This window comes from Rhinolophus sinicus, chromosome 6 (assembly GCF_057876585.1).
Source record: "Rhinolophus sinicus isolate RSI-liver-muscle chromosome 6, RSI-T2T, whole genome shotgun sequence".
Taxonomy (NCBI): domain Eukaryota; kingdom Metazoa; phylum Chordata; class Mammalia; order Chiroptera; family Rhinolophidae; genus Rhinolophus; species Rhinolophus sinicus.
Window position 1 is genome coordinate 44,912,446 of NC_142506.1, and position 288,358 is coordinate 45,200,803.

Below are 288,358 nucleotides of genomic sequence, written 5' to 3' on the forward strand. Positions count from 1 at the left end.
ATAAATGCTGACTAACTATGGTGTACACCTGAAACTAATATAATATTGCATGTTAGCTATATTTTAATAAAAACCTTTTTAAAAAAATCAAACATAGAGTTATCGTATCACCCAGTAATTTCACTCCTGTAATATACTTAAGAGAAATGAAAATACATGCCCATTTGTTCATGGCAGCATTATTCATAATAACCAACCCTGGAAATAATCCCAAAAGTCTGTCAAGTGATGAAGTGGGTAAATAAAATGTGGGATGTTCCTACAATGTGATATTATTTGGCCATAAAAAAATGAAGTTAAAAACAAAAAAACGTGAAGTACCAATATAAGCTACGGGATGGATGAATCTTGAAAAGATTATTTTAAGTGAAAGAAGCCAGACATAAAAGACCCCACATTGTGTGATTCTATTTGTACGAAAAGCCCAGAATTGACAAATCACACAGGTAGAAAGACTCATTATTGCCTAGGACTGGCAAGCTTAGGGGGAACGGAGAGTGACCGCCACTGGGTGTGGGCTCTAAAATCGACTGTGCTAACAATTGCACAAGTCTATGAATATATTAAAAACCACTGAGTTGCCCATTTTATATGGATAAATTATACGATATGTGAGTTATATCTCAATAAAATTGTTATATAAGAAAAAGAAATAACCAGGAGGAAAACCCAGAATACGAGTGGCCTAAACTAGGTAAGTAGAACAATGAATCAATGGATCAAAAAAGAGGCCGGAAACATACCATTAATTCAATATGTGATAACATTTTCATTCCAAGTCTGTAGTAAAGTCAGATTATTCCAGTAATTAGTGCAATAAACTATGACTAAAAAGTTGGCTATTCATCTGTGAAAGAATATAGTTAGATACCATCTGTACATGAAAACAGATTCCAAACGGGCTGAATGGACACACAACATACAAGTGTTTAAAGAGCAGGACAGTAACGTTGGCATGTCCAACGCCTTTCTGAACAAGAAACGGGACGTAAAAGTTCCAAAGAAAAAGACAGGCAGTGCTGATTACCTGAAAATGGAAACCATTTACAACGAATTGATACAAAGTTTTAAAATAAGCAAGACTATCACAATAGTGCTGCAGACACATGTTTAATGAAAAGGATGTAGTAGGAATTCTTATAAGTTAATAATTTTTTAAAAAATCAAAAATTTTGGAAAAGATGGGAACAGGTAATTAACAAATAAGGAATTTCTCATGGCCAATAAACACTTGAAAATATACTCATGGAAATTAACATGAACAATTTTTTTTACCTACTCGATTGGCAAAATTTAAAAGGACTGAAAACAATGAATATTGGTGGGAAAAGATATTCACTCTCATAGAATGGTGGTAGGAGATAAATTGGTATATCTTTGGGGGATCAAAATTTGAGCATGTCTATATAATTTTATATTCATACAATCTTTGTAGTTCCAATTTAGAAATCTGGCCTTAAAAAAATACCTGTGTAGGTGCACAAAAATACAAATAAAGATTATTGCAATACTTCATAGTAATGAAAAATTGGAAACAAACTAAATGGCCTATTGCTGGGTGGTTATTGCATAAACTCAGGTACATTCTTACCATGGAATATTGTGGAATTGGCAAAGTAATAATACTGACCTGGAAAGACCTCCAAGATATAGACTTAAGGAATCAAAAATAAGTCTCAAAACAAAAGGAAGCATGACATGCATTTACATAAAACGTGCATAGGAAACGATTAGCGATGCCAACACGATTGCCGTCAGGCATGTGATAAAAGTGGGAAGGTGTCTCTTACTCTATTCTTGTTTGTCTTCAATGAATAAGTACTCGTGTATTATTTTATAAATTTTAATTGATGCTTAAAATAATGAAGGGTGTGAGTTAGATTAATTCTGTTTCTTTCCGACTGTCCATCTGTATGAACCTATAGAAGCACCTCCTCCTCTGCAGGGGCAGATGACAGGACCCTGCCAGACTTTCCCACGTGAGGCCACGTCCGATCTATAAAACACACAGCTGTGTAGCAATCTTGCTTTAGCCAATGGCTTCCAGAGTAAATGTATCTAGTTGTAGGTCAGATTACAAAACAGTGAGTTTACCTTGGTATCAAAATCAAGCTGTGTGTTTCAGGCCATAAATCAGGAGACGGCCCCCAATGGGGTGCCTGAAGCTGGTAGACAGGAGCCCTGACTTTGTTCCTGGCTGAGTGGCTGTGTAGAGCTGGACACACACGTGGTCCCGCCAAAGAGGAAAACATGGGCAGGGGCATACTGCGTGCTAGGTGGCTCTCCCCATCTGTCCTTCCGCCTGTCCTTGCTCAGGGGGCGCATGAGTTAGCAAAAGCCTGCAGAACAGCTATGTCTATGTCTAAGGAAGGATCCTGAACAGTGTCACCAGAAGTCTGTGCACAGGCTATGTTGGTTAGGAAATTTGGGCTGCAAAGAACAGAAAACTTCTTAAACTATGATTTCACACTTCCCAGTATAAAATGTAAAGTTATATCTAGGCCACACAGAGAACCAAACTGGACAGTGAAAGTTAGAAGTTGGGACTTCCTTCTCTCTCTCCCTCCCCCTTCCTCTCCTCTCATCTCCTATCCTCTCCCCTCCCCTTCCTTTACCTTCCTCCCTTCTCTCTCTCTCTCTCTCTCTCTCTCTCTCTCTCTCTCTCTCTCTCTCTCTCTCTCTCTCTGTGTCTCTCTCTCTCCCTCTCCCTCCACCCTCCCTCTCTCTCTGGCGCGCGTGCGTGCGCGCGCGCGCGCGCGCGCGCGCACACACACACACACACACACACACACACACACACACACACTTCTTAATGCTTCTCAGGGACCAAATATTCTCTCTCTCTTTCTCCCTTACTTCTTCCTGCCTTCTGTCTGTTTATCCATCTGTCTGGCTGACTTTCTCTCCCTCACTCAACTGGCTGCCTCTGCTTCCAAAAGCCCAAATAATCTTGTCTTTCAGGCGTGCACTGTTATCTAACCAGCTCTGCCTGTGATATTCCAATTCTGAATCACAAAGAGAAAGGTCTGATTATCTCAGATCAACCTAGGAACTGGGTCCCAGTCTTGGTGAGCGCACCGCACCTCAGCAATAAGGAAACAAGAAGAAATGCAGGGCAGCTGCGGACTGGCCGGGCGCACATTCCCTAGGAAGGAGGTGGGAATAGACGGAAGACCATTGTTAGGAGACGGCTCGTTTGGGGGGCATATCAGGATCTCAAGAGTTGACAGGGTACTTGGAACCACACAGCCTCCTCCACAGGGTCCCCAATTTGTCGCTCCTCATGTTTGCTGGTCAGCCTCTGCCGGAGCAGCCCAGAGGCTCCTGCTGCAGCTGATCCCAGTTTGAGGGGCTCTGACCAGACCGTGGTGCTGATTCGATCATTCGCCTGTCATTCATTTTCATCTCCCTGTTAGAGTCACACATCAACTCCTGGAAGACTGAGCAGGGGTGTGTTCCCGGACTATGTTTCCACAAACTAGTGTGGAATCAACAAGTCTCCAGGCACTTCTTCCTCTCTGTTCTGACTCTACGTGTCACTTGTTAGACTGTTGGTTAAGTTGCTGAACTGGAATTCATTGACTCAATACATCATTCATTGATCCCTTCAGTCAACAGATATTTATGACAAGTCTTCTACTTGACAAGTACTACAGCAGGCAGCAGACACACAGTGTGACCGGGAGACCATCTCTGCCCTCATGGAGCCTCTGGTTTAGTGCGGAGATGGCTGTTGGAAGAACATACCACCACTGAGATGGAAATATTGTGAGAGAAAGACAGGGAGCTGAGGGAGTGGGAGGGAGCCCAGTGCATCTGGGTGACCCGGGACAGCTTTGCTTAAGAAGTGATGCTAAACCTGCAGGCCAGTCACCTGAGGGAAAGGTCAAAGTGGAAAGGGAGGCCACCTGAGACAGGGAGCCACGTGCGCAGGGCCCAGTAGCACAGAGGTCAGGCCAGGCTGAGGAATGACCGGGAGACTGGTGAGTGACAGGAGGAGAGTGACAGGGGAGGGAGAGATGGCTGCCGCCAAAGCATGAAGCGTGTGGACCGAAGAGCAGGGGACTTCCAGCAGGCAAGAGAAATGACCACATTTTTATTTTAAAAGATCACTCTCCCTGCTCTGTGGAGAGTAAATCGGAGGGAAGGGAAAGTGGGCTGGAGGAGAGCAGGACGGGGTCTGGGGAACTCCACACAGAGATGGCAGCCCTTTGGACTGGGGGGAAGGGTTTAGCAGCGTCAGAGAAGAGTCGAAGAAGTTCGCAGATGTAAAATCTGGTTTGAAGGCAGAATTAGAGGACGTTGTGATTGTTTGGAAGGGGATGGAGAGGGGCCATATTTACTGAGACAGAACAGGAACAGTGGAGAAATAAACTAACTCAGTGTGGGACGCTGAATGTCAGAGACACTCGGGAGACACCCAAATAGAGCCGGCAGGACTCCAAGTGGAGAAGAAGCCTCCGCTCAAGTTGGGAGCAATTTTCACAAGAATCTGCAGGCAGCCATTGTCGGGTTGCTCACAGCAAACTCATTTCCACGGACAGTAGAATTCTTCACTCTTGTCACCACGGAGCTGTGACAACCCAGATGTACACGATTGCTTTGTGAGTAAAGTATCGTGAGTAAATATGTTTATCTTGGCATTTTTGGAAATTGGGACAGTTTCAAGCTCAGCCCTCAGGTCACCAGGACGCCCCAATTCTGTTACACTTGTCCTGCTCACCTCTCCGGTCCTGGTAAGCTGTCCGCAGGAATGAGTTCTCGGTGGGCTCCGGGGCCTCTGGGAGGCACGTGATGGCTCTGTGGCGGCTTCAACAGGACAGCTTTATAATTAGGACCCAGCCTAGGAATTATAATGCATGCAAGCATTGCTCTGATAATTAATAGTGACACTTTCAAAAAGCCTTCATCAAAACCCATCTGCTCAGAGCTGCAGGTTCTCCAAGCCATGTGCCTGAGGGTGGAGTGAAATCCTTCAGGCAGAGAAGACACAGCTAAGAGGGGTGGGGCTCGGGCCCTCCCCTTTCCAGACTGTGACCTCTGCCACACTGGCCTCCTTTTATGTCCTCCAGGCCCACAAAGGAAGAGAGGTCAGCCTAGAAACTGGAGGAACTAACTCAATGAGCTGTCCCCGCTGGGGAGGGTCCAGGAATTTGCATTTCCCAGGCCAAGGTGATTCTGACTCAGGGACTTCTCAGACTGGGCTCTTGCCTGGAGCACTTTCGCCTGGGGATGCTAGTTTGACTGGCTGCCAAGGTTTAAATGGGCTGCCAGCCTCTCTCCTGTCCCACTGCTCCCTCACCCCCACTTACCCTATTAATTGATTTGATCTGAAGGTCCCTACCCCAAGGAAACCTCAGACTCATTTTGTCCCAGTCCAGCGGCTGGGTCTGTACCTGTGCCCCCCCCCCCCACCCCCTGGCTGTGGCTAATGGACCTGAGTCCTGCGTCTGAGGGCCAAGCCTCACAAGGGCCCTTGTAACTGGGAAGGAGCTCCCAAGGCCACCGGCCAGCAGATGAAGACATGAGTGTGGAAGTGTGGCCAGAAGTGGGGTGGGCGGGAGGGCAGGAGGCAGGGAGGGGGTCACCAGTCCTTTGATGCTCCAGGTCTCTACTCAGTGACTCTGCCTCTGAACCCGTGACAGCCACACCCAGTCCTTACACCACAGAACAGCCTCTGACCTGGGGCTCCAGCTGGATGACTGTACTAATCTGCCTGCGGGGGGAGGGGGGGGCAGAAGGGTCTCCAGACCTCTGAGCACACATTTTGCATCTGGCACGGGGATTGGCCTTGAGGCCGTTGCCAGAAGACAAGGGCCTTCAGCCTGGGCAGGTGACAATGAGGAAGAGTGGTCAGCTTCCTCCTGGCCTGGTGGGATCTCCAAGTCCTTTCACTGCTCTTCCCTGGAACCATGATTCAGATGACATCCTCATGTCTGAGGCTTTCCCCACTGGTCGGACTTCCTTTCCTTTGGAAATGTCACCCAGAGCACCCTACAGATCCAAGAGGCTGGCTCGGGCTGGCCCCCATTTCTGGGGCCAGCAGGAGTGGTGCTGACTTCTATTCATCTATCAGCTCAGAACTCGGGGTGCAGGGACAGGCCATATCTGGGCAGAGGGGACATTGTCTGGGGAAGGCCATACAGACTTGTCACCTCAAAGTAACATTGGGTTGGGTGAAGTCACCACCGTGCTTGGCCTGGCCCCCATCTTGCTGCCTCAGGTCCAAGAACCATTTGGACTGAAGATGTTGAGTCATCCTAACAAAACTCACTAGAAAATTAGGCGTGCAAGCAGAGTACAGGTTTTCATTTTAGAATGAGAAAGGCAACTGTCAGGTAGACCAGATGTCCACGTTCACATTGGCCTGACTTCTGGCGCTTTTTCTCCCTGTGGATGAGTTACATGGGCAGCAAGCACGAGTGTTGTGTGGTGAGAATAGAGCTGGTGCAGGGTGCAGATACGTACACATCTGAGTATGACTCTCCAGGCCTGTCCTACCCACGTCCTGAAGGGCACAGCCCATTCTCAGTTCCTATCGATACATCTCATTAGATCATAAACCACGTTCTCCAGTCTGGGAACCTTTCAAGTTCTTGCAAGTGATTTTTACATAACAAAGTTCCCATCAGTTCTGTGCTTTCATGATTCGAAGGGCGTTTTTTCCAAGCACCATCTTCAGGCTGGTTTCATACATTCCAAAGGAAAAAAAAATTGGGGAACTGATAACAATATGTAATTTCTCAGACAAAGATGCCCCAGAATCAAATTCCCACTGTCCCAGGAAACGTCCTTTGTCACTTCCCCAAGCATGTCTGTCAGAGGGGACAGGAGAGAAAGGTTGAAATGAACCCCTTCTCTTCAGAGCTTGTAGATGCTGAGAACATCCCAGGGCAGCCATGTGTCCTCAGCAGATGCAGTTGGTGGTGTTCATGGTCCTGCAACCCCAACGAGAGGGTCAGCATGAAGCACAGGGCAACTTCCAATTCTACAATGGGGTTTTCTAGTCAGTATTTGGCAAAGCAAATCATAATTCTCAATAGGAACAGTGTTAGAAAAGCCACCGCCCTATGTCCCCAAAACTTACTTTACTTTCCCAAGAAGACTCAGCTCTGGGGATGAGCAGCTGACATCGGGCTGTATGGTCATGTGATGGGTGAACATGACAGTGCAGAGTGCAGAGTCTGCCCGCACAGACGCCCAGGACCGTGTCAGGGCCGGCTCCACTCACCAAGCAGGAAGAGCTCACAGCTGGCCACTGCACGCAAGACAGATGTGAGGCTGTCAGCACGGGCTAGCCCTGGCGCAGGTGGGGAAGTCTGGCCTTAATTGTTCCACCTTCCGTGTTCCCCGGCAGCACCCAGGCTCCTGGGGTCCCCACTGTGGGCTCACACAGCTGTGACAGCCTCAGTCAGGATGCGTTTGGCGCTACATGACTGACCAACTTAAATCAGCTTAAACAAGGTCATTTCTTTCTCGTGCACAAAAGAAGTTCTGGTGGTGGGCAGTGCAGACGATGGCGGCCCCCCAGTCCTCACAGTTCTTTGCGCTTCCGTCCCGACCATGTGGTCCTCCTGCTCCATTTCCAAGGCAGCCGTGGCGCGCTGGCCAGCAGCAGGAAATGGGAAGAAAGGCCGCCTCCTCACCCAGACTGTCCACTCTTTCTGCTTACACCTCGTTAGCCAGCACCTAGTCACATGGCCGCACCTACCTACAGGAGAAGTCGGGAGATGGCCTTCCTTCCGGCTGCCCACATGAGCGCAGGGCTCTGCGGCTGAGGAGGAAGGGGCAGTAGCTGACGGGGCCCCTGGCAATCTCTGGCACAGCAGACATAAGTTCTTACGTGCATGTCACTGGCTCCAGCCGTGCTAATAGTAACAACTACTGTTTGGTGGGTGAGGTGTATTGTGTTTGTGCAGAGCCCCAGGCTAAGTATTTAAAACACATTTTCTCTTAATTTTCAAAGTGATACTATAAATTAGGTCATTATTATCTCAGTTTAGTGATGTGGAAACTGAGGCCCAGGATTTGAATCCTGCAGATTTAACGTTTTGCCCGAGACCAGCAGGAGTCTAAAATCACAGTGGGGCCAAGCTACAGCACATGGGGCTGTTCAAGGCCACAGTGAGGGGTGTGTGAGTGTCCCTGGTCGAACTGGGACGTTAGCACCTTGGATGGAGCTTGCCCTCATGCCGGCCAGGGCTGAGTGGAGAATCTGACTTTCTTTGAGCCCCTTTCCACAATTTTGCTCTCATTAGCTCACAAAGTCCCACCCTGTCACTCCCGCTTTTTTTAGTGTCAGCCAGTAGTGGTTTCAATTCCCTTGTTGTAGGCCCAGCTGTAGAAAGTCCACCAGAGGAGAACCTGCCCAGTTAGGAAAGTGCCTCCTTGGCCAGCAAATGTCAGAGGTCAGAGCTGAGCCTGCGACAGGAAATGGAGTTGGAGCAGAGACCAGGAGGGGAGCATGGGGGAGAGAGTGGCACATCCTCACAGGTGGGGGACTTACATAGGGACCAGACAGCTGGGGACCCCAAGAGGTGTTATAGCTGATCGAATCCGACACCGTCCCCACTCTGCTGCCCCCACTTTACACACAGGCACCTCAGATCACAGGGATGTGGTCACTCAGCTTAAAACACAGACAAGCTGGATTCTTCCTCCCCCGGGAGGATCCAATATGGGAAGCAAGACTGAGGTGAGAATAGGGCTAGTCTGGGGCCACGGAGGAGCAAAGCCAGCAAAGTCAGAACCAGACGCCGAGGTCAGAGGCCACAGCAGAGGCCAAGGGCTGAGACAACCATGGTCACCAGGCCGTGAGAATACACGCTGGGACTGCGCGGGAAGGGGATGCTGGGCCCTCAGGCCACCTGCATTTAGACAGAGCTGACCAATGCACTGGAGCCTGGGAAGGACAGAGCCCTGCTGCCTGCGCAGTGGGTCAGGTTGGGAGCAGGGCGAGTGGGCCCTGAAATCCAGTGTGTGCCTAGCCCGAAGAAGGGGGCCATTTCTACACGATCCAGCGAGAGGGGCACCTTTCCTAATTCAAACAAAGATGCCTCAGGGCCAGCACCAGCCCTGGAAATCCGTGTGGGTCAAGCAGGGGACCTGGTTTTCACCAAGGCCTCACATCTGCTGCCTAGTTCCCACCCCAACACACACACACACACACAACACACAACACAATAGACACACACACCACAAGCACACACACATACATACACAGACACACACATACACACATCATACATACCACACACATACACACACACACACATACATAAAGACGTACACAGAATGACACAGACACACACATACACACATGTGCACATATACATACACACACAACACATACACAGACACATATGCACACAGACACACATATACAGACACACGCACACACACATACACACACATATACTCAAATACACACATACACACATGTCTGCACTACCGACATGTCTCCTACAGGATACAACTCAGAAACCCCAGTATGAGAAGGGGCCACATGGGACCTTGTATTGAGCTGGAAGCCCCTCCCCAAATGCCACCTCCTGAATGGGGCCCTCTCAGGACTCAAACCCCAGTTGCTCCCTCGGCTGGGCCCCCAGCCTTTTCCCTGCCTCTGTGCTCAAGTGCTCTGCTTACCGATGCCTAAGCCTTACCTTCCCAGCAAGCTCCTGGGTGGGTGTGGCTCTGTGTCCTCCCGCACGCAGCCCAGACCCAGGCACTTAGATGGAACACGAAGAGCACGCAGTATTCCCACCGCCTTTGCTCTGTGACCTTGGCTTTCTGGGCCTTCACTGATCCCCGGTGCCAAACAGAAAAAGACTGAGTTCACTTTGCTCCCACGCCCAACGACAACACGAGGACCGTGAGAGACCCTAACAGTACTCCCAAGGCTGCTGGGAGATTTTACTCCATGAGCTCTTTCTACTGGCCAGACACTTTAAAGGTGTCTGTACTGTACCATTTAACATTCATGACAGTACCATGAATTTTGTGTTATTGTACTCATTACACCAATGGAGAACCATAGCTCAGAGAGGCTAAGTGATTTGTCTAAAGACACACAGCAACACTGGAACTCATTAGTTTTCACACCCAAATCCATACATTTCTCCCTTTTTTCTCTTTCCTACATAGCATTATTTTATTTAAGTTTACAACAAATCTTTTATTCAACATCTAGCATATGCTGGGCATTGTGGGTACAATAATTAATAAAATTTAATCCTGGCCTTAAAATAATTTCGCCTATGGATTTGAGCAAAGAAAGACCACCCAAGTGGAAATGATATGGTTTTATGAGTCTGGCAAACCCATGATCAAGCACAATGGCCTCAGGAAGTTCTCCTTTCACTAATGGTCTACAACCTGCCATCAAAAGCAAGCAGACTTCCCCAGGCCGGCCAATGCCTCTTGAAGGGCACAGAGCTGGTGTTCGCAGGAGGGTTTTGCAGACAGAAGCTCAGTCAGAAGCACACACAGCTTGCTCGGCTCTTTGCACAGTTGCCTTGGAAAGCCACCTGGGCAGCTCGGGGGTGGGGGGGGGGGTGGGGGGGTGGGGGGGGTGGGGGGGGTGCCGGCAAGGAGGAAGGAGGGAGGTCCCGCCCTCCCACCTGGGAACTTGGGGCCTCACCAGGAGTTTGCTGCTCCAGGGAACCTGAGTCAAGCACAGCCTCTGAGGCCTGGGAGCTGTAACGTCAAAGCAACTCTAGTGAAACACATTGCTTCTTGCTCCTCGAAGGAACCGTGGGCTGCCTTGGGCTCTTCTGCTGGGCTCTGAGCCAAGGGCGAGAACCAGCTCCATTAGTGGCCAGGCGGGGGGGCTCTGTGGGAACGCTCCCAGAGTTTCCGCATGTTTCCGCGGGTGGGCAGCGTACTTGGGAGGAGATGCCCCATTCCCAAGGGCTGTCATGTTCCCCAGGCCAGGGCTGGTCGGGGGTGACAGTGTTTGTATAGTTGTTCCTTTAGACATTTCCCATCATTCCGAACTTTACTCAGGGAATCGGTTTACAGAACAAATAGCAACGGGTCTCGTTGGTAAGGTGGGGCAGGCGACAAAGAAGGCAGCAGAGCCAGGGTCTTAACTCGCAGATTTACCCTGAAGGAGCTGTCAGACTGTCTGTGGTCAAGCGTTTCACGGAGCCTGAGACTGTGTTGCTAAGAGCTGGGCCATGTGGAGCTTTGCCCTCCTCCTCTCACCATCCCCCTCCCCATGCAGGGGGCCGTTCTCATGACCCCTGGGAGCTCTGGGGAGGCCTTGACAGCTGGGAGTAAGCCCGCCAACCAGGGGCTGAGCACCAGGAAGGGGGGCTGGTGGCAGCAAGTACATGTCCAGGAGCATGTGGACCAGTCTGAACCCAGCATTCCCTCTCCCGGTGGCCTGGGCTGGCTCTGCACGGGCAGGATCCTGGGGACAGCTGCACCCCTGCAGGGCAGGGGGTCAGGAAACTCAGCTGAGCTGGCCCCTGTGAACCCTGCTTTTGAAAATTTGTTCCATTACACAGACATGGTCACATTGGTTTGCCCCAGAGGCTAGCAGCGTGCTTTTCTGACTTTGGGTAAATAAATGTGAACTTGAAAGCGAACTACTTTGAAGGAAAGGAGAAGTGCGTGGATACAGCCTTGGCTCAAGCTGGGTGAGCAGACAGCTGTCTAGGCTGTGACTAAGCAACTCGTTAATTTTCCTGAAACCAGGAAAGACGAGGAACAAGACGCAGCGTGGCTTATGGAAGGAAGAGGACGTGAGCGCAGAGGGACATGGGGCGCAGGGTGGAGACCACGGGAGCCCCAGCTCTGTGGGGAGCAGCAGTTTCACGGGTGAGAGGACTCACAGTCAGCTTCTCCGGGACGCTGGAAGACCCATTCGTTCTGTCCTCACTCAGGATGGGAACTACCCGCCTCACTCCTGCTCTGTGATGGCCCTTCTGCGTTGGACCCTGACTGCTTTACTCCCTTTCCACAGACATCCACACAATGCCAGTTACCTGGTGACACTGCTAAGGAAAAGGTCAACATCTGAATAGGCCGTGTAAAGAGCCTCATATGCCACTGGAGTGTGGCACATGAAAACACAATCCGGTACGTGTGAGTCAGAAGCGTGGGTCACCAGTGTCAGTGTCATGTGTGGAGCTGGGCCTATGCACAGCCGTATTTTAGGAACTGGCCACAGCCCTGCATAGCAGGGTGAAGGGCGTCCCAAACTAGACAGGTACGTGATGACAGCAGGAGCTAACTTCTGTTGAGTGGTTACTTTTGTGCCGGGCACTTCCCTAAGTGTGTCCCTAAGTGTGCACTCAGGTCTCACAGCAGTGCTACGAAGTAGGCACTGATGTCATTCTTCTTCTATACACAGGGAAACTGAGGCAAGGTGAAGTCAAGTAGCTCACGTGAGTCAGAATGCTGGGTTGGAACCCAAACGGTCAGCACCTGTGCAGAAAGGAGCCCAGAGGGGAACATACACTATTTTCTAGAACTCACGTGTTCTCCGGGCAGCAGCGCAACAATAAAGGGGCACGCAGGACAAGTTTCAGCATTTGTCACACATGGATGGGCACCCCCCAGTCTCAGTGTTGTTGCAACAAACATGAACTAGGCGCCTGCTCTGTGTCCGCTGCTGTTCACCATAAGGGACAGAAAGTGTGGGGCCACCTGAAGAGGAGACATTTAACAAGTGTGTGCTGAATAAGTGAATAATTAAGGGAGTAATTGTATAAATGGAAGAACATGTCTTTTGTTCAGGTAGGTTGAGCAGGTGAGTGATGACACTGCAGCCTATGTGACAAAAGGCACTGAAGTCACACAGAAACGCTGTGGTGACGAAGTCTGGCGAGGCTGGGTCAGAGAGCTCACCTACAACGTCGGATCTGGGCACATTCTGAAGGAAGCACGAGAGATGCTCAGGCAGAGAAGATGGGAGGGGACGTGTGAATGGGTTTCAGAAGCCACTGGGCACAGCAGAGCGAGCTTGCCTGGCCCTAGACGTCAGGCTGAGGAGGCTGTGGAGATGCCGACTAGAAAGGCTGGGTCAGGACAGCTGCTGGCCTTCCTTCTGAGGCACAGGGGAGCCCCTGAGGCACTTCAGTCGGGGGCTTGTCAAGGGAAGAAGGGTGGTCCACAGCACTGCTACCCGCCGTGTGGTACTCAGGGGGTGGCGTGGGGGCAGAGCCCAGGGCACCACCCGCAAGTTGGATGCTGGTTTCCAGGTGGGCAGTGCTGAGGGCTCCGCAGAAAGGATGGCGATGGGAGGACATGTTTCCTGGGTGGGGAGCTTAGAACCACCTTAGTGTGTCATGGTGACAGATAAGAGGTGGCCAGGGAGGGGAGCTGTGACCAGGCTGACTCCCAGGCTCCTGGCAGAGGTCCTGGGGGGTGGTTGTCACCGGTGAGATGGAGACAAGAATGCAGGGCACGGCTGCTAGGGGCGGTGTCAGGGTCCCCCAGCACTGACGCTCTCCTCCCCTGCAACGGCTGCCGCTGAACTTGACCCGGGTGGCCTCCCCTTCCCCACGCTCCATCCTTAGGGGAAGCTGACGCCAGCCCAAGTCCAAGTTCAGGGGCTCTGAGATCTCGTCACAATCCCGGCCTGGTGGGATGGGCAGAGATGAGCTCAGTCCGAGTAGAAGTTAGGGACCTCACTTGACTCTTGGGGCAGAGACATGCTCTCCGAAGAAGAAGGAGAAGGAGAAGGAGATGAAGGGAGGGAGGGGGAGAGGGAGAGGAAGAGAGAGAGGAAGGGGAAGGGGAAGAGGAAGGGGAAGACAGGCCACTCTGGGAGGCTGGGAGGAGAAGGCTCTGTGTTGCAGTGAAGCTGACTGGGTGACTCAGAGCAGACGAAGTGGGGGGAGCCAGTGCCCTGGGGCACGGTGCCTGGGCCACCACATGAAACCCGCTGAAGCCGCAGGCCTGGATTCCCTGTTCTGTAATCCAACCTCCCCCCACAGGGTTTAAGTCTGTGTGAACTGGGTTTCTGTTAATTATAACTGAAAGCGTACTGATTGACACAGAAGAGCAGACTTCTGGCTTGGAGTGGGAATTGAAATGGAGACAGAGTTCCCACTATAGGTAAGAGAAGTCCCACGAGCAGAACTGTTTGTATAAGTGGCTCCAAACTGGGGGGCTGTGGCAGCAGTTTCCGGCGCCTCCAAGAGGACTGGCCAAAGCAGAGGCGCGGCAGGACGGTGGGAGCAGTGGACAGACGCAGGGCCAAGCATCCCGGGAAAGGTGTGGAAATGCAGCCGGGTTCATAGCTGCTGTGCCAGAGGCTGGCATGGAGGAAATCTACAATGAAAGGTGATTATTGTTACTAGAATTAAAGGTCTATTTGTTTTGGTCTCTGGTCAGCCACTGGGGCCTTCAGGAGAGACATCGGGGTGGCGGCCGGCGGAAGTGAAAGCTGATTACTGGGCATGCGGATGGCCAGTGGAGACGGCCAGTCACCTTATCATGAAATACAGATAAAAGTAAGAAAGAAGAAAGGCAGTCGTTAGCTAAGGAGGTTTTCAAGATGAAAACGCAAGCGACATTTACAAGCTGAACTGAAGGAGACACTGAGAACAAGAGTATGAGCTTCGGGGTGGGGGTGGTGTATGCTCTTAGGAACGGGGTGTGGGGGGGGTGGGGGCTGGAGAGCCAGGGAGGGCGCTGGCCTTGGTGGAGAGGAACCACTCATGTCAGAGATGGGACAAAGGATGGAGGCAGGTGACAGAGCTGGTTTAGCCAGTGTGAGGCGAGTCTGCTCCGAGTGGGCTATCAGAGCAGGATGTCAAAGCTTGGAAACTCAGGGGACATCATGGGAGACAGAGTCCAGGTGTGGCCTTGGCTGAGCGTGGCTGTGCTGGGATGAGATGAACTTCCCAGGAGACAGAGGAAAAGACCCCACCGCAGTTCCCAAATGCACACTCACCTTTGGCCATCGTGTGGCCATGTCCTCTTCCCCTGTCTCTCCTTACACTACTGTCTACTCTTCACACAAACAGGAAAGATAGACTCAATTATCTTTTTAGTTTGAAAACCAGTGGGTGGAAATGGGAACCAAGATGAAATCACTGTTACCTTTGCAGACTTAGAGTGAAGAGTTTCAGGGGCTCCTTGGAGGGACAACCGCATTTCAGAGGCTCTGGTCCCAGGACTCTGACAATCAATACTGTGCACTGAGTCTCCAGGGCACAGACTAAGGTTTGGCGTGTGCGGCAAGGAGATGCACCGTGATGAGAAGGTCAAGGCCTGCCCGTTCTGACAGCAGCTCACGCTGGGCCCTGGAAGCACATTCTGTGCTGGTCACAGAGCACATTCTCTGGAAGGGCTGAAGGCTCCCCCCCCTCCGACCACTGCCCCATCTCCTCCCAGTGTCTGGAGCATCCACCCCAAAGCCATGTGTGTTTAGAAGCAGCCTGGCCCACTGAAATGTCAGATCCCGCCTGTAGAGGGGAAGGAGCAGGGCCCATCCCACGAAGGGCACTGACTCAAGGCCTCCTAACATCCAGGCACCCATCCTGCTCACCTGAGCCTGGACTGCCAGCATCCTGCATCCAGCAGAAGCAATTGCAGGGAAAAAGCTGGGCACTTCCCTGCAGGGAGCTGGCTGAGTGAAGACAGCTGGGGGACCAGGTAACCCCGCTGGCCCAGCCCCCCATCCCCCAGCACGGTCCTGATTGGGTGGCTTTTCCTGAGGCAGCACACACAGGAGACAGCCTGGAAGTTTCCGGACACCTACGGGATCCAGGCACGGGCCCCAGATTTGTTTTGCTACATTTAAAAATGTAAAACTTGGAGAAGGGGGAAAAACCTTCCTCTGCAGGCATTTGCTTTGGCAAGGGAGGCAGGCTGGCGTCCCTTAAAATGAGCTGGTCCCCGGCTGGGGAAGTGTTCTGTTAGGTTCCTTGGCACCTGCGTTCATGGTAGCCCGCTCCGGCGGCACGTTTAGCAAGGGGCCTGTGTCTGGGTCTCCACCCAAGCGCTGGATTTTCTAGGGGATGACGGAGCACCGGCCACCCGGAGTCCTCCTGTGTCTCCTCCCAGGCCCAGCTGCCCCTGCTTGCCACCTGGCCCTGAGTGAGCCAGCCACCTGTCGGGAGCAGTGATGCACCTCAGGAACCTGGGGTTCCTGTTGGACAGCACATCCCGCCTGCCTCCCCGGGCCGCAGGCTCTGCGTCCCATGTAGTCAAGTCCGGAGACACATGCGGCTGATTCATGACCATCGCCCACGTGTCCGGCTCCCAAAAGCATGTGCCCCTGGGGGCACCACCGCCTGCACAGGTGGCTGTGGGTTTGCACAGAGAAGTGCCGTCCATCCTTTTGGTGTGCCCTGCAGAAAAAACGTCTTTACAAAGCTGACATCCATATTTGGTTTGTCTGATTAGCACCGACAGTGTAAATGGTTGTTAATATCTTGTCTCTTTGCCCTCCTGCCTGGGGAAAGGGCCTCGTCACTGCTTCTCTCAGCAACCAGGCGCCATGAGTTGTGGAGTGAGGGCTGGCCAGCGGCAGGCCTCTCGCAGACCCTCCCTCGCCTCCCCTTCTGGCACTGGGCTGGAATTTGCTGTGACCTGCTCCCGCTGGTGGCTTGCGTGGCCTCTGCTGATGCCGTCCTCTCTCCCACAGACACCACCTCCTTAGATGCGCCCAGGCTGCATGGCCGCTGTCCAGCAGTGCCGGCCCCACGCAGGTATTCATACAGCCTCGGGGTGAACAGCACCTGGGGGCTGGGAGAGGACAGCGCGGTATCACTGCGTGTGCTTAGGAGTCACGCTGCTGTGGGTTACGACCAACTGACTCATGTCCTTTATGGGACTAAGCTCCCACAAGGTCGAAAATTGTCCTGGAGAATACTGTCCATAAGTTATCTGGATCCTAGATTCTGCTGAGAAAAGTCCTGAAATGAGATTTTTTTTTCCTTCTAGAGTTTTCTGATACCTGACAGTAAGTTCTAGGCCTGAATGTCACCCTTAAAAAGCATAGCCTGGGACCACCTGGGCCCACAGCTGCCACCCAGGTGGAAACGGACAGAGGGGGTCATTAGTGAGCTCCCTAAGGGTCCTCAATCTTCTTCCTTCTCAGGCTAGGCTCCGCCCCTTCGGACCTCAGTGCACAAACCTTTTTGGCGAAGGACAGTGGGGATCAGCAAAATGGGGGTTTGGGGGAGGTTATATATCCTGTCCAGGCAACTATGTAAAGGAATTTACCTCTTAAGTTCAGAACTGATTCGTGCCCTAGGCAGTGGGGTCTGCCAAGGTCATGTGCAAACTCAATCTACCCTCTCTTCCTGCCAAGGCAGGTGAGCTGGCAGGAAGCAGCTCTGAGGGAGCACATGTTAAGACGCTCCCTCTGTCTGCAGCGCTCAAGGCACCAGTGGGCATGTCCCAGACCCCTGACAGAGCAGGACCCAGCAGGCCCCACAAGCTCTGTGAAAACACAGAGAGACTACTCAGCCTGACTGAAAGGTGCTAATGGCTAGCCGGGAACGTCCCAGGCAAAGGTCCTCGCGTGTGAGTCAGCGTGAAATCCCAGGAGGCTCTGAAGGCAAGTGGGGGGAGGGGGCCTGACCAATGTCCTCCACCTGCACAGATTCCACCTGCCTGTCTTGCTGGGCTGTTAGCTTGTGTGCAGGGCTGAGCTACACATTTCCCCTTTTTGAAGCACAGGGAAATGGGCAGTGTTCCTAGTACCTCTGAGATGCTGACACATGGTACTGGAGAGTCTCGACTCTGATCTCTTCTACATCTGTGCCTTGATTCTGCTCAAGTGTTCACGGCCGGGCTACAAATGACTGTGGGAGCCAGGCTGTGAGCAGGTCCAATAGGGTCCAGTTTACAACTTAAGGAAGTATCGACAAACTAGGGTTTCTCCAATAATTCTTTATCTCAGAGGCGTCCAGTGCTTTCTTATTCTTGCTTCTCAGTCTTGATTATCCTAACTTGACCAAGACTAATTAAGGCTTTGAGTAAATTAGGTACCCTAACCCAAAACACACACAGTGCCCTAAAGTCACAAACAGGCTTCCATTGATATGCCCTGGGCCCCTCAGTCTAAGATCTAGTCTTCTTTTCTGTGAAGTGAAAGGGCTGGTCCCTTCCAGCTCTGTGGTCCTTCTTCCTTCCGGTCAGTAGCAGGGCCTTCTCATAACGGCCTTTGTTTTTCTTCTTTGAATGCCTTTTCTTGCCCATGGTTTCCAGGCTTCCAAATGCTCCAGCAACCCCAAAGCTATTCGTCTTTAGTCCTTCCCCCTGCTGGTCTGGCATCTGATCTCAGTCTCTAGCTCATCCAACCTCATTCTCCCACCAGATGCTCCAACTACAGAGCGAACTGTTCAAATTTAGGGCCTGGAGCAAACAGTTCAGAATCACTCTTCCTCTTCTATGCATTAATGACCAAATTAATCATTCTGCAGAGGGAAGTCTTTTCCCTATTGCTTCTCCTGTGGGTCTCCCGAGCAAAGCTTCTTGGAATGACGTCTCTTTTCTCTGAACATGTGGCAATCGATCAAAGTCTGGCTGCTCTATAACACCCAAAGAGCACTTCAACGCTGCTCTATATTTTCCTGTACTTGTTCCAACAAGTCTTTATCTCTGTGACATTAAGCTTTCTGGTTTCTTTCTGCTTCTCCCTCTCAAGTCCCCATAAACTTACTCATTCAGGTCCCTACCCCTCATCTTTAAAAAAAGTTATTCATTTTCAACTGTGGTGAAATACACATAAAATTGGCCATCAGAACCAATTTTAGGCACGTAGTGCAGTGGCATTATGTACAGTCATATTTCGTGCCACCATCCCTACCATCCACCCACAGAACTGTTTTCATCTCCCAAACTGAAAGTCCCCCATTAAACAATGCCTCTCATCCCCCCTCCCCCAGCCCCTGGCAACCACACCCTGCTTTCTGTCTGTAGGCCGTTGATGATTCTAGGGACCTTATAGGACTATTATCATACAGCATTTGTCCTTTTGTGACTGGCTTATTTCACTCAGCATAATGTCTTCAAAGTTCATCCATGTTGTTGCCTGTGTCCGAATTTCCATCCTTTTTAAGCCTTAATAAAATCCCATTGTATAGACGGACCACATTTTGTGTATCATTCACCCATCTGTAGACACTTGTGCTGCAACCCCCTTCTGACCACTGGGAATAGTGCTGCTGTGAACGTGATATGCAAATATCCGAGTCTCCGACTTCAACTATTTTGGGTAATGACCAAAAACAGAACTGGGGGATCATAGGGTAGATCTACCTTTAATTATTGGGGGAACCACCGTAGTGGTTTCCACCGTTTTATATTCCCATCAACAGTGCATAAAAGTTCCAGTTTCTACACATCCTCACCAATGTTTGTCCCATCCCTATTCTTTGCATTTACAATACAATTCATTACCAGGCGTAATTCAGGAGGGAACAGGCCATGTGCGATGACATCTCAGAGAAGAATGGAGGCAACAAGCTTCTACAAGAGCCAAGGGTAACTGCTGGAGGGCTGGGTAAGTTAAAATTTTCAAGCAAGAATACTGAAAATGGTCATATACATTGGCAAATACTTTTGCAAATAAAATACATATCTGTAAGTTCCATATTCATATCTATTAATATAACGTATTTATATGAGCTAAGTTCATGCACCTAAATTGGTTCTTGGGACAAGTGAAGGTAAGACCCTTGCAGACATCTTTCCTTGTATGGCTGCTTTATTGCAAAATATTTAAACAGCACAATTTCACATTTGGAAATCAGTGTCACTGGAAGGACTAATCTTCATACAAATAAAGAGTAGACAATTAAGGTAGCCTAGTTTAGTCCAATTTTACATTGGAGGGCAAATTACTTAAGAGGCTCTTCGTTAAAAGAACGGAGTAAGAATCTGTTTTGGGGGAGAAAGGCTCCATTTCAGAGCTCATCTCAACAGCAGAATGAGTATAAACAGGGTGGCCCGAATATTAAAGTCACTAGCAGCCCTCCCTCTATTCACTCCCCTCCCCACAGCCATTCAGAAGTGAAACGGTTTTAGAATGATGTTGGCTGGACAATGGCCTCCACACAGTTTCCAAACGACAACAAACAGGGGTCAAGTGGGAGTTGAGGGGTTAACCCCGCTGACCTCTGAGCCCTGCTGCAGGAAGGGCTGCTTCCTCTCCTGCTGTTCTCAAGTACTTAATTCAGGGGGATACAGAATGCCCCCTCCTGGAGTTCCGTATTCATGGAAGTGGGTGTGAGTTTTAGCCTGCTGTTTGGCAAGCCCTCCGCCCAGATGGGGCTCAGTAATGACTTCTATAAGGTGTTTATCAGATGCGAGAAGGCCATGTGACTCCGTATAATTACTCTGCTGCGATGGAGCGTTCAGCTCCATCCCACTTTGTTTGCTATGAATGATTACAGTCGTGGGGAAAAGGGGCGAGAACCCAGCCCCCCAGGCCCAACTGATGCTACACGTGGTGATGGAGGGGTCCCTGCCAGGGTCTGCCGTCTCCAGCTGCAGATGTGTGCTTATAGCTGTTCCCTCTGAGCCAGCACCGAGTCCTGGCAGATAAGTCACTGAAATGCTCGCAGTCTGAACCCGCTTCCCGCATAAGCCTTCCTCACGGTTTCACTGGCTAGGGCAGGGCTGGGAGAGCAGCTGATGTTAAAAGCACAGAACACTGACCCGGGGGCCACCAGCCAGGTGGATGGGTCTCATGGCCAGACGCCTAGTTTAGCCCTTAACTGCTCTTTACTAACTCAGCCAGCTTAGCCCCAAGGGACATTTGCATGTCAAGGGGCTGGTTAGTTCTCACCTGCTCTTCTGAGGAACCAAGCAGCTCTGCAAATTTTAGGCGGCTCTCTGGAACTAGGGATGGAAAACAGAGGTCAGTGTTTTCAGTCTGCAGATGCTAATAATTGTATCAAAACTTTGACTGTAAGCATTTAAGAGGGCAGTAAATTTTTTGATATTAAGTTGAACAGGAGGGGGTTTAAAAGACTTTTTAAAAAGTTACTTAAAAGGTCCCAAATCTCAAATGTGAAAATGCAAGAATGTCACCTTTGGGGATAAGCTCATTTAAACCTTTTATAAAATTCACGAGGAGACATCCATTGTGCTTAAGTTCTGCCTAATTCCTATTGTTGAAAGTCAAGACGCTTGGTCTTCGGGTTAATTTAAAGGTCATGGGTCAGAAACCTAATGCATTCCTTGGATTTTAGCAGGTTTCTTACCATTTTCCTCCTGTGGAGCAGAAGCAAGCACAGTTACCTCCCACCTGCCTCCAAACAAGTGCGGAATTAAACCCCGGTCCACCTTACTTTCTTTTCATCTGGTAAGTGGGATGCCTGAACTGCGGGAATGGTTTTAAATTTAAGCACAAAATCCACAAACACTCAAGTAAATGGGAACTTACTTTTCTTACTAACCAGTCATTCAAAGAAGCAAAGCGTCTGTAAAAATCGTCACCTCCTCCAACTAGAAAATTCTGAAGAACAAACACTAGCTTGATTTTAGAGGATCTGGGGTTACTCAGTCGTCTCCAGAAGCTGGAACTGAAAGTGGGGGGTGGGCCTTCATCTCTTGGAAAAGTTTTGCACGGATGTGACTGTCATGGTAAAGGGGGTGGCTTTGTCACAGACGGTGGCTTGTTTCTAGTGACATACCTTCCTTATTGGTACCAAGGGAACTTACTCGTTGTTCAGTCTCAGTTTTATGTGTGTTCTGTCCTTACAAGGCAGTCCCAGGCTTCTCAGGCCAGTATTGTACACGAGGAGCAAGAGGTTTTAATACCCAAGTACTCACCACTGACCCCAGTTCTGGTTGTGAAGAAACCTACCAAGACCATTATTCTTACAGACAAGACGAATTGTGGCTTTCGGCATTTCCTGGAGACTCCTTGCTAATGATATGTAATCAAACTGTGCATTTCAATGGGCTAGCTGGACAAGACTCCTGGCATTCCAAGAGTTGACTTCGGTGTCAGCAAAGGCTGGGCTGGATTATTACGCACCCCCCAAATATAACCTACTTTTCTTGATGAACCTGCTGCCATACTGAGCATAGCAGGAAAAAAGCCTCTAATATACGCATTAACTTTGTCACATATGAGAATGGCCTTGCGAACAGAGCAGTACTTGGTTAGAAAAAAAAGTGTTTGATATCAATTATTCTAAAATAATGATGTTTTTACTGGATGTATTAATCAGTCTGTATGCAGTAAGTCCTCACAGAAAGTCAACACGTTGAGTTAAGGGGTCATTTGTGAGTTCACAGGATGCCAAGTTGCTCAAACCACACTCCCTGCGGGAGCCTGACAGGATTTCCTACGTCTTGGTTGTAGACTGGAAACATCCATTTGAGAAAAAGCCTAACAGGCCAGACCCATTCGGCCATGTTCTTGGACATGGCCCTTGGGACCCTGACTTGAGAGGTGATTCATTCTTTTGCTAGTGTAGACTGAGAAGTATTTCTTCAAACAAAACCACAAAAACCCTCTGCTTTCATCTGCAGGCCTGCCATTCAGTGGGGTTTAAGTCAAGATTTCTTTTCTCTAATCAACGCCCCCTTCCCATCTGCTCAGCTGCCCCCCAAAGCACAGGCACCTCTGACCTACAGGGAGGAGCTGGTGTCCAGTCCTCCCCGAGAGGGTAACTGACTGTTGTGAAAATTTTATTAAAGGCCAGAGAACATGCAGTTCGGCTATCCCTCCCCAGTGCAGGACTTCTCCCGGAATCATATCTTTCCCTCCCATCTCCAACCCAACAGCAGTTCTCTGGGTTCTATCTACAAATACTTTTTCAAGTGTGACCCGCCCCTTCCCTCCAAGTTCTTGGCCCTGCCAGGTAGTAAATCAGAATTTAAAATATGCAAGAGACAGGATGTGACTCTAAAGCCTAAACTATTTAGTACATGCCTTACACAGAAAAGTTTGCCTGTCCTCGTCCACCCCCTTCTCCTTCACAAGTCAGAACAATCCTTTTAAAATGTACATCACATTATGCTGATTTCCTGCCCCCACAGCTTCCTTTTGACTTAGAACAAACTGGACTCTACAGCGGTCTGGGGGTCTTCAGTGACCTGGCTCTGACTGACCGCTTCCTGCCACCTCCACCACCTTCCCCACCGGTCTCTCCACAGCCTGGGGACCCTGACCTTCATGTGCCCTCTTCCTCGGGTGTCCTCCCCCAGCTTCTCACGGCCTGCTCTCTTCACTTTCAGAGGTCTCCTGCCCATAGGGTGGCTCCGTAGATATGGCTCAGAACAGTGCCCGGCACAGGGTGACTGTTCAAAAAATGTCACTTATTATTGTATTGACTGAAGGGAGCCTGCCCCACGCACTCTTTGTATTTGTCTGTCACATACGGAAATAATCTCATCGCTGTCTCCCTGTTAGACTGCAGGCCCCGTGAAGACAGGGCCTTTGGTCCCCATCGCTGCTGGCTCCTCAGTCACAGTGACAGGAAAGAAAGGGAGGGGCAGGGACACAGCTGCCTGGCCCCCACCCGCACCCCCTGGCCCAAGAAGCTGCATTCACTGGGTGCACTGGGGGTGAGAGCCTGGGTCTGTCGAGAGGGTGGCTTCAGATCCTGGTCCTGCGGGGCTGGGCCGCGTCTCCTGCAGTCACGTAAAGGACGAGTTTCAGTGCCTCTCCTGCGAAGCCCAGGGGGGGAGTCCCTTTTAGGCTAAACTCTAGACTCACTTTGCTTCCTCTGATTCTTGATATGGTTTCTGTTCTCAGGACGGTGAGAACTTTGCCGCTTACTGTGCTTCCCTTCTCACTTGGGCCCAGGTTCTTCTTTGTCTGTCTTACATGTGATTCAAAGTTACGGTTTACCCCTCCCTGCTGACTTTGCAAATTCCTACTATTTGATTGCATGTATTTTCTTGTAGGCAACACTAAATTCTTTGTTGAATAAGATGCTGATTAAAAAAAACCAGAAGGCAACCTTGGGTAAATCCCTTACCTTGAGCCTGTTTACTGAGCTGTAAAATGGGACTCCCACAACTATCTAGTAAGGACCCTGTTAGGGTTACACAAGATGGATGGAAAGTGCAGAGAGCAGTGAGTGTCTGGCATGTAGCAGCTATTGATAAATACTAGCTACTCCTTTACTTGAAGTCAAGCAGGGATTCCATAGGAGGCCAAGTGGTATCGTTAGAGATCCTAAATGATCCGAAATAAATTCACATACACTCAGATTGTTGACATATTAGATCATAAAAATCTATATTCACCTGACAACACCATTACGTATGTGGACTCTTTTAAACATTTATTAAAAAAGCAAAATGTACGTTCATCTCAAATAGAACAGTTAAAAATGGTAAAGCAATACAAACAACTTGTCACTAGCAGCATCCGTCATCAGAGTTCCCGCCCTGGTCCTCCGTGTTGTCCCGGCAAGCCCAGTGTTGTCTGAGCTTGGGGCTGCCTACACCTCCCTCCTCACGGTGCAGGCCAAACCATCCTTTATAAAGTTAACAATTTAAGGTTAAATAAGCTTAAATAAGGGTGTTAAATACAAGACTCTTCATCAAAGCCTCTGTACAAAGATCAATTTGGCATTGTACACGTGACCCGCGGGCTTACAGCATACGGGAGAGAGTTCGAGTAATAAGCAGGTTTATGTTTTTTTTTTCAGCACGGCGTTAACTATACAAAAGTGAGCTAAGGTTGAAGTGACTACTTAGTGAGCCATTTACAAGGCATATGTAGCTTTTTTAAAAAATCAGAACACTGTTAATATTCAGGCACCGTTTGCTCCTGCAAATAAATAAGTCTCTAAAGTTACTGCATTGGAACAAGTGTGAAACACATCAGTGCTTTTGTATGTTCCCCGACGCGGCTTCCCCGACTACGGATGATGCCCCTTTCTTATTGCTATGATAATGTGGCTATGGAGAGAAAACTACTGTACATCCAAAAAAATAGAGCACCTTTAACATTAAAGTATATGTCTGATTACTTGTTTTCGTGTTTATTTTACAATACTAAAGCCGAAACTATGGTCAATTGCTTTAACATCTCTACAGGTCACCTGATACACAGGAAAGAACCCGACTGCCTTCCCACCTGAGGTAAGCCCAGCCACAGCACCGCTGACTCGAGTCCCAAGAGAAGGTCCAAGCCGACGCCCGCGTTACATTCATCTCCACATGGGAGTTACATTCATCTTCACGTTGGCGCCACCGAGAAGGCATCGTGCTCCCTCCTGCACGGTGATGGTGCTGGGCAGGGTGGGGCAGCAAAAACACTAGGCCCGGCCGGAAGCACAGTTACAAGCTCCACAGCCCCTCCCGGTCCCCTCGGTCCCCTTGGGCGGTGGCCAGAACACGGGTTACGGCTTTTTGTCAATGGTGCTGAAGAACCACTCTGTGAACCTGCGCAGCTGGGCGGACGCCGCCCGCGACTCCTCCTGCAGACGCCGGTTGTGCTGCCGCAGGTGACACACCTCTGCCTGGAGGGCTGCCTTATCCTGCTTCTCCTGGTGAGGACACAAGGACACAAACACACATGGTCACTGCGGTCCCCACACTTGCCTCCTAAGCTGCAACGCGCGGCCTAACCCTTAGTTTTTACTGATTTATTTTTTGAGGGGAGACGGGGTTTGAGTTCCTGACAGGTGATTTGCCTGCTAGCGTTTGCTGCCAAAAACAAAGGGACACACATTCCTCCCGTTCACCCCACTTTGCTCCCAACGGCAATCAGAGCTGCTGTTATATAGCAAGGTTATTAGTCACAGTAGAAATTGTCCTCTATCCAGAAAAGGGACACTATACTGAAAGACTAAAAGCAGTGCCTTGGACACACACAGCTGTAGGCGAACGTCCTTACTTGACCAAAACTGGCGTTCACGTAGCTGTTGGTCCTGGGTGTGTTTCTAGTAGGTACACAGGCCTTTCATTCCGCCCAGAAGCTTTCCTGTTACAGTGTATTTCCACGGTGACTTTCAAAGGTCACCATTCAGAACTATATAAAAACAAGCTTTTTCAGAAGACTCACGTCTGGAGTTTGCAATGCGTAGTAAGGAAAACGTACAAGTTTCAGTCCCACATGCTCAAAGGGGTGTCTTGCCCCAAACAGGGACAGGGTCATCGTCAGGTCACAACAGCTGGTATCTTTTAATGAGATCTAACTCGACTGCGACACCCGGCAGATTCCGCGGAGGCAGTATGTCAGATGGCTGCAGCTTCCTCAGGGACCCTTCCCACCCTTGGCAGGTCTTGCACCACTCTTGATGTTCGCTTCTGCTTCCTGACCCTTTCGCAGGCCTCCCGGGACCACCTGACTCACCACACGGCTAAAAGACACCGTCCCAAGCGTGAGAACCGACTTCCCCATGAGAGCAGCTTCAGGCCACCCATGTCCGGACTTTCCTCAGTCACAAGAGGCTCACGGAGACACCCCTTCCCAATGTGGCTCAGAACACCCCTCCATCCCTGCTGAGACTCAGGTGCCCACCTAAGACCCTTCACCCCCTTTACTGCGACAAAGGAACTCGTATTTTTGTCACCGAAACCTAAACTTTCAACCTCTTTCCTGAAAGTCCTCTTCATCTTCATGCCGTAAACGATTTTTCTCTCCCCTGAGGAGACGGCTTCTGAGGGTTGTTCCACAGCCTGGAGAGCACAGGCCTGGGGGTCGGGCAGGGAACCATCTCGGCCCTCGCTGCCCCTCCCTGAACTTCCAGCTCTCCTGAGACGCATGACATCAGGCTGTCGTACCCGCTCCCCACCCCACTGCAATGATCTACTGCATGTCCCATCAGTAATGGGAGTTTCTAGAACCTGGTTCACGTTTTCTCTCCCCACCCCCATCATGTCTGTTGATGACCCCAAATCCACACAGATGTTCCACCCAATCCAGTCCTTCCATCACTTCCTCTCACGCTCTCCCCCAATCCTGTCTCTCCATCACTTCCTCCCTCTGATCCTGAAACCAAGACCTCCGCACCCCGGACTCCCATGGCCATATCCTGTACACCTTGGTGTTATGGACAACTGTTTAATTTCCTAAATGCTTCAAGCTCCCACTTCCTGACCACCACCTCTTTTTAAAAAACTAACGTCTCAAATATCCACTCTTCCAATAATCCAATGATTGTCTAATCCACCAACCTTGCCTTATTTTCAGTGTCCATCAACACCCCCTCCAGTGAAAATATTCCCCCTCACCCAGCTTAGACGCAGGGTTCCTTAGTTTAATCACATCCTATACACACTTCAGGGTCCTTGTCTCTCAGTCCTGGTCTTAATTTCCTGTCTAAACTCTAATATTGGTTAACTTCAACCCTCCAACCAATTTACAGCTGCAGCTGGAGACAGGGTGACCAGCCACCCCAGCTTGCCTGGACTTTGCAGATTCCAGCTCGGAAACCACATCTCTCTCCCAGAAAAACTAGGACAGTTGTTCATCCGAGCTGGAGAAAACACAACTCCACCGAAAGATGTCACTTTCCCTCAGGCTGCAGATTTGGATGTACCTTCAGCCTCGCTTGGCAATCCTACCAAACACCTCTGGTCCGTTTAGCCTCTCCCGACACTTGTCCTCTGCCCTTCAGCCTCTCACTACTTCCTACCACTCACTCCAGTTCATGCTGCAAGAAGAAACGACAGCACTCTGTCACCTGATCTCTGTCTGGATGACGTGTGTGGATATATGTATGCCTGGGTGACGTGTGCACACACACAGGCACACGTCACACACAGGCACACAGGCACATATGTGTGCACACAGGCACACGTCACACACACAGGCACACATGTCACACACAGGCAAACGTGTGCACACACAGGCACACGTCACACAAGGCAAACGTCACACACAGGCACACACGTGTGCACACACACAGGCACACGTCACACACAGGCACACACGTCACAAGGCACATATGTGTGCACACAGGCACATGTCACACACACAGGCGCATACACACACAGGTACACTCACAGAAGCATGTATGCGTGCACACAGGCACACGTCACACACACAGGCACACACATGTGCACACACAGGCACACGTCACACACAGGCACACACGTGTGCACACACAGGCACACGTCACACACAGGCACACACATCACACACACAGGCACACATCACACACAGAGGCACATATATCACACACGTCACACACAGGCACACATGTGTGCACACACACAGGCACACCTGTCACACAAGGCACACACATGTGCACACACACAGGCACACGTCACACACACAGGCACACATGTCATACAGATGCACACACACAGAGGCGTGCACGTGCACATACGCACGCTCTGCTCTGGCACCGACTCAGGCACTGTCTGTACCCTGGTCCAAGGCCGGCTCCCTCCCTGTGCGCTGGCTCAGCCATGACCCTCTCGCTTCACCCTCACCACTCCTTCCTTCCAGGCAAAATCATTTCCATCAGCAGTGAGACCCGCTGTAATTTCTCCCTTCTTCAACAGACAAAACCACGACGTGAGAAAACCAGGGGAGGGTAAGAAAACCCTGCCATGACACCTCCCCACCGCCCATCACCCCCAGCTGCTGCGCTCCACGCCACTTCCTGGGACAGCACGACGCCCTCCGGCACAGTGCTGGGTACACAGGCGCTCAGCACGAGAATTCTTTCCTTTCCTTTGAGGACTGACCTCGCTCACACACACTGATGTGAGGCGAGAAGCCCCGGGACTCACAAGGCGACCTGGCGGGAGTGCCGCAGCTTGGGGAGACCAGGCTTTCTGGCAGCAGCTAACTGCTCTCAGGTCAGCTCACCACGGGCACTGTGACCCACACCGGCCAGCCTGCTGCGTGTCTGCCTCACTGTCAAGACTGGCCACGGGGAGGGCTCACCCGCATGCAGTCATGTCTACTGGGCTCCTGTGTCCCTCTACAATGAAATCTATTAGCTGTGGACAGAAAACAGAATTTCACCTCAGGAGACTGTTTTCATTTACTGTTGGGTACTGAGGAGGGCAATTATTTTCCCTGAGTCACTTCATTTTTATTTCTAGTAGTTAGAAGGGGTTGACTGTGTACGAGAAAGACTTCTGAGAACGGATTTCAAGGAGGTTGCCTGCTTTACCTTCCGAAGGTCAGTCTGCAGCTGCCGAAGAATCAACTCCAGCTGATTGACTTTGCCAGTCAGTGTTGATGGTGCCCGCTCCCTGCAAATCAGGACAATTAGGAAGACACCAGCCCACAGCACCCAAGACCTTGCATTCAGAAGTTTTGTTGGTAAAATTTTCACTTAAAACTTTATTTCATGTGCTTAGAGCCCGGCAAGGAAATGACTACTATTACGTCAGAGCTGGAGTAGACAGATTGCTGCCTTGGTGGAAAAGCCCTCCAGGGTTTCTGTTGCTTTAAAACAAGGATTCAGACGCTCTCTAGGTATACACGTTGGTAAGAAAACAAAAGGTAGATTACCTCAGTGAGTGTAGCCAACCGGGACTCGGTAAATCCAAATGAAGTTGGGAAGCAAAACAAAGATTCAATTCCCCCAATTTGCTTTTCCCTGTCATTACCAAGGTGATTGTGCAGTTAACGTAACTGAAGTTCATAGAGAAGTTGGAATGAGGGATGGATGGCACAGATAAAACTATGTCGTCCATGGGCGATAAGCACGTCAAGAGCACAAGAGATGGCTCGTTCTTGACACACTTTAGTAGAAGGTGTGAGGCTGGGTGAAGACCAGGTTCTGGCAGGAAATGTGGCCTGGGCAGGTCAGCACGCTCGGCCTTGCAGGTGGCAGGCTGGTGGGTGCTGGCACAGTGATCAGGCAGCAGACATGACCCCAGTGAGCCTCAGCACCGTGGGCACGGGGCCACACATCCCAGCAGGCGGGACCCACCCACGGAGCAGAGCAGCTCAGAGCCATCCACCCGCAGGAGGGGAGCGGGTCAGTCCCATTCAGTCCCTTTCCTCGGTTCTGCAGGACTAGGGGAGGGCACACGTGGCAGTGGTCCCCTGGCTGCCCACGGTCAGCGGATCCCTGTCAGTCACGGGGGCCCTGGGCAGCCGAAGGCGGGGGCCTACAGGGGCTCACATACCCAGCGGTATCCAGGAAATCTTTGCCACTGCCTGGATCGACACACAGCGGCAACTCCTGGGCCCCTTCCAAGCCCTGTCGGTGGTGCATGTCTGTCAAGGTGCAGAAGGAGGACACTCTCTGGTCTGAGGAGGGAGACACAGAAGGAAGGTTTCGTGACAGCTCCAAGGCAATAGCTCCTCGTGGAAATGAACTTAGTAATTAAATAAAACCTTCCCGCCCCCAAGTCCGTTATTGCCCATTTTAAACAAAACAAAGAAAAACAAACTCAGGCAGACAGAAAGCATTCCGATTGGCTGTCCTGGGCTGGATGGCATACACACATCGCAGCCATGGGGACAATTAGCAGATACTGGATTTGCTGGAGCCAATTTTCTTTCTTCTCCCCACATCGCAACAAATGCCAGAGCTGCCAGTGGTGCATGAAGTTACGGTGCTGGACGATGACTTGGCTGACCTACAGGGCCTTGGGGATGGCCTCTCAATCTTTCCCCAAACCCAATGGCCAGGACACACCTCCCCTGGGCGTGCCCAACCCTCCGAGCACGAGTCACCATGCAGACGTGCAGACACATGAAACAGAAATGAAAGGTCACAGACTATCGAGCCCCGATGGCCCCGACAATCACCTAGGTAGGGTGTGTGGTGGCAGAGCAGCGCAAGTTCCTCATCTGAGTCAAGACCTGAAATAAGATTTAGAATTTTCCTATAAACACTTGTATCTTTGTGCGCTTGATAGCTTCTGGGGCCCACCTAGGGCCCAAGTAATGGGGTTCCTGTGAAATGCAGCTGTGTCCACTTGTCCATGCGTGTCTGTGCATATGTGCATGTGTTCTGCTAAACCAAGGAGCCCGAGAGCCTGATGAGGCAATGCCACACGCTGTGGTTCCATCACACGTCGCGTGTGGATGCATGGCTGTTGTGTGCATGCCACATGGACACATGCCAATCCGACAGTAAGATGACGTGACCACTGTGGGTTGGCTTAAAGGACCCACTCTGAACAGAAAGATGGTGGTGGTGACAGATGAGCTCCGTAATCTCACTAGAAACCTGCAGAGGACGATCTGATGGGAAGCAGTAACCATGAGCAGTGTGACTCCCCTGCTTTATCGGAGCACGGGGCCACTTCTCTTCTTGGCACCAATACCTCCACAGTCAATGATTTGAGAGCTAGGCAGGAAAGGGAATATAATATTCTTCTAAATCGGCACCGATTGGCCTAGCGCTGGTCCAGAAATGCTGGCTGGCACGCAGAAAGAAGTCCTGCTTTTGACGAGGTGGGGGTGAGAGCGAGGACTGCATTAATTACCCACTCCCCCACCCCTGGAGCCTCTCCCCTTGGTGCCTGAGCACGGAAGCACCTACAGTTGGAATCCGAGGGATACGGCAGGTGTATTAGTGCTGCGATGTCTTTTTCATATGATTTGATTAATGGCTGAGAAATTGCACTGGGGTCTGCATCAGGGGGGCTTTGTTCTTAATTTATCCCACTGTCTCCTCTGGCTGCTGGGCACGTTTCCTAGTGAGACTACCTGCTTGTCTGGTTTACGGAGGGTCACTCACTTCCCGTTAATTAGAAAGAATGGTGATGGTGGAGGCTGCCAGGGGCACAGGAGGGAAACCAGGCTGGAACGCCAGGGGCACCGGGCTGGAAGTGCCATCAGAGGCCATGCCCGCTGGACGCTGTGCTGAGAGTGCATGCACGTTCTCCGGCCACGCATTCCTCTGTCACATCGTGGCAGAAGTGTCCTTCCACTAGCACGTCTGTAAAGCTTTAAGGATGTCCTCCACACTTCAAATCTTCTCCAAGATGACAAACATCCCTGAGAGACCATCATGTTGTCAATTTGGTTTTGCATATGGTGAAATAACTAGTAATTAAGGTTCACAGCATACAGTGGGCACTGCCTCCTTCTCTACACATGACAGGATGTAGCTGGCAGAGGTGGGGGGGCAGGGATGATGGGGCATCCTGCTGTGGGGGAGGTGGGGAGGGTCGGGCTGCTGAGAGTCCAAGATAATCCTCTGCTCTGTGACAGCCCCAAGTAAGGGAACACGTCACACACACACACACACACACACACACCCAACAGCCGATATATTTTTATTCCACCATGAGTTCATTTCTGACAAAAAATGAATGTCAAAAGAAGATGGATAAAAAGTTTTTCTTACTTTTTAAAAGAGTTCCGCTGACTCATCTATAATTTATGCAAACTAGTGATAATTCAGTTAGCTCCTAACTGTCTAATGTGTTTGAGTCTGATGGTCCAGTGTAACTATACGGACGAACACATCTTAGTTTGCTTCATCTATTTTTACCTTAATTCATAAAATATCCACATATGTGACATAAACAGAACTTGCTACTGGCAGCTGTTCAAACATTCCTCGGGGACAAACAGGCCCTACTGGTCAGGTGGCGAGAAGCCGATGTAATGTAATGTCACAAAGAAGGTTTCACGTTGGATCCGAAAAGCTGGGAGGTGGAAATGCAAACAGAACATGGCCTGATTTGGTGCAGACACTAAACTGCTCTGTGACATGGCCCATCTTGGTGACCGTTTCCAGTGGAGGCTTTATTCCTCCCAGCTTATTTCTGTGATGATAAATACTCAGTAACTAACATGTCATTACTGACATGAAACCAAAGGACACGGCACAGCTGTAGGAAAAGGAAGGCGTGGGCGTACGGACCTCACGGAAACAGCTCCCACACTCCACAGAGACTCCCGTTTTTCCCTGTGCAAGTTAGTCAGCTAAGGGAACGGGGGACCAGGCATGGCCTGCATGTGAAACGATCAATCCCTTTAAATAATATTTGTTAAAAACCTTGTTTCAATGTCAGCTTCTCATGTGAGAGCATTTAGCGCTAAAAAGAGGATGAGCAGTCAGCTGGCCATCCCACACCAGCTAGAACTGAGATGGCAAACCAGCTGCTGGCAGAGCTGCCAGGACCCAGCCAGGCTGCTGGGGCGCCAGCCAAGGCCTGGATCCAGCGGCTGAGCGCCCTGAACAGCTGGTCGTATCTGACCAGGGCGAGGGACAGGAAAGCACATGTGCCAGGACACGTAAGGAGAGGCCACTAGACCTACGTCCACAGACAAAGCTGTTCTGGTATGTCTTTGCCACAACTACAAATTAAAGAAATGCTGGGGTTTTGTAAGTATCTTTAGGAAATTAAAGGTCTGATTCTGACAACTGGGCCTATCAAATTATAGAAAGTGGACTTAAGTGACTATCAGGGAAGAAAGAAAAAAAGGCTACACTGCTCTTTAAATGTAAAATGCTTTGGTTCAGGCCTTGTGCAGCCCGTTGAAGAAAGGTAATGAATGATTCAGAATCTGCCTCTGAGTAATGAACACAGAAAGTTCTGGAATTATTCTTCATTTAACATATAACCATTGCTCTTGACCTGAAACAATTTTCTTACTTTTGAGATAATTTAAGTCCATTTACTGTAGTAACTTTGCATTTTTCATCTAAGTAGCCAGCATTTTCGTTTCTATTTTTAAATTAATTATGTTACCTTAGGAGTTACACAGTGTCGCATTTTTTCTGCTTGTATATACACAATACACACACACACTCTCTCACATACAAACTTTATTAGTAGTTAAATATCAATAACTTTAACAAGTTTTATCAACTTTAAGGTGAAGCTTCACAACTGAAATAATTCTCATCATAAAAATACATGCTTATTATGCTCTGTTTAAGAAACCAAGGGTATACAGAACACAAATTAAAAGCATAAACTTCCATTTTTTCCGGAAAATACACTTATGTGGAATGTTTCATTACCCTCGTGATGCCTGATAATGAGTCGGGGCCTCTGCCTGTCTGGCACACAGAGGCTCACGCATGAGCTCTCGCACGTACACACACCTGGGAAGGTGGCACTAACACCACCAACCGAAGGAACTGCCACCCAGACTGGAGGGGAGGCCTTCTGTGGTGTGTGGGGCGTTGAAATCCACTGTCCGATCACCAGTTTGTAAATTTACCTCTTAAGCCTGTTTTCACTCAAAACATCATCCATTCCACAAATGCTCGACACACCAACTGCCTATTTCTGCTGTTTTGCTAAATGAGAACTCCGTTAGACCCTCGGACTTTTCAAGAGACTTCACTTCCCTCCTGCCTCACTGTTGGACCCACAGCTGCCTCTGTAGTTGGGTTTGTTCCCTTGACCAGACTTGAGGGGGAGGGAACCTAGTGCACATATGGTTCCTGGTACACCTACACCTGCCTCATTCTCCACGACAGAGGAAATGTGAGCATTACCAGGTGGCAAAGTGACGCTCGTAGGCATTACACAGACCATCACGTCTATTTAGGAGTTCTGATATGCAGAGGGCCACCTCCCGCCCCCAGCAAACAAAAGAACAGCACACGTTAAAACAAACTTGACCTGTGACTCCGCTAGTTCTCACACTCACAGGAAATGGGGGCCAGAAGCATGGGCTCTGATGAGGACGGCATCCTGCACTTGACTTACCCTCTCCCTCAGAGGCCCCTGAAGGAGTTCCCAAGTTTCTGACATCAGTTTTTTGGGTAGAGTTTGGTTGTCTATCTACTCACTTGTTCATTTCTTAGTAATGCTGCATAGTATTTCTCTTGTGGAAGCTTTTTTCTTCTTTTGCATAATTTCCAGTAAGCAAGTTTCCAGGAATTAGATTTCTGGTCAAAGGGCGGGTACATTTTTTGGCTCTCGCTACATGTTGTCATATTGCGGGGGAAAAAAGATGAATCATTTTATAATCTTTATGATGATACTAGCTGTATTCTTCATAGCTTCCCAGAGCTGTTGGATCATTTTTCATATTCAAAAGGGGTGAGCTGGTAACTCACTATTGTTAAAATCTGCACGTGTGGTTGACTGTTTCACAAGGAATTACTTGCTCGTGAGTCCTGTTCTGTGAACGGTGCGTCCACACGCCTTGACCATCTGTGTCCCAGGGGTTGGTGCATTTTGCTGGTTAAGTTCCTTCACTCACTTGAGATATCCTGGTTTTATCCATCACATTTATTACACGTCTTTCCTCATATTCTCATATTTCCCTTTTTATTTTAATGTTCTCTTTCAGGTTCATAAGAGATCTAAATATTTAAATACTTTTATTTGGCCATATAACATTTTGTATGTTTCCATTACTCCATAATTAAAGCATGACCATGCTTCCAAAATGGTAATCTTCCATTCTTTTTCTAGAAGTGACTTTTCTAATTCCTTAATCCAAATAGAGTACATAAATTCCCTCCCGATTGAACTCTTTAAATATATTCAGATTTCGGTCTGGCCTCTTTATTTTTCTTCAAAAGGTCTCATTTATATTGTTTGAATCATCGTTATGCTGTTTTAACTATTATTATTATTGATTCATAATAGACTTTTGTTGAACATTGTTCATCTATTTTACAAATGGATGCAATTAAGTTCTTTTAGATATTTGAATTGAAATTGTACTAAATCTACGAATTAATTCAGCAGGGACTGTCATCCTTACTGTAAGCTTTCTATCCACTCCGATCCTTACATACATTAGGACTTTTCAGTTATGAAAGTGTTCTTTTGAGTTTTCTCATTATAATTCTAATGATGGCTTAATTCCCCAAGAATTCATCATTTGATCTTTGTGCATCTCAGGCGTCCTTTATTACTGTAACAGTGAAGACTGTCTGAGAGACAGCTGTGTGCCTGTGCCACCCCTGGAGTCCGGGCTGGCTCTGTGATCTGCTTTGTCCAACACAATGTGGTGGATAGAATGTCCTGGGTCTTGAGAAATCATGTAACTTCTGCTTTTGTTCACCTGATTCCTCAAGTCACAAGAGAAGAAGCACCATTACTGTGCTGGAGACAGGAATCCATCCAGACACAGACATGAGCGAAGCTGCCTAAATGCTCCGGTCCCGCTGCCTCCAGTGGAAGGGCTGCAGCGCTGACCCCAGCTGATAGGACGGGCAGAACTGCTGGCCGAGCCCAACCAACCCCAGAATCAGGAGACCTAATAAATCGTTGCACTTTTTAGCCATAAACTTTGGGGTGGTCTGTTATACAGGAATAAGCAACTGAAAAAATTAATAATGCCTTGAAATGATGCTTATAAAAATAGAAAATATATTTTTAAATATCTTACCTAGTTACTTTATTTCACAATCTCTAATGATTTCCTTTTGGTCTTTCATATTTTCTAGATATAGAAGCACATCCATAAATACTTATTTACCTCCAAAATCTATTCATTTTTCCTTTGCATTCCTTGTTCAAATGTCAAGGATTCCAGTACAAAATTAAATGATGTGGTCTCAAAGGATACCCTTGTTTGATTTCTGGATTTAAGGGATATGCTTATAAACATTTTTCCATTAATTGTTACATAACTACTAGGAATGAAGTAGGTATTTTTTGTTAGGCTTTGAAGGTATCTCTCAAATCTTAATTCTTATTAGAAATAGGTCCTAATTATATTATATATATATCTTTTTGTGAAGTTGATATAACTTTTAATTACTTCATCTATTGTAACTTATAATTAAAAGTTTTCCTTTTATTAAACCAGCTAAACTCTTGCCAATAACAATGAATAATCTTTTAAATGTACTACCAAATTTCATCTAAGTTTTCTCACATCAATATTAATGACCAAGATTGTCTTATTTTGTGTGTGTGTGTGTGTGTGTATGTTATTAGGAAAGAATCCTATTATGTAATAAAGCTATTTCTGAAGTTAAAGAAAAATTTATACAAGGGCATCATTATTCTTTGAAACTTTGATGACAATTAACTGTAAATTTAGTTTCAGGTGACATTTGGGACTTGGGGATATTCTTAGGCAATTTTCAGTGCACTCCATGCTTTGGCCTTTGACTGTTTTTTCATGATCCCTTCCCCCTCTTCTTGTAGGAAGTGTCCAATTACCTTACTTACCAGATTTATTCCTATATAGCTGCTAGACATCCCTTAGCAACTTTTTTCAATCTCTCTATGTATTGTTAATGCTAATGTCCTTTGTCATTTCTAATATTATTCACTTATATTTTTCATGTTCCGATCAAATTTATATTGGTTTATCCATATTCAAAGAAAATTGATCACTGATTTTTTTATTTATAAATTGCACTAAAATCTCACTTCCCAGTTTTTTAAAAAAATATTTGAATTTCTTTCCTTTCACAGATTTTGTAGAATGTTTTGGAAGTACAGTTAATTAATTTTCATGTTTCTTTTAAATTTAAATAAATGTTTCTGAAACAATACATTTTGTTTAAAGACTACTCTCTGGCTGTGGTCCAAAGATTTTAATAGGTACTGAGTTTCCCCGAAAATAAGACCTAGTCAGACAATCAGCTCTAATGCGTCTTTTGGAGCAAAAATTAATATAAAACCTGGTCTTATATTATGTTAGATAAGACCTGGTCTTACATTATAGTAAAACAAGACTGTCTTATATTAATTTTTGCTCCAAAAGATGCATTGGAGCTGATTGTCCGGCTAGGTCTTATTTTTGGGGAAACACGGTAGCATCTTTTTCATTATTACTCAGTAGAAAAGAAAAAGTGCTCATATGTTCCTTAATTCTTCCTAGCACAATTATTAAATATTTAAAATTTTCCAAATGGTTAGTTTTTTGCTTGTGCTTTCTTTCTCTTATTTAATCCTATTGTCACCGCCTTGTGCTCAGAAACGAGGTACGGGACGCTTGTCCTGTTTGATGCCCGTGCACTGAGGGCACTCACTCTCAGAATACTGTCTGCCTTATGTTCTCTGCGCCAACAGAGTTTAAACAGAGTTGAGTATCCACGGGGCAGAGGGATGAGGAACCTTTACTCTATTCTTGAATGGTACAGGAAAACCTAGATTCTCAAACTCACAGGTCCAGTGTCAATTTAGCTCTTAGACGAATACATCAGAAGCTGAAGCGTGGAGTGTAAATGAGGTTGACCGGTGGTGGTGGTGGTGGTGGTGGTGGGGGTACGTCTGCCCGGATGAAGTGTAGCACAGGCTTTACGGGGTCCATCCTGCAAATTCAGCTCTACTGACTACTTACGTCCAAAGCATGGGCACAGCGCTATTCCACAGAGGTCTGAGCTCAGTAAGGGGTCCTGAACTGCCTTTCTTAGTTTGTGACACCTTAGCAAGCACATGGGGATTTACTTGGACTATCTTTTTATGGTGTTTAGTCTAGCTCAGAAACGGCTCTGAGAACTGGTACAAAGAGATCAAGTCACAAGCAGGGCAAGCGGGTTAGTATCCAGGTGAAGACATTTCTCTTGAAAGTGCTAAGGCGACTGATCACACCCAGTCACCATCAGGCCAACCCCTGCCAGAGTGAAGCTGACACTGATGAGTCAAGGGTCTGGAGTTGCAAACTCGCAACTGACTTTTCCCGAGCTGACTACTGTCTCAGGTGTTATGCTACCCTACAGAGTGGCACGGAAAATTACTGAAATTTTTCAACACGACATTAACTCTCTCTGTATTTTCTGTACACATTGTCTGGAAACTTCTGGAAGGTCAGGTTTGCCTGCCCTGGCAAACAGCTTCCCAGACTTTGTGTTTCACTGAGCTGCCCATGTGCCTGCGGCACTGTCTAGTGGAGTATGCACATCATGTTTTTCCTCCTTTGTCCAGGGCTGCCCATTGCTAGCTGCACTTGAACTTCTGCTCAGAAATACTCTCAGATGAACAGAATGGGAGGCTTAGGACTGAAAGAAGCCTTCCAGGCATTTTGGAAATGGTCTTCAGTTTATAGACGGGAAGACTGCAGCCCCGAGCAAGGAAGCAGGCCCTCAGAGGACTGCTGGATGTTCAGTGCTGCCACCAAGTATGTGTGTCAGGGTAGTTAAGTGACTTGTCCAAAGCCCACGTCCCAGCAGCAGAGCGGCGATCACAGCCAGAATGCCGGGTTGATAGCTCAGTCATGGTGTGTGTGTTATTTTTCTCATCCACTCACTTGCCCCCCAGTTCCCTGAAAAGATCCGCTTCATAGCAGCAATTTTATTCCGAAGGGGTGGAAGGCACCAAGCAAAGACACAAACGGGGATAGATATAGAGATTAGCTGATAAATTTTGTTTTAAACCTGAAAAATGAGCGCAAACTGCAAAAGGAGCTCAGAGATTAAAACCTAGGCTGTGAGCAGGGCTAGCTCACGGCTGCACAGCACCGTGTATACTTAATACCTACCTAGTCCCCTGTACCAGCTCTTATGTTTGTTATCTGGCCATGTGCTTAATAACGATAAGATAAAGAAAATAAGCAACCTTCCCATGAGAAACTCATTACCTAATAAGAAGAGACAGACTGAGTAACAGACTTCATGTGGGAAGTTTTGTGCAAGCACTTAGGCACTGGGGGGCACCCAGCTGACGCTCTTAGGCTCTCCTGGGGCAGCAGGAGAACACGGTGTATAAAGAACATGCTAGAGAAAATCTGCTACCTGCTGCCTGGGTGGCTGTGAACAGAGGTGCAGACAGCGTTCCCACCCTCGGGGCTGGGCCACATCACAGCTAGGCCAGTGTAGGGAGCCGGGAAAGAACGTTTTCTGAACACCTAAGCCACTTCGGTGGTATCAGGGAAGGAAGCTGCCTCGGGAACAAGGACTTTGTGGAGCAGCGAACCCAAAAGCAGCCTCACGCGCTGTTACGGCAGCAGTAAGAGCCTGTTCATTCTGCAGAAATGTGCTGACAGAGCTTCCCTCTGTCTGTCACGGGAGCTGAGTGTCCCTCGTGCCTCGTGTCTGTGTTAACTACAGAGTAGTCCCCCTCCCCAAGCATAGGGCCCCTCTAGCAGAGTAAGCTTGAGGGGGAGCAGTTACTGCAGCCACCCCCCACTTCTGCAGCAGCCTGACCAAAGCACAGCTGCTGCTCCTGCGGGAGAATCCAATTGCATTTCCTGAAGCCTGGACATTGGGGCCAAGTGACCAGAGACTGAGAAGGTGAGTAAAGGGTGGGGGAGAGAGACGGGCCACTCAGACGGCTGTGGCCCTTCCTGTGGGGACGCACAGCATATCCTCACACATGGCCTTAGTACAACGACCCTGCCTCCTTTGTCAGTTGTACCGTCACCCCAGGGGCAGGAGCTGTCATCGTAGCAGGTGGCAAGAAGTCACCATCCTGGGTCACTGGCTGCGCACCTACCCACATGTGAGATCCTGAGCATGCAAGTGAAGCCAGCATCTTCCTTGTTTGCTCACCTTTACCTGCGAGCTGGAAAACAGAGCAGCTTCAATCTCCTAACGTCCCAAAAGCAAACATTGTGGATGGCCGTATGGCGGCTGGAAGGGCCCTTAGAGGTCAGCTGGTTAGAGCTGGCCCAGCCACCCTCACCGACCACACCGTCTGAAGGGGACGTTGAGGCCCACGCCGGCAGGGGCAGATGGTCCCAGCACCTTCCTTTCCTCCAAGTCACCGGCCGCCCGGCCGTAGGCGTGTCCTGCCCCAGCAGGCAGCTTCAAGCTCTGAAGGGCTCTGCTGTTATCTCCCCTCACCACGCTGGGAGGAAAGACATAATCTGCACCTTAAATATTCACCTCTGTGGTTCAGGTAAGAACACAGAAGTCCGAGAGGAAAAGTAACTTGCCCCAGGTCACAGCTGTGCCTGAACTGGAATATAGGTTGGGATCCTTTGCCCATTTCACTAAAGGACATGGTCTCCCTAAGGAAGTGTCCTGAGTCACAGCTCAAGCCTTCCCGCCTCGTTTTCATCCTCACAGAGGAGCCAGCACCCAAACGTTCCCCCAGACAGCCTGAGGACAGACGCGTTCCCCAGGTTGCCACCTGGGCCCGGAGGCTGTGAGTCTTTACCTTCAAATGCCCGCGCAGCGTCCACGAGGTGGGACCAATCCAAGCCCGTGCCCGCGTCCGGGAGAGGCATCAGGCCAGGGTCTGTGCACTTGGATTTGTCCGACAAGGACCCGTCGGAGAACCAGAACTCACCTAAATGAGACACACCAGTCAGTCAGGACGCAGCACAGGGCACCGGCCGCCTCCCAGTTTGCCCCAAAGGAGACCTTGTGCTGCAGTTACCGCAACGGCACACAGCTGGAAAAACGGAGGTCTGTAAAAATGCCACGACCTACAGACTCACTTAGAGGTCAGCCAGCCCCAAAGGCCGGGGTGGAAGGAGATTAGATTCGAGCCTTTGCACACATGGGAACCTGGCAGAAGTTTCTTCCAGGGCAGGCCTCTCTGAGGACACACATCTGAGTGTTACTGGCCACAGGACACTGTCCTGCCTACTCCAGGATGACAGTCCCCCTTCTAAAGAGTGTCCCAAGCTTCTGTTGTACAGAGGGTTGGTGCAATCTCTCTCTAAACAGGAAGTCTGACAAGCGTGCTGCAGAATGGTTATCTAAGCTGAGCACCCAAATTCGAGATGCCTCAAATATCAGTTTATTATAAAAATGCAGGAAGACTAACTTTGTTTCCATTATTAACGAAGAAGAAAGAGACAGTATTTTACATGCTAAGCACAAAGACGGTGGCTGGATTGCTTTGCTGGCTTAATGAGGTGGCTGCGTCCCTGGCTCAACCAGAATGTTCCGTGGTCTTCCGCTGTCTGGACAAACGGGGCTTTTACAATTCTTTTTCTCTTTAAACTGTCATCACAGGCCCTTAAGTGTTTCTGTCATTAACACTAGCTGTTCAGAGCCAGGGACACATTTTCAAAAGGCTTCCACTGGACTTTCTCTTTCATGCCTTTTCTGAACCTGCCTGGAACCTTGCATGCAGCTGCCTGTGAATACATCTGAGTAATTAGACCAATCAAAATAATGACCACCTGGCTGTCTGAGCCTGCAATTACGTTAAGTAAGGGACATAATTAACTGAATGCACCTGTAATTTTTGTTCCCACATCCTTTCGGGTCGCTGGGAAATGCTGGCATCTGGACTGAGACAGCGCCTGTCATCTGGCCTTGGAGGGACACTAGAGTCCCCGCTCTCAACACCATTCCCATGCAGCTCTCAGCCGACCTCTAACAGATGCAGCTAACCCAGTCAAAAGGCTCTATTTTAAATACGGCCCCGCGCAGATGTGGTAATAGTCCACCAACCTCATCCCAGCCTCCGTTTCCAAGGGAACCCAGGGATGGATACTGGTTAGCACCATTCCCGCCACTCTCCCCACGTGCAGCGCTCAACTTCTTTGAAATAACCACCACTCCTATGCGTTGTGTGTGTGTGTGTGATGTATTCTGTCCACGGGCCCAGGGGTGAATAGGAGCCCAAGGAAGCAGCAAAGCTTGGGTGGGAGCTGGGTGCGGGGCAGTCCGCTCTCAGTTTCCTCTCTGAAGCCCCAGCTAGCCCTCAGCAGAGGCGGGGCCAAACCCGTCCCAGGTCCCGGTCTGAGGCTCAGCCCCTGGGCAGAAAGCAAAGGAAGCCCAGGGACTGTCAGTCCCTGGCGAAGCGCTTCCTTTGTGTCTCCAACACATGGGCTGCTTTACTTGGAGCTGGCTCTCATTAAGTAACCAGGTGGCAGTTACTTAGGTCACTAACTCCCAGGTGATGAGCTGCTTCAGGAATGGGGCAGGAGTGTGGCGGCCCTGGGAAGGGTGCACGTCCGGGCAGGCTGGAAGCCGGTGTGCATGGGCCCTGCCCTCGCCCTCCGCCTTCCTTCCCTCGTTGGAGAGGAAAGCATTGGAGTGAAAATGACTCGGGATGAACAGTTCCACAGCAAGTACACTCTCAGCTCGGTTTTGTTAAGAAATGCCGACTTGAGGATTTTCTTTGCCTTTATAAAGAAACAATCCTTCACCTGAGCTGTGGCAGCTGAAAGCCTACAATCGGACCTAAGGCACACTATGTGCTGTTCACTTTCCTCCCTGATACCACCGGACAACATCCTTACGGGCTCTACCAGGAGCCAGGTGGAGAGAAAAAACGAGAGGAAGGAGGGACACATGCAAAGACAATGGAGGGGACAGGACCAACCGACTCGGTGGCTAAGTCAGGGGATGAGGTGCGAGGCTGGTCCCCTGCTCCCGCTCCCGGGTCTCCTGCAGCTGTGAGCGCAGAGCCATCCTCCCCAAACACCCAGCGGAGTCTGACAGCGGAGACCCGCCAGTCCTGGGCTGAAGAGGGAAGCTTTGACTCTTCCTGAAGTTAGTTCCATGGTTGGTAGCCATTTGTCATTGAACCAAGGCACAAATCTGAATCTCAGTGGCCGGGAAGCTGATGCCTAGTGAGCGAGCGGGTGAGTGGGCCCAGCATCCCCACGGCAGGGCAGGCCCCGTGGCTCCACAGGCCTCGCTCGCGGCCTTGCACCAGCTCACGCAGGCCACATGCAACATGGCCCTCTGCTGTGGGATCTGGGAAGGTCTCACTGGGTGGTAAGGGTCACAAGCTCCCGGCATCCTTCTGACTTCCTCCAAGGTTTATAGGGAACAAGGAGCAAAAGGGGGAGAGTTTGTGACATTTCTTCTTCATTACAAACTCTTATCCCCTCTCCCCCAACTGTGAGTGGGACTTCCGTGTTCATTTGATACCATGGAGCTGGCAAAGACGATGCGAAGATTACAAGAGTCCATCCCTCTCGAGCTTATCTGGAGCGCTACCCACTCCCCGTCTACCTGTGGCGTAGCTATGAAACGACTACCGCATGCCTAGTGATGGGGAACAGCAATGGATAAGAGAGACAAGGCCCATTCCGCACGAAGCTTATGTTACAAACGCGGAAAGAGACAATAAACAAGTAAACACAAACATGCAAGCAGTGACAAGTCTTTCAAAGAAAAGAAAACAGGCTGATGAGACTGAGGAGGCTGATGGCGTGCTTGGGGAAGGCCCATCTGAGGGGATGACAGTCGCCGAGACGGGACTGACGAGCAGAGTTCCGCGAGAAAGTCTTTCAGGAAGTGGAAGGGTCCTAGTGTCCATGACAACCACTTTAAATCAGGAAGAGCTGCTTACATCCTCTCGGAATTATCCAAATGAAAAGGACCTAAAACTCCCCCCAAGGCTTGGAAAACCATATAACTGAAAAAAAATGACCATCTCTCTTTCTTTGTCTGAGGTCCCAAACCACCAAAAATCCTTTATAATACCTTTAGCTGAAATCAGGTATCACTACTGCCATCACCGAAGAGATATTTATAAGCGTCTACTATCTTCCGGATCCCACCAGGTACAATATTTGCACTAGGGGTAGAGTAAGTCACGGGTTCTGCCCTGTATGAGCCCAGTCCATAGCAGAAGAACCCTAATGCTGCTGGTCTGGTGGGGTTTGGGTGAGGTCTGCACACCCAGCTGTCCCAGGGCACCACGGCGCATGGCATGGCAGCCATACCTAGACTGTCTCCTGAGTTGACAGGTGGGGAAGCAAAGGCACAAAGCCTGTTACTTCAAAAGCAGCTCTGCCCAAGTCCCTGTGACCTCAGGAGCCCACGCTGCTTGTGTGGACGATTCAGAAAATAAGTGACTCATGGCTTCTGAGAAGCGGCTCATGTCCTGCCCTCAGGCCCAGGACCTGGTCTCGTGATTTACTGTTCGTTTGTCCCACACCTGGAATCACAGTGACCACCTTCATGGAGCCGGAGTTGACTGTTGTCACAAAGGTGAGGAGCCTACCTGATAGCATTTCCTGGGTCAGATACCTGAGGTTTCACAATTACTCTCCAGAAAGCCCTGGACGTTTATTCAGAGGCTACTGAGAACATTAAGAGAATGGAATCCATCAAAACCCTGCCTCTGACGGCCCATGCACACCTTCTGTAAAGCCGACCGTAGCAAGCAAGGGTCACGCTCTGCTGGTGAGCAGCTCTTATCACCTGCACACACACCAGTCACACCTGGGGTTTGCAGCATCCAGTGTGAGCATCACATTATAAGGAGAAGACTGATTTATTTATTCTAAAACTCCACCCTCCTGTTTTTAATTTCAAGGGGCATCCTTTGTGAGGTGCCTAGGTCTGAACTGTAGGACTTGGGGACACGTAAGAGCTAATACTGTGTTTATCTTCCAAAACTTAAGAGCTCTCATTAGTCTAGCCTCGTAGGAAGATTTGCACCATTCCTGGGAGAGTTTTGATCCCCGTTCTACAAAAAAGAAGCAGGAATTCTCTCTAAACACGTGATCGGAACCTGCCAGTGCTTGGGGCTGAAGCCAGGTGTCCAGGTCAAAAAGGGAAAGGACACCATGAATCTTTTCAGTATCACTGGTTATCTGCTCTGTGAACTCTGTCCACACGGCCACTCCCATTTCTTTTTCTCTCTGAGCCACTGACGAAGTTTTATTCTCACCTCCGGCAATAACGGAAGCAAATGCAGGCCCTGAGGGCCATGCAGAGCCATTTCGGAATCACGCTCACTTGTCCACTGGGCCACACGTTCATACCTCCCAGGTGGAGACAAAGACATAGCAGATTTCAGTGACTTCACAGGAAATACTATGAATCGTGACACGAAGCCCAGCCACCATGGGTTGGTCACGCATCTGTCTCATAAGGTTGAAGTAAGATTTTGATGTCACAAGGAGAAAGATTCCGAGAGGTTCATATTTGGGACATTTAGAAGCTAAGGACACCGAACCAGAAGCCTGTGACCTAATAATTACAGCAGAAAAGGTACAGCGACGAGGTCTGTGTGACGAGATGGCCTCGTCACCGTCCCTCACACGAGCCTTTCTCCACTGGGCATGAGGCCTGTGAGTGTCTCCCAGGGGAGGGTTCTGTGTTTGAACATCACATGCTTCCTAGGAAAGCTCGAGTTTTCATGTTGAAAAGAGCCTTCTGAGTTTTGCCTGGATCTATTTCTGCAGCTACTCAGGTGTCCAGTGTGAGAAGATTCGACAGAACCAACCCTCACTCCTAGTTTTAACGCACCGCGAAGTCCCTGAGCAGTGGAGAGAAACATCCGGGCAACCTGGGATGCTCGCGTGTCGCCCACACCCACCTGTGAGGCCTCAGCACCCACATTTCAGCCTGCGGGTTCCAGGTTCAGGCTGCCCACTACTGTCAGAGCGCTATGTCCTCACAGGGGCTCTGCTGGATGGCCAGGAACCACGAAAGCGAAGCACGGCTCACGTCAGTCTTGAGTCCGTGCAAGAGCTGGAGCCACACAAGTGAGTGTGGGATTCCGTGGCCCTCCAGAGGCTGAACCCTCCTGGGCAGGGTAGAGGGAACCAGAAGTCGTGGGGGGAAGACACAGCAATACAAATGACTTCCGGCTCCTTGATATACATTTGTTCATTTGCCCATGAAACCTGGAGAATTTTTTCTGAGTCATTTGTAAAGTATAGAAATCGGAAAAGTCACATTGCCAAGTAAGAAGGTTTCATTAGAAACAGTGAACTGGAAGGGCCATGCTCACTGCTTTTCCTAGAGAAATGAACAGTGAAGATGAGTGAGACAGTTTGAAGCTGGAAAGTGATGTCACAGTGCAAACAGCACATCCTGCCTGTTTCCAGCTGTGTCTTCGTACTGCGAACAAACTAACACGGACACAGCCCCTCAGTGGGCCTGGATTAATCAACTCTGGCCCATCCAGACAATGGCATATTATTCAGCACTAAAAACAAATGAGCATTAAATACTTGTTGAAAGAAGCTAGTCAGAAAAAGCTACATCCTGTTTGATTCCAACTAGATGACATGCTAGAAAAGGCAAAAAAAACAGACACAGCAAAACCAGCAGTGGTTGCAGAGAGAAGGCAGGAGGGAGGGGTGAGTGGGTGGAGCTCAGAGGACTTTTAGGGCAGTGGGACTATTCTGTGTGACACTGTCATGGTGGATACAAGTCATTAGACATTTGTCTAGACCACAGAATGTACACCACCAACAGTGACTCTAACGAAAACTGTGGATTTTGGGTGACAATGCTCTCTCAGTGTAGGTCATGGATTCTAACACATGCACCACTTTGGTGAGAAATGTTAACAATGGGGGAGGCTGTGCGTGTGGGGCTGGGGGTACATGGGACCTCTCTATGCTTTCTGCTAAATTTGGCTGTGAACCTAAAACTGCTCTAAAAATAGTTTCTTTAAAAATAAGTGAAGCTAGGAAAAAAAAAGATACATATTTTTCACATGGAAGCAAGTGAGGGGCAGAATGTAAGAGCTACATTACTACATATGCCACAGATTTCACATCACATTTTAAATGAAAAAAATAACATTTGCAAAAACCTAGTTTTATTGGTTTTACAAAAGCTTTTAAGAGGACATTAAAGTCATCTATTTACAATAAAAAGTAAAAACATTTATATTAGGGTATTCGAATATATCTGTCTGACCTGTCATATAGTTATGAAGGAGTTTAAAGGTTTCTTCAATTTAAGCAAATGGACCCTTTATAATAGGCAGGGTATTATGCTACTTAAAGAAATAGATTAAGAATTTTATGAGACAAGGTTCATTTGCAATTATGTTAAACATTAGAAACATTATGAGAACTTTTATTTCATTTAGCCCAGGATGTCTATGTGTATTATGAAGTTTAAATTGGTTTAAAGATAACATTGTCCATGATGGGAGTTAGAAAAACCTGACAATGAATACACTTCTGATTAAATCCCCATTCTTTCTGTACAACAGACATTAACTATGAAAAACGGAAAAAAAATCTAATGTAAAAAGTCGTCTTTAAACACTGACACTTGAATGAAGCACTGACATTACATAAAAATCAGGGATTTTAGGATGTTAAGAACTATCATCTAGAAAGTATCTAGTCAACCGGTGACCCATACATTGGAGTAAATGGGACACAGAGAACAAGTGATGAGCACAGGACACCCCGCCCAGGGGGAAGCTGGTCCCCACGCCATCTCCTGACCCATCAGCCACCTTGCAGGTAGCCAGAAGTTGAACTCAAGAAGAAACAGAAGGCGAGAAAGCCAAACTTTTCTCCTTGCTCCCTGCCCACGAGAAACATCTACCCTGCCCCGGCACCAGTTTTCTCTTTATAAAATCAGGTTTTAGACATTTTTTTCTTTATGGATGGAATAGCTGAGATATGGTATAAAGTTCACTATTTTACTTGATAAAAGTGTTTCATATAGGTTTTCCAATTTTCTTCAAAATTGGTAGTATTGCTTAACTTCTAAAACATATCCACTCTAGGGCTTTAATCATATTAAAAAAAGAAAGAAAAGAACACACACCACCAAAATGGTATATATTTTAAAGATAAGTGAATCCCCCCGCCCCCCAAAAGCTCCGCAGGAGACAACGTGAAGGGCGGCAGGCAGGAGCCAGCCCCCCACCCCCCAGCCCCGCAGTGGGGCGCCCCGCCCCCACTTACTTCGCAGGCTGCCGAGGCTGGGTGCGTGGGTGCGCGGGGGCCGCGCGCTGCGGTAGGGGGGCGTGGTGCTGAACAGCACGTCGCCGGGCAGGGCCTGGTCCAGAACCGAACTTCGGGAACTGCCGAAGGAGGAGCCCCTGCGATGGCTGCATATACTCTCGTCTGAGAGGGTGCGACACAGCGAGCGGCGTGGGGACAGGTTCCCGTAAAACGAAAACTAGGGGTTTAAACGTGGAGAGGGGAGGGGGAAACAGACATTAAAGGCTGAAAGCATGGCGTTTACTCGACTAAAGCCGCTGGGCTCACAGGGCTCTGTGATCTGGCTGGAGTTTCCCCCAGGCAGGTGGGCTTGGCTCAGGCATGCTACCCCACACATGTGTCACCTAGGTCACCTAGGCAAAGGTGCCCTTAACGGACTTGAATGATTTCCTCCTGTGACATTCTGTGAGATATTAACACGGAATTAGATATGCAGAGCTTTATTAATTCTGAAATGTTAAATGGCACCTCCATAACCTTACAGCAGTGGAATCTCGTGGAAATACAGACGGTTGCCATTTCAGGCGGCAGTTATTCAAAACCACACATAGTGCTGGCTTGATTTTAATTTGAAATGACTGCATTTTAATATTAGGCAATTTCTGTACCAGTCAACTGCATAGGACGTTCAATCTAAGTAATAAAACTCTTCTGAACACTGTGGCTTTCTAGGCCATACAAACAGGTTCAAGAAAAATTAAATCAGTAAAATATTACTGTCTACTTTCAAGTACCACTCACTTTAATTCTAATAAGTGATCATAAAGGCATATTTAAAGGCACCATTAAAATTATTGTGTGTTAAATCACACACAGGGGTAAAGAAAAGTCTTACTGAAGAAGCAAGTAGTCAAATACTCAAGAAAGATGAAATGAAATGCGGATTTCCAACCACTTCTGCGCACTGAGCCACATTCCTTTTATATAAACAATCGTAAAAGCCAGAATGTTTGCATCAAACAAATATAGAGCCGGCTATTTACATTTGTGAATGTAGCGAGACGGCTAAAAATATTTCTATTGTATATGTTCTTTCCATTCTGTCAAGTCTGTCCAACTGATGAATGAGAACTGCAATGTGTGGGACTACAAAGTTAAATTTATACTATGGAAAGGAGGTGGCTGGTCTCAGAAGGAGAAAAGAAAACCCACAGACTGTCCAGGAGAAGTGCATTCCGATGAAAAGGAAAGCTGCTTGCACTTGTGCTTGCACTTGTGTGCAAGTCTGCATCCACGCTTCTACGCAGGGCACAGGACTCGATACAAGTTCAGAACAGAGTCCTTCTGGGATCCCCTCTTTGCAGCACGTGCAGGTGCTTCACCAAAGGCGACAGGCACATCAGAGTGAAGCACTCGGACGCAGTGCTGCATGAGAGCCTATTCTACACCCCACGCAGGCCAACGGCACGGCTGTTTGGGACTTGCTGTTCATCCAATCACAGTCCATAGGGGAAGGCCGGATATATTGTTCCTTGTTTTAAATTTGGACAAGAGAGAGAGCTGGATAAGAAGCGAGAAGATCTGGATTCCACCAAATATTTATGTGAACTTCACCTTTCAGCCTTTGGGGCCTCAGTTATTTGCCAAAAGAGGAGACTGCGCTAAATTACCTGTAAGTCCCTTTTAATGCTTTCCATTATTTAACAGAGTGGTTTAAGAGACTGTAATAATAATGACACCAAGCTGGTAAGAACAGTAAGTGACCTAACAGTGGCCAGGGGTCTTGAACACGAGGGTGGCTGGTGAGATGAATGCAGGGCCTTTCCTTGTGATCGCTGCCTAGTTTTACACGGCACGGCCCAAGTTCCAGCCTATGTCTGATGCCCGGCAGGCAGTACAATATCTAACTCCTGCCCGCTTCTGGGACAGGATTACATCTGAGAGGGACAGCTGGGAGCAGAGGGTGGAGTTCTGGAGCGAAAGTTGGGTGCTGTGAATCTTAATAGCATCTACTTCCGATCACCTGTTATGTCCAGGCACCGCATGAGGCTCTGCCCGTGTTGTTTCTTATCTTGGCTACAACTCTGCAGTTCACTGATTATCTGTCTCCTTTTTACAGAGGCGGACAAGGTACAAAGTCACATAGATGCTCGTTGTTGGAACTGGGCCTTGAGGCCAGGCCCGCCAGACTCTAGCTCCCTCTATCCATGCCGCAAAGCTGCCCTTCCTAGCCTCTCCTAGGCTCGTTTGCTTCTGGATAAAATAAACACTGAAAACGGCCAGCTGTGTGGAGAGCTGTTGGTGGGATTACCAGATAACAAAGACTGGAGTATTCTGGGAACCATCAAGTCTCTTTAGACTTTCCTTTAGTGTTTCTAGAAGCTTCAAAGACCCCAAAAGCTGCTCACCTTTCTTCTCCCCTCCTCCACTAAGGGGCTGTCAGGAAGCATCAATTTCACAAAGTCTTCTTTTGACAGGACATGTTGCGTTTCTGAGACCGGGTCTCCCACCGCCGTCTGATGCTGAGTTGCTGTGGACATGAGATCCATCTCACTGTACAGCCTGTTGGAACACACCAGAAGAGGGATTAGAAGCAGTGGTCAGCCTGTGTGTCAAGTGCCTGCAGTGTTAAGAATTCAAATCCCATAACTGGTTTCAACAACCACATACACATAAGCACAACTCTTAACTGTTAAGTCAGTTCACTTTTGTGACATTTGCCCCAGCTCTCCATGTCTGTTTGTGCCATGAGCTCAACGGCAAAGTTAGATTTCTGAATAATTCAGGAACAAATCAGATCCCCAAAGCCCCGGATGAGGAAAAAATAGAGCCAGCTTTTAAAAGAAGGCTGTGCCTGTCCATTCCTATTCTGTGTCAGAAAACACAATTGCAATAATTCATCAGAGAGTATCCTGTGTCCTTTGAGGGAACCCCTGTGCTGCTCAGAAATGAGAGAACCTTTCTCTTGTGGCTGGACAGCCCGCTGCACCCCATGTCTCACCCAGGCATCACAGAGACACCCGAGAGAGCCTAGAGTTTAACAGTAATCAATTCGGGCATGTGCCAAGCATGTTTTATTACCAGCAATTTTGCAAAGCTGTTTGGATAAATAAAGCAGCTGTCTCCCTTAATTATCAGTATATAAAAATGGATTTATGGACAACAAAAGATTGTCTAGCTGAATTGTTGTTTCCAGCTCTTTTCCACGGAGAAAACTGGGGAGTCGTTTCTAAAAGTTTTCCTCTAGAAATGCAATCTGAGCAACCAAACGTTCCTGAAGACACAGGGAATTATCAGTAGTTGTCCTGGCAGTATTGTTAGTGAAGGTGAATGGTCTTTACCATATGACCTGAAACCTAAGACTCTAGGAATCCATAGCCCAGGGCAGCAGGCAACGGAGGGTGCCCTGCATGATGTGTGTGTCACTGAGATGACTCTAGTTCAAAAGCAAGGCCATCTTGTCACAGTGTGACCGCTCACTAGGGAATGATCAGCATTAGGAACGCACACAGACATGCTCAAAATTAACAATGATTTCTCTGCAAATCTCTCTGGCTTTTGTTTGCCCCTGGGCCAGGTCTTGGTTCTGGAAGCACCAGCAACATGACAACAGGAACCAACAGGGGCTGTGAAAGCAGCTTTTAAAGACGTTTAAAACATGACTGAAGATTTGGTTGGCTTGTGGGATGGCATGACATGAAAATGGGGACCCCACAAGAACCCACGACCCTGGGGGCTTTGCACAAAAGCCACAGAGGGAAAGAACAATCGAGATTTGGGGAAGAGTGTCTCTGAGCAGCGCCCAGCTTCCGATCTGAGAATGGGGGTGGGAGGTGCTCAGGAACTCCTACCGTGTTTCCCTGAAAATAAGACCTACCCCCCAAATAAGCCCCAGTTAAGATCGTCAGCCAGACGGACGCAGTTAGTACATTATGCTGATGTTCCAGAAGAAGATGACATGACTGTATTTGAATAAGTGTAGGTTGTTGTACATGAAAACATAAGACATCCCCTGAAAATACGCCCTAATGTGTCTTTTGGAGCAAAAATTAATATAAGACATGGTCTTATTTTTGGGAAAACAAGGTATGTGCCATGGGAAAGAAGGGAAAAAACCCCAGCGCCCAGCAATAACTGCATGGATAAAAATCAAGCACCTCTACAACTGACCCCTGAACAACGTGGGGTATAGGGGTGCTTACCCCCGGCACCGCTGAAAACCCATGTATAACTTTCACTCACCAAAAGTTAACTACTAATAGCCTACTGTTGACCGGAAGCCTTACCAATCACAAACTGTGGATTAACACATAATTTGTATATTATAGACTGTATTCTTATAATAAAGTCAGCTAGAGAAAAGAAAATGTTACCAAAGAAATCATCGGGAAGAGTAAGTACATTTATAGTACTGTGTGTATTTATCAATACTGTAAGTTTATGTCATCTGTTTAAAAGGTGAAAAAAATGTGCGTGTAAGTGGACCTGCGCAGTTTAAACCCATGTTGTTCAAGGGTCAGCTATAATTATTATGACAACGTGCTATTCTATGTGTTTGAATAAAAATCACCAGCCCTTTCTGCTAAATTAGTAATTTTAAACCTGCCAAAGGACGTGTCAATCAATATGCTCCGAGGGTCTCCTCTGGGGCTGTCACCACGAACGGAGGTGAGCAGGGCAAGCGCTCCCCGAGGTCCTGGGCTGGGGGTGTGTAGGGGTGGGAGGTCACAGAGCTGGGCTGCGGGAGCAGAGAGAGGCCCAGCTCGGGAGGGCGGGGGCCTCAGAAACTTGGAAAGGGCATTTAGGCAGCGGGAACTGCATGAAGGGAGGCACAGAGGCCTGACACAGAACTGCTCACCTAGGGCAGTACAGGTAGAGCCCCTAGAAGTGTCGGGGTTGGGGCGGAGGAGAGGGGGCTGGGACGCAGGCATGGGACAAATCGGGAGGGTTAGTTATGCTATGCTAAGCTGGGACCCTGAAGAATCTAAAGTTTAGAAAGATTACAAAGAGAGAAGAAAGCAAGCTCTGAACACTGCTTAGAAGAACATTATGGGTCCAATGTGGAAGGTGGATGGAAGGCTGGAGCGAGGACAGAGACTGGCAGGGTGTCACGTGGCAGCCTGCACCCAGATGGCAGGTCCTGGGGTGGCGGAGCTGAGGTCACAGACCGGGGACGAGGTGACGGTCACTATGGAGGGAGGCTTAATGAGACTGGGGGATGGCGATGGGAAATGTCAGGTGATGACCAATTAGACAAGAAAACCACTTACACAGAGAATACTGAAGGAGGGGGCGATTTCAAGAGGACAAATTAGGAAATAGGCCACTAAACACTGGCCTTAATCTCTTACAGTTGATGCCCGTGTAATCTGTGCAATAAGTTTCTAGCTGTGAACTGCTTATGGAACACTGCAATGAGTAACTTCTATGCCTCGTCTCCTGCCTCAGACTGGGGGTTCCTGAAATGGGGCCCGGACCCTCATTAGCTCTGTACCTCTGGTGCCCAGTGTCATTTCTCATGGGGCAAACAGAGCATGGTGTTGCCCATGACTGAGGGATGTGTCTAGAGACCCACTTAGTTTTGGAACCGTGAGTTGAAGGGTTTCCTGGATGGTGAGAACGACTGAGGAGAAAAACAGACCGACCCTGCACCACACCCAGGCACCCCCTCAGGGCTACACAACAAGTCATGAAAGTGCAATCTTGTTAGCTGCTGCATTCAAAAACATACAGTTATATTATTAGCAAAAACAATCAGCGAGGGCTCTGCAACATGATTTAAAAAATAACGGGCAATTTCAGAGTATGGGACACTTCTGGAGGGCATGACTGCTTTTGTATTTTATGAAATCAATGAGATATTAGTTCTCTAAGTCTGAGTGGTACAAAGACCCTACACTCAGCTGATCTTTTTCTAAGCAAATTTTTCAGTGATTTGGTAAAACTGTTTTGACAAAATATCAAATACAGTTGGTGCAGTCCTGAGCGCCTGCAGTCCTTACATATTTATCTCTCCCACGTAAAATAGTGTTTCCCTGCTTTAGAAGCACTTTACTTGGCTGGAAAAGGCCTGGGGTGCCTGCTGTACCTGCCAGGCTGAGCCCAACACAGCCAAGAGAGCTGGCCTGAGGCCTGGCTTCCAATCCCAGCATGAACCTCCTGTGACAAGGCGACACAAGACTGACACCCAGAAATGCAAACTCTCCCCTTACAATATTCCTGATGCTGCCTCTCCTTTTCTAAAAAGCGGTGTCATCAAACCAGTGTGTTAAAATGCACATACTCTGGGGGACTCTTGAGTGAAAAATGTCCCAATGGGCTTCTTTTCCTTTTCCTGACTCTCCAAGAGACCCCTTGGCAGAAACATGGTGCTTACACCAATGTGCAAAATGCTTCTACAAACATTTCATAGGACTTACGTCCTTGGATGAATTTCTGTGAAACACACAGAAGACTGTATTAGACAGAAATACCAACATTATCATGAGAACATTCGCATTTATGATAAAAAGCCTAGTTATCACTATAAAATTATTTGCTAAATAACTCATTTGCAATTATTGACGGTGATGGGGTTTTTTTTAACAAAAGATTCCATGTTCAGTTTTAGACCTAAAATCATTTTTAATTTAGAACTAGATATTTACCAGGTGAGATTGTTTTTCAGGGACAAAAGTGATACTAGTTCATTAACCAAGCATAAAACCTAGAAGAGCTGCCTGAAAGTCACTGTCACCCCAGGTGTGCACCCCCATGCCTAGTGACACTGTCAGAATGTGCAGACACAGCAAAGCACAAGGGCTTCGTAATTCAGTGCACGTTGAGTTTTGTTTTTAATGCTATCCTTTAAAAAATAAGCAAACCAACAGCTAAATAGGTTTGAGCTGCCCTGCTTTGCAATCTTGAAACATGATTTCTTTACTTGTCTCTTCAAAGAGATGTCAGCAGAGTTTTCACACATGTAATAAGTTATCAATATTTTTTCTCTTTTCTTTTTCAAAGAGATCCAGAACACCACCCCCTACTTACCTCCACAAAACCTAACAGCTGAAAGGGAAGGAAATTACAATCATGTTGAAATTGGGAAAGATGCTTTTTCTTTTCTGATGTCACTTAACACAGCAACTTTAAGAAATGCACACAGACTCTGGGAATTCAAACTGTCCTTGAACTTGTTTATTCAGACTCTAGACTCACACCATCAACATTACCATAGCTTTTCTATGTAGGCAGCTTTTTGAATATAAGACAAAGAACAGAGATTTAATTTTAGATGCAAAAATCAAGGCAAGAGAAGATTGTTAAAGAGAAATATAAATGTCAACATTTAAAGAGTTTTACAAAGACGTTTCCAAATCACTCTCCTTTAGAAACTATATTCTGTTTGGGGAAAATACAATTGCTTAGTCATTCCCGAGCTGTGCAGGCGCCCAGATCCGGCCCACCAGCCGCCTTACCCCTGGCATTCAGTCACTCCGGGCTCCTCAGGCGGTGGGCTACCTTCTGACTTCTTCCAGCCAATAATGTATTTGTTCACTGCCCCTTGTCGGTGGTAGGGCTTGGACAGGGACCCGGGGACCTGTGGACCACTGCTCTGAGACACGATGTAGACTTTGGACGTGTCCAGAGAGCCAGCAGTTTTGGAACAATGAGGCGAAGGGCTCCCTGAATGGTGTGATCCGCTGAGGAGAAAACAGACAAAAGCTGCAGTACAAGCAGGTTTAGCAGGGCCCGCCTGGTGCCACATTCACAGCACGATGCTTTGCTCCCGTCCTGCTCCATGAGCACAATCCAGTGGAGCGAGGCCAACACGGCCATCTTTCTACATGAGCCGGGTTACACGCCTCGGATTCCGTGGGCGCAGGGTGCTCATGTGTGGGCCAGAAGGATGCTACACACACGTCAGGGGAAACCTAACAGAAAGATGGGCACCATATTGAAATGGATGCTTCTGAAGCGAGGAAACTCAAATGATGAGTAAACGTAAGAGAAGGGGCTCACCCTGCCTGTCCCCAGGGTAAGGCCAGTGCAGACCCTAACAGAACATGACAACACACTGAACAGATGGGCATAAATGGGGACACCTGATAAAGAAGGCCTAGAGTTGGCCAGAACTTGGAGCACGGGGGACCCAGCACTGCTGGTGCGGAGCAAAGTCTGTCAACACTCAGGAAAGCGGGCTGGGCGCTACCTATAAGGCGCGCACCTTTACCCCTTTAGCACTGGACCTCGCCGTTCTGCTCCTCAGTGCCCACCTGACGTAACCCCGGCACTTGCACCACGGGAAACGGCCAGCGGCGATGACAGGAGCACTGACCTTAACAGCTGCCCAGTGCTGGCAGCCAGAGTCCCCAGTAGTGGAAGGAGGGTCCCTTAGCAAACACGGATGAATCCATGCATGCCCCATGGATGAATGAGCCAAGGCTGCGGACGACAACTGCTGGCTCTCACAGACATGAGGCTGAGAAAGCACAAGCCTCAGAGCATACGCGGAGCGCGATTCCACTGTGTGATAAAGCTCAACAACAGGCAAAGCTGATCACCATGTTTTCGGGAACATATATACCCGCCGTGAGACCAAGAAGAAGCAAGGGGATGGTGAGGAGGAGGAGAGAAGGGGTCCCCAGCAATGGCAGTTCTCAGTCTGGGGAAGGGACATGGATGACCCTGTTTTATCAGGTGGTATGACAGCAACAAAATAACATTTGAAAGACAAAAACCCTAAAAACAACAAAAAGTGTTTTAAAAGTCAGTGCTTAAGCCAAGGCCAGAAGGACTGCCCCACGGACTGTATGACTACCTCTAGAAATATAAAAGCCTAAAAAGACATTTTGTTAATCCAGGAAGATCAACAATATAATGTTTTATGAAAAATGGGTGAAAACAGAGATCAGGGATTACTTTACAAACATGAAAATTCCTAAATGTTTAAACTGCAGTTGTGTCAGAGTGCAGAAAAGCAGGCAAGCTTCCCTTTCACAAATCCTGGCACAGGTGCGCTTCCAGGGCTCTGGAGCCGGACTCCCCGGGTTGCAACGGCGGCTCTGTCACTCAGCAGTGGGAGACCCCGGGCAAGCACCTTCACCTCAGTTTCCCATCTGTAACGTGGGAATTCAACAGTGTCTAACTCAAGGGGTTGCTTTGAATATTATTTGAGTTAATATTAGTGAAACACGTAGACTAGTGCCCAGCACAGGGTAAGCATTATATAAATGTAGTTAATTTCTGAAAAGTGATGCATGAAGGAATTATTCATGAGCAGGAGTCCTTGACATTGAAAGAGTTTTCCACAGGATTCCTGAGGTGCCAAGCTCCGTGGTCTGAGGAAAGACAATTTTATTCTGAAACCTCTGATTAGCACCTACCGTTACTGAAAAACCTATGTATTATATAAAGCGAGTACCAATCAATGGAGGAATTAAAAAAAAAAGTCTAAAATTAAGAATGGTATTAGGATGGACTTTTTAAGGAGGTTCAAAAGGAAATAAGGAAACAAAATAAACCAACCCATTTTGGAGTCTTCACACGTTGGAGTCACTGTGGTATTTGAGGAATTACAATGAAACAAACAACTCCTCACATGCTCAGGAGCTGGGGTAGGTCCCTCCTGCGTGTAATCCCAGCGTCCTTTGGGCTCTAGGCTCTGGGCTCTGGGGGAGGGCGTTTTACTGCCTTCCCACTTCCAAAGCAACCCAAGGAACAAGCAAGGCATAAGCAGACTCAGAGGGAGCTAAGGGACCATTTCCCGGGCGCACACCAGCTAGCAAACTCCTAACATGAAAACTCCATGTGTAGGCAATGCGCTCCGAAGGTCTGTATTTCTTCCCTAAGCTTTCTATTTTGCGAAGCTTCAGATGTATGGAAAGGGCATAAGAACAGCAGAATTTCGTCCATGTCCCCTTCATCTCCATTCACTTAGTGTTATTACCTGGTTACACCGGCATTACTCCTCTCCCGGAGGAGATGCCGCTGAACCATGGAGAACTAGTGCAAACCTATGACATCATGCTCCTAGGTTTCAGTATATGTGTCCTAAGAATAAGGACATCCTCCCACATAGTAACCATGTGACTGTCACACTCAGGAACTCAGGCATCAGTGATACTATCAGACTAATATACAGTCCATATTCTAACGGCTCGATTGTCCCCGGAATGCTTGTGGCTTAAGTTCCCCCACGGGGACCAGTGGGTGATGGCGCTGCCTTTAGCTACCACGGGCATCGTGCATTTTAAGGCTTTATCCCCGAGAAGTTTTGTAGTTAAAGTCTAGGGAACCTAAAGGCTGGCACAGTCAGTGTGCTGCGTAAGCTGCTCCAGCGCCTCCCTGGAACAACCGACCAAATGGAACCTTTCTGGAGAATGTGCTCTGAATAATGGTAGGACGTCACAAACCCTAGGTGTTCTTCCACTTGTTTTATCAAAGGTATTTTTCTGACTCAGACTTGATGAAAATATTTTAAAGTCAAATATTTTAAAGTTAAAACTCTAAGAACAAATGTACTGAACCCATTAGACGAGCATACGGCAAAAATCAGTGTTTAGCAGCAGTAACATCATTATTCAAGTTTTCTCTAAAGTTGGTAAACATTCTAGCTGTTGGCAACACGCTTCTCATGAAATTCTTTCCTTCCAGATGAACGTTCTTATTTCAGAGTTTCACTGCCAATCATTTGTGCTACGAGAAGGGTATGATGACACGAATAATGATAAATAACAGATCATCACAGGAGCCATTTGCAGGAAAAGCCTGAACATAGATTTCTTTCTTTTTTTTGCAGTTGATTTGTTTCACTTTGCAAAACCTTGGCTAGGCTAATATGAATACCGCTTTGTATTCTGAACTCTTATCTAAGTGTCCTGCCCTCGCAGCAAGAAAACATGGGTTTTTTGAATTAAAAGAACGGAGCAGTGGAAGACAGTAGGCGAGATACACGCTTGTTGTACTTAATGGATGACTTGTGCACACCCGCACCCCTCCCGTCTGTCCGCACTCCACTGTAGCTTGTCTGAAAGAGCTTTAAGCGCTCTGTGTCCCTCTGCACCCCGCTCCCTCAGTATAATCCTGGACTCCTACTATATAGACATTTTTGCACTTGCTTTCTTCCTGGATGGCTGGTGGGAAGTAAGCATGCGTGTGTGTGTGTGTGTGTGTGTGTGTGTGTGTGTGTGTGTGTTGGGGCTGGAGGGGGTGGTGGGTGTTGGGAAAGCAGAATTAGCATATTAAGAGGATGCCGTATATTGATCTGTGAACTGGGAATAGCTGACCCCAGGGCCTCCTACTTCTCCAGGCTGTCCCGGCACCAGCTTACTGATTCAATAACTAAGCATTCACCACGCTTCTTCTTATAGTTCCTTCCTTCATTCAATGGGTATTCATTCCACGAGGACCAAGGGCAAGGAACTGCACCAAGCGTGTGGACACAGAGTGAACAAGATGGGACGAAACTTTCAGCCTTGAATCACAAAACACTGACACTCCAGTGAAGGGAACCAGCAATAAGCACATTCTTGTGGGGGCAGATACACAATAAACACAAATATTTCAGCTAGTGAGTGCTGAGAAGAAACTCAAATACGGGACGGAATGCAGCGCTTGGGCCTGGGCAGGTAGCATGCGTGTCAGCCCCCATAAGAGTTTACTCTGCTCGTCTGCTACTTGGGCCACTCCGGTCACCACCTAGACCGGAGGCAGTGGGCCTCAGCTCTGCGTGGACACATGCCAGGCTGGACTGAAACAGAAGAGGGAAGTATGGGGCTGATGGCAGCCACCATCATGGACACACATGCCCCAGTCTGGCCCTGGAGTCACAGAGTTTGTAGAATCTCAGTAGAACTTTGATAGGTTGGTCCCTTGTACTCACTCATATGAGTGAAATTCCTTCTACCTCAACTCACAGATTTTAAATCTTATTTTAAATATACAATGTTAATATATTTAATACTTCAAAATATTTGAATATTTAAAAATTTTAAATCTTTTAAAAACTTAAAAATACTTTCCCTATACCGCTGTGGCATGGAGGCAGAAGAAAATACTCAAAAGATTCAATGTAATAACTGAATTTCATACTGAACAAAAGCCTAGGACATAAGTTAAAATGTGGCTACAAAGTCACCATCAACTAAGAATTGCAAGAAAAAGACAGCCAGGTGGTAAGGGATCCATTCACTGCACATCCATCGTTTCCACAACAGTTGTGCACACATTCAATTCCAAGTGGTGGAAAAAAGTAAAATCAATCAGAAAGTCCATCTAGCACTTCCATATATTAATACTTTCTAGTATTCTAAACTGTTAGGTTCATGAATGGTTAAGGTATTCAAGAAAATCTACTACCTCTATTTGTAAATGAATGTGCTAAGAGCAGTTTCCACAGAAACTTTCCTTAATATTAATTCAAAACTACATTTGTCTGACAAGGGATCATGCAGTCAACTGCTTTACAAATCTAAACTTTGAACAAGACAGGAGAAGGCCATAAAACCCCAAGATGGTTTTTATACTAAGGCTGATTTTCAACTGTCCCCGAAATAATTTAGGTAACTGAAGTGACTGATAACACATGTATTATTTATTTATGATTAAACGTGTTCTAAGTCAAATAGTTAGAGAACTGATAATGTGCATTTTAAAAATGGTGCCTGTATCCCAGGCTCCCTCTGCTCCCTCCCCTCTCTGGTATCTGCTCCCCCATCTCCTGGTTAAACAACACCCCTATTTTCTTCTGGGAAGCACCATTCTTCCCAGTTCTTCGTCTGCCTGGTTTGGTGGGATTGTCCCCAGGCCCTGCCTTAAACAACGGTCCCCCCAGCACAGTGGTTAAGGCCAAGGAGATAAGAGGAGACGTATTCTTTCGGAGGGGGTTCAGCAGAAACTAGAGCAGAGCCACACTTTCTTCCTGTGACAGGGGAGCAGAGCATGGGAGGCCTGCAGGTGACACAGCCTTTTCCAACCGAGAGGGGACTGCCAAGATTTCAGGGGTGCCATGTGGAGCTTAAGGAGGGAGGGACCTGGACTTGGGGACCCTGAGCTACTGCTGACCTCCCACTGTTCTGGACTTTTCAGTTACAGGAGCCAAAACACGACCTTAGCCTGGAGTTTTCTTTAACTTGTACAGAAGTGCCTTTGAATGACAAAAATGCTAAGACACTTGTGATGATATTGGCAGGAAAGGAAGGCAGAAAGGCAGCAGTGAGCATGTGTGCGAGAGCACACGTTTCACATAAAAGAATTTTCCGCAACCTACACGTAAAACTTTTTCCAGTAAGCATGAACATATCACATCATTTCAATAATGAAAATGACACCCTTGGTAGCATTTTTGTCTCGATCAAGAGAAGATGGCTGCAGCAACGTGCCCGTGAGCTTGCCGCACGTGGTCACAGCTGCTCTGGCTCCTGCCCACTGATTGCGGCTGGTCTGTCCACTGTGGCCACACGCGGAGACCGTGGTCATTCCCTGTCTCTTAGCTGTGGCTGCGTGAGGACGGGGAGGAGGTCCAGGGGGAGGAATGACCTTGGCCTCCGTGAAAGAAAGAAAGAGCTGAGGAGCATGGCAGGGCTTTCGCTGCAACCTCTGCTTAAGCACCATTCAGAGAAACGCTCCCACCACGGCCCTGGGTGTCTGAAGGGCACCCCATGATTGGTTCATCAGACTGTCCCCAGCGTTAGAAGGGTTCTGGGGAGCAGGCAGGTAGTAAGTAACTCAGCGCTGAGTCAGGAAGGCCATGGGGAAAGGGTGACAATGCTCGTGGCAGCTGGTATGCAGTCCACAGCCAAACCTGAACCGGTGCATTGCTTTGCTTTGTCTGTGAAGGCAGGAATTACAAAAGAGTTTTAAAATCACTGCACAGACATGTGTCACACAGGAGTTCAAAGCTACTCATAACTACGTATTAAACATCTACAAGAGCATTCCTTTAAATTTAGCTAGACTTCTTTTCTCCTAGAAGACAGATGGCATTGGGATAGAGAGATAAGTGGCCTGACTACGGCAATTAATATCTATTTAGCTTTCTCTCAAATTTAAAGAGAAAGGAAAATAAAATCACAAACAAGGGACTTATTAACGTGCCAATTTCACAATTAGACTTCAGAGATAAGCACATTCTCTGAAGTCACACTGCGGGGCAAACAGGTGATGGCCGACCTCCTGTGCATACTCTTCCTATATGTCAGGCCCCAGCCCCACCAGGCAGGTGACGGGTAGCCAGGTGGCCTGGGCAGGTGCTGGCGGGCACGTACCTGGAATGGGACGAGATCTCGCTGAGGTCGCCCATGCTGCCGGCAGCACCACCGCTGGCAGAGATGGGAGGCGCGTAGCTGTGGACGGCGAACATCTTCGCCTGCTCGTCCTCAGCCCCCGAGACGTCGGCGGGGTCCACCCACTGCTCGGCCCGACTGTGGATCATCGGCCTGCTGCCCGCCAGGTGCCCGGGGCCCAGGGCCGCGGGGGGCATGCAGGGGGCCGTGTCGATGCCGCTGTCGGTGGAGGCCCCCTTCACGTAGGTCAGGCCCAGCAGCTCGGCGTCCGCCAGGTCCCCAGACCCGAAGTGCTTGTCGTCGCTGCTGCTGGAGGCGCTGCTGGACAGCGTGTTGCTGCTGGAGGGACTGGAACAGCTTTTGTCTCCGATCTTGAGGGGAAAGAGAAAGGGAAAGGCCGCAGGGGTCCCATCTCGCTCGAGCACATGCGTTTTCCTGCGCTTCGCGGATGCTTGTTCTTTACAGACTGAAGGTCTGCACAGCCCTGAGTGAGCCAGGCTAGCAGCGCCACTGCCCAGCATTTTCAGCAGTAAAGTATATTTAGTGAAGGTATGTACACTGTTTAGACAGAGTGCTCTTGTACACGCACTAGACGGCAGCATAGACGAGCTCACCTGATCCCGTTCTACTTGCTCTTCAAAGTGAGCCAACAATAGAATTTACTTAAAAAAAAAAATCCTGGTTTTATGCTGAAGTCCCTGATTGCTAATTCCTCCTATAATTCATTGTTAAGTTACATGGTATCTTTTCAAGTTTTCGCTCAGTTACTTGCGCATGAAGCACAAATGTATTGCTACGGTGTCACTATCCAGAAAATAACCAACAATAATAAACTGGGAAAGCACATGGAAATTAACGAAAGCAACCTTTGCTCAAGAAACTGCTTCTATGACAAATTACTGTGCCAGCCCTGGGTTTGGGGCAGAAGACCCAGATTTAAAGCACAGTGGAAGGACCTTGGCCATCCCTTAGCACCCCTCTGTGCTGACATTACTGAGCTCATATGATTAACGCATGGCCCAATGACATCATCTATGTGACAGACTCTGCAGCCACAAAGCTCCCCGGAGGCATGAGCAAGCTCCCGGGAGTGCCCGGGGCTAACGAGATGGGGCTCTGCAGAGTAAAGAGGAGTGCTCTGGGGTCCCCGGGAGATAAGAAGCAAAGAGAACAGAATAGGTGTCCCCGTCCAACTGTCTTCACGGCCTGGAGACACTCATAAAACCTGAAATATCAGCAAATCCTGAGAACAAGCCATGCCCCGATCTTTTATGGCCGTTGGGCCTTTTTTTCTTCCATTCAGTGCTATCAGATCCTTAAGCAAATCCCCTCGATCTATCTATCAAACACTGATATTCTCAAGTCAACTCCCACCCCACCTCCCTTTGCTTAACCCGCTACTAGAGATTTGTAAAGGTGGAATTCAGCGGATGCTGTAAAGCTGCCTCCAGGCATCAGGCACATGTCATGTGTCCCTAAGACTCAGCTGCAGAACTCGCCAACGACACGTGATGGAAGAGGAAAGACAACTCAAGGCAGGAGCTCATAAAATTTCTTCACCTGTGAATTTTAAAAAATAGCTATTTGGAAATGTGGCCTTCTTTGGCAACAACCAATAATCCATGCTTTCACGTTTACCTGAAACTCCTGTTTCATGGAGTGGCAGGCCTGTAAGGCTCGCCCTTTGGGTTGCTGCGAAGAGTAAGCAGAACACCGCCGCGTTGTTCCAACACCACGTGCACGTCCGCTGGCCTATTAGCACAACCCATCTATACTGAACGCCTTTACCAGCCAGCAGTGGGCAGGGGCTCCGAGCACACACACGCTCAGTTTCCGCGGCTGTGCTGCGACCACCATGCATAGACACTTAACAGATCAAAGCAGGGGCATGGTTTAGTAACTATTAGGCTGGATTATCAACGCTCAACAGGCTGAGGATGCACTCGTGGCTTTGCCAGTAATTTCTCGTGTGACCTTTCCTTGAGGTTCTTTACAAATCAAGGAGAGAAAAAAAAAACTTCACTTTTTGTTTTTTTTAATTTGTTTTTTACCTGACCTCTAAGAGACCCTGGGAGGTAGAGGACATGCCATGAGGCTAATGGATGCTGTGTGCTGAGCGCATCAGAATGGCTATATGGCCGTTTATAGAGAAAGGACTTACATGAGAAAGCTTACTGGGGGAGTCTTTGCAACTTCCATCTTTCTGTAAGGCTCTTTCTTTATAGGAACTCAGGACTTTGGAGGGTGGTCCGTGCCATTTGGTTTCTGTCACATAAAGAGAAAAGAGTTGACTAATTTCTAGTGTTAACACAAGAACAAAGAAACACAGGAGCCCAACAAATTGTCTGGTGAAAACAAACAGGACTGTGGTCCTAGGAGTTTCTGGTCTCGCCAGTGGATATGCCATGAGAGTAGGCAGAACACCCACCACGACGGCAGTTCCATTTCCACAAGCACCACCACCAACCAGGACCACATCCCCATGACACTGGGGGATGCGGTGACACAGCAGTATGTTACACGAAATGTGTGTTCACCAAACGTGCGTTGAATGAACGAATGAATAAACGAGTGACGGGAGAGGAGATGGAGCAGGAGGAAAGGGGCATGGAGGGAGGGTGGGTTACCCGTGGGGCTCCTCATTACCGGGGTGTCTGCTTCCTTCCATGGTGTCCTCCCGCTCCCTGGCTCCTTCACATTCCAAAGGGCCGGGGCCCTGGTGCTCGAGCAGCAGGGGAGACTGGCACCTGGAAAGACACAGAGCTGAGCACAGCCTGTCCCCATGACCTCCTGCCAGCACGTCCCGAGTGCGGGCTCCGACACAAGCGACTGAAGGGAGAGCCCTCATCAGAAGCTGTGCTCTGGCCGACAGAAGCGCAGTGCCTGTGGAGCAGCCCTGTCATGGAAGCTTCCCGCAGCTGGAACAGGGGGCTCTAGCTTCCCGCCTGAGTCATTGAGGCACTTGGATGATGGCCATTTACAGATAAAGAAGGACCACTGCCACCAGGATGGTAAAGGACGGCCCAGGGACAGGCCACTTGTCCCTGACAAGCTAAGGAGGAGCTCACTGCTTTTGTTTTCTTTTTTCTCTTGGGCCCAGAACACGTGCCACTGATACTTCTTTATATTAAAATTTTTAAGGAAAAGAAAATAAGATTGATTGGATCTAGACTAATCTAGGTGGACTTTGTGTTATGAAAACTGAAAATATGACAATATACTCTTTTCTTTTTTTTTAAACTTTTTATTTATTTAAGGGTGTTTTTCCAGGCCCCATCAGCTCCAAGTCAAGTAGTTGTTTCAATCCAGTTGTGGAGGGTGCAGCTCACAGTGGCCCATGTGGGGATTGAACCAGCAACCTTGTTGTTGAGACCACCACGCTCTAACCAACTGAGCTAACTGGCCGCCTGACAATATACTCTTACCAAAGAAATAAATCTCAGAAAACGTACTCATGTCCCAAAGTGGTCCTTGTTTACAGAACCCAAGCTACCTGGTTTGCAGAAAACCCAATCCCGGTTTGCAGAAAAAGTCCGGAATGGTTTCTTGCTGATAAACTCCACTTTTGCAATGCAACTCCAGAGGAAACTCTCTTTAAGAACCTGACCTATTATCTAAGGTGGGGACACATATAACTCAGGCTGCTAGTATCTACTTCTAAGCCTAAACCGGAAGGAAAAGGGCTTCAGGAAGATGCTTCTGGCCAGTAACAGGAAGCTTCTGTTCCCAGGTGGAAGCCTCCTGTCCCACCTGGCCGGTCTCTAGGCTAAATCCATCATCCAGCATGGCAGAGGTGACACAGCAACACACGGAAACACTGCTGTCAGGAGCACGTGACCGTAGCTCCCTCCCTTTTCTTCCCGGAGGTGTGTGACTGTTTCCCTTTTGTTCATGGGTCTATTCAGCATCTCCATGGTCCTGAGCATCCTTGGGCTCCACCTGACCTGCTGGCACCTGGACATCAGGCACACATACACTACAAGGGACGAGCCTCAGCCCATGTGGGAGGCAGGCTCCCGCTGTCCTCTTACTGGGAGGCAGGAAAAGACGTGTCAAACGCTAAACCTGCCTGACTCTGGGCTGTGTTTCGGAGAAAAAGCACTTTCACGAGAGGCTGTGAATTTATCCCTCGTCAGCAATTTAAGTGAGGGGGAACTCCCAATAACCCCAAATCCTTAATTTTTACATGTTCAGAAAGACTTTCTCGATTACAAAGAAAAAACAGACAAGCCCGGAATACAGACAAGGTAGCACGACCTGGCAGGAACGATGCCCTTTCTGGCCGGGACAGTGACTCATCAGTGACACATCACCCCCCAATGGCCCGGTGCGTGGCAGGCGCAGTAAGTGTTTCTGAACAAGCCCCTGAAACAGTCCCTCCCGGGGCCAGCTGAAAGGTGACGTGAGCGTACCCGTCGCATCCCACTGGCGGTCTCCAGGGTCCGCTCCCGCCGGGCCCGGGGTCGCTGGATGACGACTGGTTGCTGGGCGAACTTCTGAAACAGTGATCACAACTGTTAGCATGGCACTGGGGTATCTGGGGAGTGTCAGCCTCTTGGCCTGGCTTGTTCTGATTTACCAGTGAGTTCATTTTTACAATGACAAAGAAAAGGAAACTATACATTGCCACGTGTGACAGAATCAATAGTGGCCAAATAAACTGAGACTTGGTGATGCTGTGAGGTATCAGGCGGCTTACGGCTGGACTTTGTCACGGGAAGGATGTGGCAGGAGCCAGCCTTCGCATCACAGGCTCAACGCGGATCGTGCTTCAGTGACATAAGGAAGAACAGCAATCGACCCCCAAGCACAGACTTATGAAAACATCGTTACTACTTGTCTGTGAAACTTAACGCAAGGCAAGGGTGGTTCTATATTTAAAACCTACGCAGAGAGAAACACTACGTTTGGCGAAAGCATTTCTCTTCCCACATGTCTTGGACGCAATCTTGTTTACTTCAGACACACGCAGATGAGGGGCACTGAGGAGAGCTCACTTGAGGGAGACGTGTGCTTGCTGGCTGTCCGTTTGCTACTGGAACCCGCCTGGTGTTCCCCATCAGCGGCTAAATTCTACTTTATTAAGGGAGGCTCTGCAGATGCCGCCCGTTTCATCTGGGCTACCTGTGTTTTCTTTGAATATGAGGGGTTGATAAATTCTCCTTGGAGTAAGGAGACCCAGGGCCAAGCCGATTTAATGTCCAGTTAAAGTAACACCATCCCTGCACTGACTCTGGGAAGAATAATGGCAGAAAGCAGAGGAAGACCACATGTTTTTACTTATCAGCTAATTATTATTGATACTTATACAGGCTCACTATGTGCCAAGGAGAGTTCTGTGCAGTTGATTGATTCAGTCCTCATAAGGCCCCAGGGTGGCCTCTGTTATTACAGTTTACTCTTCAGAGGAGGAAACTGGAGGCTGGGAGCGGACGAGTGACAGGCCCAGGGTACCAATCCATCAAGCGAGCAGCCTGGCTCAGCACCCGTGCTTACAACACTCCCTGGACCGGCGCCCGACAAGCCGTTCTGAGGAAACTCAGTGTCCCCACGGCCCATAACTTACGTGCGAGCTGAGAGGAAAGCAGTGGGAATTAACAACAACAAAACCAAGTTACTGTTTTGTTCACTCAGAACAAATTGTGCATCTACCAACGCTCACCAGCTTCTAACGCTACTGGGTTATTTCATTTTCTTACTGAAAAACTAATTTTAAACTCAATTTACTTTGCTTACAATGAGAGAGAAAATCCAGGAAGTGCTAATGATCTGGGGGGCCTCTTAAAATACCACCTACCTGAGAATGATGCAATGTGACTTTGCAGGTTTGTGCTACTTACACACAAAGCTATTCACACTCATCTAGAGGCTCCTGCACTATAGTTTCTTGGTGTCTTTCCCATCATGGCTTAGAGGGGGAGCTGACAGGGGCTGACGGGGAAAGGAAAGCGGGGCCCTGGTGGGCGGGGTCTGTGCCAGGGACCTGCATTGTGCCAGCACTGGCGCTGGCCTGGGAACAGCACGGACCCCAGGCCGTGTCTGGGGCCAGCCCCAGCCCTGCCTGCCAACCTGTTCAGAATACGTTACCTCAGAAACAATGAGGCCAGATGAAGAGTCCCTCCCCACAGTCTGACGCCCTAGCGCGTTTGGCACGGGCCGTCCAGCTTTACCTGGTGCCGTCAGGCAGCTTGCGGTCAAAGGAGGTGCTGCGAGGGATGGCGGCCTGGGCCTGTTGGAGCAGCTGCTGGCACTGCAGCCGGTCGGGCGTGCCGGGCACGGGGGAGGCCCTGGACAAGGGCTGCAGGGCAGGGGTGGGCACCCGGTGCCATGTGGTGTCCCTCCGGAAGGGGGTTTTGTACTCGCAGGGGGTGCCTTCGCTGTCCAGTTTGTACTCCACCATGGGGATCCGGCAGAGCTCTGAACACCCCCTGTGGAGCGAGAAGAGCGGTGAGAGGAGGCTCAGAGCCATGGGCACCGCTGACTCGTGGCCACGTGGCCCCACCAGGGCTGCGACCGGAGGCAGGGCCAGCCCCTCTAAGAAGCCTGTCGCCTGTATTAAATGCCATGTGACTCTTCACTTCCTCTCCTGCCACCAGTCACTGAGTTGAGGAATTAAAAAGCCTCTTCGTGCCTTTAGCCTGGCTACCGGGCACCATCCGTGCAGGTGCAGACGTGGGGACCTGCTGACGTGGCTGCAGGCTATTGAAATGCTGGAAGGCAGTGAGCAAGGGGCTGCTGTGCGCAGCCCCGAGAGGCGCTACAAGGCTTACCACCTGACACACCCGAGGCTGCCAGGACCCCGCAGGTTGTTCAGTGATTTAAATACGCTTCTGGGGGTCATGCTCCTGTCCACAGGAGCTGGAATGGAAAGCCCAGAGATAGCAGATGCCTTGCTCAAAGTGACCCAGCAGAGTCAGACTGGTCTCCTGGTCACCACGGTCCTGCCTAAGGACCCTGGAAATGAGACACCCCAAACTTATGTTACTCACTTTTAGGGATGAAGGCAATGTCTGTTCCCTTGTTTGTGGTGACTGTTTCACACAAGTGACAAAACTCAACTGTGAGTGTTGCACACGTGCTGTTTATTGTATACCCATTATATTCAACAAAGTGGTAAACAAGAACTTATTAAAAAAGACGGCAGTGTCCCTTTGTCCTGAAGCGTTATTCCTCCCAGGAGCCTTTGGTGAAGTGCAGCACTCAGTGACCAGAGGACCTGCCCGTGTCTGAAGCCCTGTAAAATCGACTTTAACTGGAGCGTTGGAAATGGTGGGGGGGTCTGTCGCCCCCTCATGACAAATCCCACAAGGTTTCTCTTCCTGAAAATGCCAGTGTCTGTGACTGGCTGTAAGGAGACCCCGTGGGCCTCTGCCTGACACTGACGCCCAGGGCACTTCTCCCGTGTCCTTCACAGCTGCTTTGCCAAAATGGCAGCCGCCCGCCCGCCACGCGGGGCTCCTGAGGGCCCAAGTGGGCTCCGAGCAGTTTAATTATAACTTAAATCCAAAAACTGACCTTTGATTCATCTCTTTAAACATGTTTGAAATAACTTGGGTATGGGAACCTGCTGAGTTTGATGCAATTGAAACACAGCAAGTAATTTGGATGAAAACTTAACATGTAAACTGATCTACTGTTAAATGCAAAACACACTCTGTATTTCGGAGGCCTAACGCAAAAAAAAAAAAATGTGAACTCTCTCACTAATAATTTTTAACATTTATTGGATGCTGAAATGATAATATTTTGGACGTATTAAGTTGAACAAAATATATGATTAAAAAGAATTTCACCTTTTTAAAAACATTTTTAATATGGCTACCAGAAAATGCAAAGTAAATACTGCTACTGGACGGCGTGCTATAGAGGAAGTCCTTTCTCAATAGTCCGGTCCGCCCACAGCTCCCTGCACATCTTGTCCTCCCAAGCTCTCTGGTCCCCGGTGTCCCCTCCTGGTGACCACATCTCCCAGTTGGGCCCAAGTCTTGGCTCAAACCCTGCTTCTCCACAAGATTGTGGACTCTGCTGAAGGGCGCCAAGGCGAGCAAACCACGGTGCAACGTTTCTAAAAAGGTACTTGCTGCGCAGGGGTGTCCTGGGGGGCACGGGCCCAGGGACAGGGGAGGGGCTGGATTGCAGGGTCACTCAGCCTGCCTTTGGGACGTGAATATGCAGGCAGCAGTCTCCCTGGTTTATGGTGACCTGGTCTAGTGATGACTGAGTAGGATCTGGTATGTTGCTTGTGGCTCTGGTTAACTGACAGATACATCGCTGTCAGGTGTCTCATGCGTTGACTGTGTCAACAACATCCACAGCATGGAGGTACCAGAAAGACAAGAGAGAGGAAAAGGTGGGGAGAAAATCATAGAGAAATAATACAAGACACTTTCCAGAACTGAAAGATATGTAAAACCAGATTAGAAGGTCCACAGTACAATGTGTGCGGTACAATGAATGAAAAGTCTATCGAGATGCGTGATATCGGAACTCGGACTCCTGGGTAAAATCAGAGATCCCTGGCTTTCGGGGGTGTGTGTGTGTGTGTGTGTGTGTGAAGAGGTGGGGTGGGGGCAGGGGCCACGCAGAGGGGTGGGAGGCACAACAGCTGCACCCCTGGCAAAAGCAGTACTGGATGACCTATCGAATCAACAGTACTGGGGGCCTGGGATGGAGAGAGCGGCAGAAATAAAAAAACGTCCTGCTTTGGGGCTTAGGAGGCCAAAGGGATGCTGGGGCTACCCCAGGAGAACAGAAGGGGGGTGGGCGGCACAAACCAAGCTAGAGACACGTGTGTGTTTACGGAGAAAGAGGCAGTGGTTATCTGTGTAATAGTAAACTTCACTTTGTATCTTCTAACGCTCCTTCACCAAAGCGAAATTCATCTCTGTTACCAGGGAAGTTTAAATTACTCTGGATTTACTGAATGTATTAAATTATGGGCCAAATTTAGGAAGTCCAGATTTACATTGAATTGCATTATTATTATTACTATTTTATGAAATGCCAAGGCTCTATTTTTACTCATGGACTTATATTGTTTCCACGGGTTTTTCTATTGAAATAGATACCACTATTGATTGGTCCATATGGCCAACAACCCGATTAGAAATCATAAAGGTGGGATCTTATAGTAAATATCAAAACATCAAGAAAACCTTCTCTTGTCTTCCACCCTGACTGACGTTCTAAATGTGCAGGTGACTCCTGGGTTCTGATGGGTCAGAGGCCGCAGCTGCCAGAACACAGCAGGTCTGGGAATTTATCATGGGACCCACCAAGGCTCAAGGTCCCGGAGTCAAAGTTTTGAAGGAAAGGAACGTGAACCTTGAATCTTGTGGCCCAAAGGGCAACTTGCATTTCCAGTGTTTGTTTGGGTTTCAGGTTTATTGAGTTTGTTTTCAAAGGAAGAATAATGAAAGAGAAGGCAGATGGCTGAGTTGTGCTCTGTGTTAAATTTATGCTCAGAGATTGTAGTCTTTAATAAGATGCTGTAATTCAGCTTGAATCTTGGGAGAAAAATGCCGTGTAAATGCATAATCATGACTAATATTTGAAGGAGTGTGACAAGAACTTGTGAAACACATTAGGCTGAGGACAGAATTGGGGGGTTATTTCATTTCCAGCCTCTTGCACAAAGTCATATGTAAATGACATTTTAATTCTAAAAATTGGCATTCTTCTGCCCTAATAAAAATCAGCTATTCTCAAAAAGAATGGCTTTATTTTAAAATCAAAATTAATTTTGTTATGACATAATACTTTTATAGTAAATACTCGTAAACTGGATGGATATTTGCTTTTTGATTTCTGTGACTAAGACATCATATAAATGCGACTAATGATAACATATTGTCACACCTGGTCAACCTTACTTCTGCTCCATATGTATGAGAAATTCCTTGAAGGATGCATATAGAAAATTCAACCCCTTTTAGGGAAATGAGGTGTAAAATAAGAATTACAGACCAGCCTGCAGAAGTCCTCATGCTGTCACGCCCCCGGCACGCATGTGCACACAACTTGCACGCACGCCTCTCTCCTCCTTGGGTGGTTCCAGCACAGGACATCAGGTGACAGATCCTAGCTCACTGGGGGCATCAAAACCGCTGTGCTTTGAAGGGGCAGCTGGCAAATATTTCTCACCAAGAAGTAAAGGCCAACTAAACCCAAACTGAGTGAATGCAAAAAGACCCAGCATGAAAAGTCGCTTTCGAAAATGTGAGCTGCTCATCCTGGGTGTGAATGAAAGATTTTTGAAGAAAACACTGAAGTCTTTTCCCTTCCTGTGTTAGTGCACAAACTCAGTTCTCACGATCAACGCCCTTGGCTTCCTTTCGACCTCCCAAATCAAGTCAAGGCATGCGAAGTGCATCTCTAATTCCTGGCACATTTTCCAGATTGCTGGCCAGAAGGAGACACTCAGAGACCTGAGATAAGCGGGGTCATGGACGTGGAAGTGTATCAAGTTCCGCTTTGGTCTGTAACAAATGAACATGTGCCTATTCATGCTCCTAATTAGCACGCTAGGTAGAGATCAATAAAAACTCAGCTTCAGGGTTAAAAATAAATACAATTTTTACCACTGCTTGTCTAGCCAGAAACTTTTCTGAGTCTAATCTCTCTTACTAACATCTCCTGGAAGGCAAAATACTTTGCACACCAAGAAGGTCATAGACGATGTGCGGGTTAAACATGCAACACTACAGAACTGTACAAATCAGTAGTCCCACTAGTGGAGCCCTCAGAGGCTCTTACGTTCTACTCCTTTATTCTGCTTTTCCTTCTGCACTTCCCACTGTGGCCTTGCTGGGACGGCTTCTTCCTGCACAAGGGACACTCAGTAACTTACACCCACACTGCTCAGCACTCTGCCCTGCCTCCTGCTCCTAACGCAGAGTTTCCACTAGCAGATTTCCAGTCCCAAGCTGCTACCTCTTCCAGCTTCCGGGCGTAGCCCGCACAGCGGTGGGGTCCACTCTGGCCCCAGCTGACAGGCAGCCAGTCACTGCCAAGCACTGTACCTATGCACCCTTGACTTCAGAGACACCCAGCCAGAGATGCCAGAAAGCGGCATCTACCCACAGACGCCCATTCCCTTCCAGGACATCTCTAGTTTCCTGGAAGAACCTTCCATTTACATCAACAATTCGGGTACATGAACGTACAGGTTGTGGGCTCAGTTCTAAAGCATCACTTCAACCTCCGCGGCAGCCACCGGGCCCGTCCCTGTTCCCGCTCAGCAGAGCTGCAGTTGTCTCCATTCCTTCCTCCCCTGCAGGACTCTATAGCAGTCAGATTGTCGCCATGAAAGACAGTGTGGGCCTGGGCTCAAAACCCAGGCCTGCCAAGGTGTAGCTGAGAACTGCGACAATCGCTTTGGACCCAGGTTTCTCCTCGTGCAAGTGGAATGGGATCAGCACAGAGTGTTTCCAGACTAAATTACATGAAATACGCAAGCTTACTGAAGGGACAGCTTCACAAGAAAGAGATAATATTGTTTTCTGCTTCTATAAAATAGAGACCGGTATTAAATAGCAAAAGTCACATAAACTTTTACAACAATTCTTTCTAGATAAAGAACAGTTCTTTCTAGATAATATACCGTATTTATAGAACTATGGAACTGTAAAGCTTAACTTTATGTATAATAACAATCACAGAGCTGCAGAAAATTTTAGAGCTGGAGAATTCCCTTTGTGTCTCTTCACCCATAGAACAATATGTCATTATCCCGCTACTTTGTTCTTTCCAACTTATATAAAGGTGGGGTAAGACTTTCTGCTGCTTCCACACTACGAAGTGGGGAGGGTTCTCGGAGATAATAAATAGCGATGTTTCTTTGGAAGAGTGGCGAGTCAAAACCAAAAGCCGAGAGGACTGAGAAAGTTAAAGGAACAAGGCATATTCTTAAAAAAAAAGAAAAGGCACTTGATCAAATGAGCTGGACTGGATTGGGCCACACAGCCATACCTCACCCACGTGTTACAACTTGCATTTAGTGTCCTCGGAAACTGCCTGCTGGTTTTCCTTCACTTGGCTGCATTGTGGAGAAAGAACCTTGAACTAAACCCTGTGACCTAAGCAAAAGCCTTACAACGTACTGCGACCTGGATCCTTGCTGGCACTGTACCATCCTCCTCGCACAGTACACCACTGCGATTTCCCAGAACCATCTCAGGTCGTAAAAGGGACATGCCACTTTTCAGAAGAAGGCTCACAGAGGTGGGAAGGGTGACACAGCCAACCCAGGACAAGGTCATACTGCTAGCTCAGTGCTCTTTCCATAATACTTGGCTGCCTCCTTTGACGACTGTCAAAGAACAGTTGACGTGGCCCACACCTGTTGTATTTTCCACTAGGAGCTACACAAGTCTTCGCATACAAAGGCGATACACCCTTCAAACCAACTACTGCTTCTTTTATATTATGCACTTTGTAAAAGAATCCTTTATAGCCTAGGGATTGAATCAATCACTGATACTTTAATCATTTTAACTCTGTCATGCTAGTAGCTAAAGACTCTTTCTGAATCATCCAACAAGGTGACAGGGGTACGTGATGCTCATTCACTTGAATCACAAACTCTATTTTTGTTGCATAAAAAAATTAAAAGCTTCCAACAGGGAAGCTTCTCCAATAGTATAACTTACTGCAAGGGTTAGGACAGCGTCATATGCAAAATAGGCACTAAATGAAATACTAACTCACTTTTCTCCAAACATCCTTGACTTACAGAAATAGAGAGACACTTAGATTATAGACGGAAAGAGACATCAGACCATAACCCACCTGAGCAGACCCTTTGAATAAGGACTTGAAAAGCGTGTGCTGGACTCGACAGGAAGCGAGGAACTGAAGTCCGCCTGCTTCCAGCCGCCTCCTTGCTCACCAAACACAGGGCAGGGCTGCTTCCGCCCACGTACAGCCCGTACCCAGCACAGCACTCAATCTAAAACAGGCTCAGAAAGTTCTTCATGAAGCCAACTACTTCCTGTTTTTGCTTACAAAGCTTGAGGCCAGGAATAACATTTTATTGCATTATATACTTCAAAGTTAGACACAGAAGATTCTCAATAGCTCTTTGATGCCTGATTTTTCATGGAAATATTTCCATCAGGGAGAATATCCATTGGCTGTCCATTATCACGGCATGGTGTAACTTGTCAGGCGCCAGACAGTTATTTGCCTAACAGAAAGCTCATGTGTTACTGTCACCATTTGCATTCTTGTCACAGTGTCAGGAACATTACAACATTCCAAACTGCAAAACAGCATGGTCACTAAAATATAGATTATTGACCGGAGAGGGTGAGAGTGTTTCCTGTGCTGAGATACTTGTTATCAAGTCCTACATTCTTGCTATAGTTTGAGAAAACTGTTTAAATAGCAAAAACATGAGTGGAAACTACTGTATTTCAGAATGCCAGGTAACCAAAAGGAGTCCACGAAAGTAAAGATGAGGTTTGCCCTACCCAGTTAATAGCCCCAGTGCCAAGTGCCAGCAGTTTCTGGTACAAACTCGTTAAGAGTGAATGAATGAATGAATGAATGAATGAATAAATATAAGGTTACCTCCCTGAAGTCCATTCTGTAATCCAGTGTTCTTACTTCAAGGAGTGACAGAGTAATCGAAACATTATTTTAGGAACTCAGAGTAGTGAGCATGGTTCTGTTACTTTGAGAACCGTAAATTCTGTATTTTTTTCAGGGCCCATAAGATAACGCCAGATACAATGAATTTTTCTTATCCATACAAACAAATTGGAACTCTAATCTAAAACCTCACTTTAGTCTAGATTTCAACTCACCATCTACACACACACACACACTGCGAATCTGACAAAAGTGAGTTCTCCTTCCTGTTTCTATTTCCACGTCCCCCTCTGTGTACTTCAGGGGGTTGAATGGTCCGGCAACAGGCAGCAAAACAAAAGGCAAGAACATAAAGCTTCAATTTTACAGAATAATGAGAGAACCACAATTTAGATTCATGACAACATGAGATAATTTCCACTGTTTTGCATTATGTAGAAAAATATGTCATGTCAACAAAGTATGAAAAAATCACACGAAACAGATGCACCCCAGCAAGGAATTTCATTTCCATTTTTATTGGACATATTTTACTAAATCACTCACACTGCATAACAACTCATGCATAATTCTGATGAGTTGTGATTTCCTTTATATCAGCCTTTTAAGTTGATGTGCTTTCCTTCAGATGACACTGATAGAATCCAGTCACTTCTGAAGGCTGGGGGCTGGGCCACACCCTCCCTCCCAGACGCAGGAACAGCTCAGTCAAGTGGCTTCCCAGGCTCTTCGGCCTCTGCTCAGAGACTTTCTGCTTTCCCTCTGAAGAGAGCTATGCCCAAACTGCTCCCTGTCTCGCTCCCAATCCGGATGAACTCACTCCAGATTCAGTCCACACTGAGATCACTTAATAAGCATCCCAAAGGGGACCCTCCCCACTTGGCGTTCTCAGCAAGGCCACAAGGAAAAGCAAGAGGGATGGATGTATTATCACCACCCTGAGACTTGACAAGGAGAGGGGACTTCAAAAGTGAGGTAGCTTTTGATTCAGCATAAATACTTTCCCAACTAAAGACTTCATTTGATCCAGCAGCTTCTGAGCCATAAGCAAACACTTCTGACCCTCAGACAACCGGGGTGGGGGGACCCTATGAAATGACAGGCCTTGCCCACTACTGACAGGAGCAGATGGGCTCCGAGGCGAATGATTTCTCACTGATACCCTGCAGAACAAAAATCAAGCTGATAAATGACAGAAATGAATTGAAGCATTTTCACTATTATTCACAATGTTTATGAAGATTGAAATATCCTGCAATTCATTAATTGCTGGTCCTTATGGCTCTTACATTAAAGACTACAGAAAAAAATCTCACACATACATCCACGTAAACAAATGTTCTCTTTTGCCCCTTCCCTGATAAGCACGAAGAGCCAATTTGTGAAAGAAGACAGGGCTGATTTTCCATGCAAGAAATCAAAGGTATACTTTCAGCTTGAGGCCTGTCTGTATAGTTTGCTATAGGACTGATGGTGCTAAGCAACGTTTCATTTAGAAGGTTTGTATTTTAATTTTTAAAATGAGCCAAGTGCTCCCCATTTCCCCTTTACAGTTTTTTAAAAAAATCCTAATAATGCAGAAGGCCGAACTGGCTTAGAGCACAGATGAAATGTAAAACGACGTTTCACACTTGCCCGGCAGTCTGAAGCAAAGGGCTGGAGTTGCGAGGGTAACTTCTGCTTACGCAAAGCTGCCTGACAACAGCCAGTGCTTTACCTGGGCAGTCAGACAGTCACAGCAGAACACGGATCCCATACAGACATGTAGACTTAAAAATTGACAAATTCATATTCATAGAAAATTGGAGAAATGAACTGAAAGAATTTTACATGATGCATGCTAGATTTAAAACCCTAAAGACTTGAAAAAATGTGTATGGTAGGCATGGCGATTTGGGAGGGTTACTATCAGGCAAATAGCTAACTCCACTTCTGGCTCATGTTGAAATACGTAAAACAGTTATTCCAGATTAATCAAGAGAAAAATCAGTATCTTCGGGGAATGGCATTAATGAGACTCCTAGGAAACGAAGGCAGAATCTCTAAATATCTTGAATAGCTTCACTAAAAGGATTCGCACTTAACAGAAAGAAAGAATTAATTATGCACAGACCAGGAAGTTAACATGTCCTTGGATTAAAAAAAAAATCACTTCCAAAACTTTTAAATGGTAGTTTTTGTTTGTTTTAGCTAAAATTCAGTATTTCTGAGGACATTCTATTCTTTTAAATCATGTGTTTTAACTATCAAAGAATGATAACGTTCATATTTTTATTAACCAGATCTCCTAAAAGCTTTAAAAATGCCTTGCTGAGCAACAGTAGGTCAAAGCTAAAGACAGGAGAGGAATGTTACCCAAAGGGAGAGCATGGCACCATTTTTGTCGAATTCTCTGGTAGGAGTCAGCCTCCAAGACAGATGAAAGCCTTGATCCTCACCGTAAGATTTACACATCTTTAACCAAAGGAAGAAAGAATTCTTACTATATGAAAAGATTTCTCACAACGGGCTTAAAATTTATTTTAGAAGACTTTCGCAGACACGACTGTAGCTTCAAAGGCCTAAAGGATTTGCCTCTTGTTATTTCTAAGCCTTATTTTCAATGGCATAGTGTTTGTCTTTGTCTTGTACTTGTGCCACTCTGTGACTCATGGGCTTCCTGGGGGGCAAACGGACTAAAGGCTGGAATCTGGCAAGGCAACGAGACCCATCCTGGATATGCCCCGTGACGAGCGGCTCCTCTCAAGAGGAAGTTCAGCTCCCAAACCTTTATTTTGGGCAGAGACAGAATCAAGGCCACAGAAAGGCGGGCAGGGAGTGAACAGTAAGGTAACGGGTAGAAACAAACTCTCACAACACTGTACACGTGACCTAGCGGGCCAGGTGGTCCACCGCTGGTGTTTTCCCTGACAGGAGATTGTGGTTCAGAGCTGAGCTATCCGATACGGCAGCCACTGGCCACATGTGGCTAATTAAATCGTAACTAATTAATTAACATGAAAAATGATCTCCTCACTTGCACTAGCCACATTTCTGGTGTGCAGTAGTCACGTGTGGCTCGTCGCTACTGCTGTGGGCAGTAACAGAGAGGGACACGTCAGCTCAGAAAGTGCTGTTGGGCTGGTTGTAGAGGCTGAGGAAAGGAGATGGAGAAAGAAAGCAGAAAGAAAGTCCTCAGAAGCAGCTCAGAAAGCAGGCACAGGAAGCTTGTTGTCTTTGAATGAGAAGAATTTCTTTTAGAGCATGCCAGCATTCAAATGAGTATCTTAAATGTTTTTTCAAACTAACACGCGTGGGGTGTTGATCATGTGAGAAGACGCTAAGTGCCTTCCATATACCATCTTATTTGATCTTCATGGGAACAGTCGGAGGCAGGCGCTTGGATAACCCTCAGCCTGGTGACACTAAGTGAGGCCCCGGAGAGCACGCGAGGCACCCATCACAAGCCACGCCTGGCTCCAGGCACACATCTCCTTGCAAAGCCAGAGGTCTTAAGGTGCCGCAGGAGCGCCTTCTGTGATGAAGACAGAACAGGCTCCAAACACTCTGCGGCACAAGGCGGCCACAGCCAGATGCATGGGCCTTCCTCCTGTGGGCCTACTATGTTCTTCATGTCGAGCATGAATCTTTCCTAGTAACACTGGAATGTGTGCTCACCTCTGTTCCATCCCTGTCCCTGCCCTCCACCCACCCCTCTGAGCTTTCCAAGTCTAGCCATTTCCTTTCATGCTTCTCTTGACAGCTTCTCAGAATGTCCCCAACAGTTCAAGCAGAACGCAGCGGTCACCACGCAGAGGACATGTGATGTCCGGCATTCGTTCAGACATGAGGTACCGATCGCTTAAACGTCCTGTCAATGACCAATGACCCCACTACGGAAAGGGGTCTCAGCACCGAGGAGAGCCGAGCTTCCTAAGGCTGCGTGGTGATGCAGACACTCCTGCTCAGCTCACCACTGGTCCAGGGGAGCTGAGCAGGTGCAGCTCCTGAGTGTCTAACACCTCAGCTTTCACGGGGTCAGTGTCCCATGAAATGACTCAGGAAACTACAATTTACCATGTATCATCCACTAAGAGCCTGTTAAAGCTCTTCTTAAATTGCTCTAAGGGTTGGTGTCCAAACACCTTTGGTCGCGGACACCCTGCATGACATTTTCCAGAGCCCTGGCAGAAGCTAGGTCAGCACCCACCAAGGAGGCTGAGGCGGGGTGAGCCTCCTCGGGCCTGCCATGCCTTACCTCCGGGGAGAGCCGTCGTCGTGGGGCTGGATGATGACCACCTTCACGGTCACGGACGTCCGGAGCAGGTCGATCATCTGCTCGTGGGTCAGAGTGGCCACGGCCACTTTGCAGATCTCCACGAGCCGGCTCCCCTGGCGAAGGCCGGCCTTCCAGGCAAAGCCAAATGGTTCCACGTCGGCAACGATTCCTTCAAAATTCACATGGAAGCCAAGCTGGCCCAGCCCGTTCCTCCGCAGGGTCATTTCCACGGTCTCGCAGCCTCTGGTCACTATCTAAGGGGACAGGAGACTGTCAGAGGTGCACACAGGCCTCGGGCCCACTCCTCTCCCCGTGGCCCTCACAGCCTCTTCCATCGAACTGTCCAAAGGACAAGACAAGGACACATTTCAATCCAGAGTTCATCATAATTAATCACAGCTCAACCGCAAAAAAAAAATAACAAAAGTAAAACGGTCGTTTCATTCCTCAAAGGCAAATCCGTTCCTGACACAGGGGTCCTGCTTTTTCTTAGAAGCCACTGACCTAGAGCTTGTGAACTAAAAGTGGGTTCCGATAATTCCCTCCTTTCCTTTCTATGCCAGCTCACTTGGCTCTTAAGCATTGACTTCCATTCGTCCCTGATGGGCTGTGGCAAAGAATGTAAAGACGTTTTCGAAACCACTGCACGTTTTACCCGTCCACCCGTCGAGCAGTAAAACCATTCAACTTCATTCCACTTCAATACGGCCGCCAGCCCTTCCAAGCTAATGCTTAAGACCTGCCCCCAGGATGGGCAGAAGCCGGTGAGAATGCTAGGAAAGCTGGACGTGCTCTTTGCGCACCAGCCCTGTGGACCCAGTTCTGGCCTCTAGGACCCCTCCCCTGGGGACTGACTGAGCTTCTTGCCTGGCTGCTGGGGACCATTCACAGCCAGTGTGCCTGCCAGCCAGGCTCCCTGGCACCTGCTCCAAGGCCAGCGAGCTCTTAGAGGCAGCAAGACCTCCTGGGCCTGCAGGCCCTCTCCTCCGTCCAGCCATCTCCTGGGGGCCATGGGCAACCTCCCCATGCTTTTACCTTCCCCGAGAGTATAGTCTGCAGCAGTGTCACAGAAAGGAACAGGACAGAGGGGTGGTTTGCATCCAACTCGGTGCACTAAAGCACTAAGAATTGGCGAAGGCCACCCCCAAAAGTGCTTACTGAGAAGAGCTCCCATGCACAGGAAGAAAACCAAGGGTTCATTAACTGGCATCTGATGCCCATGGCATCACTTATTTGTGGGGAATCTAAAGTCAGGAGGTATCATACCCGCATCCCCAAAGCATAGAGCTAATGTCGGAAGTTTTCATTTAATAAGTGCTCCATTTCCATGAAGGATGCTTTGAATTCAGATTCCTATTTGCCAGGACCTATGACTGCACGTACAGCTGTGGGATGGGGGCTGTGTCTGAGGTTTCCATGGTGACCACCACAGGTGCAAACATTACCATCAGCTCCTCACAGACACATGTGGCAGTTCGGAGCTTAGGAATGTGGGGAAAGGGACTGCTGGTCTCAGATACTGGTGAAGATTTGCAAAATTGAAGTTTCCAAATTACGAACTGAACAAATTTAAAACTGTTGAAAAAGTACTTGTAGTATGTACAACCTGAATTCATTTTTCCATCACTTCTTTTGCAAGTTTTTTTCAACTACGCTCTCCTACCAAAGATGACATGTGCCATGTGCCCTGCCTTCTTTCCGATGTTAACACAAATTTCCTGTGGAAGTTTAACATGCGCATGTCAGGTGAAGAGTGAAAGGACTAGCTCTTGTAGCTCTTCTGCTGGTTTCCTCCCACCACTTGCCATCTCCCCTACTGAGGTATTTTGCTGTTTCTTGCTTCTTAACATTCACCGAACAAACCCATTCTCCATTTATTTGGAGTTCCTCATTCTTACATGGACTCAACTGTCACACGAAAATGGTGCCCTCCTATCCATGTACCCTGGACTGGCTCCATGATGAGTAGGGCTCAGGGCAACTTAAAAATGCAGGACCCCGTCATCAGAAGTGACTCAGGGGGCTGGCCGGTGGCTCAGGCAGTTAGAGCTCCGTGCTCCTAACTCCGAAGGCTGCCGGTTTGATTCCCACATGGGCCAGTAGGCTCTCAACCACAAATTGCCAGTTCAACTCCTCGAGTCCCGCAAGGGATGGTGGGCAGTGCCCCCTGCAACTAAAATTGAACACGGCACCTTGAGCTCAGCTGCCGCTGAGCTCCCGGATGGCTCAGTTGGTTGGAGCGTGTCCTCTCAATCACAAGGTTGCCAGTTTGACTCCCACAAGGGATGGTGGGCTGCGCCCCCTGCAACTAGAAAATGGCAACTGGACCTGGAAATGAGCTGTGCCCTCCACAACTAAGACTGAAAGGACAACAACTTGAAGCTGAACGGCACCCTCCACAACTAAGATTGAAAGGACAACAACTTGTCTTGGAAAAAAGTCCTAGAAGTACACACTGTTCCCCAATAAAGTCCTGTTCCCCTTAAAAAAAAAAGACATGACTCAGAATTCCAAGACAGTCAGAGCAAAGCACCCAGCCAGGATGGGCCCCTCTAAGAGGGTCCCGGTGTGAGCGCAGAGGCTGCCCCGCCAGGAAGCTGGCCTGCCAGTGCCTTTCGGTGCGAGCTCTCATTGCCTTCGTGTGGTACCTGCCTAACAGATACCTTTCATTCCCCATCCCCCACCACAGAACTCACGCTGAGCTCACCACCCGGCAGAGGTGCCACCTGAGTGGCCCCACTTCTGCTGCCATGGCCCTGCACCAACCCTGGCCCCTCCCTTGGGTCTTTGGGGTGTTGTCTCCAGCATCTCCTGTGCAAGTCATCCTGGACATGGAACCTATTTCCTCAAACACACCCGACACACCGGGACCTCAGTCACATCGGCAATGCGGTCACTTTCTAGGAAAGTGGGGGGATGGGTCTGCGGGACAGGGAATGTGAAGAGCCCGTGGGACCTGCATTTCAGGGGTGGTGAAGTCGCAGCTGTGTTGATTTTTGGGAGCACAGATTATGATGGCTCAGTGGGTCTCCTAAGAGAAACATTTGCCACATCCCCGAAAGCACGCCACGTCCTGAGAGGCCCTGGGATAACTCAATTCTCCAGATACATAAACTAGGCCCGTGCTTAACCGTCCCATCCGCCGTGAGGTTTGCGCACATACAGCCCATAATACTGTGGAACACACTGAGGCCGTTTCCCGGAAACAGTGTCTGCAAATAACGAAATGATTTCTCCAGGGCTGCAGACTCAGACTTGACAGTACTGCTTTTTGCACATCATTTTGAATAACAAAGGGGAGATTCATCCTCAGTGGGAGGAAAGGGGCCGGAAATGGGTATAATTTCTTCATTTTTCATGATCCATAATTGACTAAATCTTTTCTAACTGATGAAATATACATCCCTTTGGGGGAAGATTTAGACATGAGGAATTCTTTTATCAAAGCATGTTTCGTTCTTATATTTGATTTATTCTTATAACGCTATGGTATATACTCAAACTAAAACCGGTATCCTCCTTTGTTAAAATTAGGAGAAATATAACTGTTAAACCCATGGACATCACTTAGGGGTTTTCTACTAAAGATAACATTAGAAAAAAAATCTCTGTCTTGACTTTTGTGTTTATCTAATTTAATGGGTAATCCTACAAAACCTTAAGAAACTGTGGCTGGAAGACTAAGGACACATTTAACCTGGCAGCTTGAACAAAATGCCTGCCGTATAAATAGGCAGAGAGTTGCACCTGCAAAGAGGACGCACCCCCGGTGTCAAGGGCAATTCTGTGCCCTCTGAGCTCCCTGTGGGAGGCGGCCCTGCCAGTCTCTACAATAGCACGACGGCTGGCCACCCTCCTGTTGCTCCTTCAAATGCTATAAAACTATATCCCAATATTCCCTTTTGAAAGTTGGCTTCCCTTTCCCTTTCCAATCAATTGGTAATGGGTGATGGTCCACCATTTGTGTACTCAGCAACGGCACAACATTTAAAATTCAACTCTGTAGCCTTAAGACATCGTCCTTCATTCCCCAGGTGCCACAATCATGGTGGAAGCTCCACAACGGAAGCCACTAAGAACCGGGCACTGAAGACCTAAGGACAGTGGGAAACAAAGCCTGTACTTACTCCTAATCGCTGAACAATTTCCCGTACGTCTTCAGCACAGTTATCCACCGAGGACAGCAGGATACACTCTCCTCTTTCATAAAACACTTTGATGCTCATTAGTCCAGACGTCCACCCAATGACGTCCCTGCAGGAGCAGTTAAAGACCACGTTCTTGGAGTCCTTTTCGATCAGCATGATGAACTCGTTGGAAACCCCAAGCAGACACTCAATGTCCGCCGACTGGCCGAAGTCCCGCGCCACCACGTGCCACATGATGGCCCCCACGCTGAACAGATGCGCGTCCTTCCTCGGCTTGACTTTCTCCTTTTTCTTTGCGCCCAGTGTGATGAAGCTGAACTTCACAGAGGTGTCCACGGTGGCGGTCGTGACAAAGTTCTCCGCCAGATCCTTCAAGTACTCTTGCCTTGTCCGCGTGGCCATCGCTCGGAACTTCTCCGATTTGTGGGCTGCATTTTCTGCATTAATTACTTTGGCTAAAAGGAAGTCCCGAAACACTGCTGACTTTGGGAAAGTTACACCTTTGGGAATTGGAGGACCAAATGGTGGCACATCTTTTGATCTAGACACTCCAACACTGAGGAAGAAAAAAAACAAAAGAAACAAGATGAGCTGTGATGCCATAATATTTACCTTCAGAAATCTGACACGTACCCGCACTTTCTACTTAGCCGTCTATTTTGTAGCTACTTGGTATCCGAACTTCTGGATGCCAAGTTTTGGCTTGTCTGTATTTAAAGAAAACTTTTCAAACTTCTTAGATGGTGGGGTGGGGGTGTTATGGGTTGAGCTGTGTTCCCTCAAAATGTGTATGTTGCAGTCCTAAACCCCAGTGGCTGGGAACGTGACTGTTTAAAGACAGGATCTTTAAAGCGATGATTAAGTCAAAATGAGGCCGTTCGGGTGGGCCCTCATCCAGCCTGACTGGTGTCCTTATAAAGAGATTAGGACCCAGAGAGACACCAGGACACCCATGCACAGAGGGAAGACCATGTGGGGACAGAGAAAGAGGGCGGCCATCTACAAACCAAGGAGAGAGGCCTCAGGAGAAACCAAACCTGCCGGCACCTTCATGTTGGACTTCCAGACTCCAGAGCTGTGAGAGAGACATGTCCATTGTTTAAAGCATTCTGTCTGTAGTGCTTTGTCATGGCCACCAAGCTAAGATAAGGGGTAATGAATCCACAGTGGAATGGGATACCCAGAGTTTCAGATGGTGCCAGGCTGGTACTCTAACTCTGTGGCTGGTCGTCGCTGAGAAAGACAGTGACACTTCCAACAGAAGTGAGGTTTGCCCCAGTGGCTGGCGATTCACCGGTGCTGGAAAGAATGATCATACTTACAGCACCAACGTTTTCAAGTGTCTTTCTTATGGAAACACTCACTTGATCACATTCTGAAAATCTGAATGGAAGTTTCATGGGAGTTTTAAGAGATTCCAGGGATTGAAAACAATCAAAGGTACAGTAATAGTAACAACCATCTTGATGTAGCAAAACAATAAGGCTCCCTTATGTCAGACAGACGTTTTAGTTGTCTCATCCTTTTGGAATAAGATCAATTATAAAGAGTTAATAAATTAACAAATAAAAGACAAGGGAGTGAATGAATGACTCCCACAGCATCTACAGTATCTACTACCAATTACTGAGTAGCTCCTGCAGACCAAGAATGTGCACTAATCCCACACCTGCCCAGGCTGACATTTTCTATGTCGGGTAAACAAAGGAAGCATCTAGGCTTCATTTTCATCACTGCAGAAAGTCCTGAAAGAAGTGAATTAAGGCACGAAAACATTCCGTCCAAATCTGTTCTGTCAGGTGTCAGTTCCTCTTCTAGAATGTGGCCGGTCAGACTCTAAAGCGATCGCTGTCCCCAGACACCCCTCTCCTCTGCAGCAGTCAACCACTTCCGGGTCGCGTGGGGGTGGGGCGGGGGACACGGCAGCACAGGGAAGACAGGATGGGGCCTCCGTGGGTACAAAACGGGAGAGAAGGGCTGCCTGCCGTGGGGCAGAGGCACCGAACTCATCCTCATAAGGAGTACGTGCACTAATCCACAGGGTCACGTGGGGCCTGGACTCCTGTCCTCCAAGGGCTTAAAAACGCTCTTGACAGAGTGGAACTGAATGTCCCTCACGTCAGGGCCCTGAGCACTGTCCCAAAGCCGCCCGTCTGGACTGGGGCTGGTCCAGGCTCATCTGCCACTTCTCCTCTACTCAATCCCTGAGCTCACGGCCTCTGCAGAGTCTGCCCTCCCAGTACTGGGCATAACACACCACTGACCGCTCTCCATGATCACGTTTCCCACATGTGGTTTTCTCTTCCAGTGAAGAGCAGATTCCTGGATGGAATCTCCCCACAGGGGGCCGAGGAGGCCGAACCCCACTGAACCCCTCGCGGGATCATTTCTATGCACTCAGCTCCACTGGCCTCAAGCTGCTGTCTGACTGCAGCTTGTATGCACTCAGGCCAAAGCAGCAGGAAAACTGTTCACGCTCAGCATGCTCCCAGGTGGCCTCACTGTGCAGCTCACGGGCAGAGGGAGGCATCTTTAAACAGGGCAGTTCTTTGTGTCCCAAAGTATGGACCTGAGTGTCTGACTGGACGTCCCTTTTACAAGGTAGGAAATATGCCTGCTCGATAAACGGCAATTCTGTGCATCTCGGACCAAAGTTGTACAAGAAACGCAGCAAAATTGAGGCATGGCTCTTCCACAATTACTGTGGTGGTCTGTGGGTGGGGTCAGTCAGAGAGCCTGCCTTACAAAATTTATGGAATCCTTAGTCTTTCAAGCAGAGCTGAGGTCAGAGGAATGTTCTTTTGCCAGATTCAGATAAACCCTAATGGGTGGGAGTGGGAATGTGATTCAGAATTTACTCCAATCACGTAGCATTGGTTGATGATTTAGATATAAGACCCCTGCCCCAAAAGCCCCACCACCAAGATGAGCATTCCTTAATGTGTGAGTTAGAGGGCTGCAGGAAGGCTCAGTGAGGAATCTGGTGCTTGCGTTGGGATTCCAGCTGCACCAGCTCAGACTGACCAAGCTAGCTCCTCAACGCTTCAGTGCCTCAGTTTCCTCATCTGTAAAATGGAGGTTAAAACAATGCCATCCTCAAATGCCCACTGTAAGGATTAAACAAAATAATGCATGTAATGTGATTATTATCCAAACTTACCATTATTATTGTCATAAACCATTATTATCTCAATCAACTTAGCATTATCACATAATTTTTGCCAGGACGGGCTACGTGTTCAATTGGCTAACCTAGAAGTCATTATTTTCTGTAGAGATTTCTTCGCTCTTAACTGGGAGTTAGCAACCAAGCCCACATAGCAAGGAATTTAGTCATCCAATTCCTAAGGGGTGCATTTATCTTGGACGAGTTTATCTTGGAAAGTACATGGACACATAAATCCCTCAGTGAGCCCTGCAATGGCCGCAACTATTCAAATTAAAGAACCGTACATAAAGAAACAGGCTCTTAGTTAAGGTTGCCTTTGCAAATTTCAGGCTAAAATCATGTTACATGGCGCTTTGGGGATGTCACCTCCTTGTTTCTCTCTCAGTTCAAGGGGACCTGGCTTTCCTCCTTGAGGTTCCTGCATCTTGGGGGACACCGGAGACTGCCGTTGTGGGGAGTGGGGGAGCATCCCTTCCCGTTTGAGACATGCACACGTGTGAGGCAGCAGTTTTCATCAGGAGGTCATCGCAATCCACTAGCCCGTAGGGACCGTGGGGCTGCACTCAGTGGCCTGGCAGGTCCCCGACAGCCAGGCTCACGGCCTCAACACCGGCACAAAGCGCACAAAGCTCGCGAGGGAAGCGGTGTTCCCCCAGCGGTGCTCCCCCAGCGGTGTGCTGTCATCCAGTCTTCTTTAGAACATGTCCGTGGATTAAGACATAGCAATTTAGAAAACAGTAGACATGGACTATGTTTTATTGTTTCCTTGGAAATTATTTTAATGAATTGATTTGCCACTGGTATGTTTTAGGGAACAGTATATAAAACAGACCTATAAGGTGTTTTGGGAAAACTTGGGCACTGTAACACATGACAGAGAACATATGGTTTGATAAAATCCTATGGAATTGGTTTGACTACGGGATTGCAGACGACTAGCATCGATTCGCTGAGGAATGTTCCTGGAGTTTATAAGTCCCCAAAATCCAAGGCACTCTGTTGACTTTACAATTGAGTGTCATTGGTAAACGATCATTTAATGACAACAATGTGCTTTCTTAAAAACCAATGACTCCATCTCTGAACGATTTACACACGTTGTCTCCCATCATAGGAAACATAACACGCCTTTTGTTTACAGGTAAGGTCTACATCTATACCAATACTGGTTTGAAAAGTATCCCTCTCTAGTAATTGAATTAAAACCAAAAAACCTGAAAGAAATAAAAATATGTATTACTTATCTTTAAGATTTTGTGTGCTAATGAACCCCCTCATTATATAAGCATAAAGCAAAGATAGAAAGTAATTAAGAATACTTGATTTGACCTAAAAATAGCAGCCAATAAAATAAAACCAGATACAATACAGCCCTGGGGTTAAGTTTCCAATCCATTAGGAAGGTTCGTTTAAGATTATTCTTCATAATTACCATTCATCAGGTGAGATCTTAGAAGAATCAGTCAATTTACCATGTCTGCACCAACGTCATCTATTTAAGCATAATATTTATATAGAATAGATATTATACTTTTTTCAAATATTTGAAAGGTGCTCTGGGCAATGAGACCAGCAGTCTGTAACTCACACGTGCAGATTCCCAGGTCGGTTCCAGGCGATCGCACTAGATACTGCACAGTAGGTGGGGCCAGAGGGTGGCTCCGTGTAACCAGCTGCTGGGAGTCAGCACTCAGGGTAAGAACTTCCGGCTCTAGGCTGTGCTCTCCTGAGATGCTCTGGGCACGGGACAGCATGTGACGTACTGACTGGTTCCCTGCCTGCGGGAGGCCGTGCCCTGCAGTGCTCACATGCTCAGCTCTCTCTCCCACACCTACGCGCCTGTGCCCGCCTAAGCCCTGTCGGCAGTAAACTGGCAACTACTGTGTTAAGATTATAAAGGAAATAACCTTTGATGAGTGCTAGGGACTCTAATTGGTGTTCTACATGATTCCTGTTATTCATTCTTCATAACTACACACTGAAGTAGGTACTATTATCCTGAAGTTTAAGAGAAGGAACCAAAGGCTCCGAGAAGTAACTAATTCCTACAAAGCACCATGATGAGCCGCAGAGCTGGGTTCAGCCTCCGGCCACAGACCCACTCTTTTCCCGACCCCACTGCACGGTCCCCAAGCGGCAGCTCTTTCCTAAGAAGGAGACAACTGTTTCTCAGGGGTAAAGAAGAAAGGCAGGCTGCACTGGACACAGTCTCGGGGCTCTGAACACACCACGGCCTTTCGACACCACCAAAGCCTCGAGTCCTGGCTTCAGTGGCCCTGCAGGCTAAGTGCTTGCAAGCGTTTGGATGAGAAGCAGTGTTTTGCCACCAAGATAATTACTTCCTCCGAAGAAGCACAGAAATGGCCACATCGTCCATCTCCGAGGCTGGTGACAACCAAACTGTGGTTCTGGCACAGGCTGGAGGAGGTTTTTAAGGAGGAAATGTATAATTTATGATTTTGAGCTGCTAGGTATTTCACTTTTTCAAAAGTGGGAAGAAGGCAATTATTTCTTCTAGAAAGTATCTGAGGGCAGGCAGTGGGAAATATAATTAGAAAAAAAAGGATAATTATGGGGTTAGAAATAATAATTGGAAAACAAAACTATTTGGGGAAAATTCTGTTGAAATCCACCTGGGAGCATGAGAAGCAGGGACGGTGACCCACCTGTAACACACGTTCTCCGTGCACGGATGATGCACTTTGACGATGACAAAGACATGCTGGAAGTGGGACCGGATGCTCTTGGGAGTAAAAGGAAGTGCTCCAGGCTCTTGGAAGACAATGGTCACGATGTCGTTTCCTATGTGCCGTTTCCTCAGGAGCTGCAGTCAAGAAGTGAACAGATGCTCACAGAGTTACAAAAAAGGTTTTCAGCAGAAACAAAATGTACAAGTGTTGTGTTTCCCCGAAAATAAGACCGAGCCGGATAATCAGGTCTAATGTGTCTTTTGGAGCAAAAATTAATATAAGACCTGGTCTTATTTTACTATATTATTTTATTATATTATTTTACTCTAATATAAGACCATGTCATGCTAATTTTTGCTCCAAAAGACGCATTAGAGCTGATGGTCCGGCTAGGTCTTATTTTTGGGAAACACGATATATACAATTAACTAATCTTGCAATTTAAAGAAGTTATTTAGAAAAGCAGGGTCTTCTCTGGGAGCCAGGGCTCCCACTTGCGATGACAGGAAAGCAAACGGGCTGCCTCTAGGAGGCCCGGGACAGGGAACGCCTAACGAGCTAACCATCTCTTTCAACTTCCGTTCTCCCCGCTTCTTTATCTTCTCACCCTAAAACGGTAGCAGTGAGAGCTCAGAATGCTTTAAGGAATTCTACTGTTTCTGCTCTCTAACTTTAAAGGAGGAGACAGGGTCCAAGGAAGGGTACAGACCGGCTCAAAGCCCTCAGCCACTGCTCTGGGGCCGTATCCTGGTCCTCCCACAGAAACACACATTTCTACAACAAAAATACAGAAGACTGGTATTTTGGTGGATAATATATTCAAACTAATTTACCGAAATTTGGTATTTTAAATGTAATTCAGAAACACTGAATTCCATCAGATTAACAGCTGGAAAACCCAAGAGTATGTAATCTTATAAATTACAAAGGTGGTGGGAGAGGAGGGAGAAGAGGGATCCCAGAGCGTAGCATTATAACACCATTATTTTTTATGTTTCTTTTCCCAAGAGCACAGATTCCCTGCCTAGATGTCACCACACCTGACAGGAACTTCTTTAGCCAGCCCCAGCGGTGCTCCACTCACACACCCAGGCCCACTGCTACCCCATTAGTGGTCCTCTGTTTCAATTGTTGGCTTACTTCGACGTGAGGTCACCATCATTGTGAGAACAGGGGGTGCCGCCTTGCTGACTTCTGGTGTCCTAGTCTCTAATGGCCTGCCTAGAAAATAGCAGGCACCCAGCACACACTGGTTCAGTGGACAAACAAATGATAGGAACGTATAATCACAGCCACACAACATGCAGATGACACTGTGACCACCTCTGAACACATGCTGATACATCCATGTACAAGGCGCTCTGTGAGTTTCTGCAGCGAAAGCATCTGCGTTCACGGAGTCTGTGATCTTCAGTTTAAATAGACACCGTCATCATTATACGAGCTGGCGATGTCAGCACAGGAATGGGATCATCTCAGGTAGTAAATCCCACTTTACTAGCAACAATGAAGACGACAAGCTTGCTCCCAAATGTATTTGGCATCAGAACACATTTCACACTGTAAAGAGCATTCAGTTCAACTTTTACAACCTTTTAAACCCAGATACCAAAAGGATTTCACCATCAGGGCGCTGACTTGTGATTTAGCACGATAAAAGGCCTGGGAAAGTAGAAACGAAATGTTCATTCTTCCAGAGTTGTCTTTATGCCAGTTAAACTGCTGACTCATGTGTTGGAAAATTCCTATTGCACTACTAACGATTAAAGTTACAAGCATATGAAAATCATCTCACTGTCAGTGAAGTTTTGAGACATATGCTACTATATATATTACTACAAACCCAATGTATCAACTGTAGTTTTAAAAATGTTTGCTAGACACTGAAGTAAAATGTGTCATTTCAGATGCATGGAAAAAAATCAGTAAGAAACTATGTCACACTTGCCCTGCTATTTGCCCATACGTACTAGAGTGGACACAGACGTTAACCACAATAAACATTCCATGTAAAGGAAAGAAAACGGGAGCCAAGATTAGTATCTACAATAATGTCAACAGACAAACTGAAAATTTCAGTCTAAGATATTCTTCCTCGTTTCCCCAGATAACTGAAACACACGATTCATATACACTGTAAGAGGACAAGGGACATTTAGGAACAAATGAAAAGTTAATATAAGAAACTACCTCAAACGCCTAACGTTGTGTTCAACATACCTGGTGAACACAGAACATAGTAGCTTGCGCAGAACTTGACTCCGTATCCTTGAAACACTGGAGTTCTCAGATTGACTAACAGAAGCTGGAGCTCAGTGGCCAAGGCCACATGTGAGCTGTGCAACCCCCTCCTGAGCGATTACTGGGTCAGGCTGAACTTCACTCTGACTTTGAATTTCACTCTGACTGCCCCCCTCTCAAATAAAGGCGCTGGGCGGCCGGACTTGTCAGGGCTTCGTTACCGCGGCTACCACAACAGCAAACGGGACACTCAGCCATTTTCTCTTCCTCCTCAGGGAAGACGGGTTTACTGCTCCGGGAATTCACGACAGGAATATTTAAAGCACAAGAGAAATGAAACTTTAAGGGTAGTCCCCTTGATGACATGTCAGACTGCTGTGTCTCTTTCTAAGCACATTCTTTTGCTTTGTAAAATGGGCCCAAAATGGTTTTAAAAGTCTAGTGAATTTAACCCTAGTCACAAAAAGCGCTTTGTCAGAAAAATAAAGTATATGGAGGGGACGGGAGTAAGGAGATTCATTAAAAAGAGCAAAAGCAAAAGCTCTTCTCAGGAAAATAAAATAAGAAAAAAGAACACCTTGTCTATTAACAGGTTGCTTGGATTTACTTAGAGACTAAAGAAGTCTAACATCTGGAGAGTTAACAGAAACATTATTCACTGTTTCCTAAGATCTTATCCAACATGAAATAACCTAAGTAATTTCTTGGACTTCTTATTTAAAGGTAAATGTTTTCTTCAGTGGTTAGTTACATTTTGTTCTAAGTGGTCAATGAAAGTCTGTATAATCAGAGTCTGGAAATGGAAGGGGAAAAGCTGTCACCCCATAAATAAATGCAGCCCAGCACACCAGGAAGGCAGGTCCAACTGCCAGGTCCCCCTGGCACTATTTGTTTGGGGAATTAAGGAACCACACTACTAGGGCTAACTCTCTAGGCCCTGGAAGCTCATGGCACTTTCTCGGAGCCAGGGGAACCAACTCAGTGTCTTTAACTGCGAGAGTAAGTTAATAAATATTACATTGCATGAATTTACATAGTCAATTCTATGAAATTTCCAGCACTTGATTGAAGCTGTGAAACAGGCATAAGCTCTTTCTTGTGAAGACAAGGAAAGTGAAAATGTGATTCTTTACCCAATTCCATGGCAAAAGAAATAGAAATCTTTGGGTTGGTTCTCAATTCCGGAAACAGACATCAGGATGCCACAGGACCAGCTGTAAGTTGGTGCAACAGTCAAAGGCAGGTGAAAACAAAAGCTGTGAGGCAGCCACACTTGGATCGAAATGGCACGGGAGTGAACTAGGCAGATCTATGAGACTCTCTGTGAACAGATTCATTTGTCAAATTCTTGTTTAAAAACCCAGCAAGATAGAAAGAAAATGCAGTTGGCACCTAATTCCGGAAAGGAGGGAGGCAGGCTGTACAACGTGAAGGAGAAGCTGCTGGGATGTGGTTCAGAAGTTTTGAGAGTCAGAGAAGAGAAAGCTTAACTTGAAACTGGAGAAAGCACATCTCCAGAGAGCTGCTTATCTTAAGAAACCAGTATGTGAATATCAGCAAAACTTCAGAGAGAAAACTGCATCACTTAATGATTACAAGTTCTGAAATTCAGAGATGAGCTCAAAACTGAGCAAAAAATTGAATGTATTCCCATAAAAAAAAACACACAAAAAAACCACACCAGTTCTGGACCTTAGTCCTCGGGTTGGAATCTGAGGTCCAGTCAGTAGGAGCAGGGCTGATGAAGGCTCCCCAACCTGACCCATCGCCTACATGTCCCCACCGTCCCCACGGTCCCCAAAGCCACCCTGTCCCTCCAACCTGCCCACTCGTTTCTGCGTCAGGCCCTTGGAACTTGCTAACCTCTTGCTTGGGCTAGCTTCTCCTCCTTCGCAGACCTTCCTAATGTTGCATGTGTGCACGCACACAACACATCCCCATACACTTTACACTCAAGAGTGTACACCAGCGGTTAGAATTGCACTTGGATTTTAAAGAGATATCTAGAGTTGCCCGTGGAAAAACATGGAAAAAGTGAACGCAGAATAGTCGTCTGAATAAGAAAGTGAGGGAAACCTACACACATCACCCGTAATACAGCACAAAAGACCTACAGTTAGATAAGGAAAGCCTTGCCTACTGTTCCCCACAGAAAAGCCAAAGCTAGTTAACCACTCTTACGTCAGATCAGAAAAAGATCCTATCAAATTTAATTATAATGTCAAGGATTCATCACTGATTTATCATTTTTATATAACTAATACAAAATATTTAATATTAATACTATATAAAATATTTTGCCAATAGCAAGAGTAAATGTACAATCCATTTAAGCAAGGCTGAATATGTTGTAAATGGAGAAACAAAAATAAACCAAGATGTAGATTTTTCATGATTTAATAACAAAGTGAAAGATAGGGACAGGGTTATGAAGCTGCAGGTGTTTCTGTTCTGACGCTGAGCAATAGCAACCCTTATGCTAAGCAACAATTCTTGTTATCGGGTGTAAGTGTACATTCCTATTTAGGCCTGGGAACAAAGCAAATCATGGAAAGCTGAATAAAAATTTTATTCTTCTAAAAGATTCCATGTTACAGGTGAGCCAAGTGCAGTCGGGACCTGCTTGTACGGCACTTAAGGAGATAGATTCCTCCAGCACTGAATGGTTCCTCATCCGTACCCACTAGGGACTCAGAAGTAAGCGCACAGAGCTTTTAAGGCAGGGGTCGACCATCTGTCTAAATTACATGGAGAAGGGGTTCCAGCCTGGCTCTAAGCTGACAAGTGGTGCCCCCATTACCTCTGGAGGTGTCAAGCCCAGCACGAGGCCAGGACCAGCATTCTTCAAACAGAGTCTCAGAAAGTGAGTGAGAGGTCGGCTTACTCCTTAGGGACCTCCATGGGGCTCCAGCCCCCTTCCAACAGAGCAGCTCTAACTTCATACATTAAAAAAAGTTCACTGTGTGCCGGGCACTGTGGTCCCTTTATCTGTTTTATAGCTTCAGTTTAAAGGAAAAGTTTCTCTGCCAAGGTGAAGTGTAAAGCTCATGTGTGGAGTTCTCTCCACAGACAACACCCCATGATTGCTTCACTCTGACTTGTCTACCAAACAGGCAGAAGGGACACATGGGGAGACACCTCTGGGACAGGGGACCGACTGCCAAACAGGCCCAGAGACGTGCGGGACCACCAGAGAGCGAAAGCACTCGAGGCGGCCCTTCTGCTCACTCCCTGGTCTGGCTCCGGCTTCTTTGTAAGAGTCAGACGTTCACTGCAGTGAACTCTCTACCGACTTTTAATATATCTTGGAATCAGCTTTCAGCTTGATTTATTACAAGAACAAACACAAGAAATTCTATCTGATGTGGACGAGTCTGGATCAGTCAAATAGTCACGCATACCACAGTGCTCATTAGGCCAAAGAACAGGCACCACTCATGTGTGGCCAGTTGACTTTGCTGTATGTCCCGTGGACTCAACATGCAATCAGGAGCCCAGCTAGTTCCATCTATGCCCTTGGTATTAATGTCATGTGTGGACCGTGGGGTGGGTGAGCGATGAGGAAGGAGTTGGTACAACCTGTAACAAGTTTGGAAAGCACACGTCCCAAGATTGCACAGTGACATCCTTTATCTATGAACAGAATATTCTGATGACAACTCATGATGAGCAAAATATTAAGCGTCAAAGTAAAAATAATTTTCTAAAATTATTGATAAATGAGTCCCTTACTTTCTTAACAATTCAGGCCTTAGTTTTTCATAATAGATCTTTAGGATTGGGAACAAGAAAATAAAATGCAAATTAGGTCATCTAAAGTACTTGTGCTTTATGTCTAATAAATTACAAAATAATAATAATACCGACTGAAACTCACTGAGCACACTCTGTGCCGGGCATTATTTTGAGTGTTTTACATGCAGTAACTCAGCTAATTCTAACCACCATCCAAGGAAGGTGTAATAATTCATTAATAAATGTTTACAGCCTGCTTACCATGTTTTGGGGACTGTTCTAGGTGCAGAGGGACACCTCGGCAGAGAAAAGAGATCAGTCTGTCTTCAGGAGTAAAGAAAACTAAAGCACAGAAAACTTTGCCCAAGGTCACAAAGCTAGTAGCTGGGATGCAAACCTGGAAGTGTGCTCCAGAATTCTTATAACAGTTACATTCTTCTGCAAAAGCGTTTTCAACCTAGAAGAAGGAAGCCTCAAGGAAGAACCTAGAACCACAGAATTCTAACACTGAGAGGAAGATGTTACATTACCATCTAGTCCAGATATACTCATGTGTGCCACATCTCCCCATTTCTAAACCGATGGAAGGCATCCCGAAAATACAGCACTCTTTCCCTCTGAGCCTGTGTGCCACCCCTGAGTCCAAGCAGCCCGGCCAGTCATCCCGATGTCCAGTATCTCGGGACAAATGCACAGGTCCATTGTATAATTATCAAATTTCTTGAGAGATGAAGAACCCTACCCAAAGCCAGGCAAGCGGCTGACTGCAATGACCCGAAGACATGAGTTTACTGACTCACCTCCCACTCTTCACGTAACCCCTCTCTATTAGGACAACTTGCCCACCTGGTGTACTTCGTACACAGTAGTCCTCTCGTATCTACAGTTTCGCTGTCTGTGGTTTCAGTTACCCACCGTCAACCACGGTCTGAAAATTTAAATGGAAAATTCCAGAAATAAACAATCCATAAGTTTTCAATTGTGCCCTATTCTGAGTAGCGTGATGAAATCTCACGCTGTCTCGTTCCATTCCACCCAGGACGCGAATCATCCATTTGTCCACTCTGCATCTCCACTCTGCACGTACAGGACAGTAAGATTTTGAGACAGAGAGACCACGTTCACATAACTTTTATTATGGTATATTGTAAAAATTGCTCTATTTTATTACTAAGTACTCTCAATCTCTTACTGGGCCAAATTTATAAATTAAACTTTATCATAGGTACAGGTACAGAAAAAAACATAGCCTATAGAGGGCTGGGTTCCATCTGTCATTTCAGGCATCCACTGGGGGTCTTGGAACACGTCCCATAGATGAGGGGGGACTGCTGTATAGATTTCCCAGGGAACCACATACAAGATCATATACATTCCATATAAAGTAAGAGAAATTAAAAAAGCAAACCCGTTTCTACAATTTTCCTCCTCTACTTCATCAGCATAACTTATTTTATGTCATGGATTCTCACTTGAACTAAAAAAAAAAAAAAGGTAACTTATATAAGACTTTAGGCTACAGAGTTTGCAATGTATAATCTCAATATACAGGGATTTTATTTTAGTCTCCAGTTTGGGGAATTTAAAACAGCCATCCTTCCACTCCCCATCCCCCATCTCTCCATAGACATTTTTGTGCACAGGACTTTTCAAGGACAAGTTTCAGTGAAAAACAAGTCAGGTACACAGAGCTCATAAACCCACAAATTTCAATTACTGTGCAACAAAAAGGGGGACGGGAAGCCAGTCTAAGTTCTGTCAAGCAGACTTCAAAATTCCAGGGGCTGCCATCTGAGAAGTGACAGGCCAATCTGTTTGGAGCCGAAGGACTCAGGTCAGTAGGGCTGGAGGGCTTGTGGGCTGAGCACCGACCACCGGGGGCCGAGACAGTGGCTGTCCCTGCTGACGGTGACAGATGGTTGAACACAACTCAGCTGGAGTTCAACACTGCAGATCCCGAGGATCTGGGGACACGCGCACGCTCCAGAGGGAGCTCCTTACCATCTAGTGAACCTACCTGCCAGCATTCAAAACAAATGTTTAGAGCTATAAGTTCTCTAGGTTAGAACATATAAACACGTACATGTGATCTAGTAACTCCGTCTCATAACAACATATAGATATGTGAACGAAAGATCCGTGCTCTGCAGGAAGTGGGGGGAACTCTGACTACTAGAAAACACTAGAAAATTCAGATGGCACAAGGGATGAGGTCAATTAATAGATAGAAAATGGCAAACAAATCCACCCAGCAATCACCGTGAGAAAAAAATGGGAGAGGAGTTGCCCCTGAAGTGAAGAGCCAGTGGTCCGCTTTCCCAGCCTGGCTGTGGGCTCTGAGGTGGTTCCCAAAGCTAGTGACCGGGAGAAGGCAAGGGGCTTCTTGGGAAAATGTGTACCTTGACTGCCATCATTGAACTTCACGAGCAATTAAGAAAAGAAAATGCTATGTAACAATTAAGTTTCATTCATTCGAGAAATACTTATGGAGCAAGGGATCCTTGATGCTTCAAAATATTTAGAGCAAAGGGAAGCAGTTAAGTGACATCAGGAGAACTAGTTTCCAGAGCATGGAAACAAACTTTGTTTTAACTGCTGAAATAACCCAAATGCGATCAACCCCCTAAAATTAATTCATGCCATCAAAGAGTTTAAGATCCTTTCTTATAATATTTTCTGTAAATAAGTTATCTACTCACATGCAGAAACCTAAGTTCAGGTTGCAGAGCTGGCCTTTTTATAATTAACACAGTTGACACGAGCTTCCCTTGAGATGTTGCCTAGCGAGCAACAAAGGTGAGTGTGGAAGAATTTCTAAGTTTTATAAGGAAAAAGGGCAACGAGATGTGTGCATAAGCCCAAATACTTCCAAATAATTAAAGAGTCAAAGATCACCAATGCCTTCCAAGGAAAACGTCCAATGATTCTCTGCAAACCATGCAGCTGGAGCACCGCCCCCAGGCTGCCCGAGCACCGCCCACAGGCTGCGCAGAGGGGCGCGCTGAGAGGAGAGCCAGGGACCGACCTACCTGCTGTCTGTTGCTGGGCATGTGTGGCAGCATGGTGGAGACGTGGAACATGAGCTCGTAGTCTTTGTAGGTGGTGTACAGGGAGTGCGTTCCTGTCGAGTCAGCTAGGGACAAAGACGGATCATAAAACACGTTAGGTAACTGCATAATTAGCCATTTAATGGTGTGACATTCTCACAAAAGGCAATTCCATGAAAAAACAAACCACTCAACTACAAACCACCAGTGTCTCGATGCTCACCCTGCCCTCTCACTATGGGCTGTTTCGGCCCCTTTCCAACCCACGTCTGGATTAGGTTGGTGCAGAAGTAATTGCGGTTTAAAAGGTTAAAAATAATTGAAAAGACGCAATTACTTTTGCACCAACCTAATAGTTTTCTCCTTATCTGCTCTCGCCCACATGCTTTCTATGGAGCTCATGTCCCCCTTCCCCCTACACCTTCTACACGGTGGCCGGCCTTTGCAGTACCAAGGGGACTGAGGGAGATGGCCCACAGCGGGTGAGGGGCTTCTGCTGGAGGGAGATAGGTGAGCAGAGAAGGAAAGAAGCTGCAGCTGGGGCGGGTGCAGGTCTGGGTGCAATTATCTGAACGGTGTGAGCTAACCAGCACTTACTCTTCCCCATCCTTGTAAGTGTGTGTGTGTATGTGTGTGTACAGTGAATTCTTAGTTAGAACCCAGAAAAATGAAACAGGACTGACTTTATACGGAAATGAGAACAAAAAAATGCTTCTTAAATGACATAACTGATTTTCTTCTCTTTTCAACAGGCAATGCAATGAAACGGTCGCATGATTAAGATTACGGAGAATGAATGGGATCTCTTACTGTATATTATGCACTGACACGCATTAAAAATGATGACATGTGAACCCTGTTAATCATACAGCAATTCATCTTTTGAAAAGCAGAATGATTCTTTGCAAATTCAAAAGCCATCTGTATTATCAATAGATTATCTCAAACTGAGAGTGTCAGACGCCCAAACTGATACGGTGACTATAAAATATTTCAGTAATTATCTCAGGATATAGTTTGGGACCACTTTGCATATATATAAAGACAAGAGATAAATATAAATTAAGATGTAAACAGAATTCAAGACTGTCTTTCTCAATCCTTGACCTATCTATAGGTTTCTTTTCCTACTTTTTAAACCACAAGAAACAATTCTACTCTTCAATATCATTTAAAACAAAATTTATTCCATTGTATCTGTTGGGTAAACTCTAAGTAGTCATCTTCAGTTAACCTTTTTTTAAATCTAAAAATTGAAATTTTTACCTTAAAAACACTGAAACATTTAACCTTCATGGGCTTTTCCAAATCCTGCTGTATGTTTTTATTTTCTTTCTTTCTTTTTTTTTTTTTATTAAATTTATTGAGGTGACAATTGTTAGTAAAATTACATAGATTTCAGGTGTACAATTCTGTATTACATCATCTATAAATCCCATTGTGTGTTCATCACCCAGAGTCAGTTCTCCTTCCATCACCATATATTCGATCCCCCTTACCCTCATCTCCCACCCCCCACCCGTGCTCCAATGTTCATTGCAGCTTTGTTTACGGTGGCCAAGACATGGAAACAACCAAAATGTCCTTCGATAGATGAATGGATGAAGAAGTTGTGGTATATATACACAATGGAATACTATTCGGCGGTAAGAAAAGATGTTTTTATTTTCAATATTGATTATCTGACTCAGAAGTAGTCTTGAAAATCCTCTACAAAGAATATCAGATAAAGTTTTGCATACTCTGAAGAGATTCACAGAGGCGATTTCATAAATATGGGGAGAATTTGCAATGTTTACACATGGACATTGATAAATCAACTTGCAGATGGTCAGAGAGGACAGGATATTCATCTAACAAGCTGTATATTAACTAGTCCCAAAATAAAGGGATTTTCACTTCTAAGTATTCATTAAATGCATATTTGTCATTTGTCCCAGGACGTCTTAGAAAGTAATGTCCCATTTTGGGGGTCTTGGCTCTGGACCCTGACAGTGCTCGCGCTTGGACTGAGCAGGCCAGACATGAGGGAAGGATGAGGGGGGCCGATGGCTAGGAACAACAGCAAAGGTCAGGGGAGGAAACAGCCCAACACACTCAAGGACTCCTGTCACGCCACCGTGATCAGGATGGTTACAAGTCAGCGAAAGAAGTTGGACAGGGATTGAATAGGCTAGTCAACCAGAAATCGCAACGAAAAAAGAAAATGCATTTTGGGGGGTAAAAGCCACTTTTAAAGATGTGGCCCTGCTTTGTCTATTCCAAGCAGTAGTAAAGGATGAATTTCCGCAATTAACTATTCTGACAGTTTTTATCTTGAACACCAGCACAGTGATGGAGAAGGTAAACTAACGAGCTTATTCAAGGGTGTGATGCGTATACTTCGTTCACAAAAACGCAGGCCAGGCCATCAGGGAGTCTCCATGCTAACTCTCTGCTCCCAGACTCTCTGCTCACAGGCTGGCTGTCCGCAGCCTAGGTACCACACCACCCTTTGGTTAGAGGAGCATCTTAGGAAAGGGGGGGAGGCTTTCCTGCTCCATCTCATTGTGTGCTTATGAGAGAAACAACCCACTTTAAAGCTGGAAGGGACGCCCCAGATATTTCAGCCCAAATGTTCTGAACGTCCCTTGTGAAGAAAACGAGGCCCAGATTTGACCGAGGAATTAAAACTAGAACATAATTCTCCTGAATTTAAGATGTTTTTTTTGTTTGTTCTGAGAAAGACATAATCTTTATTTGACTATTCCATGAAACATGATTCATAGAAACCTCCTCTCTACTAAAGGAATGTCTTAGATTCCTCTGCATCTCACTGAAGGCCTTGCTCACAAAAGTAAGTTAAGGATTTGCTTATTATTTAAAATCAATAGGTCACAATCTCGTTCTTATGTTATCATTTCCTTGAGCTAAGGTGCTTAGTACTACATCTATAATGTATCAAGGACATCTCCTAGTCACAAAAGTTCAAAGCTGATGTCAATTCTATACACAGGAAAATATTTGCATTATCTGTGTCGTAGTCTGACAGAACGTACAGATCAGAAGTTCTTGCAATGTTCCCTCAGTCCACCCCACTGAGTATGGACAACAGGCTGGCATGGATTCCTTGTCAGGGGTGGCTTTCCAGGACGCACATTCCTAAGAGCAGCAAAGTAACCCCTTTAGGGGGTGGTTTGCAAGTAAGAACTTCACCAAGAACAGAAGAAAACCCAGGAAAGGTCTCATTGAACTTTCTTAAAATATGTGGCTATTCACAGTGGGTGTCAGGAATTATTTCCTTACCTTTATGGATCTGAGGCATGAACAACTCGCGTTTAACACAACAGCAGAGGCCAACCCTCGCAGGTGTGGAGAACATGCAGGGACCCACATGTGAGCTAACACTGTCTGTCAGTGCAATTTTCAAAAACAGATCAAAAAGCCAGAAGGGAGGACAGGTGCATGGAGCCCCCTGCACGACCCTGATGTAGGCGATGGCCAGTGTCGGGCCCAGGTGGACCGGACATCGGGCCTGGGAGATTGGACACTGGGGTGGGGAGATGGACATTGGGGTGGGGACATGGACATCGGGGCGGGGAGATGGACATCGGGGCGGGGAGATGGACATCGGGGCGGGGAGATGGACATCGGGGCGGGGAGATGGACATCGGGGCGGGGAGATGGACATCGGGGCGGGGAGATGGACATCGGGGCGAGGAGATGGACATCGGGGCGGGGAGACCACACATCGGGGCTGGGAGACTGGAGATCAGGGTGGTGATTGGGGTGGGGAGTTACCAGGCACCAGGCCACCTCGGACCCAGTCCCAGCTCAGCCACACACTGTCACTCTCCCAGCCAAAAAGGTCCCACTTCGTTCCTTCTAGGAGCAGGCTGGAGGTTCTCCCAGACCCTCCAACTATAGAATCTATCTGCTCATCTCATTAAAAGAGCAAGCAATTAATCACGTGGTAATAAGGAGAATTTTCCAAAATACACACAATTACTCTGCCTGGTATTTTAGGTGCTGACGGCAACCAAATCACAGCACAAACACAAAGCTACAATATTTAGAATCTATGAGGACCACAAGGAAGACGATGATCTACATGAGGCTGCAAGACAAAGTCGCACATCACAGGACGGCAGACAGCCTGTGCTTTCAATCAGCCAGTCAATCTGGAACCTGAGAGCTAATCCGATGCCACTCAAGGGGACCTATTTAAGGGCCTTGAAAAACAGAATACATCAGCTTCTTAATCACCGCTACAACTCCCCGGTTAATGCCATGAAACCAGACATGAACAAAATAAGCCCGCGAGCATGGCATGAGTGAGTGTGCTAATACTCTGTCTTTTTCAGAAATGAATGCAGTGCTCGTCCTTGGTGCACCAGAACAGGGGTGTAATGGAAGAGGTTAGGCTAAAAGAAAGAAGAAAATATGAAAAGATTCTTCATGAAACACTGGGGACTCTCTCTGCCGCTGTCACAAAGGAAGAAGAGCTGACCTCTGAGCTCACGTGAAACACAGACCTCTGGAGAAAAGTGCTTCCTTTGCTCATCTGAGGAAATCTAAACTGCATCCCAAATAAGCTGGCGAGGCAACTTCCAGGGTCAAGACCAGAGTAACATGACTACTTGCTCAGATTTACGCGGCATGCCTGCCTCTGGAGAATTAACACACAAACATGAAGCTTACTTTTATTATCCAGCTGAGCTCTGTATTTGGTGAATCCTTTCAGCCGGACTCTCTGGCCCAGAAGATCAAGGAATTCTTCGAACGCCGGTCCCGCCGTCTCATTGTTGTACATCTCCTCCTCTGTGCTCTGGCCTGCTTTGCAATAAAGGATCCCAACCTTGTGCTGAAAGCTCAGCTGAAATGGAGGAGAAATGTCATTACTTGGGAAAGCGTATCCGCCAAGCTACCTTCCAGTAAAATTAAAACACAGAAGCTTAGAATTCTGTTCTCAGAAAAGTATGCCCATAAGCAAGTAAGAAAAAGAATAAGCAGCTGTCATTGTACAAACTACTACAAATGCATCCCAGAACCCCCAATACTGCTGCAAATGCATCCCAGAACCCCCAATACTGCGGCAAATGCATCCCAGAACCCCCAATACTGCGGCAAATGCATCCCAGAACCCCCAATACTGCGGCAAATGCATCCCAGAACCCCCAATACTGCGGCAAATGCATCCCAGAACCCCCAATACTGCGGCAAATGCATCCCAGAACCCCCAATACTGCGGCAAATGCATCCCAGAACCCCCAATACTGCGGCAAATGCATCCCAGAACCCCCAATACTGCGGCAAATGCATCCCAGAACCCCCAATACTGCGGCAAATGCATCCCAGAACCCCCAATACTGCGGCAAATGCATCCCAGAACCCCCAATACTGCGGCAAATGCATCCCAGAACCCCCAATACTGCGGCAAATGCATCCCAGAACCCCCAATACTGCGGCAAATGCATCCCAGAACCCCCAATACTGCGGCAAATGCATCCCAGAACCCCCAATACTGCGGCAAATGCATCCCAGAACCCCCAATACTGCGGCAAATGCATCCCAGAACCCCCAATACTGCGGCAAATGCATCCCAGAACCCCCAATACTGCGGCAAATGCATCCCAGAAACCCCAATACTGCTGCAAACGCATCCCAGAACCCCCAATACTGCTGCAAACGCATCCCAGAACCCCCAATACTGCTGCAAACGCATCCCAGAACCCCCAAATACTGCTGCAAATGCATCCCACAACCCCAAACACTGCTGCAAACACATTCCACAACCCCCCCAATACTGCTGCAAATGCATATCCCATAACCCCAAAATAGGGCTGGAGAGATGGCAGAATCCTTAAGAAATGCATGTACAGTGTGGCCACGTGGGATGGGCCAGGTTTCCAAAATGAACAGAGAAGTTCAAGTGTCTGTTCAAAAAGATACAGCTGTGGAAATGCTTAATCTTCTTCCTTCCACAGAGTAACGGCCATCACCTTCCATGTCAGGAAGAAAAAGAGCCACAGGCTTTTAAAAGTTTGCCCTCTTTGGTTCCTAGGGCTTTTTGTTGTTATTTGAACACTCATGAAAATATGAAATATGAAAGACTGTAATGAAAAACAAACGAAATTAAGGTCTGGTAAGAAAAGAATCCCAATGGGCATGTGACATATGTACATAAATAGAATAATGTTTTGTTTCCATAAGAGTAACTTTGCCTGTACAATTACACTCATTTCTACAGTTTTGACTATCTTGAAAAGAAAACATCTGCTAAATACACAGTGGACCATAAAGCATTTTAATAGCAATTGAAGAGTCCCTGCGGTAACCCCGTCTTACAGGCAACCCTACCCCATGCTGTCCTGCGGCCTCCTCCCACGGCTGGAGAGAAACTGGACCCACCCTGACAGCTTCCTTATTTTACCCAGAGAGGAACGACTTCTCACTCATGAAATCACAGCACTTAATCTCACTACCAGCAATCGGAGCCTCATGACCTGACAGATTATCAGGCATCATCCATTCCCTAAAGGCATCAACCCATCACGCTGTTCACTTTTATTACCAAGCCACAAAATAGAGCCTTTAATCAAAATTCATAGCTGACTATATCAGTAAAATTAGGCAAAATGATACTCATTTCCCTTGAGTGACAGAGTGATAAAAGCAGTCTCATCTACATCACCTAGTGACAACATACAATTCAAGAAAGGCAGGGAGACACCTGCTCGGGGAATCTAAGGAAACAGCTCATTGTGCTAGAATAAATTCAGAGTTGAGCAGGGAGCGTCAACTGCGAAAATACTCTGAATGGCTTTGACCTTGGCTACGTGCTACGAGGGGTAGGAAAGGAGGCGTGACCTGTCCAGGCTGCCTGAATGACAGCCCACCGTGGCGGACCGCACACGGGCAGGCCCCTTTCTCACAGTGAGGATAAGGAGGGCGTCCCGTGTGGCCATGGGGTGCTATGCACGAGCCACTTACCACCTACTGCTGTGAACTGCACCGACCAGCTCTTCAGTGGGGCCAGGACACCATTTCCATCCATTCACCCAGTGATCGAGGGATAAATGTTTCCACCAACTCAAGTCTCCAAATAAACGAGATGCCGCATTCGTACTAATGGACCATCACCTTCAAAAACTACTCAGCACATATAATAAAAATGCCTGATGTTATTTCATGTCTGACATCAACTGCCCCTAGTGACTCAGAAGACATTTCGGTATCTGAAAGCACATTAGGGAGACACTCATGATTCAGCAGTTGTCACCACGGATGCCGATGACCTCAGAGAGTGTCAAGGTCTGTGCTAATCCTCGAACCTGGCCTCAGAGCGACTGGCTGGCAGCCCCGTGTCATGTTAGTTTGCCTGCGCCTTCGCTGTAGAAGAGGATTTCAGCTCTCTCCAGTTATTGGGTGCCTGCCTCAAGGAGAGTCCACCAGAAACACAGAGCAATGATAGCACTGGCCGTAGCCCCGTGCCGTGGCCCGCTGCTTCCTCTGCACCAGCCGTGATTGCGCACCATCACCGGCCCTCGGGGCTCGTTCGCTCCTGTGCTGCTGTCCCTGTCTGCCCGTCCCCTGCCCCCCTCCCCTGCCGCTCACCTCAGAGCACTGCCAGCGCCGGGTGCCAACGCGGTGTGGCCTCATCTTGTGCCACCCTGCCTCCAATGCCCCCAGCCACATCAGAGCTGGTCCCAGTCTGTGCCCCGGCATTCCAGCAGGAAACCCCTCCCTCTTCTCGCACCCACCAACTTGGGGACGAGGCCCGGAGCAGAACTGTTTGGGGACAGAGCTTGGGCTGGTGCGGCCTCATGCTGGGTAAGCAGAGCCCTCACTGGACTGGCACAACTTCCCTCTGCGTCCGGTGGACTTGATACTCCTGTGGGCTCTTGTTCAGACCAAGGCCAAGTATGGCTGACCTGTGAATGACATGGGTTTGAACTGTGCGGGTCCACTTATAAGCGGATTGTTTTCAGGAGGTATACACAGTGCTGTAAATGTAGTTTTTCTTCCTTATGATTTTCTTAGTAACGTTGTATTTTCTCTTCCTTTTGATTTTTTTAGTAGCATTTTCTTTCCTCTAGATTATGTATAATGCAAATACAGTGTTTAATACATGTAACATACAAAGTATGTGTTACGTGACTGTTTGTTATTGTAAGGCTTGCAGTCAACATCAGGTTATTAGTAGCTAAGTTTCTGTGGAGTCGAAAGATATACTCGGAAGTTCCGCTGTGAGGGGTTGGCGCCCTGGCCTCTATGTTCAAGGTCAGCTGCACCTGCGGGACCGAGGCAGCCCTGGTCCTCCTCTGCTGACGCAGTGATGTCTGCCTCATATCCTTCTCCTCTCCTCCCAGCATGGGGCAGACCAGCTGTTTCTAGATCCTAACCATGAGCGGGACCTGCGTTTCCATCCAAGAAGCCACTGGGCCTATGAAAATTAGGGGATGTGGCTAAAATAGACTTCAAAACCATCAGGGGGTTTGACAATGGCCAGAACTCTAGCTCCAGTGAAAACACCCGGCCACGCACACATACGTGCACGCACGCGGGCGCCCACACACGGAGTGGCACAGCACGGGCACAACACCAGTTCACCTCTCACAGACACACACCCACCCGGCCTCTTAGATCCGGGGCAGCGTGAGGAGGCCACGAAATGGCACTCAGGAGACAGGACTCTGTCCTGTGACTCAGAACAAATAATTGTAGATGGTTTACCAACGTGGCTGCAATTCCACTAAAATGGTAACGGAATGCAACATCTGGTGAAGAGACAGCTCTCACATGAGTCTCTTACAAACCTCGTGAAACAATCAAAATGTCACATCAACTACTGCACCTCTTGGGGGACATCAGAGAGCGAGCAACACACTCATGACACAGAACAAGGGAGACTCCAGCTCCCCAGGCCCCCAAATTCCCAGTTCTCCCAGAACGAGGTTCTGTCTCCACGTCCTTTAAAGCACCCACCATTCCACTGACGTTGACCTGGCCCATCTGACGTCAATCACAGCCAGTCCCACAGTCCTGCGATGGAGCCAGACTGGCATGGGCATCTGTACTGTCCATCTGACAAATTACTCGCTTGGCAAAATGCCATACCACCTCAGCGCTGACACCTGGACGTACAGACAGACACACTGTACACAGCAGACAATGCTACACGTGCCTCCCTTGCTTCCCAGGATGGCAAGAAAAAACTGACTGTTTCATTCCCAAGACCAGGAGTCTTATCATTATTGACAAGAAAATTTAAACTTAAATCGAGGTGACAAAAAACAGCCTCAGAATCACGGATGTGAAGCCGTCCCCCTGCTGCCTCCCAACGCGCTACCTGTTCCAAGCACAGCCTCACTCCTGAGATCTGCTGGACTTACTCTGACGCCAACCGATATGTCAGCAAACATCTCCATCTGGGGTGAGGGGAGGAGAGAAGGGGGCAGTTGGCCTTAAGAACAAATTAGTCATTCTGCCACAGATGCCAGAATATTCTAAGATATGAGCTGTCATAACTTATCTGAATTTTAATTTTTAAAAAGCCAACCTGTAGCATTTTATGAATTTACCTGTTATATAAATTAGCATAGTCTTTATTAAAAACTGGAATTTTGTAAGTTGAGAGGTGAATTTATATAAAGAAACAAAGCTTTCAAAGCCCTACTATTAAATAATCACTTTCCCTATAATTCTCTACAGCATAGAGACTTCCTGTTCCAGACACCTCACTGAACTTAAGGAATGGTGTGAGTGACCTGAGAACCCTAGGACGCCCCACTATAACGACGTGTCCTGGGGAGAGCAGACGTACCAGTGACTATGTCACACCAGGATGGGTTACAGACTCCAAGAAAGCAGAAGCTGACAAGATACCCTTTAATTAAGTTTCCAAGATTGTAAACCATTCAGAACAGCTCCATAAACCTGGCCCGACCCCCTTCTTGCGCAGATTTACCACCAGGACAAAGAGCAAAATGGCACTACCTGGAAGAAAATCTCAACCCCTCCAACAGGTTAGTGGGGACACCTAGGGATCCTGTAGAAACTGTGATGTTAAGAAAGCTGTTCAATCTCTTTTAAAAATGAAAAGAAAGTATCTTCTTCAGGTAACACGGGAATTAGATACCACTAAGGGTTATGGGAAGTTAAAAATGCCCCATTGTACACCATTACGAAAGCATACCAAAGTCAAACAAATATCATCTCAAAAGAAAAAACACGTGAAATGCAACTAGACGTATGTAATGTGTCGCTTTGCTTAAAAGCAGAACCCCATATTCAAAGTGAACTCCTTCACCTCAGACTGTGAACGGCTGATCCTTAAAAGTGCCTAACATGCTTCAGGTAAACGAAAGGCCCGGTGGAGCTTCGGGACCTATTCTGCTCCACAAACGTCCCAACATCTGCTTAATTCTACGAGGAGACAGTTACCTGGAACTGCTGCAATGTCTCTCGGGGCCTTGAGGACTTTGGGGTTCAGGCTTGGGGAAATGGGGCACCTCTGGAACTTTCCACGGCAGCCTGAGGGGACCAAAGACTTCATGCACCAGGCACCTGCTCTGGGCAAGCGCAGTGACATGTTTTAAGGGAGAACCAGTGTGTCCCAGAAACATGAAGGGACAGAAGTACCAGGCGGGTGGCAAGCTCTCCCCGGGGACTCTCTCACAACATGCCAATAGCAATGAATGGTGTTCTTCTCATCAACACACTTGCACTCTGAGTGCTGAACCAGCAGCGGCGCCCTCCCGCTGCCTCTGCGGTGACGTTTCTCGCAGCTGTTGCACGGGCATGCCGGGAGTTCCACATGGCTCACCAGGACCGGTCATGGTAAAGCCAATGTGTGTATCCTACGATGTCAGCAGTCAGCTGCTCGAGTCCGGCATTTCGGTTTTGTTCACGTTTTTACCACGCCAGCCTTCATTCTGGAGACGGGCATGGCAGCACTGCTCATTCAGAGTGTGCTCAGTGCCTGCGTCCTCCTGAGGTTGTAAGTGTAACCAGTTACAATCCGGTCACTGTTAGGATCCCAGCGTGGGCGTATTAGGTCGCCAATCAGTACACTAGTCAGTATTACTGGGTCATCCAAGAAATACCTCACATTCCCTCAGAAGCATGCAACAGAATTTTCCTTGGGAAATTCTGGAAATATACATCGCTACTGTATTTTTTAAAGCATGTATTTAAAAATAAATACACTCATTTAAAACAAAATGCATATACTTGGTTCCTACCTCTCGGTTTCCCCTACAAGTTGTCTTGTATAGGAAATTTGAAAGACCTCTTTCCACCTTCTGGGCCACCATCCCATCCCAGTCCCATCCATCATTAATTCTCCCCTGGACGATGTCGCCAGCCACATAACTGAGCTCCGGGCCACCACGGGTCTCTCTCTACTTTCACCAGCCTGTCCAATGCCTTCGACCAGAACAATCATCCTAAAATACACGTCCTGCTGGAAAACCTTCAATGGCTCCCTACCACCTCCTGAATCAAGTACTAGCCTCAATCCTTTTTTTTTTTTTAACTCCCAACCTCCCCATGTGTGCCCTTTTCTTGTAAAGAAACAAGTCACAGCTCCTACATACAATAGCCAATGACTCATATCTCCCTCTTGGAATTGTACCCAAGTCTGAAGGCCCAGCTACAGCGCCACCTCCGTCAGGAGCCTGGCCCTGCCAGCTGCATCTGCAGGGCCCCTCTCTGCATCTCCACGTCTCCGGGAGCCACTGCCACATTATGCCTTGCCGCGGCCTCTGTGCTCTTGGTCTTACTGTCCCCATGGACTGGAGACTAGGTCTCAGCGTCAGTCTTCCTACTGCATGTGTTCATGGCCACCTGTTAGCACGAGGCCTCGCACGCAGCAGACAAGAATAAACCTTAGCTCGGGGAGGGGTCGATGTGAGTTTTGCAAACCCTGGGGAAAAACACCACCAACTCCTAATGTTCCTGAGTCAGAAGTGTCCCTGCCAGCTGGGACTTATCAAACCCTGGTAAAAATAAGACAGGTCACATCTCAGCGGCGGTGCATTACACTGTGAAGGCATCACGTTTCTTAACTAGTAGACAGGCATGTTGGGGAAAAGCCAGAGACACAATACTTTGGAGCATTACAAATAAATGATGTTAAAAGACAGACGGATGGGAAAGCTCCATCTCTCGTGGAGCAGACACAGCCCCGTGTCACGCAGCATACACACCCCTTGCTCATCGAGCTTGAGCAGCTGCTCCGAGACCTTGGGTGAGCTGGACGCCTGGCGCAGGCACTGGGTGCTCAGCTCTGGGATGACGTACTCCAGGACTTCCTTGAGAGGCAGGCCTCGCGCCGTGCCATGCCGGGCAGTGGAGGGTACGGCGTCTTCTAAAATCGCTCCTCTCAGTGTTGTGAGCTGCAGGGCAAAGTACAAGCCTCCGGTTACTATTGATACAAAGGGGCAGGAGGGTAAGTGGTTTCCGAGTGGGAAAAGGGGACAGAAGTTCTCAGTGTGAACCAGCCAGGCGGGGTGGACATGGCAGACTGCAGCCTGGAGAACGAGGAGGGGCGAGGCCAAGCATGGCTGCGAGAAGTGGAGATATCGCTGTGGCTCTGGGACCAACAGGGACAGGACGTGAGGGACACGGGATGGCGAGGCCGGGATGGCGAGGCCGGGATGGTGAGGCCGGGCCGGCCGCACTCACGCTCCTCCCACCCCTCCCTGTCCTCTTCCCTGTCTCCCTACTGCTGCTCTTCTCCCACTGCTTTCTCTTCTTCTACTGCACTTAGCGTGCTGACGACTCGCGAAGCTGAATGGGGCTGTCCAGTGACCCCACGGGCAGGTGATTCGGGGCTGAGACGACCGCCACCAAATTCTGCCTCCTGATTTATGACATCTCCTCAACGACGTCACGAAAGCAGGGAACACTACCATGACACATGCCTCAGTTCTACAAATCAAGAGGCCTGGTTCTGACCCGGCCGTCTGACTCGGGGAAGAGCTGCTGGAGGGGTAACGGGGTTGTGGTGACAGTGCTGGGATGCCTGGCATCACACAGGCTCTGGAACGCACTGCCCCGCAGAACCTTCCGCAGATAGGATGCTCGCTCTCTGCCCACACTGGCTCATACGGGAGCCCCTAGCCTCACGTGGCTACTGAACACCTGGCTGTGACTGGTAGGACTGAAGAAGTATGTTTTTAATTTTCCTTACATACTTTCAATTTAAACAGCCACATGCGGCCAGCGGATAACACTATATTGGACAGGGCCGGCCTGTAACTTAACAGATGTCACTTCAAGAGAGGGGCTTTCTCTCGGATTTCTCCATCACGGAGCCCAGGCCCCCAGAGCACCCAAGACTCGGCAGTGTGCACAGTGGGCACAGGCTCACGCACAGTGCAGGGGACCTGCAGAGGGCGTCTTCTCCGTCTGATTCGGAAGTGGGCAACCAACCTACACATTCTGGAACACCTGCCAGATATAGTCCCCTCTAGTAAAATAGGGTCAAGAGAATAAACCCAAAGTACAGGCCAGATCTAATTCTTTACATAAACCACCATCTCTACCCACACCACTATCCGTGCCATTTTTGTATACTTACAATCTCTCTTTTCACTCAAAGCAAGACAAGCAACGAACTACCCTGGGTCCCCCTTGTAATGATGTGTGGGTGTCAAAGCTACCACACTGGGAAAAACACGAGACCAACAGTCATCCATTGTGGCCACCTGATTGTCTGTTTTAGATTTTAAAGGCATTTTTTAATTTAGACATGAATTGCAGAGTTCACGTTTGTCCTGTCTCAGCCCTGAAAACCTGGCCTTCTTATCATCTTTTCCTTTCTGTCATGTAAGCCGGCAGTCACATCACTGCCACTTAATGCCCATGACAGCTTTTCAAATTTCTAATTTGGAATAAAAAGGTGTAAGTTTGTTCAACTACCTGCATGCTGTAGTAACTAACATTAAAACGTCAGTGCAATACTTGTGTGAGACAACCTAACGCATCGCACCCAAGGCCCCAGCCAGGACGGGAAAGCACCAGGCAGCCCGTTACCTCGCTCGTCCTGAAAGCCACGCGGTAGTTGAACTGCGACCCTTCTTTCTCCTTGGCGTCTTCCACCTTCTCCCGCCGGATGCTCACCGCCACGGGGCCCAGGTTTTCGTCGATCCCAAAGTAGTTCTGGTGCTCTGTCACGGAAGAGAGCGGAGGCGTCAGCGGGAAGGGACAGACAGCAGGGCGGGGTCTCATGGCTGGAGGGTCAGCTGGAGAAACCCCACAGGGCTCTGGGTGCACGACGCCCCCAAATGTGCTCGATCACAGTTTTGGGGTTCCAAATCAGATGTCCGTTTACACCTCATTTCTATCACTCCCTCTGCTCCTGCTTTTCAGCTGTTCATGAGCAGCAGGACGGCCCCTCCCCAGGTGAGATTTCGGTGTCTGTGAACAGCATCTTCGGAGCGAGTGCTGTCATCTTAGGAACTTGTCAAGACAGGAATCCAGCTACGTGAAGAACTGTTAGGCAACAGGTTCCCTCCAGCTGTGAGGTCACCTTCTCTGACTGAGGGAGGGGCTGACCTAATAGCCACTCAGACCAGCGAGCATCTGGGCGACCACGGGAGTGGCAAAGACCACCCCTTCATTACGATGTCACGAAAGCACCTAATAGTCTAAAGAAAATTTTAGCAACAGACAGAAAATACAAAAATGGTCACCAAGTTGCTGAGGTCAAATCATATATTCAAATACGATAATTACTTTACCATCTTATCCAGGAATCATTTCTTTCACATAAAATCGCTGGTCCTGGAGGGATCTAAACTCACGCAGTCTCACTGTAAGAATGGACTCTGAGGCCCTCCCGTCCACCGAGAACAGGGTCCCAGGACACACTTCCTAAGACATGGTCACAAGTCTCCTGCTCATACGTTCAACAGCCACGTGCTAGGCACTGCTTCCAGAGAGGGACACAGTCCAGAAAGAATCCCACTTGCGAAGCTGGTGGTCTAGTCTGAACTCTGTCAATGGGGGGTGGGGAGAGGAGCTCACGACTGCGTGACAATAGTGTCTGTCTGCACGGTGGCCTGAGGCCACTTGTGAACAAGCTCTGCTAAAGAAGTGAAAATGCTTCATGCAGCTGAACTTTTTAAGCGTTGTCTCCTGAAGGGACCCAAACGCAACACCACTCAGATGTGGTCCAAACGGTACCAAACCGAGGGTGCCGTTACCCAAATGTGCATGCACGCAGCTGATCTATTTGTAGCAGCCGTCACGCAGCGCGAGTGGGAAGCAAAGCCGGGCTGTCAGTCATGCATTTCTCAATGAGCCCCCGCGGGTCAGCACTCCAAGGTGCACACTTATAAAATCGAGTTGTCACCCTCCATGCAAAACCACTCTTGCTCCTTTGAATTGGCACCTAATTGGTTTTGGCCAAGCTTTCCTGACTCGTGGTTAAGAAAACACATAAAATATCAAACATTTATAAGCTTGAAGAAAACTAGAAGTATTTCAAAGGCTTTGGGTTGTGCGAACATTTTCTGCCACAGTAATTTCTGAAGGGATAGAAATGTCACTCAGAAAGTAGAAAACAGGGTGAGTTCAACAGAAGGAAACACCCCCGCGTCACTCCAAGCTGATGTCACCCAAAGCCACAACGAGCACTGGCCAGGTCTCAAAAGCACATCATTTACTTCTTCAGTCATTGCCACCAAGTGAGAGTCATACTGACATGATGTCCCTGCAGAGCCAGTCGGGGCTAAAAGCAGCAAGTCAACTGCTTCCGGGGCTGAAAGGTGAAAGACAGCACAACCCACACTCATACAACAGGAAACTGTCTTCGTTTTTCATGGGCGACTCGTCCCTGAGGTAAATTACGTACTGGTAACTGCCAGGTTGACTGTTACAAACACGAACGACTCCAGTGGAATTAAATGTATATGGAAAAAAAGCTATGGGATTGAGGGGAGCTGACCCAGCGGCACTTATTTGTGGCTTTAATCAACAGTGAAAAAAATATTCACTGAAACCAGAAACTAAAAGTTACTTGTCTACTTCAGACTACGAGGGACGTTATCATTTTATTTCCTGAAGTTGGCATTAGTAACTGATAGAACCATGGATGGACCTGTGGAAAGTGCATCTTAAAACTTAAAACTAAATCAGTTCAGAATTTTCCTAGTTACAGTTAGCAACTGTCCTGATGAGAACTTTCATTCATTATCTCAATGGCTTATTTATTATAAGCCAGATGCAATAAGAAAACCATCCAGGAAGTGCACGAAAGCACCAGCAGTGATCAGACACAAGGGTCCTTCTTAGAACCCATTTCAAAAAGTCAGTTGCAAAAATACTCCAATTGGTTCCCTGTTAGGCATTTGATGAACCTGTGACATGAATGAAAAGAGCTTTAAATTACTTTAGGGAGGAGAGGGAACCAAAACCCCCTTTTCATGACAAAACAGAGAGCCCAGATTAAGTGAATCAAATCATTAATTCTAATACCTGACAACCTAAAATCGTAATGTGTGAGCTTAGCATTAAAGTGCTATAGGGACAGATGACAGACGAGTGGCAGCTGGGGCTGGCGGCAGGGGTGACTACAGGGAACACGGGGGGCTTTCCGGGGTGACAGAGCTATCCTGCACCTTGATTATGGTGGTGGTTACACACCATATCCATTTGTCAAAACTCTCAGAACTATATAGATAAAAAGGGTGAATTTCACTGTATGTAAAATATACCTTCATTTGTTTTTAAATTGGGGAGGAAAAAGGAGGTCAGTGGGCGGAAGAGCCGGTGGTCGTGGCAATGGACGGGTGTCTGGTGCAGGTACAAGTCATGCCCACTCACTCACCCCAGCAAGTGTGACCCCGCCGCCCATCAGCGAGGAGACACCCCAGTGATCGGCATCTCTCCTCCCATTTCCTCAACCACTGCTTGGTCCTCAGCCCCCCTCACAGTTGCTTCCACACCACTGATCGCTCTGCTCAGACTCCACTGCACCTGTCGTCGGACCCCACACCCCCTTCCAGGCTCTGTCTCGGCGGACCTGTCCACCATGCTTGGACTGATGGCCACGCGCTCCAGGTTGGACCCTCCACTTTCTAGATTTCTGTGACTTCTCCTTTTAGACAGTAATCTCCCAGGTCTCTCCTTTGTGCCTCCTCCTCTGGCATCTCCTTGTCACAGGAGTTTTCCCAAGGCTCCACCTTCAGCCCCTGGCTGTCCTTTCTGATTCGGCCTCTGTCTTTATATGTACCTGTCTGAAAGTCTATCCCTTTGTCTATCCTTCCATCCACCCATCTTCTGCTTTAAATTTCTCAATAATATCACCCCAAACTCTGTCCAAGCTCATCTCTGATCAATCTCCTAACTCACATGCTTTGCCCCTCTGCCTGGCAGGTCCTCCACTTTTCCTCACTTGACTTTCATGTATCGTTCAGGACTCAAACCTCCTTTCCACGGAGATATTGTCACTCACTGAACTGCACTGGAGTCTCACTGAAATATTCACCTCATCTCCAAGGAGGTAAGTCCTTCAACTTTTATATCCCCAAGGCCTAGTATGACGGTGTCTAATAAACGACAGGTGCTTAATAAATTGCTCTTGACTTACTGAACAAAAGTGTCTCGCTTGCTCTTGCTCAAAATATCAAAATCAAAATAAGGAGGCAGCTCGTTTCATGCAGTGAAGTGGACAAGACAGCGTGCAGCAGCTCGTGGCCCAGGAACGCGGCAGCACGGCCCTCAGAGAGAGGGAGGGCAATGTGGTTTCTTGAAATATTTGCAAAAGTAGAACTTACATACCTAGTAGAAGTCACATACTGGATTCAGTTTCCTTGGCTGCTGTAACAAATCACCACAAGCGTGGGGTTTCAAACAACACCCATTTATTGTCTCACAGCTCTGGAGGCTGGGGTCTGAAGTCAGTGTTAATCAAGCCAAAGTCAAGGACCTGGCAGGGCCGCGCTCCCATGGGAGGCTCTGGGGGAAACTGTCTCCTTGCCTTTTCCAGCTACTGGAGCTGTATTTTTGAATTCCTTGACTCAAGGCGCCCCTTCCCCCTTCCTCTGTCTCCAAAGGCCTAGATGTTGCTTCAGTGATCACACTGCATTCCTCTAGGTCAACCGAGCCGCCACCCCCCCTCCCTCTTACAGGAACACTTAGGGTTGCATTTAGGTCCCACCCAGGTAACCCAGCATAATCTCCCCATCTCAAGATCTTTAACTTAATCCCATCTGCAAAATCGCTTCTGCCCCATAAAGTACATATGCAGGTCCCAGAGATAGGACCTAGATAACCTCTGGGGGCCAGTATTCAGCCAACCACACACTTAATTCATTTCAATTCATTCATTCAAATATTGAGCATGGGACACGTCTTAACTACGTGCCAGACACTGATAAGTACTGGAGATACAATTACGAACAAGACCTAGTGCCTGCTTCAAAAAGTTTTAATCCCGTGGGGCTGCTAATGCAGGAAACAGACAAGCATTACACATGCTCAGTCCTGTGACAGGAACAAGCATGAAGTACCATGCAGCACAATTATCTAGCACAGTCAGGAACTGGGAAGAAAAATGCCACATACGCAGTCAAAGCAAGTGTCACACAGCCCATCTACTCTGTTTTAACAAGGAAATACACAGAGTGTGCCAAAAAAATCTATACACATTGTAATAGAGGAAAAACTGTATTAAAATTACACTGATGGTAACAACTTTGAGCACCTCTTGTAATTGCAGAAGTTAAACGTGACTTGTATTCATCTTTCGTTATCGGTGTACATTATTACAACTTTAATGCAGTTTTTCTCCTTTCTTAAAATGTGTATACACTATTTTGGCCCCTCTGCATATTCACAGCTTTGAAGCGCCAAACTCCTCTTCTTGGCTAGAAAAGCAGCTCATCATCATTCCTCACTCCGAACTCTGCTCCCACAAAATAACTCCGAATTCTTTTACATACCGAATACGTGAAATGCCAACCCAGGACCGTGACAAATCCCCCATTTTTTTCGGGTGTTAACTGTTTTGGTGGTGTTTGTAGCTTTCTGTGGGGGTCATTCCCATCTTTCTTTAGATTTAGTTGCAGGTACTTGGTGTTTTATGACAATGTAAGTGGCATCTCTTTAGAACTGATCCCTTTATCATGATAACATGTCTTCTCTGTCTGTACTGCTCCATCTTGCTTTCAAGTCAGCCTCACCTTAGACTGATCAGGCAGGGGCTCAACCGTCTTCCTGGAGCACCCGCAGCTATCCAGATGGGCGGGTCTTCTTCCCTGGAGCTGGTCAGTGTCCCTGGGGAAGGATTCTCCATTTCCTGTCTGCAGGTGTTTGGCCCAAATAAGGGGACAGGGCTGGGTGACCCACTGTGTTGACCATCACTTAACCCCTTAATCCCCATCTTTAGTTCAGTGCCCTGGTCCTACCCTTAGCTGTCCTGTGGTTCAGCTTCTCCAGAGTAAATCTGCCGTTTTCCACCTGGGTGGGACCCGAAGCACACTGGCTGTAGGGCAGGAGAGAGAACCTGGCCTCCTGCAAACAATGGGCCTGCCCCGTTTTTACCCCTAGCCATTCTTCAGAGGTAGTGGGTCCATGGCCTGGACTGACTGACTTCGGATGGCCTGTCCCCCTCCACAGCGCTGCCCGTCCCGGGGTGGCGTGCTCCAGTCTGTAACACCGCGCCAGCTGCCGGAACTCAGGTGCCTGGCCTTTGGTTGTCTCTCGCTAGTTCTTTTTGCCTTTGTTGCTTTTATGCCCTTTTTTATCATTGTTTTTTTTTGTGTGTGTGGTGTTCTGGAAGGGGGAGAGATAACATGTGTATTCAATTCACGACATTACTTACTCTTAAATACCTATAATTCTAATAAGCCTGGTTATTGGCTTCTAAATCTGGGCTTTGCTACTTCTCATGTGCTTAACCTCGCGTTATTACATATCTCTTCTGAACCCCAGCATCTCAGCCCGCTCCCCAGATAACATACGTAATATACTCATCATCATTCCAGTTGAAGGGAGGCATGTTACTGACAGAGAGCTACATCGAAACAAAAGAAGGAGTGATCATACAATAAACAGCAGTATGGGGTGTTTCGGTTTGGAGCCCGACAATCCCACACAGCTCAGGGTCAGCCTGAAAGGCAGCCCCACTTTCATCTCAAAACTCAGATCTATAATCACCTAGAGATTCTGTGACATTCGTGGTAGTCTGTTTAAGAAAGCAGTGGTGTATATAATATTTCACTGAATAATTTCTATCAGGAACTATAATTTAAAAAAAATTTTGGGAACCCAAAGTTTGTACATTACTCTTTCACCAAAGATGGCAGGCAAGTTATCGAAAAAATGTCTTTCTTTAGGCCTACCTCTCCGCTCGAGGCCCACACTCGTTTCCAGCTTTTCTCTCTCTGTCTCACACAGACGTACACTTTTGGGTGCACATGGAGTCTCTGTGACTCCTAAGCACCGTGCCTGTGGGACCCGCAGCTCTGAGGCCTAGCGCTGTTTTCCCAGGGATCCTTCCAGGCTTTCGATCTCACCAAGGAACACAGCAGGTCACCTGGACGCCTGTCTCCAGGAACCCCAGTCTCTACTGCGTAAGGGAACACGCCATCTTGCTTTTACACACACACACACACACACACAGAGCACATTGTGAAGGTAAGTACAGGGATGTGACCAAAGCCTCCAGCACAATGAGTGCCCCCCGCCCCCTCCCCCATGGGACCCTGTCCTCCTTATCCCAAGTATGCAATTTCCATAAAATTGCTTCCAGGGTGAATCAAATAAAAGCCTTCCTTGGCAGAATGGAAGCTGTGAAAAGACTGGAAAAGCAGAATGACAATCCATGCCTCGTGCAAATACAGCAGAGCAAGACCAAAACAAGTTGGTTAACAAGCCTGCAGTGCAGGAAACTGGATGCAGTGCGTCTCTGTCTGCCTTCTGACTGCTCAGTAAAGAAGAGAAAAATGACCAACTGGGAAGAGGACACACGGTGGCTCCATGGCACCCTGGCCCAAAGGCTGCTTCTGGGCACTGGGCTGTCTTCACAACACTGATTAGGTTCACCACTGATGAACTGGACAGGTGAGGGTCCCCGGGGTCAGGTGTGTGTGACAGCAGTACGCCCGGCTGTGCTTTCTCGATTCCGTGTGCGTGTTATCACCACTGCAGACACAGCACCAATGAGTCCAAGAAAGCCACCAGGGACTGTGGGTCTGTGCCCAGAGCCCTTTGCTTGGTGAATACTCACAGCACAAGTTTTCTTGCTAGTTTTCCATAAAACACAGTTTAAAGGTTCACTGTTCTTTCATTATCAGTCGAGTTGATCATTTAATTTTGGGCTCACTGCCTACTAGGTTCCACCCATGGCTGCAGGGGGCTGCTGTCTAAATTTCCGCCTATGATGTACCTTCTTTCACCTTTCCCTCCCAACAATTGAGTGTCTGTGTTTTAAACCACCTCCCTGTTCATAGCTCTCTAGGAGTTACAAAGAAAAAGTGAACAAGGAACAACGAATGAATGAATGAATAATGAAACAATAGGACCCGATTTTGCAGTTAATAATCTTAAGAGTCAATCGATAATCTCAAGAAACTCTGCTGATGTTTCATGGACTAAATTGCTGAATTTACTGTGATGGGGAAAGTGACGCAGTTGTGCTATGTGAAGACTCCTTTGGCCAAAATTTAACGAAAGTATTGGCTAAGCTTGAAAAACTGAGGCATTACAGTGAAAATCACAGTATTAAATATACTTTCCATAAAGGAACTCCTTCACGCTCCCTACCTCTGAGGAAGTACTGCTATTATCATCCCCATTTAGAGATAATAACACTGAGGCTGGCAGGTAAATGATTTGCTCAGGGCCCGGTCTGGTGTGACAGGATACACACCTAGAACGCTCATGTAAAGCAACTCAAGGGGTTTAAATGACAAAAATCAATCAATGCACGGGACAATGAACGCAACTTAAACATGAGACAACAAATCTGTCCTGAACATAAGGACAGCATCTCGAAATACAAAGTTTTAAGAAAACCTTGAATAGAAGGTGGAAGACTGGAGAAGTAAGGCAAGTTCCACAGGCCTTTAGTCATCCATCGTTTCCGTACTATTGGCTACAAGAGTGAGCAGGAGGAAGGAAAGAGTCGGAGAGCAAGGAAGGCCTCAGCACATGGAAGCTGAGCGCTCAGAAGGCCCGCCATGAAGAGGGTGGCTGTCCAGCTTTCATTTTATTTCCTTAGTGGGACAAACAGTGCAATCAACTTTGCACCTGGCAGACACAGGTAGGCAGGTGCAGCTACGCTGCTAGGTGCTCGGACAACCTGTGTTCCCAGACCTTGACTTCCAACCTGCCCTGGCTGGAGCAAAGCGCCAGAAGGTCTCCGTTAGCTGCCACATCGAACTGTTCCAAAGTGTAGCACTAACGCCTCTTCCTAGTGAAGTAGCAGACCCTGAGTTCCTACAGCAGACGGCTCTCTACGGGCTCCTGACATGCTGCAGCGGGGGCCTGGGACCTTCCCATCACAGCGGACACGCCCGAGAGCCAGCCCGAGCATTTTCTACCGTGGGCCACATGGAACCGATGAGACAATAACCCAGCAGGCTGGCTGTCGTGTGCAGCTGGGCAGGGCCTCCCTGCTACGAGCCCCTGGACCTCAACGGGAGCTGTGTGTGGGTGTGAGACTGGCCAGGCGGGGGGGTTAAGAACTGAGTGGATGTGTCGCTCGGGGAAGAATCTGCATCTTAGAATAAACAGCACTATTGTCACGTGGTACTCAGTCCATCCCTATTAATTTAATAGTGTCCGATGCCCTGTTAATTTTCTTCAGTGACTGTATAAAACCAGAAGGAGAAAAAAAAAAAGGAAGCTACCAGGCACGAAATTCAAAACAACGGCAGCCACGCGTCACTTAGCAGTGGGGTCCACTGGGTGTGCACGGCACACTCGCCCACCACTGTGCCGTCAGTGAAATTTCAGGGAACTGACGTGTGTTTGGACACCTTTACCAGACACTTTTCCCCAGTGCCCACCCTACCATGCGGTTCGCTCTCCTCTTCTCTTCATCTTTTAACCCTTAAAATACACTACTACCCTATCGGTGCTGGACCAGTGGTGTGAGCAAGTTTCTTTAGAGAAAGAAGTCTTACACTTTTACGTACGAGCCACTTGGAGGACCAGAGGACTCATGCTATGTGACAGGGACTCACTGATCTTAGGCCTATTAGGAGATAGTTTTATTATGATCCCATTTCATACACGAGGCACCGTGACATTCCTGAGCTGGGATGTGAACGCAGGGGCCTGTGCCCTTGACCCCCCCACACCAGCTGTGGCCTCCGACCACAGTGAGAATGGATAGACGCTCCTGCCTACTGGCAGCAGGACGATGCCCCAGACAGGACAGTGCAGGTACCAAGAAGGGTGGGAAGGCTATCACACAAATTCTGGAAGAATCCTTTATGTTATGTCTTCATTTAGTAGGTGTGTGTACAAATACTACTTTTCAGTTAAACTACTGAGGACAAAGATGACCGCTGGACAAAAGGCTGCATTTCCACAGAACTGGGCAAGAGAGGAGTGCAGAAAAATAGTGAAGTTCAAGATTTGTACAGAAAAGAGGGTCTAGAAATTAGTCTGGAAGTGCTGCGGGCCCTACAGAGGAACTCATTCTCAGGAAGGGGCACAGACACAGGGAGGCCTGCCACACCTACGGGCTGGCATCCTGGGGCAGAAATGGACCTTGGACAGGCAGTCTTGCACCCGGCATCGTGGTGTGCATTTGGCTTTTGATGCAGACCCAGTCCACCCTGAAGCAGCTCAAGATCCTTTCCTGGAAGTTTCAATCTTCCCCAAAAGAATTCTCGCTGGCCCGAACCCCAGGAGCCTGTGAAAAAGAAGACGAGAAGGGGACACCAAAGTTCCCTCTCGCATATTCTTTTCCTAAGACACAGAGAAGAAAGAAAACCAGGGGAGCACGACAGAACCCTGAACCCTGGAGCCCGGAAAACCAGGCATCCCCTCTCCCAAGTTTGCCTGGAAGACCAGCGCAGCTCCTCCCCAAAGGGCTCTAAGAGGCGCATGTTTCTTCTCGGACTTGACACAGAATCCCGAGGGAGGCAGCACGGCCTTCTTCACAGCTGCGCGGGGTGGGGGCAGCCAGACAAGCACCGGCGTCCCACCAGCAAGCCATGGCCGCCTCATCTTCACGGGCAGGTTTCAGGGGAAACTCGAAGGGACCGAATTTGTGCATCTCAACAAAGATCGAAGAAGAGTAAAGCTTAACACACCCTGTTTGGGGAAAACACTGGTGGCATTCCCCAGAGGCGTGGACACAGCTGCTCACAGGAGTCCTGTGACAGTTCAATAAAAGTAACATAAAACTGTAGGTTTGTAACTTTTAAGAACTGCATACAAACGCCTTTCGTATTTAAAGATTTGCATTTTAAATATATGAGAATTTATCACTGACATTAAAAAACTTTAATAAACTATTTAAAAATTGTTTTTGGTTTGTAGAAAAACTGCAACAATAAAGTTCTCTTATACCCTTCACCCAGTTTCCTAGGTGGTGACATCTCACATTACTTATCACGTGTTCAGTGAAGGAACAAATACGGATGCACTGTTATTAACTCAAGTCCAACCTTTATTCAGATTCCCTTAGATTTTACTGAAGGTCCGTTTTCTGTTCCAGGATCCCACCCAGGACACCACATCACATTCAATCGTTGTGTCTCTTCAGGCTCCTGTTGACTGTGACAATTTCTCAGTGTCTTCTTGTTTCTGAGGACCTTGCAGTTTTGAGGACGGACTGGTTAGGGGTTTTGTAGGATGGCCCTCGTCTGGGATTTGTCTAACGTTTTCCCTAATCAGACTGAGGTGATGGGCTTGCAGGGAAGACCACAGAACTGCCATTTCCATCACTTCAAGGGCACAAATTACCCACGGGACGTATCACTGCTCATGCCGACCTTGGCCACTGGGCTGGGGCGGTGTTCGCCAGATACCTCACGGTAGTTCCCTGCCCCCCTTTCCATCCACCATGCTTTGGAGGGGACTCACTAAGCCCACATCCAAGTGGAGAAGGGGAGGCTCTGACTTAAATTTTTATATTTTTTTCACATTTTTGAAATTAAAAAACTTTTATAATAATTTACTTTTCAAGTAGAGATTTGCTTGTTAAAATGAGCATTCACTAATACATTTGACACGAGTCGTTAGCAGGTGCAGTGCATCTAAAAGAGTAAGAAGTGCATGTCCCTTTGTCACTGTGCTTGTCAAGTTGACAGGTTTTCCTCCGAAATTGCAGTCATTGCCTCTTCTGCCCAGATCACGGTTGGCAATGCCTGGCATCTCCTCACATACTCAGCGCAGAGAATGATAAACGGAAATGCTCTTAAAATGCCCACGCAGCTCCCATATAATGGCGCGGAAAGTGAGGGTCCAAAGCCAGTTCAAAGCAACAGCAGCAGAAGGTTCCAGTTACACAAATCTATTTGCATCAGAAAAAGCCGAGGAGGATAAAGCCCAAACTGTTCATGCTGATTACATCTTGGTACAACTGGGCTAATTTTATCCTTTTATTTTTTCTTCTCTACCTTCTTTTCCTATAATAATCACATAATCCTTATACTCTGTTTAAAAATTCTAAACAGAAAAGGGTATATATTGTTAATCTGAGTATTCCCCCCACATTCAGGGGAACAGTGTTCTAATAGCAGCAGAGTAGCTCCCCAAGGCTCAGACAATTTAGCCACTTTTCACTTCACCGGAGTCACCCAAGAGGCCCAGCTTTATCCTCCCTCCGGTTTGGCTTCTCTTTACCCAGAATTCCTTCCTTTGCCTCCTAGAGCCACTCCCGGCCGTGTGACCTGCAGTGATGCCCAGGACAGTGTGCGGCCTCCTGAGTAACTGGAGGTACAGTTTCCTACAAAGCACAGGACTAGGTCACCACGCAGGGACCACAGCACCTCTTCACTGTCTCTCACATTCTGGCTCAGGATGTGCTGGGGACAGACGGCCACTGCCAGCAGCTTTACGTGGCTCTTAGTGGCAGGGAGTGCGGAAGGCGAGGCCCAGTGCTGTGCCACAGTGGACCCAGGGAATCCAGCACCCGACAGCAGCACCCCTGCCTAAGGTGCGGCCCTCTGCACGGCCTGCCTCCCAGTTGGAGAGCTCAGGTAAGAGGGAAGCACGGTGCCACTAGCTCAGGTCCCTCAGGAGACAGCGGGTGGCGAACAGCCCCCATTGCCGCCATAGCCGTGGTCGAGGAAGAAACACCAGCGCCACCTATTGCGCTTGCCGGGAGCCCCGCTCTCCACACGGTCGAGGCGCTGAGGGCCACCGAGCGACCTGCCTGGACAGGGGAGGCCGCTGCACGGCTCGCACGGCCACTCCCTGCATAAATCCTCTGCAAAGGCCTTAAAGAGCAGCTCAGTGACTCTGTCACAGGAACACACGGTGGCATGAAGAGCAGCCGAGTCATGTCAACCACCCTGAACCGCATGAAGACTCTGTACCTAGGCCTTTCCCAGAGAGTGGGAGACCTTAATTCTTCTGCAAATGAACTTCACACAGAACAATGAAGAATGTACAAAGTAAAAGCCTAACTGGAAGTATCAAACGAGTCCCTGAACACCTCCTTCCAAAGAGAAAAAGGGAAAGAAAAAGCTAGCTGCCCAAACACCCTGTCTGTGCCATGTGCCCAGGGCCTGTTTGCAAACTGATGGTGCTCCTACAACTTGTGACGTCTTGCAGATAGGTGGCTGCAGGCAGGGGGTGAAGGCTGCTGTCTCCCCCCACCACTGGCCTTGGCTGCCTCTGCCTTCAGGCTTATGGCTCCGCAGAGAGACCAGCGGGGCAGCGGCAGATGCTATTACAGCCAATTGCATTTTGAAGTCACACAGGCCCCCAGGGGAAGAGCTAAATATAGGAGGAAGCAGGCGCAGCTTAGGCTGCAGGGAGACAGAGCAGGGAAACAGAGAGAGGGGCAGGGCTGGCCTGCACCCCTTCCTGTCCCCGGGCCGCCTGTCCTGGCCCCCGACCCCATTAGCTGTCACTACAGCACCATCCAGGACGGAAGTGCACAACACTGGGGACGTGGTGACCTTGCGTTCGCCCTCCCACACCATCGTTCTGCAGGCGTTGCAAAGAAGTCTAAATTTACTGTCCGACTCACTCCCGGATCCAGCGAGCCCAGTGCCCGAACTGTCAAACCACATGTCCACGTCCACGCACAGTTCACCCACAGGGCGTCTGCTCTCAGGTCCTCAGGTCCTTCTTTGGAGCTCATTTGTTTGCTATTTCACATTCAAATCTCACAAGTTTTATGATGTCATTTCTAACACCCTGGAACATCCTAAGTAGCGAATCAGAAACAGTGGAGGAAATAAACCACTCAAGAGGAGGAAATAAACTACCAGGAAGTGACAGTTGAGAGTTCAAAAGAAAAACTACCAAAAGCGGTAAAGAGGACCAACAGAATCTAGCAACCTAAAATCATGTCACGTGACAGACCCTAATGACGTTAATGGATCAAATGGTGGTGATCCCAGGTGCAGGAAACAGCCCATTTTCATTCCACTTACACTGAAGTATACATGTGACATACTAAGATCTGCCCGAGTACACAGGAGGTGCCGGCGGGTACATACATACATATTAAATGTTATGTTCTGATATTTTCAAGGGTAAATAACAAACTGGTCACTAAACTAGCTAGCCAGAATGACTCACTGCCTGAGGATTGCAGCATAATAATTCTGACAGACCCTTTACTGCTAGCATGGACAGCCACAGCTTCAATAAAAACAAAAACATCTCAATTAGGAGGGCCATTTCTCCATGATCTCCCTTTGCAAAAACAACTAACTTCCACCCAGAGACCATCCTCGAGCGTGTTTTACAATGTGCGGCCCTGTCTGCACAGCCCCGAGGACCATGAGTTACCGCAGCACAGACTAGAGAAGGACCAAGGTTCTTGGAGCTGCCTGACTGGAAGGCCGGAACTGACAACGGAAATGCCAGCGCAGCGGAAGTGGGACTGCGACTGGGAGCTGGGGGGACACAGCTGGGGAACCCAGGCCTGGTGACGAAATCACTTCAGTCCCATTATGTCATCAGAATGAGAACAGAAAGACAACTCAAACTATGTGCCCAGTAGTTTGCTATGACGCCTATCTAATCCCGTAATCAGCCCAATGATTTATGGGATTTCATATTCCTATGATTATGGATGACTGCTTACATCCGAATTGATGCAATTTATTTGGCAAAGAAATGCTTTTAAGCCTGTAGTCCACAGGACGGAGGTGGACGGAATGACCTCGAGGTCCGAGTTACACCCCAACCCACCCCCAAAAAGGAACAGCTGGAATCAAAGATTACGCACTAGCATTCTGAAGACAGAACCAAGACTAAGTAAATCCAAAGGACAGTCAGCTCGCACTTATCCACAGTGGCTGCGTAGTTTCTTCATGGGAGGACAGAGGATGAGAAGCACTGAGACGGCCATGGCTCACATCGGCCTCCTCAGGTGCCCCAAGAGGAATGGGGTGACACCTGGGAATGGGGTGTGGGGCACAGGGGAAACTGAGGACAGAAACATATAGCCCTGAAAAGTCTGCTGTCCTTTAGGGGCAAAGGAGGCAAGGTGCACCCCAAACCAGCAGTGAAAGCCACCCGGGGTGTCTGATGTGTGTGTGGGACCTGTTTCTTTGTCAGTCTCTCAAATGGAGCACATTCTCAGGTCCCCGGAATAACTGAGGACACTTATTTAAAAGATTTAAATTATATCTGGAGGATTTAACTACATAACTTCTGAAGAATGCATCCTTCAAGCCTGAAGATCTAAACAAAAGTAAACATAATTTATTTTACAAATGATTAAAGAATTTCGTAACTTACACCACCGAAGACTTCTCTGTCCCTTACCCTTTTAGCCCCTCGTGGAACCAGAAGGAAACTCAATGTGTCTATCATGCGAATTCATAATTCTCTCAACAAGGATTCATTTAACATCTGCAACGCACACAACAATGCTGGAGGGGCTGTGAAGACATACACTTGAAAAGATGAAGCAAAGGTGTGGGGAAAAGTGCAGAAAAGAGGAAAAACCCCACCGACTTGTCCACTGTGACTTATTCACTGCAAACAGCGGAAGAGATAATTCAGAGGAATGAGAGGGACAGAGTTAACCAGGAGGACGCCTGCAAAGGGGTAAATGTCCCTCAAGTCTGACACTCGTGAGGCTCTCACATTGGCAGAAAGAAGGCAAGACGGCATTTCTACGCTGGGAACGACGAACGAGCAAAGGCAGGACCGCGGGCCTCTCTGGAGCAGGTGTCCGCCTGGAGCAGGGTCCATCGCACAGAACCAGCCGTGGCACCTGCAGGCGGCGCTGCGTCAGTCAGCACGCAGCACGTGACAAGGGGCCCCGGAGACACGCCCCCGGGACGCACGCACGCACGCGCACGCGCTCTCCCTCACCTTTGCCGTAGAAGAACTTGCGGTAATAGTAGGCGCCCAGGTCGATGTGCTCGATGATGTAGCGCTTCACCTTCTCCCGGTGAATCGGCTGGTTCTCCCGGGGCACTTCCAGCACCGACACGCCGGCGTTTGTGCAGTGAGAGCTGAGCGACGACTCGAAGGAGCAGCTCTCCCCGGAGCTGAAGGACGAGGAGTTGGCCCTGGAGAGCGCGATCCGCCTGTCCCCTTCCCCGCCGGTCTCGTTTCTAAAGTAGGGGCAGCTGAGGACCAGGTCATTGCTCTTGCCGTCGCCCTCATCGGCGTCCAGGTTCTCTTTGGAGTTGAGGTCCTCCTTGCTCCCCAGGGGGGACTCACAGCCGCCCGTCTGGCCCGCGGGCACCTGAGTCTGGGAGGCTGCAGAGGCCCCGGTGGTCATGTTCTTCCTCTTCCCCACGTTGGCCCTGGTCGCCATGGCTTCGTTGATGTTAAACAAAATGCTCTGGACGTCATAATGTGCAAAACAGCGCTGACAGTTCCACGGGCGAATGCCCCGCTCCAGACGACTGTCTTCCAGGTCAGACGTGAACTTGAAAGTCTCGTGTTCACTTTTAACAGTGCGCAGCTTCCGGAAGAGCGACGTCTCCACGGACTCCGACTTGAGCCTGCGTTTGTAGGGCTTGTCCCTGCCTCTGCCGGCCACGAGGGCACTGTCCGCGTAGTCCAGGCCTGAGATGCGGACGAACTCGCCTCGCGAGATCTGCGCGGCCGCGTGCAGGCTGGGCGAGACGGCAGCATCGCAGGGGAAGAACTCCGGGAAGCCAAACGGGGCCATCGCTTTGTGGTCGTAATTCTCTACACGGTACCCTCTGAGCATGGCAAAAAAGCTGTCACCGGAGAGGCCCTGCCGGTCGATGGAAGATGTGCTCCCGTACTCCCGGTGGAGCGCCGCCCCAGTGTTGGGGTTCACTGCGTTCTGGTCTAAGACGTCTTCAGCGTCGATGTCGCTGATGGTGACGTCACTATTGCTCCGCTGTCTTATGGGGTGAAGGCCTCTTTGAGGCGAGTGGACAAACATGTCCCCGATTGTGTACTTCGCCTCCACAAAATCTAGACCAAGCTGCTCCTCTGCTTGCCCGTGGCCCTGGTCGGTCTGTCCATTGTGCATCACAGAGGCAACACTTTCGTATGTGGTCTGAGCCCGGCTTTCCCACAGGGTCTTGCAGGCCAGCTCCTTGGAGCAGTCCTTTTTCGGAGGCCACTCAGACACCCTTGCTCTCACACCCATCTTGGGCACAGCGGGGGTACCATTAGCTGGGCCACCACTCTCACTGGGATTTGAGGCATTTAAAGAAGTGGTGGGTCCCATGTTGCCATTAATGGCTTTAAATTTTCGAGCAAAATAATCATCAGACTGCATGATTCTGGGAGGACCCTGTGACTTGGACGAGGCTCTGCCAAGCTTGTGCTTCTCTTCCTGTGACGGCCTCAGGTCACTCATGTCCACGTGGCAAGAAGCTCCAAGTGTCACCAGAAAGGCTGATGCAGGGTATTAAATGCGATATAAAGGCTTCGCCTATAGTTGTATTTTCTCATTAACCAAAAGCAAACAACATCCTCAAAGCATGCTTTCTCCAAAGCCAAACTGCTTCTCAGTGGTAATCCTGTACACCTCCGTCCTTTTCAAAAGCATTCCTTAAGACATGGGGCCTTGAGTACTTCCTCCACCTGAATTTAAAAAACAGAAAATAGCCATTAATAAATAATATACCTCAAGTTCAATACCTTCTACGTATAGTCTGTTATCTGTCATTCTCTCCCCCTTCTGCCCATCATCACCATCCCCCCCCCCCCCCAAATGTCATGAAGGTTTGTGTCCGCACCACTGTTCATGCTGCTCCTTCTCTCTGGAACAGTCTCCTTACTGCTCTACTTGGCTAGCTGGAGTTCACACCACAGCCAGCGGGACCCTCTGCAGGAACCTCTGCCAGGACGTCTACACCCTCGGCCCACATCTGAGCAGAGCGCTTCCCCTGTGTTCCTGCAGCCCCTGCAGCTACCCCATCTCAGCAGCTTTCCACATACTCTGAATGGCTGGTTTACCCATCAGTCTCCTCCACTAGCTGACTTCAAGCTCCTCTCAGCCAGAACTGTACCTTTCATCTGTCATCCACTAACGTAACCCGGCTTAAACTGGGTATTCAGCAACAGTTCAATTATAAGAGTAACACAAAGGACATATAATTGCTTGAGTATTATACTTTCTTTTAAAGTAAACTCAAAATGTCCAATAACAAAAGGGTAAGTGCCAGGAGTTAACACATGAAATTTTAAATGTTCTCTTGCAATCAAATAGGACCTTACAGAGATGCCCCTTAAAGTGGAAGGGGTCCTCAAGAATCTGGTGTCTGACTGAGTATAACTTCCGAGCTCACTATGCCTCTAGCAACTTGACAAATGTACAGGGTCAAACGAAAGCATAGAGATAAAACACCACGATTTACCTTTGTGGTCGGTAGAAATTTGACCTCATCAACTCTGATTACAAATAAGTAATCAATTTATTCTACCTTTAATGAAACAAAAATGTTTTCCAGGTGGTATGTATTTTCCCAACTCATACAAGTCTGGGAATCTTACTTGTTGGTATAAGAAGGAAAGAACTACTTCTGAAAATAATAATGGTAATAAAGATATAATATAGTTGATTTCCCTCAGCCTTCACCAAAGCATAAAAATAACTACAATTTAGTTAGAAAATGTTAAAATTCTGACTCGCTGAGCAGTACAAGACCTATTAAAGGCGCTGGGATAAACATGGGGTGGTCTCTTGGTAGAGCAGGTATTTTCTTATGATGGTGGCTTTCTTCCCCCATGGGAAGAAAGTCAGTCTGGGCATGACAACACGCTGTCTGTTCCCAGAGCAGCTGTACAGTTGAAATACAATGACTTTTGAGGGTGTGGCAAGCAAAGAGGGGATGAGTGATCAGATGCTTCCATGCACAGGTCTGACCAGTGTCTGCCCGTGATTCTCAGACAGAGAGGAGAGATGGCTGCTTCTCATCTGTTTCCCTTAGAATTACTGTGTTGAAAAGGATCACAGATGATTCTAAATTATAGTTATCTCGTATACAATTTAGGCTATTACCAAATCCTTTCCTGGGAACTGAAAAAGTGACTACTAAGATATGAAAGAAAACAGCATTGCCCACTACCCTGCTGAAATGCTACGAGACTTACTGCTCTAGGCTCCTGCACGAGCTGGACATTCCACGGGTAACTGCGCACAGAACACTCACCCAAACTTGAAAGCTTAAGAATTATTTCTAATGGTTAGGCATAGCTATGTGAATTTGGAACAGGCATTAGCAGGACACTCATTTTTAGTTATACACTATTCATTTGTAAGTATCCTGTTACAGGAGGAAGGACCGTGTTTTGCCCTGTACCCAGTTCCCAACTATAGTGTAGTTTCTAGAAATGTAATCAGGAAGTAGATACTTACCACCTTAAGAAATTAGAAAAAGAACAACAAAATGTACCAAAAGAAACCAGGAGAGAAGGAATGAATAAAGATAAAAGCTGAAATTAATGGAATGGGGAGTAGAAAGGACTGAAAAATGCAAAAGGTAGTGCTTTTAAGATGGGGGGGGGATGAGGGAGAAGGTGAGGGGATTATAAAGCACAATCGGTAACCACAAGATTGCCACGGGGATATGAAAGACAGTTTAGGGAATAACCAATAATGTAAAGATTTTGTAGGGTATCCGATGGACACTTGTCTTATTAGGGAGACCACTTCAGGGACAGTGTAGATGCCTGATCACTGCATTGTACACCTGAAGCTGACTAATAATGTCAACTATAATTTTATATATATATATATATATATATATATATATATATATATATATATATATATATATATACATATATATATATATATACACACACACACACACATATATATGTGTATATATATATATATATATATATATATATATATTCACAAGAAGTGGAGTACAGCATAAGGAATAGAAACAGTGGAAATGTAACAGCTGTATGTGATATCAGAGGGCAGTAGATTGGGGAAGGGGGTTATCACTTTGTGAGGGGTATAAATTTCTAACTATTACATTGCTTTGTACACCTGAAATTAAAAAAAAATAAAGTGAGAAAATATACTCCTTCCCAAGTCTGAAAAAAGAAAAGAAAGACTAATATCATACAAGTTCGAAAGTGAGAAAGGAGACACGACTACATATACAGAAGAGATTAAAATACATAGAGTTGACTCCCAAACAAACAAAGGGTTTGGAGTCCGTACCCCACCCCCTGACACAGACGAAAATCCATATGTAACTTGACTCCCCCCAAACTTAAGCTGTCCCTTGGTATCTGGCACCCATGGGGAATGGTTCTAGGGCCCCTGGGATACCAAACCCAGTAGTGCTCAGTCCCTGATATAAAATGCACAGATCAATGCATGCAGTCGGCCCTCCATATCCAGACTCCCAACCGCAGACCAGAAGAGTACAGGCATGTACTGAAAACAAACTCCACGTGTAAGTGGACCTGCGCAGTTCAAACCCATGTTGTTCATGGGTCAGCTTATAAAAGAAGTATACCACAAGCAACGCTATGGCAACAAATCCCTTGGCATTTCTTACTTTATCACTGTTTAACAGACATTATTAAAAGTACAAAATATTTATTCCACAGATCTCTTAAGAAATGGAAGACATCAATCTGTTGTCAAAAAATAAGGATGATTACTTTAACACATAATCAAAAGAAACAATTGAAAACACAGAGGAAACTAATGATTTTCTGGCAAAACACAAATCCCCACAACTGAGTCAAGAACGGAAAATTTGAATACACTGATTACCACTGAAAAGAGTAGACGCATAACCAATCCCTAACTAAAAACCGAGCAACGTATACACCAAACACCAAGAACTATCTTAGCCATGACTTTGTAACTCCTTTTTCCACCTATTTAAGAGACCAAATACTATCTAAACATTTTTGGATGTACCCCATCTTCCTTCCTTTTCTGTGTCATGGCACACACTGAAAGTACCAACAGTCACACAGTACATGCCAGTCAAAGCAGACAGGTCGGGCACAGTTCAGGCACAGTGAAGACTCTGGACACTCATGACCCAACCACGCCACTGTCACAGCTGAGCAAACCAGCACCACCCCACACTACGTGCCACAGGGAAGCTCTGGGTTTAAGCCACCTGCCAGTAGATGTGTAAAACACAGAAACCTTAAAACTAGGACCAGCAAGGACAACACATACACTTAATAATTAATTCTGGAGAAACTAACCATAAAGCTATCAGAGGTCACTGGGCTCAGACTCATACCTGAAAAGCTATCTCTGAGCTCTCACATCCCTTGGCGTTTCTAACTGTATCACTGTTTAACAGACATTATTAAAAGTACAAAATATTTATTCCACAGATCTCTTAAGAAATGGAAGACACCACTATGTTGTCAAAAAATGATGATTATTTTAACACATAAACAAGAGAAACAATTAAAAAAAAGATGAATTTGTACTGTATTTTATTGTTAGGCTTGCCAAAAAGCACAATAATCTATAGAAAACTCAGGGCGCACAAAATTCTTTCCCAAATAAATCTTTTGGGAATTCTTTGTTATGACTTTAATTTCTGTGTATCGGATAACAATATCAGCTCCAGTGGACAGCCACTGATTTTCCCTAAGCTCTAGTCCCTCTTCTTTTGGTAATTGTTTCCTGACTTCCTCTGGGGAACCACACCTCTAAAGCCATTTCATTTGTGCAGGGCTAACTCCACCCCTAACATGTGACTCCGTTTGACCAATGCAAGACCTGCCTCTCCCGGCCACCGTGATTGGCGCAGCGAGAGCCAGGCCGGGCCAATGATAGCCCTCCAGGAAGGGTTATCCCGACACTGGGGCTCCATCCTTGGCAGCGCTCCAGTGGCAGAATGTAAACATGGAGCTGCTGGGGTCACCTCGCGCAGGAGACTGAGAATGAGGACAACAGCATGGAAGCAGAGCCCGGCGAGGGAAAGAAGAATTCCTAAGGGCAGAGCTCTTGACTCCAACTGGGCCGGAACCAGTTCTACCCACAGAATTTTTCAGTTACTCGAGCCACTGATGACCTGTTTGGATGTATTCAGTTTGAGTTAGATTTCTGTGTAGTCCAGACCAATTAAAAACATTCGAAGAGACCCAAGACAGTGACTTCAGTGGCCATCACTGCCCTGTGCTGTGTGGCACAGACTGCCTGGCTTGAGAATGAATGGATGGAAAATTATAGTTCTGGCACATGAATCGAGTTTCAAATCCAGAGCCTCCTGGCCAAGACACCTGCTCTGACACTATAATTATCCATCCTTTGACACATTTTGTGTGCCACTAACAATTCAAAGTGTTCAAAGCCAAAAAACCCTTGACATGGTTAGCTGACTAATACACTTAAAGTTGCAAGAGAACTGCAGCTGATCCCTCCCTGTGGCCTTATGCCACCGCCACGTTTTCCAGCTTGCTGTAGCTCCCCACTGTGAATCTCTCTAATGACAATTGTAGATGGCACCTTCCTTTGAAAAGTACTCCCAAATATTACTAAATACGAAGTATTATAGACAGCACCTTCCATTTAAAAATATTACTAAAATACTTGTGTTTTTAATATTGTGATCAAAATAAAACATTTCAAAACAATTATAGCATTTGTTTTTAAGATTAGAAATATCAACACACACAATTTTATAAGTACTATAGTACAGTGGAAAAGAATTAAAATCGATGTCTTTTAAAAGCAGGTATTAAGAAGGAATGGTACAGGCTCTAACTAGGGAGAAATGCAGAAAGAAAAACAATGGAGGGATGAAACTCTGAAGCATGAGCTGGGATAACCTCTGGAATAATCCAGAACTAGCCTGGAATAAGCCACGCTAAAGGTCCATCCTAAACATGATGAGAAATAAAGCCAATCCTGCCTCTGTCCCCTTCCGGCTTGGGCAAAGCAGCTGACTGTTTGCAGAGCTGCCGTTTTCTTTAGGTGGCACCACGCCAGCTTCCTGGGGATGTGGATAGAAACCCTTGCATGGCACCACCCTAAAACAGGATGGCAAGTGGAAATCACACAATCACAGGGCCTGGTCAAAGGGCACCTGGGGGGCATGCCCCAGTTAGAGACGAAGCTACAGGAACCTAAGGGCCCCCACATTTTTGTGACAAACAGCAGCGTGTCTGCTGGTGTTCTTCCTTCTGTGATTTCACCTCATTTCATCATTCTAACAGATTACAAAATCAAAAACAACAACACAAAATGGTTATAATAGTTTTACACTGGCAAATGCAAAGTTCTAAAAAAACAGCCGGTAATGTTCCTCAAACAGCAAAAGTGCTATTTATTTCATGAAATATTAAGAAGGCATAACATAATACAGACCCCTACATGTGCATATAGGTACCCCCTTACCACTTGCTCCTCCACCTTAATTCTACTTAAGAGTATCCTAAACTTACTACTTGCCTAATAACTTCATGACTAAATGAACTCACACTGCTAACTTGGTGTGGTTTAAAAAATTAAACATCAAAGAAAATGGAAGAGTCATTCAATTCCTCCCTGAGGACTGTATAAAGAGAATAGACGACATTATGCTAAGTGAAATAAATCAGATAGGGATATGCAAATACTGCACCATCTCACTTATATGAAGAATCTTTAAAGAAAATGAACTCACAGAGAACAGATTGGTGGTTGCCAGAGGCAGGGGGTTGGTAGTGGGCAAGATGGGTGAAGGGAGTCAAAAGGTAAAGACTTCCAGTTATAAAATAAATAATTCCTGGGTATGTAACGTACAGCACGGTGACTACAGTTAATAATACTCTATTGTATATTTGAAAGTTGCTAGGAGAGTAGATCTTAAAATTTCTCATCGCAAGAAAAAAAACTGTAACTATGTGAGGTGATGGATGTTAACTACACCTATTGTGGTGATTTCAGAACGTATACAAATATCAAATCATTATGCACCTGAAACTGATACAATGTTATATGTAAATTATACCTCAATAAAAAAGAAAGAAAAGATTCAATTCACTAGGAAATTTTAAAAATAAACAAATAAAGAAGAGACTAGACTAATATCTCGTGGTGAGGCCTAACCAGCAGCGTGAACACCCTCCTGTCTAGTCAAATCCCCAAAAGTAGATACTGACCAGAGTTCATTTTAGAACGATTGTTCATTAAATCAGATCGCTAGCATGTTTCTACAGACAGTTTTCTTCCTTTAAGTTCACTTTTAATGTCAAGGACATTGTCCTCCCCACTCCATAGTTTCCAATTTTTCTTACATTTCATCAAATTCTAGGTTCTTGCTCTCCAGTAATAAGTGAAAACTGTCACCAGCACTCTGTGGGCACCTGAAAAACAGTGTGTGAACCTGTGTGATCTCACTGGTGGTGGGGGTGACGTTGAGTGAGGAACGGCTGGGTAATGCACCAACTGGCAACTTGGAGAAATTAAAAAATTCCAGGGCTTGGCAGAATAATCTGTTCTCATGATAATAGTCTTGGTAATCATTTTTAAAGGATAGAACACAAATGGAGAAACGTAATATTTAAGCATAATTGTCTTTAAATAGAATGTTTTTCAAAGTTTTCCATGAGACATCAGTGAGTCTTTAAGACAATATTATTATAGTTGTAACTGAGTCTGATCAGGATTGCAGCTGGAGCAAATGGATTGATAACCACAAAACGCACAAATTATGAACCTCATTCAAAGAAAAAAATTGTTAAAATTACATGGCAGATTTATAATAAAAGTATAATTACCATAAAAATGCTTATTTTTCATACTCACATTCCATTGACTCTAATACTTACACATGTATAATTGGGCAGGGAATAAAGAGGATAAAACCATCCCACTTATATTTGTGGCCAGGAAGGCGACAAAGGAGCTGAGGAGTGTTCGTGCTCAAAGTCTGATCCCCTGAAATGCATTTACCATAAAAATACTAAGTTCAGGTACATTCAGCCTGATATTAAGTGAAGTTATGGCTAAATAGCTGTAAAACAATCCATTAACTCAAATTTGTATCATAGTAGACTGCTAAAATCAAGGCTATGAGACAATTTGATAAGTGCCTATTAAGTAATAATGGTTATAAATGGATATTATTATTTTCAATTTAATAATCATATTGTTGACTGCTAAGCTTTTGGTAGATTTGGACATGAAAATTAGTTCTTAGGCATTTATCTTGAATTAAATGTTGGGATGGTACCAAAGATAAATATTTTGGGGCATGAGAATATAAAGAGTAAAATTCTCCTTTTGGGGTTTTTATAACATAGGTGAAGGAGAATAAAATCTTTTATTGGTAGAATGTTCACGTGTTAGACAATTTCTTGAAATATTCCACCGTTCTATTCGGAGGAATTTCCCAAGTAGCCACAAAAGCTACTGGGTATATTTAAGGATTTTTCATCAGAGTAAAGCAGGGACCCCAGTAAGAAATGCCCGAAGGATTTGTTTGCACTAGAATCCTCTGCTGTGACTCCACCTTCTGCTGGATCAGAACACCTGCTGGCGAAAAGGCCCAATCAAAGGTTAGGCGACGCTCTCTGAGCGTGTGAGCCTCTAAGTGAAGCCGCTGTAAGCTGCACCAGCGGGGTCCTGGCCCATTCTGCTCATGGCTTATACCCTCAGCCCCCACAGTCGTGCCTGGCACTTAGCTGGCACTCATGATTAACTTACATCCAGACATCTAACTTGAAACGGCTGTGAACCCACGAAGCCCTAAGCACTGACTGAGCCCACGTTATCATGACACAGCATGGAACACAGGACTCTTGGTTCTCTTTTTGGTTTCCTTGACGGCTCCTCCTCTGGTCGTGTTCAAATGCTGACGCTCCTCAGGGCTTATTCCAGGCTGCCCTCTCCTTTAATTCTGCAGTAGTTCCTATGCCGTCTCTATGCTGATGATTCTGCCATCTTCCCAGGAGCCCGGAGGTGCCTCAGATGCAGCACGGCCAGGCTGCGCTATGATGGCTTCTGTCGTCCTGCGCACCCCCCTCACCTGCTCTTCCTCCCCCAGCTCAGAAGCAGGACCTGACTTCCCCCCACAGACCACATGCAATCCGAGGCCTGGCAACTTGACCTTCGGAATGTTCTCAAATGCATGCAGACCTGGCTGTATCTCAACTGCCAGCACCACCATAGCTAGAAGCACGATCTTATTTTTCCTAGATTATCACAAAACCCCTTAGTAGTTCCCCATTTCCCTCAGAATAAAGCCTGGCTGCTTTATGGTAGCACAGGTCTCTCATGATTTGGTCCACGAGTGGCTGCCTGGCCCCTTATGTAGGTGCTGGAGCTCCACACCAGGTCCATGCTGGTTGCCCTTCCTTTTCTTATGCAAGGGGCTCTGCCCAGGATGCTACCCCCACCCGGAGACTCTTCAAGACCTGTTTTCCCAACCTTGCGAACAGGTGTGATCAGACAGACCCCAGCTCATACACTGGGTTCTCCAGGAGCCTTCTCAAATCTTAATGTTGGTTCTGTTATCTTAATTTGGGTGCCCATAGCAGGCCACCCGTTTTTCACACCGTGTGTTACAGCACACTGTTTCCTACCGGCCTACATGACCCTCCTCGAAACCCGGAGTACTGCGAAGGCACAGGCCGTCTTTGCACCTGGGCACTCGGCGGAGAGCCACCTCTGCCACGTGCGAGCTGAGGCTGTGACTAAGTTACGGCTCCCTTTTGAGCCGCAGTTCCTGCCTGTAAAACCGAAACTGCTACATCGGTTTCAAAGGATGTTCATCCAAAGCTCTGAAAATATGAGCTGAAAATTTTGATTTATGACTTTATGAAATCACTTACATATGAATGTTTATTGATAAACTAATTGACTTAGAGCAATTTGAATAAGGTACGTAATAACTAACTCCAAGGAGCACAGTCACATTTACAAAATGTAATGTTAACAGCTAACAGATCTGCGTAGAAAGAATAGCAGGAACACAGCGCATGTCAGTAACCTACTCACAGCAGTTCAGCTGATTCCGCAAGAGGCAAACAGAGGCTTTTAGGAGGTGAGGAAAATGCCCAAAGCAATCACCAGTCAGGGTCTCCTCTCTTCCCAACTACAACTTCTATTTTAAATTATTTTAGGGACTTCATTGTATTATAATGAGATTATTCTGGAGTTTTTAACTTTCTGTGTGTCAATACAAAATAGGAACCAGTTCCTGGTAGTAAGATGCTTTCACTTACCCATCCAAGCATCCATCTACATGCCAAAAGTAGAATAAACAGCACCATTTTGCCATTTTGTTAAATGGAATGTTTTAATCATGGAATTTTTTCAAGGAGACAGAAGAACAGCTGCAGGTATTGACTGTTGCCATTAAATCTTTTAAATCAGAAAGATGAAAAGAGAGAGCTCTGCAAGTCCTTCCCTCAGGAGGTTATTAGTTATTGCCTTTTTCACCGTGTGGCCCCTGAATTACAGATGACACAGCAAGACATCTGACGTGCCAATTAATAATTTATGCTGAGGCATTTGTGTCTTAGGAAAACACAGCAAAAGAAGAAAAGTTTCTAGCTAGTGCCAACTGATTTGGACTGCACTTGTTTTGCTTCATTTAAAAATGACAGCAAAATAATCCGTTCTGTTCTTTAAATGAAGGTTTGGTGACACTGGGTGAGAAAGAAGGAAACCTGAGCATCTTATAATACCAACCAGGTAGGCTAGAGCCTTACACACACACACACACACACACACACACACACACACACACATGATTAGGGACCCTCCTGTTCACTCCTCGCACACACTTCTCACTCGCCTGCTCAGCCCTGAATCCACGGGGAAAATGCCCACAAATCAAAGGATCCCCTCGCCTTGCTCAACAAAACTACAATCATTCAAAACTCTGGCAACTGAACTAAACACAGGAGCTACCCTCCATGTGTTCTTTGGAGAAACACCACACGGAAAGAAAGCCGTCCCATCTAAAGACGCCTCCTTTCCACTGAGCGTACAGGGCGTGAAAGAGCCCCGCCAGTCCATCCAACAGCCTAGCATTTGATTTTTAAAAATCATAATTTTAGCAGCAAACATACACCAAAGTCCATTCATTAACCACACGCACACAGAGCTGTCTTCCCGTTGTTCACGTTTATTTGAAACACAGGATACTGAGTTTTGCTGAACAGCTTTATTACCTGATACAAAGAAAGCTTTTAAAAGTGACTGCAGTGGATCAGTGCGTTCAGCTCTCCTGGGGCAGTGCTGGATGCCGGCAGCCTGGGGGGCATTAAAGATGAATGAAGAGCTTCCTAATCCCCAAGAAGCTGAGCTGGGTAAGAGGTGCACGTGCATAACGAGTAACAGAGACATGAAGTCAAAAGAACAGGATGCCACTTCCGAGCAGCGCGTGATACAAGTGACCCGGGCGTGCGCACATGTACACCCTCCATCGGGTGAGGGTCTGGGCGACGACGCGCTCCTGTACTGCACACAGCACCTCCCGCCGACACCAATAACGACAGTTGTGCAAATCATCTGGCTCAATACTCCTACATCCGAAAAATCTACTGAAGAAATAGGAGATGTGGGGGAAATGTATACAGACAGAAAGATATTCACTCCAGAACTACCGTGTTTCCCTGAAAATAAGACCTAGCTGGACAATCAGCTCTAATGCGTCTTTTGGAGCAAAAATTAATACAAGACCTGGTCTTATGTTATATTACGTTAGATAAGACCCGGTCTTACTTTACTAAAATAAGACCGGGTCTTAGATTAATTTTTGCTCCAAAAGACGCATTAGAGCTGATGGTCCGGCTAGGTCTTATTTTGGGGAAACACGGTACAAGAATGAAAACCGTGAAATTCCTACCCGCCGGCACCAGCAGGGGTAAACACAGCACCTCTGCTAAGTATGGTCCAAGGGGGTATTACACAGCCCAAACATTTCCTTGAAGAATATGCATGATGTTGGGGATTTATGATGTATTATATGAAAGGAGCAAAGTGTAAAACTTTGTTAAAAATCTACAGGCATAATAATACTGTCAATACCCCCCCCCCAATTATGGAAGAGGCAACCTGCTACAGGTAGTCTCTGCACGCTTTCTGATGCCTTCTTTTTATTTTTCTGAAGGATCCAAATTACAAACTATATATAAACATGTAAATCCAAACATTTATAAATACACTTTAAAGTCCATGAATAAAATATTTTGAAAAATAATCCTCCAAAAGCCGTTGCACATTTAAATTATACAGAACAAGTTACTCTTATTTACATAAAACGAGATGACCATTTTAGGGTCCTCTCTGTCCTCTTAAGTCCCACAGGTAAGATATCTGAACACGGAAGTGGATGTTATGGTAGATGAGCAATACCTACTGCTGAGGAACTTAAAGAGCACACTGTTTTTATAGTAGGTTTTCAGAAAAGTGTTGCCCTTCATTCCCACACACAGGAAATGACTTTGTTTACAACAGTAACGTCTTATATCTGCACAGACTTTCTCAAGCCTCGCGCATCCTGGGAGCCTGGGCACACAGCCGGGCAGCTGTGTGGTGGGCAGCAGAAGGGCTTCGGGGTGAAGCGATGTGTGCCCCCTGGCGGGCGGGAGAACTGTGGCCCTTCAGCGATCACGTGCTCACCGAGACTCAGTTTCACCAGCAGGACGGGGAGGATGGAGTCTGCCCAGCACACCCCAGGGAGGGGCTGTGGGGCGCAGCGACAAGGCACGATCAGCGAGCGGAGATAGTAACCAGCGCACAAATACATGAGGCAGCCCAAATGGTTAAGCGGTCTGTTCCCGTCCACCTCTGGAGTCCTTCGCTCATGTTCTTCCCGTCTCACCAAACTAACACATGGAGGACGCCCAGAGAGCAGGTGAATCAGGAAGTAACGGCCAGTTGCTGGCAAAACTCTGAGAAAACGCGTCGTACCACATATTACCTCCGTGAAAAGCTGCTACCGAGTTCGAGACTGATCTGCACTCTGGGCCCTTTGGGAAGTGTCCGTAGCTGCTCCACTCTGGTGGCACCTGTGCTGAAAGCCAGGGAAAGCAGACAGAGCTGTGGGACGAGCAGGCCTGTGCCCCTGGCCCCAGGCTTGTCCCTCACTCGTCATCCTCATGGGGACGGGCAGCCCGGCAGTGCCCACCCAGCGCCCTTGACAGCGTGCCGCACGGGACAGCACTGCTTCGGGGACTCGTAGCCCACTTCCAGGGACGTCGTCCCATTCCAGAACCTGCTCCCAGGCACCTAAAGCCCCGGCCTGACAACACTGAGGTCAGGCTGTTTCTGAAAGGTGGGCCTGACTCTGCAGACCCCCAACCTGAGACAGAAGCCCTGAGTGGTCATTCACATCCTCCGCTGAGGCAGCAGCTGCGACCCCAACACCAGGAGTACAACCGCCAGTGCCCTTGAGCCCAGGGCTGCTGCTCTGTTGGGGGCTGACCAACCCAGAGGGGGATCAGGGCGGCAGCCCCCAACTGGGGATTGTCACAGACAGAAGACAACCTAGCTTCCCAGAAGGCAGGGCCACCAATAAACCGATGTCTAACAGGTGAGGACAAGGTGAGAAATACTGGATTTAACAGCCCCCCCGGCATCCTGTCCACATTCCCTGCGCCTACTTGCCATGAGCTTGTACTAAGAAAGAACAGGAAACTTGGGGCACAGACACAGGTCAGCTGAACAGGCACAGAGGGGCCTCACGCGTGCTTCTCACTGTGTGACCAACCCACACCTGTCCTCCCACTGTCCGCCAGCTGCAAAGCAACAGAATTCAGCATTCTGGAAGTTTCTGGGAGCCTCAAATTCAGGAGTAAGGTGAGAATGGTGCCTGCAGGAACTGTTCTGGAATGTGCTTCTTATGACAAGGCATTTGCTTTCAGGGGTGCAGTTCCTTTTAGGAGTCAAAGAGAATGGAGTCCAGTGCACTAAACAGACCTTAGTTGGAATTTTAGAAGAACTGAATGCCATTTATGAACAGAAAATGAAACTACTTTCAACTACAAATGCACACTAATTAATTTGGCTTCATTATTTTTTTTTAAGTTTCCTAACACCAAAAATCTTTAGCTGAAGAAAAAAAGTAAAAAATGACTACTTAGTACAATAGATACTATTTTATTAAAATAAGAGCAACAAAAAACCACTAGGAACCTTAGTTCCTTATACAAATTGTGGTCATGGGAAATCATTACTTTCTTTGAACTTCTAGGTTAATGAAAAGAGAGAGATGTAGAAACTGTAATTATGATTAAAAAGAATATTAACCACGGAAAACTGACCTCCAGTAAGTAGACTGTCCCACCAGCTTCCTAAAAGTCATGGGTAAACCCAAAGTACTTGTTTAACTGATAATGTATCCTTTATCATAAAATGTTAACACTTGCATAGTGCACTGATTTAGGGACTTACCATTTCCCAAACTCCTTATGCTTATTTGATCCCAGGAAAACCTCTGAAAAGACAAGAGAGACTGCTCTCCCATTTAACAGGTGAAGAAAAAAATCTTAGAGTCTAAGTTAAGAAGTGATTTGCCTTCAATCAAATGACTATAAGGCAAAAGACAGAACTAGAACCCAGGCTGCTTTGTTCTTTCTACTATAACTGGTTGCTTCCCACACTTACATAGGGCCTTTAACCATTAGGAATAAAAACAAAACACAATTACTGACTTTGTCGTTCCCAAACAAGCCAACCTAATCCAAACTTGCTAATTTAAGCAAAAGGAAAAATACCTATCTCACTGTTTTGAGGCCTAAGGAGAGGCCGTTTTGGAGGAAGGCAGAGGTGAGCACACACATAGGAAGGAAGGGGGGCTCGGAAGAGGATGCTCTAAGGCCTGCCCCACCCTCTAGAGGGTGGCCAGTCTGAAGCTGACGGTCAGCAGAGAGCAGGGTCACTGGGTGTGAAATAGCCGAGGCGTCCACGTGGGAGGTCCGTCCACTGGGCCACCTTCATTTGGTGGCAGCCCCCCTTGGCCCCTCTGAGAACCACACTGAGGGCAAGTCTGGATGTGGGCTGTGAAGAAGGTGGCAGCTTGTCCAGCCCGACATGACCAGAGATCTCTGCACGGGCCCAGCTCACAATCAAGTACTGTGAGCTCGGTTGGCTCCTGTTAGTGACACAAACACCCCGTTTGACTGGCAGAGCAGACTGCACACAGCCCCAGCCAGAACACCACCGAACACTAACCTCAAAACCTCCTCACCACCACTGACAACAGCATTTTGACTGACGCTTTGCTTCTGCCTCAAAGACACTGTCTTGCTTTCCTTCTGCCAGAGAGCACTGTCTAGCCTTTTGAGTATTACTCACCTACTGACTCACAAGCGTAACACTAGATCTGAAGGGAGAAGGATAATCCATTCTGACATCCTCACTTTACAAGCACAGAAGTTGAGAGCATTGCGTAAGGTCACATGACAAGTTAGGAGCAACAGGATTTCACTGAGGTCCCTAACACTCCCTGTTACGGCCTAAGTCATATCGACCCACATAACAAGCACTTACCTTCCTACCTACCTCTACCTACCTACCGAGCGCCAAGCTGGGTACAGGATGGACAGGCCATGGCTCTGGGCGTGGAGGAGACCACAGACACTTTCAAGTAAAGCGAGCTTGATGGCCAAGGGCTCTGGAGCGCCAAGTGCAACTCGGCCAAAAGAACGTCCCCTCAAGTGTTTCCTGCGGTGGTTTTGGCTCATGGGAGCTAAATAATGTTCAGAGATGTGGCCCTTCCGTTCCATACTCTAAGGTCAGAAGCCCACACATCTATAAAACGGACAGCGAAAGGGAAATGACAACAGAATGGTGAATAGACATCACAACCCCCTTCCCTCGCTCCTTTACAAGGAGTAAAGAGCTGCAAATTTTACTTTTATTCTCATGGGGAACGCAAAAAAAGTGTTGCCAACTTTGGCCAATAGAAGGCAAGTGCAGGCCACGGGAGGGCTGCTTTCTACTCCCCAGGGCCAGGAGTCGGGCCACTGCAGGGCAGTGTGTCAAAGCAACGTGAAGCCTCATTTCACCACCAACCCTGGGGATTTGAGACAGAAGTGCTGGTTCCCAGACCTCACCGGTGATTAAAGCACAACTCCTGGCCCTCTGTCATGACGTGGACCAACCTGCTTTTCCTGTATCCTCTCCCGTTGAACCAGGACTCTCCTCTGGCCTGGGGAGGGAAACCTTCCCTTTGTTCTCTTTGCATTTACAGTTCCCTTCGTATCTTAGTCACAGATTCTCTCTTTCAGTACAGGCCTGAATCCCTCCATGAAGATGCAACGCAACTAGAAAGGTTTCTTATTTCTGAGCAAAAAGAGAACTGCTCCTTCTCTCTAAAAATAAGTCTGGGGTAGTTTTGACCAGTGGTCTCCAGTTTTCAAAATTACCTAAAAGATATTTATACCTTGATTCTTGGGCTTAGCCCTGAGATTCTGGTTCTGAGGGCCTGGGGTGAGCCCCAGAACCTACAGCTTTAAAAGGTGACCCTGCTACACAACTAGGATTTGAAGCTACTTAAACACAACTAAAAGATGTAAACTGAAGTGAAATAAATGCACGATTCCAAATTCCTCCATTTCCCCTTCCCAGGTACTGAAACACCTCCCACTCACGTTGAACAGCTGAATGCCAGGCAATTTATTGACTCACAATGTCTTTTACTTAGTTTTAAAGAAAATAAATGAAATCTGAAATTGGGAATGCTCTAGAAACCATTTACATGAATCCAAAACACTAGAAATTTCTATTCTGGTAACAGTAGCCTGGATTTGCCGTGCTGTCAAAATATACCACAAATTGAACAATTAATGAGCATTTTTCTAGGTATCCGACACTTTCTAAGTACTTTCAAGTATTAACTCCAATAATCATATGTGGTAGGAATTACTATTATTCCCAATTTAAAGTAAAACTTCTCAAACCCCCAATATGGCATTTAGGGCCCTTGTCTAGTTCCATTCTACCAAGACCTCCCTTAAAACGTGCTCGCAGACTCCCAAATACACCAGACCCATCCCCACCTCTGTGACTTTCTTCCTGGAGTCCCCTGGCCCCCCCTACCCCCCAAAATGTCCTTTCCATGCCATAATTACAATGCCTCTGTTAAAAGTACAGACACTGACATCAGACCTAAGTTCAAATCCTGCCTTAGTCATTTAGTCACTGTGTTTCCCCTGGAATCTCAGTGTCAGCGTGTGTAAGACAGGTTTTCATGTATGCGCACAGCAGGCAGACACCCGCTGAGTACCTACTACTTTCCAGGCACTATTCTAGGACTGAGGGCACACAGCGAGCAAACGAGAAAAGGTCATACACATTCACAGAACGTGTATTCTGGTGGAAGAAGTCACATAATGAAGAGGGACAAATAACTACATCACCTGTCCAGGCAAGTGCCTTATAGGGACAGGATACGGGGGGGGGGGGGGGGGGGGGGTGTTCAGATGTGAACAGGGGGGTGGGGCCACTCAGAGACCCGAGGGAAGGAGTGGGGCCTGAGCCACACAGGTGGGCAGGAGGGAGAGGGGGTCCCATCAGGGACACCAGAACTGGATTTGGGAGCAGGCCTGGCACATTCAAAGAACAGTGAGAACACTGGGAAACAGGTTGGAAAGGAGCAGGGCCAGATCATGAAGAGCTTTTATTCCGGGAGGTTCTGAGCAGAGGACTGAGGAGACCTCACTCAGGGTTTAGCAGCCACCTTGCCTGTTGCATTAAGATCAGTAAGAACAGGCCCTGGTGGAAAGTGGGAGAGTGGAAAGACCATGGCAATACTCCAGGCCAGAGGGGGTGACGGGGTTTGAACTGGCAGGTGGCGCTAAGGTGGTGAGAGTGGACAGAACCTGGATAGAAGGACCTGGATCCAGACGAAAAGGTGGAACTGGCAGGATGAGCTGATGAATAAATGGGTTGAGCAGAACGAGAGAATCAGAAAAGTGAAGCATGAGTCCAGGGTCTCTGGCCTAATTACCAGGAAGGGAAGGTGACCCTCACTCAGACGGAGAAGACGGCAGGTGGAGGAGGGGCTATGGCCCAACACGATCACGTCTGCAGAATGCCAGAAACGTGTCGGACGTGAGAAACGCTCAGAGACCTTGTTTGGTTGTCGTCACCATTCCAGGCCAAACCTCGAACCCTGCAGCTCACACCGATCACTCCTCACTCTAAACTCAGGGACGTGTTCAGTTCCTGTGGGCGCACGATAAACCCTGACTGCCTTGCATTTTTGTGCAGTTTTCATGAGGGTGGGGGAGGAAAAGGAAACTGAGCATTGAAAATTGTTTACATGCATCTTGATTGCAATGAAGCACATCTCCTAATACTTGTTAAAATGAACTGCAACGTCTGGGGTACTAGAATTTATATTTGGAAAAAAAGATTCTGAGGCGCGGCTGCTCTGTGATCCAATCTGAACAAACACCCAGCCTCATACAGGAAAAAACAAAGCAAAACCAAACCCTGACTTCATGTGTGTCAAAAACTGAAGTACAGCAAGGCAATGGGGCTGCTGTTTTCCCTGTGGGAGAAATGCTGAAGGCAGCTTTGGAAGGCAGGCTCCCGGCACAGAAAACAAGATGAGACTGGTGCCCAGACCAGCCCTGCCTGTTGGGGTGCGATGCCCTCATCTGTCATTAGCCACGTCCAGGTATCGCCCGTTGGATTCTGAATACAAGATTCCAGAACTGGCAGAGGGGATGGGCCAGGGGCTCCCAGACGCCTGTCTGTGGACCAATGCCAGGTCAGTTGCCGGAAAACTGGCTGAGGAGAGTATGTTAAAAACACCATTTCCTTAGCTATTCTCCCAGGAATTCTGACTCATGAGATGGGGCGTGGGGCCCCCAGACAGTTTTTAACAAGTTCCTCAGGTGTTTCTGGTGTTGATTCATCTTTGAGATCCATGGGGTAGGAAAGTACGTTGGAGAATATACATTACACAAGCACATGCTGCAATTAAACCATTAATCCCAAAGCAGTGCTAGTGGCTGCCCTTTAACGCCACCCACACACCCCCGGCCCCGTGGTCCTGTGAGTACATTCATCTACGTACACACTTCTCCCAGTGCTGGCTCCCAGGGCCCAGGCATTCAGGCGGAAGACCTGGGAGTGGGGGGGTGCGACAGTCCCTACAGAAAGCTGGAGTGCACTGACCACTGCCCTGAGGCACACAGCAGAGCCTGAGATGGGAAAACTGAATGTGAAAGCAGAGGCAAGGTTTCAAGTCAGAGTAGGCGCCCTGGGGTCAGTGGCCATGCTAAAAATACGAGAGGAAACAGGCAAAGTGTTGGTTAAATCGGAGGACAAAGCACATACAGATATCCAGAGTAAGCACAAAGCGAAGAAAAAGCCGTCATACACACTCTGCTAGACCCTGATATACAAGATGTAATAGTCACACAACTTCCATTTAAAGAAGAGGGAATGGAACTCAGAGATACCTGAGAGACTCATCTCATGTCCAACAATGTGTTAAGTGCAGAGCAAGAATCCAACAGCAGGTCTGCCTGGCTACACCTGAATATATATTAACAGGTATTAGACTCAAAATACATGGAAAGACATCCCATGTTCATGGACTGGAAGACTCACTATTGTTAACACGTCAGTTCTATCCACAGCGATCTACAGATACAATGCAATCCCTACCAAAATCCCAAAGGCGAGCTTTGCAAAAACAGAAAAACCCGTCCAAAAATTCATATGCAATCTCAAGGGACCTCAAGTAGCCAAAACAATCTTAAAAACAAGAACAAAGCTGGAGGTCTCTCATATGTGCTGATTCCAAAACCTACTACAGAGCTACAGTAAACAAAACAGTGTAATACTGAGCTAAAGACAGACAAACAGACCAAGAGATGAGAATAGAGAGCCCAGCAATAAACCCTCCTGCCTGTGGTCAAATGATCTTCGTTCAACAAGGCTGCCGAGACTGTGCAGGAGGGAAAGGACGGTTTTCTCAACAGATGGTGCAGGACCAGGGGCATCCACGTGCAAAAGAATGAAGAAAGGCCTCACCTCACACCATATCTAAAAATTAACTTAAAACAGATCAAATGGATCTAAATGGAAGAGCTAAAACTATAAAATTCATAGGAAAAAACTGGACAAATTTTCCTGAGACTGGATTTGGCAATGATTTACTGGGTGTGACACCAAAAGCACAAGCAACAAAAGCAAAAACAGGTAAGTTGGACTTCATCAAAATCAAAAACTTTTGTGCATCAAAGGACCCTATCAACAGAGTGACGTGGAAAGACGACCCACGGGATGGGGGAGTGTTTGCACACCATGTGTCTGATGGGAGCTCCGGCAGCAGCAGACAGCGCTCCCACGGGGCCCAGGGCTGGTGAGATGCTTGGTCTTCACCAGGAGGTCCTGCTCGCCCCCCAGGCATTTCTGCAGGGTGGGATCTTTTAGAAGATGCCGTTCTGGCGTTTAAATCCAGCCACACAACGAATCCTCCCTTTACCATGCTCCCCCAACACCACAGACTAGTTTCTCAGAACTCAAGCACTCTCCCCTCTCTGTTTGAAAAGTATATGAAAATAAATCAGTTGCGTAGAGTATCTGTTAGGCTTTGACAAACAGAATAAATCAGTTGTAACTGGTAGCTTTATCCTCACAATCTAAAATGGCAATTTACACTCATCAATTTAATACAGTAGACAGGACAGAATTATTTCCACTGGCAACATCAGGTTTTGATCCTACAGTAATGTATAAGATACAGTTATGTATCTTAATGTATAAGATACAATCACCAGACTCTAAGGGGTAAACTCTGGGTCCACTAGTCCAAAGAAAGATACAGGTTGTTTTATGAATGGCTGAAACACCATGGCACTAGGTTCCAAGTCCGCCACAGAGAGGACGCTCAAAGCCTGGGAAACAGCTGCAACACGTGTTATTTTAAAGCTGTCATAATTTAAAGTCTCTCTAAACATCTACTGTTTAATCTAATTTTCCCTAGTAAATGTTTGGCTTCAGCTCAAATTGAATCAACATTTCCATCATAAATCTTTATTTTCACATTTTCCTGGTTTGACTGTAAAACATCTTTAGTCTGATAGATGACACAGGGAGAAGCCAGAATTTTAATGCTCTTCATTGTCAAAACAGTTTTACTAGAAAACCCAAGTCACAGTTTCCTGTGAGCCAAATGTCTAGAAGTTAGTCTAAGCAAAATGAAAAACAAAACTCTGTGGATATTCTTCAGTTACCAATTTTCTCCCACGTTCCTAAAAATAAAACCAGAAACTTCAGCTAGTTTCTATTATTAGTGTATATGACTAATATTAATCACTACCTTTCTGAAGACACCACATGTAACTCTGCCTCTCCAATGCGGACATGCGCCATGAAACTGCCCAAATGCTGCTGAAAGACAGTCATTACATTTGCATTAAACACACACCCAGTAGTGATGGATTCTGCATCACGTAATCACATTTCTTTTAGCAAGTTACTTTGTGATGTGTGCATCGTAAATGTTGAAAAGCAACGATAACAAAAATTGTATCAGTCATTTCTATCAGAGCTACTGATTTTATACATATCACAACAGAAAAGTAAGTGAGGCGTACTCCACCTAAAGAGATTTAACGTTCAGTCAGTTATAAATGTTGGAATCTCGAGGGACTCTCTCCTTAGGGACATGTTCTGCAGCTGAAGCAGGAGGGAATTCTCTGCCACTCATACCCCAGCATCCAACAGCAGCCAAGACCAAGGTCAGATGCAAACTGCTGGGCAGAGTCGCTGCGGACCTGGGGAGGGTCCTGGTGGGAAGACCTGGGCCTGCTGTCAGCCCAGCACAGACCTGAGCTCTGAGGGGGGAGCTGCAAGGGCAGAGGGCAGCGCAGCGTCCCCAGAGCCACCTCACACCAGCGCCTCAGGTGTGGGGATGGTCTCCATGTACCCAAGGCAGGAAAACAGGGGGAGCCAGCGTAACACGGGGATTCAATGCTCAAGGCCATGTTCTAATTCTAAGGGACCAGAACAAACCCGCCGTGCCTCTTCTGTCTTGTGTAGGAGAAGCCAGTTTCCTCTCGCTCTGCTTCAAGCAGTATGTGACGCCAGTCATGACAACTCAGGGACTGAAAATAAAAGTCAAACTAAGAGGAATCAGGTTACAAGATAAACAAGCCATTTAACTGAACTGAAAGATAGCCCATAATACCAATAAAAATTTGTAAGCAGATTGGTGAAAAAGAATTATCAAAAATAAATAAATAAAAGATAAAACCTCCAAGTTCTAAGTCTGTGCACTCCTTCTTCCCTCATAACTGCAATATTCCTGTGAATGATTTTACTTTAAAAGAAATCAATACACAGCTCTTCTGCGTAAAGCAACTTAAGGCAACTGATAGGAGGAATAGTTCAGGTGACATAGATTGAAAATTAAAAACCAGCTTCTCACATGTCCAAATATATTGGAAGTCGAATGGCTTAAGATGTTTATGTTTCAAAGAATGTGATTTAATTTAATTAATTGTGTATTAGTTTGGTGGTACCAAACAATTTGTAATTATAAAATGTAATTTCTTGGAACAAATTCTATTTTTAATCAATAGAATTAAGAAATAGTCATATATACACGAGTCCATAATTAGACCAATAAAACCAATAAAACATCAAAACACTGGAATGACTTAAAAAACCAAAAGCAGCGATTCATCTTTCTTTACAGATGCTCTTCCATTTACAGTAAGTTACCCAGTAAGGAAAATATCATTAAGTCGAAATGCATTTACGACACCTAACCTACCACACACCGGAGCTTAGCCCAGCGCGCCTCAGACGTACTCAGAACATGACACCACTGAGACAGACGCTACGAAGGAGCATCTGAATACACTCAAATCCACAGATGCAAAACAGGAAGCAGCAGGGATACTTCAAATTTTGCCTCACTTAAAAGTTCCTAAAACTCTAATTTGATGCCCATCATCCGGGTTTCACAGGAGATTCGGTGGCATGATGACTAACAAGCACAGTGTGGAGTCAGTCAGACGCTAGAGTCACAGCTCCATTCACTGACGGAGCTTTGTGAGTCTCAGTTTCCCGTCTGTAAGTGGGGACGATGACGGACCATCACTTCCACTGTGCAATGAGCTCAACAGCCCTTGTTTCCTGGTGACCTTACACCTGCCTACCAAGTAACATTTCTAACTCTCAGAAAGGTATGTTAAGCTTCTCCGTTACTTATTCACTGAAGTCATCCTGAAATGACAAAAATATTCCGGGGGCAGCCTTTTCTGTAATGGCCATCATTGAAGAGCTGTGCGACCATCTTCCAGGACCTTCTATACTGCTGCCCAGGATGGAACGCGAGGTTCAAACGCTCACTAACGTCTGTGAAGTATAAATAACAGAAAGTCTCAGAGATTTCAAGGGCAGCGGCACACGGCGCCTCGGTCTCCATCGAGCATTGTCCGATCGCTGGTCAGGCAGGGATGGGGGCTTCTGCTTCCGCGGGCTCAGCACACCTGTCTTCTGGTGTGCCAGGCGACAGAGGAGGGCACCGGGACAGTCGAGCAGGTCCCAACCCTGCCAGCACTCCCTCCTTCTCCACAGGGCAGAGCGCAGTAACTGACCCTGTCAGGTCACACCTTGACACGACTCTCAGTACAAGCCCCGTTGGTGTCTGATTCTTTCTAAACATCGACATGAGGACGCTGCTCCGTGAGGCACTGATTCCCTCCCCAGAAAGCCATGGCCACTTTCCACTAAAACCTCCTCCCCGCTGGTACTCAAACAGCATAACCTAAAATTGGGTGTCTAACCTTACTGGTTACAGGCTATTCAAAGAGAAGCATTCCAGTAAATGGTGTTAGCTTTAAGAGTTTCATTTTCTTCATTTCTACCCTGTATAACCATGAAATCTCCTATGCTTGTTGTTTTGTTACTACACATACCCCCAAAACGTATATGTACACCCCCCCCCGCCCCAGGAAGCTCTGAAAAACGACTCCTAGACCTCTGTGGCCATAAGAAGGTACACGGTGTTGCCTGTGTTTCGCGTGGAGCTCAGACTCCCCTGACTTACGGACACTAGTGCACCAGGAAGGTGACAGTGGGCGGGCTGACTCCTCAGTAGTGAGAAAAACAAAATCTGACCTTGGCATCTAATTCTGCAGGTGTCTAGAATACTAGAATACCATGGCTTTTTTTCTACCCTTGTTACCTACTCAGACCAGCTGACAAATATGTCTGGAATACAAGTTTAATTTCCGTAGTTTTCAGTGTCCTAAAACGGTGTTCGGCCCTGCTGCAGGTAGTGGTCCCACAGTTCCCACAGGCACCCCAGGATGAGACGGCCACTCCTTTAGGTCTCCTGTGATTGGCCAACACAAGGCCATTCAGGGGCGTCTCCAGCTTCCACCAGGTGAGCTACGGTATGAATGTCCCCATTTAAGTGAGGGCCGAGTTCCTCAGGCTAAGTGCACAGATGGGGTCTTGGGCGAGGGTCCCATCTGAGAGTCTTATCTACAGCTCGTGGCGACCAGCTGACTCCTCCTTAAGGCCCAGGGGCTCAAAGGAGTGAGTCTTTCCCAGGACCCCACATGTGAGAAATCTCCGGTTTAGGATCCAGTCAAAGGTCAGGCCAGAATATTCTCAGCCGCTGAGTGTAACTTCCTCCTCTCGTACAGGGTGAAAGGCCAACAGAAATTACGGGAGTTCCTCAGAGTCACAGGGAGCTTTGAAAGCCACTTGTACGAGGAGGGGTGAAAGCTAGGAGGAGGCTTCCCTTTCCACATCTTTCAGGAAGAAGCTTTTGTCTCTTCTGTGTCCCCAGAGCAGATCCCAGGATCACATGGTCCCGCCCGAAAGCAGAACCTCAGAATCCAGTGCCCAGCGGCTGACTGGCCAGCATGCAGAGGCTCGGGCTCCATCTGCACGAGTGCCGCTGAAAGGACAGCGCTGGCGCCTTTCTCTCGCTCTGTGGCCCCTCCCAGCCTTCCAGAAGCAGAGCCTAGGGGGCTCCCATCTACCCCAGGGGCCCAGCACCTGTCAGCCAGGTGCCTGAGGACAGCACTGCATCAGAAGGCCCCCGGGACCTGGCAACCCACACTGCTTGCTGGGAGCTTGACGCTACTGGTTTCTGAATTAACTGATTAAGAATTAATCAAATTCTTGCTCTGAGCAGACTGGAGAGGAGGTCATGTGGAAGGTGAGCGGGCGTGAAGTGTACCCCCGTCCAGGAAGCTGCAGCCCAGCGCCAAGGCCTGTGCTGTGTCCCATGTGCCGGGCTCTTGTCTCTCCAAGTCACAAGGTCAAATCTAAAGCACCGGCTATGAAAGCTCTGGCCAGGAAATGGCATTTTCCAACTGGGATGGGCATTCCCGGGGGCCTGTGCCCACCCCGTGTGCAGCCTCCTCAGGCACCAGTGCTCCCAACCAGGACAGAAATGCAGTGACTTAGGAAAGGAAGTAGGAGGTCGAGGCCAGCCAGGTGTCTCCGGAAGCTTACAGAAGTTTTGTGGGGAGGGTGGGGGGAGGGGAGCGAAAGGAAGAAAGGACAGAAAGAAGAGGACAAGGAACTGAGGGGAAAACAGGGAAATGCCAGAGAAACTGCAGAGCACAAAGGAAGAACTTGGGCAAAGGAGGGGGAGGGAGGGAGGGAAGGAGGGAGGCAGGGGGCAGAAGGAAGGGCAGAAAGGGCAGGGGTTCTCTTGGTGTCAGACGGTGATAAAATTTTAAACCTGACCCAAATGTTCCAGCAACAGTCATGGCTTTCACCAGGCACCTGGCGTAAACACTCAGAGCAGCCACTGGGGTCGGACATCACACCAACTTCTTAAGAGTTTAGCGCTGGGCTTGCTAGTTACTAATAATATACAGTTTTCAACAATAGCTATAGAGTGTACTAGACAGACTTAACAAAAATACATTTGAAAATAAGGAAGATGTAAAACCTTAACAGTAAGTTCTAAGGGTTTCCTACATTCTAAGGTCCAAGTACCAAAAATGCTTTCTTTAACAAATGAGATGTAATATTGATTTTTTTTTTCCTCCTAAAACGTCAGGTTTATTGATACTGAACAAGTCCTATGTTATTTTCCTGCCAATATCTGCATCTTTGAGTTAAGATCATAAGTAACACAATAACTCTTACACAATAAAAGTGTTCAGTTAAACGTAAACTTTGTTCCCCATCAACATTATCGGCTTGTTCGATGTTTTTTATTGATAATTTAACAAAGAGGCTGTGAAAGAAAATCACATTAACAAAGTCAGAAGCCCCGTTTCCACGACCCTTGCAATAAGCTGTCTCCAGGACCACTCTATGAAAGGGGGGGGCATGCACAGGACCCCTAAGACTACAGATAAACAGAAAGCAAATAGGGCCAGGACAGACTGGTAGGTCTTCAGCTGGGCCTGAAATCTCTCCCTTTCTATGTATATAATTTTAAAAATACCATCCCAAACTCATAGCAGAAGACACAAAATATTTTCATTTCTATCACACCACATCTGATATATAAAAAATGTCCTCTGACTACCTGGCATTTGTAGGTAAGGCTGTAATGATTTAAAGTTGTCATTATGATAAATACACAGCACTGGACTGCTACCACCTATGCGTGTACCCTGGGGAAGTCTCTCTGGGCTGTCCAGCAATTTCCAGACGGCCTGAGACAGGCACATTTCATTTCGTAGTTACTTAATCTGCAATAAAACCATTTCACAGATACTAACATAAAGAGAGCTACTGCAGTTAGTCTCTGACTTAATCTGCTGCCTGCAGTCGGGGCTGCAGCCAGGCCATACTTGAAAAGGGGGGCATTTCAGTTGTCAGGAACTATTACTGTCCACTGGTGCAACGTACACTGACTCACTGCACCCAAAGTCCACCTTTATAGACACTTTCTTACATATGGCACGGGATTCTTTTGTCATGACATTGTACGGCACACCCAATCTCCATCGTCTGCACGACCAGAATGACCTTCAGAACCTTCAAACCCTGGGCTCTGCCCCTCTGCCCAGGAGAAAACACACATCCTGGCCCTCGCCCACCTTGTGTCTGTGTCCAAGACCCCAGAGACCAAGTTAAAAGAATGTGGCCCCCGCAGTCACCTATTCCCTATCAAATAAAAGGCCCCTACCTAATGCAGGGTAACAGTACCAAGTCCTCTTACAGGAAACAAGAAATAAACACCAGAAGGTGCCCAAAATACTCTCATTATGTCTGATCTCAATCAACGAAGCTCCTAAAACAGACCCCCTTCTTTGAGGCAGAACTCCCAGTTTGTGGGCGTGAAGCCACTACCCTCTGGACAGAGCCCATGGAGGCTTTAAAGGGGGTGGTTATCAGGCCTCACACAGGACAGGCCCAGCCACAGGCTGTGTGCTCCTTTGCGGATCTTTTTCCCTGAGAAAAATTAGCCAAGTTAAGCAGATGGTTACAGAAGCAGCAAAGCAGCCAACCACACATTAAAACAGGGTATTTCCATTTGCCAGAGTGCGTGAAACGTACAAGACGCCTGATGGCAACTTTCAAGCTGGATGGTTCTGACCAGACGACTCAGCAACTCATGAAGCATGAACTGTTACAAAGCTCCCTGCCGTGTCACTGAAAAGAGGAACCAAGTCTTCCACATGGACTTAAATTGGGTCCCCAAACAGCGGAATCCAGTTTCTAACTTCTTACACACATTGCTTATTTATTTTTGGCATGTGATTTAAAATTTAAAATTAAAGCAGTTGACTCAAATATGTAACAGGCTCTGTGTGGGAGCCAAATGCCGGAGAAAAACCATGGTTGGCTTTGTTTTTAATTATAAAAGTAATCTCCTTATCTTTAAAAAAATATGGGGAAAGAGAAAATAAGTAACCAGATATAATAGTACCACCCTTACAGATGCTGTGATTTTTGTCTATTTGTTCTGGCCTCTTGTCCTTGGACTGTTCGCCCTATCAAAAAACTGAAAAATCATTAATAGCTTTTATTCTGATAAAGCATAAGAACTGATTAAACAAAAATTCGAGCTGTCAAAAAAAAAGGGGAAATTTTCTTAACTATTAAGAGTCATACTCGTGTGTATGTATATATATATATATATATATATATGTATATATATATATATATATATATGTATATATATATAAAACTGGAAGGCACCATATATATATATATATATATATATATATATATGTATATATGTATATATACATATATATATATATATATATATATATATATATGGTGCCTTCCAGTTTTCTAATTCCCATGTAATTATTTAAATGTTTACAATTCAACAGTAATGGAATTACACCATACTACCTTTTAAATTAATGTATCAATGACTTCTTTCCACATCAGTAAATAAAGATCTACATTAGTCCTTCTAATAAGTCCTTGTGGCTTCCTTTTTAAGAGCTAGTTATCACGCAAACACACCAGACAACACTTTAGAATGTACATTATTCACAGGCTGAGCAGGAGTTTCGTTCTTGCTACCCTCTGGTGTCATCGCTGTAAGCATCAGCAGCAGCCCTGTTGCCACTACACTGAAAACTGTAACTCCATCTGGATACTCAGCTCGCAAACCGACAGAGCCACTTTTATCTTCCCGTAGACACAGAGCCCTGTTTAAATCTTGAGCCTAACAGAAGCTACAGTGATTTAGTTACATAAAGTGTGTCCGATCCGAAGACTAGGAAAATGCATTTTGCACTTCCCAGGATACTGGCAGCCAGCTGAACACAGATCATAACCTTCCTTTTGCATGGAAAGAAGTCCCTTTCACCTCAAAAACATATCTCAGCTCATGATGAAAGATCTTTCTACTGCGCTGAGAAGAGAGGGGAAGGAGAAATCTACAACGCCCCTGTTATTTGGAGATTTCTGCCCTCTGACTACCGTTTGTCATCTACTTTACGAAAGGGTTTCCATGGCCCGCTTCTCCTTTGTACGTGTCAATACAGTGTATAAACCTCCCACGCCACCTAGTAAAAGAGTAAAAGACTGAACAGGAGACTGTGCCCAGCCAGCAGTCACTGACAGCAGCTTGTAATACCCCCAGCCAGACGACACAGCCTGGGGCTCTGAGAGGAGGTGGCAGGTGTGAGCAAGACCGGCTTTAACCTACTCTGCGTGGAAGACAGACACAGCCCCGCAGAATTACGGCGCAGTGCACTCACGGAAACAGCGCGGTCCACTCCTTCACTGATGTTTCCTCAGTTCTGGAACTATGTGAGGCAGTGGGCATTGCAGCAGACAGAAACTCGGCTCCCGAAACAGTATGTGTTATAGCAAAGAGGTGTGCAAACGGTTAAAAATGTGTGTAGATATCATGAAAGAGATGTGCACACTGCTCATGAAAGCATCCAGAAGCAAACGGCCAACTGTCAGAGGCGTGCTGGTCAGGAAGGTTCTCACAAGTGGGGCCTAAGGAGGCTTGCGGGGCAGATGCTGGGAGCGGAGAGGGGTGGGGGACTAACAAGAGGGGTGAGAGCACAGGGAAGGGGGCAGGGCGTGGAGGGGTGAGAGCACAGGGAAGGGGGCGGGGCGTGGAGGGGTGAGAGCACAGGGAAGGGGGCGGGGCGTGGAGGGGTGAGAGCACAGGGAAGGGGGCGGGGCGTGGAGGGGTGAGAGCACAGGGAAGGGGGCGGGGCGTGGAGGGGTGAGAGCACAGGGAAGGGGGCGGGGCGTGGAGGGGTGAGAGCACAGGGAAGGGGGCGGGGCGTGGAGGGGTGAGAGCACAGGGAAGGGGGCGGGGCGTGGAGGGGTGAGAGCACAGGGAAGGGGGCGGGGCGTGGAGGGGTGAGAGCACAGGGAAGGGGGCGGGGCGTGGAGGGGTGAGAGCACAGGGAAGGGGCGGGGCGTGGAGGGGTGAGAGCACAGGGAAGGGGCGGGGCGTGGACAGCCAGCACAGAGGACCAGGGTTCCGAGAGAACCGAATGAGGCTGGAGAGGGGACTTATAGCAGATGGTTTAGACTCTGTGTTTCACACTAGTGCTGGGCGTGTTCGCAGGCAACGGAGACTGTCAATCAGCAACACAGCCAAATTGGCGCTTCCTAAAGTGCTGTCTCCAGCACGTGTCAGTCAGGGTGCCGCCAGGGGCCCGGGAAACAGAACCAGTACTGTGTGTGTGAGTGTGAGAGTGTGTGAGTGTGTGTGTGTGTGTGTGTGTGTAGGGAGTGGGCCGGGGAGGAGGAGGGGGAGGGCAGGACTTGGTTTACACAAGTAACTAGAAACTCTCAGACAAGAGCTGAGGCTGCCATCCAGGCAGAATTTCTTCTTCCTTGCGGAAACCTCAGTTTTGCTCCTAAAGCCTTTCAACTGATTGTGTGAGGCCCACCCAGAGCGCCCCCTTTGCTTAGTCAATGGATGGTAGAGTGAATCACATCCACAGAATTTCTACTCAGCGGCGCTCAGACCAGTGCGCTTGAGTGGTAAGTGGGTATTATAGCCGCCAAGCTGACACAGAAAACTAAGTATCACACAGGGTCTGCACTATTTATTGACTAGATGAGTGAATATGTGGCTGAGTGAAAGGCAGGATGAGACAGGAGAGAGCAGAGACCATAACAATGAGGAGGAGGCAGCAAATTAGGGACGAGGGGTGTACATGTTACGGGAGATCAGGAAAGAGTCACCTCCAGGAAGGTGGCGAGGAGACCGGAACTCAAATACCTACCCCTCAATAAAGATGGACTGATGAACTGCTATTTACCCTAAAATTACCCTGTTTTAAAATGTGGAGGATACAAAAGTCTAAGCTGTCCTCAAGTTGCCGTCTAGTTGTGAAGAGTTAGACAGCAATGAAAGACACAGGAAATGACGTGCGTTGTAGCCCATGACTGCTGAGCTCTGGCGTCCTCAGAGGATGGGAGCAGCCAGCCAGACACGGACACGCGGTGGGCGGCTCTCTCCAACGCCCTGAGAAGCAGGGCAAGAGAAAAGAACTATCTGGAATCTTCAGTCAGAGAACAACAAAACTTCTAAGGAAACGTGAAAAAGGAGACTCAGATTTCGGGTTAGTCAAGAAAGGTTTTGCGGACGTGAGAGTTTTTTGTTGTGGTATCAGGTACCAAGATTACCTCACCCTTCTGAAGACTGCAGGTATTCTGCCAAGCCAGAAGCCACGTGGTCTCCTCTAACTAGAAAGGTCAACAAATGCCCTTTTCCAACCCAGCTTGCTTTTCATGCAAAGCTGAAGAAGTTCAGAAACATTCACTGAGCACGTCTAAGTGCTGCATATAAGCTTCCATCCCAGGATCGGACACAGGCCACCAGCATCCGCTCGAATGCATTTCTGAAAGGACGTGCGACAAGCTGACAGCACGAGATGGAAGGGAGAGTGCGCGGCAGGGCAGAGAGTGGGCGGATAACATTTCAGGGATTGTGCTTTTGGACCATGGGAATACATTTCTCTAAATGAATAAAACTTTAAATAAATAAATGAAACTTACTGGTGCCCCAACCCCTCCCCAAAGAAACCACATTTTTATATGCAGGACACACAGCTGGAATACATACCAGACAGGAGATCAGTGTCACTGGCGAGGTGACCAGGGGATACGGAAACACAGCCCTCACCAGATGAGAGCCCCTTCTGGGCAAGGCGATCGCTGAGTGACAATCAAGAAATCCCTAGGGACAAATCCTAGGTCTTATTCTAGTCCCATGTGTTGCCAGAGCCATCGTTTTCAAAATGCATTCAGAGGACCAGTTTGGTGGGGAGGGGCAGAGCTATTTATCAGAGCGGAGTGATAAATAGAAACCATGAGCATGAGCCACGTGGGAGGGAGAACCAGTGTCACCCTCATCCAAATCCATGTCACCCAAAGACTTCCTCTGAGGCCCTCGACAGTATTTAGTGAGGCAATTCCTGTGGGTAAGCTGACCTGGTACATATCTCGTTTCCAAATTCCTCAGATATCATGCAGTTTTCTCCAAAACACTAAAGCTCTGGGAGAGACCCTCACCTGTGGAGTGGTGGCCAATTGTGACCAAGGTACAGGTCACTCTGCTCATGCGGCTCATTTGCCCTGTGTGTGCAAAGGCCAGACCTAATGGCCCAGACTAGGGAGGGGCCTGGCACACGCCCGGGCATCCCAAAATGTGATCCCCCGTCTTCTTAGACACTAACCATAAGAGTGAGTAGAAAGTCCATTTTCCAGAGAAGTAATTACATGACCACTCGTTCCAGACACGCTGATCCCCCGAGTGATCACTCGAGCAAAGGAACATACATGTGAGTGTTACTATAGGGATCGCGCATGTGCTGACAGCACAGGGTTCTGATGGACTCTGTTCACCGCAAACTCAGAGCTGGAGGGCTTCCTTCTGTGGCTGCGGCTGCCCTACGAGCAGGTTCGGGGTGAAGGTACGGTAAGCAAACACAGCTGGAGAGTCAGCCCTCCCCAGGGAAGACTCTGAGACCACACCCTACCTCACTCACCACCTCCGTGTGCCTCCCGCCTCGCATCCCCTTTCCTCAGGTCATAATTAGTGTGAAACCCAGAGCATCTGTATTGTTAACGTTTATCCTCCCACAACATTAAGGCTCAGAGAAGACAAAACATTTGTTTCATAACCCCAAACAATGATCAGCTCAATGAGTCTGCTTCATTCATGTATGATTTCCACAGACATGTACCACGCAGCACCTGTGCGGCAGGTAACGCGCTCAGCACCACAGGTGTGCCCTAGGAGATAGACACATCAGCCTCCCAGTCTGGCGACAGCGTACGTGCACACAATCCCCCAGGGTCCCAGCTCCCTGCCCAGGAGCAGTGGGGACTCACATGACAAGGGATGGCCTTCCAGCCAAGTCCCGGCGGGGAGGTGACGTCCCCAAGGCCAGCAGAGAAGAAAGGGCAGTGACTGCAGGCAGGAGCAGCAGCCTGTGCAAAGGCCCAACAGGAGAGGAAGCCTGGGCCACACTGGGGCTGGGGAAGGAATCTCGGGGCAGATGAGGCAGGCGGATGAGTGGCCAGACGCATGTGCCACATCCCAGAGCAGGAATGTCTGCAGATTCCAAGGGGCCAGCATAAGGCCAGAGCAAAATGTAATGGCATTTGAAGATGCTTGAACCCCAACCAAAGGGGGTTCTTTGAGAAAGAGTATGGGAAACACAAGAAATTTTCTCTCCCTGGCCAGGATTTACACACCAAATGTAAACACAGGACCTGGATGTCGCTGAGCTTGCAATCCAATACCCTTCCCTACACACAGCTCAAGGTCCCTGCCCCAGACAAGGCTGTCGCCACACCACCGATCGCACAACCAGAGGTGACAAGAGCAGCCAGGAAAACCCCAGGCCTGTGCCTCCCATCTCCGGCCTGCCTCGCACACATCACAGCCCCCCACACCCCGTTCCAGCTGACCCAGGACTCCCCTTCTTTCTCCTAGGGGTCCATGGCAGTACTTCTGCTCTCACACTGCTGTCCTCTTTAAACGACGTTTCATTCTTCCCAATGTTTGTTTCTAATTATTCCCAAATGGAGAGATTTAGAAGCAAAATCCTCATGGTTCTGGAAAAGATACAGCTTAAAGTCTGACCACATCTGCGTAGAAGCAGTTATTAGCAGGGTGTCACTGAGAACAACTGAAGAAGTGGGGTTGGTATGAGAAGTCTGAGACATAGTTAAACTATAACTGATGATTACGACAGACATGTATTTGATGAGAGTGTCCATTGTCGGGGAAATTCACTTCCGTGGGATACTTTTTCCCTCCTGATTACACATCAGTGAGGTCCTGCTATGTGCCGAAAATTCTGGGGGCTTAAGGGAAAGGGCTCGAGACACACATACAGGAAGAATGACTTTTTTAACTGAAAATCTGCTCATCGAACATACCTTTCAAGGTCAAACATACTAGAATGAAAGTTTGTATTATTTCTCTTCCTGATGATTTTAGTTTTGCTCTCAATGTCCTTACCTCACGACATCCTGGGGCCTGAGATATGATAACCAATGTCGATCACCGCGAGCCCAGACACTCCCGGTGAAGAGACTGAGCAAACAATGATGGTGTTCACCGTGGCACTGATTCCCTTTTGTCATTCCTGTGCAGAAACGGAGAACAGCTGCTGGAAGCCTGGAAAGGCATTACATTCTCCTCTATCCGTAAGACGGAGCTTAGGATTTTTCTAATCTGCAGCTACCCACTCTCACTTTGGATTTGTTTTGTTGCATATTTATTAATAACGCCACCTCATCAGTGCACCAAATGGCATCTTGCTGTATTCAGGCGAGTGTTCATCACTCAGAAGACCATCTGTCTACGAGCTCCACAGAAGGTTTAATAACCACGATCTAGGGAAGAATATATGGTCACATTATATCAAGTCAAATATTTACCCTGCTCAGTGTTTTAAACATGAACGTTCTTATCCAGCCATCACAAGTCAGACTTCATTACTATGCCAATTGCGGGGTATTTTTATCTTCTCTGTTTTCAAGCCAGTATAGAAATTACAATACCAGGGCAGCTTTACCCTAAGCGGACAGCACTGCCACTCACAAGAGTCCATGCGGCACCTTCACTGAGACAAGAAATTACGCTGACGGCAGCAGTATTTTCAACCAGAGAGGCGAAACACTATTTCACACATCAGAAAAACATTTGGAAAAAACAGCTGATTCTGCCTTTCCGAGCACTAATAATTGCGGCCGTTGTTGCTGCCGCTACGGTGAAAGCCGCTACGGGCCCATTTTCAGGCGTCTGACACCCGCTGTCTTCCTCATGCAGACAGCAGAACCCTGGGTGGGCAACTCTTCTCCACTGGGAGTGACAGAGCAAGGATGGCGGAGCGGCGTAGGGGTTAAACAGGCAGACACTAAAAGCACTTTTCAAAATGGTATTTAAAATAGTCAAGTATAGTCTTTAAAATAGTCAAGAATGTTCTTGACTATTTTAAGTTAAAAAACGAGGACAACATTGGAAGAGATATTACTGCATCAATCTTGCCGGTACCTGCCTGACGTAGCGAGTGTAGCTGAGGAACAACTCAACAGAAACAGTGGGTTGGGAAAGAGGTGAAGACGATGCAAAGAGCAAGGGCTTCAGAGAACAATGGCCTGAATGAGAACCTCTTCCCTCCACTTATTAGCCGGGTGGCCTTGGACCAACTGCCATCATCTCTGAGCCTGCTTCCTCGTCCGTAAAGGGAAATAAGTGAGATGACCCAGAACCAATTCTTTCTCCATCCAGAAGACGAGAAGTTTCGATCGGAAACACTCCCTGAGTTCAGGCTTCTTACACACTTAACAGGAAGCAGTGGGAGGCGCACGGGGTGAGGACACCGCACTGACGCTCCACGCTGCACAGGGCGGGAAACAACCAAACGGGGGAGATGCCAGCATCTGAAAAGTCAGCACAAGGGAAAAGCCGTGTGCGGAAACTGGTCCCACGCAGCACACACAGCAAGAGCTGAAGGAGGAGAGGTCCCAGCTGGGAGGCTGAGATGTGAGCAGCCCCCAAGGACGCTGCCACGCTGTGTGCAGAGACGGGAAGGACACAGCACGCCAGGCACTGACGGGACAGGGAAACGGGTGCGACTGCAGCAAATGACCCATGTTTAAGTGAAAAGGAGAAGCGGACGCTGGAAAGACTAGTAATTTAGGCTGAAGAGTTGAGCGTTAAAAGCCAGGCCAAGGCATTTTAACTTTATCTTGAAAACACCACGTTTTTCAGTCAGAGAGGGGATTCATTTATATAAAGAGTTTAGCCCCATTTCTAAACAAGTCTAAGCGGTGATTGAACGTGAGCTTTAATTAATAGCATTAATAACAACAGTAGGCTTCCATGTGCACTTACAAAGCATCATGTTCTTCTTGACTCTTTCAGGTATAAAGTCAAAACCAAGGGACGAGATTCGTGGCTCTCACTGACGTATGGGGTTGGCATCTGACACAGACTCGGAGATCTGTCAGTATTTGCTGAATAAAGAAATGCATATGTGATGGTTATCACAGCAAATGCCGAGGCAGGGGAAGAAAACTGGAGAACGGAGAAGGGAAGAGACAGGACCAATGGAGTGCAGATTCCATCCTCAGCACCCCTCACGGTGGTGCCAGCGCTTGTCTAAGGACTAGCTACTGGGGGGAATGGGCCAGGCGCCCCTGGGGAAGGGCCAGCCCAGGGTTTAGACAGAGGGGTTGTCCCACAGCCTGCTGGATTGCCACTCTTTCCCCTCATTTCAAAAACGAACCTTTTCTGTACCTTGTGAGTACTTCCTGTCTCAGTTATGAGACTGTAAATTCCTAGAGTACAAATCACATTTATATTCATTATGGAGCTGGAGCCATCAATGAGTGACCGATACAATTTTTCTAAATAAGAACAGATAGGCATCAACAGAAGTCAAACTTCTGGTAGCCCGGATTTCTTTCACTTGAGTTTTCATCACGCTTTACTCACTGGCGGCCCCGTGGTTCGTGATGAAAGACGCGTGGCGCCCGGGCCCGAGTGCAGGAGGCTTATCATCCACCCAAGGTGGCAAGACTAACATAGAAATCTTCCCACAGCACTGGGTTCTATCTCATCTCTAAAAGAAGATTCGTTTTTCCCAAACAATGAGTATGAAAGACCAAAATGGATGAATTCTAATTTTAAATTTCTATCCTGATCTCCTGTCTGTGCCACTTAGAGACAGATGCCAACAAGTGCTAAAGTCATTTAAATGCAGTCACCAGTGGAAATCAGGAGAGAAGGAAAAAGGAGGGAAGCTTGCAGGTTCACTAGAAGACACAGCACAACACTGGCAAGAGAGTCTGGGACTTCAGCAGGGACAGGAGCCCAGGCCACGAAGCAGAGGGGCTCACGCAGGGGAAAGTTCCGGTAAATGGCTGCTCTGAAAGCAGGGATTATGGAATATAATATTTACATTTAAAGTTCTATTTTTAACAAATTGACTTTAATCCAACCTCTCAACCAAAGCCTTCGGCAGGAAAACTTTCCACATTGTTTCCCTAAAAATAGTTTCCTTTATTCTTTCTCAGGAGACCAGTGAGACTTCCCTTCAGTTCCCTGTTCTAATGCAGAATGAAACAATCCCTTATTTTAACCAGCGTGCGCTATTTAGGTAATGCACACGTATCTTGAGCCTGTGGCACACGTGGGGGTGTTTTCTTTCTAGAAATGTGATCTGCATCCAGCCGTGTTTGACGTGCGCCCTGGCCGAGCAGCTGTCACTAGTGAGCTGGATGGCACACCCAGGCATTCCACGGAGTTTGTCAGTTTAATTTTATCTAACAGGCTAAACAGATTCAGTTATTTTTATTAAAATAACAATAAGGAAATAACTTCCAACAATGAATGTCTAAGTGAAAGAGGGTCTGCACATCGTACCTGTGGTCTGTAATTAGCGATATCAAATGTCCCCTTTTTCCTATTAACTATTTGGCTTGCCTCCTCATCAGAACTCCCTATGGAATAAAAGCAAATAAGTTAACCAGAAATTGAGTTTATAAATTTATGTACATTAATTGGTTAACTCTGGCAGAGGCTTTTCCTTTAAAGTCAGATGCAACACAAACATCTCAAAAGCTTCTAGGCTGGAAATCACGTCACTAATCTCAGCAGCCCTGAGAAAACAAAGGGCACCTAGGGGACAAGTTAAATCATCCAGCAAAACATATGTACCTTGCAGTTTTGTTACCCCCTCCCACCCGGTACCCAAAAGTAGACAGAAAAGGTTTCAGATTCAACAATTCACCTGCATGATAATTTAGGCCAGAGTGGCCCAATATACAGCTGATGTACAATCCACCTTTTCAACCCCGACTAGGCCCCCAACTGCTAAATGTAATCTCATAATTAGCATATGTAAGGGTAAAGGTCTGCACCATGACATCAGCTTCACAGAAAATCGGCAGATTCAACAAACAACCAAGTAGCCCACTCTGTCTTTGGAAATTCCACATACGTGAAAGGATGAAAAGGACATAACAGCAGGAGATAGTGGAGTCTACATTCTCAGTCCTAGAAAGCCCAAAAAGCATTTTGAACAAATCATTCTGTGAATTCTCCATTATAGGAAAGTCACCGGGGCGGGGGTGATCCATCCATCACAGGGTATTAACTCACAGGGGTACTGATAGAAAAAGTTTCTTCCCTAGCAACCTGGATACTGAGACAATGTCCTTGAATAGCATTTTGAAGTGAAGACAGCCCAAGTTAGCCCAGAAGATTGTCAACATTCAAGGATCGCCAAAACTTGGTGATGGCCCCTGAACAGCTAACACAGGATTCCTTAGCGATGACATTCCAGCCAAAGATAGCATAAGTGCTCAGTCTGAAATATCTGCCTCAAGAATTCAGGATCCACCGAGCTGTTCAAAGACTTTTAATGTGTACACTGTTATTCCAGCTGATACCTCTGCCTGTCCTAAAACCAACGGGAATAAACTGAACTGAACTGAGCTTCTGGCAGCGAGGGTTTTGCTAGCTGCCCCCAGGCCCTCCAGTTCCCTGCATCCATTTCATCTGTTGGAGCCCCAGGATTTTTGCTGGTGCTGCTGCTGCTGCTTGTTCCTTAAACAAAGATACCCAAACAATGTAATTAATCTCACTTACTTTTTTAAAAGCAAGACAACTCCAAAGGTTTTCTTCCCTCCCTTTCGTGGCAAGGTGGGGCCACAGTGCAGTTCAGCACACCAGGTGAAAATAAGTTTTGTAAATTGCTCTACATTTTGTAAATGTGCCGACACTGAGGTGGGTGGACTCCCCACAACTCAGGAGGCAGCTGTTCACGCTGCATACACTTCATTCAGATATGTGGGAACCAGACCGGTAAGCCTGTGGTCCGGGAAAACTAACAGACAGAAACAAGATGACGTCAGAAGAAATGAGGTATCACCGGGAGCTGTTTTCCATCTCACTTGAGTCTCTGAACTTTGCTTTGTAAAACTAGGCTCCTGTCTCCTACGAGGAATCCAAAAAAACAACAATGCTGAAGGTCTCCAAGTTAATGAACCTCAGTGTCAGACTTAAGTCTGCAAAAAAAAAAAAAAAAAAAGACGATTTACCTCCAAAAAGTTAAAGCACACTTTTTAAAAAGTTCATGTCACTTCCCTCGATCTTTTGACACTGAGATACTAAAATCACAATGAGTACAGGATAGAGGCCAGGGCAGACACCAGCCAGCACTTGTGACAGCTCTGGGGCAGAGTCAGGAACCAGAGAAGGCATCCCACTCCTGACACCAAAACAAAAACCCCCAAAAAACAAACAAAGAAAGAATGGAGAAAGGATCCTACGCCCAACAAAGGTAAATTTTCACCTGTCCTCCAGCAGCGAAAGAAGATGAAAGTACTAAAGAAGGCAGCTCAATAAAATAATGGCACAGAAGGAGGTGAGAGGCCAGCCCAGCACCTGTCAAATCCCAGTACCTGGCAGGTGAGGGGGGAGGTATGTACTGAATTGCTGTCATTTCTATCACACAGACTCAGGAGGCACAAAGGGTGACCGGGAGGGTATAACAGTGAACGCCTGCCATGGGCTGGGCTCCAGTGAAGTCTTCCATTTTATGTAAGACACCCTATAACATAATTATCGGGGCTCAAAGAGTGTGGGCAGGGGGTTAACTGTAGTCCAGGGCCTGCAAATCTCCTTGTGCTTCCTCCTGTCATGCCCGCCAGCCAGGACTTCAGCCCGTGTTCCGCTTCCCACTGCTGAGCCCTGTTAACCCAAAGTCCAGGCCCTGTCGAGTCTCCATAGTCCCCAGGAACATGTGCCCTCCATCTCCTGTGTCTTCCATTCTCCCTTCCCGTGTTTGGGAAGCCCTGGCTCTTGTCCTCTGCTGCGTTCCAGCAGACATCACCCCACATCACCACCACTTACTTCCGTGCTTGTCTCTCCCGCTAGACTGAGAATCTAGAAAGGAGAGACATCTATCCAAGTGTGTATTCTCTCCCCCGGCCTCACAAGGTACCGGGCACAGTGAAGGTACACAACTGTCAGGAAAGGCAATACCTCTGCCAGCCAGCCCCGAGCTAATGGGCACCAGCAGGCCTAACGCCCTGTGCCAGGGGACACTGACGGCTCCGTGACCAGTCGGTAGACAAATCATATATTTAAACATTTGGGTGGAATATTTTTAAATAAATTAGTATATCCACATCAGCAAGGTAAGTTTCTATGGACAGTAAACCACAACAAAGAAACAGCCTTCAGGGAAAAGGTGACAAGTCACAACAGCATTGTTCCAGCAGAACCCTACCTGGGAGGCACCTGTCCTGGGCTTTCCCCTAATCGTCTATCCCAGAAAGCTTAGAAATAAGATGTAAACTTTAAAGAGCCCAGAGTCCTGTAAGATTCGACTGCATCCTAATTAATGGCAAATATAATTAAAGAAAGTTTGGGACGGGGACTGGGGACAGGGACGAACGAGAATCCTGGAGCAAATGCTGGCACAGGGCGAAGGACCCTCAGCCACTGGCCGTCTTCTCCTCTGACGCATCCTCACCTGAACCCAGTGACTGACTGTTCAGTTCTGCAGGCTCCCCGCTCCGCCCACAAACGCACGTGCAGCCTGCAGACCTCAGCCCCCCTTCAGACAGCGTGGGGGGCTGAGCAGAGCTGGCGCGCAGGTTTGCGGGATCCCATGTCCTTGTCAATGACCAGGCGCACGTCCTGTGACACACTCAGCCTGAAGGGGAGACCCTCCCCCGGCAAGAGATGGCGATGCATGCAAGGCTCAATTAGCATTTTTGAGCAATGAAATGCTTTTTAATGAAGGTGTGTACATTGTTTCTTAGACGTAATGCTATCGCACACTTTATAGACTACGGTGTAGTGTAAACATAACCTTTACAGGCCCTGACTTGTTCGATTGAGGCACTGGCTGTACTGTGGGGGCCTGGAGCGGAGCCTGCACGACTCCGAGGTACGCCGTCCCCTAAAGCAGCAAATGCTCTACTGTCAGAATGAGCTCCAATGTTCCTCCGAAAGGCGACGTCAACGCAGATAGAAGATGACGGTATCTGCTCCTCGGGAAAATGAAAGCTCTGTGATTCAGGGAGGGTAGTACCTACACATCAGCAAATCAATCTGGAAACAAATGTCCTTCCTGATGGTTCTCCCAATTCGTCCTTGACTTTTATCTCTGTCTGATCTGTCCTCTCTACAACACACAGAAATGCTGGACTTTCATGACCTACAAAAGAATGAGCTCAAACAGAATTACAGAATTATCCCTTGGCCAGTCCTGTGTTACCAGCAAAGAGCCTTAGTGTGAGTTAAAAAAGAAAAAAAGAGTCTTCCTGTGATGTGCTGACGGTGGCAGCAGTGTGGCCAGCCAGCCATGTTACTGTCCAGCAGCCTAGAAGGACAGAACCCCTTAACCACCTCCTCCCCCAAACCAAATCCCAAACCAAGTAGTTAATAGGAAATCTACAATCTGCTCATTAGCGATTTATTTAACCAAATAGTAACACTTGAAAGAAGCCGTAGCTCCTGTCAATCATATCTCCCACTGGTCTATCATAAAACCCCTGGGAAAGCACATTTAATTCAGGGTCGTCTTTGAACCACCTGCCTGTCAGGGTAGTGAGTACTCACACACAGACCCTCGCAAAGTGCACAGCTCCTCAGATACAGGGAGGTGTCCGATGCAGCTTGGTCTTCATGGAAAGGAAGTTGCTGCTACAGGTCAAGCTGGTCAGCAGGCAGAACCTGGGGCTCTCACAGCCTGCGCATCTGGCAGATGTGGGCGGGGGGGGCAGCAGTGAGGGGAGGAGGGGCCAGGCCCCGCCGGCCGATGGGGTCCCCCACAGCAGTACCAGGCCCTGGGCTGGGCTGGTGGTAAGTTCTAAATTCAGCCAGAAATGTAAGCAAAGTGGATGTAATTTCTCAAAGGGACAGAATCCTGAGTGGTGCCGTGACTGGAAAAATATCAAAATGGAACACTGGGATATTAGGCAATGTAAATCATCCCACTAAAGATTGTGGGTTTTAGAACTGAGATATTTATGAGGAGGAAAAAAGTAGAGAAAACAATGCGTGTTTTTCAGCTAGAATTCTAGATTTAGAATCCTGAGCTGGAGTTTTAATAGATAAAAAAGCCTTTTTTAAAGCATTAAGCGCTCATTCATCAAACATTTATTAAGCACCCACCGAGTGCCAAACATACTGTGACGCTTACACATTTGTTCACACCTATAAAAAGGGCCGGCTGGTTACAGACATGCCCTGCTCACCCCAGTTCCCTCCGAGACGCCGTCTCCACATCAATAAGAACACGTCAGAGTATGAAGGCCTGGACCTCCTTGATGAAGGACATAAATGACCACCCATCCATCTATGTTCTGTTCCCACCCCACGTAATTACCTACTGGGGTAAAAGAGAGTCACTGTGTGACCAGGACAGGGACATTTAGGCCTTTACTCGCCGGCCTCAGCCCGTCCCCTACCTGCTCTGTTGAATGAAACCTGCTAAGGAGCCCACCAGCATGCAAAGCTGCCCAGAGCACCCACTCGACATGAGCAGGAGACCAAGACAATGGCAAACACAATACATCCAACAACAGTTCTTTCAATACACAAGTCACTGGATCGCATACGCACTTCCTTTGCATTTGGTCCTGCGCTGGGCGAGAACACAGGTCATGTGTTCATCCTACGTCCCTCCCTGTCACAGGGACAAGCGCAGAGTCCCACTGACAGGAGAAGGAAACCGACGGTGCAGAACAGCATGCTGCCTGAGGCCAGGATGCACAGCCCAACTGATGTCGTCCCTCCTGCACACAGCGCAAGTGCAGGCCACAGATGTTTACCTCTGACTGGTGGTCTGAAGTGTGACCCTGGGCAAGTTACTTGTCATTGCGAAGTTCTGACTGTCCCGTCTACCCAAGGAAGCTCTGAATTGCACAGCTGCTTCCTAGACAGTCCACGGTCCTCACGGACAGTGGCATCAGAATGATCTTGGTGACAATTCCATTTACCGGCCCCACTTTAACTGAATCAAAATCCAGGGGCAAGAGTGAAGGGACCAGAGCGTAGTGTGTGGACTGGGCCCGGAATGAACAGCTCTCCAAAGGCCTTGGGTGACTCTTGCTACGCAGCTTTGGAAATTCTAAGCCCCTTCAGGGCTGGCGGTGAAGGGGAAGCCAGAGAGCCCGCCACCTGGAGGGTCCCCACTGCTCCAGGCTTCCTGAGAGGCCCTGGACGATAACCATGCCCTCAGCCTGGATGAGCTGCTAGATCAGCTACAGGCCCCAGAGGACTGGAGGGCAAGGGACCCAGAGAACGACCCAAGAGGAGAAATGGGGGACACGGTGCAAACGGAGCTGGGAAAACCAACACCCTCCCCTCAATAAGTTAGGCCTGCCTTATGGTGACACAGGTCCCAACGGCACATTTCAAAAGCCAAGGAGAAGCATAAATCTACAACAGAAAGAAGGAGTTCCATACTGTCTGCATTCACCATGGACGTCGTGGGATAACCCGGAGTCTCCTCTCACTAAGCTCTGCTGGAGAAAATCTTTACTTGGCTAACTGCCTGGCTGAAAATCAGTTCAGGAATGATCTTTATGAAGATATGTACTTGAAAAAGTCAAAGCTACGTAGCAGTAACTTTAATACACTGCCTAAGACAGTATTTGAATGGAGGGAGGTACAGTAAGGGAAGAAGAGAATCGTAAATAACATCCAATCTCTTCTGTGGACACATTACGGCATCGCACTATTTCACAGTGACAGACTGTTCTTCCAGTCCACGTACGAGGAACCTCATGTTTCTGCCCCCTAATGAGCTGATGCATGTTTCTGAGAAGGGGTGAGAACTCAGCCAGGCGACCACAATAACACTTAGCACTGGCTTGATCTGTTTAGTCCACCTAGTAAGCTGAGTGGACACGGACACGCTCTCAGCGAAGTAAAACATCTTTTTAGACAGAGAACAGAGATGTAAGAACAAGAAGATGCCTCACATGTTCACTTCCCCCAGCACTACTACGCATATTTTAGCACATTTTAAAAGGAAAACGAGAAGAGACAAAAATTAGCAACCTAACAAACACCTGCGAAGCGACGTGTCTAGAAACCAGGACACGGGTGGAGCGTCTAGTAGACATCTGCCATCGCCCATCAGCCGCCAAACCACTGTATTTTTTAGCTATTCATCCACTTTCTAAAGAAGAAACAACAAAAAAATCCTACGTGGCTGAACTGTAAGGCGGGAGAGCCTACTTGTAACTCGGCCCTTGTCGGCAAAATCCTGCAGCCTCAAAAGGTTCAATAGCCTTTTATAAACCTATTGTGTGGGTTCGCGCCTAAAAATAGTACGGCTGGGAAGGCAGGTCACGCTGAGGAATAATTCCTACATAGGACACTGCCAAGCAACAGACAGAGGGATGGCGGACTCCAGGGGTCCTCGCAGGCTGCGCCTAAGCCCCTGTGGCCATCTCCCCACCTGGAGGCGTCCAGGTCCCTCACCTTGTCTGAACACAGCAGACCTCACAGCCCACACAAGAAGGGGGCGGGGCAGGAGGGAACTGAACCACACATCTGTGGGACCACCACTTCTAAGAGGTCTTTCTGCCCTCCCTGAAACGAATGTGGAGGTGAGGATCGCATTATAACAATGGCTGAGTCTGGCCCTCTCAAGTTCCCCATCTTCACTGCCCATCAGAATCACCTGGGGAAAGTGTTTAAAAATATAGCTTCAGAAATTCAGTTTTTGAATATCAGTTTTAAATAATAGGCATTGGTGTTTTTAAAAGCTTTTCAGGTGATTCAGATGGGCAGCCAGGGCTGAGAACCATGCTTAACACAACAAAGGCTTTTAGGCCACGTAAGGTTCACGGCGCAGCTGAGAGGTAGGCAAGGAAAATGGGCAGGGAGGGTGGGTACTAGGGACTAAGCCTGCAGAGGATGGGCCGCCAGAGACCAAGGGCGCTACTTGTCTCCCCACCTGGATCAGAAGGACAGAAGGAAACTCATTTCACAATACGCAGCTACCGAGATGGTCAGATATGATCACAGGGTTATGAAAAATTAAAATCTAAATTTGTGTTTCCTCAAAAATAAGACCTAGCCGGACAATCAGCTCTAATGCATCTTCTGGAGCAAAAATTAACATAAGACTCGGTCTTATTTTGTAAAATAAGACTGGGTCTTATAATATAATATAATATATAATATAACATAATATAATATAACACAGCATAGCATAACATAACATAATATAATGTAATAAATATAATTAATATAATATAATATAACATCGGTCTTACATTAATTTTTGCTGCAAAAGACACATTAGAGCTGATTGTCTGGCTAGGTCTTATTTTCGGGGAAACAGGGTTGTAATATTCCTTCTCACTACTCAATTTCTATTTAGCATTTGCTTTTCCTTTCCTCAATATATGTATGAAAAGAAGGATTCTACCTTGAAATTTTACTGTGGGGTCAGGACAAAGCTGAGATAGGAGAATAACAGTCTTTCCAACTGACTTTAGTTTATTTTTCAGATAGAATCAAAAGGAAATAAAAGAGCTGTATCAGTCATAACAAGCATTGCCTCATTGAATTCGGATAAAAATCTTTCAATAGATTGTTACCTCCATTTTGCCAATATCAAAACTGTGGCACATAAAAGATTAAGTATATCTTTTACATAACATTAAGTAATAATCTGACAACCTGTTGCCATCCAATTTAAAATGAAGGTTCTATCGCGTTGTCACTAAATCCTACTATTTTCACCAAGCCCATTTGCCAGATGTTTGTTCTGCAAACACATCGGGGCCAGCAGGGGCTCCGAGCTAAGAGGCGGGTGCTAGCATCTATGGACTCCACAGGCAGCACTTATGGCGCAGCTCGGATGAGCATCTCGAGCATCTCTGTCCTTGGAAAGCCTGCATCTATCTGCCGGGCAGGTCAGACAGTCAGTCACAGGAGAGGGTACCTGCCAAGGGCTTAGGACCGAAAGTGCTCACAATCGCTAGCTATTGTCATCAGGACACAGAGTAGGGCCAGAATCCAAGGGGCTGATCCTAGGTCCCTGTCACAAGTATTAGTAGGTCATAAAATATAAAAACAACACATTTCACTGCATACATAGCCTCTCTACTTCTGTCTCTCTCTAAATAAACCGCTCACGGAATGGATGGCCACTATGCCTTCACTTCTGTTGGTGTGAAGGGGACCCAATGACCCAAGACCCTATAGCCTCCTGGGCACAGGAGTGTGAGGTCCACGGGCTGTGTGAGTGTGGAGTGCCCCTCAGAAGGATGGTTCCATGTCAGCTCCTATCAGACACGGCTAATTACCAAGGAAAGTGTTTTTATTGAGGAAAAGCAGTTATTTTACTTCAGAATCAAAATCTTCACGCTATCCATTGTTCCTTACTGCATGTTTCCTTTATGAAATCTTCCACTGATATTTCCTCCAGAGAAATGTTTAATAAAAGCAAATAAAGGAAAGAAAACAAACCATGCTGAGATTTACCTTACAAAATTACAATGTGCTTTGTGAAAAGCCCTGTGACTTTCAGGTTCACGCGCTGAGAATGGTGTTAGCAGCCTTTCACTAAGGGAATATACAGAACTACATCTTTATAATATGGCACTATAAATGTTTTTCAAAGAATAGCACTGTAGAAGACATACAAATTTGGCAAATTTTAAACATTTCGTAATGAGAATATTCCAACCTTCACGTCAGTCACATTCACCTTTCCTAGGGGCTGCAGAATTACCAGTTAAACTAGGAAGCTGCTTAAGTGAAGATTCAACTAACAGGAAGAGACCACTATTCAAAACCGCAGGGAACCCTCCTATATTGTGAGGGGCTCCATATGCCAAGTGGGTCTTCGGGCCATGGGTAGGTCATTCATTCAACACTCATCTGACTATCAGAACACACAAGAATTGTTTCATACTCTTCTTGTCCACATTCTAAAAGTTTTGTTAGGATTCTATCTGGTCTTACACATAATTTCAGTGTGTTTATCTTTATGGGTGATCGATAAAAGAATAAATGGACGTTATCAATGTAACTGAACAAGCTCTTCTCTTTGATTCTTCTCACGTCCACCTGTAGGATCGAATCCTGAAATCTGTGTAAGATATGATGGATGACTCAGCCTTCTCCTTTGTCACTGGCCCTGGGGACACTGCCACAGTGAGCTTCAGGCTCCAGAACTAATCAGCTATGTAACCTTGAGCAAATCATCTAACCTCTCTGGCCCTCAGTTTCCTTATTTTAAAATGTGGCTAGCAGTACCTACTTCAAAGATTAGGTACTACTTAAGCAGATAGGTAAAGTACTAAAATATTATGTACCATACAGTTACCAGCAAGCAAATCACAGTGTCATAATGTCCAGTAAGAATCATTAGGCAGAAGAGAAAATGGCCCGCAGAAATATTGCAAATGAGACTAAGTGTCTGTCACACTGAATCATCAAGTCCCTCTCATGTGATCAGGTTGATCAGATTTACATTTGGGGAAAAAATTACTTGTCATGTAACAGACCTAAAGCACATGTCATTTATTCAACTAGATAGAACCAAGTGGTAAGAACAGAAATTGGAAAAGGAAAAGGCACAAATCCCTAGTTATCAAGAAAATTGTATCTTGTCAATTAAGAAAGGTAATTCCAAGTGCAAAACAGAATTTTTTTGTGTCTGATTAGCATGAATCAGTCCACAAGAAAGCAGAGTGTGGACCCATCCAATTAAAGACCAAATCCTACTGATTCAGTGGGGTCAGGTGCTCCAGAGAGGAGGGTTTTCTGGGGCTGAGAGGAAGCTGAGGGAGCCGAGGGCTGCCCCGGAGCACGAGGACAGCGGGGACACACAGAGGACACTTTGCCCAGCCTGCCCTGTACCCTCGGACACCTCCCAAAATTCTCATACGCTATGGGACCATGTGCAAATCCACCAAATGGTCTCTTCCCACACATCGTTTTTGCAGTAATGAGTGCACCACAAGGCATGTGTCTAAACGTGTGCAGGCGTGTGATGAAGTGCCCCGCGCATGGTGGGCATCGGCCGGATACCGAGACCACCACCACCTCAGCTCACTAGTATTCTCCACGTTTGATGATTACAGCGATCGTGTCTTTGATTAGAACTAGCTGTATATACTTCCTCTTCTCCAGTAGATTACTAACTCGTGACAAGGAAGGGCCGCATTTTAATTCTCTTATTTCCCTTGGCACCTGAGTACGCCACTTACAGAAGTTGCCCAATGAATATTTACTGAACTAAATCGCCCTCCAGGGTGTGTGGGACGGGAGGGCCCAGTCTGCCTCCCCTGAGGTCTTCAGATTTTAAGATCATTTGCCTGAGGTGGCCAAGCTTTCCAAATCTGGCTGATAGCAGGATATGAAATGAAATGTTTCTGAATGTCTGGAAGATGTTTGTGTTAACTGGCCTTTAAATTCCAGGAGGGTAAGCAGCAAAAACGAACATGAGGAAGAGACGTGAGGTCACCTAAACATTTTATACACAGGCTAGTGCATTTCCCAACGTCCGGGCATCTGAGTTAGGAATCAGGTACCATCGTAATCAGACAGATTCCTGACGTCCTGATCCTGGCAGCAGATGGCACCGCTACTGAAGCACATGACATCGTTCCCCCAGCAGAGAGATCTAGTAACCACAATGTTTCTTCAGAAACTTTGGGCAGGACAATGAGAAATGTATTAGTCTGAGAATGTTTTAAGTAAATGGGGATAAATTATGGACCCCTAGAGGTCCATCTGAGTCGTGGAATTCTAAGGGCCTTACGAAATTAGGCAAAAGAAAAAAGGACAGGATAGAAAGGAAGCCTAGCACCCCTGCCGATACTTATTTTGGTTCGAAAAAGGTAGAGATGGTTGAAGGTAAAGTTCAGAGCAGAGTGGGAGAAACAAGATATTCCAGGCTTCAAGACAACACCTTTCTGATAAGAAAATGCCCAAGGAGTTAAAAATTCTTACCAGAAATCTGAAGGCTGAAATACACACACTGTGCATGATGGTCCCAAGGATTTGCATATCTTGAAAATTCTATGCAGCATTGTAAGGACAAGAATTTGGAGCTCAGCCCACACTTTTCCTAGGAATCCCCCATGATAATAACTGATTTTTCCCACAAAACAAGCCCCCTAATCCTCTGATAAACAAGCTTCTGAGCCTTTATGATCGTTAGTTAAATAAGTCCTAATTCCATCAATGGGAAGTGAGGACCCGCAATGGTACACCATTTATACAGGATTATGGAACAAGTCAGCCACTAAACCGGTGTGTCGCCTCCTCAGTTCTCATACTATTACACAATTTATAGATTTCAAGCAACGTACTCTTTATGTAAACATTTATGGAAGAATAAAAGTCCTTGCAAAAGAGAAAATAAAAGAACCATAGCAAATGAGCTTCATTCATACTTTTTAACAACAAATATGTTGTACTGACTTATGAAGTCCTCTTTAGTTGGGGCATAATTGTAACCCATCTTCAGATCACATTGGAAATGGATTTTCAACCCAGAAAAGCACTGGTAAAGAGCAGCCTAGTTGTTATAGCAGCAGATGCTCTTAAATAATCCGTGGGGATTCACATCATTAACAACTCAAACGGTGGCAAAAAAGAAAGAAGACAATAACTAAGAATTTGCAAAAATACTTGTTTGCATCATGTGACAAAAAACTAATATCCGGAATAAAGAAGTTTAAAAACAAATCAGTACATGCAATAATCCAAAAGATAAGTCGGCAAAAGAAAGACAAGTGGCCAATAAAAGTACCTAACTACATTAATTTTTTAAAAAGAACATAAATATTAAAACAATGAAACAATTAAATAAAAAACAAATAAAATATTGAGCTTACTCACTGTTGGTAAAGGCTAGAGGCTCACACATAAGTCACTGACGGAATCACAATGGACAGAACCTATCTGACGGGCAGTCTAGCAATAGCCACCAAAATTCTACGTGTGTTGTACTTTTTCATACAGGAATTCCATTCCTGGGAATTTATACTAAAGAAAAAGTTGTGAGGAAAGAGTGAAGAAATAAAACAGAGTCACAACAGTCAAGCCGCTAAATTTCTAAAATCAAGTAGGCTGAGGCATGAGGACACGATTCCATTCTTCCCTTAACCAGCCTGGGAACTCCACTTCTGAACTTTCGGTCCTGTGTCAATGCCTGGAGATGTCTGCAAACCCTATGCACAGCTGTCTGAAGCACGTAGGATGGAGTGTTCACATATCCAGACCACCTGCCAGACCACCTGACATCCGTTATCCAGACCACTGGTCACCTAGACGAACCATCTTGGATCAATCCAGAGGACTGATTCTTCTCAAGAATGTTGTCTTTACTATAAGAACCTCGCTTTTCTTTCTTCTTTGGAACAGCCTGGGTATTGCCTAGTTGTGTTTCTGATATGCAAATCCTAAGACCCTTGAATAAAATAAATCTTTGTCACTATTTCCTGCCATGACCTCCAGACTCCTTCATGCTCAACTGACAGTTGTCTAAATCTGTATACAGATTTAGGGCCCAATACTGACAAGTGCCACAATGTTCTTCCATAGTTACATCAAGTATGGTATATTCACACAATGAAAGCCATTTTGTCATTGAAGAGATTAAGTAGGAACTGCTAAGATGTTAACAATGAAAAGATCTCCAAAATATACTAGTAAGTGAAAAAAAGCAACTGGCAAAATAGTATGTATTGAATAATCCCATTTGTCATTTTGTTTTTTTAAAAGGTATACATGTAGATTTAAAAGAAAGTCTCTCAACAGTGATTGCCTTTGGGGCGTGAGATTATAGCAGGGGTTATGCTCTATATATTCTGTGTTGTTTGAACTGAATGCACCTATAAACTTAAAAACTAAAGAACATACATTTTGACAAAATGAAGTAGACTTACAGTTATGAGCAGGCAGTACAAATGTTTATACAGTTGCATATTCTATAATATCCCCATAACTTCACTCATCAAAATTAACCATGAAGAGATTAATCTGGAAACAGTGTCTCCAGGTTTGCTGCTGCACACATCTGACGGGAGAAAACCTGGAAAGTGTCACCCCCAGGCAGCAGCTGTGTCCCCACCATCCTCAGGAGCAGGGAAGGACAGAGACCAAGCAGAGCTGTGCCAGGCAGCAGGAGGGGCCCCTCGTTTGGCCAGAGGCTGGTAACAGAATGAACTTGTCAGCCGGCTTCAGTGCAGACCAAGGAAGCAGGAGGGACAAGTCCAGCTTCACGAAGTCAGGCTCTTTCCTTAAAACAGACCTAGGGAATAGCTCTCCTTTCCTGAGCTGAAATGAAAACCATCTCCCTCTATTGTTATTTCCACGTCAGCATTTATCCAGGTTCCAATGCTTTCCTTAGTACATCGTCCAAGTCTTCTGAGTCACACAGAAGAGGGAAGAGTCTTCTCAGGCTGAGTCTCTTTACTATTTGTTTCCCTGATTCCTCCCCTCTCTCCTGGAAAGAGTTTCACAATCTGACCACTAGAAATATGTGTACTTTATGTTGTTGTAATTTGTAATGAGAAAACGTGTGATGGAGATGTACTCCCTCTTTCCACGATACTTGGCCACTGTCAAAGTGATTATCCACTTAAAAACATTTTTAAATGCAGCCTCCCAGGCCACAGACTTGAAAATGCATCAACATGCAGACATGACAAAAGCTGTGGAAATAAAGATGATCAAGTGACAAGGCCACTGGATGCAGGACATGAGCCCAGGCTGGAGCCTGCATGGGACCCTATCAGGACACTTTCGGGTCAGATGATAATATTGGAATACAGATAACAGCCTGGGTGTAAGTAATCAACCAATATGACATTATCCCCAGTTGACTGCTGAACTATCGTTAACTAAGTGCATACCTCTATTTTTAGGAAATACACAGTGAAGCACTTGGAGGGTAAAGGGCCATGATATATGTAACTCATCCTTCAATGGTGCAGAAGGAAACTGTGTGTGTGTGTGTGTGTGTGTGTGTGTACAGACAGACAGAGAGAAGGATGGTAATCCACTTTGGATAATCCAAGGCCAGAAACCAAATGTGACGGGGGACAGTTAGGTCCGGGAGCTTCTTTACAAACTCATTTCCTGCTGTTACAGAAAATGCAGTACCTGTGAACACACACAAGCCAGGCAGCAGCTAACTCTGCCTTTATTCTATGTCCAAAGACGGTGTTTAAGGTGACACCACCGGGCTCCAGGCAGAGCCGGCTGAACCTCATCAGGAAGCGTTGGCCCTCGTCCTCAACCCCGCTCTGTCCATCACCTTCCTCATGTAGGGGTTCAGAACAAGTCACCCCAAGATGTGACTGTGGTATTTGGATTATTTTGAGCCAAAGGCAACTGAGATCCTACAGACTCAAGGAAACCTCTGCTTCCTCTTAACTACCTAGAAGAATTTAAATGAGGAGCATTGTCCATAATAAGAGTGACCACCAGAAACAGCACACATGCCCTATCTAGAGGGCAGGGCAGACTACTAGTTACTGACCGTCTGCTCTTTTTATTGTCCAGTTATGACCCTCTGAAGCCCCAGGTGCTTGACTTCAACCTTAGCTCAGAATGTCATACGAGGTTGGATAATTAAGTTCATGAACTCATCCTAGAACAAGTGCTACATACTCACTACGGTCACCTTCCAAGTACCCACCTTGGGAAGCTATGCACTGACGCCAGTGCCTAGTCCACCCTTCAAAGCAATTTTGGAACTCTTTTTCTGGAATGGCCATCAGAGCTGTCATCATATTACACTTGAGGTCCTAAATATTACCCAAATGTCTGTCTTTCAATATTTCCTTTAGCTTCGGGTAAAGAAAGAAGTCATTGGGGGCCAGATCAGGTGAGTAGGGAGGGTGTTTCAATACAGTTATTTGTCTACTGGCTAAAAACTCCCTCACAGACAGTGCCCTGTGAGCTGGTGCATTGTCGCGATGCAAGAGCCATGAATTGTTGGTGAAAAGTTCAGGTCGTCTAACTTCTTCACGCAGCCTTTTTAGCACTTCCCAATAGTAAACTTGGTTAACTGTCTGTCCAGTTGGTACCAATTCATAATGAATAATCCCTCTGATACCAAAAAAGGTTAGCAACATTGTTGCAACAAGTTCGCAAACTTAATTGTCAGACCTCGTATATACACTGCTTTCCCTTTCTGTCTCTGAAAGGCTCATGGATGTGGGGTTCCCATACGTACATATGTAGTTACATTTGTTACTTTCACTTGTTAATCGGCTCATGCAGATTGAATTATCAGACCAGCTGGGAGACCTGTGAAGGGTAGAGGAGGGTCCACCCCCCCTGCCCCACTGACAGAGACCTCTCGGTGCAGGCACCCCCCCCACCCCCCGTCACGCTCCTCCAATAGGACGGCAGCCTTCCTGCAGCCCTTCACCCACCACTACACTCCCACTTTGTCCGTGTAATCTAAGGGACACTCATGTAGACATGTTTGAACCAATTTAAAACTCATCCTTTTAAACACATCATGGAACGCTCATAGGAGCTTGCTAGTGACGCCTTTTTAAGTTCCCAAATTTAGGCGATTCCAGAGCTCAGTGGAATGCTCACACATGCTTGCTGCAGGGAGTGAAAACATCAGACATTCGATCCGTAAGTCAAGGGGAACAGAAACAATGTAGGAAGGAAGGGATGGAGGGAGGGAGGAAGAGAGGCAGGGCGAGAAAGAGGGAGGGAGGAAGGAAACATTAATGGGATACACGAGCCCGTTTAAAACTCCAAGCGGCTGACTGGGGTGAGGAAGCTTACCTCAGGGCAGACAGCAGGCTCCACGCACAGCCAGGACAGGACAGGACGCTGTAAGACAAGAAAGGGACCCAGTCAGAGAGACGAGTGGTCAGCAGTTTTCAAAGTTGGTCTGAGGATCCCCAGGGGAGGGAGAGGTTCCAAGACCCTTCCAGGGGCCCCTCAGGTCAAAACCATTTTCACAAGGACACCAAGCCATTCACCTTGTCACTCTCCTTCTCTCCAGAGGGTGAGTAGCATGTCACAGCACCAAAGACCTGAGAATCCAGCTGAATTCTCTTAAGCCAAAGAGTGAAGAGATCTGCACAAATACAAAAGGGATGCTATTCTTTCTGCGCATTTAGTTTTTGTTTTGGAAAATAGTGATTTTCATAAAACTTGTTATTTATAATAAAATGCAAAGGGCTTGTTGCCACTTTAAATTCATAGTTTTAAACTTCTCGGTTTTAATTCTAATATCATAAATATCAGCAGAGAAAAGCCACGCAATCCAAAGCACTTTGGGACCTTTGATGGTTTTGAGGAGTTTCCAGGGGCCTCAGCCCACCGCTGAGACCTGCTGCTCTGGGGTCTGTTCTGGCACTGACCCCTGTGAAACTGCATCAGCTTTTAGCAACAATGGCCAATGTCGGCGTCAGTGTCAGGGAAGCAGAGCTGACTATGCACGAGAAGCTCCACTACACTTTACACGTTACTTGCAAACTCACAAGCACCTTAAGAAATCGCCCCTTTCTGCACCCTTGGAAGAGGAGACTGGCACTCTAAGGGACAAGTCACTTGCCCAAAGTGAATTGTCAAGTGTGGAGACAGAGCCCCAGAAAGCAGTTTCCAGGCTCTCGGCCTCACGTGGAAAGCTGCTGGCTCAGGTAGTAAATGGCCATCAACTGTGATTAGATGGCCATCAGCTGTGGCTAGTTGGCCGTCAGCTGTAACCAGTGAGCCATTGGCCACTAATATAACTGCTGTGGCTACGCTAGCAGCAAAATGGGGGCTAGCAAGAAGATGGTGGCTGAGCTAGCAAGCGCGGCTTGCAGAGAGGTGGATGCTGCCAGCGAGAATATAGTGACATGACTCCCCTACTTATGGCTCCGTGGGTGTTCCTTTTTGGCCTCACCATGTCCTGCGTTCTTATGTGGGGAGCGGGAGCAGAGACTCTGCAGGCCGCCCTGCATGACTCCCCGCACTACATCAAGTCACACCAAGGAGGGTGTGAGCTCCAGTCAGCTCCTAAGATCATGCTCTTCCGATTTCATTTTCTAAAACAGTGATTACGAGAATTTCTGCAAACTACTTAGGAGTGAGGTGCCCTGGGGCCCACACGGCCGCCTGACATCACACGGACGCCAAACGCCCCGTGAGCAGTGCCCAGCCTGGGTGCAGCGCCGTCCCCGCGGCTTCTCCGCTTCCCAACACACAGACCCCATGGAGTGGGGGGCCCCAGACAGCCCGGTTACACCTGATGTCCCTGCACATGTGAACTCTGCCCTTTCCACTTTGAACAGGATCAGTTACAGGGTCACCCACCAAGAAAGCTGTCATTGCCTTGGCTCTGGAAACTCACCTTTTCCAATCTTTCTCAACTTTTATGAAGCACTGACACAGCTGATGACGAGTTACTATAATTAGTCCCCCCATTGCAGCTGAATTTAAGATTATGTGCAGGGGTAAGGGAGGGGAAAGAAATTCTCATTGACATAACTCGTGCAGGCAAGAAAGCTGATTCTAAGCTTAAAAATCTAAAGCATAGTATGGCAAGCTCCTCAAAAAATTAAACACGGCATTACCACCGGACCCAGCAATTCCACTTCTGGTGCAAACCCACAGAACTGAAAGGGCTTGAACAGATATCTGTACACCCGTGTTCAAGGCAGCATATTCACAACAGCCAAAAGGCAGAAACAAGCCAAGTATCCATCACCAGATGAATGAATAAACAAACTGTGGTCCATCCATACAAGGGAATATTATTGAGCCTTAAAAAGGGACGGCATTCTGACACCTGCTCCCACCTGATGCTGAGTGAAATCAGCCAGACACAAATGACACATCCCACTTATACGAGGTCCCTAGAGTAGTCATCTGCCTACAGACAGAAAGTACCAGGGGCTGGGAGAGGAACAGGGAGCTAGCGTCTCACGAGGAGGAAGTCTCTGCTCGGGAAGATGAAAACGCTCCGAGTGGAGGATGGCGTGAGTGCTTAACGCCACTGAACTGCACACTTAGAAATGGGGAAAATGGTAAAATTTTGTTATGTATATTTTAGCATAATAAAAAGAAAACACCAAAGTATTTATTAAAAAGACTTCCCAACATAAAGTAATTAGAAAAGGATATATTATTGGACACCGTATGTCATGGTTTCAGTCTTCATTAGCTTATTATGTACAGCCAAACGCCCAGCCGCTCAGCAAACGCCCGGCCGCTCAGCAAACGCCCGGCCGCTCAGCAAATGCTTACTGACCACCAGGTGAGTTCTCAGCTCCTGGGCTGGGAACTGCTGATAAAAAAAGGGGGACAGACAGCCTCTGCCATGGAGCAGGGACACTAGCGACCTGGACACTGTACTGGAGACCCCGAAAAACAACCTGGGCTGGCCCACACAGGACACACAGCGGCACCACAAACAATCAATGTTCCCTGCAAGCAAAGCACAACTTAAAAAAAAAAAAAAATAAAATAAAAAAATAAAAAAAATCAAATCTTCTAAAGTATCAATGTTTTCCAAAGTTTTAGAAACCCATTTTTTTCGTCTAAAGTGGCGTTCTGGTTTCTGCTTTTTTTGATGCTCATACATTATAAAACCCTCAACTTTGATTTACAAAAGACGCCTTTAAAAGTCCTACTGAGAGCAGTCTGCTTGGTGAGAGGTGGTTCTCTGCTCCAGCAGGCACGTCCCATGACGCTGTAATTCCCTCGCACAATGAGTCGGGCTCTGCAGCAGGCACTTTTCCTTCCTCTGACACAGCAAACATCCTGTAAACAATGAATGCCCCCCTCTTTGCACCGCCTGCTTTGTTTACTGACAGGAAAGGAAACCACAAATCCTCCAAGTGGCATCGAGGACTTGAGTTTGCTTCACTTCCTGCCAAGCAGGTGGTTTATATGAGGAACTGGCTATTGTCTTTTGCCTGGTTCTGGCTGCAGAGAAGAAGCCAGAGGGAGCTTTGGGCAGACCAAGGTCTTCCTGCCAGAGGGAAGGGAAGGGAGGAGGAGAGGGGAAGGTGCGCCCTGCCCTGCCCTGAGGAGAGGGGCTGCCTCCCACTCCAATAGGAAGCTGCCAGAAACCTAGATTTGCAGGAGACAGAGCTCTGGCCCTTGTTCCTACCAGCAGGTCCCTCAGCTGTTTTCCCAGTGCAAGGAGTTCTGAGAAAGTGAAGGCAAATATTTTCTTCCCACTGAGAAGAATAAAAATATTCCACCCAGCTCAAAATCACTGTTTCTCCCTCGACTGTTAGGACAGGCTTGCTAGTACAGTGGTACCTCGGTTTTCGGACGTCTCAGAACTCGAACGGTCTTCCAGAACAGATTACGTTAGAAAACCGAGGTACCACTGTATTCAGGGAAAGCCAGCACCTGGGCAAAGCTAATTTTTGTTTTGTTCTTGATTTAAAAAAAGAAAATTCCTTTCAAAATACTGAGCTCTCTGCGAGGGGCAGAGTGGTAAGTGCTGATTTCTGCCCTTGCGCCTGTGAACTCTGGCAGCGTGCACAGGGGTCCCTGCCTGTTGCCCCCATCGGCTCTGGGCCAGCAGGCCGGCCACGGCCCCTTCCCCAGGTGTGCGGACCAGCCGGAACCCCAACCCAGACCTCGGCCCTCCGGAAGTACAGCACACACGTGGGGGGCTGGGGGAATATGGGATCAGTGCCAGTCACCCCCAGAGTCTGGGCTTGCGGGGACTTCTCTACGGGCCTTTCACGTCCAGTTCAAGGCTGCACATCCAGCACTAAGCACCGTGCTCTGACTTACAAAACACCTGATAGCTGTCTTCTTTAAAGAAAAAAAGGGAAGGACAGAGGGAAGGGGGAGTGGAGGGAAAGAAGGAAAGGAAAAAAGACCGGCTGCCCGTGGAGACTTAAAAGCCACTGAGAAGCACACGAGACCAGTCATTTCCAAATAGGCATTTCTACAGGACATGCTGAATCCTATGAAATCACAGTATTCTGCCCCTGTTTACGTGAAAAACAGGAACTGCACGTGATTCTACCTAATACCTGATCCTCCGCAGTGAGCGCACCTATTCAGGCCTGTCTCTAGCACAGACCACGTATGTGGGTCCCCTGTCCCCTGGAGCCTCCCCCATCTCTCTTGTGCCCAAATAGCCAAAGGCCACATGAATGACCCACCAACGCCCCCAACTCAATGTGCAGAAAACAGACTCCCCATCCTTCCAAACAACCGCCTCCTCACCACCTTCTGTGTCCGCTGACAGCTGCCTCCCCTCTCTGGCCAGGAGCCCTGGCAGGGGGTCTGCCCGGCACACCTTCTTCTGGGCCCCGCCCTCAATGTAATGCTGGCCACTCGTTCAAGGACTGCACAGAACCATGGCAAAGCTTCTACACCTTCTCGGGGTGCTACTGGGGTCTTGGGAGACACGTTTGGTTTCCACTGAGGGTGTTAAGCTGGGAGGATGTGAGGCGCTGGCTGCCGGCTTGCAAACACGGGGGAAGGGCTGTCATGAGGTCCAGAGAGAGGAGACCCCAGGACGTCTGAGCCCCGGACGCAGCCATGGGCAAAGCATGCTCTTCCCAGACACCCCGCTTACGTGAGCAGGACCTTTCCTCTTCTTCTGCAGGTAGTTTAAGTTGGGGTTCTATCACTCATCACCCACATTCCCGAGGAACACACCTATTCCAACGTGCACCGTGCACAACTTCAATCTCTAGCCTTCAAATCGTTCCGTAAAGTGGCCTGAGTACCTTTTCCCTGAATCAGTCTGCAATAAGTGCCCTTTCCCAAATAAATATGTCCTGAAGTCTTCCACCTGTGTCCCTTGTATCAGGATGGCCCGATCACCCAAAATATCACCATCCCTCAGAGACTAAGACAAAAGCTCCCACCCACACAAAACTTTCTCCGACATTTCTAGGGGAAAAAGTTTTAAAGAAAAACCTCTGTGACAGTGTCACTTCCCTCCGCTGCTCCCAGAGAACACTGCTTGTATCTTTGGCTCCCACATGTTCAGTCAGTCTCACACGTGATTTATTAGCGAATCACTGCCATCACTTGTGAGTTCCTCATGAGCAGAAGCCTCAGGAACGACAGATAATCAATAAATCGGTGGTGAAACGAATACCCAGGCACAGGCCAGCTCCCTGGACTCAAAAACATTTGCTGACGATGACGTCACAATTAACTCAAAGTCTTTATCCCTTTGCATACATTTATTACATTAACTTTTTAGGAGTAAATAACTAAATTACCATGACTACTGGGATGGCCTTGATGTGGTTTGGGAAATGTCTGGCCTCTTCCAGTCTTGCCCATAAGTCAGATCTATCAGGCAGATTCTTGGGAACCGCACACCTGCTAGATGAAAGCTAAAGGCTGTAACTCCTGCACAATGGCCACCAAGCCCGAACTTCGGCCCAGGCAGCCCCCGGCAGTCCCTCAGCTCCTGCCCGGCCAGTCTTGCTCACACCCCCGAGAGGCGTTTCTGACTTGCTCAGGTAGAGGGTGGAGCAGCAAGAAGCCATGACGTTATTTGGTGAGCACCCCTGTCCGCTACGCAGTGGGGAAAGCGTGATGAGTAATGACAGAATTAATATGGGAGCCAGGAGCCTTTGTCCCGCGGACAGATGTGCCCACCCAGGAAGGAAAAGGACGTTGGACTTCGAATGCCTGCTGGTCCCCATTCTCCCATCAGCAGCAGCTTTGTCATCTGCATGTAGCCCAGCAAAACATTACAAATAAGGAAGTAGCGTCTCTTCACGTGGTCACTTATGTCTGTTAGCTTAAGAGTGAAACACCCATCCACCCGTAGGAGCACCCAGGACCAAATGGGGCACCCACAGAGAGCCGTGCGTGAACTCCTGCTCTCTGTACAGGCTGGACAAAGTTCTGTGGTAATGGTGTTACAATGGTGCCATTTTAAAACTGGGAGATCCTCTATTATATGCCTAAAATAGTATTTATTAAATTATGATGAAAGGAAAGAATAAAACACGTTTGTGAAATTTGTGTGGATTCTCTAATGGAAGAGAAAGTACTAATAGCAATCCTAATAGACTAAGAAAGTCTAAATTCTGACTAATGACTACACGTGTCCGTAAAAGGCAAAACTGCCCCAGCTAATAACTTAGCTAGTAGCGCTGTCTCTGTTTTCTGACATTGAAAGGGACAGAACCCATTATGAGATGAGTTTCTGGAATCATACTTAAATACCACTTACACAAACTACAAGATGAAAAATCCATGATGAGTTGGGCAAACCAGACAGGAGAAAAATGAGAAAGGGAAAATAAATTGGTATAGATTTTTCTATTACAGGCTTGACCACAACTAGAAGAAGAAATAAATCAGACAGTGCAAAGTCATCTAATCAGTATGCTGTCACATCTGGGGGAAGAGGAAAGCATCCAGCTGACATCTATCAAATATTTAGCAAGTAGTACGGGTCTATTTCATTTAAACCCCATTACTTCACTTTGTTCAGATTTTATACAATTATGCATCTGCTCACCTGAGATGTAGATCTTTAATTCATGTACATAAAAGTAGAAAATGCAAAGCTAACTTCTGTAACTAATACACAATTTGGGGAAAAAATACAATGAAACCATTTCCAATGTAATAAAAGAGAGTAACCTTTAACCATCCATCTCAGCTATCTGCTGTATTCCAGAAAACTTCTATGTTTTCTCAGTACCCACGTATTAGGCCATTAGATGACAGCTCTATAAAAGTAGTCAGTAAAGTCTACTTTTCTAGAGTCTAATGCTTATTTTCTAGCTGAGACCTTTTATCCCCCCCAGTAAAAGAAGATAGTTTACAACGTCATCTGTGGACGAGAACAGTCTGGGTCTTATTACACAAACACAGATGAAGAGGTACAGTTTCTGTCTAAGTAAGTGGGAGAAAGGAGACAGGCCAAAGGTTAGGAATGTTGCATAAGCGAAAACTGATCAAAGAAGAATCTTCTTCTCTAATATCCGCTCCCTTCCTTCCTGTCTCTCTCACCTTCCAAACTTTTCCACAGTCCACAGGAGCCAGCCGCTGACGCCTGAAGCTCTTGCACACATCAGAGGTGAAGCAGTACGACAAGGAAACAATGAAAAAGCAAAGGAGGAAGAAAGTCAGGGCCTGAGATTGCAGGCAGGCTCCTGGAGTCTGGAAGATGCCTTCTCCACAACAAGGTCTCCTTAATCGTAATAACCCAACGAGGGGAACAGCAGAGGGAAGACACGCTAAGAGAGCTGATACAGAACATGCAAATCGTGTTCCAAACAGCGGGAAGCAAGAATGCAGGTTTGGTAATAACACAGCCACTGACTTGCGAACGCTCCATAAATGCTTGCTGAATTGAAGGAAACATTTCACAGGTTGAAGTGAGAAAAAAGTGATGAGCAAGGCTGGAAAAGGTGGCACCTCTAATCTATAAAAATAATAACAGTAATAAAAAGAAAACTCTGTAGGGAGTGGGGCTGGGATGCTATTTCAAAACAAAAGGCCAACAGAAGAGAAGATAATATTTACTTAGCTCGGCCTCATCAGCTAATCCAGGAAAATCCCACATGAAAGCAAAGCCGGTCAGTCCTCCTGGGGCCTGTTTGCTGCCACAGGGTGACAGGGCAGGGATGTGGGTTCACGACAGCCCTGACCACACCGTCCTTTGATCATTCTCGTTATCACAGTAAAGTCAGTGAAAAAGAAAGTCGCCAGGTCCACATCTTCAGGAGCCGACGTCCAATAATATGTTTATTAATATTTTATCAGACATTTTCATTTTATCTAGACAAGTCCATCAACTCCACAATGCTTTCACGACTGGGGATTTCTAACGGAAAGAGCAGGGGAAGGACACCCGGCCGCGTCTCAGAGCCTCTGAAAACTTACTCCAACCTGCGAATTCTAAATTCCCAAGCAGAGCCTCTCATGTCATCTCGCAAAGTCAGAAATTGAAGAGAAAACGAAAATGGGGCAGAGTATCGACTCATGAGTAACCAGCTATCCTGAATAACTTAAACTGGTAATAAACTACAAAACAAAAAACACAAAGGCAGCGGTTCTAACCCATAAAAGTATAAATGAGTCCTCACTATCCCCAAGATAAATTTGAGAAAGAACAAAGAAACATGTTGACAGAAATGACAAGGTCTTCTTGGCACAAAAGTCTTTCTCTTCTGGAAACTCCCAGGGAGAACATACTTTTGACACTTTACACATTGAGCACGAAATAAACTGCTAACCAACCACCTAGTCACCGCACAAAAACATGGGGACACGGGAGTGAATGACACTTGCGCACGAGGAGAAGAGTCAGTTTCCTAACAGACTCGATGCCCGTCCTTTATATGCGGGGTACATCCCCCAAGCGGGGAAAGCGCTGGTCGGCTTTTTAAGTAAAATCAGCAAAGGGTACAGTTATCGCTGCTGGAATGGTTCTGCCCTGCTGGTGACGGGGACCCTGAGGGAACAGAACACAGACCCACAGGGCCAGGGTAACTGAGGAAGATTATGGAATCACAGGACAGGAGGGATGAAAGAGGCTGTGCGACTACATGCCACAGCTTCAGTACTTTATAACACAAGGACAAAAATGTACCTTGATAAATCCAATTTTTAAAAATCCACTAAAAGTATAATATAAGCCCATTACTCTCAATTGAATTCTTCAAACTGCGACTTGTATTTCCTGAGTAATGTGCCAGGCACAGACTTAGCTGTTCGGGAGCATGAGGTGACATCCCCAGGGGAAGTGTCACTCACCGGTCACTCTCTTCCACATCTTACCTGCCCACCCCCCTCCCCCCCACCCAGCGCAATGTCTGGGGTCCATTTCTGTAACACACAAATGTAGCTTCTGCTTCATTTGGCACCTTTCCCAATGGTTCTCAAAAATGAGAACCATGGATCCCTGGGGTGCCTCAGGCCAATGGCTTTCACAGAAATCGTACAGCATTGTTTGCCTGTTTCACGGCATCAGTGGTGCAAAAGTGTCCTTAACGCAAAGCAAGGCAGTGGCACCAAACTGCACTAGTAGTGGCGTGGCACGACTGCAGGCAAACATAAACAAATGCATAAAAAGATGGTGACACTTAATGTCCTTGTTGAGAAGTACAAACACTGAATGTTATCACATCTCTACCCCTGCGTGCACACGTTTTAACATTCTGGGTGAAGGAAAGGGGAGCACACAGAGGAGTCCTACTGCTCAAGCTGATGCTGTCACCAGAATAAGCGTCCGAGACACAGCTGGGAGGTGGCAGAGCCACTCCGTCATGAAGCTCCACCTTTGACTGGAAAGCACAGGACACAAACTGCAGTCATTCAGACATGGCTCTCTATTTGGTAGGCATATCATGGGCAAAACAGGCCTGTTTTCATGGAAAACAACTGATTAAATAATAAGAGCCAAGCTGTTTTGCAACAATTAGACTTTTTGAAAACTCATATATCCACATCTACTGTGGAGATAACAACTTCCTTATATAGAAAGACTTCTCTAACTGGTGATACAATTTTATTTTTTTATATATATTGCAAACTGAAATGTATCAACAGTTGGGAGGTCCTCCGTATGACCAATGTGTGATATCCAAAATCATACATGGAACAGAGTTTTAAAAGTTCAGGGATGTGGTTTCAGAACCTACATTTCAACCAACATTTAAAAAACACCACTTGTTTAGTGTACAATCAAAGAAAATCCACAATTATCTACAAAGAAATCACCCCCCCCCTTCCAACTCCATTCCAGTGTGAGGCTGGCTTCTCCTTCCACATGGCGATGACATCACATCGGAAGGACTTCAGACGCCAAGGTTACGACCCCGCTGTCTATTACACCAGATGTTTGCAAAAATTATAAAACACACTGTCAATAAGATTTCTTTTGCTTTGAAAAATGGTCACTTTTCATAGAAATGGTACTTAGGTTAACATGTAGTAGGTTTATTATTTTTAAGTTACGAATGATATTTTTAATCTCTTGGGTTTTATTTCTGATATGGTAAATAGCCATAGCTATACTCCACATAAACAAAAGCTCTTGAGTCCTCACTAATTTTTAAGAGTGTAAATAAAGTCCCGAGACAAACATTTGAGAATTACAATCTTAAAGGAACATTTAGATGGCAACTCCCACAAAACATCAAATGTGAGAAAGACAGCAGGTGAGCTAAAATTTCTAAATCATCAAATGACAATGCGAAAAGCAGCCCCATTTTAATTCATCAAGCCAAATACACATTTATTATGGCTTCTCTTTAGGGATAAACAGCTGAAGTATTTAAACATTTGGGTCTCCATTAATCTATAAATTTCCCAAAGCACTAGTCTTGGGTGACACTACAGTAACACCATATGAAAATTTACCCAATTAGCTCACTGATACGTGCATATTCTCCCAAATTCACTGCAGTCTTTTGCCACCACTGGCTGACAGACTTCTCACTGAATTATTGATTTTTTTGCCAATTCATTACCATAGTAAGATTCAGTTGGGCTTATCTCTGCAGAATTTTTTTTTCCAGTCTCACTTTTTTGTACCCTTTAGAATCTGTTGGGAAATCAAAATAACTGGGAAGCTAAGGCTGAGATACTGAATTCTAAAAATTTCCTTGGCCCAGCTTACAAATAACCCAGTTGTCAGACACTACAAAGGGCAAAGACCTATTTTCCACTAGATTCCAGACACTGACGCTTTCCACTTAGATCTTCCTTTAATTCTCTGTCAGTACCACAACTTTACTAGATGAATCTTAGAATAAATCCGTTGGACTGAACCCAGTTGCAGACTGGTAAGCACACGCAAGTGTGTGCTCCCATGCATAAAGTGACATGCTTGAGGTATAGGAACAATCTTAGAAATCTCATTATCAATAGGAAAGCGCATGAATCTAAGAGGAGGAAAAACAGTTTCTAATTCCTGAAACAACACTTGCACAGCTATACGGGAGCTCCTGCAGCAGGACACAACCCAGCTACTCCAGGATTAAGACCCCACACACAGCACAACAGGAAGCCCATCCCAGCTCCAGCACAGGGCCTGTGCAGGCCACCTGGCTGTCCCCACAATTAGGGATGCTGGCCCCGCCCCTGGCTTGGAATTGCATTTCTCCCCGCCCCTTCCCCACGAAATCCTTAAACACCTATAGGGAGACAGTGGGGCAGGGCACCTGGCCCGATCTCCCCACCCCCATACTCTGCCACCTCTATCAAGGGGTTCTACCAGGCCGGCTACTCAAAACAAGACTCTACCTACAGAATACCCACAATGACTCTCCTTGATTTCTCTAAAATGTTGCCAATTTGAGCAATGGGAGCAATGGGAGCAATTTGAGCAATAAGGCTCAACTTACTTTTGTGCACAATTTCGGTCGGGAGAAAGTAAACAAATTAAGCCAAAGTTTAAAAGCTGGAGAAAGAAATTGAACTCAGTGAAAGGGTCAGCATGAACAAGATCGCTGGAGAAAGACAGACATTTTGAGCTCATACACATTGTTTTCTGGAAGAGGGAAGTATGGAGGAAACAAGTCAGTGGACTTGCTGCCAGAAGCTCACTCAAACCCGGGCCTACCTGCTTCCTGCAGGCCACGCGGCTTACAGAAGCAGAGCGCCGGTGCAGCCCACAGCAGTCCTCACACACACCCCTGCCTTCTTCCTCTATCTGCGCAGACAAACACAGAAAAGATGGTCCCGCAATGCAAAAGGATCAGCTCCTCCAAGCAACAGTGGCCAAAGTCACAACATCAAACAGTGACATCATTAACAGGCCCCAGGCAAAGGAACCTGGGTGGAGAAGGAACCCTTTAAAGAGAGAACTGAAATCCATCCACTTGCAACAGACAATACAAACAGGAAGGACTAGGGGTGTGACACTCCCGCAGTGCAGTTCAGAACAAAGGGGATGAAACCCCCAACAAGTTTAAGATCTGCTGGAGGCCAAGCTACAAGTTCACGCCGAGCTGCGGGTGTGTTTTCGGGAAGACGGCAGGGCTTGTCTGGTTGCTGCCTGAGGGACCGGACCCCCCAGCGCCCTGTGTGACGGCATTAGCCCAAACGGGAACCAGGAGGAAACAGTCAAGAGTATTTGAATGGAAAGACTTAGCGACACGAAAATGAGTGACTGCCTAGTACAAAAATATTTCACATGTGATTCTCTACTTCCTTGACCAAACTGGAAAATAATTCCAGTTTGGAATCTGTTGATATTTCAGGGAGGAAGGTTAAAAAAGAAGAGTACAGAAATTTTCCACACTGCTCAGCGGGGGGCTGCAGTGAGTCCTGTACCGTGTGGACTAACTGGCCCAGGGCTGCCGGCCACTCGGCCTCCTCCAGCTGCGGGCTCCTCGCGGGCTGGGCGCTGCGTGCAGAGCAGCAGCCCTGGGGGGGGGGGGGGGGGGGCTGGGTGGCGGCTGGAGCTCAGAGCTCCCCCTGGACCAGACAGGACAGCACGGAGCACCGCCCCGCTGAGAAGGCCCCCCAGGCCAGCTGCCCCCCCCCCTGAGGGCACAGGTGTGCGCTGGGTCCAGCTGCGCCTTCAGGCGGAGACTGGCTTAACCTTTAACCCAGAACTGCTTGACTGTCTAGCACCTCTGCCTCTTGTCTCGCTTTTGTCCGTCTTTTGGCTCCTGGAGCAGTTTACCCAACATGGCTTTCTCTAAGCTTTACAGTCTCAGAGACCACAATTGTGAGGCCACAACAAGGTACAGTCTAAGAAAGTCAAACAGGGATGGTCCCTTATGGAAATGAGGGGGGAAGGCTTTGGCGCCCTGGTGCCAAAACCCTCCCCACCTAGCGGCCAGTGAAGAAAGGCTATTTCTACTTAAACAGTTGACAGGATGGAACTGCAAATCCAACTGACCCTCCCTGGAGAGGGCCTAAAGTCCTTTCTCAAGTTTTAATTTTTAATTTACTAGGACATGTTAAGAAATACACATACAGTTGAAATGGCAACAGCCTGGGCCTCTAGCACCACCTGCCACAAAAGGCCACACCCAAGGGTGTTTTCCTAGGGACTGTCCTTTGGATTCAATGACCTGGGCCCTGTCTTTTCTTTCCCACTAATCAGTGCTCAAAAGGGGCTACCAGAATCAGGAAGAAAGAAGGCTGGGTCATCTATTTCCACTAATTTACTACTGAAAATAAACCACCAGAGAAAGGGGAAAAAAAAAAAAGAATGTAGAATTATCAGTTCTTAGCGCCCCCCACACACACACACTTAGTCTGATAGCAAGAGCAATATTTAGCACAGACATTTGCAGACACTTACTGTCTGAATTAAAACGGGAAGCTGCATAGATAGAAGTCACTGAATAATTGGCACTGACAACAATCTTACTCTAGCTGCCAGATACAGTCACCTTCACTCCATCTCAGGAGGTAAACATGTCTCAACTGTTACAGCTGAATGGGGCCACCTGCCAGTTGGTTTTTAAAGGTTTTTCATTTTGGGATAGGATAGTGGCCACCTAAAATGTTCACACCTAAAAAATAATAGTCATATTCTATTATAAATTAAGACTGATGAATCAAAGTACTTCTGGCTTAGATGTGAAAATAAAACAAAAGTTGATTTATCATGTGTCTATAGGCCACTGGCCCTAAAGCTTTTTTTTTTTTGAAAACTAAAAAAAACCCTGAGTCATCAAAGAAAAGAATGTTCATTGTTAACCAAAAACTTGGTCAACTGATAAGTTTCCTGGAATTAAAAAAAAAAAAAAAAGCAAAGCAATTCTTCCAGAACCTTTCCTTAAAGAACCTCAGAAAACTAGCAGCAATACTAATTTCATCATATAAAATAAAAATGAGCACTAATATTTCAAACTTCAGTTTACACTTTTCCATATATTCACAGAAAAAGAAAAAAAGAGTGAAACTACCTTTCTCTCCTTAAATCCTACATTTCATGCTTTTCTGTTGTACAACTAGAAAAATGGAAGAGGGGGGCAAATTAGTTGTAAGCAAGCAAGAAAATCAGGTCCTTTAACTCATAACCTCAAGGGATTCTCAGTTTTAACAGCAGCCCAACCGCGGGGCTGGACATCTGCAGGTGAACCCAGATTACCCAGGACCCACAGACACCAGCTGACGAGTGGCTCTGAAGACGCATCTTTTCAGGGCTGCATAAAGTATTACATCGTGTATCGCACACTTAAAGACAAAAACAACACGTTTAAGAAAAACGAGATCTTTTCTCTGATCTTCTCAATGAAACACTCCTCTCCCCCACAAAGACACCTTTAAGACGTTAAATTATCTGGTCAAACGCCTACCTTACAGTCAAGACATGTTGCTTTGCTCCATAGGCGTCCTAATGACGGGCCATGTTTCCTGAGTCCTTGCTGTGGCCGGGGACAGATGCCGAGGCAGGGGGCCAGCCCTGCCAGGCCCCCAGCCCCCTCAGGCCCCCGCTGCATGCTTTCAGCCTGTGGACTAACACCAACCCACTTTTGAGACAGTCCTGAACACCAGCTGGATATTAACCTGGGGAGTTCCTTTCAAGGCCTGACCTAGCGACCACATTACATTAAAAATGTAACTCTGGAGAATAAGGAATTCTGAAATGACTTAGAAAACATTTACTGTCTCTAGGGCGCTATTCATAGAATGACTGATTATAGTTTTGCTAAAATGATTAGAGAAATGTTACAAATGATCTGTACAACGTTGCTAGGCATCTTGAAAGTTAGCAAAGCAACAAGAGTTTTCCAACAATCCAACAAGTTGTCAAAATAAAATGAAAAGATCGAAATTCTCAGCAACACAGAGAATAAAATAAAGTTATCCCATTTAAAAAAAAAAATCCTCAAATGAAATAAGCAATATTCATGGAGCTGGAATGATGGTCTTTAGAAAAACTGCCTCTCAGCAAGCACAGAGCTGGAGCCCCCCCGCCCCCCCGAAGGGGGTTATTCTCTGTGGACAGTGGATGCACCAAGGGCAGGACCCTGCCTGGCCCGTCTGCGGGTCTGGATGGCCAATGTTAAGCGCGGGCCCCATAGCCCTGCTTGGCTGCTTCCCTGACCTCCTGGCCGAGGGTCAGACCTCTGACCCTGTAGTGATCCAGCCCCCTCTGCTTCCCAAATCCCCCTCCCCTCCAGTCTGTCAATGACCTCACCCCACCACACCCACAAGAGCAGCTTCCAGAACAGGACACCCACTACTCTAGTTCACTGATAACGTAAGAGCGGAACCAAAGGAAAGTGTGGGTAGGGTAGCAAAGTGGCTAAGCGGGGAAGGGGGCTGTGCGGAGAGAGGGGGAGTAAAAATGAGCTGCTGGTGCTGAGAGCAAAACACGGGAGAAGCTGATGTGGGGTGGGGGTGCTGGTGTGGAAGCCGAGGCATAGGGGAGGGGCTCACACCTGGAGAACAGGGCTGGGTCTGCACCCTCACCTCCTGCCCGGCTCCTCATCACACAGTCCACGAGCTCTGTCTGCAGTGACAGGGCCCATATACCTTTTGTTCCTGAAAGTTCATCTTCAAGCTCTTCCTGGGAGAAACACCTGGGACCAGCACTAAAAGGGGCCAAGTTCAATTCTTCCTTCCCAGCCTCCTTCTAACTGGCTCTTTAAGGGTTTAGGAAAATCAACAGGCTCCAGGGTTCTCACTAAAGTTTCTCCATATCCCAGGACCCTAAATGGCTGAGTCTCCTAAGTCTAAAAGGCTCTTTCTTAGATCTAGTCAGAATCTCCCCTGAAATTCTCTAATGCCATTTCGCTTTTATAAAAAATTCAAGTCCCCAAAATCATGAAGAGTGGCAATAAACCAGATGCTCAGAGAGCAGGGGCAGTGCTCCCGGCCCCCACAGGGGGTCCACAGACGGTGAGGCCCTCCTCGGAAACAGGCGGTGGGTGTCAGGCTAGACTACACGTCAGAATCACCTGAAGAGCTCTGGGAAGTCCAGGTCGCATCCATTCCAATGAAACCAGACTCTCCGCGGTGCAGCCCCAGCATCTGTGGTTTTCCAAATGTCCCCACCCCCCAAAGGGCCACCAAGTTTGCGAAGACACAAAAGAAACATTAGTGAAGAACAGGCCGGCCAGCGGCGGCGGGAGGGTTCCCACCGGGCACTCCCTGCCCTCTCCATGCATCACCGAACTCCCAACCTGTCAGCTGCCCTTTCACTCGGCACAAAGCCATCCTGCTGGTGGGCGGCAGTGAGGGTCAAGCTGGGTCTCAGTGACCTTCCTGCCATCCTCCCTTCCATTCAGACAAAGCACACTCACCCCACCTTGTTTAATTTCTAGCCCAAAGAGCACAAAGCCCTGGGGCAATGAAAAAGGCCTTATTCTAATAAACTGATTCAAAAAATTAAACGCTGAAAGACAAAAGGGTCTGGGTCCCTAATGACAACTGAAGACGTAGCACAAAGTTTCAACCTGCAACAACCTCCTTCCACCACAGTGAAGGGAACCAGGACCAAGGACGGGCGAAGGTCAGAAGCACAGCCCTCTCTGTGCTCAGCTGTCACTGCTGCCACTGAGATCCTGCCTCTTTTCAGCTGTCACCTCCCTCACAAAGGACCGAAGGCCGGGGTCTGGATACTTTCTCTCCGCACACTAATCTCGTCCCATCCTGCTCAGACTGGGCTAGGGCTGCAAAGTCATCTATTGTGTTCGCTGCACAATAGCGGTTTTCAGAACCCTGACTTCCACATAAACTGTCGAAATTAACTTTTCAGTGGGGGAGGGACTCCGTTTAGACTTATATGTATCTGCAGAATAGAGTCTGCGCAGCAAAAGGCCATTTTCTTCCAATCAATAAGCTCTTAAAAAACAAAGAAAACAAAAAAGGAAAACCTGACTTTTAGAGACTTGTGAAATTTGAGCTTTATTCCTTTAACATTTTCAAAGGAAAAGTCCTGGATTCATTATGAACAAACGGAATCGTTTAGAGGATCAAATGGGCCCACAAACACCAGCAAACCTAATGTTAACTGAACAAACATCCATGCTGTCTTCCAGGACGGCTAGCAGTTACCTGGAAAGTTCCATGGATGGGAAAGAGGTGAGTGACCTCCCTCGCCATTTTCAAAAGTGCTCCATTCACTGAGGCTGCCGTCCGAGAGCTACGTCATAACGAGAAGTTCAGAGCAGGTTTTCAGCTGCGCGGGGTGCGGGTGGTGGCTGGGCACAGAGGAAGGGCAGGAGAAAGACAAGAACGGTCTTCCTCAAAAGCAAGCCGGGTCCCTGCAAGTCGTCAGGCTGGTCTGGCCGAGGCTCTGACTCGCTGCAGGCACCCCCGGCACGTGCTCTCAGGCTCACCCACTGCCCCTGCACGGATGAAAAAGCACTGCACTAAGGGGGCTTCCAACACTCACGGGGCCCAGGGATCTGGCCCCCAGGCTTCCCACACGGGAAACCAACTCCGGGCTCACACTGCCGTTGGTTCATATGTTGCTAAAAGGTACCCCAAGTGAGAGCTCAGTCAAAGCACAAGCAACGCAGGACCCTAACACCGTCCTCTGGGCCCTGGCTGTGCTTATGCTAATACGAAACCTTTAGACTTGGTCCCAGAAAAAGAAACGATGAAGACATTTCTTATTTAATCTGTTTTGGATCAACCAGTATATTCTGAAGTATCAGTGTTCGCAGGAGAAAGGGTAGGGCCCTCACTGCTGGAATTCAAACACAGTGTATCTATTTGGAGAGGCAACAGCTTATGGGTTTTGATGTTAACACAATCACTAAAGGGAACAGAGTTCTTGAGAAGCCAGTTGCCCCTGAGAAGGGCTGCTTCCTGTCTTCCGGGAGGGGCTCCATTCCTTAACTCCAGGATCCCTTCACTCCTGAGGAGGTGGAGGGACTGACCTGATGAGACCACCATCCTCCAGCCTGGCCCTGACCCTGACCCTGACCCTGACCCTGTGTTAGGAGGACCTTTGGTTTTCACCACAAGCTGAGCCTTCCATTCAGCCTCCATCGATAATAAAAGAATACTTTCGTGTACACTTTTACTTCGTTTATAGTTTCCAACTCTGTCAAAGCTTGGCAAGGAAAAGCAGGTACTACTTACTGGCACCCAGGAGTCTGACATCCGTGAATGGGAGGCAATATCAATTACACCTCGAGAAAGGACACAGCAACCTAACATTCTTGGGTTTGTGAATGCAGCTAAAATTAAAATATGGCATCTCTTACCTCCCCCATTAGAACATCTGAATTTGTACCACGGTTGGTTTGTCTGAAAGTTGGCTAATAAAATATATTAGAAATGCTTGCAATTTAAAAGAGATACTCACACCCTCATTCATTCCACAAGAATGTGCTGACTGCCTATTATGTCTAGGAACTGTGCTAGAAACGGAGGCCCTACAATGGTAAGAGTCACCTGGTCTCTGCCCCCAAAACGCGTGGCCTGGGAGGGCAGAGAGGTGATTCCACAGAGAGGCAGAGTGAGCTGGGATGCGTGCCTCGTGTAGACGCAGATGCTGGGGGAACACAGGGCTGAGGCCAGAACGTGTGTGTGGGGGGGGAGGGCCAGGAAAGTGTTCTCAGCTGGTGACTGAGCTGAGAACTGAAGGGTCAGAGTAGGCCAAGGAGGCACCAGAGGGGAGGAGAGCATGGGTCGGCGGCAGCCCCAGAAGGACCCAGGATGACGGGTCTGGGTGGCGGGTGCCAAGCTGATAACAGCCCCGATGGTGGCGCTTAGAGGCCTAGACTTCAACCTAAAGAAGTGACAAGATTTAATCTGGCAGTCAGACGAGTCACTCGGGCCACTGCGGTGGTGATCCAGGCACGGGAGGCTGCCTTTGGCCATGCAGCGACAGCAGCGGAAACTTCAGGAATCTCAGAAGGACAATCAGAACCCCAAACGTGAGTTCCTTTGGGGCAGGCATCTGAAAGAGCGCTTTGGTAAATAAACTCCTCACTACACATCTGGCTCTGCATAAAGATCTTTCCGTGTCCGTTCTCTTGAAGAGTTACCTGCCCATGGGCCACAGACAGTTCCAAAACTGATAGCTTGCCGAAACTGCACCTTCAGCCTCGGCCCGGCCGGGAGCACCTCACGTTCACTACCTGGCTCTCAAGGACAAACCTGCTCTGCTTGGCCACTGTTCCTTCAAAACCCAGCTCGTGCACAACTCAAAGACACCTGCTGTCCTTTGGTTCATGCAGAAGGCATGAGAAACATCATACAGACCTACAGCAGAGACTGGCCGGCAGGCGGAGCTGGACCACGGCACGCATTCTCAGATGCAGCTCGGCCCGGAACGCTCCCTGGCCTCGTGGGGCAAAGGCAGCCCGAGATGCCCCCTTCTCTGTCCAGAAGCCGGCCCTGAGGACGTGACACCGCCCCCTAGTAAAAGACTTCCAAACCCAAGGATTTTTAACCTGTTCATTTAATCTACTTCAACAACTGCTGATGGAGCAATTTTCCTGCTGACATGAAATCTATTAGATCCAATACCACCACGTCCCTCAGCCAGTAATGAGTGGCCACCGGCTAAACGACACCTAGTCACATGCTGTAAAACCTGGGACTGAACAGCACGGGGCTGGGGTATGAATTCGGGTCAGACACTTTCTTTAACATAAACGACAGACTGGGGGGTGGTCACCTGGAACACAGCAGCTGCGGCCACGTGGCCCCTCCTGCCGAGGCCGGTGGTAGCTCAGGGGGGCACACAGTGGGCCGACCCAGTGGCTGCTTCCTGACACCTTGCGCCCCCCCACCCTCCCCAACTAACACACACTTGGCAGGAGCATTCAGGACAGCAGGATCCTGACAGCTTTCCAGCAAAGCTCTGCCAGTAAGAATTCTGGCCAAAGGCAAATTTTTACCTGTTACAGGAAGTTGCATCACCTTCTATACACGATCAGATCAGAATGTGTAACAGATCCTGGGGAACCACACAACCCATGGTGTGCACCCCTGTGCCCACCCCGAGTGCCTTACCAGCAAGAGGCAGCTGTGACGGCTTCTGAGAGCTTAGCAAAGGTGTTGCTCCCTGGAGTACAGCTGCCCCCCCTGAGACTGGAGACCACCCTCCCGGGCCCCCTGCTGCAGCTCTGAGCAGAGCACATACCACAGATTTGGGCAAGGGCTGGGCGTCCCGCCGAGGTGACTGCAGTCAGCCAGGTGCAGCAGGAGGAAGCCACAGCACAAGCAGAGTGGCTCTGCAGAAGGCACCTCTCAAAAGGACTTGACGAGCCACTCGCTAATCTCACATCTACCTCGGCTTCTCCTGTCCAAGGCAGGCAGCACCTTCCAGAATGCGTGTGACTCAGATTTACCAGATGAAAACTTTAGCAACTAATGTGCTACGATTAGAAAGCAAATGCTTGTGCCTACGTGGGGCTCTGGACGGAATCGGGGGCAATAATCCACACCGAAGCTTACTGCCTACCCAAGGGGCACCCTTGGCCCTGCTGGGGTCCTGGAATTAAGACCGTGGGCTCTGCTGGACACTTGCCAAGGATGCTGAAGGACTTGGGGCTCAGCTCTGGAAGGAGCGATACACAGGACACCCACCTTTGGTTTCCAATGCAGGGGCAGTGCTGGTGACAGTTACAAAGAAACCCCGTTTCTTTGCATATCTGTGCTGTGCTGTATTAAGCAGGTCAGCGAGCACATTCAGAAAACAAAAATTCTCAAATCAGCTTTTTTCCCCCCTAGTTCCCCTCCCTAATGAGTTAGGGCCAAAATAAACACTCCCTTTTATTTCCAATCAGGAATTTCTAACTTATTTTGGGTAAGCCAATCTCCCATGGGCAAGACTGAGTCATCGGGGCAAACACCTTACTCTGTGAATTGGGAGCTGAGTGTACAGGGGTGAGAGAAGCAGGTCCAAGGATGGCCGAGAACCAACCCTGTGCTAGCTGAGGCTGGGCCTGAGGGTGTCTGTTTATATAATTTCCTAAAGAGATGCCAACCTAAATTAAAGACACGCCTGCTGGGTGACACAACGCGGCCCATCTCTGAGCGAGCTGTGAAGTCAGCAGAAGGCTGACGTTCAGCTCCACATCACAACATTCCAGAGCAGAGCAGGAGGTCACGGTCACCCCGGGAGAAAAGGGGAGCCTCAGGACACATAGGCCACAGCCACTGTGCGAAGGCGGCCATCATTGGTGTCCCAGAAAACTGGTTACATAATGCACGATAAAATCATACAGGCTTCTCTCTATAAACAGATACTGTTTCTCAGGACAAAAATATTTCCACTCCTCCCCAAGGCATAACATAAACAACCTGCTTCCTGTGGCCAGCGATGCCCAGGGCAAACCGACAGGGGAGGAGGAGGTTTCAGCAGCATCCTCACTGCACCTCGAAGGGAGGCGCCCCTCTGGGGAGGCCTGCGGCGTTCCAACTGGCTAACAGCCAGGCCCTGGGACAGGGGGTGAGGGCCACACGGGTACAGGGGGTGAGGGCCACACGGGGACAGGGGGTGAGGGCCACACGGGGACAGGGGGTGAGGGCCACACGGGGACTGAGGGGTGAGGGTCACAGGGGGACAGAAGGGTGAGGGTCACAGGGGGAGCTGAGGGATGAGGACGGCCCTGTCTAGAGCTGTCGTCCTCCCTCGGAGGCCCAGGACACCCCACCCCCAGACACTCCCAGAGTCCGTGCATGTGGTTCCAGGGATAGGCAACAGGTGAAGGTGAGTCTAAGGAAGCAATTTCTAGATCCTCACCTTTCTCATGCACTCTGCTTGAAAATGGACAGGCACCCCACCCCCGCTTTCCCAACAGCTCCTCTCTCACTGAAACCTTACCTTGGTACATTGTTCCAAAGTTTAAATATTATTCTAAATAAGTGAAAAACCTCCAAGGCACTGACAAAGGAATAATTCAAAATGGTGATTATTAGGAAAATCTTCCTTAATAATTAATCAGGACCCTTGAGTTCATAAGTCTTCCTGATTTCACGTGTCTTAACCACATTTCTGCTAGGGGTGAAACTTGGCCCATTTGGATTCAGAAAAAAAAAAGGAAGAAATATGAGTTATGATGGATTCTCTTAAATTTTTTCAGCCAGGTAGTTAAAATCGATTCTTTCCAATTTTACTGTGAAAGATTTTTTCCAACTGTATCAACCCTCTTATTGTCTTCATCTTGTAAGATGTTTAATATTTCCACTTCCTACTAACAAAAATAAATCATTTGAACTTATGATTAAAAAAATATTGGATGTCACCTTAAAAACACGGCAGGGAGTGCACAGTTTTAAACAAATTATTTAGAGGGTACAAAGTCAACCCCATTTGCAGACCATGCTCTAGAGACCCGCCTCCAGTGGAGAGGCCAGCGCCGTCAACACGTGTCACAGGCAAAGAGAAAAGGTGAAGGGGGTAGGTCTGCGAAAGACGAGAAGGGGGGCGGTCCGATCAGAGAGGGGCTGTGCGGAGGGAGAGAAGCAGCAGGGCCACGCGAGGACCATAGGACAGGGCGAGCGGCTGGGGCTCCGAGCGTGGAGGGCGGGCTGCCCGAGTGGAGGGGCGGGGGTGGGGCGCGCCTGCCAACGCTGAGGCACAGGTAACACCCACTCCCCACGCAGGGGCTGCGGGAACGGGATCACCGCCTCTGTCAGGAACATGCGGGCGCTGACACGAGGACGAGCTGCGGCGCGGGAGTGAGAAGCAAGTGGCGGGAGCGGCAGTTCCCGGAGGCCGTCGGTGCTGCCCAGTGCGGCCGCCACCAGCCACCCGCGGCCACGCGGCACATGAAGTGCGGCGCGGGAGACTGCTGCGCTGAATTGTACTGTTATTTCATTTTAATTCATTTAAATCGCCACACGCGGCTGGCTAGCGGCTGCCTTATTAGACACACGGGCCAGAGAGCTCTTCCACAGTTCAAAGAAGTAAAGCGGAAGCAGTGATGAGAAAGACAGATTCCAGAGGCATCTCTCAAGCTCAACTGGCAGATGCTGGTGACCCACGGGGCAGATGCGGTGCGTTAATATCCTGCTGCGCTGTGTCTGGCAGATGCGGTTGATGGTGACAGTCCAGTACCCAGAAGCAGAGAGGGTGTGAACATCTGTGGGGGAAGGTAGCAGATCCCAAAGAAAGTCATTTACTTTGAAATGTATTAAGAATATCCCAGGAAGATGGGGAGAGGCGGTGGGAAAGGCCAGACAGGCAAAGCACTGGGGGTCACCAGCACAGGGGTAATGAGAAAAGCCACTAAGGACGGCAGGGTCACCCACAGGGAGAAGAGCCCAAAGAAACCCCAACAGGTCAAGGCGTTCAGGGCAGAAGAGGCCAGCAGTGGCAGCGGAGAAAGGACCAGAAGTGGTCAGAGAACAGGAGCCACGGGGACAGAGACCACGGTATTCTACCAGGGTGTTCAGCAGGTTGAAGAGGCGCTGAAGTCACGAAGGGCGGGGCCGCGGGCAAGCCAGGGTTTGGAAAGACCCAGAAGCACAGCGTGAGGGGCAGGAGTGCTGGGTGCTGGGGCCACAGCCAGGCCCTGGGCACTCGCCTCTCATCTGCTGCAGGATGAGGAGGGCGCACTGCTGTCTGATGCACATGGGGCCCTCAGGCCCTGCTCTAACCCCACCTCCCACTCAAGTCTTCCCAAGCTAATCTCTATTAGAAGCCCTAATAGTAACTATCACAAAGGTTACAGTTACCTATTTTTGATTACTAAGTAAAAGGATATCCAGAAAACGATACCTTTTGAAATCCAGAAGTTAAGATCAGGAAATTTAACAGGAAAGGACATGATATATACACTCCACCATCCACTTTAAGAAGTCCTTCTGTCATCCTGCATCTGTCAGCTATGTATCTCCTTTAACACCTGCTGAATGGCACCTTTCAAAGGAGCCCATGGACTCCACCGGAGAGGTTCGTTACAAGGAGAGAAGGACCCAGCACATCCGGGACTCTTCAGATCAGGCTCAGGGACTTGAGAGGAGCCCAGCAGGAGCTCAGCACGAGGGGTCCTCGCCGGCTGGAATTCAAGCCGACTCTCTTCAAGCCAACCTTGCGACGGACTCTCATTATCCCTAATGAGGAGTACTCCTGGACTAAAAACTGGATTTCCGTACTGTTTTGACATTAAAAAACGGTTTGTTTATTCATTCAAAACTCACTGGGCTTTGACAGGCAGCAGGCTGCGCTCAGTGGGCCTACAGTTCTCCAGCACCTACTGTGCCAACAGCAGGCAACGCACCTTCGTAAGCACCTCCTTTCACATCCGGTGTCACGTCCCATGCAGAGGCTGGAGGTGGCCCAGAGCCTGGGTCACCTGAACCACGGCAGGCGCTCGCTCGCTCGGCAGACGGGCTGTGTGACTGTGACTCCAAACCTCACACTCATCACACGAAAATCACACTGACTTGTGAAACGTGATTTTTAAAAATTATAATTCAAAGTAAGAAAAAATAGACAGGCTCTGATTCTCCAACAATGCACTCCCCCCTTCTTACACGCATCACACACGTGCTGGCTGCTCCCCCCACCCCCCCCACCGTCAAGTTCAGGTCCTGGTGTCAGGTCCATCAGGCAGTGTGCAGGGGACACAGCAAACTCAGACCCCCGTGTCTGGGCATCAGACATGATGCAAACAAGCCCAGGGGATTGCAAGGACACTGACGCTGAATCTGTTTCAGAGGCATCATTTGTAACACACAGGAGTGGATTTCCTAACCTATTAATACTTTTCATCTACAATCATTACAATTTGATAGATACTAAAAACTGACTTCAGTCGCTATTCAAACATAATTCTTAAATAAGTCATGTAGACTAACTCACAGAGAGACAATTAGCTTTTGACATCGCACATAATTTAATAAGCCATTTCAGGATTTTAATAGAACCATTAACAGGTATGAGAGAAGAATGAACTGTCTTTTTGAGACCTTATAACTTACAAATTAGCTAATTTTTATTTTTAATGTAAATGTCAAAAAGCATAGTATCAAAGGACTAGCAATTATACTGCTAAAAGGACATGGAAGTTATCTGAACCAAGGGATCTCCGCTCTCAAAGATAAGAAAGAGCATTAATGGTGTTTTTAAAGTAAATGCCAAAGTCTATCATTTAACTCTTAGTACCAACTGAGAAAGATATCCTATTGTCAAGGACTGGTAGCTGTGAGGATTAAATAAGATAATGTAGATGAAAGCAAGCCACTCAGTGCCTCACCAACAAATTATATTAATAATAAAAAACACATTTCCTGAAATTAGATTGAATTATACACATAGTATATCTATTTTTCCTATATAACAAGATTAAATGAAAGCTGGTAGCCAAAGGGTAGAAAAATATCATGTATAGATGCTAACATACAAGACAAGCAAGTGATTTTCACAGGAGATCTACCGCCATAGATGGTGAATGCTTCTATGGTAAAGACCATGTACCAAAAACATACTTATCAGACCTAACAGGTACCTAATAAATGTTTGTTAATTATGTGCCTTGAAAACTCCTGTGAAATAGAATCAAAAGAACAAATCAAGGAAGATTACATAATAAAATAAAATAATCTAAACTACGCTGAGCCAGGAAACAATACCGAAACAGACTAAGTTTTTAAAGGATACATATAACTGAGCCAAATAATTTGAGTATTTTAATACCATGGTTTTTCCATCACAAAATTAATATGCTCATTTTAGAAAAACTGGAAAACAAATGCAAAAAGAAGAGAAAATGATAATCACACATAAAACAACCACAAGTAATAACCACTGTAAATGTATTAATGTACCCTTGCTCTGTTAATGCATATGCATATTTAATATTCCTGTGAAATTGCGATCCATTATATATACAGCTTAGCAAGAATACTTTTCATTTAATATCCTGTGAACATTTTCCCATGTCACTAAATGGCCTTATAAAACAAGATATTTAATTGATTTAAATGACTTGATCATATGGGGAATCATAATTTAATGTCTTACTGCCAATATTTTTCCAGTTTCTCTCATTATAATTAATAGAGCACGCTCACACATAAATCTTTTGGACCAAAGGTGATGATTTCATTGGGGTAAATTCCACACCCCAAATCTCCACACAATTACTAACCTACTCTACTAAAATTTTCACAAAGCTTAACCTGGAAGCCCTGGCGTGCTTGAGTACGGAAAGGTAAGCAAACTGCACTGCCCTTTCTTTTCTCCTATCTGTTAGCATCTGACCCAGTGTCATGAAGAGCTGCTTTGGTTGAAGTCCTCAGGTACCAGTGTAGGGTTACCTGGTAACGTCCCCATCCCCCACCCATGCCCAGCTTTGTCCTCTGGAGGGGGAAACAGTGAATCTGTAAGCACAGCTCCTCACAGGAGCACAAATGTCCGGTGGGGGCTGCAGAGCACAGACCGCCTGCAATATGGAGGCAAGACTGAAATAGCAGAAAACAAATGGGTTGGAATCGCAGGCTTGTGCCCCATTTACAACGTCATCTCTTCTTCTACACTGTTAGCACAGTTTCAGCCATTTATACACTCTCCCTCTCATTAAAAAAACAAAAAACAAAACAAAACATTATTCTCCCATTTTGGAGTTATATGAAGTGACCCAACTTACGAAAAGTTTTCCTCATGCTGCACACGCAGACGTCCATGCACATCCTACAAGCTCCAGGTGGGCTGTGTGCAGTCGGGGCTGACCAGCTCGCCATGCATAAGATGCAGGGCACCCAGAAATACCCACCAAGTGCCAGGCAGGCCACCTGGTCAGAGGGACTTCGATTCACAGTAGAAAAATAAATCCTCCCCGAACTCCGTCTTCTAACTCCTTCCTCACCCTGGGCGAGTCATGCAGTCAAACATCATCCAGTGCCAATATACACCTTCCACTTTAAAGAGGCAGCTGCTTAAAAAACAATAATAAAAAAATAACTTTTTTTCTAATGGTTGTATTCCACTATTTTAATCTCGATTCTCTGAAAGCTGATTCAGGATAACCGCCCACATCAAACTACTGGAGGCCAGTTTGGAAGTTGCTGAACGGGTATGGTGAGTCGCAAGACTAATCATGCCCTTTAGGGCAGTGTTACAGCGGTGACATTTCATGGTTAGTTGTCAACTGTCACACGACGTACACAAGATCCAGAATCTCTTCTGTTCATCAAAAGACAAATGAACTACTACTTTACAGAATGAATTGTTGGGCCTGGTCATCAACAGTTGATCAAAGAGAAATTTGCTTACTTTGGGGGTAAACGTTTAAAATGAATACACTGAACTCCCTAAAGTGCTTCGTGAGAGGGTCTCTCTAGGATGTTACTAAAACAAAACACAGACACCATTTCGATACATATTATCATGCCCCCCAAACAGCATGTCATCAGTCTGACCCTGATTAGATAAAATAATATCACTTATCACACTGAAATCTGTAAATACTGACACTCATGGTTTTTGTTCAAAACGCAGCGCTAGCATTTACCACGGAGAACTGCTCTGCACCGTGACTTGTTTGATGATGATGCAGAACAACAATAGTGCGATAAGTGTGATTCGCACGATTAAATGCACCATTTCCATGCACAAACTGCATGATTCTTAACTGCTTTTCTTATACTTATTGTGATTACATTCACAGGGTTGTAATTTCATATGTTAAATCTAGTAAGAAAACTTAGAACACTTTTCTTTTGTGTTATCTTTAGCACTGGTAGCACTCATGCCAAGAAGAGAGTAAACAGGATTACAGGTGTCAGGAAGCAAACGGCCTGGATTATTTCTGTAGCTTTGAAATGAAATACACAAAAAATTTTCTACTGAGAGGATGGACTTGCCAATGTGTCTACTCCAAAACAGATATTATTGAAAATAGTAATATTTTTACAAGCCCCTTCACCTTAACTTAAGGTATCCTGAAGGTAACGGCTGCAGAAGTCCCAGACAAGAAGCAAGCAGAGTCATAGGTGGTCTCTAGCAGCCACCCACTTTTCCCAGGGAATCAAGGGGACTACCTCCAGGTGCTAACAATGTTCTATGCTTTCTCTGAAGCTGTCAAAATGGAACTGTCTTCCGATAATACTGGAAATTACAGTGGTACCTCGGTTTTCGAACATAATCCATTCCAGAAGACCGTTCAAGTTCGGAAACATTTGAAAACCGAGGCACAGTTTCCCCATAGAAAGTAATGCAAAATGGGTTAATCCATTGCAGATCTTTAAAATCAACCCCTAAAACTGCAAATTTAGCATGAATTTTACTATCTAATGATACCATAGATCCATAAAATTTACAGCGTTTGTAAACTGAAATGTTCGTCAACAGAGACGTTCGAAAACCGAGGTGCTACTGTACTTGGAATCTAAATATTCAGAATTCAGCAAGAGCTAAACACTTTGAACAAAAGAGAAGTGCTACTACAAAGACAACATTAGAAGCACCAAGCTTTTAGAAACCTCTAATTAAGTTATAATTCAAGAACCAAAACGATATAATGGCAAAGTAATTATTGACGTAGGTCAACTGGGTTCACCTCAGAATATGGTCGTTCAGGTGCCTTGTGCTGTTTTCATGCACAGAACGTACCCAGGTCTGAACGACAGGAAGCCGCTCGCAGGGTCTGAACACAGCCCTGTAGGAATGGCCCCGGGTTAGCAGCAAGGTCGCAGGTCTTTGTTCTGAGTCCAACAACAATAGAGAAACTGAGTGGGAGGCCGCTGGGGAAAAACCTCTTCTATGAGGATTACTAGAACATTCGCAAATTCTTTGGTGTCTCCTCCCCCTCTTCCCTTGAAGACAGTGACCCCTAAGAAACTTTGCCCCCTCTAGAAGCATTCCCTTCTTCCTCCAAACTACCCAACCAACAAATTAAACCAATTTAATATCATGGAAATGCAGGCCCATGCTCCCTGCCGGGGCTGCTGAATACTTCCTGTAACAGTGAAAGCAGAGAAAGATAAAGGGGTTGGTTGATGGAATAGTGAATCAGAGGGTAAAGGTCAATGTAAATGTTTGCCAGTTAATGGAAAGTCAAAGCACACACATTCTATGGAGGCAAGTTAAGCGGTGCTGCATCAGACTCCAATAAATCTCAGGCCAGTTTTCCTCCCTTCACGTATGTTTAATACTTCAGCTGAGATAGAGACACCGTCCCCAGAATGTACGGACTTGACGTGGCCGATTAAGCTCCACACTGCTCTTTCGTTCACTACAAACAAAAAGATGTAAAAAACTTCCAAACCGTCACAGCGTGAGCCGAAAACGCGCCATCTGCAGCTGCTCGGCTCCACTCCTGCCCAGAATCAACGGAAGGCTCAAGAAATGCTCCTCTTCTCTCAAAGTTACGCTTAGCAGCTGTGCTCTTATCACCAGGGAGGTTCCCTGAATCCCCCCAGGCTTCAATTATTGGCAAAACTGAGCAAAATCAGCCTAACCCGGGTAACATCTCCTGAGCAGATAACAGTGACTGAGAGGAAATGCATGCAACTTCCAGAGTGTCCAAATGCCGCCACGTACCTGGTAAAATAATCACTGATCAGCCTTTCCACCCTTAAAAAAATGTTTAAGTGTCATTTATTTCAACCAGAAGTCCCCACTTGGCTTTCACTTTGTTAGGGAAAGTGACAACTGCAAGCCTATCTGGAAGTTTCATTCGCTTGCAAATCTTCAAGAACCGGAACACTCCAACCTCCAGGAAAAGGGGCTTAAACCCCAAGATGGATGTGGCCCCACAGCTCAGAGCAAAGGAGCAGAAGTCTTTTTCCCTCAGTCATTTCCAGGGCTACAGGCTCATGTTCACAGCACATTACAGATGTCAGGGGGACCCTCTGGAAGGAAGATTCGTGGGTGCTATCACAGGATTGCCCCGCACAGCGCTGGAAACCCACAGGTAACTACCGAACGCAAAGCCCAGCCCAGGCAAGGTGACCTCTCTTGCCGCCTCACCCTCGGACCTGCGGTGCACTGTCCCCGAGAGCAGGGACAGATGCACAGCCTGCTCCACAAGGTCTCCAACGCGGCCACTTTGGTGGGTCACTCTGTTGCTTTAAGAGTCTTTCTAGGTGGTGGCAGTGTGTTCAAAGTTCTTTTGGGGAGGGTGGTATGATGTCAGGTCATCACAAAGGAGGGGAAATCACAGCATACGTAACTGCTCCCCACAATTTTCCCCATGAGCCCACCATGCTTCTCTCAGAGCAGGAGATGGCCCTGGACCCCCATGGAGCTTCCCTCTGAATGGCTCGCATCCGAAGCACCTTGCAGTCACCGGAAAGGTCCCCTGAGAAGCCCTGGGGCCATGTTCCATGCATCAAGTGTCTCTACGCCTTCGATTATGAGTACAAATTTTAAACAGGCGGCCAGGTCCTTTACTACATCCCCTAATCCGCGTCCCCAGTGAAACTTCTTTTAGTTACAGAATCTGTCCGCAATCTCACTATCATTAGGCTTTACCCTCCCTTCCTCCACCCAGAACTAAACTGCACGTTGAAAAGACAGCACTACCTCCAATTAAAAAAGGAAAATCTACTGAGAAACACCGGTAAAAGATTCACTATTTCCAGGATGAAAGTGCCGTAAGAGCAACCCCCGTCTGCCTATTCACCACCGGAACTGGAGCCCGTCCTAGCGCCTGGCACCAGGAAGCTCAGTCAGCACCTGCTGGCTATACACCCCTGAGCACCCACTACCTACCAGGCCATACCATGTCCTCAGCACTGGAGCGAACGTGCAAGGACAGCCCCTACAGGACACTCCCCGGCACCCCCTTAAGCTGGGCGTGGTCAAGTTCCCCAGAGGAATGAATGACAGCAGCGATGCAAGACCCTCCTGGGGTCTTGACATGAGCACTCCTGGGTGCTCCCTCTGTCTTCAACAAGCCTGGGCGCAGACGTGCCCAGGGAGCTTCCCCAGGCAGTGAGGCCAAGGCCCCAGGGAGCAGAAACAAGCGGGAAGGAGCCTGGGTCCCTGAGTGTCAGGCGGGACAGAGCCACCTGTGGAGACCTCGGGCGGTGGCACAAGAGAGAAGTCAGCTTCTCTCTAGTCCGACACTGCATTTTGGAGTCTCTTTTAGGGCAGGTACAACTACCCTAACCAATGCAGCTCTAAAGAACGGAATACAACAAACAAACAAACAAACAAAAAATCATTAAACCGGTACTGCTGATGACAACTTTTTGTTAGTTTTAGTCATGGCTGGAGAAGTTTAGCAGCTGAGACGTTCAGTGATAGTGGGCATAGCAATGGGAGCGGTTAAGTCCAGAATTTCATTTTTAAGTCAACCAGGACTTTATTTTGCTAACCAATATCTCCTCAGCACAGGCGACTTAAAAATCTCCTGATTTTTTAGGTTTCGTTGGTCAGTCTTCTCCATACAGTGTCATAAAATTGAAGTCAGGAAATTTTAGTTTCACTAATTATTGCATATGAACTTAAAATTATTCCTCAGAGGTACTTTATAAAAGTACTTCATTTCAAACTTCTTTTAGACGTTAATCACAGAGCTAAAAATAGGCTTTGCAAAAATAAAGAGATTTATTTTCTTTTACTTAAAGTTTTCCAAGTAGACACACACATAAATAATATAAGCAGATAATGTGTCAGGCTCCATCTCCTCAGAAGCAGGAGAACCTGCTGGAACCGAGGTCAGTGTTAGCGAATAACAAAAACAGCACCTGGCTGGGTGGGACACAGCAAGTGAACTGCAGCGCCGCCGTACTCGTCACAGAGACCCGCATGGTGGACGAGGTGCTCGGGCGAGGTAAGCTCACTGCTTCCCAAGGCTGCCTCAGCTTAAAACCCTGATGACTCAGAACAATCTGAAAATAAATCACTTTGGTAAATCAATTACCAAAAGTTACAAATTCCTAAATACACAGTCTTATAACATGTGACCTTGAATTGTACATATAATGCTGCGTGCATATTCTCTGGACCAAAAAAATTCCTAAAACAGATTCAGTGATTTCATACCGAAACATTGTGGTCGGAAGGTACAAACTTCCAGGTACAAGATAAATAAGTCTCGGGGATGTGATGTAGAGCATGGTTAATAATACTGTAGGGCGCATTTTGCAGATAGATCTTAAAAGTTCTCATCACAATTAAAAAAATATGTAACTCTGTGTGGTGACAGATGTTAAGCAGACTTTCTGTAATGATCATTTCACAATAAATACAAATACACTCATTATGCTATACACCTGAAACTAATACAGTGTCATAAGTCAATTATATCTCAATTTTTAAAAATCATTTACTTTCTATCTCTGACGAGTGCAGAATATTTTTTCCATTAGGTTTTGGACATACTCTATAACCTTTAGCAAATTACGGGGGGGGGGGGGGGGGAGCGATCAGACTATCTTACATGACAGACAAATTAATCACTTCAAAAATACTGTCCATCACGTCTCCTTGATGTTGCTTTTGTTAATGAAATGCATTTTGGGAGTGGAGGGAAACTCTATGGCGATCACCGCAAGGAGAGGAGTTTGGATGCAGGCAGTGAGTTCACAGAGACAGCATATGCCAACCACGCCCAAATGGGCTTTAATGGAAAAGAGAATCTCATTTGTATTTGCTGGCCCCCTACAGAGACTGAAAGTCCCTGCTCACAAGAGCTGCTCAGCAAAAATGCCAATCCTCAGCGTTCTGCAGAGCCTAACTCTGGGCCTTCCTTCTGGAATGTTCGCCTGAGTATGAAAACCCCCATCCTCTCAGTGCCCTGCAGCCTTCCATCTGAAGAAGCAGAGCCCACCCATCCTAGAGTCTCACTGACACAGGACTCACTTCCTAATCCACCTGGCACATGCTCAGCAGCTGGGCCAGAAAACTCACAAGAAATGGTTTATCACCTAATAAGGCAGCCCATTCCATCTTACAATAGGTCTAGTCGTTAAAACTTTCTTTTATTTCTGAATCAGCAACATGAGGCGGTTTGATTCCAGTTTAACTGGAAGGTCCCTTTGAGGCCTGAAATACGAGGTATGAGTCGGTTCATTTGCTGACTGTCCCAGACACTTACCTGGAGCAGAGGACAGGGATGAAGTGACACGATCTCAGAGCCTAGGGGGTCTGCTGCTCCCTGGGCATCTTAGAATGCCAGCGTTTAACGAGGCCTCAAAATTATGTGGCCCTACACCCTCACTTTAAAATTTTACTCCCTGCCCTGGAAGCTAAGGAAGTTAGACCCGGCCCCCAAATCACCCCTCAACTCGCCTCCGTCTTCTGCAATAGCAAGGAGGTCCTACTTTGCTCTTCTATATAATGCTCCAAGGAGCTTTGAAAAAATTATCATCTTTCTCCGTAGTTGTAATTTGCCGGAAAAGGAGAAGGTCAAAGTTCAGTTTTAAAGCAGCGAAAGCTTGCAGATGGCCAGGAAAACAAGTGGCTGTCCTCATGCTGCTGCACAGAGGTGGGGGCCTCCAGTCACACTTCTCCCCGTCCCCCCCCACACACACCTCCCAGGTGCTACCGCAAGGAAAGGACACACAGGACCAGGATGTGTTGATGGAATGACAAGGAAAATCAGACGATTAAAGGCGGTGTCTCCTGGAACCGTCCTGGGCAGCGCCCCTCGCTCTGTCCAGCCCCAGTGCCAACCCCGCACCCCCCTAAGAGACAGCTCGCTTCGGGAAGCATTGAGCATGGTGCTAGGCTCAGAGGACGGATTTAGAAAGCTCCCCAGAACCAGACACATGGCGACAGCAGCCATCAGACATCACCAGATTTAACTGCCCTAAAATTAGCAGTCGGAGCAAAGTAGTTACTGCAATGATTGCGTCAGAGCTCTTCCGACTGGCTAACTGCCAGCTTTACACAACTCGTCCTGCTTCCTCCACCAGGGGAACAATATTCTGGAACAGAGCCAGCCAAGCATTTCAATGAATGTGCCTATTCTGGCTCCCCTGTTAATGTTTTATAATTCAATGACAAGGTGAACAAAGTCTGTATGGGCTCCATCTGCAAGGCGGTGATTTTCTTTGTTGTAAGCACTTTTCTTTGGGTGTGTAAAGTATTGTGGAGGAATCCTTTTCAATACTTAAATGTCTGACATTTAAGGATTCACATTCAACTGGCTTAAACAAAGATCATGCACATCTAGCAAAGTATAAATGCAAAACAAAATTTGTTTTCCTCTTATAGTACTTCTTTTATCTTGGCAAGAACTCAGGAGGTAAAGGAATGTTCTCGGCATGATCATAGGAGAGCCCACTCACTTCCCAACAAAGAACAGATAACCCGATTCAATCAGCAGATCGGCCACCTCACTGCAAATTACAAAATTTCTAACTAATAACAGATGATCCACTGACGATAGACAGAGCATTTTTTATACTAGAACAATAAGCTCATTAGCCCAGCTCTGGGCACTTAGTTGGATAATTCCACCATTCTCATACGCATGTACCTTCTTTCCTCCCTCCTTCTTCTCTCTCTCCTTTCATTCATTCCTTTTATGATTTATTGAGACCAACCATACTCACAAGGCAGCTGTGGGACAGAGGAAAAAGCCCTATTAGTTGGAGCAAAGAAACTGGGGGGTAAACTCTAAGAAAAACAATTCAGAAAACCATATGTTCTCTCATTAAACCTTAGTTTTTGCATCAATAAAGGGATAATCCCATCAGCCTTATAACGTTCTTGTAAGTATGTGAGAAAACATAAATGAAAGTTCAACACAATAACTGTCTCTAAATTTCCCTTTGGGGATCTCTCTCCCCAGTTCTTCATTCTATTCCTAAGTCAAAAACATCAGCCTCCCTCACTCATTCCCGTCATCATTTAAAACTTTGTAAATAGGAAAATTGACCCATTATTCCAAGCAAATGACTTACAATGACCCTCAAATAAGATCTGTTGATAAATTAGGTGATTTTACTATTATTTAGGCTAACTTCTCAGCCTTGCCCACAGCTCTCATCAGAGCGTACCTTAACATACAAATTTAAACAAACAGGAGTTAGAATGATATCCCCCTGAATTCACGTATTAGGAATTAGTACTAGGTCAGGATAGTAAGGATAAAAGACTTCTATATGTAAAATTAAAACTTTGTTTACCAAGCACCTACTATATTTAAGGCATAAGCAACACTAATGTCCTTTACAATCCTTAAAAGTACTGAATCAACAAAGGTGTACTATACACTAATGAGGGGGTTTTAAAAATCATTATTTCCTATAGAAATTATCATGGCTAATAGACCAAGAGGTAAAAGACAACAGGTAATGTTGCACAATCCAGAAATCATTTTTTCTCAGTTATCTTTATTAACGAGCCCAGAGCAGGGCATTTAAGTGAACTTCAGCCTCAGGTGATTCCAGCAGGCTGTGCAGTCGTCAGCTGGGACCCGGCTTTGAAACCTCCTTCAGTCCCACCCCTCCCGTGAAAGGAAGGACACCTGCTTCTGCCCAGGGTGCCCAGACTCCCCAGAACCACCCCCTCCGATGGGCTATGCAGGTTGGAACAGATGGAACTCTGCTGTTACCGTCTTCAGAAACAACTTCTCCATTTTGACCAGTTCAATATCAGAGTTGAATCACAGGTCATTTCAAATAACCCAGAAAAGACAGAAAATGAGGTATAAAAGATTATTTGGTTAGATCATTTATTTACAACAGAAATAGAAATTTAAGGCAACACTACTTAGTTCTACAAAAGCCAAGGTACACAGTTCTTTCATGTGCAAACTATAGCTGTCAATCACTCCTTTAACCAATATGTGTTTGCTGCGAGCCTGTAATGTGGCAAGAACCACAGAAGCGCAGAGGATACAGCAGTAAAACAGAAATATCCCTGCTCGTGACACTTGAGTTCTACTGAGGTGAGACAGAAGATAAACATACAAAATCAACACACAGTATAAAACCAGGCAATGATAAGTGCTACAGATTAAAATCAAGCAGATTATAGGGGAGGGGAGAGTGCAAAAGGAGGGAGGGGGGTGGCGAGCTAGTTTAGCTGGTAGCTGTGTGCACAGAAGCTGTGGTTTGCGTGCCCTCACTATGCCTCCCAGCCTACAAGCTCTCGAGAGGGGCTGGGATGCTCCCCCTTCCTCACACTGAGGTGGGGGAGGCTGTAGGCTCACAAGCAGAACTACACTATGAATCTGCACTTTCCGAGAACTTGTTCTTACCCTTTAGAAGTTTCTGGATGATCAAAGGACTAGTTATGTCCTTCCATCCTGATCCTGGGTGTGGTGTTGGCTGGGTGTGACGGCATGGTGCTTCCAAGGAGAATAGTACCTGCCACTACATTATTTCCCCAAAAAAATGAAAGCTCAGAGTAAGCAACCCACAACCAATTCTAGAAGAAAACAAGCCAAAGAGAAAACGTACTCAGGAAAAAGAACACATACAGTAAGTATCGGGCCCATTAAGGGTAGAGCCTGTCTGCACTTCCTTCACGAGACCCTGGCAGGTCCTCTGGAAACTCTCTAATCAGAGAGGGTGGTAGAGCAGCTGTCTCTAGGCTGGGGCCACACCTTTCAAAGGGGAACAAAGTGCTCTTCAGGGGCAAAAGAAAATACCCCAACTTCTATTTATTTTTAATATCACCCTTCCTGAAATTTATATTTTTAAGTTTTATAATGTCCACATCTTACCATGGTAAAGTTATATACATACAACAACACAACATATTACAACATATCATATGTATAACTGTATATATCACACATCCACAATTATACATACATATGTATATATTATACATAATACAATATACTGTATGTATAAAATATATAATATACACACAGGTGCAAATGCACAAGTATGTATACAGGCCTATGTATATATACATAGGCAAACATATATGGACATTTAGAAGGTGATTCTATATACATAGGATGCACAATGGAAAAAACTTAGAGATCCTACTACAAAGAAACGGTTGTTCTTCGGATTAAGGCATTAAACACTTGAAACAACAGCATTTGTCCTCTTTGAAGAATCCAGAGTGTAAGTCTTCAAGTTCCTTATTAGAAGCCTCGATACCACAAATGTCTCAGAGCTGCTCCTGAGCCACGTGCACTGTTCAACAAGGACCAAATGTACTATCAGAACGTCCCGAGAAGACAGAGAAAGCGACCAATATGCTGATGAGGCTCAGACCGGCTTCCCCAAGACGGGCCACTTTGGTGTGTGGATTATTTTGAGCTGAAGGCAATTGAGACCCTGTGGGCTCACAAGAAACTCTCACCGCTCCCTTAAAGAGGGGAGGAGTCTTGCCCATAAGAGTTATCACCGGAAATACCTTTTTATAACCTATCTACAGGCAGGAATACTAGTTACTGGACATCTGCTCTTATCGTCCTGCAATGACCTTCCTCCCCCAAAGCCCCAAGTGCCTTACCCCATCCTTAGCACAGGATCTCATATAGACCCCATTTTCCCTTTCTGTCTCTGACTCTCTCATGTATGCGGGGTTCCCACACCTACGTATGTAATTAAATTTAGTTATCTTCTCTTGTTAATCTGTCTTCTGTAGGTTCAATTATTAGACTTTAGATGGAGGAAAGTTTCTCCCCTCACCCCACCATACTGACGACACAGGCTACTGTGTCCTAAGCATTACAGACAGAAATCTTAATTCTACACAACAGTTTGCCTCAGCATATATAATTTTCACTCAGCCATGAGTTCTTACTTTCCTCAGTAATGGTTTTTAACACTAGCTCGTCACCTAGATGGTCTTACCTCAGAGTGGCTGAACACACACAATTAAATAGCCTACTTCGGGCTCCTTTGATTTCTTGAACAGCTCAACTAACTGGGAGCTTCCTCCAGCAGATTTAGCAAACAAGCAAAAGTGAAAAATATGGAGTGAACTAATTGGCAGCACTCAAGAGGCCCCTATGGCTAAAAATTTGTGCAACAGGGAGAAAAGAGTATCAACTAATTAAACCACCCGGAAAATGGGGAAAGAGCATGGTTCTCTTCCCCACTATCTGCAAGCAACTCAAAATAAAACCATACCAAACTGCAAAATAAGTTTAAGAAAGTCCAACATTCTGATATTTTTAGTCTTTTCAGTGCCTAAGATCTCTACAGAGGTCAAAGGTCACAGGGCGGCCCCAGTTTCTCAGTCCTTCAGTCACTGAACAAATATTTTGTAATCACCAACCATGAGCAGATGATGGTTCTAGTTACAAGGGACACACTACATCTGACCTCGTTTCTTTCTTAGAATAACTTGGTCTGACATGCTCTTTTGGGATACCCCTGTATTAGAGGCAGAGGTGTGGACTAGTCATAAGAAATTAAGCGCATTCGTACTTAACTGTAAGCAAAGGAATGTGACTTCTTGTAAACCTAGAAGGAAGTTTTCAGGGACATAATCAACAGTTCAGCCAGTTTAACAATCCACCAGCAACTTGGGTAAAAATTTGAAAAACAATCTGATCTTTGGAAGGGCAGGCCAAGGTGTAAAATAATAGAATAAACTCCAAAAAGCATTATGGGAAGAACCAGCTAAATAAAGTAAAACGAAGCACAATAAAACGTTAGGTCCTGCAATGACATTAGCACAGGAAAGGAAGATGTGGCTTAGTGACAGCAGGTGATTGAACTCGGGTTTTACTGCAGAGGAAACTCACTGAGTCTGAGTAGCATGGCCACCAGAAAACGAATGCAAACTTGGACTGTAACGGTGCAAGCACAGCGCGCAAGGCGGAGGGAGGGCCTCCGACTCCACACAGGTCAAGTTGCAGGAGCTGACGGAAGAGCCTGCTCAGCTCTGACAGGAATTGCTCAGTGAGTAACTGAAGCACGTCTATCAAAGGATCTGTCTGGCAGACCACCAAGGGAGCAGAATTCAAATAAGCAGGTAGAATTAGATTTCAATCCTACAGGTGAAAAACACTGTCTAGTAGTCGAAAGCCATCAGAAAGATGGAGCACTCCACCCCTTCCTGGCGACGTGCAGGTACTGCTGGGACAGTACCAGCAGAGCAGGTAAGGGACCCAGTCTCCAAAGAAGGGTTAGTTGAACTGGTCAGTGATTTCCAAACCCTGGTCCTTAGTGAAGTTTTCACTGACCCGTGCAAGGGGAAAAAGTGTCTGTGTAAGGGTGGGTATACATGCACGTGTGTGGGTGGGTACATATGCACATCCGTATGGGTGGGTGCATGTGTGTACACATGTATACATGTATGGGTGGGTACATATGCATGCATTGGGTAATTTTAAGAAATGTCCTCTCTGGATGGAAAAAACTTTAGTTTGTCAGACAGTATGTGTATCCCTCCTTTTGGCGTGGGGGGTAGGGCAGGAGGACAGGGAAATCAACATATCTTGATGATAGATGCACTGACAGTAGATAATAATTGCTGGTGCACGTTTTCAATGCAGCAACATCAAATACTGACAAATCTCACAATCATTAAAATTTGGTTTTGTTTTTTGCTTTTTCATTTTACAGGTGGATGAAAAAAAGTATAGGGACAACATGGAAGGATAACTATAAGGCCCTTTCTAGTACAACTAAACTCAACTTATTGCATCTTTTTTTCTTTCCTATCATGGAACTTGGCTCTACAATGTTGTATAAAAAGAAAAAAAGAGTTATCAAGGAATTGGGTTATACTAAATATGAAATCTCCCAAGAAACAGAACCTCTACTATGGATCAGATCTGGCTCCCTTTGACCACTCTTTGGAACCAAAGTTTATGACCAAGTTCAGAAAGGATCAAAATAATTTATCTCTTAAGTTTGAGGCATTTACATTCCTATCACACTCTTAGCCCTTCTTTAAAAGGATTCACAGCTAAATATGATTAGAATAGAAAATCAATTTCTGAATCATTGATTTCAAGGTAAACCAAGTAAGCTGTAACTCTCATGAATGTTCACATACAAACTTACAATAAGCCAAAGAAAGAAAAGACATAATCATGAAAAAATGTACACTATCTCAATCAGTGACTTTCATTACTCTGATATGTTTATTTTAAACGTTATGGAAACCTAAACTTTTGGTGCTGAAAGGGATCATGGAAACACTTTATCCAAACTCATCTGTGACAGGCAGTAGCGGCAGGAAACGAGGTTCCCGTCCCTCTGGCCCAGAGCTTTCTATCCTATCATCCTGCAAAGGAGTTAGGTACATTATAGAAGGAGAAAATCCAGAACATGGCTTTGTGTATTCTTTAGAACTGCACTGCACATTTCCTTCAAGTTCAAATAAGAAAAAAGACCAACAACAAAAAAAAAACCAACTGTTTTGCTTTTCAGTTAACAATAACAGTCCAAATTTTCTTCAAATTCAGCATGTTTTTGAAAGGATTTGTAATCCTAAACCACCACCATAAGTACATCATAAGTTCAAAGATTCAATGCCTTCCCCAATCTTATAAAAAAAAATTGCATTTACCAATTATGGCTGGGGTCTAGGGAGCTATATCCACATAAACACACAGTTCTTTGCAAACTATGCAATAAACGTGCAACCCCTTTGAAACTAGTTTTGTTAACCAAACACAGCACTTTTAAACCGGTTTGAATTGCCAGACAATTGCCCTTTCAGGATGGCTCACGAGTATTTCCTCACTTTCAAGAATAGATAGATTTTCAAAATGAGTAACTCACTACTACCCCTTTTGCCTCAGGTAAAAAGATCCCCTAAGGTAGACAGGAGTTTACTAAGCTCAAGTATCAAAAACTCTTCAAAATACCATTCCTGTCAGGAAAGGGGGTGAACAAAATTTACAAACCCGTATTACACAGCCTTAACTACAATAAGCATCGTAAATGCCAAGTCATCAAGCTCTCATAATTCCCCTATTACGTTCCATAAAAGCGAAGCTCTGTGAGAAAGGAAAAATTTGAAAACATAAAAAGCATTTGATGAAAAATATACACTTAAACCAGCTGGAGCAAATCTGCAGCCCACACTCCAAAGCCAGAAGCTCCACCTCCATACCTATAATTTATCTCCCGCTCTATTTTCCGGACCAAAAGTTACACTGCTTCTTATCCAAATTCACTTCGCCCCATCTATAGGTAGCATGTGGGTATTGATAAAAGCTGTTTCTGATTTCATTTCATTTCCTACTTCCCAGATGTTTGCTAGCTTTTCCCCCCTTCAGTTATTTATGAATACGCTCTGATTTAGAACAAACAAATTCAACATGTTATATTTTAAGCTGGGCAAGACACATAATAAATGACAGCTATAAAGATAATTTCAAGATATTTCTCCAGCTTATAAATAAGTTTGCCACTTAGGCAAGATTTGGACAGGCTGCTATGGTCTTACTTTTGAAGAAAACACTTAAAAACACATAACTGAGAACGTGCTGCTGCTGAAATGGCCAACTAGAGGCTACTGTACTTCTCATAAAAGGGGTTGTGCTTAAAAATGGACAAATATCAACTATCAGCTGGGGAGAAGGAAAGTTGTCCCCAACGTCACCCTTGGTACGAATCATGCGTACACACTTCAACTACACCTCTTCAAATGCATGAATGAAAATGTTAGCCAGAATCAATGCTATCTGCATCCAAACTCATTAAAGATTGTACTTGCCATGAATAATATTCTTTTATACCTCTCCAAATCAAGCAGCGAACCACGAAATCAAGTGGTAAACATCGTAAGTGGAAATGTTGTCTAAACAGCATTACAGATCTTACCGTAGAAGTTTGAATTCTTCAAATACGAAGGCAAAGCATGAAACAGACACCCTCAAATTTGTGACTACAAACAGTAACCAAGTTGTCTCTTGAAATTCATCTTTAAGAATGCAGAAATAACAGACCACCTTTTCATAATCTGCATAAATATTGGTTTTATAGGGAGGTAATGCATTTTCAAAGAAAGCAATAACAGTATTTTCCCCCTCATTACTAATTGTAAAACTGTAAAAATTAAAACCTGATTGCACATAGGCGACTAAAAGCGCAGTTCACTAAATGTCTGTCATAAGAAAGCCATCTAGTGTTAACATTTAGAAATGAAAACTGCAGACAAAAGAGGCAAAGAAAAGAGAAATCTAAGTGACTATTTTGAACTTACTGAGCAAACCTATGACAATCACCAAGGTTCTTTGTTTAACAACAAAAAAAAAGGCCATCCTTACCAAAACCAAGTCCAAATCTCAGCAAAATCCAAAATCTCTACTATTTTATTTTAACCAAAATCCTGTTTGGTGGCCACAATTCCGTGACCGGTGCACTTGATGTTCCCAGTACTCGCGCTGGAGTCATCTCGGGCTGAATTAATTTAACTGAAGCAGGTTAATGATGACAAATACCTCCCAGAGGGGTAATGCCAACTTGTTTTCCCTTCCCGAGGAGCCTCCTCGCGCTCCTAGATGATGAACCGAAATTGATTCTTCGGGTTTGCGGCACGGTTGGAAATTCATCTGAGGTGCTCGTGGGGATACTCCAAGGACACGGTCAAACTAGCTTTAATAACGTGGGGACCCGAACGGGACCGGAGCGGAGGACTCAGCAGACTCGGCGCCCGGGGCGGCGAGAGGGCGTCTGACTCCGAGGGAAGGTCGCGCCGAGTGAGAGGGTCACCGGCCGCTCGCGGTCCTACAAAGGGGGACCGGGCGCGGCGGGCGCTCGGGACCCCATCTCCCCGGGAATCACCCGCAGCAAGTTCGGCAGGAACCTCGCCCAGCGCGCCGGTGCACCGCGTCGGGCAACCTTTTATCTTTTCTCTCCGGTTAGTCACAGAGGAGTCGCCGGGCGCCCGGAGGAGGTCCTCATTAGTGAGCGTGTCACCAAGACGGAAATAACCTTTCAGGCGATCGATAACTTTGAGAACGAGCAGCGGCGGCTCCGCTTCCACTGGGCTCGGGAGCGCGGGCGCGTCTGCGAGTAGGACCCCGCGCCCCGGCTCCCTGCGCCCCAGAACTCCCGGCCGCCAGCCCCCCAGCTGCAGCCCCTTCACCGCGGGACAGTCCCCGCCGAGACCGTCCCCAGACACCACCAGCAGGCTTCCATCCGCTCGCCCCGACACGCACCTCAGAAACGCGGACCTCCGGGACCAGCTACAGCCCGCGAGCGCGCTGAGCGTACCGGGGCCGCCGCCTGGACGCCAGCCGCCCCGCTCTGCCCATCCGCCCGGGCTCTGCCTGCCCCGGGCTCCGGCGGGAGGCGGCCGGACCCGCCGGCTGAGCTGGAGCTGTCGGCCTGCGCTCGGGCAGGCAGGCGGCCGAGGCGGGCGCGCGGCGCTGCTCCTCCTCTGCCGCCGCCGCCGTCCTCCTCGGGCTCCACCGGCTCCTCCCGGGCTCTGGGTCTGCAGCGCCGGCTCCCGACGCCGCCGCCCGCCCGCCCCGAGGCACCGCCCCCCACCCGCGCCGCGGCCTCCCATTGGTCGCTGTCTGCAGGCCCCCTCGGCCCCGCCTCGCGATTGGACTAGGGCGCCGTCCGTCCCGCGGGCCCGCGGGCTCTGTGAGCAGCCAGTGCGCAGTTCCCAGGCCCCGGCGCGCGGGAGCGGCGCGTCCCGGAGGGGCTCGGGCTCCTTCCTGGGGAGGGAGCTGCGGCCTTGAGGCGGGTGCGCCCTACCTGGACCCGCCCCGAGGGAAAGCCGTCGTCGTCCTCCTCCGAATTTGTTCGCCCCGCTGTCAGGGGTAAGTGAACCCCCGAAGCTGGCTCCAAGCCTCCCGCTGCGCAGTCGCGACCCTGCCTGGCCTCCACTCTCTGGAGTTAGGAGAATCGCGCCCACCTGGAGCTCGGGACCCCGCGCCGCGAAGTACTGAATGTCGCTGGCCGACAAGACACAGGCGGCTGCGGGCGCTGCGCGGACACCTGCCCCGGACGCCGCAGAGTCGCTGAGGCTGGCGACCGTCCAAACCACCGCATCGCCATCGCGGTGTTCGCAAGAAGAGGGCAGAGGGGCAGCCCGTACTGTGTGCTAGCCCCGGGGAGCGCCCCCGACCGCTCAGGCGAAGCCGCTACTGTGAGCCGGCCCCGAAGGGTGCCCGCAGATCACCGAGGTGATGCCCCTCCTGAGTGTCGGCCCAGGTGGTGTCTCTGCCCCCGGTGACTGTGGTGAAAGGTTGCACAGAGAAAGGCATTGTTAATAAATAGAACGTTCGAATGAGGTTAGGTAGGTGCCTGTGCGCAGAAATGCTGTGGAGATGAGACCTTTAGGAGTCAGGAGGGAAGCTGAAAGGGGCTCGCAGTCCAGGATCTCCCGGACCCGCTCACCCTGCCCTTCCCCTTCGGGCAGCCCTCAGCCCCAGGGAGGAATGCTCTTGGATCTTTATCCAGAAGAGGAGGAAATCAACTTTTTATACCCATCTTCTCTACTTTTCTAGGTGTTGATTGCCCACGAGGAAGCATTACTTGAAACTAACTATTCATGTAAATTGCTTGAAACTTGCATTGGTTGCTGAGTTGAAAGGATCACAGGAGACTGACTCTTTTAAGCTAGACTGGAGTTGACTCTGCCTAATGATACAGTGGGGGTTACAGCCTACAGGCAGGAATAGACTGGTGTAGGTAGCCTCTAACTTACCTTCCAGGGGTTCCTGAGCCGGCTTCACGTTGCACCGCACTTCTTGAGACTGGATTCAGGGCTTTCAGCTCTGCCCTTTCTAGAGGTGAAATTCTTCCTGTATAGATAATGTCTATACTTCCCTATCACAACACACCCTAGAACAGAACCCTGTGAAACATTCGAGGCAGGCCCTCCCATGCTATATTTCTCTGTGATCTAAAGCATGTACACATTGTAAAATCTTTTTTATCTCTTTTAAAACATGGCTGTAATATATGGGAATGGGTATAATAAAACATCTCAAAGAGTAATACTATGACATGACAAAATTCTTGCCTTCTCCAGGTTTGAATGGGCTTCCCAACTGTCCCTTCATTCTCAGCCTTTATAAAATTGTCATTTATTTATTCAACAGTTATGGAGACCCTGTCATGTTCCAGAGGCACTGGGTGTGGGATGTATAAATACGCATACGACATAGGCTCTGCTCTCCAGGAGCTCCCCATCTCACACATTGTAAATGCTGTACGCAGGCCTGAACAAAATCCCACAGGGGCAGCCATGTAGGGACATTTTCTAAAGAGAACGCACTTCTCTTCATAGCATGTTATCACAGTACTTCTCCCACTCCCGTAATGGCACATGTCATTGTCTTTCCCACTGTTCTATAAGGGCCATGAGGAAAAGAATGTCTTCTCCCCCAGGGTTTTGACCCCTGAGACAGTGACTGCCTGAGCCAATTGTCCATTGTCTGATGGACACCTTTGGTGTGTTCCTTAATGCCCAATACATAATGGTCTTTTGGGGAAGTCAGACCAGACACTGTCAATGACGACATTCTCTTCCTCTCCCACCTTACCATCCTTGTTCTTGGGTTTGCAAACTAAAATTGAAATATGCCAAGTCCTTTGGTCACTATCAAAGTTGACAGCATTTTAAAAAATGCTTGTAATTGACAGTGCAGAGTCAAGAGGTGTGTGTGTGTTTATGAAAGTCTGCGAGAGCTGACTTGCCCAGAGCCCAGATGCCATGCAGCCCTCCCTCATCAGAATGTTCCTGGCCTCAGCACACCTACTGAGCCCCTGTGTGGTGCCTGGTCAATGGGGACAGTGGCAAGATGACCCCGGGCAAGATCCAGAGGGTCTTGTGGCAGACTGTGAGAGACACTCAAGAGACAAAGCTCAAGAATGATTTTGGATCTTCCCTACCAAATAAAATATTCTAGAAATATTATTAGATTTAATGCTCGTATCCTTTCTCGCTTGCTTCTTTAGGGAAAGGTAAACTGAGGGTAGAGATTGGAATTGCAGCACCTGTTAAGATAGTTTATCATTTTGGCCTTAGGATACCTCACCGAGAAAAAAAATCTTTTGCTATTAAGGCTATGCATTTTGCTTAAGTTTTAAAGAAAAAATATCAACTATGACGCGTAAAATTTGTATTTGCCTGAAAACTAGAGTGAACTATCACATGTTTATCTTCTCACTTTCATCTTCCCTGAGGTGAAGATTTCCTAAGCCTCATTTTTTCTCTTTTCTCTTGTGAATTTCATCACCCTCCCTGAGTTCCTAAAGAAACAAACTCAAGGGATTAATTCTCTTTACAACTGTGAATAAGCAGATCAACTCCTTCTGAAATAATTCCATCAGTCTTACCTGTTTTTTTTTCTAAAAGCTGTAAAGAGGCAGAGAGTTCAAAGACATACCAGCTGTCTACCTTGTTCCAAGGTTTTGAGCTTGTTGGCTGACCTAGGTTGGTAGTTGTGTCTATTTACCTCTGAACTTAGCAAACCAGGAGTTTTATTTCCTTGACACATTACAGCAAGAGTCTACTTACAGATGCTATGCATGTACTACAATGAACCTGAATGGCTAAGTTAAGTAAGGGGTTCGATTCCCACCATCATTTCCTCCTTTCCTTTTCTACTTTCAGCCCTCTTTTTTAAAGTGTTTCTTTTACGTCAAATGAATATTCATAATTTGCAACACATATGTGTGGATTGCATGCTACATTCGGGGCATTATGGTAAACTCAAAGCACCCAGAGGGTTGTACACCAGAATCTGTGCATTTCATAAGGAGCAGAACTTGGGAGAAAGTACTCAAGACCATCAATGAGTGGTACCCACAGGGAGAGCAGGAGAAACAGCCATCGGCAGGCAAAGCTTGGGCAATGGGGAAGGCTTCACCTAGGATATCAAACCTGCCTAGCAAGGAAAAGACAACCCTGTTGGTGAGAGGAAGCACAGTGGGCAAAGACACAGGAGCCAACTGTGCCAGGCGTGTGTGGGAAATAGCCATGCCCTATGGCCAAGCACAGGCTTATTCACTTACATAACAAACACATGGTGCTGTGTCCATGCCAGGTCTCGTTTTCTTCTAACAGGGGAAATCTTCCCAGCAGATGAGCACATGGACACAGCTTCACCTTTCCTTCAAAACAGAAACATCTTGCAACAGAAACTTGTGAAGTAAGAAATGCCAAGTTCTGCAGCAATTAAAAAAAAAAAGGCTAAGCTGCAGCTGAGAAAGCTGGGTTACTGGCCCTGGTATACCAGTAGTCCTGCTAAAAGTAAAGCACATGTTCCTATTCAAATAGAGCCCAACAAAATAATGTAAGAATGATCAAATAATATGCTAAATATCACATACCATCCATAGGAGCCGAAGAAGAAACCCTTGTAATAAAAAACATCAATTTTGCAATTATATTTGGAGGACTACTCAGTGCTCAGTTCTGCTCTGGGGATGCAGAAGATTATTACACATAAATAACAAGACCATCCTCAAGGAAGTACAATACAGCTGAGCTGGGATTTTTACGTAGGACACAATTCTAAGAACAGTGCAAAGGCAGTGCATTAAAAATTTAGTGTTGTACAGATATGTGCCACGGAGATCTAGAAAGGCAGTGTTGATGAAGTGATCAAAAATCAGTGCCAAATATCCTTCAGAAGGGAAAAGTTTCTTGTTTTCTTAACCATCCATTTCCCAGATAAGAATTCCCATATGTTGGTATTCTCTGTAATGTGCTCAACTCAGTGTTCCTCCAAGAATCTTCCAAAACAGATAGGTTATTTCTTTTCTGATGATTCAAACTCTTGGCCATAGCTCTTTACATTTTCTACCCTTTACCTTCTCCAATGCAGACCCACAGGTAAATGACGGACACAAACAACAACAACAAAAAGCCCTAAACTGTATGTAATTGAAAAGCATCTTCCACTTCGCCTTGCTTTGATAGACGAAATAGTGAATTTTTTAGGACACACTTTGATATCAGACAGCCTGGAATCTGGTTTGGAAGCTCCTTATATACATGACTATAGATACATGACTGACATAGATATATGACTGTGATTATAGACGATTTCATCTCAAAGTACCATTTTCCTCGTCTGAAGAATGGGCTTTCCTACCTCAGAGCTGTGGTGATGAACCCACGGGATCTTGCTCTGAAGTGCTTAGCACGATGGCCAGTCCGCAGTGCGTGCTGAAAGCACCGTGGATCCCAGTGTGTACCATGGCCGCTTAGCCTTCGAGTTAGGGCTGGGATTTCATTCCAGCCCCTCACACAGCACCAGGCACAGGGTAGGGTCCCATAAATACCTGATGAATAAAGAAAGGGGTGAGTGGATGCATTGCACTGAGAGATAAAGTCCTGTATTTTTGTTTTCTGGTTTTTGCCAGAGGAGATTTACGTCCGAATCCTCTAATTTTTTTATTCCTACCTGGGACTTAACAGTATTCTTTAACCAACGTTTTGGGTTCTACTTTTAAGAAATAATAAGTTAATGATAACATGTAAATAGAATTGATCTATGAGTAGCTGCTATTCTACACCACTAGATGGCGTCTATCAATAATAGCACTGAAAGGCACCACACATCCTCGGATAGGTAATAATTCTAAAGAAATTCATACAGAAGAGGCATATATATGTATATATACACACACATATATACATATATGGTTACCTTTTACATGTTATTATGTTTCAATGTTGGTTATGACTCTAGAGCAGCCCAACCCCCTATAGTTTGGCAAACCTTTGCTTTCCTAATTTTAAGTCTCCTGGAAGCAGTTTTAGTTCATTAAACTCTAAGTGGCCTCAACGTGCAAGACGTTTCACAGTACCCGGTGACTACTCTCCAAACCTTTCTGCAAAGTGGATGGAACAATTCACCTCCTTGGAAAAAAAAGAGGAAAATTTGAAAGCAATCGGGTGAAAATAAAAAGGCAAAGTCTTCCGCCTGCGTTAATCATTTATTCATTCAACAAGCAGGGATCGGGCACCGAGAGCCTGCAGTGCTGCACAAGGCTCGGAGGGTATAGTGAGAAATAAGACTTACCTTTGAGGATGTGCTTGCTATCCCATGAAGAAAAGCCACCAGAATATTAATATACAAATGTTTATAACCAGACATTTAAATCATATAAGTGGACAGGTGTTTCTTAGGAATTGTTAGGAGTTATAAGGGAGAAATAGGGATCAATTCAGAATGTCTGATGAAGACTAGGTAGGTTCTGCTTTCCAGGTCCCAGGTGGATTATTGTTTCCTCGTTCTGACATTTGTTTGTCTGTGGCGCATCGGCCGAGAGTAGCTGCATTGGAGCGTTCTTAGGGAGAGACCTAGTGGAGAGAGAACAGAGGGAGAGATGGGCAAGTAGGAGTGGTGGGTGAGAAGGCAATGAAAGAGAAACACAGGAGCAGTGGCCACGAATAAGCAGTGCAAATTCTTTCTACAAAATCTGAATGTTCAATCTTTGATAGGGAGCGAGTAAGCCCATATTTTAAGGTGGGAAGAGTAAGTCAAGCAAAAGTACCATAAAACGAAATCAAAGCAGCTCAGGACTCCTAATTCCAGTGGTCCCAAAAACTGTAAAATCAAGTGCAGCAGTTGCAAAAATGAGTTTTGACTACTATGGAATTTTACTTCCTTATTTCCAGAAATGCAGCGAAGTGTCTGAGCTGAGACACTGAAGCGGGCATCACTTTCATCCATCTACAGAAAACCCCTTCATCATGGTTTCACATTATTGCCTGCATCTCAACATGTCTAAAACCAAATCTATCAATCTTCCCCAAAGGCTGGCTCCTCTTGCTAACCTTGACATTTGTAACAACAATGCTGTCGCTCTGCTAAATACTAGACACCATAGGGTCTTCTTGGACTTCCCCCTTTCTCTGCCTTCCCTGATGCAACATGGAACCCCTCTGGTTTTCCCTGAAGGTCTCTCCCACCAGACTCCTTTCCCTGCCAGTGTCACCATCCCCCTTGGTTGTTTTTCTCCTCGAATGTGGACAACTCTCCTTATCCTCTTCTCCTCAACTTCCAAACCACTGGATGCACACTACTTTAAACATGTAGACTTCCAGCTCAAAATCCTTCCTGAATTTTCCCGGTGCTTACTGTCCAGTCTCCAAATTCCCCTCACGTTCCTAACATGTAGATCTTCCACAATCTGGCTCCATGAGCTTCCTGGGTCTCTCGATACTATTTGCCACTGAAGACCACTTTCCCCTTCTTGGAACACTCGCTTCCTTTGCCTCAGCTGCTGCTTTCTCCTGGAGCCCCTCTTGCCTCTCCACGCAGTGCTCGTTTCCTGAAGCTCCTATTCTTCTCCTCCGCCATCTTCATTCACATTGGATGTTCCTCAGGATTACCTCCTACGCATCCCCCCTCCCCAGGAAGTCCCATGCTTCCAGTGTTTACAACGACTGTCGTCCTTGTGCCATTCAGCCCTGCACCTGTGTGGGCAGCCCTGACATACATGTGCTTAGTTAGCATCTTGACTTTGAGCGATCTCAATGGTCGCTCAAAATCAGTATACCTCAAATACCATGTATCCGAAATTTGACCATCATTTGCCTTCCACAACTCCTTCTCCTGGGATCCCTATTTCAGGAATGGCGTCACCACTCATTTAGCTGTCATGTCAAAGACCTAGAGCGTCGTAACACCTGCTTCTCTCGCTTGCACTCACTCAATCAGAGACCAGGCTTGTAACTTGACCTAAATGTCTGTTGCCTATATCTGCTTCTCCTCCTCCTTCCTGCACCCACATCTTGCCAAGACAATAGCAACAGCCTCCTAAATGGTCTTGTGTCTCCTGTCTAGCTTTTCTCTAATCCATCTGCCCCACTGCAGTCTTTCATCCACACGAGTCAGATCACCTCCCTCCCTGGCTTCCATACCTTCAAAGGCATCCATCCCATGAACCCAGGATCAAACCTTACCCCCCTGACCTGGCCCCCACTGCCCTCTCTGTCTGCGCACAACTCCACTCTCTTCCCACCTTCATCTGGCTGACGCCTACTCATCCTGCAGGTCTCAAAGATCTCCCTCAGGAAGACCCTCCTTGATCCCTGCACTAGATTAGGTCACCCCTATTTCTTCTCATGGCACCCCAAACCGGCCCATCATCAACCTCCTGCGTGTGCGTGTGTGTGTGTGTGTGTGTATGTCCTCTGTCTTTCCTACTAAAATGGAAACTGTGAAGGCTCCTTCACATCTGAATTCCTAATAGCTTTTGCCAAAGACCCCAACCTTACCTGGTGAATGGGGAGATGGGCCCAGAGGCAGTTTATTGCCCCTGCAAGGGGTCAAACATGCCTACAGGGAACCAGTTCATCCCAGGGAAAAGGACACAGTTGGCCACCTATAGAACCTCAGAGTTCGAGGGGAGGCCTGATTCTCAGGACCAAAGGATGGCTGCCACTCATGCCAATTTACCTTGGAACCTGCCTCCATATACCATAGCTGTATAAAATGGAGAAATAGGGCCATACTTGAAAATTATCAATTGGAAACCAGTGTAGCATTAGGACACAAGCAGGTTGTGTTTGTTTTCTTTTATTACAATGTGACCCCACACAGCAAGATTGTCCCCAGATTCAGGCTAGGCCTCCAAATAACACTGGCTCCATGTAGCTGCGTTGCATGAGGTGGCAGAGGCCTCAGCAGGGCCGGTCAGGGTCCTAGGGCAGGGAAGAGAGCAAAAAAGGCTCATGGAGGTGGTGGTATCTAGCAGGTGTGGCTTTACCCAGGCCAGAAAGGAAGCTGCGGCTCCTGCCAGCTGCAGTGGCCCAGGAGCCATGATGCACATGGTAGAAGCCACAGAGCTACCAGTAGAATCAGTCTGGGCACTTGAGACTCACCCCCTGAACTTGCCCAGAAATGTGTGAGCCAGCCAATGATCTTGTAGACAGGTGGTATTCGATCTTAGCAGATGGGGGCAAGGTCCAAAGAATGACCACTGATTACTCCGAGCGTGGCCCCTCGTATCTGCAGCTGGTCTGGGGAATCTAGGGTCATGTGTGTGTCACTGGGTTTTACAGATATTATCTCAAACTCTTCATCATTATTGTAATAGGTACATCCTATGTCTTGTCTTTCTAACCACATTAGATAAGAGGTGGAGATAAATCTATCTGAGCAACTTGGCCACTGTTTAAGGAGTTTTGAGGAATGCTATGCATGTACGGTATTTTTTTGAGAGTAGAGCACAGAGGGAAGCTGTATTCATAAGTTTTTGCACCTCTGAGGGTGTAAAACCTGGAAAACACAAATGGGCTTTTTGTCTCTTGAGTACATAGGACCAGAACTCCAATTTCTTCATGGTCTTGCTATGTTTTAAACATGGTCATTTCTCCTTTATATTTATTCTCGCCATTATCTACCCAGCTATTTCCCATAGGAAATTAGAGAAGAAGGTGTGAAGGGTGAGTGTTGAAGGTGTGTGTGGGCAAGTAATTATGATAAAGTGATCTCTCTAGCTCTGTTCTAATAACAAGGAGCAATTGCTTTAGGGTCACCTATTATGTTCATTATCCACACCTCTCCTGCATGCAATAGCACAAGTCATCAATAATAGAGTGTGATTGTTTCTTCCCCAAAGACAAGTTATATGAAATAAAACACAAAGCAACGTAGTCTCAGACATGACTTTTTGTGTTAATGTATTGTCAAGACTGTTTCTGATGACCTACTAATTACCCACCAAAGGCCAGCTCTGGCAGCCTGCCTTCTCCAGGAAGGGGATGGAAGTGGCACCTGAAGCTTGCGGCACCAGCGCAGGCATCGTACAGAATCGATGGCCAAAATGTTTACTCAAGTGTCCAAAATACGCAGCCTGGCCATTTATTATCCTACCTTCCTCTGACTATTACTCAGTATACTCCCTGAGTAAAGCTTAACCCCAAGGAAAAGATTATAACTATGTTTATGCCTATCTATATCTCTATACACGAATTAGTGGGGGCCCCCATTAATTCAAAGAATATACCACATTACATTTCATTGGCTCTTGTTCCCATCCTTTCATGCTTTCAGCGGTTTAGCAGCAGGAAACCACCAGAGAGGACCTATCCAGACAAGGTTGACAACATACAATTATCATCTTTAGTATTCCCACTTGGAAAATTGACTGGTATTCATGTGGAACAATAAAATCAAATTTGCTGGTACTTTACTCCCAACTCATGGGTATAAAGAGAGGATCTGGGGGACAGGAGGTCACTGTACGGGGGGGCGGGGGGGGGAAGGGAGACACAAAAGTGGAAAGTGCTTCTGTATCTACTGTAAACATACAGTTTGAGTGCCGAACTCATTTGTTGCAAACAGTCTGTTTTCCTCTTTCCTGTAAAGTAATATCAGTAATCTTGCTTTCTTACATGGTATTTGGAGATCAGACATTCTCGCTCTAGCACTGTCACTTAACAAACATGTAGGTATGAAACTCTTACTGTGTGCAGGACGCCTTCCTGGGGGACAGGGGTGCAATGCCATAGGTCCATTGCAGAGGTGAAACTGCTTCACATCTAATTGGGGCTGTGAAACCCCCAAAGAGTACAGGGCATATGACAAGGATATAGAACAACCTGCGATAAATGCCGTGTTTCCCTGAAAATAAGACCTCGCCGGACAATCAGCTCTAATGCGTCTTTTGGAGCAAAAATTTATATAAGACCTGGTATTACACTATATTGTATTGTATTATATTATATTATATTATATTATATTATATTATATTAGACCAGGTCTTATATTGTAGTTATATAAGTTATATATTATAGTAAAATAAGACCAGGTCTTACATTAATTTTTGTTCCAAAAGATGCATTAGAGCTGATTGTCCAGCTAGGTCTTATTTTGGGGGAAACACAGTGCCAATGCTTATTCATTCATTTTCTTTCCCATCCATTCATCCATTCATCCATCAATCCATGAAATATTCCTGGTACATGCCAAGCATTGTGCCAGGCACTGTGGTTGCAAAGATAAATTAGAGCTCAGTCATTAGTGGGAGAGACAATAACTAGATAAATAATTCTAAAATAAATAGGACTGCTGCTAGGACTTGAATCCACTCCAGCAGTCCGGAAGAGATATGATGCTAAAGCAGCGCAAAAGTCAGCCCCAAAGAATGCGATATATTAACCAGTGGGAAAGAAGCCTGTTTTGGATTAAGATGCCTTTCCCAGTTCTTTTTTAGCTGTCACTTCTCTCTGATTTTCACCTATTCACTCCCTAACTCTGATGAAGGCAATACTTCCCTGTATTTTAACTTTTCCACTGGCCTCAGCTCAAGGTTATAATATATCGAGGTTGTTTTTCAACCAAATCCAATGAAATCTTTTCCAGTTTAGCGATAATGCAGAAAGAATTATTTTACTCTTTGAGATGAAATCTCCTGAACCTAAATCGACATTTACCACCTAAAGATTTTAAGCTGGTCTTTTTATCTGCAACTGTTGTTTCACTGAGGTTGCAGCTTTTTCTTTGTTTTATTAGTTCATCCATTTTTACATCCTGATTGTCCACAAGAGTGAGAAAAATCAAATCTGACAGATCTGAGGAAATGTAAACGTTAAAGTCCCTGAATGTGATATAAGTCCTTCTACACATGACATGGGCATAATTTTCAATCCTTAAATTCTTAAATACTGTATGACCCATTCAGTGTTTTCAATCTGAATGAGCATTTTTTAATTAAAAAAAAAACAAAAAAACCTTGGTATAACCACTTGAAATTTTCAGTCAGCGTTTGTCTGACAGACTTATTGAACTTTCTAGAGAAATTCTGTTTTAGCTGGAGAGAAGACCGAAGTCGTTACTCCTGCTGTGTGCAGTTCCCACTATTGTGCACCTACAAAACTTGAACCTGCATTTCCATCCTCCTTCACAACATAACTCTTGGATTACTAAATCTTTTCGGTTCTTTCCAAAGGAAACAAGATATGACATCAAAACATATGCTATGTTACTTTTTGTGGTGCCGTGAGAAAAGTTTATCCCATTTATAAGCAGGAAAATAGATAAGGCTAATTAAGAAAACAAAAACACACAGAGGGAAGAGACTGCAAATCTGGCTTCTAGCTTGGGAGCAGTTTGGACATCACAGAGAGTATGACAATATTATTCATCTTTGTTGCAAACCACTGATTCACCTGTGACCATTTTCACTCCCACGATTGTTGCTCTTCATGACAGGACGTTTATCATTCAGGAAAGACGGGTCCTACTACCAAAAAGTTGACAATTGAGACTCTCCTCTATGAAGTCCTGAATTTGCTTTAAGTCAATCTTCCATGTTACTGCAATACTTGCCAGGCGATGCAATTTCATCTCCCGTGGAACAGGAAGCCAGGAGGTCCAGGGTTTAGCCTGGCTCTGCCTCAGACTTGCTGAGGGACTTAGGGACTTCACTCCATCACTGAGCACCTCAATTCCCTCTCCCAACTATGGACAGAGAATCAATAACCTCTAAGGCCTCCTGACTTTTACTTTGTAGGAGCCTGTAAGCAAGGAGGTGGGGGCAGGGATATAATCCTTCAGGTTAGCAGAAGCAACTATAGCCTGAGAGGTTTCTGCTCAGTTCCAGAAGCGGCATATTTCTGGTTCTTCAACACAACGCCTCTTTCTAAATATATTTGTTGTGCCTCTGCATTTGTTCTGATAAAATCATATCGAAGGCAGAATGTTTCTCCTAAAATCCAGTCATTCAAAAGAGTTGAAATTCTTTTGAAACTTGCTGTTTCTGAGTAATTAAGGCTGTTTCAGCTAGAGTATGTAATCATTTTTATTTCATTTTAAAAGTTGGTTGAGTGGAGTGGAAACTATTTTTGAGCAATGGAGTCATAGATGCCAGAATCTGAAAGTCTAAAAGGAAACTATAAAAGTTTTCCTGGTGCTTCCTGCTACAATCTAAGGCCGCCAATCACCTTTGTTGTCAATGTTATTTTGTTGTTGAGTTTTTCTTTAAGTTCTTTAAAATACTATTTTCCTTTAAAACTTTTCATGTCTTTTCATTGATATTGCTCTGTGTCAGTCTCGCACTAACTGTGCCTGAGCAAGAATATTCTTTTTAGGGTCGCGGGCTCTTCACAATCACAGCCCCTCACCTCCTTATCTGTCGCTAATCAAGTGATTGCCTCGTAGAAATTGTCTTCTCTAGTCACTTCTACTTTTCTCCACACCATAGTTTTCACTCTCACTTATGCATCTTTCATTCGTGACCAACCTCTCCCTAAAGGGAAATGATTATATTAGGAATCTGACCGGATACATGACAAGTAAGAGAAGATTCACAGGCCTGCTTCTCTGAGCAGAGGCCTATGGGTTTGGTCACCCAAGGGAAATGACCAACTGGGTGAGTTTATCTCCTACAACAAAGGTTCATCCTATTGATCGTTACGTTGTTACGTGCTTCTTTGTAAGACCAACTCCAATGAAAATAGAAATTGGTAGCTTTGGTGATAAGAGGAAAATCAAAACGACCAAAGCTTTAGGCAACTGGCAGTAAAATATTTATTCTAAATTTGTTTCTAATTAAAGTGCTGATTTAATTGGATTAAAGGGATATTTTTAGGTTTTCAAGGGTTTGGCGACCCAATGTGTTTGAACTAGGAGGCAGACCCAAGTTCATGAGAAATGAAGCTTAAAGAAATGTAGGTGCTCCCTTTAAGAAAAAGATCACAAAATTACAAATACCAAATTAGGGAGAAAAGTGCCCTTTGGTTTTCTGTCACTGTCTACATACTTCTGGGGCTGGATACCGTAGGTCTCACTCATCCTGGGATACAAACCCTAGCCCAGCACCCTCAACCCTCTAACCGTTATACAAAGAGAAAAAGCCTGATGGACACAAAAGAGGCATTTTACCAAATTAGTGAGCTGTAACTTTTAACCTATAAAAACAAAAACTATTCAAGATAAGACATTATCCAAGTGATACGGGATCTCAGAACCCAAACAGTGAGGCAACATAGCAATTAGCAAGAACAGACAGGCTTTACACCTCCAGGGCTGGAGTGACAGCGGGTGAAGTCACCAAAACCCAGGCCCAGTTCCATCTGCAGACGACAGAGGAAGAAGCTGCTGGTGGAAACTGGGGCCACGTGTATTAGTTATCTATGGTTTTGCAACAAATTACCCCAAACACGATGGCTTAAAACCACGTGTATTATCTCACAGTTTCTGTGGGGGAAAACTCCAGGCACAGCTCAGCAGGGTCCCTGGCTTAGGCTCTCCAGGCTGCCATCTAATGGTGGCCAGGGCTGCAGTCACCTGAAGGCTTGTTTGGCACCAGAATGATTGTTGGCAGGACTCGGCTCCTTGTGGCATTGGGCCTGTGCGGCAGCTCACAACACAGCCGCTAACTTGACCAGAGTAAGCAGGTGAGAGGGCAAGGGTATGAACAAGACAGAAGTCACAGTCTTGTTTTCACCTCCCCTGGAAGTGACAGCCCATCATTCTTGCCAGGTTCTATTCATTAGAATATGTGCAGCTTACACCCGAGGGGAAGGGATTACACCAGGAGTGCGGGTCCTCAGATGCCACTGCCACACAGGGAGGCACAGCGACTGCTGGACAAAGCAGAGAAGGAAGGAATCACCCTGGCTTCTCCCCTCTAGCTCTAACCTCCCACGAGGGCCGCTGGTTGGCAGGAGAGTCTGGGAAGTGTAGTTCCACAGCCACGGCAGAGCAGGGCAAGGGAACGGATGTGTCGGAGGGCAATTGCCCCTGATCGTATAGTATCCTTTTATATTTTCTGACGTAACTGGACAAACAACACAAGATGATTTTTCTAAAGAGAACTATTCATGGTAATTGTGGTTCTTTCTGGAACCAAAGGATATAATTTTTGCTCTCTTGTAAGGAAGTCCTGTGATGTAGTCCAACCTTCCTACTCACCAAAAAGTCCCAAGTACACGCGCATACACACACACACACACACACACACACACACATACACACACGCACGCACGCACACGCGCACACACGCACATGCGTGTGTGCTCCAATTCTTGCCCACACAGTGGAGTGTTCTTACTTGGTTGGGGGCAGACAAAATATAGTAGCCATCGGTACCCCTACAGCCCAGAGAGGATACCTTTAACTGAATTAACTGAATAGGATTTAATTGTGCCCCCCAACCCCTGCATTTGATCATAAGACAAATCTTGGGCTACCTGGTTGATACCTGACAGAGAAGCTAGGTGAGTCCATTTAAATGTCTCTTATTTGAAAACTTTGGCAGGATTTTTGCAATAAATCAATATTCTGATTTTGATTTATTCCTCTTTCCTATAATGTAAGTGGGTGCATACAGTTTCTAGAGTGTAACAATACAAGTAACATAAGCATGACCAGCTGGTCTTATAAGACACCTGCTACCAGATTGTATTTTGCAAAGATAGCTGCAGCCACATCGTTCATCCCACCTGCTCAGGGACCTTGCTACCCCCCATTAGGAGGCAACGTTTGTGCCCAGTCCCCTTGAACCTGGGCCGGTGTTTGTGGCTGCCTTGACCAATACAACATGGTAGAAGTGATACTGTGTGACATCTGAGGTTACATCATAAACATGTCAGGCAGTTGCACTTGTCCTCTTGCCACACTCGCTCTTAGAATCCAGCTATCAAGTTGTGAGAAAGCCCAGGCAGCTGCTGGGGAACGGGGACCTCTGGCACCAGACCCCCATTTTCCTCAGCCAACTGCCCAGACAAACTAGTGATATGAGTGAACCACCGTGAGGCATATCCTTCAGTTCCCTGTTGAACTTCTCCAGCTGACACCGCTTGGAACAGAGACAAACCATCCCCACTGAGCCCTGTCCAAATCACAGGTTTGTGAGCAAAGCAAATGGTGGCTGTTGCTTTATAAGCTGCTGTGCTTTCAGGTGGCTTGTTACACAACAACAGAAAACTGAAGCACACCCTTTGGGGAAGTCCCCAGCAATTGGGCTAGAGGACATGGATTAGGAAATGTGTTTGGCTGGAAGTAGCAAGAGACCGGACTTGCAGCCTTACGATGCACTTGGCTCACACGGCAAGAAACAGAGAAGTGGAGGCTGTGGCATACGTCTGGAGGCTCAGCTCCACTGGGGCCATTGCCTCTGAATTTCCCTCGTCCTTGTGGCCCCCGAGTAACAGGACACCTGTCCTGGCTCCAGGCACAATGTCTGGAAGAAGGAAGGGAGAGAGTCCGCTCAGGCCCATTAGCCTCTTGAAGCTTCTCCTCAAGCTCTCTGGGCCTCTGGGTCCCCAGTGAGCCTCCAGCCGGAAGTGAGGCAGGAATAAATAGCATTTACCTTTAGGCCACTGCAGCAGGGACAGGTGACAAAGGAGAGGGGGTGGGTTGGGCTCTGGGGCAGCCAAACAAACTATTTGCCTCGGACTTTGCAAGGGGGTCTTGGCTTAGCAGGAGGAGACTTCCAGTGAGCGATACAGTGAGGAAAAATACAATTCAGATTTCATTGTCACATATTTAATAGTTTCAAAAATTGGCAAAGCTCCATATCCAAATGATTGGCTCAGGTATTTCCTCGAGTTCTTCAAATATCTCTTTGCAGATATTGCCCACATTTCTCTCTGCCGCTCAGCCTTTCCCTGAATTCCGGTTCCACATTCACCACCCACTCAAGTCAAGTCGATGGCCTCCTCCCACTTGGGGACCAGGGCCTAACACTGACTACCTGCCCTCCGACTAGGTCCCTCTCGTCTCCCCATTAGAACTAAACTTCAGTCATCATTTAGCCCTCTCCCCTGCCTACCCAACTTGTCTCTCTTCTCCCTTTGTGAGATGTCTCTGCTTTTCCATCCTCTCTGTCACCAGTGTAGTTCAGGTTCCAACTAACTCTCTCCAGAACCAGTACAATAAACTCCTGATTGGCTTTTTCACCTCCTTTCTTTTCCTTCTCATCCATCCTAACCTCAGTTGGGATATTAGGAATGACTTTTATATGGTTTGATATAGTTTTGTAATTTCCTGGGAAGATAATATGGGCTACATGAGGGGTTTCTCGAGCAATGTTGTCTGCCCTTTCATAAGTAAACACATCATTTACTCATCTAAGGGTCCTGGGCCAGGACCTACGGGTATAAGAGTGGGCTCAGCTTTAATACTTTAAAACATAGAACTGCAGGGAGGCAGAGTCAATTTTACCAGTGAAATACCCTCCCAGCAGCTTCCAGAAGCACAAGAAAGGAGATTCTACCTTAGCTGACAGATAGCAGGATCTTTCACACAAAAAACAAATGCCTGAGCATGACTTTTCTCTAAATCCTCTTCTGTCAAGCTAGTGGGTAATTGTTCCGAAGTGAATTTCCCAGCTGAGTGTCCAATAACCCTGTGTCTACTTCAGTCTATGAGCACATGGAATCATTTTTACCCCTTTCCCTCCAGACTTATCCATGTGAACAAACTGGTACAACTCACTGTGATACACATTACCAGATTAAGTCTGAACACACCTCGGGTCTTGCCACTTCTCTGTTCACAGATTTTAATGGCACCTCCTTCTCTGCCATCTTCACCTTCTGCACTGCCCTCTATGAGGGGCTAAGGCCTTAGCGCCCGTGCTCTTCTCTCTGTTACCCAGCCACCCCTCGCTTCCAGTGTGTGCCCATGTTTCCCCGCCATCTCCCTTTGGCTCAGGCTGCTGCTCGTGTTTCAACCACATTCCTCCCTCTTAACAACATCCAGTTAAAAAATGTGTGATGTCATAGAAGGAAGGGATATTAATTTATGTAAGTCATCTGTAAGGACATAAATGATCATCTTTATAGTACGGGTTTTATCACAATATCTTATTTAAATTTGGTACTCAATGAATATTCGTTGGAAAAATGACTTGAAGGTCCTTCTTCTATGAAATAGACAGATTCTAATTTAGAAGGTGCTTGTAATGATTACTTGGTTAATTAGTTGTCCTCTGCACTTTGTGATGTGCCACCTGCCACTTTGTCCTGCATTACAGTTTACTGCGATAGCACTGACACAAACTGCCTACCGACCATGCATGGGTCACTCACGTACCGTTAATTTCCCCACTGCCACACGTATTTACATACTTAGACCACAACAGAAGGTGAGTGTGAGGGGCCGTCTGGAAGGAAGGCATCGGCATGTGTGGATGACCACCGTTCTGCCCCCTGCACACAGGGCCCACGCTGGGGGCTCTCTGAGTACAGTCTCAGCCCTGAAGTATTCAACAATACAAGCAGATTCACCACAGCTACATACCTGGATGCACCCAAACTAAATCAGCTTATTCCCGCCTGGTACTCAGCTGCACAGAGTGGAAGCTAAGGCTTATTTGTGGTTATGAGGTATTAAACATGTCAACATTTATCCTTTCCGGAACTTTCTCTGCCTTCTACAGCAGCTAGCAGAAGCCTCCAGTTTCTCCCTGTTTCAAAGCACGACCCTCCATTTGAATAGCTTTCAAAGTTCCCAAGGAATCCTCTGTTGGAGTTTCTCAAGTTCCATCCTTCTTCGGGTCTGTGTTCTTCCGCTGCCTCACATGGAGATTCCTGCACTGCCTTGGGTCCCCATAATGTAGGAAGGGTTTCTAAGCCCAGGGGAGTTAATTTTGGAACACGAAAGCTACAGGCTTACCATGTTAAAATTTCTTTGCATACAGCTAATAACAAAAGATCATCCATTGCACTCTCTCTAAAATGGTGGCAATCTTCCCTCCACGTAAAGATACAGAGCACATAGAACCAGAAGACAGCATATCATTTCTGACAACAATATCTGCCCATTGTAGGATCCCATTTAACCATTTTTTTTGCCTCTGTTCTTTTTCCGTCACTAGAGAATTGTAGTGAGCTGTTGCCCAGAGAGGACTTAGTGGAATCACTGAATCCTTCACATTTAATGTGTATTAAACTTTACTGACACTAATCAGCTATATAACAAAGTGTGAGATTTCTATACTCAGGTTAATATAATTACTATACCTCAGAAATTAAATAACGATGTCAGAAATACTATTAGCAGAAAAGCAAATAATGTTTACTTTAGAGATTTTCCAATTTAAGAATTAGCACAGCATCTTTTATAATCAGAAAACATCTATTTTATGTTTATTTTATCTACTATGTTAATATCATCTCATTCTTGTTTATATTCTTTAAATTTTATACGTAAGCCTCCCCAGCACTTACTTTTCTTAGTAGCACTGAGCTCAGCGCCTGCTGTATAAAGGCCTTATGCCCAGTAAAAACTCACTCATGGTTTGTTGAATGAAGAAAGGAGAGGATGAATGAGAACAAAAACAAAAACAAAAACCAGAGTCTGTGTGTCTGTGTATAATTGTTGTCATATTAATTCTAACGTCAGGTCACGTGAAACCTAATTTTTAATTTCCAATTGACAATAATTTGAGGCAATGACGACCAGCCGCCGAAGCTCACACAGTTGATACAGGAGTTGATTTAGTACAGAGAAGTGTTTTCAACTCAAAACCAGGAAGCATAGGCTTGCTCTTAAAATTAGAACGCTCCTTTGATGCTCTTTGCATTCTCCACCTAAAGAAACCAAGACCGTGAGAAACGCTAGTTTCCCCCGAGGCACACACTTAGGCAAGGTCAGGGAACCTTGGAACCAGGCTTTGACTCCCCTGGCAGTCCTTAACCTATAAAGTTTCTCTCCACCCCCAGCCCATCTGCTGCTTCTGGGCATGGCATCTGTATCAGATCCAGCTTCTCAGAGCATATCAACTGTGAGCCAATTGGATGTAAGTACAAAGAGAGCAGAAAAATCTTTTTTTTCCAGGCAGCTGGAAAGTTTCACTTGGAATTTATTTTTAGCATTTTGTGTGTGTTCAGGAGCAACAATAGCAACAAAGGCACTGGGGAGAACCTGCTAGAGACACTCCCAGGGACAAGCAAATAGCACCAGGGGGCGGCTGCTTTTTCCCCATGGGGAATCGAGGACACGCTGCATATGTCCCTGTCACTAGGACAGCCATCACCAGAGAAGAATAAAGTCAGAATCAGCAGAACTCGCCTCCAATTGGGCAGCAAATGACGGATGAGACCACATGTGTAAAAGTCAAACATGATGTAAATAAAGCCAAGCAAGTGACCTCTGACCCCCTGGTTGATCAGGCATCATGTGTTGTTAATGCCAGTCCTTCATGAAGCTTCTAAACCCCAAACTGAAGGAGAGGACCCTACAAGACTTCAGGTTACCATTCGGCAAACATTCCCAAGGCATCCCTCCGTCTCCATCATCACAGCGAGAACGAAGCCAGAAGCTCCCTCTCTTCCTCCAAGAGCAGCTGAAAGGATGACCGAGGGTGTGAAGCTGGTGGAGGAGCAGGAGCCCAGAGACACCTTGCCCGCGAAGAGCCAGCTCCGGGTGAAAACTCATGCTCAGACTAACGGCATACCCGTCTCTTGTCCATGCCAAAGGCTTCTGATTACTCATGGGAAAGAACCCGAGCCAATTCAGGAATCTCTCCAGTTCCTGAACTTCTCTGTCTAGTTCTGGAACACTGACAGACCCAGCTAGTGGCTTGTGCAAGGTCAAAGTTGGTACGTTTGGGGTGAGATACTCGCTTTCTAACCTCCACACTTAACACTCACCACCACGACATTCCTTCTCTAACATGTGGTGAAAATGCACTTCTCTCCCTTACGCTTGTGAGGGAACTATCTACACGGAATGAATCCAGCGTACACGGTTTAGGAGATGGTCGACCCGAAGAAGTGAGATTTACTTCAGCTCAGTCCTGTTCCTGCAGAGTTCCTCTGCCTGGTGCTTTCCTGTGATAACTTAAGAAAAGCTTGAGTGTTTCTAATTAAATTTCATACCTTTCTAAAGGATGTAAAGATATGTATTACACTGAATTTATTTTTCAATGTTATCTTGAAACATGGTAGTTTTTAATGGATATGTCTTCCATAACGTTAAACATATTTCAATAAAACCAAAGTTTCATAGTGATATCACTGCACAGAGGCCCATACAGTCCTCTCATTCAATCACACTCAAGAATGAGGACAGTGTTATCCGCAAAGAGGTATTTAATAAATAATAAATAGAGCAGGAAAAGAAAACCATCATTATGGTCACATGGCTAGAAAGACCTCTATTGATCTTTACTTCCCCACAAACCACATAAATATATAATTGTGTTATTGAACCAGCTTCCTCCAAGCAAATGAACTATGGCATTTCTCAAGAGATGTCCATGTTTTTGTGGAACACTATCTAAAAATAAAATAAAAAGACTGTCTATTCATTGACCCCAAACTGAGGAAGATTGGAGAAAGATGTTCAATTTCCTTTCACTTCCTGTTCCTAACAAAATTTATGAAGCATCACAGATTCTCAGAATTGGAAGAAATCTTAAAAAGAAATATTCACCATGGGTTGTCTTTTCTTCCATACACTTCCAGCCACAATGTATCACATTAGGATGCCTCAATCGTCCATTTAGATTTCTAGGCTACTATGTGCTTACTAGAGCCCATCCCACATCCAGACGAGGGGCTAGTCTAGGGAGAAAATAGTGCGAGGAAGCGGCTGAGCTCGCAGCAGCAGGAGCCCACACCTGCGAGCATCCCGTCTGGAGGACGGCCAGCGTGCTGAGTTACTATCACTCACAGTGGCTCTATCCCAGGCACAAATGAGGGGCAGCAGGCAGCCAGGCTAGCAGCAAAACATAAGCACTCAGAGGAGTTTCTCTGTTAGTAGGAATAATGTAAGATCCAGATTTAAGAGAGGAGCCTGTGGTTAATTTAGAATATCTGCAATATATGTGTTAGAAAGGAAGGTTGTGAATGGAAAGGAAATTCTCCTATATATTGCAGATGGGGAGATGGCCATCAGATAATCTTTCCATAAATATGATGAGACTGTATGTCAAGTTGTACTGCTCTCTCTACAAAACAAATGAAAGCCTCTCTATAAACTGAATTTTTCTCCAAAATAGATAATAGAAAACTTTGAATTCTACATAAAGTAATTGTGGAGAGAATTTTTAAAAACTGTTTGACTATCTTCAGATCAATTCCAAGTGAGCACAAAGGACATGGTGATGTTTTCATGGGACAACTGGTCCAGACTTAGCATCTCTATACCATGTAGTAATGCAGAAGCTGGCTAGCTAAATTCAGACATGAAGAAAAATAAAGAAAAACAGCTGTGCAAACTGAGAAGGTGAGGACAGCCCTCAGGAAGATCCAGGCACCGTGTACCGTGTTCCTGAACATCCTCCATGAATAGAAAATACGAATGGTCCAGGAATAGATTGTGCTAGAGAAAAAACAAATGAACAGAAACAAACTAGAATATTCCCCAAAGTCCGCATTCCACCAGCACTTCCCCTAAACCAGAGAGCTATGCACTTGCTCAAGCTGTCTCAATCCCTGACTTAGAGAGAGAAGCCTCTGGGAGCCATTTCTCTCTTGAAATACATCACCGTTTATTTCTTCTTTGCAAGGACTTACATAGAGAGAGACACATATTTTCACATAATTGTGGGCAACATGACACAGTTGAAAATGCATGAGAATTGCAGTCAGTAAATTGGGTTCAAGGCCAGACAAAAACCTTAATCTGTCTGAGATTCGGTATCTATAACCAAGGGCTAATAATCCCTTCCTAATGGAGGTGTCTTGATGATCAAAGGTCACAAAGATTGTGAAAATGGTGTGCAAATATTGGTCTAGAAAAGACCATGAAAAACCATCTGAGCCACCCTTTAACTCTCAGCAGAATTATATCTCAGTTTTCATGGATTGAGTTAAACAAGTTCAGAGAAGAATCTACCACGGGTCACATTCCAAGTGTGTGATACCTAGATCCTTCACGTCATGGCTGAAGTCCCTGTTCCTTTCTTCTCACCTTGTAAAGATGGAAAAGTGACCATACAATGAATGGCCTGTAGCCTGTAGCGTACTCTTTAACCATTTTTTAAGAGAGAGAATGCTGCCAAAATTGGAAAATGTTTCTTAAAATCATGCCTGTAGGTATGTACTATGCTCCCTTCAAGCTGTCTAGTGCCTTTCTCCTGGGCCCAGAATTCTCTAAGTATGAATTCTGTTCTCATTCTGATGCCGACCTTCTTGTTTCCCACTCGCCATTCTCTCAGCATTTTTACACTACCGACAGAGCGTCAGCTCCTTACCTACTCTAACTTCTCAATCTTTCCCTGCCATTAATGCATATAATTGTTTGGTCTTGTATTCACGCATTTTTCTCTGTCCTTGATGTACTTTTCTAATCCAAGGTGCCAATTTACTGAGGACACATTAAATCCCCATATTTCTGTATTCCAAGGTCTCTGTCCGACCTGTCTTACTGTTAACGGCGAAGCTAATGAAGGGTGCCCTCATTGCCCCATCCAGGGATTATTCAGTGCTGGGTCTACAACCAGTACCTTGGAACAAGAGGTGTTATGCCATTTTAAATTGGTATTGCTATTTTTAAAATATCCCTCTTATATATGACTGTTTTATGGATGCTCAAATAATAGTTATGTAACTTAGCTCCTGTAGTCCTAGTATTTTAGTATGGTACACAGTCCAGAATAAAGGTCTCAGGGAAACTCAGACACCTGTCGTTCTCCCTGGTTCTCCTGGCTGACTTTTGTCAAAGAAGAGGACTGGATTGGCTTGACCAAGTTTGTGCTTCACCAAGCTGTGCCGATGGCTACCCAGGACTTTGGGCCTCTTTAAGGCAATTTCAAAGAGAGTTTTTCTGGGATGTAAGTCAAATAGTTAATACAGAGGGTGCCAAAAAATGTATACACATTTTAAGAAAGGAAAACTGTATAAAATTGTAATACTCAATGTATGCCCATAAGGAAAGATGAATACAAGTCATGTTTGACTTCTTTCTGCAATTACAAGAGGGGCTCAAAGTGGTTACCATCAGCATCCAGACACTTCTGATTACAGCGAGCTACTGCCTGAGCGACACTGACCACAGTGTCCACTTATATACGTTTTTGTGGCATCCCCGGTATTTACTGAATAGAATAGATTCAACACTGACTCTTGAGGACTTACAACTTTTTGCTTTGAGTTGACACTTTGATCTCTTGCAGAAAGAAAGGTGAGTGACACAGGCAGAAATAGGCATCGTCTCAGAACCTGTCCCATTGAATAATGGGATGGTAACCATAGTCCCTTATGATTAGAGCAGGGAAAAATGTATCCTTTCTCCATTTCCTCCACAACCACTAACCACTACAATCTTGTTAACAGATGAAATAAACTTTGATTTATTAATTCAGTGAAAGCCACATGCTGTGAATGAAAAAAAGAAAAATGGCTGTAGTTAACACTGGGGGGACATTTTGAATCAGCTTCTGGCTCGGTAAGTCGGCACGTGATGCCTCAGTGGCCGTGATACCTTCTCAGGCTTCCAAATCGACTTCACAATAATGGCAGCAGAGGTAACAGAACAGCTTATCTGGCGAGAACTACCAAATGAGATGAGATTTCCCAGTCATGTCTAAGCTCTTGACCTCGCACTTTGAAACTCAAAACAGCAATTGGAATCTCCACACTGAAGTTTATAGTCACTTCCCAGAAAAACTTGGAATGGGAGGAGTACAAAAGTCCTGCCTCACCAAATTTTAGCTATTCTTTCACAGCTCGCATTTATCCTCTTCCTCAAAAACAGCTTTTTTTGCAACCCACACAAAAATCATCAACATATCTAGAGAGGCATTTTTCACCACTATTACAATTTATTTGCTCCAGACCAATTGACTTTTTCAAAATGAACACAAAAATCACATTCTACGCCACCCTCCCCACCCCATTCAAGATTCATTCTAACCACCAGAGCATTCCATAGCATTTAGGCCAGAGCTTCTTACTGAAATGTCCCAAGATTTTATGTTTAATACAATGCATTGCATGTGTGAAGCAGCTTTCAGTGAAGAATCTATTTCTATAAAATCATCTCTCACTGTATCTCTCGTAGGTTCAATGAAATAAATGACATTCAGGAGGCTGACAAGTAGCATTCTCTTTTGTGAGTGAATAAATCAAGCCATGGAAAATCCAAGTAACTTGTCTTAAATTGGGCCATTCAATGCATAATGAACATTAAATACATACTACATAATATCCGATTACAAAGAAACTGTATGATACATCCCCTTTCTGCATGAATTTACATTTATGTCGAAAGGTGGCAAGACTAGCATGCATGAAAAACAAGAAAAAGAAAGCAGTGTCACAGAATCTAATCCTATGGCAGAGAATGAAAGTGATGTTAGACATAAGAAAACTGGTTGTTCCATGTGGTTGAGGGATAAGAAGGTAAATGATCTCTATGGTTCTGCAATTCCACAAAAGGAACTGGCCATAATGGGTCAGATTCTATGGGGAGAGCGTGAGACAAAATTCAAGCATTCCTGGTTTTCGATTTAATGACTATCTGTCCATTCCCATACACCTTCAGACCCCTAATTCTATGCAGCCAAGTTTATACGTTGTAACTGGACTTTAGGAAGAAAGTTATGAGAATCACAAGCTCAGGTGTCCAGGGAAGCCAGACATGTGACCCGAGGGCCCTTGCCTGTCTAAAGAAGCTACTATCTCCTTTCCTTTAGTTGATGGAGGCCACGTTGCCTAATGCTCCCAGAACTCTCCATTTTTCAAGGAAAAGCTATCAGTGCAAACTTTTATGTGAAATGTTATGATGTACAAGAATTAACTGCTATTTGTGACTTTGTGACCTCTGCTTTGGGTAGTTCCCAGTACTTGATGGTGATATATGTTAACTGGGATCTCAGACAGAGAACATATGTGGTTTAGCAACCAATGATGTCTCGGGTGGTAAACATTATCCCCTGGACCATTACATTGATATGAGCTCATTAGTAAGTGATTATAAAGGAATTGTTTACCTGACTCAGCCTGCCCTCAACTATCCTAAGGGATTTCTGTGCTGCAGCTACGGTTAGGTTTAAGAGTATTCTAAATAATGTGCTGCTTGGCCAACAGCTATAATTCATTGTAATGGATAGAACCATCTAATATATGAATGACCTCAAGTGAGAGATATTTACCTTCCTAAACTGAAGCCCAAGCCAAGTTACATTACATTAATAATAACAGAGGAGTGTTTTTTGCCCCCTAGAGTATAAGATACTCAGGAGAGAAACATGACCTTTGAAATGGTCTATGTAGAACTTGGCAAGCCACCTGGAGAATGCTTATCATTGGGCTGCAACAGCCAATACAATAGATTGGAGTTCCTTGTGATAAGTCGTCCTTTCTATGGCTGTATGCTATTGCACTAGAGCTTGGCAAGACAATCAAGGACCAATACCAAAGGTGCCCTGCTATCTGTACGGGGTGGTGGGGGCGGGGAGGGAGGCACCTTCCCATGAGACTGGTGGACCCAGAGAAAACTGTTAGATAACTATTAGAGGGCTACTGTGGATGGCAGTTAGATAACTATTAGAGGGCTGCTAGGAATCAGCTCTCCTTCTGCTCACTCTCATTTAGATCCAGAAGCTGACCTCCCTGTAGCTAATTGGAAATGCATATAGCACATGATTTATCTTAGGAGGAAGGAGAGTAGGGGAAAGGTCCATTACAGAAGAGAATAATTAAACCCAAGTGCTATAAGATCGGGGAGATTATCTCATTTTGTCCCTTTCTTCTGGAAGGACCTATTACTACCATGTAATTTATTGTCCTAGAGAAAGTCATAAAACCACGGAGAAGAGAACACAGATGAATCCAGGCTATTAAGCAACATGAGATAAGGCATATAGATCTTTATCCTTTATTTTAGTAGGAACTCACTGAAGCCCAAATGTAGGCTAGAAGGAAACACTGATGGTTAATGTTAAAGACCGCGCTGTCTTCATATGAATTTTTACTTATAAAGAAAACAACTCCATCACTCAAGCCTTTTTAACTGAAGTTTTTGTTTTCAAATTTTTGACAATGGAATTATAACAGTCTAACATACGTACTTTTTGATAGCAGGGTCTGGAAAAAGGATATTAATTTCATAGACTTGAAAAATATAAGCAAAAGATAAAATAATGTTAATTTTCCTATAGCTATGCTATAGACTTATTAAAATCTTGTGTATACACATATCCCCACTTTTCTTTCCATCTCCCCATGCAGCACATGTGGTAAAGCAGTAGTGTATCATTAGGGGCAACCACAGAGCAGGGAGCCAGAGAACAAATACCAAATCATGTCCAAAAGAGCATACCCACAGCCCACAAACAGGAAACACAGAAGCAAGGGCCTGGATTGGTTTGGGAAAGCTAGAGTATAGGGTCAAAGGGGTGGAGACACAGGGAGAACCAAGAAGAGAACCTGTGAATTAAATAAGTGAGAATGGAGGGGACAGTCATGCAATGCTTGAGACTGCTGACTATTGTTCTTAGCAGCAAGTCATCCACAGGATGGCGTCGTGGAAAGGAAACAAGATGGAAGAAGCACTCTGTTTGTAACGCTTTCCTTCTTCTACTAGGCCTGTGGCATGCCTGTCTTTTAGAAAAGACTGCTCTAAATTCATTCTCTCTAGCAGTGCTTTTCTTATCAGCTCCCTTGCATTTGGCCTGAATATTTACTTTTCTGTCTCTTCAATATGACTATATCCAATATTCATCACCTCAATTTGGGCCGAATTCAAAGTTTATCTGAGTAAGCATGAGTTAGCTATTGAACATATATATAGCAAGCACAAATACTCTATAGTTTTTTCCATATTGTCTTTTCTTTATCCAAAGATAAGCATTTGTAAAAACTATTATTCTAATGAAAGCATAGTAAAATTAAAAGCTAAACAAAAGCACATTATGTTTTTCATTTCTAAAAAGTATTTTATTTCATTCTATTGTTTCATTTTCTTCATACTTATAAATTTTATTATTTTTCATGTATCAGACTGTCGAATGTAGACTAAGTACTGAATGACTTCCTTTTTCCTTCCACAATTACGTGAATATTTAGTCTGCTTTCATCTGTAGACTTGCTGTATGGGTCTATATGAATGGATATGGTGATTTTTCTTCAAAAATTATTCAAGTGTGGTTGGTCTTTAAGAAAGATTCAAAGTCGCATAAAGTTATCTTTTAAATAAGCAAATACATACTTCTCTACTAGATTATAAGCTCCCCAAGGGCAATTAAGGGAACATTTTGCAGATTTTGTATTGCCAGAATCTAGCACAGTAAGATTCTAGTTACAAATAGGAATTTTTAAAAATAAATTAGTGGACATTTATTAATGAATGCGTTGAATATATGACCTTGTTCTTGAGTGTGTGTGTGTGTGTGTGTGTGTGTGTGTGTGTGTGTGTATGCACGTCTCTACATGCTTTTGGCCTCCCTTCCATATTCTGAATTCCTTACACTCCAGCAAAATGGGATTACTCATTGTAACCTATGTAGCCCCACCCCTTCACTATTTTATTCATTTATTTATCCATTCAGTATTTCTTTCATTCATTCAGTTGTTTGCTCAAGAAAATTATTATCTTTTCAAAATGCTGAATGAAAATATGAGAAAGTCTTTAAAAATTAAGAGAATATATTTTCAGATAAACAATAAATTGAGGGGATTCATCACCAATAGGTCCAAATAAATATCGAAAGAAATAATTCTGGGATGAGGAAAATGATTTCATATGACACTCAGAGATTCAGGAAGTAATGAACAGCAAAATAAATGGTTAAATCTAAATGAACATTGAATATACAAATCAACAACAATAATGTTTTACATGGTTTAAAGTATATGGAAAGTTTGAGAATAGTGGTATATATGATGAGATGGTATAAAAGATGTTAAAAAATACTGAGGCTTTTCTATTGTCCTGGAAGTGGGAGTAGTATTGATTTATATTAGATTTAATAAATCAAGAAGTAATGTTTTAATCTGTAGATTGCCACAACAAGAGTATTAAAACAATGAGATGATGGGCATAGATATAATAAGTATACTTAATCAATTCATAGATAGGTAATAAAGAAGAAAATAAGAACAGAAAAAAAGGTGTGACAAATAGGAAACACAAATTACACTAAATTTAAATGCTTCAATTAAAGGACAAAAGTATTCAGACTGGATTTAAAAAATTATATTCTGCTTACAAGAGACACATCTTAAATATAAGGACCTGAGAGACTCAAAATAAAAGGCTAGATGAGGTACACACCGATATACAATGGAATATTACTCGGCCATAAATAAGAATGAAATCTTACCATTTACAACCACATGGATGAACCTAGACAGTATTATGCTAAGTGGGTAAGTCAGATAGAGAAAGACAAATACTGTATGATCTCACTTATATGTGGAATCTAAGAAACAAAACAAATGAACAAACAAAATGGAAATAGATTCATAGACACAGAGAACAAACTGATGGTTGCCAGAAGGGAGTGGGTTTGAGGAGCTGGGTGAAAAATGAGAAGGAATTAAGAAATACAAATTGGTAGTCACAAAATAGTCATGGGGATGTAAAGTACGGCATAGAGAATATAGTCAATAATATTGTAATAACTATGTATGGTGCCAGCTGAGTACTAGGCTAATTGGGGGGTTCATTGCATAGATTATATAAATGCCTAACTACTGTGCTATGCACCTGAAACTAACATAAAATAATATTGAATGTCAAAAGAAAAGGATAGAGAAAGACAAACTATGTGAACTCCAAGCATAAGAAAGGTGAATTCACTATGTTTTTTTATCAGACATAACAGACACTAAAGCAAGAAGTATTACTAGAGATTAAGAGGGATGCGGAAGATATAAAAATTTTACATTCATATCACATTAATAACAACATTCATACTATATAAAGCAAAAAGTGACAGAACTGAAAATAGAAAAACTTGAAATCATAATGGGAGATTTTTATAAGATTTTAACATTTCTCACTCAGTAACTGAGAGTGCACATACAAAAGTCTGTAAGGATGTAGAAAATCTGAACAACGTGGATTAACAGACTTCACCTTGTAACATATAAAACACTGACCCATTTTGCCGGAGGTAATTATCGCCTAGGTCAACACACAGAACATTCCCAGCTCCTCAGAAGACCTCTTCCCTCTGTACGTGTGGTATATTCCTCCATTTGTTTAATTCTTATTGAATTTCTCTCAATAATGTTTTATAGTTTCTTGGTAAAGATCTTGCACATCTTTATATTAATTACTAAGTGTTTGATGGTTTTGAACGTTAATGTAAATGGTATCAATTTGTAAATTTCATTTTCTGCTTATTGTTGGTGTAAGAAAAACAATGTTTTAATATTGAATTTAAGATCTTTGGTAAATTCATTCATTAGTTTCAATACTTTATGTACAGATACTTTTGGATTATCTACATAACAATCTTGTCACCTGTGAATAATGAGGTTGTTTTTTTTCCTTTCCAGTTCTTCTATATTTTATGTTCCTTGTCTTATTTCTCCAGCTACAATCTTCCAGAAAATGTTGAATAGGAGTGGTGATAGTGGACATTTGTGTCTCCTTCTTGATCTCTGGTAAAAGCTTTCAACATTTTACAATTAAGAAAGATGTTTGCTTGGGACTTTTCAATATACTCTTGGTATCATGGTTTGACTAGACTCCTTAAAAGATGTGGAAAGTTTCTTCTCTTTCTATTCTTGGGAAGCATTTATATGAAATAGGCGTTACTTTTTCTGTTAATGTTTGGAAGAATTCACTAGTGAATTCATCTGTGGTTTTGTTTTGAGGAGGTTTTTAACCATGAATTAATTTTTCTTTTGTGTCAATTTCATTAGGTTGTGGTTTTCTAAGAACATGTCCAATTCAACTAAATCATCAAACACATTAGAATAAGGTGGTTCATTATGTCGTCTTATGATTATTTTAATATCTGTGGTATACGAATACGCAATTTTGCCTTGATACTGGTTATTTGTGTCTTCTGTATTCTTTTATTTGTCTTTGCTTGGGATTTATTACATTTTATTATTCTTTTCAAAGATCTAAAGTTTAGCTTGCTGATTCTCTCTATTGTGTATTTCTTTTCTTTTTAAATTCTGCCCCTTTCTTTATTATTCCCTTCTTTAAACTTTCCTTCAGTCCTTCTAACTCATGAAATGGATGACTAAATTGTTTATATAGCCTTTCTTCTTTTCTAATATTAAACCATAAGTTTCCCTTTAAGAGTGGCTTTAGTTCCATCCCACATTTTGTCATATAGTAATTTTTTTTATCATTTACTTGAAAACATTTTCTAACTTCTAGTGTGATTTCTTATTTTACTAATGTGCTATTTAGAAATTATTGCTTAATTTTCAAATATATGGCGATTTTCTAATTTGTTGTTGACATTTTACAGTGGTCAGAGGACACAATCTGTATAACAGTCCATTAAAATTTATTGAGATTGTGCTTTGTCTCGACACATGGTCAGCTGTGGTGAATGCTCCACGTAAACTTGAAAAGGAAGTATATTTTTCACTTGTGCATGGCTCCCCGGGATGCCATTGTACCAAGGTGCCTAAAAAAGTTTATCATGAGCATGCTGGGATAAGTTAGAAAGGAAACATGGATGGTGGACACTGTGACAGACAGTTTTAAGGATTTGGGATCTGAATTCTTATCCTAATTTGATCCGCACGGTGCTGTGTATGTCTACCCAGGCCACTGCCCCGACATGGGTCCTGTTCTGCCTCTGGCCGTGTCTTTGTCTTGCTTTGTTCTGGTTGGGATACTGAGAATGTAAAGATTGTCAAGTGATTTTTTTAACTTCTCTAGGAATTTCTTCAAAGATTAGGCGCATTATTTTTGATTGAGCCAGGAAGCAATAGAGAAATGAAGAGCAGATGTTGATTGTTGATTACCAGTTAGTTCCATTTTTCATCAGCTGGCAACCTTCACTCACTTTCACTTAGGCTATATTTACCCTTTAAGCCAATACATTCAGTTTAAAAAAAATTAGCAATGTAAATGAGACCCAAACATCTGGATATTAAGTAAATTGGCCAGATGTTTTGGTGGTTATAAATAAAAGCCAAAAAGGAAAAAAGAAAAAATTGGTAAGAGAGTGGGCAGGGGCTTATAATGTAGCTATCCACGCACATCTCTTAGTCTGCGGGAAATGAAACTGTGTGAGTCATTGTTGAGAAGGTGGAATTAAAGGGATCAATTTTGGAATTGAGCCCTGAATGAAGAGACGTGACCTTCATTGCACAGAGGAAAAATGGAAGGTTGCCTCAGACTTTTTTGTATCTAGAAATTATTTTTCAATTACTCATAATTTTTGAATTATATTTATGTTTTCTCAGATCCAAGCCAAGATATCAGTTCTCCAAGAGACCTAGATACTTTGCCAAATTGGAAATAGATTTGTTTTCCATGTTGGAATTACTAATGAAAACTGCAGGCGTAAGTTTCTCCCCCCTCCTTTTTTTTTTAAAGGTAAAATACATCCTGTTTTGTTCTATTTCTTTCTTTCTCAATGCAATAAGCATTATTGAATGAATCTCAGTTTGGGGAGAGTTCTGATTTGGGAATAAGGTTGTGCTCAAATTCAGGCTTTTCACTTTTTACCTTTATAACTTTGGGCAACTTAACCCTTTAGAGCTTAAGTTTCTACTGTTAGGAGATGAAAATAATAATAAATTTATTTGTAAAGTTATTTTGAGAAATAAATGACTTCACAAATGTAAAGCACCTTTCCCAGTGGAACCTGTCATCTACCGTCTGTGATTTGGAGGTAAGGAACTCAGTCGGGGAATCTACCTATTCACCGAGACTTAAACACAAGGTTTAAAAAAGGCTGGCTGTCACGGATGTAAGCAAAGGGAAATGAAATCAGAATGGAAAATTATCCTGGATATCTATATGTGATACACTGAAATAGAAAATATTCCACATGTATTTTCAGTTATTAATTCAACAAATATTCACTGAATGCCTATTATAGCCAGAACTGGTTCTAGGTGTGGAAAATACAGACCTACTCTCTGAGAAACTACATTCTCGTGGGGTGCGTGTGTGTGTGTGTGTGGATAAGTATAATAAATAGGTAAACTATATAGAAGTGAAGGCAATCAGCCTATAAAATAGCATAGTTAAGGGGCTGGGAATGCTGAATGAATTAGTGTTAAATATGTTGGTAACTTGCAAATATTTCTGAGCTTTATGACAGGTGTTAATCAATCAGAAAATAACAATAATAAAGACTCAATCCTGGCAGTGTAGCCTTTTACGTTAGGATTTTTACTTAATTGTTGTGCATATTAAATCATAGTGGGTGACCTGCCATTTGGACTAAGGTATAACCCTTCAGCAGAAAAGAAATTGAAACAACTGAATTATGGGATTGAAATTCAAAGAATAATCCTCACCCAGAGCTACATTTCAAAGGGAATATTCTTTCCCAGGAAAGCTAGCATTGCAAGGCGCTTGCCCTAATGGGTTTATATTTGCAGACATCATGTTCTGATTCAGAGTTCTATGTGTTCTGAAATGATTGCCCTATAAAATTTATAGAAAGAAAAATCTATTTCTGATTGTCGTTAAGTCTTTGTAGAAATATTTCAAGTTTCCAAGTTTTTCTTTGATATAAAGAAATAATTAGAGAAGAAAATTAATACCACAATGAAAGGGTATATCAAAATACCAGAATAAGTTGCTTGAGAGTAGTAGTTGCTAAAGGACTTTGAAGTGTCTGGAGGAAAGGAACTATATAAATCAAAATAAGTTTTTTATCACTAGGCAAGAATTTCAGTACTTATCCTCAGCAAACGACCTCGTTTCCTGCTTCATACAGAAGATGAAGGAAGAACAAAGGCATAAAATACAAGTCCTACCTCAAGCCTCCCAAAATGCAAGCAGATTCCTAAAAATATATCTGCATTTACCATTCAGCCCCATTCCTACTTTCTTTTCCTGAATGTCCACTGTCCCTTTCTTCCCAAGGTAAATAGCTTCCCCAGAGTGCTGGGTGAGAAGCCTTTCAACCCCTCAGGGATTTTCTCTTCCGATCTTTGTCTTTCTCCATCATCTTTTCTTTTTCCTTTCTCCTTCCTCCCCCAACTTTTCACTTCCTACTACAGACTCCTTTTCATCTGCATTCCAACATGCTTATGTCTCTCCCATCTTAAACACAAACACGAAACACCACCACCACACTCCCAGCTCAGTACCTCCCTCCAGGCACTGCCCTCTTTCAATCCTTTCTCCTTGAGCTCATCAGGGAGCTCTGTGGAGCCACCTCCACCATCTCACCTCTCTGTCCATTCATTACAGAGCAATCTGGCATCTGTTCCTCTTTTTCATCAGGTCAACGACAACCTCTTGGCTATAAAAGGCAAGGGAATATAGTCAATAACATTGTACTAACTATGTACAGTGTCAGATGCGTAATAGACTTCTTGGGGTTATCACTTTGTGAGGTACATAAATGTCTAATCACTATGTTGTTTTGTGCACCTGAAACTAATAATAATAATAATAATAATAATAATAAAAAAATCTCACAGTGCTCTCATTTGATTCTTGTCATTCAACATTTTTATTTTGCTACCCTCACAAAACCCCCAGCAAACAGAGGTTCACTTAAGGGTTGTCTAAATATTATTAGTGGAAAACTTAGTACAATTTGTATGGCCTTTAATGAACAATATTAGTAAATATTTATCAAATATGAGAGAAATGCAAAGGATGCTTTGGCGTCCTTCCATCACTTGGCCTCTAGTAATATTAGACAGGGGGGGTACAAGGACACAGAAGGTTCCTGTGGTTTCGGTCTAGAATCACGCCTTCCCTTGGCTTCTGAGATGCTATTAGCCCTTGGCTCTTTTTCTCCCTCCCTGATCTCACATCTCAGTGTCTTTGTTGGCTTCTCTTTCACCCTCTGTTAGAGACCGGTTCCCCTAGAATTCCATAATTAACACTTGTTTTCACTCCATCTCCTTCCCACAGGCCGGGTCCACTTTATGGGCATGTGGCCTGCGAGGCTGCAAAAGGACAGTGCTTCGAAGAACCCTGCCCTGAGTCGGTGATCTGCTGTCGCTATCTTGAAACTCCTAATTTTTGAACGCGAGTCCCTGTCCTTTTGTTTTGCATGGGATCCTGCAAATTATGTAGCTTGTTCTGCCCCATGTGGTCACATCCACCACCAAGAATTCCATCACGACCCATGACTGATTAACTTTCTAGGTGTTATACCTAGTACAGAATGCTAACCTCCTCCTCTGAGAAATGCATCATAAAATGCTCACTTCTAAACTTCTTACTGACCTTGGTGTACACGATCGACTCTGGGCTTCTGGTTTTCTGCCCCAAATGCCTTTACCCTTCCTTTCTGCAGGTAAAGCCACGATTTTCCTCATGAAGCAGTCTTGGGTCTGTTTCAGCAACAGGACAAGAACTTGATTGTGTCCCTCAGGTGCTGCAGCACAGAGCATGGCTCAGATGACATCGTCTTGGAAAATGTTCAAAATGGGTTTTACTAATCTATCCCAACCAGGCCTATGGGAAAATCTTTAAAATGCTTCTGTGAAATGTCTGTGGAGCAAAATGGCTTCCTTATGAACCCGTCAGCATGGATTAGCCACAAACTGTGCCCCAGGTAACTGAACAGATAACAACTGTGAGCAGTTATTTGACTAAAATTAACAGAATTCTCAAAACCTCTCTTGAATGAGTAATGATCTTTTTAAAGAATAGTTATGACAAAATTTTTTACTAGAATCTAATGCCTTTCAAGACTACTCTTGGCTAACCTGACCACAGAAGAAAACACAAGTTCCATTTCTCTATGGCTGAGGGTATGTGTCTAGTTCACCGAAGGGCGATTTCATATTATTAAAAAAGAAGTAAAAGAGTAGGTAGTGGGACGCAGCCTTTATTTATGCCATTGATGATTATTACCCGGTCTGAGAAGTCTGTTCCTGCCAATCCTGATGTTTTCAATGGCATCAAACTTCGGGATCTGTATTAGCATGAAAAAGTGACACCTCTTCTCTGGCAGCAGAGCCAAAGGATGACGAAAAGTCATTAAACGCTGCATTACCTTGTGTTGTTCTCTTCGTATTTCCCTAAAAAGTGATAGAAAATGTAGCAATGATCGATGGTGGAATAGTGATTGGCAAAGCCTTCTTGTTCTTCAAATAAAATACTAGACCAATAAATTCAAACCGTTTGTTTGTTTGTTTTGTTTTTTGAGAAGCAAGTGAGCATAATAATTTGAAGAAATCTTAGGCAAAAGTAATGAGCTATTCGTGTTGAAGGCATTTTACATTGATGAGTCCCAATACCTGTGCTTTTCTCATTGTCCCTGGAATGCGATCCCAGAAATGAGACTGTTTGCCCCTACCCCAAATCCCCCTTTTAAAATTATAAGCAGTCTGGAATTGTGATGACACTAAAAGAAAACAGTAACTTCTAGAGCCCTTCCTGAAGGTCTGGTCCCTGCTTGCGTTTGTGGGTGTATGTCCCATCACTTTCCCAACTCCAACCCTTGCTCCAAAACCCAGCTACTGGTACCCGTCTCCCTCCTGTTCAGTGTTCTCAGCCTCTATTACAACTTGGGGATAATTTAAGAGAGACTGAAAGGAAGTTAAGTTTTATTTTCTTGTAGAGCCAGATAAAAAAAGAGCAGACACCACAACAGCTCAGGCCCACCTGACAGATGGAAACTCTCACACAGATCTTACAGATGGCATCCTTGTGCACATTTTACCAGTATCTTCCTAGGTGTTATACTAATCCATATTCTCCTAATCCTTATTCTCCCATTAACAGCACTTCTCATAGCCAATTACAGAGTTGGGGCCATTATTGAGAAAGGAGAGAGATGGGGACTTAGACTTAGACATTCATTTTTGGTGCTCCCCTGGTGTTCTCATAGTCTTCTTATGAGCCATTGGCAGCTAGGGATCCAGAACACTATCCATCAGGACTGATGGTGCTGACACTGCCAGGCTCTCCTGACGCCTAGGAGCTGAGTGTGCTCGTCACGTTCCTGCCTATCCATCCCTGACATGCAATATCCATACATCAAAATAAAAAGAGCATCTCCAGGTTACCTGAACCCTACTGCTTATTGTGGGAAAGGAGCCACTGTATGTAAAGTCAACAGGGCATGCCATGTTGGCCAGAGAGCTCTCTGGTTTTTGTTTATTTGTTCATTTTTATTACATTGTTTTTTCAGATTCCACATATAAGTGAAATCACATGGTATTTGTCCTTCTTTGACTTATTTCACTTAGCATAATACCCTCTAGGTCCATCTATGCTGTTCCAAATGGGAAGATTTTATTCTTTTTTTTTTTTTAATTGCTGAGTAACATTCCATTGTATATACATTCACCACATTTTCTTTATGCAATCATCTATTGATGGGTCTTAGTTTGTTTCCATATCTTGGCTATTGTAAATAATGCTTCAATGAACATGGGGGTGCATATATATTTTCAAATTAGTGTGTTTATTTTATCCTTTGGATAAATACCCAGATGTGGAATTGCAGAATAGTATGGCAGCTCCATTTTTAATTTTTTGAGGAATCTCCATACTGTTTTCCACAGTGGCTGCACCAATTTTCAACCCCACCAACAGTGCACACGGATTTCCTTTACTTCACACCCTTGCCAACACTTGTTGTTTGCTGATTTATTGATGATAGTCATTCTGACAGATGTGAGGTGATATATCATTGTGGTTTTAATTTGTATTTCTCTGATGATTAGTGATGTTGAGCATCTTCTCATATGTCTGTTGGCCATCTGTAGTCGCCTTTGGAGAAATATCTGTTCAGGTCCTCTGCCCACTTTTTACTTGGAGTGTACATTTTTTTGGTGTTGATTTCCTTATACATTTTGGATATTAACCCCTTTCGGATGTATTATTTGTGACATCTTCTCCCATTCATTAGGATATTTTTTTGTTTTGTTGATGGCTTCCTTTGCTGTGCAAAAACTTTAGTTTGATGTAGTCCCATTTGTTTAGTTGTTCTTTTGTTTCCCTTGCCCGAGGAGATAGATATAAAAAATATCACTAAAAGCAATGTTGGAGAGTTTACTGCCTATGTTTTCTTCTAGGAGTCTTATAGTTTCAGGTCTAACATTTAAGTGTTTAATCCATTTTGTTTATTTTTGTATATATGATGTAAGAAAGTAGTCCAATTTCATTTTTTTTGTATGTATCTATCTAGTTTTCCCAACACCATTTATTGAAGGGACTGTCTTTACCCATTGTATATCCTTGCCTCCTTTGTTGTATATTAATTGACCATATAAGCGAGGATTTACTTCTGGCTTTCTCTTCTCTTCCATTGATCTATATATCTGTTTTTATGCCAGTAACATGCTGCTTTGATTATTGTAGCTTTGTAATATAGTTTGATATCAGGGAGCGTAATACCTCCCACTTTGTTCTTTCTCAGTATTTCTTTGGTTACTCAGGGTTTTTGTGGTTTCATATAAATTTCAGGAGTAGTTGTTCTAATTCTGAGAAAGATGCCATTGACATCCTTATGACTGTTTCTTTGAATTCTTTATCAGGCAAATTACTTATTTCCATTTCCTTAGCATTATTTTTCTGGGGATTTTTCTTGTTCATTTATTTCAGAGATATTCTTCTGTCTTTTGTTTGACTTCCTATGTTTGTTTATTGTTTATTAGACAAAAGCTGTCTCTTCTAGTCTTGGAAAACTGGCCTTATACAGAAGCAGGCTCTGTGTGGGCTGTGTGTGCAGGGTTGATTTGGAAGGCGAGTAGGAGCAGAGAGGGTGCCTAAGGCATCTGGGGCACTGGCCCACCGAGCTGGAGAGGTTTCGGGTAGGGAGGCCAAGTGTGTGTAGTAGTGCCCTGTTGATTCTGCATGTTCCCTTTGTTCCCGCCAGGCAATATGTCCAGAAACACACTGCAATGACCTTGCAAGCAGGCCGGGAGCACCTGGATAGAGCCCCCAGCCACCCTGTGGAGATTGAGGGGGATGTAAGCAGTGGCGCTTACCTGTTGCTTCAACCCCTGAGAATTCCTGAAGTCCCTGAAGAGCTCCTGGCTCCCAGCCTTCTGTATACCGTCTCTCTCATTTGTTGTACCAAAAGTGGTCCCGTGTAGAAGCACCTCTGCGCAAGTTCCATGTGCCGGTAGCTTGGGACGCTGCTGGGAGCCGAGCCCGCACTCAGGGCGCCGGGCGCAGAGCCTGGGAGCAGCCGCTCTGGCAGGGAGGTCGTGTCTGTGGGCTGGCGCCTGGCGTTCCTCCTGCTCCCTTTGTGTGGAGGCAGACGGCTCCAGGCAGTGTAGCTGCGGACCGCGCTGGGGTGACCTTACAGGTAGGCGAAAGCCCCCAGTAGAGCTCCCGCCACCCCATCAAAGTGCAGGGGGCATAAACAATGGCGCTCCCCGGCTACTGCAGACCGAGAGTTCCCACAGGTCCTGCAGGGCTCCCGCTGTTTCCCAGCCTCTCGAGTCTGCCTCCTTCCGTTGTTTGTTGGTCAGAAGCTGTTCTTTCAGTGATCAGGTGTCTCAGTATGTAGGTCATTGCTCCCTATGTATGTGTATATTTGATTTTGCTCAGGGGAGGGGGAGAGCTTAGCTTCTGCCTGTGCTGCGCTATCTTGGCTCTCACGAGAGCTCTATTGCAATAAACTTAGGATGTGAGAGGAGTGGTTCTCCGTCATAGAAGGTTTTTGTTATGTCTTTTATGAACAAATGTGACATAGAAAAGGCCTTAATTATCATAAAGGCTCACACTCAGAGACTGCAAATAGGAGAGGAAGCCCCAGCCAGGGCTGGTCGTGAAACCAGCGGCCCCACAAGCAAGATGCCCAGACCCCCTGCCCCTCACTGTGGTTTTGCACCAGCCTTGCCCACACTTGGCCCACCTTGGAATGGACCGTGCTCTTTCACACTGCTGGGTCTCCTTATTTGTGATGTCCTCTACTTAGAATGCCCGTCACCACTTGGCCAAATCCTATACCCCTGAAAGACTCACCTCTTCCGGAAGCGTTCTCTGAGACTCCTGACCGAGACACACATTCCTGTTATTTTTCCTGTGGTACTGAGTGAGGCGCTCCCTCTGTCAGCTCTTATCAGGCAGTTATCCCTTGGCCCTCACAGCCTGGCATGTGGGAGGAAATGAAAGGATGAGAGAAAAAAGAAGGGAGGGAGGGAGGGAATCAATGGACATCAGGAAGAAAAATATCAATGAAAGGAAAAAAGAAGGAAGGGTTTTCTACACACTCAGACTTGTAGTCTCTAAATGGGTTTAATTTTAAAGTCCAGTTGTAAAAAAGCTAATAATTTTACCCAGGTGAGTAGCCAACTGGGGACAGTTAATGGATATATATATGTATATATATATATATATATATATATGTATACAAGTCAGTTTTCTTCGTGCACGGCTCATTGAGAACCAATAACAGTCCCCAATTCAACTGCTATTACTTTCTCCAGAAAAATATAACCCTTCATTAAGATCACAACATAATTTTAACTCAACACTAATTGCTCTCTTTGTTTAACTAACAACTCTTAAAGAAATATACAGCTTAGAATTAGTTTCGAGCAAGGTAAGTATTGTTTGATTCTCAAGGCAGCAAAAAGGCAGAGCATTTAGACATGATATGAATCTCTGCAGGCTTCTACTTCTCCTGCTGCCCAACGCCGCTCGCTGGATGGATGGCCTCTGCTCCCATCAGCCCTCACCATTCCTCACCAGTTCTGACCAGGACATCAGAAATGAGTGAGTTGAGACCCTGAACCTGTGTGCGACCTGGTCTCCTGGGCCCAGATGGTGAGTCATGGGTCTATGTGTGCCCTTTAAGTTGTCTTTTTACCCAAATTTCTGACTGGTTGACCCTGTATACCTGGTTTCTGATTAGTAACTCCAGTTTCCTGATGCAAATGGAATCCTGCTGAAGTGTGTACTGTTTGGTTGAAACTGAAAGTTGGTCCTCCTTCTCAGGCAGCTTAATTCTGCCCCACAAACCCACAGCCACTTGCTGAAGCCCTGCTTTCAGTGGACTTCTCACTCAGAACCCTATGAATGCTGCCTGCCAGAGAGGAAAGCCTGTCTTCTCTGGTGCGTGTTGCTCTGACCCCCTTGCTAGCTTGGGCTGCCTTAAGTGTGGTACCAGCTCAAAGCCAGGCCGGTCCCCCCGGCCCCTCTAGGCACTTCTCATTATTAGACTGGCTCCTGACTTAGGCCACTCCATGGCTGAGGTGGCTCGGGGATCATGGCTGTATCCCAGTCTTGTCTTCCTCAGTGTCCCCACCTATACAGGCCTTTGAGGTTTTTATTATGAAGCACAGCCAAGCTATGAAAATATCCTAGAGAATGAAATGGAATAAAATCAAGTGAAAACTGTAGGCAGAATGCTGTCATGGACTAGAGACAATAATAAAAAACTTAATAATAAAAAATACATGCTGAGATTACAAATGCCCTAATATCTTACTAAAGATACTTAACCATTATGAGAAACTATATATATGTGTACATATGTACACATATATATACACACACATATATATGGCATACGTTATACATAATATCTATTTATAGATAAAATAAATATGTATTTGTAATAATCATTAAATAAATATAGAAATATAAATTTATATACAAGCACATACAGTTTGTTTCTCATAATGGTTAACATCAAAATGTTCAATATGAAATATGTTAAAATCAGCTTGATACAGTGAATACCTGGTATTGTGAGTGAAGTGCAAATGCCTAAAAGTACACAGATGCACTGCTAAGGTTCGAATTCACCTCACCCTCAGCTCTGACGTTCACTCCAGTGCCCCCAGGTTCTCACTCTAACCTGCCCAGAGCCTCACTGCACATAGCACAGTCCTGCTTTCACAGACTCCTGCAGGCCAACCTTTGCCTCCTGGCCTCACTCATTAGTTCTGCAACTCACTGGGCACTCTGGTTTTGCATTCTGTCCACGGCAGAGCAGACAGGCCTCAGAGCTCCCCTGCACCCCTGCCACACATCTGCAAAATGTAGGGTCCCCAGAGCAACGCTGAGACCTACCCATCTCAGCCGGACACAGTGACAGGGAATCAGTCTGGAAGCCCCTCCCTCTGCCTCCATCATCACTGCTCCCTGAACACTGCAAGGCTCTATGGGAATTGCACAGCTTAGTTTTCTGTCAACACAGGTTGTTTTAGGAGGACAAGCCCTTTCCTCTGAACATTTTCAAACACATTTGAACAAAGAACAGTCTTTAAACAAAGTTGGAGAGAGGTCTCCTCACACCTTGGCAAAGCTGTTTGGCCTTGGGTGATTCATTCCACCCACTGTGAGGCGGGGATGTATAATAAACAGCTCCTGCCCTGAGGCCCCTGCCAGGCTCCCTGGCTGGCACCCTGTTTCCGCTGCCACAGCATGTGTGTGTCTTGTGCTTCACTATAAAGAGCAGATCTGCGCTGTAAAATTATATGCAAGCCCTGTCTTCCTAGCGTGGCAATTAACTAATTAATTGAGAGCCAGGGTAAACAGTTGAGTCTAACGTCTAAACTGCATTAATTACTGTTTATAGAACTCCATGAAAAGCCTACGGGGAAAGGTACAATCGAAGTGGAGGACGTTGTTATTACTGTCATGGCTGCAGTTGTCAGAGAAGGGGAGGGTTCCAAGCTCTGCCAGCTACTATTTTGGTATTTTAAAGGAAGTCACTTCATTTGTAAATCTAATTCAATATGCAGAAATCATTAAAATACTTAAGGTTGTTTGAAATCGGCATGGGATAAAGAGAAGCTGGAGTACATTCATGGTGTACAGACGAGGATAGTTCTAAGCAAACGTCACATAAATTAGCATACAATTGAGGGTTGTCCTTCAAAGCAGTCACTCTGGAAGGCTTTGCTCTTATCCAATACAATGCAATAAATATTTATTGAACAGCAACCGTGCTAGGCACATTGGGAATAAAGGATAAAAAAATACTCGTTTGCAGGGAAGCTGCAATCTAGCTGTGGAGCTGAGACACGAACACAAACAACTGAGGCCCTGGGATAGGTACTAAAATTGAGGTTCGGACAAGATACTAAGATTGCCAAGGAAGGACGTTAGTAAAAAGTTTGGCCGGGGCATCAGCAAGGTTTTGTGAAAGAGCTATCTTTAGGTGAAAGCTCTGAAAGATGGTAATATTGTTTTCTTGGTGGGGGTAGGGTGTAATGGGAGGAGATGTAAAGTGCATTCAAATCAGAGGAAACGGTAGATACCATGAAGGCCTGTCAGGGACCGCTGGAAGGTTTTCCCTACTTTTCCTTCCTTCCTGCCCCCCTGCCCATCCCATCCAAACCTTCCTTACCTTTGAAGTGGTGACTGAAGTCCCACCCTTCCTTTGGTTGGAGACTGTATGTTTATCTAGGGTGTAGACAGCAATAAGGCAAGGCAGGTTGTTGGAGCCAGAACTGGAAGTTCCAATATGTAGGTGGCTTTGGCAGAAGCTGCAAGTGTAGGCAGGCAAAGGGTCAAGTCTGTGTAACTAATTCATCCACTTATTTTTTCATTCAACACATGTGTATTTAATGTCTACTATGTTTTTGGCATTGTGCTAGCTTTTGGGGAATATAAAGAAAAAATAATAAGTGATCCCTGTCCTCAAAGAGCTTATAGGTGGGCAAAAGCAGGCAACATGTATACAAGCATGTGACAGGTGACCGCAGACGACTGGATGTGCTGAGGTACGAATGACTGAGTCGCAGCAGGGACAGCCTGAGGGGAGGGGAGATATTCATGGATGTCAGAACAGGCTGGTCTACAGGCTGTAGGTGGGTGACCAGAAAAGCATGGCAGTCAGAGGTGAGCTCTGCAGTCCTGTCCGGTTTCGGATTTCCACCTTGCATGTCTGTGGGTCCCGGCCCACAGCTGTGGGTTATGGAACAAAGGTGTGCTGGGACTCCGGCCAGAGCCACTGGTTTTGGGGCCTGATAGTCTTAAAATTCATGTTCAACATTCATTAATGGGAGATAGGAAGAAACTCATTTTCCCTTAGTCAAAAATTTTATATAGAAACATGTTAGTTTAGTAATAAATACATTGTGAGTGGCCAAAACAGAATCAACAATTTCAAAACAGTTGGCAAGACTTTTCCACTTTTCCAGAATCTGTCTTGATCTGAGCCCTGCTTGGGAGACACACTGAACGACTGAACATGAAGGCTGTCATTCCCCAGAACAGTACTGTGCCAGGCATTACTGGGGTTCAGGGTTTCAGCTAACTTCTGTCCTTAGGCTGATGTGCCCCATGCCTGTTCACCTCAAAATTCTTAGCAGTCCTGGTAGCACAGGTAGGGGCTGTTTTGAAATATTTCTTCTCTAAGGATTTGTCATATTTCCATGAAAAAGGACCAACTTTCATCTCACTGACTAGATAAGAATCTGAGTGAATAAGCACCATCACTTAAATTTATTTCAATGATATTCTATGCTCTGTTGAGACTTTCCCCTAGGGAGCTGCCCAGCTGGCCACCCTTTCAGCTGGCCCTGCTTAAGAATCATTCCTACCACTGAACAAAGCAGACAGACAGATGCGAGGGCTGCCTGCCCCTGTGCCCACGAGTACAGAGAGTGGAGCACTTTGAGTGTGCAAGTCACTGAAACCCCAGTGCACGTGGCCTGTCCTCATCCTCCCCTGGAGTGGGTTTGGCCTAGGAAGTTGGAGAAAGCCTGAGCACCCTGGGATTCCCCGGGGAGTAGAGGAGGGACAGGCCTGAGAGGTGAAACCATACACACTGCACAGGCTGCGGCGGGGGGGCCAGGGTTTGGCCTCCCTCACACTTTCAGTTGGATGGAGCCCAAAGATCATAAGGACCTTAAGTACGAACCTTCTTTGTTTTCAGACAAACACTCAAAACTTACATCTCCAGATAAGTGCTGGGTCTCCAAAAGAGTCATGGTAGGGAGTTCTCCAGTTCATCTCAAAGTGCTGACCTTTTTCAAAACATAATGTGAAACTCCTCATGTGGAATGGACATTAAAAATCTATGTCACCTCCTTTTGACCATCCATGATGAAGTTAGACTCTGAGCCCAGGTGTGGGTGTGAGACGCAGGCTTCGCAGATCAGACCACCGGCCTGGACGTTAGAGAAGGTACATGTGGATTCACCGTGAGCGCCTGCAGAGGCAGGGCCATCAGCTCTGGAAAGCGGCGTTATTGGTAAGGTCGTGCGCCTTGGGCAGAGGTCGCATCAGTGGGTGACGCGTGTAGTTTTTCTCTAGGGCACAGTAGGGCAAAGGCAGCAATGGCGTCTCCTCAGGCCCGTCCTGCAGCACTATTTGGGCCATGGTTCCTAGAAGTTGTCTGAGTCTGGTTGTCTGGCTCGCCCAGCATTCCCGCTCCTTTTACTAAACTCCCTTTGTGCTTGATCAATGGGACTGAGCACCTGCAACCAAGAACCCTGTCTGCTTCACATACATTGCTCCAGGATTAGTGTAAAATCTCAATCTGAGAAACAAAAACTTTGTGATGACCCAAATTTTATACATCAGTTTAATTCATCATGGAAGTTCTCACCAAGTATTATGAGAAATTTCATTCATTTTACTCAGGAAAATGTCTAGCGATCTTCTGCCGTCTCTTTCTCTGTCTCACAGCTGGTAATGCCAGCCCAAATCCCTCAGAGTTTTGCCTCTGAATCTGTCCACCCACGCAGTGTGCACTGACTTCCTTCTCACTCCCCACACTCCATTCAGCTCTATTCAGTTTTCTTCCACCCTAACCCTTTGCCATTTTCAGTGAGTCACATCAAGCTAGTCTGGATTCCTTTCCACTTGCGCTCAGTTATTAGCCCTATTCTTCCAAGAAAAAGCCGAGGGAAAGAGCTAGGGATTTGCTGCACACCCCTCTGCCTGTAGTCAGCAGTACTGCATCGTACACTTAAAACTGTTAGGACGGCAGGGCTCACGTGACGTGTTCTCAGCACAATAACAGCTTTTAAATTAATTAGTTAAAAAAATAGAGTTCCTCTTCCCTCCTGTTCTCTTGGCTGCCTGGAGGTTGGAGTGAAGGTCTATGCTCAGTGGTCTTCTCCTAGTTCTAGATTTCTGGCATTTCTGTTACCCAGAGCTTAACCCACAAGTGTCATTCAAGTAGTTTCATGTCACTTGTGTGCCAAACATTTTTGGAAGTAGGTGGGGCCTAAGTGGAACATAAACGAGTGCCTCCCAGGAGCGTGGCAACCATGAAGGCATTAGAGCCCGGCTCCCTTCATCACATTTGTGGCTCTGCTAGGAATGCTCTTATAGGAAGCGGAATCGCATCACAGCTTTTGTGGCGACTTCTAGTGGCATTTGCTTCATGGGTTGGAATTGGGGATGCTGGGACCACCTTTCTCACACCGTTGCACTGAGAGGGGCTGTGAAGAGAGGGCCACGGAGAGCACCTGGCCTCCTTGGGAAGCGACGCGGCCCCTCTTCTGTGTGGCTGGACTGCAGCACTCTCCTATCTTGGCCCCCTCAGCACGCCATAAGTGGCTGGAGGCCCAGGACCACACCTTTCATACCTGTAGTCCCAGCACCTAGCATAGTGCCTGACTCATAGGAGGTACATATGATAAATGAACAGACGTGACACATTTCTTCTAAGCTTTAGCGCTGAGTCTCTGAAAGGATGGTGAAGATGTTAATTACAATTTGGAAGCTAAGGGGAGGAGGAGCAGTTTGGGGGCAGCGGTGACTGCGGCTTATAAAGTGTTAGTGTGAGCTGCAGGCCATCGAGGTGGAGCTGTCTGCCAGCACCTGGAAACTTCGTTGACCTCTGTGTGCCTCGGTGTTATCTGTGCAATGGGATAATAATAGGGCCTGTCTTCTGGGGTCATTACACTGTCTTATCTATCTCAGATACAACAGTGTAAGTAAAGTGTTTGTCACAGTGTTTGGCTCACCACAAGCACTTAGAAGCTGAAGCTAAAAGAAATAACTCTAGGGCTGGATTTGATCCCTTATCTTTCTTGCTCGCTTAGAAAGTTTTGTTACTTACCCCACAAATATCCAGCTTTCGCTGCGTCCTCCCTTTCCCCTTCCTCATACCCTCTTCACCAACTTCAGAGAACTTCTCCCAGTCTCTTCACCCCCCTCAGACCCCGTGCTGCCAGGTGACCTTCCTGGGGGCGAAACAGTGACAGTCTCCATCTTCAGCAGCTCCCACTGGCCACTGTAACAAGCCAGCTTGGTGCTCTAGGCCTGGCTTCATCTCCTTTGCCCCCTGGATATCTTAATGCCAACACCTGGGGCCCTGACCCCCACGCAGCGCGCTTCCAGCCTCCACAGCAGCTGCGGCACAGTGCACCGCGGTCTGCTGCTTGACCCACAGCTCGTGCGTTCGTTTGCTGTGGTACGTGAACCCGTGGTGAGCTCTGGAGCCCCCAGGCCCTGCCGTGTTCTAGCTGGACGAGCCTGTGCAGGCGACTTAGCCCCTTGACATTGATTTTCTTTTCTTTGAAGATGAGGGAATTATATCTGGAAAGAGTACTGTGATGTTAACATAAACAAACTAAGGGAGGGGGGCTGGCATAGAGAAGGGCTCAGCAAATACAGCTTCTTTCATTTCCTGAGGAGCTCTCTCTTCATGTGTCCCAGGCCTGCTGGGAGCTCACGAGTCTTTCTCTTCCATCCTGCGTACAAGGACAGGACAGGGCCACATGCAAACACGGACGATGGAAAGCTTCTGTCACACGCTCAGTGTTGCTCCAGGGGGTTGGCAATTCCTCCAGAGAGAGTGACAAAGCCCTGTCTTAGCAGCTGCCTCCCCGAGGAGCACAGGTGGAGACTGGATGGTCTGAAATAGCTTACTCAGTCGAGTTCCCTCATTTTGAGAAAGGAGAAAGCTGGGTCCTAAAACATGTAGTTCAGACTGGTCACAGGGCAACTGAGAACCACATGTCCCATATTCCAAATCCAGTGATGGTTTGCATCTTCGAATACCTTTCTCATTGTAAAGGGTCTGCCCCCTTTGAAAGTGTACAGATGTAAGCTGTTTCCAAACAGATTATGTTCTATTTATCTTTGAGTTTCTACCACTCAGAATAGTGCCTGACACACAATAGGTGCTTGCTAAACGTGGTGAGTCAATGAGTGAAGAAATCAGACACACCCGTGACAGTGGATGTGCCGTCTCTGGGATTTCCGGGCCCCCTGAGGAGCCCCTGCTGGCTGGTGAGTGTTTAGGCCTCCGTCAGTTCCATGACCTGGAATCAACAGTGAATGTGAGTGTAACAGCTTCCCGTCAGACCTCCATACATTGGGGTCCTCAGAGAACTGCTGAAGCGCTCCGGGGGAAACGCCAGGCCACTGTTCCCAAAGAGCAAACACTAGTGTGGTAACGGCCTCATGGGCATTCAGGAGGAAGAACTCAGCTTCCTTGGAAAATGGCTCTTGACATGAGTCGTTAAGGAAGGAAAACTGTCCTGGCAGAGTCGTGACTGTAATTACAGGGGACGGCTAGTTAGTGTCAGCTGTCTTTTTTAAGACTCAGTGGAGCAGCCAGATGTCCCAGCCATATGCTATTTTTCTGGCCTTCTTTTATTAAAAACCTGGAAGAAACCAAGTGTCCAGTTGGCCTAGTTGCAAGACTTTTTGATGACAGTGTCTCTTGGTTGGGACATGACTGAAACACATTTCTAAATAGGATGCAAACCCTCAGGAAAAGCTGACCAGGGATCCAGAACACTTCTCTTGGCTGGAAAGCTGAGTGCTGACTCTGGGGGCCCATGTTCTCCTCTCATCCTGACTTCCTTCCTCGGGAAGCCTGATGTCGCCTTGATAACCTTTCCCAGCGAGCGACATCAGGACTGGGCTTGTTGCTGACATCCCATTGCCCTGGAAACACACGCAGTAAGTCATTGGAACTAATTCTGAACAAAGGAGCTGCAGTCCTCATGTCCCAGCCTTCCCTGGGAGCCAGCTGTCCCTGAGTCAGTGCTGGGAAGAAGCTCTGTTCTGACGACAGCCCTCGTCAGCCCCTCGCTGCTTTCAGGGCTGTGACTCAGCTTAGCGGGCCATCAGCACCTGTCCAGGACTGTGCACACAGCACCAAGGCCCTGGGTGCTGTAGGGTGCAGCACCTGTTCACAAGCTGGTGGGGCTCCCCTCCCATGTTGTAAGGGGCCATGCAAAGGTCTCACCCTGGCAGAGTGCCCTCACACACAGGTCATGCCTAACATTTCTTTATTGCAGTTCGTTCTTGGAATTCTTCCTGCTCTTTCCAGACTCACTACCAATAGGAGGTTATCCTGTGAAGTGACTGGTACTTCAGAGTGAATCCATTATTCATATCTTCCGAACAGAAAAGATCTGGGGCAATCTAGGTGGTTCTTCAAGGGCTCTCGCTTCTTAATTTCCCTCAGGACCAGCCCCGCTTCCCCCTACAAATGGCGTTCACTCTTCCCAAGCGAGTCAGGATACACGTGTGGATGTCATCCATGGCACAGTAATGGCGGCTTCTTCAGGTGAAGGCTCTTCCGGGAGAAATGTTCAGTCTTGCTCGGCTCATCGCTGGAGAGACCTGACCTCTGAGAGGGTCACTCCCTCAGCAGAGACTGGTTCTGGTCTGTAATTGCACTATTTTCTCTCAGAGTCACATCCAGATTTTTCTAGAGTAGAGGAGGACAGAGCCCAGTGTTACTTACTGACCCCTGAATACCTTGTCCCCAAGCCTGTGGCATTTTTTGCCTCTGTGCCTTTGCTTACTAGACATTGCCCTGTCACTTTCCAGTGGTGCCTTAGCGGGAGCAATATGGCCAGTTCCTTAAAGTCCTGAGCAAACCAGGAACCTGGAATTGTCCATCTGCCTTCTCTCCTTGTCTCCTCACCTTCCTCCCTACATGCTTGTCTCCTGTGCCTCAGTGGTCCTGAGCAGTCTGCACTTTGGGATTCTGTTTCATGACTTCCAGTTTGTCACCTCCCTCACCGTTCTTTCTTCCATATAGGTGGCTGGGTATTGACACTGGAGCCCACTTGCTTCTCAGGCTGATTCTGTCAGTCACCAGTGATGTCGTGTTTCTAACCCAGGGCACGGCGTGTTCTGACTTGCTGTGCCCTTCTGGGCAGCTGGTAAACAAGCATTCTCTTCTTCGCATCTTAAAATTCTACCCAACAGTCGAAGACAAACTCAGGTTTCATGTGTGAATTAATATCTCCCTTCTCCATATAATAATTTGTTTATGTTTCTAGTACATAATTTACCCCTGCTGAAATATTAATAAGCAGCTCCATATAATTTACCTTTAGATTTGGACCTTTTTGAGAGCAAACTTTTATTTACTTTTTTTTCCCCAGCAGCCTTTACTATGCAGGGGTTCTAAAGGCTGCCAAATAAAATGACCACTGAGTTGGAGCAGAGTAATCCTCTGAACAGAAAATTAAGAAGCACACTCTGATTTTCTCACTCTTGAGAAACACAGTCTGATTTTCTCACTTTTAACAAGTTTGTACCTCCTTGAGATATGGCTATCTATAAGTGAAAAAACTCAGGGGAATGAGAATCAGAGGTACTAAGCTTAAAATTCTCACTCGTGCTACTCTAGTGGCAAGCATATTTAGGTTTTTTTTGGCTCATCTTTGACGTAGCCTGGAGTGGATTGTGTGTGTGTGTGTGTGTGTGTGTGTGTGTGTGTTGTTTCCCAATATATGATGGTGATCTAAGGGTCTTTACATCTTTAGGCGATATCACTGTAATGAATATCATCTTGGAGACTACACTCTCTTTAGTCAGGAATATATATTATACTGAATTTCTCCTTTTTTTTTTTTTAGATTTTATTGGGGAAGGGGAACAGGACTTTATTGGGGAACAGTGTGTACTTCCAGGACTTTTTTGCAAGTCAAGTTGTCCTTTCAATCTTAGTTATGGAGGGTGCCATTCAGCTTCAAGTTGTTGTCCTTTCAGTCTTAGTTGTGGAGGGCGCAGCTCAGCTCCAGGTCCACTTGCCGTTGCTAGTTGCAGGGAGCGCAGCCCACCATCCCTTGCGGGAGTCAAAAAGCAACCTCGTGGTTGAGAGGATGTGCTCCAACCAACTGAGCCATCCAGGAGCTCAGCAGCAGCTCAGCTTAAGGTGCCATGTTCAATTTTTTAGTTGCAGGGGGCGCTGCCCACCATCCCTTGCGGGAGTCGAGGAATCGAACTGGCAACCTTGTGATTGAGAGCCCGCACTCCAACCAACTGAGCCATCCGGGAGCTCAGCAGCAGCTCAGCTCAAGGTGCTGTGTTCAATCTTAGTTGCAGGGGGCGCTGCCCACCATCCTTTGTGGGACTCGAGGAATTGAACTGACAACCTTGTGGTTGAGAGCCCACTGGCCCATGTGGGAATCGAACCGGCAGTCTTCGGAGTTAGGAGCATGGAACTCTAACTGCCTGAGCCACCAGGCCGGCCCCTGAATTTCTCCTTTTGAATGAAAATGAATATTAATCAATATAAAGGAAACTATTAACTTTGGATTTCAAGTTGTCTATCATATGGCTGAAATCTTCTATAAAGAAAAATTACTGCTCAGTTGATCATTGCCAGGTCCTACTCACCCCCTCCACACACCAAAACAACAAGAGTTATTTCTATATGTACTGAATTTATCTCCCATGCAGAAATTATGCTGGTTTTATATTCCATTAATTCTAATAAGAGATGGTTAATTTTGCTAGATTAGTGATGGCTTTTTGTCTCTCAAAGAATTGAAGGCTAAAACTAGAATGTTAGCAAATGTATTATTTCAAACATCTGCTCATGCATTTAACCATCAGTAGATTAAGTAATGACTTGTACAGTATTTCCCAACATGTGACCTTCGAAAATTATTTTCAGAGAAAAAGACTTTCTTGTCAAATAAGTTTAGAAAATGCTAAATATTTACTCCTCACCCTTGAAAAATCACAATGAAGGAGTATTAAATACAGGCCTTAAGTTTCTATAAAAGACTGAAAATTCCTGAGGAAAAGAAACTGAGTTTTTACTTTGTTTAATCTGGTGTTTTTCCAAGCTTGGTTGGCACAGATAGTGTGTTATCATCGCAGGGAACTGGCTTCTCCTGGTACATATGTTGGGAAGTGTTGCTCTCGTGAATCTCCTCCGGGATGGTTTTGTAGAACTCCACACCTCTCTCTTCAGTAGGCAGGGCGTGTTTATTACCACAGCATAAGATAATAGCTCATGACAGATAAGCCTCCTGAGAGCAGACAGATCTATTGGTTCATATTTGGACTTTTTCTCAACTTCAAAAGGCCCCAGCCAGAAACAGCAGCACTTACTTACATAGTCTGCTTCCAATTTGCACATTTTAAATACAATCTGGCTTTCAGGTAAAGCAATGATTTAAAATAGAACCTTTTCCCATAGAAATCTGCCTTTTATAAATGTCTTCCATTTTCTGGCTCCAGATAAATCAGAAGTACCCCAAGAATAACTGTCTTTTGCATATTTTGGGTTTTTCATCAGTCTCCAGAAAATATTCTTAAGATTTGACTCCCAAGTTGACAGAGCTTCAGTTTGGTTTAATGCCATCTATTCAGTCCTAATTCCAACAGAGAAAAGAGAATGAAGCATTCTGAATCACATCTGGGTAGCAGAAAAAGAAAGAAGAGGCAGGGTTTCACTCTGCTGTCTAGGAATCTGCACAGCAGACTTGGCCAGGATAAACAGTGCCTCTGGTTCCATCACTGGAGGAGACGGGGCCGGACTGGGGGCACACGTGATGCCTCCACTCCACAGCAGTGTGGTGAAGTAGGAGGGGCTTAGTTATACCATAGTATCTCTTCCAACAACTGTTTACAGCTTGTAACTTAAAATTCCTCCCGTGGTATCACCCCCATGCAATTGCCCACATCCTCTCTCCCGTCTCCCTCCCCTTTTCTTCATCAAAACCAGCTCTCAGGACAAGTTCTTTTCCACCGAGGTATGAGTGCCTGATGGAGCTGAGGATGTCAGCCTTCCCTGAGTCTCTGAATGTAAGTATACAATGTCTCCTGAAGTTTCGTGGCTGGCCCAGGCCCAGGCCCAGCCCCAGCCCAGCTGTTCACAATGAGGATCCAGCCATCTTCAGAGGACCTGCCTCTCCTGCAATAATAACTTTTAATGAGAGTTACCATATAGGACTTTTTTTTCTATGTGTCAGATGCTTTATTGAGTGCTTTCTGTTACTTAATTATTTCAACAGCCTATGAGGTCAAGTAGTAGCTCCATTTTAGGAAAAAGTCTGAGTGTGTTTAATTCCCAATTGATGGATGGCAGAGCTGGAATTTGAACCAAGTTTCTGTCAAACTCCAAAGCGTGTGCTTTTGATGACTCCACACACTTTCTGCCAGGAGTCCAGCCTGGCTGCCCAGCTGGAACAGATGGCAAATAAATGCAAGAGATCAGGGTGCCGCTTAGCCACCCACACAGGTGAGCCTCCTGGACCCTCTTTTTCCAGGGCCCTCTACATACACAGGATCACTGACAAGCCTTGACACTGGATCTCTGGAATCTGGGGTGCGGGGTCCTGACGGTGTACTCCACTCTGAAGCCCTTTGTTCCTGTTCCCGTTTCCCAGGATGGTACCTCTGTTTCTGAGCACTTATGTCCCGGACCACCCTCTCCGTGGCCCTTGGTTAGGGGGAGGTAATGGGAAAATATATTTTTATTAGAGGTTGTCTCAGTATTTACTCAAATTACATTATACATGTTTATATGTGTGAGTGTGTGTACATAGAAAGCTCTCTATGTATGTACACACACACTACACACACACACATACACACATACACGCGCGAGGTGTGACAATTAAATTCGTGAACTTGTTGCAACGATGTTGCTAACCTTTTTTGATATCAGAGGGATTATTCATTATAAATTTGCACCAACTGGACAAACAGATAACCAAGTTTACTATTTGGAAGTGCTGAAAAGGCTGCATGAAAAAGTTAAATGACCTGAACTTTGCACCAACAATTCATGGCTCTTGCATCACGACAATGCATCAGCTCACATGGCACCGTGTAAAGGAGTTTTTAGCCAGTAAACAAATAACTGTATTGGAACACCCTCCCTACTCACCTGATCCGGCCCCCAGTGACTTCTTTCTTTACCTGAAGATAAAGGAAATATTGAAAGGAAGATATTTTGATGACATTCAGGACATCAAGGGTAATACGAGGACAGCTCTGATGGCCATTCCAGAAAAAGAGTTCCAAAATTGCTTTGAAGGGTGGACTAGGCACTGGCATCAGTGCATAGCTTCCCAAGGGGAGCATTTTGAAGGTGACCATAGTGGTATTCAGCAATGAGGCATGTAGCACTTTTTCTAGGATGAGTTCGCGAACTTAATTGCCAGACCTTTGTATATGCCACCTAACAGTTGATGGATAGAGTTGTCCTTGCCATTCTGTTGCCTTGGACAGTGTGCAAGTGCTACTTTTGGCGAATGAGGAAACCTTGTCTGGTGTTAACATTATAACATTCACATTATTCTGCTTTATCAACATGGGCAACAGACTTCTAAACACATAGTTAGTAACTGGCACGGACACTATCAGTGTCCCATCACAGTCAATGAAAAAAAGTTGGTTCAGCCACATTAGCACTCAACAAATTTAGCATCCAATAAATACTTCTAGAACTCTAGTAGGTAACACGCACCATGACAGGCACTGGGGATGCAAAGCTGAAAAGACATGGTTCTTCACACCTGTCAGAATGGCCATCATCAGTAAATCAACAACCAACAATTGTTGGCGAACATGTGGAGAAAAGGAGCCCTCGTGCACTGTTGGTGGGAATGCAGACTGGTGCAGCCACTATGGAAAACAATATGGAAAACAATATGGAGGTTCCTCCATAAAATTAAAAATAGAACTACCTTTAAGACCCAGCAATCCCAGTTCTGGGTATTTATCCAAAGATATCCAAAACACTTAATTCGAAAAATATATATGCACCCCTGTGTTTATTGCAACATTACTTACAATAGCCAAGATATGGAAGCAACCTAAGTGTCCCTTAGTAGACCATTGAATAAACAAGATGTGGTACATTTATACAATGGCTATTACTTGGCTATGAAAAAGAATGAAATCTTACCATTTGTGACAACATGGATGGATTTAGAGGGTATTATGCTGACTGAAATAAGTCAGACTGAGAAAGATGAATACCACATAATGTCACTTATATGTGGAGTCTAAAGAACAGAATAAAGCAAACAAAACAGAAACAAACTCATAGATACAGGGAACAAACTGAGGGTTGCCAGAGGGGAGTGGGTTTGGGGGCTGGGTTAGAAAGCTGAGGGGATTAGGAAGCATAAATTGGTCATTACGAAATAGTCATGCGGATGTAAAGTACAGCATCGTCAACAATATGGTGTAGGTGGGTACTAGACTAATTGGGGGATTACTTCGTAAATTATATCAATGTCTAACCACTGTGCTGTACCCCTGAATCTAATATAGTATTGAATGTCAACTGCAATTGAAAAATACGGTAAAAAAACAGAAGGCCAGGGAGGGGAGGGGAAGGGGAAGGGGAAGGGGAAGGGGAAGGGGAAGGGGAAGGGGAAGGGGAAGGGGAAGGGGAAGGGGAAGGGAAGACCTGGCTCCTGACCTACAGAGCTTCTCCTCACCAGAGGCAGGAGCCGGGTGCCCCTGGGATGGGAACACCGCTGCCACCAGCAGCTGGGTCGGCATCAGTGCAGAAGACAACGCATCTCCTTATGAATTGAAATCAATTTTTTGTTTCTGTCTTTGTAAATTTGTGTCCCAGTTTGCTGTCCCAAACTGGCTTTGCAGCCCTTGATGAGCAGAATCAGCCTGTTGTACCCTCGCGTCTGCTGCCTATAGTGGCACCGGCTGCCTGCGGCCAGGCTGTAGTCCAGGGCAGCTGCCATAAGGGACGATGGTGAGAGGCTCCCAGAGGGGCGGGAGGGACAGCTGACAGAAAAGAGGCCCAAGTGCTGTGTCAGCACAAAGTTTAAGAAGCATGTCACAGCCTAATGAAAAGATATGCAAGAGAGGGCAAGGCTCGTAGAACGGCTTTCGGATCGCAGTAGCGCTCTTTGGTCTGAGGAAATACAGAAGTCCGCCATGAGACACTGACCACATCAGCCAGCGACCAGGAAGCCCCGACGCAGACTCTGGGGAGCCAGGGCTGCAGCAGGCTGCCTTGCCCCTGGCTGAGGAGGCTGACGTGGGGACACTACTCACCAGGGCCCCAGGGTGCCTGGCCAGAGCCTGCTCACGGCAACAGCTGGAGGGAAGAGCACAGCCCCACCGGCAGCCACCTGGTGCCCAGTAGGCAGGGGCGGACTCACCAGCCACACTTGTTTGAGCGTGTGACCGTCCAGAGCAATTTGGTCATGTGGCCAGTTCTGCTCGGTTGTCATCTTCCCCCAGTTCAGGCTCCACATCTGCTAATCCCCGTGCCAGCCTGCAGCGAGCTGTCACCGAACCGTGACTGAAGGTGCCTGCGTGGGCTTGAATAAAGGAAAGATGATGTCACTCGTAGGAAACAGTGCTACTTGAGCCTCCAAAACCTGTTATGGCATCTGCTTTTTACAAATTGTTTAATTGTTTTCAGGAATATCTTAATAAATACCTAAGTAATGACTCCCCCCACCCCGCATGAAAAACAGATACATGTAAGTCACATTTATAAAAGGATACATATTTAACCTCATGGATTTTGTGGGCATTCTATAGATTCTTTGTCCCAGAATTATTTCAGTTATGGAAAAGGGTTGTGTCATTTTGTGACTCCAAACTGCTGTGTGTCACTGATTTCCCATGAGCTGTTTTTTACTTCACTGCGTTGTGACTTGCTGTTCACCTGTCGCAGTTTTCCCCAAGATCAAATTCCGTGAGGGCACATGATGCCTCTTGGTCAGTTCCCGGACCCCAGCTTGCCATGCAAGTAGGTGCTACAGTTTGATGGAAGGCATGAATAAATGGATACCATGTTTACTGTTTCAGAGGTTGGGTCTTGGGCTAATCCAAGATGGCTTTGATCCTGATCATTGTTCACATGAGGCACCGCCTAAGCTATGCTCAGTCACTGATCTTCCATCTGAAGTGCTCACAGTGCAAGGCTTCTCTTTTTCTTCTGGACAATTAACTTGCAAACTGATGTAAATTCTAGTCTCCGTATCTCATATCACAGGGAGAGGGGCAGCCTGAGTCCTGTTTTGCAGAATGAGATGAGAAAATCAAGCTGCTTCCCCTCGGCCCTGTGCCATCAACTTAAGACTGAGTCCAAGGCCACCTAGCTGGTCCCAAGCTCCAGGCTTCCTCTGCGGGAGCAAGAGTGAGATAAGCTGCAGACGCCACTGGAAACTCAGCTGGGGAGGCCCAAAGCTCATGTGAAAGCATCTGCAACTCCTGCCCATGTGCTGAATTATTTGTAGCCATGTCTTGACTCTCTGAATTGGCACACGAACAAACAGGACTCCTGCTCCTGATGACACAAGAACACTTGAGAGAGTAGAAAGTTCAACATGTAAATGATGAGCCCCCGGATCTGGGAAATCAGAGGCTAAGGGATCCATAAGAGCCCTTCCAAAGGTAAAGAGAACAGAGGAGGGGTCTGCACATTTCTTGGACCAGGTGGTGAGAGTCAGGGATGCAGGCTGGGCCACAGGTGGCTGGGGAGTCTGCATTTGCGGTGGGACTCTCCTGTGTCATGTGACCTGACAGTTCAGGGAATCTGAGTAGGAGAGCAGATGAAGGGGGCGGGGGAGATGAGGAAAGCTTATAGTTGAGGCACACACTGCCTCAAACAGATTGTTATCATCAGCATTTCGGGTTTGCTCTCAGCCTTAGCAGAGAAACAAGATGCTCTCCAAGTAAGTTCTTTAAATGCAGAAGATTTTCTAATCCAGAATCTTATTTCCCCCCAAAAAAGAAAAGAAAAATCTCACACGGGCCCAGAAAGCATATTGAAGGGAAGATACTCGTTTCCCCTTAACTGAGACCTCATGGAGGGAACGTAGCCCTGGGAGAGACGCACACCCAAGCCAGCCCCATTTCCCTTGAGATACATTGGGGTGACTGTTGTCGCTGGTGGAATATGATGATAATGTCTTGCTTTTGTCTTTTCAGTTTGCAAATCGCACTGCACAGTTCAATCCACGGGGCGGGGCGGGGGGAGGCAGGTTCTGGACATTGTTTGTACTTGGCCAGAGGACTCAGGGATTGATAAATTTGATCCACCAAGCATACTTCCTCCATGCTGATACCCTGAGGGAGAGGTACAAACCAGGGTAATGGACAAGACACGGGAGACACATGTTATTTTCAGCTGGGCTCCTTTTGGACTGCAGCGCATGGAGGAGCCTCCAGACCCAGGCAGGGGACCTCTCCTGCTCCCTAAGCATGAATCCAGTGCTGAACCCCAAGTGACAAGCACACGGATTTGTGAAGATAAAAGAGAGTAAGAGGCTGCTCCCCAGTGGGGCAGGCTCTGCCTTTTTCTCAAGCCAGGAGAGCAACATGCGATGACGTGAGCACACAGGGCAGGAAGGGTATGTCCCCAGCCTGAGTACAGGAGCAGGGAGAATCAGAGGACTTCCCGGAAGGGAACCTTTTAATGCATGGCGCCCCCACCCACTGGCGAACGATCCCAGGCAGTGTCCTGCACACCCGCTCTCTGGGATTCTTATTGGGAGAGGGAGAGGGGGAGGCGGTTTCTGTGTTTGTATTCCTAGCCCTTGAGCTTCCTGCAGGCAGGAGTCCAGCCTCAAGCATCCTTGTAGCTCCATCACCATCCAAACAGCACGCTGTGTGACATAGTGAAGGCTCAGAGAGAGTTCTCAACCCTAACAGGAGACGAGACTCAGATTCCATGGCAAGTAAGTGGCAGTGTGGGACTTGGACTCTGTCTTGTTTTTTGTTTTTAACTCTGTGGCATTTCCTTTCATTATACTGCTGTGCCACATGGCATCTCTAGGGCAGGTAGAAATGTCACCTGGGAGTGCCGTGGACCTTCTGAGGTTTGTGATGGTTCTCTTTTTTGTATACATTTTATGGAGAGAAGTTCTTTGGTTTTCAGGAGGTTTCCCTTCCTCTTCTCCGAGTGGCCAGCGACCTTCCTGTGTTCGCATCTGCACTCTGGAAAGTGTCTAGCTTGTAGATTTGAATTAGAAAGAGAATTAATTGACTCACATAGCAACGTATTGTCTCTAACTTGAAAAAAATAAAGCAAATCATTTTCCAGCCACAGAATATCTCTGTAGTGAGAGTGACATGGGAATGTCAGGTAGATGAGTGCGAGACAGATGCTTCCAGACACTAATAGCTGCTAATCACAGTATTAGCTTGGAGGATTACAGCTTCAGAAGAGTCAGCTTTACAGGTCGTTGCATCACCAAATCTGAACTGGAAAACAACAGGACTAGAATGGTAGAATTAGAGCCACAGGGTTTTTCCAGAATTTTCTCGATTGTTTGTGGTGGTGGTTAGGGGAGAAGTTTGGAGATGTGGGGCAGAGGAAAAAAGCTGCCAGTGATTTAGTGAATTTTTCATATGTATTAGAATAGGGTTGATTATCTGCTGTAATGAATAATTTCCAGATCTTGGGTTTAAAGCCTTCAAAGTTTATTTCTGCTTGTGCTGCTACATATCTACCACTGACTAGCAGGCCATCTGCCTGTCGTAACTACTAAGGGACACGTGCTGGCAGGGGACCCACCATTATATGACACCACCCAGCTTTACACAAAGGCTCTTGTTCCAGCAGCCACAGCAAGTCCCGTGGCCTTACCAGGCTTGGAAGGGGTCGGTGTATGCACCCAGAAGTCAGCCTTGGGTGGTATTGAATCCTGAAATTCCAAATCCTGTCTCAGGTACCCTTTTCTATCCTGAGCTGAGTTAAAATAGTCATGTGGGATAGAAAGAAACAAAAACAGGAGTTTCTGCACCTCATGTAAATGTTTCATTTTTAAAAATCTGATCTAGAATTGAATACTTACCATATTTACCATAACCATTACCATATTTACCATAGTTAAAAGGGCCACAGAAGGCATTTAAATACAAATGAAGTACAAACATACTTCTTTCCGTTATTATAGCTTCTAATTTAAAAGTGTTCAGAGAATTCCTGAAGGCTTCAAACTGCAGAGAGGAACGAGGCTGGGTCCTTTCTCCTGCGGACACTGTCAGGGAGCCTGTGGCTTCCCTTTTGACTTCCCCAGCCTGTCCCTGTGTTTCCCAGGCTCCTCTGGAACAGTTCCCCAGGTGGCACATGGCACTGCATTCAGCTCTGCACCTTTTCAAGGATGCCTTCGCCAACCACTGAATTCACATTTGTTTCCCCACCTCCAACCTCCATCTTGACCTCTGTCATTTGGTTCTTTTTTTTGACATGTGTGTTTGTTGTCCTTCTCTTGCCGCTAGAATGTCTGCTCCATGAGGGAGGGGACTTTTGTCTGTTTTCTTCATGGCTGTAAACCTGATGCCTGGAGCAGGGACTGTTGAATGAATGAATGAACGAACGAACGAACGAACGAACGAACGAACGAACGAACGAACGAACGAACGAACGAACGAACGAACGAACGAACGAATGATTATATGAATTGTCTTAACACAGTGCTTGGCCCAAAACAGTCTACGGCACTTACACATTTCCTGGTTGTTTTTCAGTGAGCTGCAAACATGCATTAGATTTCACTGCCGACCTGATAGCCTCACCTGGCTGTCTAACAAGAATGACCAATAACGTGGCCCTAGAGCCTGACTGCCACCAACCCGTCTCCTGCACAATCCTGACTCAGTCTCCCCATTTCATTTAAAGGCACCACCATCCACCCAGATGCTTAACCAAGAATCAAGGCATTTTCCTGAATTCCTTCCTATCTCCTCCTCCCATCCAGTCCATCAGCACAGCCTGCTACCTTTCCCTCCACGACGAATCCCCACTGTGCTAACTTCTCTCCATCTGTGTGCACCATTCTCGTCCAAGCCAAACGACCAGGATTCCTCGCCTACATTCCGCACCGTCCCCTAACTGTTCTCACCCGTGTCCGCCTGTAATTACCATCCTCTGAAGCAGAGAGGACGATCTTTTAAAAATGCCGATCAAGTTGTGTCGCTTCGCTGCTCAAATCCGTCTGTGACTCCGTCTGCCGCAGCGCGTAGACGTGATTCCGGCCCTGCGTGGCCCCACGCTGCAGGCCCCGCCCCTGACGCCACCTGCCATCCCACGCCCTGGCCCGCGCCGCCTGTCCCTAAGCCCCACCCGCGCGTCCTGAGAGCCGTTCAAGCTCAGTCTGCCTGCGGACCCTTGCTCCTCTCCCCACTGCCTCCAGACCCCCACAAAGCTGGCTTCCTTTCCACAGTGTCTCACTGAAAACGCTGCCCCTCAGTGGACCTTCCCGGCCCTAAATCACAACGCTCCTTCCCAGGCACGCTCTCGTGTCATCCTCTTCTGCACTTCTTGTCTCCTAGCGTTGATCACTGTCTAAAATTATCATGTAAATCTGTGCGTTTGCTTATTGTCTACATCCCACAGCCCCATTCCACCTTAGAACATGTAAATTCCATGCAAGCATGAACTCATCTGTATAGCTAATCGTTCACCCCAGTACCTTTAGTGTCTAGAACTGTGCCAGGCTCATAATAGGTGGTGAAGAGTATGAAAATGCCACCAGTAAGTGACAGGGAACTGGAGTTCATGGGAGAGAAACCCAGTGGCTGGGAGACCTGGGTGCCAGGCAGAACATCCTCACTTGGTAAGACTGAATTAGATGTCAGGAGAACTTCTCATTCAGGACCTGGGGTTTAGACAGGTGCCCAGTCACCTACCAGACTGGAGCTTCAGAGACCTGGTGACCAGGCAAGGAAACCAGACATGGAGGGAGAGGGGACCAAGGGAGAGGCAGGACTGGCCAGAAATCTGACTAATTACCAGGAAAGCTCCACCATAGGAGTTGTTACATACTCTCTGACGTAGGCCTGGTGGCTACAGGTAGATGAAAGGTTGGGATCAGGTAAAGTTGGGATAAAGAGTGAGAAGAAGGAAGACGTGGGGGTTCCAGGACACACATCACACTTCCGAGAGCGTGGGCAACACTTTGTGCTTCCTTGGCTGGCTTTATGG

General features: G+C 46.4%; 1 protein-coding gene across 3 annotated transcripts; it reads right to left on the bottom strand.

The window, feature by feature from the left end:
- Positions 1-24,200: 24,200 nt before the first annotated feature.
- Positions 24,201-226,834, bottom strand: SIPA1L2 (signal induced proliferation associated 1 like 2). Of its 3 annotated transcripts, none has more exons than XM_019712888.3 (23): positions 226,558-226,834; positions 183,563-183,610; positions 128,817-130,520; positions 113,376-113,509; positions 111,545-111,733; positions 104,034-104,208; positions 99,336-99,439; positions 90,307-90,464; positions 84,451-85,027; positions 80,303-80,577; positions 68,643-68,900; positions 66,885-66,968; positions 65,119-65,219; positions 64,634-64,737; positions 62,455-62,843; positions 55,666-55,890; positions 50,617-50,770; positions 48,230-48,446; positions 40,798-40,929; positions 30,617-30,670; positions 29,989-30,112; positions 29,022-29,103; positions 24,201-25,433 (listed from the first exon to the last, which is right to left on the bottom strand). In XM_019712888.3, exons 3-23 carry the CDS (start codon positions 130,291-130,293, stop codon positions 25,287-25,289), a joined length of 5,160 nt encoding a protein of 1,719 aa, XP_019568447.2. In that variant the 5' UTR covers positions 130,294-130,520; positions 183,563-183,610; positions 226,558-226,834; the 3' UTR covers positions 24,201-25,286. The 3 variants fall into 3 exon arrangements, with proteins under 3 accessions (XP_019568447.2, XP_019568448.2, XP_019568450.2); XM_019712889.3 differs by having other exon boundaries at positions 225,838-226,834; XM_019712891.3 differs by lacking the exon at positions 30,617-30,670.
- Between the last annotated feature and the right edge of the window lie 61,524 nt (positions 226,835-288,358).

Excerpts from the sequence above, each read along its gene's own strand:
- SIPA1L2 (XM_019712888.3), bottom strand. The coding sequence starts at position 130,293 with ATGAGTGACCTGAGGCCGTCACAGGAAGAGAAGCACAAGCTTGGCAGA. Across the intron at positions 30,113-30,616 it reads CCACCACACACCCTACCTAG|ACCAGAGAGTGTCCTCCTTC; the intron begins GTGATTGTCGGG and ends CTCCCTCCTCAG. Across the intron at positions 25,434-29,021 it reads TGCAGACTGACCTTCGGAAG|GAGAAGCAGGATAAGGCAGC; the intron begins GTAAAGCAGGCA and ends TGTCCTCACCAG.